General features: G+C 43.0%; 1 protein-coding gene and 3 long non-coding RNA genes across 4 annotated transcripts; 1 reads left to right on the top strand and 3 right to left on the bottom strand.

The window, feature by feature from the left end:
* Positions 1-2,775: 2,775 nt before the first annotated feature.
* LOC135973448 (uncharacterized) lies at positions 2,776-4,752 on the bottom strand. The gene is made up of 2 exons (XR_010590284.1): positions 4,233-4,752; positions 2,776-3,933 (listed from the first exon to the last, which is right to left on the bottom strand). It is a non-coding gene; the product is annotated as an uncharacterized LOC135973448 (long non-coding RNA).
* Positions 4,753-7,947: 3,195 nt separating this feature from the next.
* TRPC5 (transient receptor potential cation channel subfamily C member 5) lies at positions 7,948-144,852 on the bottom strand. The gene is made up of 11 exons (XM_005291806.5): positions 143,266-144,852; positions 98,877-99,275; positions 77,428-77,949; positions 50,016-50,352; positions 44,585-44,724; positions 38,795-39,117; positions 31,986-32,181; positions 12,604-12,810; positions 12,384-12,425; positions 10,264-10,353; positions 7,948-9,057 (listed from the first exon to the last, which is right to left on the bottom strand). Exons 2-11 carry the CDS (start codon positions 99,252-99,254, stop codon positions 8,323-8,325), a joined length of 2,970 nt encoding a protein of 989 aa, XP_005291863.2. The 5' UTR covers positions 99,255-99,275; positions 143,266-144,852; the 3' UTR covers positions 7,948-8,322.
* A 402-nt stretch (positions 144,853-145,254) lies between these two features.
* On the top strand, positions 145,255-166,089 carry LOC101947283 (uncharacterized). Its single transcript, XR_255632.4, has 4 exons — positions 145,255-146,005; positions 160,031-160,233; positions 161,500-161,658; positions 164,207-166,089. It is a non-coding gene; the product is annotated as an uncharacterized LOC101947283 (long non-coding RNA).
* On the bottom strand, positions 165,765-178,590 carry LOC122173793 (uncharacterized). The gene is made up of 4 exons (XR_006174633.2): positions 178,475-178,590; positions 168,357-168,485; positions 166,454-166,611; positions 165,765-165,892 (listed from the first exon to the last, which is right to left on the bottom strand). It is a non-coding gene; the product is annotated as an uncharacterized LOC122173793 (long non-coding RNA).
* Positions 178,591-240,698: the final 62,108 nt, after the last annotated feature.

Here is a 240,698-nt window from a genome sequence, read left to right as displayed (position 1 = left end):
TCAGGAGCTGATGTCACATTCATCTCAGAAGCACTTACAATCACCTTCAACCCCTCCCAGAGTTGAACTCACCTGACACAGCTCTGACTAGCCCTGGAGATATTCTGAACTGCAGGGCCCAGTTCATCACAGAAACAATTTACAGAGACAAAAGCCTTGCATTCAGAGGCCTTGGCTACACTGGCGCTGTACAGCGCTGCAACTTGCTGCGCTCAGGGGTGTGAAAACACCCCCCCCCCCCGAGGGCAGCGCTGTACAGCGCCAGTGTAATCAGCGCCGGCAGCGCCGCACGCTCGCTCACAGCGCTGCAAACTATTCCCCTCAGAGAGGTGGAGTACTTGCAGCGCTGCGAGAGAGCTCTCGCAGCATTGGCGGTGCGACTACATTCGCGCGGCAGCGCTGTGAATTCTCAAGTGTAGCCAAGGTCAGAGTGCATGTGATCAGAGGATCACAGACCAACCATCTTTTTAGCTGCAGTGCAGCCAGGATAGGCCAAGTGGGAAAGGGCTGGAGGATTGATGATAAGGGGCTTTTGAAAGGAGATCCAGAACAAATCAACTTAAGAGACAATTCTGAACCATACAGTGTAGAAACATCTCTACCAGAAATACCTTAGAAGAGACTAGCGGCAGATTTTGTGTGAATTCAAAGGACAGTTACCTGGTTGTCATGGATTGTTTCTATATTATATCGCTGGAAAAATAATGTACTTGAAAGACATGTCACAGTGTTATCGAGATACTGAAGTGCACTTTTGCTCACTTCAGTATTCCAGAAGAACTAGTGACAGACGACAGACCACAATTAACTGCAGCAGAATTTGTCATTCCAAATTAAATATGATTTTGATCATATTACTAGCAGCGCACAATACCCACAAGCGTGTAGAGAGGCTGAGAAAGCTATATAGGCAGCCAAGAAAATACTACATCAGGAAGATCCGTTCTTTGCTCTTCTGAGTTACAGATCTACACCAATAGCAGCTACTGGATGTAGTCCAGCACAACTCCTGATGGGAAAACAACTCAGAACTACTGTTCCACTTTTGGAAAAGAATCTGTCTCCAAAGTGGCCAGGCATGAAGAAAGTAGCCAAATCAGATAAAAAGGCTAAAAGAGCATATTAACATTTTTACCACAGACGTCTCTCGGAGAACGACTGGGTCTAAAACCTGGTGACACTTTGAGTAAAATTGGATGGAGAAAAGGGATGGACAACTCCAGCTGTCATAAAGAAAAAGAATTCAGCACTCCGATTATAAGTAATCAAGACTGACAGTGAAGAGTTCAACAGAAACCATCGACATCTACAATTTGTTTCTCAGAAAAAGCAATCAACAAAACAAACGCTACAGATGGCAGAACAAGAACGCGATGACTCAGGGATTCTCAAATGACCACAGCCAGTTGTTGCAGCTAATAGACAGCCAGATGACGAAGTTGTTTCGTGTTCGGGTCAGATAATTAGAAAACCAGTACAATTAAGAGACACTTAACACTGATACGTACTGAACTTCAAAGATAATGTGATATTGTAAATGGTAGGCATGTAGAACTTAAAGGGGGAGTGTAATGGAATACTAAGCTGTTTTATACTGGTTAGCCACTAGGTGGTACTGTGTGTAAACACCGTATTTAAAGCTAAACAGCTATACCTGGAAGAACATTAAACCATCTTATGATGAACATGTCTGGTGTGTATAACCAAGCTCTGTAGCTAGTCCATATCTGGTACAGGAACATAACAGTCTGCACTCAGATTAAAATCCTTTTGAAGTAGATTAGAACTTTTCCCTGAGTAAGGACTGCAGAATTTGGACCTAAGATGGAAGCAAATAAAAATAGCCTCATGTAAGCTGCCCATGCAAATCTATGGCCACATTTGGGAGTGGTGAAGGAAGAAAAAACATGAGTTCAGTGTAATGTATGTTATATAGACAACAATAGGAAACATTTCTAGAAGGGTAGGACCTGAATCTCTTCCCATTGAAATAAATTGGTTTGCAATTGATGTCACAAGGATCAGGATGGGGCTTCACTCACAACTTCTATGGGAGTTACACAACTTTTTCCTTGTACATGATGCTGTGCTACATCTCATAATACAATTGTAAAGTGTAATTGTACAGCGGTTACACAATTCCCATACTACATGAGCATTCCCTTTTTTGTGTGCTACGTATCCCTATTGATTATGTTAACTCCATGTCAGTAATAGTGATTTTCAGACATAGCTCCCATTGCCAGCAATGGGTGATGCATCAGACCACTCACTCTATGGGGTTAATTATATATGGTAAAAGTTATCCTATTCCTATTCAAATTGCTTGCCATATGTACATGCAGTAATGCTAGACTGTACATGAAGCCCTCTTGTTACATGTCTAGTGCATTAACCAATTTTAATCTCTAAAATGTAAGGTGTTTTATTTATACACTAATTATATATCATTTATTTAAATATTACAACTCTTGATATTTACATTTCTTTCTATTTCTGCTAAAAATATATTACATATCATACCATTAGAAAAAGAATGTGGAACACAAATAAGTACAATAAAGTAACGTTAAGGGTGAGACATAATCCCATGAAAGCAAGGAGGTTCAGAGTTTAGGCTGCTAGGTCACCCTGCTCTTGGTACCTGTCAACTGCAGAAATTTTCCTAAATCCTCCCATCTGACAAGCTTTGTGGAAAGCTGTCACAATTGACAGATAAAGCCTTACCTGAATTAGTTGTAAGAAAATAAATGAAAATATTTTACTAATATTGTCTGCTTACTGTATACAGCGCCTTTAATCTGAGGATCTCAAAAGTGCTTACAAACATTAAATAATTAAGACTCACAGCCCCTCTCCCCTGCGAGGTAGGTACGAATATTATCCCTATTTTACAGATGGGGAAACTGAGGCATAAAGAGTGGCTAAGTGACTTGCCCAAGGTCACCTAGTGAATCAGTAGCAGAGCTGGGAATAGAACCCAGGATCCTTGACTCTTGGTCCTGTGCTCTAATCACTAGATATGCTTCCTCTGTAGAGATCACTTATGTAAATATTCAAGTATTTGTATATCTACTGATGTCTGCAATAAGAGTCTGCAAAGATGTCTTTACTTAATTTCCTGTTTCTGAAATGGGTTCTTTAATCTCTGACCTCAGTATAAACACCTCAGTTTTACTTATACTATATCTTAAATGTAATTGTGTGGTGTCGTGATCAGTGGTTCCTTTTTTGAGAGTGTCACTTTGAAGAGTTGGGAGATCATGTGTAATTTAGGAGCAATCTCACATGAAAAGAAATCTAAAGATCTGCAGAAGGGGGTAAATATTCTTAACTTTGAGTTTCTTTGCACATGTTGAGGGTTAGTGTTGAAACACAAAGAATAAAGGCCAACCAGAGCTGTGAGTGCGGAACTGATGCGTGCAAAAAGATCTACCCCCTACTACTACTTTCCAAAGAAATTCTCAACATCACACTAAATTTTATTCTCAGCCACACCCATGGGCAATCTAGAGAACAAAAAATGTTTCAATGAATATTTCAACTACAAAATTTCTTTTCAACTAAAACAAAATGTTTAAATGGAAAAATCTTCATTTTGGTCAAAGTTTTGGGATTCTTTGACTCAATTTTTTTAACCAAAAACAATTTTTAAATAAGAAAATAACTTTTTTTTTTCCAATTTTCACTTTTGGTTTTTATTTAAGAAAAGATTTTTTTCCTCGGGAAACTTACCATAAAAAATAGTTGGTGTTTTTTAACTGGCTTTAGTACAACTAACTCCAGAGGGGTCCTACTGCCATAGTTGAAGAGAAATTTGCTCTTATTTTGGGAGTGAAAATTATCTGAGCCACAAAAATCCCCAGAAGACCCAGTCAAGGGGCCATGGTGGCACAACATACCGCTCTCCCTCAACTTAACTTTACCATGGATCTTAGGCCTAGTCTTCACTTACCGGCTGGTCCGGCGGCACGCCATCGATGTTCTGGGATTGATTTATCGCGTCTGGTTAAGACGCGATAAATCGATCCCGGATCGATCCCGGAAGTGCTCACAGTCGGCGCCGGTACTCCAGCTCGCCGAGAGGAGTACACGGTGTCGACGGGGGGAGACTTCTGGCCGCGTCTGGACCGCGGTAAGTCCGGACTAAGGTACTTCGAATTCAGCTACGTTATTAACGTAGCTGAATTTGCGTACCTTAGTCCGAAGTCCGGACTAAGTGGGGACCAGGCCTTTGTGTCCTTTGTGGGCACAGCAAGGCAAAACATCTAATGCTGTTTGCACGGATGGGGTTTATGAATCCAGAAGTCACTATTGCATTCTGTTTATGCATTGCTATGAAGTGGCAACTACGTTGCATTGTTTGATGTGTGAATTGGCCGATACAAAAATGCTGCAGTTGAAGCACAGGCTGTAATCGCAGTGTGCTCACTGTCCTGATGGAAGTAAAACCCCTTCCACACTCAAAGAGCCATGAACCCTGATTGTAGCCCAGTCTCCTTGAGTTCAGCTGATAGAATCTGCATTGCCATCCCAGTAGTGATTTTTATTCTTACTTGCTAGGCAGGGAACAGAACTACGGCTGGCCAGCCCCGTTCAGAGTAAGATTCATAAACTACAAAGTCGGTAGGTGAAGCATGAGGGGATTTCAGACACTATCTCTGCCTCCAGCCAACTGCTCTGTCAAATGCTTGCATTCCTAAACAAATGCTCGGTCAGGTTGGTTTGTAAGTCTTCAGAAAGTGCTTGCTCTGGGGTGGGGATGCTCCTTTCATTATTCCCTCCAATCCACCCTGAATACCATCCTTGTGCATAGCTGGCGTTGGGGTATGAGTATGAAGGGAGGCTGGATGTGTTTATGAATGAGCAGCAACCACCCTCTCGTCCTGGGAATTTGCACCTTTTTGGTGTGCTTCGTTCCCCCTCACAAGAAGAGAAAATGTAGCATCAAAGACAATTCAAACCACCTTGTAAGCATGAGAGCCTGGAAGCTGTTGAGCTGATGGTGAAAAGTGCTTTTCACTATGCCTTAACTGCAGGACAGGCTTAAATATTTAGGGCTGAATGTTGCATGGGGCTCCAGTAGCATAGCCAATGCAATTTGCAATCAGGAACTCTACATCAGTGGCTCATCTTGCTGAAAACCAGAGCTGGCTTAGAGCCACAAAGACCAGACTGAGCTGCACTGAAACGTTCCAGAAGGCTTGCGTGCTGAGACCCAAGGTTTTGTTTTGACCCATAATAGCGATAGAGGCTAGCTGCGAATTTCAGATTTATAGCTGCGATTTTCTGAAAGCTCTTGGGTCTAGGATCCCGGATTTTTGGTTTGGGCTCATCCGTACTGAGAGGCGACCTCATTTGTAACATATGGGTGTCCAAAGGAACCATCTGCCAAAACAGCTTTCCTACTGGCAGAGAAACTGATATTTAATAATCAGGCAAAATGTGTCATGCTTGGGCGTTTTAAAACAGGAAAAGTGCTACTGTATCTGGGAGTCCCTGGAGCTCCAGCCACTTTTCAGAAAAAATGGGTGTCACCAACTGTAGACTCAGATGTTCACCATGTTATTACAGTAAACTCTTCTCCAAACACAATCCACAGCCATGTGCAGTTAGGACCTGATCCTGGAAGTCTCAATTCCATTCCCTTCAGCAGGAACTGAGCTAGCTTAACACCTCCTAGGATCAGAACCCTGGAGATCACTGCCCTGAGCTAACTAGGGTAGCTTTCTTTTAAGGGAATCTATGTATCAAATCATGGGTGCCCCTTACATCTGTCTGTATTTCTCTTGGGGAGAATACATGCTGCCCCACATGCTCTACTGAGCACCCTTCTTGAGCCACTACCCTCTGCACATTCAGGCCCTGATTTAAACAAATCACTTAGGCCTTGGCTACACTGGCGCTGTACAGCGCTGCAACTTGCTGCGCTCAGGGGTGTGAAAACGTCCCCGTTTCCCCCCCCTCCCCGCGCAGCGAGTGCAGAGCTGTAAATTACCAGTGTAATCAGCGCCTGCAGAGCGGCACGCTCGCTCGCAGCGCTGCAAGCTATTCCCCTCGGAGAGGTGGAGTACTTACAGTGCTGTGAGAGAGCTCTCACAGCGCTGGCGGCGCGACTACACTCGCGCTTCACAGCGCTGCCGCGGCAGCGCTGTGAATCCCCAAGTGTAGCCAAGGCCTTAATATCCTCCTGCAGGTCTACTTCCACCGTGATTCCTGTAAGAAAGCAACTGACTAATGGCACGGGAGAGGGGTGATTGGTGCTAGTCTACATATCTCAGCAGCAACAACCAAGAAAGTTCTGTTATCAAGCACTGCGCTATCAGAATCACCATCTTCATCAACTGTATGTTGAATTACATCCCTTCCCCTTAGTCTGTGTGTCTCCTTAAGGCTGTGAAGCTGTTTGGGGCGGGGACAGTACCAACTTTTATGCTTACACAGCACCTAGCATACTGTTGCACTACTGGAAACAAATACTAAGGGATATCTACTGCTGTGTTCCATTTTGGTGCAGCTAGAATAGAACCTGCAATGGGCAAAGTTCAAAGGCTGGTTTTAAGGAATGCAATTAATGAAAACAAGGCAGATGTTCTTTCTTAGCGCTTGATAGCACAGCAGGAGATCAGTTTTCTGCCTAAAACATTGTACCATCCCGGACTGAAAAATCTGTAGATAACAAAAAGTTAAGGCAGCACTAGAGATGGGCTGAAACCACAAAATTCAGATCTGAATTTCAAACAGCAAGAGATTCTGGGCGGCTCAGATGTGGGGCTTTGGTGCAACCCATTACAAAGATAGAGGAGCCATTTTTAAATTTCAGATGGCGGGTTGTATTTCAAACACAGGCAGGGATGTTTGGATCTTGGATTGTAGTTCAGTCCCATCTTTATGCAGAGCCCTATAACTATGCCAGTCCCTCAATTTCTCTTTCAGTGTAAAAGGGGTAAGTAACTCTACTTCTAATGAGAGGGATAGCAGATTACTAAATGAATCTGATAAACGAAAAATAAGATCAATATAAGCAGAGCACGTAACTTAATAGAAGATGGTAACTGGCTGATAAACTTTTCTCATTTCAGTAATAGTTTACATTGAGACTATAATGTACAACCTTAAAAACACACACAAGTGAAATAATCAGAGGCTGTATTGCTTAAAAAAGAAAAAGGCCAGTTATAAGTGGAAACCCCTTCTGACAATTCTTCCAGTTTGGCTCTTAGTCTCCAGTTAAGCTACTTTTCACTAGCTGGTACCATGGAGCAGTGAAATGAGGAGAATGTGCAACATGCAGCAATGGTGGCTTGAGCAGAGGTCCATGAGTTCCACTGCACCCACAAAAATGAGGCCCAGATGAACTGGTGTGCACTGGGGGCACTTCTTCAGGGCCCTCAGTTCAGGTTTGGCCCGGCAGCCCCCCTTGGTAATAAGGGGGTGACTGGGACAAATTTGAGTCGGGGGTGGTGTGACCTGGTACACAGGTTCACAGACCCACTCGGATTTTGTGCTTGCCATTGATAGTGCAGGGAGTGACTCACCTACCCTGGCCAAATCCAGATCTCACTTTGGATGAGGCCCAAGGTGACTGGGTCAGGGATACAGCTCCCACCAGCAGCGGGGCTGGAGCTCAAGGAGAGGCTGGACCAGCCCCCAGGCTGCATACACAGCAGAGGCCCCCCAGTCCCTATGGAGAGGAAGCAACCCCCCTAGGCCTTTGACTTCCCCCATTCCCGTGGGGAGAGAAATGACCCCCCCCCCGGCCCTCTTTGACTCCCGATCTCCTCCCCACCTCCCGTTCCTGCAGAAAGAGCAGCGACCCTCAAAGGCCTAGGTCTACTATGATCCCCCTACTTTCTCCCCCCCAATCACTGCACCCATTGAATCAGGAAGCAACATCTGTCTCTGACAACCAGATAGTTTGGATTAGGAAAGAAACTATACAGGTCCTTTACTCTGCCACCAAAATGTCTGAGGTTTATGGGATCTGAAGACTTGATCTGCATCAGTAAAAGAACCTTGGGGGTTACAGTAAGCGCATACAGGCTAAGCATAACAATTGGTAGGGAACAGCAATCTGCACCTCTGCTGCTTAGTATTGAACATCCTTAAAATTGGCCCAAACTGGTAAATAGTTCAGCATCGGTGAGTGTAAAAAGGCAAATAAAAAAATGTGGTAAAGGTGGCTATAAAACAGGCTAAAATAACTAGAGTTCTACACCCGATGCTAGGGACCGAAAGGGAATCCTGACTCTGAATCATCGGTGATAGCAAACAATTACAAATATTTAGCTATGTTCTCTAGCAGGTGTTTAATAGCTTTACTTATAGCCGAGTTGTAATATGATCTTCCTGCCCATCTTTCCACTGGTTTATAAGCAAGTCACAGGTCTCTCCCCAGGAGTCAAACACATCCTCGGTGGAGTCTATAAGTTTGGAATTAGAGGAACAAATATTGGAAGCACAGTGAAGAGAGCTGGTACAAACCACAGGACATTCCTTGCTCTGTCCAGTAAGTCTCATGTTCCCACTGTAGTCCACCTCATTGAGGTTAATTTCACTTTTGGAACAGTTCTCTTCTCTCTCTTTATCGATCTGAGAATATTTAATGTCTTGCCACATGTAATGCGGCTGAATAACTCCATCTGAAATAGTGTACATAGGCTCTGAATTTGGCTCAGGCACATGTCCATTCATCTTCGAGAAGAGGAGACCCAGTCTTTTGAAAGACTCTTTCTTGGAGCTCGAAAGTCTCTGAACCCTATTCCCGTTTCGGACGAACGAGCGCTTATTTATTCCATTGCTTTTTGGTTTCTCTTCCACAATTTCGATCCCAGACATAGTTTTAATCAGAGCTGACACATTGAAATCTTTTTTCTTGTTGTCTATATTGAAAGAAACACTCTTGGCTTTAGCTTTTTCTCCAGCACCATCCTCGTTGGTTTCATCCTTTTGGGAGACCTCTGTGCTGCTAGTAGAGTAACTTCTCCTCTGGGGTTTCCTGTTTCCCAAGAGGTCAAGAACTTCATAGCGAAAGCTAGATATGTCCTGCTTTAATTCCTAAGGCAAGAGGGAAAATGAGTTACACTCAGAAGCTTCATCTGTGACATGAAAGAATGATTGTATTCCCCTGAGAGGAGTGTTCAAAGTTATGCAAATTTCTGATACCAAATCACTATGTACAAGAATACCAGATAAATCTTTCATTATTCAGCGGCTGAAGGAACATTTTAGTAATTCTGTGCCTAGAGAGAGAGCCTCTCTAGATCTCTATGTCTCTAACAGCCATTAGACCAGCCCTCTTGACACCAAGAAAAAAAAGGAATCATTGTTTTTTAAAAACCTAATGAAGATGTTCACGCAAGGGGTGAATGGGGGCGGGAAGGGGCTCTGCTGAAATTTACAAGCATTAATGTGACTCAGTCTTAGTTGATGGGCCCCACATTTAACTTGGGTGACAAACGTTTCCCTCTTTGGGGCTGACTCCCCCAGAAACTCAAGCATACTAAGGAAAAGATATAGCCCATCTGTCACACACAAACACTGTGATGTTTAATCTGTTGATTGTCATCTAAGGGCTGGTCTACACCGGGGTGGGGGGGGGGCGGATTGATCTAAGATACGCAACTTCAGCTACGCAAAGTATCTTAGTTCGACTTACATGGCCGTCCTCACGGCGGCAAGTCGATCGCCATGGCTCCCCCATCGACTCCACTTACTCCTCCCACCGAGGTCGTCGATTCGGTGATCGATTTATTGCGTCTAGACGAGACGCGATAAATCGATCCCCGATAGATTGATTACTATCCACCGATCCGGCGGATAGTGTAGACGTGGCCTAAGTCTGTCTCTTCATGGCTGCCTTTGATTGGTCTGCGACCTTGCATAATCATATTCCTTGCCACTGGTGTTATTGTTCATACACACAATCTTTGGTCTTATCTAGACTAGCATTTAAAAGAGTGATGTTAAATGAAATTAGCTCAATCTGATTAACACCTTCTAAAATCCTAGTCCAGACAAACCGATTGCATTTTAGAACATGCTAAACTGCTAAAGCCTAGAGGGAACCAGAGGGGGACGGGGACCTTGCCTGCTCACAAGAATGCACATAGACATACGTGTCACAGGTATGCTCAGAACAAATAATACTGGATAATCCTTTCATCAGTAGGTCTCAAAGTGCTTTACAAAGGAGGTGGCATCACTGAGTGTAGCAAAAGGAATTGTTATGAGAGGCAACTGTATTACAGAATAATGGATTACCTTAAAATTTTCTTCAGTTAATCCCTCGTTGGTTTTGGAATTTCGTATCATTGCTGCAACATATCTTTTCACTAGATTTCTGATCACTTCCTGAAACATAAAAGAACATGAATAATTCAGCTACCTACTTATTGAGGCCAAACGGGGCAGTCTCATTGTGTTTTCACTATCTGTGACGTCTCTGTCCCACTGTTTGTGGAGTCACAGACCTGCCTTTGGTGTTGAAAAATGGGACATGTTCTTTCAAACATAATGAAGCATTATAAAGAGTTATAGATCGTGCATCTTGAAAGCTCAGCAGTTAAGCATAATAAGTCAAAGTCCTGTACTTGCGTTGTGTGTATGTAACAATGCTTGTGTGAGAAGAGATTTCATGCCTCAGCCTTCCTAATTCGACACATGATTTCAAGCCACTTAACTTCTCTGCCTTGCTTTCCCCATTTGTAATATAAGGATAATTACCCACATCGCGGGGATAATATGAGTCTTAATTGGTTAAAGAATGTCAAGTGCTTTTAAAATTACAGTACAAGTCTCATATATATGCCAGGTATTATAGAACTGTTAAATATGTCACTTGGAGATTTGTTTTTCCCACACTCATGAGTCATGGACATCTCCATAGCTAAACAAATACATTTACTGAAGAACAGCCAAAACTTGCTAGATTCATTTAGAGCCACATTAGTCCACATAGATATAAACTGGGGTCCCATTGAAGTAAATGGAAATCACGGACATCTATCCAAGGGTATAGTCTATCCTGAGGGTGATCAGTCTAACATATGTTAACGGCTCCATCCTGCGAGGCTCCCAGACCTTGAGCACCTATTACTGGTACTGGGATCTGAGGATGCTCTCCACTTCATAGGATAAGCTCTTAGTGACTTGCCCCAGGTCTCTGACTCCTTCTGTGGTCCTGGGCTATTCAATTCAGACTGAATTTTTGGTGGGAAGAGATCCATTTGTGCAAACAAAAGTATGTGCCCATTTGCCCCTGCCTTTGTGCATGTCATTGCTATAATTACATAAGCAAATTGGTTTTTAGCCACTGTAGATGTGTTCACAAACACAGGTGTGCATTTGAACACACATTTTTCAGCATGTCAGTAGGCCTCTTCCCACTCCAAATGTTGCCCTCAACCTCTCTGTGCCTATAAGTGGGGAGAGTAAATCTAGGATGCGTGTCCCTCAGGCAGATTGTCAAGGTGAATTATTTAGGGCAGGATGTTCAAAGGAAGCCTTAACTCCAGGGGCATCTTTGAAAATCCTCTTTGTCAACAGCTCCGAGAACTACATTTTCAAGAATGACCGTGGATGCCTTGACTTTGTGGTGCCCAGCTTCAGACAGATAAGAGAGGCCTGAGTTTCAGAAAAGTACCAAGTGCCTGTTCTCTGAAAACGAAGCCCCTTTAAGGTGTCTCAATTTTAGACACCTAATAAGTGAAGCACCCAACAGCATGAGTCACTTGTGAAAATGTAGGCCCGATGTACTATGTAACACCATTCAGGGGATTTATTATTATTATTGTTTTTCCTTCCAGAATACTGGTATAATGCATTCAATTGGGTTCAAGCAGCTGGTATTGTAAATACACGTTCATCCCGTTATAAGTTGAATCTGATGAATTCTTGAACCCAGGCAGGCTAAGAATAAATAGAAGCTACAAAAGTCTTCGCAGTAGAAGAAAACATTCCTCTCATCTGAGCCTTCCTCAGTCGTAAAAAGACACCGATTGCTCCTTATTTGTGATGAGTCTCTGAATTCGTTGCAAAAATAAGGCTGAGCTTTTTGACTTTTTAAAGCAGCAATTTTGATGAGGATTTCACTTCACTGCGTGACCAGGCATGAAATCTTGGCTCCACTGAAGTCAATGGGAATTTCACCCAGCTTTTGCACTGTATTTGAAAAGGTGAAAGGCCACAAGTGAGTCGCTGACCTGAGCCGCACAGACCGTTTGGAAGAAGCCATGCATATTTTATTCCACAATGAGCCGAAACCTCTTAGCGCTTGTACACGTGTCAAAATACATTACAGCACTTTGCAGCCAGCAAGGTGTCACGAATCAAGCACGAGCAAGAAATAGGCAATAAATGACTTAATGTACTGGAGGCTTTACCTGGTAATGTTGATTCTGAATCAGGTTGTCAGCATGCCGTTCCTGCAATTAAATAGGAACATGTATATTACATGGGCATCAGTCACGTCTCCCACGGGCTCTTTGGAAACTGGCACAGCAGTAGCCCACTACTAAAAGCAAAGGGATACTGGAATCTGTGAGCCTGAATTAATAAATAATACTCTGGGCAAATGAAATACTAAAATATAAGGCTCCTTACTGTGAATGTTTTTAGGTTTTCATGCCTCTTCTGTTCATCCTCAGAGTCCATGTCTGGGCACAGTTGATTGTGGATCCACTTGCAAAGATACCAGATTGACTTGGGACTTGGAATAATATTAAATGGAGGTGGCAGAGTGCCACCTTCATCAAAGTAACTCATCCACAGCTTTGTCCGTGCAAACTTCCACTCAATATCCGCGTGGTCCTGGGAAAGATGGAAACAAAATGTTACTAGCTTCAGGCAAGCTGCATTAGAGGGCACATTGACAACCACTGGATATGTATCAGCTTAAAGGTTGAGTCCTGCGAGAAGATATCTGTATTAATTCACATGTACTGAAGGGGATCTCACATGATGAATGGGAGACGAATTCAGTTCCTCTATAGCCCTTGTCCGTGTAAATACAAAATTGGTATGAAATGTAGCACAATACTGAGAAATGCAGCAACACCAACATTTAGTGAAAAGTGTTCCCCTTTGACCCAGTGTCAAAACCTGGGTTCGTCATTTAAGATTTGTCCTGCCACTATTAATGGTTTCATTGACACCTAAAGCTGAGCAAGGAAAACCATTCCTTAGGCTGAGCTAGCACCAGTGAAGTCATCCACTATGAGAGGAGAAAAAAGAACTTTTCAACTCTTCTTTTCAAATATCATTGTTTTTCCTTTCCTAGTCTGCAGGTGTATAGAGACACTTCTCTGGGAAAGGATCTTAAACAGTTGTTGTGTTTTGTTTTTAAAGCTACTCTTATTTTAGCTCTTATAAATTTTAGATACAATAAAATCAATCTTGATAAAAAGGATACATTTTATTGTGCACTAGAGTCTGCATCATACTTATGCAAGGTTAAAAACACAATTAGATGCATTTTGCCTATTTTTCCATTTTCATCCTCATTGGAATAGTTCACATGTATCTAGTGCATTGCATCCAAAGACCTCAAAGTGCTCCACAAAGATGGGTAAGTTATTAGCCCCATTTTCCTGCTGCACAGAGAGGTGACCTGACTGGCCCAAGGTCACAATCAAGAATGAGGGCCCTACTTTGCTGGGTACTGTATTAACACGTAACACAAAGATGATTCCTGAGCCAAAGAGCTTAAAATCTAAATCTGTGAAATGTCTATCCATAAAAGGGGGTTGGAAGCATTGTTTCCTGTCTATGGTAACAAATCTCACATTATCTGCGGAGAGACACATCTGACTTGAGCCAGGATTTATAGACACCCTCCAGCTTTTCAAACCGGATCATGTGCTATGTCTTTTGTACTTTAATTTAAAAAGTGTCACTGTTTCATACGCTATGTAGAAATCATACTACTAGGCACAAAAGGAAGAAGATTGCTTGAGTCCTTCACTCAGAACAGTACTCCACACAGCTTACAACGTGACTCTGAATTGCAATGGTGAGGATGTACATTATGTATTGTTATCCACACAGGGTACAGCACTGGGCTGAGAGCTGTGACACTGAAGCTGTTTGGCTGTTTAGCATTTATGTTAACACTACCTCACATCAGATGACAATATGGCCTGATTCACACTGCGCTGGGAGGGGGCAGCCATGGAATTTTCTGCTTGTGCAGCCATTTCCATGAAGGGTGGCGTCTGCAAACCCATCGGACTGGGATGCTGGTCCCCAGAGCTGAACACTGGAGGAAAAGTGTAGGGTGAGGTGATGTGATTGGTTGCATGTGAGCATGTTTGTACTAAGCATTCACTAACTACAGCACAGCACTGATGCTGGCTAAGGTTCCACCTACACTATGAAAATGGGCACACTGGGTTCTTGGCTACATGGCATTGTCCTGACTTGGTTAAAATACAACCAGGTCTTGCCAGTTGAGATGGAACAGAACCATGTTTTGATCCCGTATCCACAACATGCTACAGCTCTGGATTTCAACAGGGCTGCAGCATAAGTCAGGAACATGTTCAGTTCAGCCCACACAGGAAGCATGTCAGGTCAGCACCACACTGTAGCAGGGGCGTTGAGACCATTGAACCAAACTGCAAACCCCGTATATGATGGAAACCACTTCAAGCCGCAGCACCCCAATTTCCAGCACCCATGAACTGTAGGCAGGTTTTCCGCACTGGTAGCTTTCTAAACATCGGTGGGATCATAGAGGCGGTTTGCCTTGCCCTTTGGCCTGTGTTACATTTTGACCAGATCCTCTGGATGGGCATAACAATAAGTAGCACCAAAAGGCATTAAAAGAAACAGCATCTTAACTTAACAGACAAGCTGGAGCCGAGATATATGCAGCCGCATGAAAGCTTTGTAGGCAGCCTTCTTCCAGGGAATCTACTGGAGCTGTGCAGGAGGGTTGCATAGAAAGTAACCAGACCCACATAACCCTGGCTACTACAATAGCCAACAAAGATTTCTCTTCCTCATTGTCCAGAAGGGCTGTACTATCCGGAGTACAGAGATGCTAGGAACTGCAGCCTGAGTGATGCTAATACTTTTAAATGGCCTCCGTTTACTGCGGAAATAAACTTTGCACTGAATGATGATGAATTTTAAATGCAAGACAAATTTTTGGAAAGGAAAGGTGGGAGAGAATCCTTTTCCCGGCGCACGTCTGTGTGTGCATAAGTGCACAGACATTCACAGTATCACAGATCCACTTCCTGCGCTTTGCAACATTTTGTTATATGTTTGCAAAACTTTCATGCTGATACCTAATCCCCCCAGCAAAACTCAGCGCAAGGCCGAACATACTAAACACTTACATGTCTAAAATCATCCCAAGTGCTCTTTTATTAGCCTTTTTATCCATGTGGCTGATCCCAGGTATTTTAGTAAATATAGCAATGTGGTAAAGAGCTAGCAAGTCTTTATTTATTATTGGACAACTGCTTTGCCTAGTGTTACATTTTAGGCCAGGCACTGAAGTGTTAGTTATTTCACAGAGCAGGCACATGGACGGAGTTGAAATCCATGAAAATTGCTGTTTTCCTGTGGACTAGAAGAGACCAAAGTTGATATGTTGTTGCAACTACTATTCTAATTTGCCTCTATGTGTTTCTAGCTCAGAGACAGGAATGGGAAAAGAGACTAGCTTCAGAGATACTAGAGAGAAGGCTGTCAGAAACTGCTGATCAGCTTGTGTCCTGTAACAGGAGACTTGATAGCCCTTGTATAGATTACCCTAGTTTATGTCATTGCAATTTCTATTCTTATTCATGTGTCTAATTTTCTTTAATGTCACTAAGTTATTTGTTTCAATAATGTTCTGCAGTTGCAAGTTGCACAGGTTAGTCATATGTTGTACAGAGAAGTATTTCTTGATTCACAAACCCAAGTCTCTTTTGCTACAGCTTCTGGTTCTTCCCTTGTGCTACTTTCTTGCTCTTTGTGGGTCACTCTAATCTTCTGGCCACTGGTGCATCAGCATTTAAAATAAACACAAGAATGGCTAGAAGATGGGATTGTTCTGCATTTTTCTTTCCATTTTAATGGTTTTCTGTATATTTTGAGTATGACCTTTGAATCTGTATGTAGCTTAGTGTTCAAACCCCCTCCAGGGATTGGCAGAGAGCTCTCTCTCTCTCTCTCTCTCTCTCTCTCTCTCTCACACACACACACACACACACAAGATCACAATTGCCCACTCTGGCTTGCAAGGTCTGATAGGGTAGCAGGGCTTGGCCAGCTGTGGTGAATTGGTGGTACCTAATTTCCTCCAGCATGTTATAAGAAGGCTGAATGCTGGCTGGAGGACCTAGTTGGTAGTGGGAGATAAGTGGTTGTTGCAGGGAAGAGTTATTAGGAAGGAGGCAAACAGCTAGTTTTTTTGTTGTTGTTTTGTTCGGGGTGCGGGGTTTTAACCAAACTGACATTTTGTCTGAATTAAGCCTTTTTGATTTCTCCATTTCAGACCAGAATAGGGCCTGGGGTGTGTGTGGGTGTATGTGTGCAGGGTGTGGTGTGGGTGTGGGTGTAAAGTTTTGGAGTAATTTTGTGTGGCCCCTGTAAAACTAAATGCGCCCATCTCTTGGGCTGGGAGAACCCTGGTCCCAAATCCATTTAAGCTTCACCTGATTTGTCACACACATGCAACTCTAGTATGATTTCTTTTAAAAAGACAAACAACTTGCTAAAATCTAACCCAGATTACCCAATCTTGTCCTCATTTGCTGCTGTGAATTCCCCGGAGATTCCAAATCAAGCTTGTTTCAGTTATTTGCACAGCTGTTTTGAGAACCAGAATGATACGGGTAAAGCTATTTTGGTGGTAGTTTTACACTGGGACTGTGCAATGGAAAGGCTATTTATTTTACTGAGAGCATTTGTGTGTGCCAGGCAACTACCCTTTCCATATTCGAATCCCTCCTTAGGACACAGGTCAGAGGCAAAGTTGTTCAGTGATCACCCACCACAAAACAAAGTACTTTTTAAAAAACCATCTGTCCTGCTTTGAGTTTTGTGCTTCACTGATCACTCAGTGCATTATAGGCCAAACTCATTCCTTCAGCGCACTGAAGTTAGTGCAGCTATCCCAGGGATGAATATGGCCCTATGTATTTGACTTTGTGATCAGCTCAGTCTTGAGTGTAAGTTCCTCAGGGAAGGGACCGTAGCTTTCTCTGTGTTGTACAGGGCTCAGACCACAACTGGCATTTAATAAGTAAGAAAACCCCCTAATAAAGCAAGTTGATAGCATTTCTTTGAGACGTGTGTTTATGTGAGGGAGAAGGGTGCTGCCGTTTCACAGAGGAATATTAAAAGAGAGCAACTTGGATAAAATGTCACTCTCGGTAGCATCAGTCATATTCCAGGTATCTCAACATACCATCCAGAGCAATTCACTTAATGCAACCTGTAGTGACAGCAGACAACAGGAGTATTCTGTACTTCGCACTGACAGCTCATCTAGGCTTTGGCATTGTCACCACTTCTACTGAGAGAGAGAGGGGAGGTTGGCCAGGATATGAAGCTTATCCCCTAACCTTTCACCACAGCCAGGCAGAGCAGAGTACTGACCTTGGGGGGGCCACGTTCAGCAGGCACAACTCCAGTGGAGGTGCAGGACCTCCCCCACCTTGTATTGCAATGTCAGCCTGGTCTAGGAGCTCAGGTCTTGCTGGGACCCATGCCACTCGCCCCCCCATGTGGACATCCTACTCACTGAGCTGGGCGGACTCTGATTCCCAGCTCATTTGTCATTTTTAGATGATTGTTTTTTCCATCCGCTAGTTCCACATGTGCTCTGCAACATGCCCTTGTTGCCATAGCAATTCTGTATTCATATCAAGATTAGATTTCACTGCCCTTTCTGCGGGCCACGTCCGTGCCACTTATCCCGTCCTCCCTCCAGGTCATCACTCGCTGTTGTAGCCTTAGCACATTTTAGCTCTTCTGGCTGAGTCAAAACCACTTAGCCCAGTCAGTCCCCAAAAACGCAGGGCACGGCACACAGATATTTTTTTTCTTCCAAAGAAATGTTATCAGGATCCACTGCAATGAGGCTACACGGTAGTGTCTGCACAATCCTTTGGCAAATCCCTGCCAGTTAAAGGGGTAATTAATCTTGTCTGGAGATCCCCATGTGGAATTGCCGCGGCCATCTTATTTTGATGGCCACGAGGATTTTCTAATTCAATAGCAGTGCTGTATTCGCAGATGTGCCAGATCTGAAATAATTACCTACTACACTAATTATCCAGCATAATTCAAGCACTAATCTCAAGCTTTATCGCTGGGTAGAAAACCTGTTATTTACATTTTTTTAAATGTTTTATAAAGATTCCCATTACCATCTTCCCTTCTCCCCTCCCCTCCCCCCAGCCACATGGTTTGAATCATGCTTTACCAAATAATGGGCCAGATCCTTAGCTGGTATAAATTTAGCATAGATCCATCAATGGAAGTCTGTCTTCTCTAGCTATCTTAAGTGGCCCCATTAACACGCTATCTGAGCACCTCACAATCTTTAAGGTATTTATCATCACAATTCTTCCGATAGGTAGGAAAGTGCTTTTAGTTCCATTTTACAGATGAGGCCCAGATCCACAAAGGCATCTAAACCCCAGACTTGGTTACCTAAGTCCCAGTTTTGGCTCCACTGCAATCCACAAAATTCCCACTAAACCAGGGGTCGGCAACCTTTCAGAAGTGGTGTGCCGAGTCTTGGTTTATTCACTCTCATTTAAAGTTTCGCGTGCCAGTAATACATTTAAACGTTTTTAGAAGGTCTCTTTCTATAAGTCTATAATATATAACTAAACTATTGTTGTATGTAAAGTAAATAAGGTTTTTAAAACGTTTAAGAAGCTTCATTTAAAATTAAATTAAAATGCAGAGCCCCCCAGACTGGTGGCCAGGACCCGGGCAGTGTGAGAGCCACTGAAAATCAGCTTGCGTGCCGCCTTCGGCACATGTGCCATAGGTTGCCTACCCCTGCACTAAACCCTATAGGCGCTTACTCACTTGGTGCCTATGTTTTCAAGGTAGAAGTTCCCTAGGTGCCTATGTTTCTGCCTCTGGGCTTGTGGACAGCTGCCTCACTCTAGGCATCTGGACACCTATCTCCCACCTAAGCCCGAGGCGGTGGGTTCTCCCATTCGTGGATCACTAAGCAGAGATAGGCACCTAAGTCCAGGCTATAGGGAGGCACCTATCTCAGACATACACCCCCTGTCATTGGCAGCTCCCATTGGCTAGTTTAGGTGGCTCCCCACCTAGCACACTGGCTAACAAAGCTATCTCTCCCCTTTCATTGTATAACGAGACTAGACGCCTAACTCGGGCTTTGTCGATCTCAGCAGTGTTCCTGTGAGTTTCTACGTGCTGCAGTGCTCAGCGTTGCAAGACCGAGGCCCCTTTGTGGATCTGGGCCAGAGAAACCAAGTGACTTGTGCAGGTTTGCCCCAGTTTCCTGAGTCCCAGGCTAGTGGCCTAATCACAGCACCACCTTCCCGCTCAAGTCAATAGAGTGATTCCAAATTTACACCCACTGAAGATCTTGTATCTTAGTACATGAATGGGCTGCTTGTAGGTCAAGTCAGGCTACGTCAGCACATTGTGTCAATACAACCCATCAGCTATAATATCACCCAAAGAGAATACACTCAGCACACAGGCCGTCAAGCACTCCGAAATCTTCACATTTCATTTTTCTGTACGTACAATAATGAATCCCCACTAATTCATCCTCTCCCTGCTAGGCTGAGGTGCACGAGTGTCTTTGCTCCTATTTTTATGACAAGGGGAAGAAAATGTGTTCCAAGAACATGCACCTTTCTGCAGAAAAGGGGAGAGATCGTTATCAATCTAGCCTCTTCCTGTTCGGCCCCAAAAAGGCTCTGTGTGCTGCTCCCATTATGTTGTTACGCAACAGCAGCTAGTGGGCTAAGTTGGAATCAGGCTGCCTGGCAGGGATAGTTTTCTGCTTGTCACAACACCCTTTGCTTGAGTATGTCACAGGGAAGGTGCAAGGTGGCTCCCCCTTCCCACAAGGGCCATTAGCAATTACAATCCCTGCACCCAGAGTGTAGGGGGACTGCTCTCTGCTAGTGCCCCAAGAAGCACCAGACTCCTCAACAGGTCACTGAGATGGTGTGGCATCACACAACCACCAACACAGGCCTAAGTCTAGTACACCCAATCCAGCCCTCAGTTTGGGGGACAGAAATAGCACTCCTCGTGTGTTAAGCTGCCTGGGCATAAAATAAAATGGAAGCCATCTTCAGTATAAGTCCTACGTTTGAAGGTACCTAAAATTCTGCCAAGGCTTTAGCATGAGTCTAATTGCAGCTTATTATTAACTACAGGTCTGCCTCGGTCACACGTCACTCCCTGGAAAGGCAATTGTTACTATGAACATGTCCATCAATTATAAATATTTATTGCAAGTGCCTTTGGGGATTACAGTGCCACGCACATACTCAGTGCCCAGTAAATAAGAAGAAGAACTAATTATCTTTGTTTCATTGATCAGTCTTTCATAGAAATGGATGTGTCCATTTGGCAAGTCGGCTGATTTTGCCAACTTAAGGGAAGCATTTGGTGTATGTTTGGAAAATGCACACTCCAGCATCTCTGCTATTTATATCTTCCGTGGATAGGATACATTTGGTAATTAAAATCTTTGTTCTAGCTTACACTGCAATACATTCCACAAGGTATTTGGGTTATACACACTAATTACCTCTCATCTCCCAGTAGCATATCTAATGGAAACAATGACAGCTAATGAGGAGGCCTGGGACTATAATATTTGGGGAAAATATAGAACCACGTTCCAGGCTGTCCTTTGTGCTGTTCGATTATTTTGGGCTGACAAGCGAGATGCATGTGGCACAGCTCTTTTCTTTTCCTCACTAACATGCCAACAAGTTCAGTTTTGATTTGAATACCCACATAAATCAGAGCAGTATGAAGGTGATCAAGCCAAATAGCCCCCTGAAAAACACCAGCAGGAAGAAATGCTGGGAACGATATCAACAAAGGCCTTGTTAATCCCGCTTCCCATTGTTTCTCCGATAGCGCAGTCTGAAAAGAGCCTTTTCTGCATACCGGCTAGGCTGATAGCATTACCAACACAAATACGTTACCTCACTACCTACTGCTGTGTCAGATTGAGTCATCCACACCAATCAACAGCAAACAACTGAAGAGCTGTGGCGATGCATCTAAACGACGCTAACGCTGCTGAATGTATCATGTGCATGGTAAAAATGAATCTGCGATGCTTCAGTTCTCCGCGTGCCCCCCCCCCCCACATAAAACCTTGCCTTTGCTTCGTGTACATAGTATGTTGGATTTGGATCTTAATGACCCAGTTGAGAAGAAAGCTGATGCATTTTGCTATTGAGCAGGTGGGACCCAGAAGCAAGGGGGAGATAGAAACCACATTTTTCCACTCTGGATTAAAATATGGATTTCAAACACACCAAAATGTGTGGCGTTTGCATCCTAGGATCCAATTATGGCCTATTATAAAGGCATAAGACATTTTCAAAATTGGGATTCCGGTTTCCAGCACTCTCAAGATTCGAGGGTATTTTGGGTCTCAGGCTTTGGTTCATCTTGTTCTAAAGGTAGTTTGCAATGTTTAGTTCTGGATTCTGATTATGGATAACCCCAAAGTACATTTGAGGTTTTTTGCCATCATCTTCTACAGTCGGTAAATGTTTACTAGTAGATTTCGCACTTAATCGACCAGAAAGGTAGCGATACAGTAACCTCCTTGTAAGCCTAACCCTGGGAGATGTTTTCTCAAATTGCTGGGATTTTCTTGACTCAAAGCAAAGAGATTCGGTATGAGATTTGTTACTCATCCATCTACCTCTTCCCGCTCCTCTCCCAATCCTCCATTGCATTCCATATTCCCTTTTTGATTTTTTATGACTTCATCTCCTCCCATATACTCCTACCCCATCCTAGCATTCCCATCCCAAATAATAAATAAACAAACAAAATACATAATTAGCAAGAAGCCTGAGTCATTAACCAAAACAAACATATAGTGTTATTGCGGTAACCCATGTGCTATGATTCCCCTCCCCTCCAATTGTCTATCTTCGCTTGCTACAATTTGCTCATATTTAGGTGGTAAGGTCACTGGGGCAGGACTATATCTCTGGTATATTTTGTAAAGTGCCTAGCACCAATGGGAGCTCAATGCCTGCTTACTGAGGTCCTTACGCACGGATTTAGGTGACTAACTGTAAACTCCTATGTTTGAAAAATGTTAGCCTAAATGCCAGGATCATTTAAAAATACCTCCTTACGTCAAAGGAAAGGAGATTATTATAAATTAATAACTGATCAAATATGTTCTTTTGCTGACCTTTGAGCTGCAGATGTGGCATCGAGCCGTGGGAGTGGGAAAGCCTTTATTTTTCTACAAACTCTGATACTAGGGGGCTATAATGAAAGGGCTGACAGGGCCTTAACTATAGAGTGGCAACAACTTCATGCTGTAATCACATTAATCCAGACCAATATTTACACCATAGAATTCTGTTTCATTAGACATTCTCCAGCTTGTTTTATCTGGTGGGGTCTATCCTGCTTTACCTTATTAACATTGATTTAGTTGGTAGACTGCAGCTTGTTGAAAAATGAGTCCCTAGAGTTTTGGAATCCTTTAAAAAAAGCCATGTTTCCGAGGGCTCTTAATGCATCTGTTCGTATTGCCTCCTCATCAGCTGGGAATTCCCCCTCTCCCCCCATTAAATCCCATTTGATTTCTTTTCCCCAGATAAAGCTCCTTTAATATATATTTTAGGAATATGTTGGAGGGAAAAGAAAGAAAAAAGACAGTAAGAGAAGCAGCGAGAATATTTTCCCTCTACCTTTTGATTATGTTGTTGTTACTCTTTTAACTAAAGGCTCTTTAACGCAGCAGCCTGAGATAATGTTAATTCAGCTTGTCAGGTCTGACTAAAGAACAGGAGATTGCGGCAGGTTGCAACCTCTGTGGTTCCATCTGGATATTTTGACTTCCATCATGTAGCTATAAGGAAACCTTGCTGTGCTGTAGTGGGCACAGAGCCACAGACTTGTCATATGGGGCTCTGCCAGGCTGAATGCAACAGGGAAAAGAGAACCCATCAATATTGTACTTGTGAATGTCTCTTTATCAACAAAGCAAACTGGGAGTCATGGGTGGGTTTTGAGCTCATCCTGATCCTAGACTTGCCATTTAACGCTTTCGTTCCTCTCAAGAAGCCATGAGCTGGGTGGCTAGAATGCTACAAGGGGGTTGGCTTTGAGATAAAAAGCAACTGGAAGGATTTAACTGCCTGGTCCTGCTGAGCCCTCTCAAGGGTATAAGGGTTTACAGGGTTGGGCCCTAGGACGGAAGCGTTCTATTTGCTTATTCTTGCAACAAAAGAAGAATGCAGCATCTGAAGTCAGAGCACATAAACTAGATCCATCTGGAGGCCCGGCAATAGCAGATGAATATTAACAGCGTGATTCAAGTCCACAGGTGATATGTAATTAGGCCAAAGCCAGTGAAAACACAAACAGTTCTACATCTTCAAACGAATATTTTAGCTTGCTAGCAAACCAACAGTTAAACTCCCCTGCACTGCACAGATAGGCTCACAGTCTGATTTTACACACGGCCTCCTGTCGCTGCATTGTGGAAGCACCACACACCTTTGCTGCGCCAACGCTCCCTTCAGTTCCACATGAAGCCTTACAAGGTGTCCCCCACCAAGCCTCAAGTACTAGGGATATACTAGTGGGCCCTGTGAATCAGGCAGCGTCTCACAAGCTTCTTTTCTTACTGCTAAGGAAAACAAAGGCTCACCATCCAACTTTCCCTACATCTCATGTACAGAGATGGGGCTACAATGCAAACTTGATTATCCCAGTATCGTAGGAGACATTTAATACACGTGGATAACTGGGAGAATTTTCAATGTAGTGAATAGGCATCAGAGGACGTGACCCACTTTTGGATAGCAGAGTAGCAGCTAACTGAGGTTTGGGTAATTGCGATTATGTTGTAGCTAAAAAGATTCCTGGGCTAAAAATGCACTTGTGCACAGAACACAGGAAGTTGGTTTGCAAATTGGAATTACATGCACAATGGTATGTGCATGCACGGATCCCCGAGCTGCATGTGCACACTGGATATTTTGGGTGCCCGGTTTGTGTGTGCACTTTAAACATGTCGGCCTCAGTATCTATAGCGTCTTACCATCATAGTCCTTCCTGAGGCCTAAGTCCACAAACTGTGTCAATTCCACTTTCTACATTATTGTGCATAATTATTAGCACAGCATCATAACGGAATACACCAATCAACACGGACAAAGTTACATGGTCTTTGCCCAGGGGATCTTACCATCTAAATAAAATTAATGCAAAATAAAATTGGGGGACACATAATGATAAAAAAGAGACTGACAATTCATTTGCAGAGCAAAGCTAAAGGAGAGGTGTACACATCCCCCTTTAAAACTCAGTTGCTTTGCTAATAGGCACATATGCAGCTTCGAGAAACACCTGTCCAAATCCGCATGTACAAGAAGAGCATAACTTCATTTCCTGCTCTACTTCAAGGTACATAAACAAATGCAAGCCTCGATTTGTCCTTGATAACAAAGAATAGGTGGACCCGAAACAAAATCCCAGATCCAAGCACTTCTCCACTCTTTGGGGAAGCTTGGATACTGATCTAAATGTTGCAGCTGACCTCACTTCTCTTACGGACCGATTCACAATGTCTAAACACATCCTCATTCGGGGGCAGTTTGGATCCAGATTTAGATCCAAGTTTTGTGGCTTGGACCATCTCCTGAAAAACCCAGGAGAAGAATCAACAAAATTGGCAAGTTTCTGGTCCTCTAGAATGCCAGAAAGAATATCTTGGCTTGAAGTAAAAACCTGGAAGTTCTTGTTATCTATTGCATGGTTATCAATACTAGCATTCAGTTATGCAAACTAGGACATGGAGAATGACATCTCATGTTTTGTGCCATTAACCATGTATTGCCGGAGTCAGAAAGGAGTCTTTCCCTTCTCCCCAAAAACAACGTTTCACAATTCCCTAGGTGCATTATGGAGGTTTTACACCTTCCTTAGAAGCATCAAGTGTTTGTCACTATTGGACTTGCTGAATGGGTGGTCTGATTCTATGGGTCTATGAGGTATAATTCATGTCACATAAATGACTCTCAAGAAATGGGAGGCTGGTTTTATTTTTGGACTTTTCTATGGATGTTGTTGACAGACTCATAGTGGACATTGAGAAGTATACAACTATCTAAGATGAAAACTGTGGTATCTTGAGAAGTGTCTCATAAAACCTGTTCCCGTACATACACCTGCATTCTTCAGAACCTATCACCCTGAACCCTCTTGGCATGACTCATACAAAACCTCTCTGTGTCATCTTTGGGAGAAGCTGCAATATGAGGCAGGCACACACAGAGAACCGATTTTGAACTAACTTTAAAACTAATAAGCAGGAAGATCAACATGCAAGAAAACTCTCTAACTTGATACATGCCATTATTCATTCTAATACATTCCGAACTCCTTTTCCCCACTCTAAGAAAATGTAAATTGACACAATGCAGCAATATCCACAATGTCTCACAGTCAGAATTATAAACCTAAGCAATGTGCAGTGATGTGAGCAGAAAAGGTTAAAGTTTTCATCAAGCCTGCAGGTAGCAAACCATTGTGACAAGTGAAATTCTGCCACACATTACAGTAGGCAGTAGTTACAATTGTGGCACTGAAGGAGTTAAATTAATGCACAGAACCAGAGGAACAGAAAGCCAGAGAGGTCAGAGGTAGGAGAACTTCTTGTGGGAAATCCACTGCTGTGCTGTGAGCAATGCAATAGGTGGCTGAAAAATCTCTTAAATTTATCTGTGTCTTAATTACTATGCTGTCTGCTGCTGGCAAAGCAAGAAAATTCCATCTAAAATGCTCCTAGATTTGTAGTCAGAATTTCCTGGTAGTGTTAATTTATTTTTAACCACCCATACCAGCTGTCCTTGTTTACTACACGTAGACCCTATATTTTTAAGGAGAATATTTGCCACTTTGTCACCCTGTCTCTCCAATAACAATGTCCTAATCCAATGTATTCCAATACAGGGTTTAAAAGTATGTTCCTATTTTTCTGCCCAGTGTCCTAATTTGTATTGCTCAAGCATTGGCAGGTACGTTTTTACTAGGTCAGCCAATCTGCCGTCAGTGATACACGTGCATTTGGCTGTGATTTTCAAGTGTAACAGACACTTGAGATGACACAGCCAGTCATTGCAATCCTCATTTTTGTGGGAAATGTTTCTTAAATCTCCTATGACTTGATTATCTCTATGGGGGAATAATCATCTTCCATTTTAGCCTGCAAGATCCCAGAGCACTGTCCCAAATGTATACTGTGTATAGATATTAGCCACCTCTCAAAAGAGTGGAACACAACAGCTGCCTCGCAGAGCACCACAGCACTACACAAAAGGAGGTGAAGGAAAACATCCTACCCCGTGAACAATGCAGGAGTGATTCACAAAGACTGGCTGCAAGAGGCCAGTTGAATTTGGCCTGGGTGCTGGGAAGAACTCTCCAATTCTTGCTAAAATTGCATAGTTTATTAAATAGCTATAAATGCTCAACATCCTATTTTATAAAACAGCCAGTAAACCCATGCTGGAGTGTTGGCTCAGTGCCACTGGCTGAATCACCAACACTTCTTCTTACAGATTCCTAGATTTTTCTTGGAGGCTTCCCATCCAAATACTAACCAGCCCAGAACCAGCTTAGCTCAGAAGATCACAGCCCCAGGATTTTCTGAGTGCAGACAAGTGACGGCTTCAGCTATTAAATGTATCTTTGGTCACGTTGCTTTTGCTGTCTGCACAAGGTTAAGATAACTGTTGATATTGCTGCTGTGAGGAACTCCCACAGGATATCACAAAACACCTAGAATCTGAATCCATCTGGGCCATGATTTCACAAACCATGCTGAATGTTTCCCCTTGCAAAATGCATGTGCATCTTTGGTCCCAGAAAAAACTGCATTCCTGTGTATTAATTGGACCTAGCATTACCTATAGAGTTATAGTACACCTTTCACAAGCATCAAGGTGCTTTGCAGAATTACCATCTATACATGCAGAAGAACTCCTTCACTTCAGACGCAACCAAGCGGTGACAATATGAGAAATAACTTATCACATAAACTGACCTCATTACCCACCCTGTTACTTTATGCAACTCATGAATGATGGAGCTACCTGGCCACCCCAGTCTCATGAAGATAAATTTCATTGTCCTTCTACTTGTCATCAAGGCATATTCCTTGTGCATTCATAACTTGATGCTATTTCTGTCACTTCTGGACAGGAATTTAGATGAGGGAACCAATCGTGCGAGACGTACAGTAGTGTTCTGTGCTGCTATATAGAACATTCTGATCCTCAGACGTTGATGAGGCCCAGAAATGTATTGAAACATAATGAGGTGTTTGGATTTTGTCTGCCTTCTTGTTTGTGAAGTGTAGTGACTCCCATGATCAGATATTGACAATGGTTTGGCAAACTGGAAAAGCATGCGGGCTGTACAGTGAAAAATCAATATCTAAATTGCCACAGGGTGCTCCCCAGGGAACAGACAGTTACTGAAGTCTGAAATAAATTGGTCCAAAAATCATATAATTCTTGCAGCTCAGTAGATTGTGAGTCCCCTTAAGCTGTGCAGAGGTTATGCCATGTGCTTGCCTTACTGTGTCTTCTGCAGTTATTCTATGGCTTCATGTTGTGCTTTTTCTAACAACCAAGAACTAAACCCTGTCTCTGGGAGAACTGACTGAAAGCAAGGAAGACCTAGATTCTCCCTCTTCTAGCCTCACCACAAATGCAGATGCAGAGATGAAACACGCAGGGAAAGATTTATCACAGTGATATTATTTGGTCTTTTGCTCCTCAGGTCTGCGAATGCTGCTGAGGCAGCGGCGCACTCACATGTGGGAGGCGGGGAGGGGAAGAACGAGCTGACGGCGTTGCTGAGGGGCTCATTAACAAGTGGTGCGGATGAGCTTTGATTGGAATACTGCCCATTCCATCTCTGGGACGCGGTCATGCTAAGACATACTCCCTCACCCGGTCGTTTTGTCAGGGTTCACTCTTCTGTGGGGACTTGACTGTGACAGAAGGCTTTTCACTGGGGGATGTATAAAATGGACTCCACAACTCTCCAGGTCTCCTGATCCTCATGCAGTGGGCTGCTGTTATCTAATATGCTTTATATCGCCAGCAAAGATAGCATTAAGATAAGAAAAGCTGCCCAATTCAGCAGCCAACCCCAAAAGGGGGTTTCTGTGAAGGCGGGTTAAGAAAATGAACCACGATCATAAAACTCAACCAATATTAATTAATAGCAGTTAGGGAACATATTGATTCATCTATAACCCTTAGAAGAGGCGGGGGAAATTTTCTAGCCAGGAGGAATGCTGTAAGCCACCAATGCAGAAATGCCAGCTTTAAGAATTGAGCTCTTTGCAGGTTCAGTTTGTGCTGCGTCGGGACAGCCAGTAGCTGATTATCTCTTGCCTTCCAGGCAAATGTCACTGCACTGTATGGGAATTTCTGTATTACATATTAGGTGACAAGGAAATCATCTACCATCCCCATCCGGTCACTGTCACAAGCTATGGTAGGAAGCGACCATTCCACTCAGCGACAGCTTGACAAATTTGTCAGTGTGAATAGCTTATCTGAGCCCTTTGTCTGCTGATCTTTCCCAGACAGACATAGATTTTGATGCAAGAGTTCACTATTCATGATTGTTCCATAAACCATTTATACCAACAGTTTTCAGTGTATGGGTTGTTCAAACTGTGCACCTCAGCTAATTGTTATTCCTTATTGATGGTGTCTGCCTGGCTATCTAAATCACGTGGTGGTGTTTCTGGTTTTTGATAGGATGGGCCTTTATGTAAGGGGACTGTTGCCCCTTACTAACATTCAGTGGGGGTGTTTTGGTTGGCTAGCTCCCAGCACTAAAAGGGGAGGGGTCGATGGGAAATCAGGACCCTGAGACTGACAGTCCCCATGAACAATGGCGAGAGGCCAATGCTCCAGGTCAGCCTGATTGACAGGGCGGGCAGGCTAATCAGCATGACAGGAGGCCAGGGTGGGTCCCGTCCTCCCTGTGAGTTGGAATTGCCTGGGTCAGACTGAGTGGGGCCGAGCTAAGGAGAGAGCAGGGGCCCAAGCTGAGCTGGAGAGCAGAACTGTGCCAGCCACAGAGCCAGAGACGCAGCCCAGGGAGAGCAGACCCTGTGCTGGGAGCAGAGACGCAGCCACAGAGCCAGAGACGCAGCCCAGGGAGAGCAGATCCTGTGCTGGGAGCAGAGCTGCAGCCACAGAGCCAGGTGTGGAGAGCAAGTGGGGCCAGCCAAGGGGGGACCTTGGGCAAAGGGCCCAGCACAGAAAGACACCCCTAGCCAAGGGCCCTTGCAGGCCAGACCGGGAGGGGGACCTTAACCTGACGGGGGGCTGACGCTGGGAAGAAGGGTCCCACCACTCAAAGCCTGAACCACCATTGCAAGTGTCCAACCTGCAGCATCCCTGCAGCACAGGGCCTGAGAAGGAAATCTGGGACCTACAAGGAACAGACTGTGAAGTGCTCTGATGTCCAGAAACACAGTTTGTGATGTTCCCTGCCATAGAGCGGGGTGATGTGTTTTCCTTTAACCTTTCCCATTTTTCCTTGTTCTTTTCTTTAGATTAATTGTTAATTAAACAACTTGTATTTGCTTTAAATTGTATGGAATAATCAGTGGGTCAGGGAGGTGCCCAGTGCAGAGAGGGTACCCCGGGGGAGTGGGGACACCCTAGCCCCTGTCCTAGGTGACCACAGCAGGGTTGGGGGTCGAGCCCCCCAGGAATCCTGGGCCCAGCCTTGTCGGGGTTTACGAGGACTCTGCCAGACAGGAGAGTGGAAGGGGAGCCCTCAAGGGCAGGGAGGCCTCTGGGTAAAGGAAGTGGGAGCGAGGACTCAGATCCTTTCACTAGCCCACTTCACCGGGGTAGTGCAGAAGCCAGGAAAGTTCCCCACAATAGCGGGACCATTCCCTCGCTTACATTTAAACAGGAGAATAATGAATAGGAAATAACAACAGTGAATAGTAAATACCACGGTTCTCTTGACAATCTTTGGTTTTGGCTTTGTGTCATCTACAAGCCTATCTGAAGCCAGGTAAGGAAGAGGACTGGAAAAGCATGTCAATGAGGCAGTCTGGGTTCCCCATATCGCCCCCCAGAATCTGAAGGGTCAGCGCTGTTGAGAGAGCACTGAAAGCACTGACACACGCTGAAAACATTTATGCCTTTGTAGTGATCTATTTTCCAAGTGGCTGGCAAGATTAAGGGCCTGAGTCTTTCCATAGGCTTTAATGTGAGTTACATCGCTAGAGCAATGTAGTTCTGCCCTGGTGGCTAGAGGCTGTTTTCAACTTAGCTAGCTAGTTGCGATTGGCATGAAGCTGCCGTTGAGTTTGGAACAGGAAGATGCAAGCAGACAAACAAGGTCCAGACGCTCCTTTGTATACAGGCAGGGATTAAAGTATAGTGAGAGCTCCCTCTCCTTGCCCTGTTTTGGGGAAGCACTGCTCCCATACACCTTCCCTCCTCTGGCTGGCAAGGTGAGCACTCACCAGCCAGGGGAGTCTGATGTGGGAGCAGCAGAAGCTGAGGTGAATTTCCTTTTTCTCTTCATCCTCGTCCAGAGTAAATAATGGCATTGATAGAAAGGAGGGTGGGAAGCCCAGCAAGAGATGTGTCAGACCTCTGTGTCACTGGCCAGCTTGGGGGCAAACATTTCTTTCATTTCAGATACTTTTTGACTTTTGTTCCCGTTCCCAGATGATCCAACTGCATCACCCCATAATGTCAAACTCCATGATGACAGCAGCCAAAATTGTCACACACACCCTCCCCCCCCCGAATCTAACCTACTTTAAACACTGTGTACACAAGGTTTAGGCTCCCTTCAGGCTTATTTACTTAAGGGCCTTAATAAAATATAGAATGATGCCTTCCCAGGATCACAGACTGAGGCGTTCTTTTTCCTCTCAACCTGCAGTGCCTAACTCCTCCTGCTCAAATATCAAATGTCATTCAGAGTCCAGTTTTCATAACATTGACAATGTGTCCCCAGTTCTGCCTTTGGGTGTTCAAATGGGCCCTTCAGTCCTTCAAATGAGGATATGGTTTTAAAGACCAATTTGAACACTCAAATGCAGAGTTGGTCGAGTTTGAAAGTGGACCCACAATGCCAGACATAACTGAGCTCAGATCCTGCGTTCTGCATGGGCGTTATCCTAGACTCAGTGACTTCAGCATTGCAGGATTAGGCAATTACAGGATTGGTTTGCAGTTCAGTTGAGAATTAACTGATTTCAGTTGGTCCATTTTGGAATCAAAAGTTACAGAGGTGGCTCGTTGCACGTATGAGGAAAGAGGGTTTGGATAATAAATGATAGGACTGAGTAGAAAAGACACCAGAAAACATTTAAAAATGAAACAAAAAGCGGGGAAAAAAACAAACCCTTTCAAATAAAACCACCCAGTTGCATTGGGTTTCCTGTGTGCTCTAAGGTAAGTAAGTAAGCTGTTAATGGCAAGGTGATTAATACTCCTGATGGCAGAGTTTAAGAAAAGATAGGACAGTTAATAGCTGATAACCTCTACATTCAAGAAGCATTACAGTCTAGCAAAGCATCATCCATGAGCACAGTCTAGTGACTGGAAACTCCACCACACCGGCTGTGGAGTTGTTGAGGAAATAGCCCCAACCATCCTGGAAGAAACCATGGGACACAAATGCTGCATGTAAAGCAGATAGAGCTTGCAGAAAAAATCGGAACGGAAGATGGAGGGACAACTTACAGCAATGAGCTGGTAGGAGTTGTTCATCATGGCTATGAGCATGTTCAGCAGCACGACCAGGGAGATGACATTGTACGTTCCGAACATGGTGGCCCCGACAAACTCCGTGAACTCATGCCTAGCCTTCACGTTGGTGACGTAGAGATTCAACAGACCAAACACGGACCAGAAGAGCGACTGGAGGGTCTCAAAAAGTCTGCAAAAGACAAACTGCACTTTACTACTTAGGTCTGGGGGGACAAGAAAAACAACTGGGTCTCTCTGAGCCGTGTCTGTGATGAGGGTGAGTACAATGGTGCACTGCAGCATAGGGCTTTCTGCACCATAGCCATGGTGAGGGTGGGGATTGCCATGAGGAAGATGGTGCACTGCACCATAGGGCTCTATGCACCCTACCCATGGGGAGGGCAGGCTGTGGTGCACTGCACCATAGGGCTCTATGCACACTGGCCATGGGGAGGGCAGGCTGTGGTGCACTGCACCATAGGGCTCTATGCACACTGGCCATGGGGAGGGCAGGCTGTGGTGCACTGCACCATAGGGCTCTATGCACCCTGGCCATGGGGAGGGCAGGCTGTGGTGCACTGCACTATAGGGCTCTATGCACACTGGCCATGGAGAGGATGTCAAGTTGCACTGCACCACTGGAGCCATTCAGCCTTCAGTGCACATGGGCAGGCTGCATCCCTGCATTCACACTGAGATGCGTATGCTGAAGAGCAGAGCCTATTCCTTCCTTTCTGGAGGGTCAGTATGTGCTTCCCCCTTGCAGGCTACAGTCCATCAGCCAGTGCAGGAGGGAGCTGCACCCTGGCCCACAGTGTTCTCGGCCCTGTTTGGAGTTTCAGTGGCACTATGACTCTCCTGTCCTTGTGCTTAGGGGGGGTGCAATGACTAGGGCCATCACTGCCCCTGACAGGTGCACAAAGAGATTCCCCTACACACACAGAGGGACAGACATGATCGGGCCCCTCTTGTTAAAAATTTCCATGCCACAATATAAATAATCTTTCCCATTCCCACAGTGTCTCCATCATGAAGAGCTCTACACGCTCAGGCAACGCTTCAGTCACCCCTGAAGTGCAGCATGGGAACATTATGGCAGCACACAGCCCTACTGCATCACTGGAGAGGAGGGAAATATCACATCCAGCTGAATCTCCAAGGGTGATATTGGCAGAGAGCAGGAAATTACCTCAATTGGATATTAACCAGGACAATGAGGCTCAGACCCCTACTCTGTATCCTCGCATCACAGGTGGTCAGGGACCCCTGTATTATGGCTCATCTGAATGGCAGAACCTACCACAGTACAGTGCCCCCAGCATTATGCAGGAGCACTTGATCAGTACTGACTCAGAAGAAAGTGTGTCACCTAATTAATGCAGCATGATAGAGTTCTCCTTTGAAGTCTCCTGACCCCACTTAACTTTAGAGCTGTTGAGATCATCCTGGGTTGCTATGGCTTCCGCCATCGACAAGTGACCTTTTGCAGTCATGTCAAATACATTATCAGGATTCTGAATAATCACTCCTTTGGGTATTATTGTTTCCAGTTTGGGGGAGCTGACATTTCTATCTACATTTAAGATGTTTTGGTTTTGTCCTAGGGTCAGTAGATGGTTTTTTTAAAAATAATCTTACTGTAAAAACCAATAAAATATTACTTTAAAGAATATAATCTATTTTGGATGTGCCTGAAATATTAGGAATCTGTTGTGTTGGTTGTTCGTGCAGTTAAATTTTTTTGGCATTCACACCTTTACTATCCATAGAGGAGTTGACATTCTTTACAATTTTAACTCTTGTATTAAACAGTCTGAGTTTTATAGATCATGGGCCAAATTATGAAGTCCTTATTAGTCAAATAAGGATGGAGTACAAATTGAATAAGGACCTAGGGATTTGGCCCCATTACTTAAATCTGTGAAACTGTGTTGTAAAGAAAAAAGCAGATATGACACCATAAATCACATGACACAATCAGTACACCCACTTTTAAAGGGACCACGCCTGTCTCCCAGCTAAACAGCTGAACTCATTTGATTATTATTAACAAGGATAACAATACCTAGCCCTTATATAGTGCTTTTCATCAGCAGTTCTCAAAGAACTTTACAAAGTAAGCCAGTATCATTATCCCCATTTTACTGAAACTAAACTGAATTTTTAGCAAATTGTTTGTAAAACAATAGACAAATATTTATTATTTTTTAAGATCTAATACAATGAATGAGGTATCGAATCATCCTAACGAGCCAGAATACCAAATAAATGAAAAGTCAGCCAGCCTACTGCTCAGCCCAAATAACATTTAATAGATTTAGCCAAAGGAAAAACACAAGAGCTATCCGGCAAACCACCCACCAACAACAGGGAATAACTCTCTCGTTGCATACAGAATGTATGGGGAAAGGGGACAAGCAGAAGGAAAATCTAAGTGAGGGGAGGGAGGGAGCAGCCAAGAATGAGCTATCCGAGGTAAAGATGCCTTATAGCCTGCACTAACGGGATTAACCAAGGCCTCTGGGAGACATTGTGGCAGGTAGTTTCATCACGGAGGGAAAAAGACTTCCTTGGTTGCCTGCTTGACTACCTTGCAGAATTACATCCTCCCCATTCAGCCATAAATCTCAGGTGGGAACATAAGATGGAAGGTATCTGTTCAAGGATTTAGGACCGAGGGGTGAAATTCTGTCCTCAGCCACACTAATATTAATCTGGAATAACTCCTTGAGGGTGAATAGCACATTACTTTGGATTTACACCTTTGTAACTAAGAAGAGAATTTGATCCTAGGTTAAGAAGGAACATTATATTTACACTCACACACGACCCTGAATGGTACCCTAACATTAGCAGCCAGAGCAGCTATCAGGAGCAGATATAACAGACATCTTTTTTCTTGAGGGCCAAATTGTATGACCTTTACATTCATACAATCGCATTTTACTCCCCACAGAGTGCCATTGATTTCAGTGGGGCTCCTACTGGATTAAGAAACGATTCTGTATGAGCAAGGGGTTCATACCCTAACCCAGAAACAGCAAAGCTGATGTATGTGCTGCGATTTTGTATAAAAATAATATTTTGTTATTCTTTCCTCTCTCTTTATGTAGTACAATCACACACTGCCCACAATGTCTAACGGGGGACCCGAACCAAAAGGGCATGTCCATTGTTAGGCATTTTTGATGAGGCTCACAATATTTTAGAGGAGTATTCTTTTAGAATAGAAATCATTTCTGAAATTTGAACTCTGAGCATTTACCGGGAGAAACAGCAAAGCTCAACGGTCCTCTAAAAGCATCTGAGGAAAAGACAGTTCCTGCTTCACCCTCTGGTGCACCGTTAACCTCCAGCAAGGCTGCAGTTTTTAGTGTGTCTTGGAGAAAATGGCAACCCAGTTAACAGCATCCCTCTCAAGACAAAATGACACTGCAGAAAACAAGGAGCCACCGTCTCCCTCCCACCCCCTCTTAGTTGACTGAGCCTTTGTGATAAATATATTCCTCAGACTGCCTGTCTAAGCAATAGACACACTCCACTTTCTCAAGCACAGTGAAGCCAAAGCATAAAAATGTGAATTATTAATGGCTTCACCTTGTCGCTGTCACAAAGGAATATTACTTTTCCTTGAGCTGTGTTTGTGGGGCAGAAAATTTCTTCACAACAGATATTAGACCAGGGGTCGGCAACCTTTCAGAAGTGGTGTGTCGAGTCTTCATTTATTCACTCTAAATTAAGTTTCATGTGCCAGTAATACATTTTAACGTTTTTAGAAGGTCTCTTTCTAGAAGTCTATAATATATAACTAAACTATTATTGTATGTAAAGTAAATAAGGTTTTTAAAATGTTTAAGAAGCTTCATTTAAAATTAAATTAAAATGCAGAGCCCCCCGGACCGGTGGCCAGGACCCGGGCAGTGTGAGCGCCACTGAAAATCAGCTCGCGTGCCGCCTTCGGCACATGTGCCATAGGTTGCCTACCCATGTATTAGACCCATCCTTGGGGAGTAATCAGAAATAATATGACAGTAAATAGGTATCATATTTTAAACAAGTTGTACAAACACGAACAACTCCTGTTTCTCCTTCTCTGAGATTATAAAATTAGGTCCTATTATGTGACTGCCTCGGAACACTTTTAGAAATGGAGGGGACTCATTGGAAGCATTTTGCATTTCTCCTACCACTAAGGTGGGATGAATTAAAGCCAACTTGAGGTAACATTAGGCTTGATTTGAATTCACGCCAATACTGCTCATTCTAAGAGTCCCATAGATATAATTTCCTATTTTGCAGGTTGCCCATTCTTAGCAAGTTGCACATGCTGTGTGTCTGTTTGAAGAGTGAAATGTCAGCTTGCCCTGGGGGTGTTAATAATGACTATTTAAACTTTTAAGAACACGGTGAATAAACTTCTTAAGCCCGGCTCAGACAAAAGGGCAATGGCAATGTATTCTGCCCCCTGCCAAAGGGAGCTGGGTCCTAATGTTCCCCACCCACTGTTACTTTGTTTTAAACAAACCTCTGTCCCCAGATGCCGAGCCCCCTCAAATTTCTCTTTGTGAGGCAGTCTCATTGGCAAGAGGTTTAAATGCACAGCAGTACCGGAGAATGAGTGGTCTGAATTTAAAGAGCGCTGTCAAGTTGATTTGTGCACTTTCTGTCAAGTGGTTGTATATCGTTTTTTAATTCCCCATTGTGTGTTACACCCTCTTAGAAACTTGAAAATCACCTCCCCCCCTCGCCCCTCGGTGACCAAATGTGCTTTTTTCTTTAGTCAAACAACTGTTATTTCCTTCATTGATCGGATGGCACTGAATGCAGCAAAGTAACTGGCTTGCAATAAAGATGGGCCCAAACAGAAATCCCAGGTAGAAATACTCCCTCCCTCCTGTACCCTTCAACTCTAGGGTTGTCTGGATCCGGTTCTGACCTCAGAGCTTCAGGCCTTTCACTTGTTAGAAACTTCAATTTATAAAGCACCGTGTCCTGCCAAAACATTTCCCTCTGTGGATCAGCTTTAACTCAGCTCCAGGAATAATGTTTGTTAGTTAATTTACTGCTGCAAAGGGAGCAGAAAATATTTTTGTAGGGGCATTAACATTTTTTACCAGAGGATAAAATGAAGAGCTTTAATTCTTTTTTCACTAACACCACGTGACTCTCTTCACTTCAGAGGTGTTACTCCAGATTTATATTGGGCTAAATGAGTTAACCAACCCCTCCATGTTTCTGATTTGCAATGATTGAAGAGCTCTTCTAAGCAAAGAGGGGGAGAGGGATAGCTCAGTGGTTTGAGCATTGGCCTGCTAAACCCAGGGTTGTAAGTTCAATCCTTGAGGGGGCCACTTAGGGATCTGGGGCAAAATCAGTACTTGGTCTTGCTAGTGAAGGCAGGGGGCTGGACTCAATGACCTCAAGACCCTTCCTGTTCTAGGAGATAGAATATCTCTGTTATTTTATTAAAAAAAATTATAAAGGAGAATGACAACATGTCTGTGCTTCTTTGAGATCTGCCACCTTTGGTACCTTTGATCATGAGGAGCTGTTGACATGTGGCCTCTGGCAGAAGTGGATGTAATTTCACATAAGCGATTCTGCTCTTTTTAAGAGGAAAGCATTAGCAGAATAGTCGGAGCAGTTGCTCTTCTGCCCCGAGGCCTGGCACACTTGGGGTCTGCCAGCACCTGGATCTGATAACCTCATGGACAATCCTAAGCATTTGGGCAAAAGATGAATGGAGAATTTGGGAGCATAATGGAGAGTTTTATTTGATCCAGTATCAAGTGGTGAAAAATAATCTTTTCTGCTCATTTGTGTTTTATTTATTTATTTTCTATTGTATTTTTCAAGCACTGTAAAAGCACCAAGAGCAATTGGACTGGTGCTGATTATTATCAATATTACGGCTATTATTCATTAAAATAAATGCACAAGAAAGACAATTCCAGTTATTCTTCAGTTTGCACTTGTTTTTTCAGCCGTGATCTGTGTCAGTTACCATCCCAGCAATTTATATAGCAGTTCCTCAGTAAAGAACTAGCATTTCCTCCAAGTCTCCCTGATCTCACCTACATCAGTGTCAATAAAATCACTGAAGTCAATAGTGTTACAACCAGAACAGGTGAGATGAGAATTTAGCTGTATCACCGGGGCTATAACCTATGCTATGTTCCCAGGCTTCAAGTCAGTTTCATTCTTTGGATTTGACTGCATAGAGCACTTGTTATGGCCCTAATGTATATTATTTTATATTGCTGTTATTTATCATCATTTTAGTTTATTTTATGCACAGATTTGTTCCTTCACTTTTATTTTATACTTTCTTTATTTTTTTCTCATAATCACACAAAAACTATTCCTTCTGAGGAGCAATCATGATTTTCTAAAGGATACTGAAATTATACAGGGGGCGTTACTAAAATATCTTCCAGTGTATACATAGGGTCCCATCCTGCACTGAATGGGAGATGGACCAGAGGACCTGGTGGTAGCAGTTCTTTTCATTGTTTAATTTCTCTGAGATTTATCACCATTTCCCTCAGGTCACAAACATTCCATCATATGGAGAGACCTTGTGCTCTGGACCGAGGACCTTGGTCTCCCATTTCCAGACTAAGTATCGATCATGACAGCTAAAAGGCAGACTTCAGCAAAGGATTTGCCCCAGTTAACTCAGACCTTCCTTACATAATCAACCAACTGGCCTGACAACTAAAGGCATTGGCAGCCAGTGAGTAGAGACTGTTAAGATAGGAAGCAACAAAACTCAGCATTACAGAAAGGGAATGGAGTCTTACGTGGAGAAGGCATTGTTCTGTTTCTCACATCGGATCCCCTTGCAGTTGTTGGGTTCCTCCGAGGCACTGGTCTCATAATAAAAATAAAGCTGGTTCAGTCCATTGGCAAAAGCCAGAAGCACCAGACAGTAGATAAAAAGGAATTTGAGGATGTCTAGCAGCATGCGTCCCAGAGAGATCTGCAAGGGGCCCAGGTGGGAGTTTGCTGTAAACAGGGATATGAGACGCAAGGAACTTAAAATGTTGGATATTGCAAAGAGAGCTTCTGCAATGAGTGTCGGGTGCCACATTTCCCATTCCTCCCTTGGACGAGAACCATTATACTGAAAGAAATAACAAGGGTACAAAAATTAATGGTGCAGTAAACACTTTAACATAGCCCCGAAAGCCACAATTGCTAACAACATTTCATTATGCAGTACACTAACCAACTTTTGATTACTTGAACAGATGGTGTTCAAATCTGGATCTCAGTTAGGGTTAGCTAATGCTCAGGGTTCAGGTTTGAAACGCTGAAGTGGTTAAGACTCAGGTTTGAATTCAATGGAGTCAACAGCTCACAAGTTGTTCCTGGGGCCGCGGGGGGATGCGTAGGGTGCCAGAATAGCTAGGGACGCCCCTCATTGGGCTGACCTACAATGGTGTAACAGATCAGAATCAGATCTTTTAACACCAGGGCTGAATTTGGCCTCTTAGTTCTGTTCTGTTCATTTACCATGTACCATATAAAAAGGCCAAAAATGTTCCTAGAATGGCGAATACAGTAACAAGTATTTTATAGCAACTGATAGATTTTGTAACCTTTAAAATAAACATACTGTACTCTGATGGAGGTGTCTTTGTAAGGCCCTTCAGTTTAAATCTTAAGGTCCAATGCATAAAAATCACAACTTTTCAAGGAGATAAGTAGAAGCAACCATGGGCTTCACAAAGGAGGACTTAGGCATTGCAACACTAAACATCACATCGCCTAACTTTTCAGCACCCTGCCACCTTGTGTAATTTGCACCCCCAGGTGAGGCAACCAGGCTCCCTCTGCATTGTGTAGGAAGAGTTAGGCACCTAAAATAGGGATTCACAGAAGCCAGCCTGTGGAGTGGGGAGCTGTCTAAGCTCGCCTGTAGGAAATGCTGAGGAGTGGGGTGGGACCTAAGCCCTGCCCCCAAAGAGAATTATGCACCTATCTCTGCTCAGGATTCACAGCCAAGCGATGAAGTCTCCCCTGGAGTTAGGCACCTAAGCCATTTCAAGAATAACAGGTCATGGTTCCCCTCCTCACCACAACATCTCCTTAGCCCAGTGGTTAGCACACAAAGTGGGAGACCTGGATTCAAATCCCTACTCTGTTGGATTCAGAGCAGGGAGCTGATTGGAGGTCTCCCATGTGTGTGTCCTAACTACTGGGATCAGAGTCATTCTCTTGAAGGTCCAGTGAATCTTGAAGTATTTCATACAAGGTGGGAGAGATTGAGAGAGACTCCCCTCCCATAGCCCAGAGCAATCATCTGGGAGACCTGTCTTCCTGTCCCTGCTCTGAATCAGGCAGAGTGGTGATTTAAACCCAGGTTGCCCACATCCTGGGTAAGGGCTTTAATCACTGGTCTAGCAGAGTTAAAGGGGGAGGCTCTACTGGCCCCTGGCTGTCCGCTGGGTGTATTAGGCATGCTCTGAGAACACCTACCAGATCAGGCCCTGCAGGAAAGGTAGGCAGGGAAATGCCTAGTTTGTGAATCCTGCCAAGACCTAGGCATGCATTAGGAAGTTAGCAACTTAGTGGTCAGGACTTAGTCCGCTTTGCACATGCCCACAGACAGCAGTTTAGGCACCTAGGGGACTTTAGATGCCTACAGGGTTAGGTGGCAGCTGAGCGATGGTTTGATCAGTGCTAGTGACAGGCGCCTAAATACTGCTTGAAAATCTAGCTGAGATACAGTGCAGCTGCGTTTCTACATGACCTCTGATTGCTTCTGACATTTCCAAACTGTTCTCCACTGCCACGAACACCAGGGACTCACTTTGTTAATTGGATTTGAAGCTGGCCCTTAAATGTTAACAAACAGTGCAGAGGTTGTTATCTCTTTGCTAGTACCTCAACCATATATATGTGTATATATCTATAGCTATAGCTCGGTGAGAGAGAATCAAATACTTGGGAAGCAGATTCGCATGGAAGGTTCAAAATTCTGCTTTGCGTGCTGGCGAGAAACTTCCCAACAGCAGGTGGCTCTCTGCCAGGATTTAGAGTCAGCTGCTATGAAAAAGAGCTTGACAAGGCCTTTTGCATCTCACAGATCTTTATTTTAAAAATGGCAATTTTTCAAGGCCGTGTTGTAATGGCACTAAATAAATCAATGGAACCCCCTCACTTGGAATGTTATGTTCAGTTCTGGTCAGCCCAGCCCAGCAAAGTGCATAGCAGAAATAGAAGGGGTTCAGAGATGTATAAAGAAAATGATTAGACACACGAAAAGTCTGAAATGGTCCAGGCTGTTTAGAGACCAGAGAAAGGACGGGTATAGAGACTGGGCTCTCCCATTTACCCTTTCTCATAATACAAGAACAAGGGGATACTCAATGACATCGAAAGGCAGGTCATTTAAAACTGATAAAAGGAAATACTTTTTACCCTACACTTAATTAATCTGTGGAGTTCATTGGCATTAGATAACATTGAGGCCAGAGTTTAGTAGAATTCAAAACAAATTAGGCATTTGCACAAATACTTAGAACATTCCCAGTCACACGAAGAATTTGTAGAATATCAGAAGAGTTATAAACCCCAGTGCATTGGGGCACAAGCCAACTTCTGGGTGACAAGGATTATGAAGACACTTCCGTTAGGTTATTCCACATCTGACCAATCCAAGGTTTCTTGCACCTTCCTCTGAAACATCTGACATTGACAGATGCAGGATATTGGATTAGATGGACTATGGGTTTGATCTGGCATAGCTACTGGAATTGATTAATGTATCCATGAGGCCCTGGGTGCAGAGATTTGGGGTTCAATTTTGAATAGGTGGGTGAGGGAGGAGAAGCTGAGAAGGGAGCTGTGCTGGCAGAGGAAACCTGAGGAATGGAGTGCCATCTGCTGGGCATTTAGTGGCTTCCGCTGTGCCCGGCAGCCTAGGGGGCAGTTCTAGGAGACAGCACAGGAGTGGAGAGGTGGGCCAGGAGGAGGAGCTGCAGAGCCAGGCTGTTAAAAGTCAGGGGTACTATCTAGTGAGACTGCTGCAGTCCTCTGATATCGGAAAGGGACGTCAGGGCTGAAGGGTTAGGACATAGTGAGGATGTGACATGGAAGGTGTCTGCACTGTAGCTGGGACTGAACCTCCCCATCCGGATAGACAGATTCATACTAGCAGGGCTTGAGCCACTGTGCTACAGATAGCAATGTGGACATTCCACCAAGGGCAGAAACTTGGGCGTGGCCCCGAGGCTGCTGCAGCCCAGACCAAGCTGCACCATCCCCACTATTATTTTTAGCAAGGTTCTAGCCCTGCTAGAACGAATCGGTCTACCCAGGCGGGGAGGCTTGCTCCTAGCTGCAGTGTAAACATACCTATGGATGTCCAGGGCCTGCAGAGGCTCAGTGGGATTAGCCACCCTTTCAGCTGTATGATTGCATGAGAGCGTGGGCGTTTGCATACCGGGCGCTGTGGTTTTGTAGGTATGAATTCCTCGTTCATAAAGACAACGTGTGTAGCTGTATGTTTGCAGATATGCATGGCTTGGGTTCTGTGTGCTGCATGTGAGTGTGTATTTGTTTGTGCCTGGTGTTTTAGGTGTTACTGGTGGGCATGGGGGTAAGTGGCTGTGTGTCTGAGAGAAAGAGAATTGCCAGGTTGCTGATTTGTCCCTGTGACTTACGATTTCCAGCTATTTTATTTTTATTGCTCACAGTTCAAAGACCAAATGTTCAAGTGTTTAATTTTCTGTCCTGCTGTAAATGTCTGGAGAAAAAAATGTAATCTGGCTTTGCTTTGATACTGACGCAGAACAACCTGATCAGGGAGTAGCTGCTATCTTGGCATTCTTTTTGAAAAGTGCTAATTCAGCGGTAAGCAGCCTTCTGCACTTTAAAATGGTCCCCGTGCTGGTCTGTTTATCTGAGAGCTCATATTATAGCCTTCCTGTTTTAGCTAGCTTGTGAAATATTTAGTGTCCCCGTCTCTCTCCTATCTCCTTACGCTATGACTGGGTACAAATGAACAGAGAACCTTGGAACAGTGAACTTCCCCAGCAAGGATCTGAGTTCAAGCTGCTGTAAAATCTTCCCTTGTGTACATAGTGAAACCAATGTTATGGATCAGCAAAAATGGAAAGCCCTAATTGCTGTGGGACCAGCCACATCCACAATGCAGGGGAGGAGGTCAGGTTATGGAGAGTCCCACCTAGGGACCACTGCATCCCCTATGTACCCAGGAGCTGTCCTCTGTGGAGGATCTCTTCTAACCCTAGAGGGTGGGGGGAGAGCTGGGAAAGGGGACTAGTGAGTGTGCAGTGATGTAGATCTACTGCCCTAACCCCCTCGCATAAAGAAATGTTCAGAGTCAGACCTGTGTCTAAAGCAGCAGGAAGCTAAGTCTGGAGTTGTAAGTTCAGTGGTGTACGGCCTCAGAAGCAGGAACTCTGGGGATAGGGTGACCAGACAGCAAGTGTGAAAAATCGGGATGGGGATGGGGAGTAATAGGAGCCTATATAAGAAAAAGACCCCAAAATCGGGACTGTCCCTATAAAATCAGGACATCTGGTCACCCTATCTGGGGAGCTGGTGGGGAAGGACTCTCCCAATCTGAGTACAGGGTTACTTTATGTTTGACTTACACCACTGTAACACCACTGACTTCAGTAGAGTTACTCCTGATTCACACCAGCATGAGAGGAGAACCAGGTCCACAGACTCTGTGAACACCAGAAAGATTAGAGAAAACTCTGTGAGCCGGATCCTGCAAACACACCATTCCCACTAAAGTCGATGGGAGACTCTGTGTTGAGGGAATGCAGGGACTGTGCTGTGTGTGTGTGTGTGTGTGTGTGTGTGTGTGAGAGAGAGAGAGAGAGAGAGACAGAGAGAGAGAGAGAGAGCTCTCATTCAAGTCAGCGGGAGTCATTGTTGAGGTATTTCAGGGATTGAACTATGTGTGTGTGTGTGTGTGTGTGTGTGTGAGAGAGAGAGAAACAAAGAGAGAGAGCGCTTCTGGCAGTCCTCTGGCTTCAAAGCTTGCGCATAAATTAATTTAGAGCATCAGATGTTTATAAATCTGAAAGGTGCATTTGAAGATGAATGGGGTGATATGCACTAGCTCAGTTAGTGGAGCTGACAGTAAGGAATCTGCAGCATCGTTGTAAAATCTCAACAGAATATTTTATCATTTTCCCCATTTACATTATAAAACTCGAATTGTTTTCTGATCTCCCTATTCTGGATTCATTGTTACAGTGTAAGTGGATTTAGCACAGTTGAAAGGTACTCAGTGACCATTCAGAAACTGAGGTTCACTCTTTACCCACAGTTACAAGGTGGGCAGTGGCTATGTGAACTCCCCCCACAACACCCAGCCAATGTGCCTCAACCTTAATCAGGCAGGACAGCCTGTATGTGGTGAGAAACATGCTCATTCTTCAAGCCAATTCAGTCACTGGCTTTCCTACTGAGTTTGCAAACAAGGATGCCAACTAGTACCACTTGTGATGTGGGCACCTGTTCATGCTGAACTGGAATTTCAGGGTTGACAGATAATTTCCCGTGTACTATAGTTTTCATACACATGCACCAACTTACTGTACCTTGACATAAGCAACAATTTTCAGGGAGATAGTTGCAAGGTAGAGTGAGTTCATTGCAAAGTCCATCAGATTCCACCAGTCATGTACATACTCATTGAATCCACCATCCCACATCTCCTTGATTTCTCCCCAAATAAAACCTGTGGAAAGAAAGAGAGTTTATCTGTATGGGGGAACATTACTGGCCATTAAAGCAGAACAAATCCAATGTAATAAAAGGCAATTATAAATTAACTGCTTGGGAAAAAATGCCTCATCCTTTTTCCTTTCCTACAAAATGTAATAAAGCTGCTTACCGAGCGTTTTATAGCAGAATAGGAAATGCAATCAGAAAAGAAATGGGGCAGGCTTAAGCAGTCCTGCCCAGTGCTTCACATACAAAGCACAAGGAGATGCTGCATGAAACACACATTCATTTTAACTGTTCTAGGCCAAAGTTCCCCTTTAGAAAGTGTGGGTAACCTGGCCCAGGGAAATTTTTATTGATTTAAATAAATACAAGATTTGAGTTAATTTATTTGTCTTAGTTATTAATAGAGCACCCACCGCTGTAGTATCTAAGGGTAATTCAGTGCTCCTTAATGATTTGACAGCCATGAAGGCTGATTTCCCTACACTTATCCATAAGATGGGTGACAGTAACACAAGCTTCCCTCCATCAATCTGCCTCAGCCCTGAGATGGAAGGATCACATCCATTCTCCAGGCACATTCATTAAATATCACCTTATTCCATGAATAGCGCCATTGACTTCCATAGGACTACTTGTGAACAAGCAACTACTCAGTATGAGTAAGGGTATCAGAATCTGGCCTTCAGTTTACAGACTCTTTGCTGAGGCTGTCAGTTAGAGTTCCACTTACCACCATTTGTGGTGGTGGGTTTTGTGACGTGGATGTTTGTTCACTAGGAACTGGACTGAGACAATCAACTCCTTTCACAAACGCCAGCCCCCAGCCTTCAGCAGGGAATTATTCTCACTTGTTACTAACCGAGGCTAAATTTGCCTACAGTCGTGACGAAAGGCTCCATACCCCGTTACCACTCCCCTAAGTCATCTAGAGTAACATTTTCGAAAGAGCCTATGTGATTTCAGAGCCTAGGGCCCATTTTCAATGTCACTTAGGTGTTTAGGAGCTTAAGGGTATGTCTACACTGCAACTGAGTCGTATGATTGTAGCATATGTAGTCACACCCGATTTAACTTAAATCTACCTAGCGCAGGTAACAATAATAGTGAAGCCGCAGCAGAACAGGTTTCAGTGCAGACTATACAAACCTGCCCTGGACCCTGGGTACACACTTGGGTAGCTAGCCTGAGTTGAAGTCCACGCTGCTGTAGCTCCATTGCTACTGGCCCCTGTGCTTGCTAGATTAAAGCTAACTTGGGTATTGAAAGTCAATGAGACTTAGGCTCCTAAGTGCCTAAGTGACTTTTGAAAATGGGACTTTTGCTCCTATGTCCCTTAAGCACTTATGAAAACGTTACCCCTATCCCCATATATTTTGCATTGTTGAGTTTACAACATCGGACGTGACTCAAGAACCAAGACTTAAATCAGAAAAGAAAAAAATGCGTCAAGAGAGTGGCTAACAAACATCTGACAACAGAATTATGACGTGATCCTTCAAATTGGGATATCAGTTGAGTCTGTTTTCTAGGGCTTTAAAGGTTCAATATGAAGAACAAAGAACAGGGAAATTAATTGTTGCAAACATAAAGACATCAATCACATTTTCTTGGCTGATGCCTGATAGGTCACTGGTCAGGTCAGCAGCATGTTATGACCAATAAGGTAATTTTATTACAGCTGTCTTAAAATCTTTGTTTGTACAAAGTAAAATAAAATAAAAAAATCAATGGAGCAGCTTCTGCTGAAGAACAACTATGTTGTATTTATTGTGAGTAATCATAGTTAGCATTGTTACTATAGTTACTGTAATACTGTCTGCACTGTACGTGCCTGTTCTCTCTCTCTCTCTTACAGATATTTCATAAATAAAAAAGGATACTAAAATAGTAAATTCTTCCCTACAGACACATCAGCATCTTATTTGAAGGTCTGTTTTTCTCCATAGAATTTCATATAATTTAAACATGAAGTTGGGGGTGTGGGAAGTGGTAGTAAAAAGGGATGGGTTCGCTGTTTATTCCAAGGTTTGTGCTCACATGTACATTTCAATTGCACATTTGCTAATTCCTATTGTTTGTAGAGTAGAGAGAATGAGGCTCGGGCTGTGTGAGAGCTGCGGGGACAGCCTGTGTGAAGTAGCACGAACTCTCCTGTGTTTTTGGTAGAGTTGGTCACAATGGGAAGAAAGTTTGTTAACATTTTTGCAACTCTGTCCTTTACCCATCCTTTCATCCGCAGTTAGAATTTTCTAAAAATTGTCCTAACTAGCAGTAAGCCTGGTAAAACATAGAAGCAACATTTTTGGTTTTATTTGGAAAAGGAATGTGGCAGTATTTTGTCCAGATTTTGAAATGTTTGAAATTATCCAACCAGTTCTAGTCTTAGAACAAAAGAGCTGTTTGAGCATGTAAGCCTAAAGATGGGTTTTTGAAGAGATACTTGTTATTAATTTATTATTCACGCTCCCCTTCCGGTGCTGCAACCTGACTGTCTTTTCCTGGCCCACTGCAGATTGAGGGACTTGGGAGACCTTCTTGCTCAAGACTGGATGGTGGTGCAGATGGAGATTTTTGATACATTAGATTCATCCCTCGAAAGAAGAATAGCGCTATAAACACTGTGCTCAGCACAGAACATGGGATGGGGCAAGATCACCTTAATTCACCTGTTGGCCCCAGTTCATCCAGGAACATTTTCCAGGGATTCCCACTGTGTCTGGGGAATTCCCAGATGCCATGTTAGGGCAACTCAGCATCTCCTCTATGCCACCAGAGCAGCACAAAGAGGATAGAGAAAGCAGACAGAATCTGACCCCAACTAATTTATCCTCACAACACAACAAGGTAGGGAAGTTTGATCACATCTCCACTTTACACCTGGCAAACTCAGGCATAGAGAAATTAAATGCAGAGCTCGGCAGAACATTTTTGATGAAATTTCATTTCAGTGAAATGTGCAGTTTTGTTGAAGCCAAAAAATGTTGTGGAGATGTATCGGTTTCCATAAAAGTTTCAGCAGGAAGGCTTTTGGGTCTGGGGAGAGAACAAGCAAGAGAAACCCGTATATCTGGGGGGAGGGGAGGTTATTCGGTTGACCTGGGATGGAGGCTAGACAGGTACAAGTCCCTGATTTGGAATGATCTAGGCTAAAAAGCTCTGCTGTGGAAACAGGAGGAGCCAGGCCTTGCATCTGGGTCTCCCACACACTAAAACAGCGGAAAGGTTTGGTTTTCATTCCAGTGCAGACTGAAAACAAATTTTGAAACCTCATTGTGGTGCTCCGGTCAGCTCCAGTTAACCGACCTGTCCCAGGTGAGACACGAAGCTTGTGGTACAGCCAGGAGTTGAACTCCTTTGAGTCCTAAGCCAGGGCTTGACCATTCTACGAATCACCCTTCTCATAGAATCATAGAATATCAGGGTTGGAAGGGACCTCAGGAGGTCATCTAGTCCAACCCCCTGCTCAAAGCAGGATCAATCCCCAACTAAATCATCCCAGCCAGGGCTTTGTCAAGCCTGACCTTAAAAACCTCTAAGGAAGGAGATTCCACCACCTCCCTAGGTAACCCATTCCAGTGCTTGACCACCCCCCTAGTGAAAAAGTTTTTCCTAATATCTAACCTAAACCTCCCCCACTGCAACTTGAGACCATTACTCCTTGTTCTGTCATCAGCTATCACTGAGAACAGTCTAGATCCAAAGACGGGCCCAAAGTGAACGTGCTGGGCCCAGAACCTTAGGGCTCAGTTTAAAGTAAGTCCAGGTTTGAAACGCTGGACCTGATTGTACGTGCCAGCTGTAGAGCAGGAAGATGGCATCTTCATGGCAACAATGCAGGATAAAGCAATGTATAAGGGTTGACTTAATGGGGGAAGCTGCATCATGAGTGGCTTTGCGATGTCACATTTGGTGGGGGGGGGAGTGAGGAAACAACTCTCTCTTATTTTATACCTTGTAAATGCAGTTGTATTCACATGGCCTCTAAATTGGGTGAAGCACCTGATCTTGCAGGAGTGACTTGCTGGAACTGAGAGGGGTAGCCGTCAAGAACACTAGTGTGGAATTTGTCCTCTGCCCATATAATCCTTGGCAGATATTCTTCTTGGCCCTATAGCCTGTTTTCATCAGGAGAAGCAGATTTCTCTTAAGGGAGCCTCAGAATGAGACTCCAGCCTAAGACAATGGTACATGGGAGCAGGTACATTTTAACACAAGAGCAAGGTAGAGTAAAAGGAGCCAAATGTGAGCCTAATGAAAGGAGAGCTTGTGTTTCCTAGGTGAGTCTACGAGGTTTTATTTGCCACAGTGTGCATTTGAGCTCAAGGCAGCTCAGCTTGAAAGCGGAAATGAATCTGACTCATCAAATGTACCAAAATGTGGTTTTTTTGCTCTTACATTTCTGATGGCTCTTTAAGCTGGGTCCCATGCTACCATATCGTCTTTATTCTTTGCTTTTGTGAAACATACAAAACGGGGAAGCTGTCACCCGTTTTTCTTCACAATTAGGGCTGCACTAATCAGATTGGAATAGGCAATTTCTACTTTGACATTTCAATAACCAGCTCTCCCCGGTTCATATTGGAGAGCTAGACTGTGACTTGGATTATGTGCCAGCACTGGGGGATGCCCCATGTGCAGGTTACATTGGGATTGTGTGCACAGGAGTAGGTGGGCACTGTGCCTGCTGACTCCCCCCAAGTGTAGATGGGTGGGTAGGGCGACCAGATGAGAGGGAGAAAATATCAGGACACATAGTGGGGGGGGAGGGGGTCCGCGGTGGAGCAAAAAAAAAAGCCGAGTGCTGCCGGTGGAGAAAAAAAAAAAAAAGATTGGTCGGGATGCAGGACAAACACCTAAATATCGGGATGGGTGGGGAATGGGCAACGAGGGAGCAGACTCTTAGCTCTGCCTCCCCCATGCACCAGCCAGTATAAGAGTGTCACAATTTGTTGCTGGTATAGGCCAACAACCAGTTATGATGCCCCTTTTCCATTCAGAGCAAAGGGGAAGCGAGGAAGGAAGTGTGCATCAAAGGGCCACAGTATCTCTCGCGGCTACCCCAGGTTGGTGCAGCTTCCTGAGGGCTATGCCAAAAGACACAGTAGATGGCAATAAAAACAACAAAACAGCCCCAGTCCTATAGTTCCAGAAAAAGGGCAGCAGTTAATGAAGTTTCTGAATTTGTTGCCAAACCTATTTACACGCTGATAACACCGAGACTAGCGATTAATCCACATGCAGTTATCCTGAGCGTATGCCAGTTGAGGCCCAGGCATATTTGTGTTTCTTCTGATTTACCTAGAACCCAGGGTAGGATCATCCATTCAACGACGGTGGGAGGTGGCCCCTGCACATGGAGATCAGTCCTGACAATGTGCTGCGATGCCAGAAGTAGCATGAAGAGGAAGGTTAGGTAAGAACCGGTGTGGCAGATAAACTTTATAAATGGCTTTTTAATGAACAGTCCCAGCCTGCTCTTAGGTGCGATTAAATATGCCACAGAAAGCACAGGAAATAGCAGTCCAATGGTGATGCAGGTCAAGAGCTTGACTGCCCAGTGTTTCCGCCTCCATCCTGGAAAGCCGTCGTACCAAAGTGTCGCTAACAGCTGCTGGCAGTTTGGCTGAGCAACAAACTGGAGAGGGAGAAAAAGGGAAAAGGTTAGAAGGACAAAGATGCAGAGGCTTTTCCTGGACAGTGATCATCATGCACTTGGGATAATTTCCCTCTTTGGTCATTCCCATGAGCTGCATGGCCAATATGTCCCTCCATTTTCCTCTGGGCTCCTAGTGAGCAAGCTGCAGTGCACCGTGGCAAGCTAGTGAATAGCCTTTTACAGGGATGGACCTGTTTTGTTTTGTTTTTTTTACTCAAGATGAAAACCTGTTGGGAAAGAAGAAGAAACGCCGTGTACCTCTACCCCAAACACCAACCGAGGCCTATGACAGAGCCAGGGATGGCAACCAGATTTCCGGAGTCCCAAGCTCGTATCTTAACCATGAGGCTAGTCTTTCCCATCAAGGTGTTCTGATAATCAGCCTTCCAAATAGGGGCGGGCACGAAGCCACACAGTTAATGTGCCAGGCCCAGAATCTTAATCTGCCATTTATGCAGCCTTGCAAATGGGGCTAAATTGGGCCTAAACCTGACATGGGTAGATAGGTGCAAAGTGAAAGCAGCTATCCCCAGTTACGCCACCTCTAAAGGGCCAGGCACAGTCATACTCCCTCTGTTCAGAGATGTGTCACCAGGGGCACGAGCTACTTCAAATACAGTGTGAGGGTGTAGGCAATGGGTGGGGACACAGCCTTGTCCTCTGTCTATTGGTCAGCTGAGCTGGCCTGGATGTTAGGTTTAAGCTTTATCAGAGAGTTTAAAAGACACTCCACGCTTTCTCTCCCAGAGCAAAATGCTACTCAGACGTGAGTAAGGGTGGCAGGACAGGGAGCTGGATATCGGTAAACTAAAGTCTGAAGGAAACATTTCTAGATTTGGGGACAGTTCTCCTGCTGATCCCGGCTGTGGAGATCTGTGGCATATTCCGGACCAGTTCCGTATGCAGGTCAGGAAGAGAGGGGGATTTTGCTTTTTTTTTTAAGACAGGCAAGATTTTAATGCTTAACTGTGCTCTAAGAGGCCATTTCTGTTTTTAGTATCCCTCGGTAAAACAGTCACTGGTCACACGTGAGCCCTAGTCCTAGCGTTACATAATTAACAGTTACTCTGAGCGTCTTCTATTCCCAAGCTGCTGCTTTTCCAAATGCTTTTTTCAGCTTTTGGCAGACTCAAAAGAGCACTTGGCAGCATTTAAAAAATGATTTGGAGACCAGATAGGCAGGAAGAAACAGAGGTGGTAAAACTCTGTGTGTGTGTGTGTGTTTGCATGTGTGCCTGAAAGTGAACATATGCATTTGTGCACGCAGGCAGGCACATGCAAATATGTGTGTGTGTGTGTGTGTGTGTGTGTGAAGGGCTCTCAGCATGCGAATGCATGTGGTTATGTGACGTTCCAACAGGGAACGACTGCTGGGAAGCTGGATGCACTTTTGGCGAGGTTGTTTGTTGTCAAGGAAAGGTGGGCAGTTGTAAAATATCTGAGACTAGTCAGGGAGAGAGACACTTTTGATCACAGAACAAAAATGACACTTTAATGTTCAGTGCTACTCTGAAAATGACTTTGAAGAAATGGGCTCATGGGATTCTACATTTATGGTGCCTGAGTGACTCCATAGCAAAAGTACTTAGTTTACAAGTAAAAAGATCTTTTTTTTTCTAACCACCAGTCCTATAAACAGCCTTAGGATTCAAAACTCAAGCCAAGTTCTTTCTGGCTTGTGCATCAGCATCAATAATAAATATTCTGCAACCAGATGCTGCCCTCAATTACAGCTGGGCAAGCCTATTGCTTTCAGAATATTTTTATTCAGAAACTTTTCGGAACAGAATGTATATTAAGGGCCCTATCCCCATATCCAATCCGAGCTCATTGCAGGATGGAGGCATAAGTGCTTGCTTTTTGCCTTGTGGTTTTTTTCATCCCCCTTGATGGAGTTATTCTTAAACTCATAGTTGATCGAAAATATTCCTGTGGGATTTCTTTGGGACTTTTCACTCACATTCTACCAGTTCTGCATTCAAGATAACATGGAAAACCCATGACCTTAGTTCTAGCCATGTCATTTCACTAAGGACTTGTCTACACCAGGAGGGTTTTATTGTTATAGTTATACTGGTATTGTTAAACCAGCAAAACCCTCCTAGTATCGACACAGTTAGATCGGTATAAAAGTGCTATATCATTATTACTGCATCTACACTTGGGCTTTTACGGCATAGTTTATTGGTTAAAAAAAAAATCACACCCCTAACCAACATAGCTATACCCGTAAAACATTTAAGAGTAGACCAGGCCTCTGAGATTGATTAGAAAATAGATTCACTGTGGTGAGTAATCTGAAGATGACAGTATTATTTGTTATTCGTAGAGTCTCCCTGGAGAAGTGAGATTTGGTGTTTTATAGTGTTATTAATCCCCAAGTCACATGTACATTTAGGAGACAGTTATGTGCTCTTTGAGTCATTTCCAAAAAAATGTACCTTATACCCAGACCTGTTCATGGGTCCTACTGTTGCCCATCAGATGAGTTCAGATTTGACATGGCAAAGTCACTTTCATAATAAAGGTTCCTGCACATACCCAGACCTTTTAACTATCCATTCACCACTAAAACTGCATAACAAGACTTGGCTCTTACAGGGTGCTTTTCATCCATGATCTCAAAGCTCTTTTTAAAGGTCAAGCAGTATCATTCCCATTTTAGAGAGGAATAAGCTGAGACCAGGAAAAAAGAAAAATGACTTGCCCAACATCACACATACCAAGTCAATAGCAGAGCCAGCACTAAAACCTAGGCCTCCTGCCTACAAAGAGAGTTGGCAGGCACTTGAGAAAAGCTTATATTCCCTCCTGAGTATTTGAACTATAACCTGAAGGATTGCTGGCATCCAAAAGCCAGTATTCTCATGAATGCACTGGTGAAGGGGGCTGGTGGAAAGTCCTTTCTCAGGAGCTCTCTCAGCACCTAAAGACAGATCTGGGAAGAGTCAAATGGTGATTTACTGTTCAAAGGGGGGGGAAAAAAAGAAATTGACCAATTTATAAATGCAAGATAATCCCTTCCTCTTCTACTATAGCTTTTTAACTGTAGTTCACTTTGAAAACCCACATTAAGGGAAGTAATCAGCCAGTGATTAATTACAGAAGGCAAACTAACCTGTAACAAAAGTCAGACTGAATCCTTTAGGAGGGACTTAATGCCATTATTTTTTTACATATTGACTTGGATTTTGTTCACCTATCTTAGGCTCTGTAACAGATTCCCCATATAAGAGATGGCTAAATTTGCAGGAGCAGGTAATTCAAATGGATGGATTGACCTGCCTGAGTGCTAAGAATAAAAGCCCCAGAAGGAGCAGCAGATGTCCGTGGTGTGGGACATTTATTTGAGAGAGACAGATTGACACAGGAGGATACTGGAAAGGAAAATCAGAGAAAACACGTTTGCTTTCATTTGACTTTTAACACCCCCCTAGTCACTGGACAACAGTTGGTATGGTGATGATCTAAGGAAGACTGCAGGGTGCTGTTTCCCAGGACCACTCAAAAATGCTATTGTAATATACCAAGATTATAGAGAAGAAAATAAAAAGTCTACAGAAAAACAACAGAAATCATTCATTTCCTTTTCCTCTTTTAATCTATGATTTCAGAGGAGTCTAAATCACCGGTTGTGCTTAAAAGCCAATGGAACAAAAGACATGGAAGAGTCCCTTGCCATATTTTTTACATTTAAGGCCTCAGACACGGGTTCCGACTGGATGTTTTCTACAGTAACTTCCATAGTAATGAGTAGTATGTTTCCTAAAAAGGATCAGCAGTGACTTTTTTTTATGTGGGAGGGGAAGTATCTTATAAAATATTTCTTCTCTTTATTCCATATAATAAAAAGCAGAAAGGGGAGAAGGAGTTTATTTCCCCACCCTCACACTGAAGCAAACCCAGAGCCACTAGAGCAGTGGTTCTCAACTTATTGCGCATTGTGGGCTGCATATGTGGCCCACAATGTGTTACCTGGGCCGCAGGGGCCGGGTGGCAGGGCAGTGGCAGCCTGGACCCCGACCTTGAACCCAGGACCCCTGCCACGCCCGGGTCGGCCTTTCACACACAGCTGAGCTGGGCTGTAGCTATGTGCTAATTGGGCTGCGTGTGGCCTGCAGGCAGTGGGTTGAGAACCGCTGCACTAGAGAAATCAAAATGTTTTTGCTTCTTCTATTGCTTGTGCAACTTCCAGGCATCTTAAACGCTTTCTCCCTCCCGCCAGCTTAAAGGCTCATTTTTAAAATGTGCTCTGCTTTCTTTTTATCTGATGTCAGTTCTACAAAGAGAAGAGAATTCATATATCATGCAAGGGACCCTTTCAAGATCAGCTCAGAAAAAAGGAGTGGCAATAAAAATGCCATTAAATCTTCCGACCAAGCCCAGCCCTGCCTTACTAAAAATGCTCCAAAGGAAATTTAACAGTAACAAAAACTTCTCCAAAATGGCAGAAATTATTGAAAGCCCTCCGATTCTCACACCAGGGCTGAGCACCTGCTGAGTTAGCCTTTTACTGTCCCCAAATTCAAAAATATAACGCAATATTTATCGCGAATTTTAAAATATTATTCCAATGGCTTTAAATCTCAAGCAAGGTAAGGACCACAGGGGAAGAGGCAGAAGCTTCAGCAGCCATCTTTTTTCTAGTGACCAGCAGATCAAGGGTTGGGGAGCAACAGAGACTGAACCTATGATGGAATAAAGTTGTGTTTCAGTGGAATGTCCATTGTTATCAGGGCTGGGGGGTGGAGGGGGGACACCATAGGCCATTCATTCCTGTAAAAGATGATTATGGTGCCAGGCACTAAAATAAATGAACAAATAATAAAAAGCTCAACTCTAGTGCTTTTATATATGGAGTAGTCCAAAGCTGCATACTTACACTTCGCACTCATGGAGTTTGTTTCATCCATAGATCTCAAAGCACTTTATAGAGACAGCGACATTTTATCATGCCCATTTTACAAATGTACAAAACTGAGAACCCCAGAGAGATGGTGACTTGCCCCAAATCACACACTCTAAGCCAGTGTCAGAGCCAGCCACTAAAAACTAGCTTCTCTGAGTCCAAGTTCATTGCAGCAACTGCTGTATACAAAAAATATCATTTCCCTATCTCCATCTTGCCTTCATGTAAAGCGAAGTTGCCAGTGCTTTCTGGCAAATCTTTCTTCAGTTCCCTTATGTCCTCAGTCACAAACATTACTTTCATTCTATTCTATAATCCTTCTTCATTTGCCATTGATAGAACTAATGCATGTGACTATCACATTTATTATTTCTCATGAACATACCAGAGGCGACAGGCTTTGTTATCAACTAACGCTGTTGCACTGTGAAAAATGAGAGATCTGGAGTATAAAAAAATTGCGTATGCTCCCAGTTTTATAATATTGTTTCTGACACAATAACTTCCTGAATCAATGGCTGGTTTATTATTCTAGGCACTTCTTAAAAAAATGATGAGAATATGATCCCCAAACAATATATCTTTTCAATCAATAACAGTCAGGATATCTCGTATTTTTCTGTAGAGATACGGTGCTCAGGGAGTCTCCAATCTTCTCTTCATTTTCTGGGAGAATTGTCAAGACAAGACATCTCTGTTACCACCCTGAAGCCATGACAGATAATCCTGTGACAGTTGCTTCAATGAAAAGGAATGTTCTTCAGAGGTGCTTTTAAGAGTGTACTCTGCTTATACATGAATATAAGCGTACAATGGTATTGAGTAGAGCTGGCTGAAACTCGGGATTTCTGGTTCATGGGAAATGTCAGTATTTGGAAATATAGTTTCGTTCCAGGCTCTCAGGGCTACCAACTTGGGAGTTAAGCAGCATAGGGACCCAGCTGTCCTCAGATACTGGAAGCTCTGCTTCCACCCTAACTGGCTGGTGCTGGCTTGGAGCAGTCCACCTGCGGTCTCCAGCAGCCCACAAGAAAATGAGGCAGGCTTCCATCAGAACCCTGCCTGTGATTCATCAAAAGTGCATCAGACCAGAGATGTTCCTGCAAAACATTCTAAGTGCCACAAATTGGGCATTTCCTCTCTATTCTTGAGGCTGTGTTAGTTGTTGGCTTGAATTGTCCCCTCTGTATCACAATCAGTGGAAATGGAGTCAGAGGGCTCATGTTCCCTGGAGGAGCTATTGTTGAGGAGACACCAGGAGAACAAGAAATGCAGGAGTTAGGCTGGAAGTAACTCAGCCATGTGACCAGAACAGTGCACAGGTTTTAATGAATTTCCACTTGTTCAACTCTTCTGCACTCAGCTTCACTCTTTGCTAATGAAACATGGTGGTGGTATCTGAGCGGTGAGTTCTCTGAAGTGCAGCAGCTGGCAGCATGAGCCATGGCACTCGGTCTGAAGCCACCCAGAGCCCTGGATTTGCAACACCAACCTAGTCCAGCGATGGGCCCAGTGGAAGGAAGAGTTTAAGCTGTTCCCAGACCCAGCCATGGGGGAGGATGACAACAGCAGGAGAGTAACCTGTCCTGAATCAGGGAGTCTCTCAAGTGCCCCTTGGGGAATACGGCCATACAAGCCATGGATCTGATCAGAGTGCAGCATCAGAATTTTATAGCTGCTGTTTCAGAAGCAAAAGGGAGTCCCCTGAACTATGGAGACAATTTTAAAAGCCTATGGGGATGTTTCGAAGTTGACAGGTGCCTTGAAGAAAAGCTGCCACTGGAAGTAGACCCCATAGCGGAACTTATCACGAAGGAATATTCCAGTGGCAATATGTAATCCAGTATGCAAGGAGCTAGAAAGTCTGAGATGATAGGTGTCTCATACCACTGGTAGAGGCCAGTACAGCCTGGGTAGGCAGCATGGTGTGGTATAGAAGCCATCAGGAAAATTACGCAGCTGCATAGACCCAAAGCGACTGAAAAGATGCCACTATCTATAATTGATGACATCTTGCCAGAACTCTCCAGAGCCAGAATCCTTACGATCTGTGATACAAAGAACTGGTTTTGTCACATATGCCGGAATAAAGAGTCTAGGACGCTGACAACCTTTGCAACACCATTTGGTCTCTACAGATGGCTGAGCATGCTGAGGGACATAAGAGGTGTTCCAGAGAAGACTCACTCAATTGCTGACAGGACTGACTGGTGTGAAAATATTTACAGATGGTATCCTCATTGTAGGCAAAAGAAGTAATGATACTGATGCCAAAGGAGACCATGACAGAGAAGTATAAGCTCTTCTTCAGCGATGCAGTGACAAGAACATAAAATTCAACCCAGAAAAAAACGTGACTTGTGAGGTGACATATATTGGACATCTGCTCACAGCAGAGGGACTGACAGCAGAGCCCAAGAAGATCAAAGCAGTTATAGACATGCCAGCTTCAGTAGATGTGAAAGGGGTACTGTGCTTCATAGAAGTAATATATTTTCTGTCCCAATTCTGTCCACACCTGGCTGCAGTACCACAACCCGTACATTAACTCAGAATGTTGACTGGGTATGTCCCCAACAGCAAGCATTTGACATGCTGATGCAAATGATATTGGATACCCCTGTGTTGAAGTACTATTAGCCAGAAGTGCAACTGGCACTCCAGTGTGATGCATTAGAGAAAGGATTGGGTGTAGCTCTTTTGCAGGAGCAGCCGGTCGCTTATGCCAGCAGACTCCTGTCAGAGACTGAACAGCGGTACGATGGCTGTGGTATCTGGAGTGAAGCAATTCCATCAGCTCACCTGTGGCCACCCAGTAATAGTACAATCAGGGGTGCCAAACAGCCCAGCGCAGACACTGATGGAACAAAAGACCAAAATCTGCTACCAATGAGGGGTGACCTGTTGCAGCCAGAGGGATGGAGACGTCACTGAGATGAGCTGGCTAATGATCTGAGAAAGCAGGCACTAGAGTATGACAAGTCAGCCAAGGATTTACCAGCCTTGGAGACAGGCACTCTGAAAGGATATAGCCATTACAGAGACATGGAATGGACTAAAGGAGTGGTGAGGGTTGTAGTGGCACCCAGGGTCATAAGAGGTGACTCCACAAGAGGGACAAGTGATCCGAAGGAACAGGAGACATGAGCCAGCAGACACAAACCCAGAGACACAGAGATTATCACAGAATGGAGAGGGAGAGAACTCTTCAGAGGCCAACTCCATGAAGAGGAAGGACTCCAGAGAGCTAGACTCGCAGATAGAGAGAGTTTCCCCAACAGGCAACCACAATGGGAGTGACCTATCTCAAAGCCTGGGTAACCAGTTGAGTCTGTGGTAAAGATAAGACTCCAACTTGGCTATGTACCAGCAACTCAGGCCAAAGTGGGGATCTGAGCATCAATTATTTCTTTTGAATGTTTATATTAAAATGTTTGTAAAATTGGGAAGATGTATCATGATCAGTGGAACTGGAGTCAGAGGGCCAATGTTCCCTGGAGGAATTTCTATTGAGGACACCAGAAAAACAGAACACAGGGAGTTAGACTGGAGGCAACTAAAGCACACCAACAGAGCAGGGCACAGGGTTTAATTGTTCAACTTAACCTGCATTCAGATTCACTCTTTGCTAATTAAACACCCTTGTGTGGAAAATCCTTTAGAAGGGGATCCTGAGTGAGAAAATTTAAGCAAGGAGATGCTCCCCTATCATTCTATTAGACAGGCTCTGTCCTCTTCTGCTACAGAAGAGGATGGAGCTCAGTTGGTGGTAGCAGTGGTGCGACATATATTTAGGAGGAATTTCCTAGTGTAGACAAAACCAGTGTGTAATATCACTTCTCTGGGCCAAAGTTTTCCCATGTGCAAAAGAGAGATGAATATATTCACCTCCTGCACAGGAGGGGTTGGAGGTTTAATTAATATCTGGAAGCCATTTTGTGGTTAAAAACTACATAAGTGCAAAATATTTTGGTTTGTTTCTTCCTGCTCTGAGTCCTGCCAGGATCCCTTTTATACTATTTGGCTTATAGTTGTATGGTGCTATTACAGAATTTCATTTTCTGCATTCATCAAATATAAATATATGGAGATATGCCTATCTCATAGAGCTGGAAGGGACCCTGAAAGGTTATTGAGTTTAACCCCCTACCTTCATTGGCAGGACCAAGTACTGATTTTGCCCCAAATCCCTAAGAGGCCCCCCTCAAGGATTGAACTCACAACCCTGGGTTTAGCAGGCCAATACTCAAACCACTGAGCTATTCCCCCCCATCACTTGTTTCTCTACTCAGGGGAAACATTTTAAAAGGAGCATCTGCTAGTTGGATTATATTTTTATGCCTAATCTTTACATTTTCGGTCATCCATACTATGCTCAAATATTTTCAGTGTTCTGTGTCACTAATATAGACATCAGATACACAAATTCTATTCCTTTCCCCCAATATTCAGGAGGCAATCCCTTATCTCTCACAATTACATGTAATTTAGGATTAGACCACTGATGGGTTAAGATGTGAGTGCCTCAAGAAGCAACTGAAATAGCTCTGAAGACTTCATTTTGTATGAGCATGATATTGCTTGGAGTTTTTTTAGATTATCATCAGCACTGCAACCAGCCTGTTCCATTCTGAGTTTATTGGAGGTCCTTTCTTGTTCTTGCTGTGCAATGCTCTACATAGATGAATGAGCAAGAATCTGTAATAGCCGAGCCCAGTATTATTAAGCAGGCTCAAGTTCTATTGTCAGTTATACTGGGGTTGCACCAATAGAACTGAGAGCAAAATCTGACGTAGAGTTCAGAAAATTAACCTCTGTTCCTTGTCTGCCACTCCTATTTTGTTAGATTAGCCCTTATTTGCAGTGTGGTATGCTACAGTAATAGTCCAAAACATCACAGTTTAACAGCAGGGATACTGTAGCGTTTGAGTCCACTCCTCTAAAATACAATACTATAACCTTTCTAAGAGAAGTTACTTTTGCTTTTAGAAGACTGATTCTGATAAATACAGTGGGCCAAATTTTGCCATCAGTTACGCTCATGCAAATTCATTGTCTTCAATGCAGTTGCAGAAATGTAAATTTAATTCAGTGCTTTATGGGCTGTAAATTTCCCATTAACTCAATTCTAGCATGCCAGTAAGTGTAGACAAATGCAACAGCTATTGTGTTCCCAGCAACAGTTCACATGGCATTCAACGTGTATTTCACAGGTCATTGGTTGCCCAGAGCAGCCACACAGAGGCACTCCCTTGCTCCTCTGCACTGTCTACACACCCCACAAGTCACAACGTGGGAGAGAAGTCTCTTCAAGGCCATGACTCCCCTGTCCTGTGCAGGGTGTGGGCAGGCAAAGATGGGAATGGACAGAGACTTGGCTCCCCACCTCCATCTCTCAATGTGCTACCAGCAGGGCTGAATCTCTGCAGGGGAGGAGGAGTACATCTCCCATTATTGTCAATGGCAGTTCTGCATGTGGAACAAAGGGTAAATATGGCCCTTAGTCTTTAAAACCTCACAGGTAGAATAGGTCTACTTTATTTCCTAACATTTGGGATATATATAAAAGTCCTGTGTTGTGATATCAAATATCAATCTTATCACAAGCCTTGGTCCAAACTCTAAACCTAGGTCAAGTCCACCAAATGGCACCAACCTTAATTCAAGCCCAGGGCCACATATCAAGCCCCACCATAACCCTAGCTTGGATCCACAAAATTGGCCCGAACACTATCCCTAACCCAGGGCCACCTATGAAACCTAAGCCCAGCCCAGGGTTGCCTACTGACCCCAACCCTAACCCTAGTTAGGGAAACCTACATAGCCCAACTCTAATCCTAGCTTGGGGCCACCTACTGGCTCTAACCTTAACCCTACCTCAGGTCCATCTAGGTAGCCCCAATCCTACCCCATCCTGAGGCCACCCAGTAACCCGAATCCTAATGCTAGCTCACGTCCACCTACTAGCCCTAACACTAACCCTATCCCAAGGCCGCACAATAATCCAACCCTAATAGTAGCTCTACTCCTAGCCCTACTCTGGGGCAACTGATCAACCTCAACCCTAATCCTAGCCTAGATCAACTAACTGGCACCAACCCTAATTCAAAAGTGGTTGTATCATTTTCAATAGTAAGTAAAATTGTTTCAGTGGGGACTTGGTATCTTTTTAGCAATAAAGTGTTTGTTTTTCATCTTTTAGCAAATAAAGCATTCACTAACTCCTACTGGTTTAGGAAGAACTTTGTGGTTCTACATGATATAAGTTAGGTGATCTCCGCCTAGTCTTCAGAGATAGGATTGTGTGTCAGGAACTACTACACATAAGACCTAACTGGAATCTATGGAAGTGGTGCAGAGACAGCCAAAGGCAGAATTTGGCACATATTGCACCACCATTTAATACAAGCAGCTTTGAGTGAGAGGATCACAGGGCTCTCACAGTGATACGCATCCATTTTTCACATCTCAACCCTCTAATAAGGAATTCAATGAAATTAAATGTAAATAAGTTATTTTTTTAACGGTCCCGTTCTGTGCTCTAAGATTCTCCTAATGTGCCTGCTCTGCTCAAAACACAATTAGACCAATAGCCGAAGTACTTTTAGCCCAGCATTTATTTTGAAATTGAGGGAAAGGACTTTTCAAGAGGAAAGGAAATTTTACGGGTGAACTAAAACCGCGATAAAGGAGATGGATTACAGTGAGGAGGTAGAGAGGAAGAGAATAGAGAATGTTGAATTCCATCTGCCTTCTGAGGGATACAGGCCTAAAGCAGTGTGGCTTAATGTGTAAAACTTTAATTTGCTTGATCTGAAATCAGGTTTAGGTTAACAAGATCTTAAAAGCCCCTCTATCCTTAGGCCCTGTAAAAGTAAAGGCAACCTTTCACCCCATTTAAGTCACTGTCAATCCCTAATTTTTTGCTGTGGTCCAGAGGCCCTAAGATTATATTAAGAAGCGCTGAGTGAGTGAGATGTGTGAGTGGCTACAAACAATGAGAGTTATCCCTAAGCCATAAATCACATCCATGGAAGTGGTGAGTTCTTAGTGGATTAGGAGCCAGATAAACCCCTTCATTGTTAACGTAGAGGAGAGGGTTGAAGCCCTTTCCGTGGAGGCACCACATGTTGGTCCCATGCTCTTGTATTTTTGAAAATAAAGCCCATGTTTGTGGTTTAGGATGGTTATTGAAAAACATCTGCCAGTTGGAGGGGAGCCTCCAGAAGGGACCAGAGATTAAGCTTGACTCCACACAATCAGGTTTGGAATGTGCTGTTGGGGCGTGAGAGCTGTGATTCCCCAAATTGCTTAGAAAATCTCTGAGGAGGTGCTCTGGGATGTAACAAGCTCAAATCACAACTTTAAAGCTCAAGGTCAAGGTGGAAGAGGTGTTCCTCTCAGGTCATCACAATGGCTGATGCCCCAACTTTCCCTGGACTAGTCCTAAGGAAAGAGGAGACCCAGACTTGCACAGACCAGCCAAGCCAGCTGCCCAGAGGAATCCCACTGGCCAGCATATGGTATTGACCACAGCCAACACCACCTAGTTCCCTACACTGTAACCCCTGACTCTGAAGCTCTAAAGACCAAGCAAGTCAAAGAGCAGAACCTTTTTCTTAGATAAGTAACATTATTCCTTTTTGTTTCTTATTTTAACACAGTCCTGGGGATGCCTGCAGTTAATTTACTGATTTTTCTAACTTTTTTTGAAGGGTGAATGTGCGTATATGTGTTTAGGTAGTAGCACATGAATATAAATGTATATTAGAAAGGCCCTATTAATCATATACCAACCCAAATTCTAAGCAGATCCTACCCCACATCAAAAGGTGTCACCCTGAGTTCTTAAAGGTGTCCAGAGTAAATCACTCTGCCCAAAAGGGAAATCACAAATGGCTGACCATTACTGTACTGAAAGTAGAGAAATTAGCAGGGAGGGGGGAAATGGAACACATCCTTCAATCAACACTTAGTGGCATTTCAGGACTGAGAAAGAGACTACATCTCCTTACATGTCTGGGATGAATATGTATAAGGACTCCTCACATATTACAGTGAAATCATGGTTTTATTATAGACATTATATGTCTTGACCAGGTGTCGATTTCATTCCATATTCTTGTCAATGTATTAATTCCATTTTATGTTACTGTTAATTCATCTATTTATCAGTTTGATGCTGACTGTGATCTGAACTGAATCATTGCACTGTCTGATTTTTAATTGGTTAGGGAAGTAGAGTAATTTAGGAAGTAATATGCTTATTTAGTTTTATATTTTGTCTGCTTATTATCTTAATAAAACCCATAAAAAGTACATTGAATTGGGTTCTCCACAAAATGCTGGCAAGGCTCAAACAAACTAAAGGGAAAGGTACTTTAATAAAAACATTGATGAACCACCTGGTGCTGCCCCTAATTTAATAATTATGTCCCCCAATGGCCTTATGTGGAATTCCAATGGGAAATGGTTTCTAAAACAACCAGAAGTAAGATGGAAACGACATGTGGCTATAACTGCGCCTTCCAGCACAAAGTCATTGGGCCCTGTCAGATCGGTGCTTGTCATACAAGTGAAATATCAGCCTCCTCAAATGTGCAATGGTGCCATCCGTCACATTAACAAGAAAATCCTCATATAGTGTAGCACATTTCTTTTTTAACTTTGACCTAGTTAACAACTGCAGAGTTATTTGCATTCTGCTGTTCAGGTGTCAGCTGTGGATTGAGGAATATCTAGGAACTGTTCTTCATGAAACACTTCCTGGAGGAGAAGTGGGGGGGAGGAGAGAGAGAGTGTGTGTGTGTGTATATATATGTACGTTTTCAACTCAACATTCCACATCAGGAATCCTTAAAGATCATTTCCTTTTTGTCAGGTAAATAGTTATGGAGCACTCCCATCAGAAACCACATTGCTTCTTATGTTTATGGTAGTATTAACAGCAACGTATTGATGCAAAGCCAAAGCAAATAACAGCCATTACTGCCACTTAGAAGACAACTGACAAGGCCTAAAGGGTTCAAGAAAGCAGAGTGCTTCCCAAATCACTCAAAATCCTTCTGCTGGCTAATCAAGTGAGCTTCACGTTTCATATAAGTAAACGGATGGTTCCATATTATATTGTTTCCTCTAATCCCGTCTCAAAACATATTAGCTGAAACTGACCCATGAATCTCAACTCAGGGTCTCTTCTGCATTCGGTAGTCACAGCATAGTTCCCACTGGAACTAAATGCAAACCCAATTTGAACCGCAAATACTGAAGTCTTTTCTCAGTCCTTATGCAAGCAGAGCTCCCATTGTTACAGGTCTCAGAAATAGGTATTGGGAGCTTTCTCAGAACGTAGTGGATAGGGGTGGGCATGCTGATTTTTAAATAAAGATCTTTTCTCCCAAGAGTATTTCCAACATTTAAATTAAAATGTATTAACAAAAATACAGGGTTTTAAAGGTGACTGACAAAGATTTTATTATAGATTAGGCCTGTGTCCTTTTTTGCTTCTTTGTTACTAATAAAAAAGCCTGAAAATGTTTTTCTTCTGCAGTTTTGTGTTTGTTTGTTTGTTTGTTTGTTTGTTTGTTTGTTTGGGGGTTCTTTTTTAAACCTTAGAAATATCAAATCTGGTCTTCCCTGGATTTGCTGGAGAACTTCTGGGAGGTCCCAGAGATGTCTATTGTGAGGTCCACACCTTAATACCCTGGGTGATGATGTTGAATCTTTGAGAAAGACTACCTTTTTACAAAATATTAATTAGTCACTGGAATTAAATAGTGTGGCAAACCCAGGACAAACAGCTACAAAAGGGGGGGGGTAGTAATTAGTCCCAGGGGGTTAAAAGGCCTCTCCCAATCCACTGAGGAGAGATAACCACGGGGAAATAAGGTGCAGCTGGAAAAGGGGTTACCAGGGAACTAATTAGGTTCAGCTGGCTCCAACTGCTTGAGACCTTTTTAAACCCTCCCCAGCGTGGAAGGAGGGGGGAGAGAGTGAGAGAAGCTGCCAGTAAGCTAGGTGCAGCAAGGCTCTGAACCCTTCCAGCAAGGAAGGCTGCGCTCTGTCCCCAGAAGGGAAGAAAAACAAGCAGAAGGGACTGACTGAGGGAAGGAATAGCCAGACCCTGTGCTACCTACAAGGATTTGCTTTGCCCAAGCCTGGGTCTCCAAGGCTAAAAAGGACTGAGCCTGCTGAGGAGAAGAAGGTACTTTGCCACAATAGGTGTTAAAAACCCCCCAGCAAAACCCAAAATGCTTGAAGCAGTTTGGATAAAAGTCTTTTCCCCTCTCATTTGCTCAACTTTCACTCTTTTGGCTTCTTTGGTGTCATCATTTCACTAGTTCTCCAGTCAGTATGCTCTTCCAGCCTATACAAGACCTGCATTTCAAAATGGAAAAGGAGCAGAAAAAAACCCTTAAAAAAAACTACCAACATCTTTACATCCTTTCTTATACATCATGAAGAAGAAAAATGGGGCAAAGTCCAGTTTTCTTTTCTTTGCAGATTGCCTTTAAGCAGTCTGAATCAAAATCTTTTACAGTTAATCAGGTTTCACTTTCTTGGTACTTACAGTGTTATCCTACTAGTTCTCCAGCCATCACAGAGTCCTCCAGACCTGAATTTATGATGTAAATAAACAAACAGAAAAAAATCTTTCTATTAAAAAGCCCCTTTCAAGACTTCTTTTTACTTAATAAAAAAAGTCTGACTTTTATGTGTGTGTAGCATGTCCCCTTTAAGAAGAAGTCATTTTTAGATTTGTAACCAAACATGTTTACAATCCAAGAGGCATTGATAAATCACTGGAAAGAAAACAGTTAGGTAGAATGATGTCAATCCAATCCTAATCTTCTCACTGAGGGCACTACTGGAAATAAATCATAAAATATAATGTTAATTCATATACTGCATCTGCAAGGTTGGAGTTTGGGGCTGTGGACGAGAGGTCTGGTTGAAAACAAACAATTTATACCCCAATAGGAACCCAGCATATTTAATTTTTTTCTTCTACCACGAAAGAGTATTTTCCAGGAATGGTGTTATTTTCTTCAGCTTTCTAATGGTGAAAATACATGGGGGAAGGAGAGAATGGATCTGTGCACCGTGAACACTTCTCACCTTGCTGGGAAGCCCTACCCTATCACTCAATTGCCGAATAAATCACTGTTATACAATGAGGGATACACATGCTCTGCAGAAGCAGGCTTGCTAAACCATCAGGGTCGGTGGCAGAACAATGAGAACACAGCAACTGCAGTCACATTATAAATGCCATTCTGAACAAGATCCCAATTTGGGAGGACTATAATGAGTCAGTTTATCCATCACATTCACTCTCACTTTCCCAGAATGAAGAACTATGAAATTATCATGTTTCTAATCATGACGTATCCAAATGGCTTATTTTGATGATGCATCTATTGCAGACATAATAGACACCGGGAGTGAAATCCTTAGTCTGTTGTCTGTGGGCTTCACAACACATTCCCCTGATGAGCTCGAGAAAAGTTGAAACCTACTCCAATCAGATCACTAATAGCACCATTTCCACCACCAACAGGAGGCTCTGTATAAAGACTTTTCCCCATGGATATTAATATCTTTGGGCATCTCACAAACTGGAGTGTGAATGATATATCCTTCAATGCTAACATCAGGGTAACTGGAAAGACTGTGAGTGGGTGGTGTAGACCTTCAAACAAGAGAAGACTGATGAATTTGTTTCTAAGATACACAATATATCACTTCTTTCCCCCATTCCATATTTCTCTGTTGTCTTTAGAAAGCAAAATCAATCATGTCCAGTGCCATATCTTGGGCTTTCAAAGCCCCTCCTATCATCAGCAGAAAGATTGATGCAATCTATGGAGCTAAGGGAAATGGTGTACCCCCTTAATCATTCAAGTATGCTCTTGAGTTCATGACAATTTCCTTTTACTTTCAACATTCCTTCCCTTCTCTCTGTCCAAGATGTCATTCAGACCAGAGACTAGGGACAAGAAAATATTAATGAAAAATTATTCTTACCTTTGTTGCCTGATACATGTTACCACTAGTCAAAAAGAATCCTGACAGTGTTATTCATCCATTACTAGATGGTAGCATTACCAAAAATAATGCTGCAAAAAACAGAAGTGTTCAATGCATATTTCTGTTCTGTTTCTGAGGATGGTGAAATACTTTCACTCCAACAGTAACTAAGGATGATGATCCTCTGAGCCATGCAGTCCCTTGAAAAGCCAGTTTTAAACGTCTTGCCTTTAAAAAGCACACTAGAAATAGTCAGCTTTGTGTTATTATACCTCTAGGCAATGTTGCATTAAAACAGACAAAACCACTGGAAAATATCTCTGCACCTGACTATCAGCAAAAAATGTCCTTGGCTCTCCATCAAGAAAACTGAATGGGATTAGAAATAGATATAAACAGTGTACAGTAGATTGGCTTTTACTTTCGCATACTCCACACCCCATCCTTCATGAGCCTGCGATATTTTTATAAGCAAACTGAAGTGCCCTTAGAAATTCTCCAGGTTTACTCAAACTCTCTTGGGGATGCTGCACATCTAATTTGACACACTCAAGACACAGCTGAGCAATACAGCATGGCTGGAATGATTGTCCATACACTCAACTAATATATCTCTAGATGCACTTGTCTATATAAATGTTTTGGGGAAACAGTAACTCAACTCCTTATCTTAGGAAACAACTTTTAAGGCTATGTCCTAAAGTGAAAGTGGTCAAAACTAAAATAAAAACCCCAACAAAACCCATCTGATTCCTTCAGATCTCCTGTCAATGATTTAAAGAGTAAAGTGAGTAATAGCAATTGAGGGTAAGCCTGCCATGAGGGAATTCCATACAGTCCTTTGAGCTCTCAGTGAAAGTGTTAAGCCATCCAGGGGTAGATAAAATGCCATTTTCTCTCAGCACGGTAAAAATGGTTTGTGTGGCATTTAAATGGGTCTGATTCTCCCTGGCCGTGCATCTTGTGGAATCGTTTACACACGCACATGAAGTGGGCCTGGTTCTCCGCTGTGTCGTCCTTGCACAGTCAACGTCACCTGTCAGTAAAACACGGACACAAAGCACTACTGGTCAGAATGCTGATGTTTTGCCCACATTGATTTAGTGCAGTGTAAAGGATTTCACAGGGTGGAAGGCAATTCATAATCAGGCAAAATGGTGCATAACGGCACCATTCTGGCTTAGCAGCGTTTTATGCTCACTTTGCACAGGCGCAAATGACTCCTCAAGGGGCAAGGCAGTGGAGAATCTAGTCCTTTAGAGCTGATTCCCAGCTGCCACTTTACCCTACTCTGTCAGCGCCTTAAAGTGGGCATAAATGATATTCTCAATCAACCTAAGGTCCCTTTTCACTGCTAGAGCAGTGGAAATGAGAATCAGACCTGTTGTCTTTATAGTTGATTGTGTTTTTAAGTAACTGTCGAGAAAGCCTTTCCCAGACCTGAGGAAGAGCTTTGTGTACACTGGAAAACTTGGCTCTTTCAGCTTGTCCAACACAAGTTAGTACCTCACCCACCTTGTCTCTCTAAGGAAGCCTAGAGTTTTAGAGAAGTGACTTTTTCCCCTTCTCCTCTCAGTATAAATTCCATTGATTTTATAGAGCTTAATTCTTTGGGAAATTGATCGGAGGAACATGGATACAAAACCACCAGATCTAATCAACACATTCATACTGTGCCAAAGCTGCCTTACTTTTTTTGCACACCATGAAGGAATGTAGCGCAACAATTAGATCCCTTCTGTCTTCTAAATAAATCAAGTTTGCTTGGTATTTTGAAACTCATGGCATGCAACCATTCCGCCCTTAGGATTGTTTCCATTGCCAGGCAGATTGAGAGGAACACTGAGCATTACATAGTGGATTTGAACATTTATGAACAAGAGATATGCTATGAAAACCACCCCAGGGCACATTCTAATCTCTCTTATCATAATTGATTCTTCTCCTCCGGTGTAAAAAAGTAATTACCTTCCAGGATGCACATTAGCTTCTCCAAAAATAAACATGAACAGCTATAGGTTTTATTTTTTCCCACTCTTTGCCCCCAAAAGGAAAGTGCTCTTACTCAGAAGCTACATATTTGTCAGTTTAGAAAATATTTGCAAATGTAACTTTCTGGCCAAAACAAATGTAGGGCTGTATACGCTGCAGGACTGAAATGACCCATTTTTCTGCCATTGTGAAGATAAAACAAATATCTGTGTTAGAGACACAACAGAGTCTTAAGGAAGAAGGGTGCTAGCAGATAACAATGTTTCTAGTTCCCTTCTTGTCTGCAGTGATTTCATGTTATACATCAACTCCAGCCACAGGATGGGGGGACTCAGATAGAGACATAGGGATGCAATTTTCAGGTAGAAAGACTGGTGACAAGGCCAATGAGATGCATATTAGAGCCTCCCCCAGAGAAGAATGCATTGCACTGATTCAGGTAGGTGCTAGCTAAGCCACTGGGACAGTTTCCTCCAACTCACTCGGTAGAGTTGCAACCCATGGTGGACAGCAAGGGTCTTGTGTCAAGTCTTGACGTAGGTGGTGTGACTATCACGTGCGTTCAGCCCCAAGGGGGGAGAGACTTGGTTAATTTTTTGCTAGAACTTGGCCCAGATAGCCAGAGTTTCAAATGTATTTAGGTGTCTTAACATGCATAGAGGTGCCTAATGGGATTTTCAAAAGCACTTACACAATTAAGGGCCTACCTCCCGTTGATTTCAGTGGCATCTTGGCAACTAGGCCCAGAATTTTAAAGAATTTAGGCATTGTGGAGCTCAGCATTGCAACACCTAAGAGAATTAAGCTCCCAAGTGCCTACATCCCTTTTGAAAATGAGATTTAGGCACCTACATTGACTAAGCAGTGCAGTGCTTGGCACAGCAGCACCTAAATACTTTTAAAAATCTGGGTCCTAAGATGATTAGGCACTTTTAAAAATCTCACCAGGCACCTCGCTGCATCTTTAAGTACCTTAATGCCTTTGAAAATCTCACTGACTGGGTCAGCACAGAAACGGTCAAGACTTCAATAAGCAAGAACTGCCTGTGGCCTTGGCCATCTTTTCTCATTATGATTCTTTTAACGGCACATTCAGAATTATGGAGCCATTAAACTATAGTGAGAACTTGAACTTCTGTTCCTTTCACACAGCCCCAGAACAAAGGCAGCACACCGGGAGCAAATCTGCAGTTCCAGCACTGGGGTGTGATGAAGGGGTGAAAAACGTCAGCTGGGGGAAGTCTGCAGCACTGTGAACAGATGAATACATTGAATAATATATCTGGGGTATAATTGGCCTGATTCTGATCTTGCACCAGTATGAATCACCAGTAACTCAAAGATCAATCCTTAAACATATGATGGGTCTAGGTAACCTCAGCACCCTGTTTTGGAGGGAAAGGCTCCTCTATGGACTCAGTTAGAAAGTCTTGAGAATGTATCTACATAATTAAGGTAAAGTGGACTCAAACCACATTCCTTGGAAACCTTTCATACTCACCACACTCAATTAAATAAAAAGCAGTGTGGCATTTTCAGCAGCTACTAGGCTGATTGGAGAAGCAGCCGCACCTGGGCCACGCCCCAATCAGGCCTCAGCTGGCTCTATATAAGCAGCTGGGAGGCAGGAGCTCAGCAGTCTCTTTCTAGCTGTAGAGGGAGATGGACCTGGCTGCAGGGACCTGAACAGGGTACCTGAATGGAGCAGGGCTGGGGAAAGGCAGAGGAGCTGGGGAGGCTCCAGCCTGGAAAGCCCCAGGCTGCGGCCTAGCAGAAGGCCAACGGGTACTGGGGGTTGCAGAGAGCAGCCCAGGGGTAGGAAAAGGCAGCAGGTCCAAACCCAACCTTGCCAGCGATGAGTAGGCTGATACTGCAGTCTGCCCCAGGGCGAGGGGCTAGACAATGACTGGCAGTAGATTTATACTGAAGTGAGGTGGGGATAGTGGGTGGGGGTTCCCTGGGGAGGGGAGACCCTGAGAGAAAGGGGTTACTGCCAAGGGGCAGCACCCCAGATAACAGGGCACCGGGTCTGGGAGGGACATGGGGGTCAAGTGGCAGCGGGACACCGGCCTGCAGAGGGTGCCCCAGAGGCTGGATGAGCTAATTCCCAGAGACAACCAGCAGGAGGCACTGTAGGGGTGAGCCATCGCACGTTTACACAAGGCAACAACTCAGGCCCAGATCTTTAAAGGCATTCAGGCGCCTCAGTCAATGGGATATGGGGAATTGCTGATTCCCAGGTTCAGAAGGCAGGAGATATAAGGTTTATTCCTGGCCCTACCACAGACGTCCTATGATCTTGGACAAGTCACTTAAACTATCTGTAATAGTAGGGCCAAAAATACTTCCCCTGACTTATCAGGATGTTGTGAGGCTTACTTCATTAGCAAAGTGCAATGGCTCCTTAAAATGACTGTCAGCTCTCTGGGGAAAGGACTGTCATTATCCAGCCCCTAGCACAATGGGGCCCTGGCCTGATTAGCCTCTAGGTACTGTTGCAATATAAACATTAAATAACAACAAAGGTGATAGAGGAATGCAAAGTATGGTTCTGATTGCCCATGTATATTGCCAAGCAGCGAATCCTAACAAATGAAATTAAGTTAAGTCAAGATACTATACATGTAAAGATATGGGGCCAAATTTTCAGTTGACTGCCTTACCTGAGCTCACAAACTTTGAAGCACTATTAAAGGTAAAGGAGGCCACTGAAATTGACAGCTGAGAAGCAAGGGGTGATTGCACTGTGGACTCCTACAGTGCCAGATTGCTACCGATTAGTCGGAAATCATTTTGGAGTTGGAATATCCATAATATGCGCCTCTGTGCAGGTGTGCAGGGTCATTAATCATCTCCTGCTACACAGGCCGGTGACTCTTGGCAATGCGCATGGCATAGTGGCTGGATTTGCAGCGATGGGGTTCCCAGACTGCCATTGGGTGATAGCACATATATCCCTGTTTTGGCTCCAGCCCACCTTACCACATTAAAAAAAGGCGCAAAAATTATGGGACACAGATGGCATTATGGGTGGAGAAAGTTGCAGGAGGGAAACTTGACCTCTTTCTCTCAGCCCCCTTGCCACGCAACTTGTGTGTCCCCTACAATGCATTACAAAATTCCCCAAAAGGGCATTACAAAATTCCACCACAGGGTAGCGCATGGCACAATGGGATACCCACCCATGATGCACTGCACTTTGTGTTGACACAAGCACTCCTGGTGAGGATGCACAGAGCTGATGCAAGCAGTCAAGTCTGCACATGCTGAAGTGATATATTAAATGTGGCAACTTTATGCAGAAATAACCTGCATTGACTAAAGTTGTAGACATGGCCTGCGACTGCCACATCATTTATCGTTAATATAATATTTGCTAACAATGGAGAGAAAGCTTCCCTGACTCAGGGCCAGGCAGTAAGTTCACACATGGAATAGCATAGTTCGGCTTCTGGGTAAGGCTCTGAATGGAAGCATTGCCATCTGCAATGAGCCTTCACTAGGGCTTCTCTAGCAATCATGAATAATGATCTGTCCCTGTGTCAATACATGTCTAGAGCCTGCTATGTTTTTGCTGGTCTAGGCAAGGCGGGATTGAGAGATATTTAAACACAGAAGCCTGTTATAGAGAGGGGTCCATGCTTGCGTACAAGACGCCCACTGACTTTGGAGCTAGTGGGGCAAGATAGCACCATTTTATGCTCCTACTCAGTAGGAAAAGTCTCCTAAAAACAAGTGCTCTCTCCTTCTTCCTCTCTGTCCCTCTGGAAAGTGCTTTTAGTCCAATCTTTTTCAATTAAGATAAAAGGCGTTTCCCCATGTCTGTCACCAAATGTCCCTATTTACAGTTTTCACATGTTGGCAAGGATGTTTATATCTTGCCTGATGATTTGTTGTTATTATCATTATTACGATAAGAAAATTGCGCAACAATTAGAAACATGCTGTGGGTGGGCTGTTTGTATTCATCACTTGTTTGCAAACAGCAGGGAGCTGTGGGGGTAGATCAGGGTTGTTGTTGTTTCCCTTTGGAGGCACATTCATTCTGGCCCTATGCAGCCAGACATTGCAAACGGAAACTGCACTGATTTAAAATGACAGTTCAGTGCTTGTGTTCCATTTGACGTCATTTACACACTGGAATTGACATACGCACGCCAGTGAAACATACGGAGTTACGCAGCCAGTCAAACCCGACCAAAAAAAGAGGCAGAAAAATGTCAAAAAACAATTAAACAAATTACAGCTTTACAAAGTGTCAATACAGTGCAGCCTCCCATTGCAAATAATGGCTCATACTTAATCCAGATCCATGCTGTTTCGCTACTAACAAAACACAAGGCCCAGTCTCTTTACAGACTCCTGCTTGAGCGCTTCTGAAGAGCAGCAACAGGATAAATGCATGTCCGGAGACACCTGGAATCTGTAGTGATCTAAGGCAGTGGTTCTCAACCAGGAGTCCACAGAAGTCTTCCAAGGGCACATCAACTCATCTAGATATTTGCCTAGTTTTACAACAGGCTACATAATAAGCACTAGCGAAATCAGTACAAACTAAAATTTCATACAAACTGAGAAAGTCAGCAATTTGTCAGTAACACAGACACTTTTGTATTTTTATGTCTGATTTTGTAAGCAAATAGTTTTTAAGTGAGGTAATACTTGGGGTACACAAGACAAATGAGAGTCCTGAAAGGGGTACAGTCATCTGGAAAGGTTGAGAGCCACTAATCTAAGGTATGGTTCTTAGCTCAGTAAAGTGTGGGTGCGGGCATGCTGCCAAGCACCATTCCGGTAAAAATAAGGCCCAATCCTACAAGGTGACAGGCAATCTACACTCGCATTGAGGTCCATTGCGGGAAGTGGAAGGCGCCCTATGCTTTGAAGGCTTACTCCCCAAAATCCTGGTGGGACTGCTGAAAATAAGGAACTGTTGTGGTCTAATCAGTGTGCTTATTTATACTGTAGTTACATAACAACCTACCCTTGCCACTTTACACCATTTACGATCCCCACTGTAATTACCTTTAAGGGTGCCACCAGCTGGAGTTTTTGTGGAACTGCCCTGATTTTGACAAGGCCATTCCAGTTTCTCCACTGTGTCACTCATAAAAATATGAAAATAAATAGAGTAAAATATTTTTTTCTCCTCCCAGTTCCAGTCACAGCTTCCAACAGAAAAGCTCTTCCAGTTGAAGGATCTGGCTGCCTATCTGATCTGTCTTAGGGCACGTCTTCACTACCCGCCGAATCGGCAGGTAGCAATTGATCTATTGGGGACCCACTTATCGCGTCTAGTGAAGACGCGATAAAATCGATCCCCGATGGCTCTTCCGTCGACTCCGGAAATTCACCGTGGCAAGAGGCAGAAGCAGAGTCGACGGCGGCGCAGCCGCGGTCGACTCGCCGCCGTCCTCACAGCCAGGTAAGTCGACCTAAAATACTCCACTTCAGCTACGCTATTCACGTAGCTGAAGTTGCGTATCTTAGGTCGACCCCCCCGTAGCGTAGACCTATCTTAAGTGTTTTGTATAGCGTCCATCACCATAATAGCTAAGGATGTAGGGGGAACATTTTCAAAAATCCCTAACTGATTTAGGAACCTAAGTCCCATTGGCATTGAGGCTTCTAAGTCACTTAAGTTCTTTTGAAAGTTTTATCTGTCGTATCTAAGGCCATCTGGGCAGGAGTGGCCAGCTGCTCCCGTGTCCCAGAACACATTTCAGTAGGGAACTCCGAAGCAGCAGCAGCTGCTAGAATTCATTTTAACAGTTGGGTAGCTACAGCCTATGAGATGTGCCCTTAATAAATAACACCTAAATGTAGTGTGAGTCACTCCTAAAAGCTGCCACTGTGCAACTCGAGTGCTTAGCTTCCAGTATGTCAAAGCTTCTCAGTCTACAGCAGTAATATCACGATGATGCTGACGTCTGTGATGTAACGGCAATGCGTCGTGATGAAGTGATGCCACATTAAATGTTAATGACACCCCATTACCACACTGAAAAACATCACAATGTGACATGACATAAATTTTAGTTGGACTGTGACCTTATTTAACTTATTCAGTGAAAGCCTGGCCCAACTGAAGTCACAGGAAATTTTGCCACTGAGTTGAACATAGCCAGGATTTCATCCAATGTGTCTCCCAGGTCCACTTAAGCGATTCCCAAATTCCATCAGTGTGAGCAATATCACAAATCCATATGAAGAATAACTGGCATGGCAGTATTTCACTCTTAGTCCAACCTATAGCTTATCAGTGTAGCAATCTGTTATCATGTGCTAGATATGGCCAAACTTGAGGCTTTAGCCTTGCTCTTTGCTTCTGGGGCTATGTGCTCTGCAGAGATAGCAGACCATGGGTAGAAGATGGGAAAGATGCATCTTCCACCACTCTGCAATTTTCCCTCTGGTAATGTGGAGCCGACTTTATGGCTATGGAATGTGTCATGTTGAGCTCTCCTCATCCAGGACAATGGCTTCAAGGAGGCTTTAGGAAACCCTCCACCCTCCCAGGTGGAAAACAAATGCGATGGACGGTAAAATAAATTAAACTCCTTAACCAGGTCTTTCCCTTTCCAACCCAGGGCTGTCACAAGCAAATGTCAATTGATATATAATCTACTGAGTTCTGTCCTTGGTTTGGGAACAGAAAGAAAATCCAGAGTCAACTAATGAAACCATGTCCATAGAACTAATGAAACCATGCATTTGACTAGAGTTAGATTCATAGCACTTGTCTATTGAATGGTACTGAAGTGTCTCTGGCTGTACAGGGCTTTTGGATGGCTCTCTCTCATGTTTTAGCAGAAGCATTATTTCCTTTTTCTGTCACTAAAGGCAGTAGTTTCCATTTCTGGTTTCTTCATCCCTAGAGCTTGGATGAAGCAGAGCCGAAGAATCAAGCTGGGGTTTTTCAGGTGTGAAGTAATATTTTTGTATGGCTCTGTAGACAAAGGTCCTGTACCCAAATGTGAGAAATATGAGTTTAAACTAGTATTTGCTTAGTAGCAACTGTGATCATTACGGTTGCAAATTGTCCACCATTACCCTTGTTAACAACATGCCCATAACTTTAATTGTGCAGTCACATGGGTTTGGGCATTTAGAATGTATGTGACAGGAATTTGGATATTGTAGGCCACACTTGAACTGGTGGAATAGGAGCCAATAAGATGCCTCCAAAAATATTGTTATGCGTCTCCTTTTGTCAAGGGCTTTTTCCTTCCTTTTCCAGATTTTTCCCCTTCTTCCTACCAGCAGTAGTGAAATGAGGGAGCCCATCTATAGCTCACAACTTTGAACACTGTTTACAAATGCATTCGCAACCAGAGTGCCCACCAAGGGCACAGAATCACGGTTTGTGCTTCACTTCAGTGTGTTCGAAATACAGCTGCAAACAAAACAGGGTGAGCATTAGGGATATGAAACACACCAGAATCATCGTCCTTAAGGCGCCTTCTTTGTGACGCCTACTCAAGGCTTATTAAAATCCTCTCTGATTTTCTTCACATCTCATCACTGCAGAACTACTTAGGGACACTGAGCCTATTGTAGTCATATCCTCTCAAATTTCAAATCCACGGGCTCTGAGAAGTGGTGGGATGATGAGAGCTGTTGATACTAGCAGGAGTTCCCTTGCACAGGCAGTCTTGCCACTGGAAAGGCCCAGGGCTTGGACTTTAGTGAGAAGAGGAAGATTACTGAGGGTGCCTGGAAGGGGATTTGGTGCTAGCATCTTTAGTAATCATTAAAGGCTTCTTAGATAGCTATGGGCACAGTTTTAATTGAAGTCTGACTCACATCTGTCCTAGACAGAAAATGAGGTACTCAATCAATGCTAAAGCAGGATGGCAAATACCTAATCTTGATCTTGTGGCGCGCTGCACCCCTCCCTGGGGATACTGTGGGCCCTGAGTGCTCATTGACTTCAGTTGTCATTGAGGGTGGGTGGGTTTAGAACCAGCTCTTGTAGCTCTACATGCACCTAGTCTTCCTTTCAATCCAAATACGGTCACAGTCCTGGTGTTCCCTCAGTGAACACAAGGTAGGCCAGGAAATAAGTCATTTTACCCAACACACGTGGCTTTGGCAAACCCCCACATTAAGATGACTCTTACCTCTTTCTGATGATACTTTATTGCTACCTTTAGCTTTGCCAAATCATGACATTTTTGGGGATCCAGCTCCTCGCTCTGATCATCCCTGTGGTTGAGAATGATCTCCAGTTCCCTGGAGCTCCGTGCCTGGTCCAAAAGGTCCTTAGCAAAACGTTTGCACTGCTGGGAAAGCTCTTCGTATTCAGCCTTGAACTCATTCTCCACTTTGCTGAGCTCCTTCAGCTCCCAGCCCAGCCGGAAGGCTGTCAAAATCGGGTCCTCACTCGATAAGGCAATCAACGAAGGGCTGGCTAAGGCTTTGTAGATGTTCAGCCTTGACCTGGAATGCCTCAGGCTGTCCACCTCGGAACTGGAGACACATTCCACGCAGTTGCATCTGATCTGGTGGGGGCGCGGTATTGTTACCCGTCTTTGGACAAGCAGTTTGATGATTTCGTAGTTGTTGGTGTGGGCCGCCAACATTATTGGGGTGATATCAGGGGTGAATTCTGAAAACTGGGTGTCCATCATCAAGGTAGGGACCTACACATAACAAATAAATACATAATAATAATAACAACAATTAATAATTAATCATCTCATTCAGGGGAGTAGGAAATAGACATTCATCTTGTATAGTTATACTAAACATGGTCATTCATAATATTCCACATTCAGCAAACCTTATTTACTCCCCATTCAGGCAAAAGTGCCCAGTGCCTCACTGCAGCAATCCATGGCTCTTTAATTCACATGCTGGTATAAAGGTTGCTCAATAGCCCATGTTCATTTTTATAAAGGAAGTTGATAGAAAGAAGATCCTAGTTCATAAATTGCTACTGAAAGGACAGCTGGGTTTGTGAGAGAAAGGCCCAGGGAACCTCACAAAAGGAGAGCCCCCCCCCCCAAACAATCAATATATTATTATTATTTATTTATAATACAATAGTGCCTAAGAGTCCCAGTCATGGACCAGGACTCCACTGTGCAAGGTGCTGTACAAACACAGAATAAAATGACGGTCCCTAGTTGAGCAAAGGGGTTGCTAACTTTTTCCCTACTCTTTTAGTAGGAACAACTCTCCAAAGGAGGAGAATGTTACATAAATGCCCTCAGGTCACATTTTTTTAAAGGTTTGAAAAATATTAAATGTAAAATTAATGAGCCGCAATCTACTACCAATCAGCCACTACAGGGTGTGCGTTATTCGGCTACTGGTACAATTTTCAAGTAGTTAAAAGCTGAGGTTAATGTTCACTCTATTCTGATTCATTACTATATTCAGAGTGCAGAATTATACTGAAATGCTCATACAGACCCACGCCTCAGTGTGTTTCCATTTGCAGCATAGGTAGCTCTTTTTGTTGTGTGTTAATAATCACTCAAGCGTACTGTATTTCATGTACCCTCCGCACTCACTCCTGTGGCTGACATTCTGCTGCTGAAAGTGTGATTGCAGGTTATGGTGAATAGCAGGCACATTTCCCTCTTGTGACTGTCAGAGGCATTTCACAGAAGGATTTTAATGACAAGAAACATTACTCAGTCCATTAAAAAAAACACTCGAGCTAGTTAATAATCCTTTTATCTGACACCTGTAACATGATGTAATGGTGGTTGTGAGCAGCAGTGATTGAACGTGGGCATCTAAAACCCACATCTGGGTATGGAAATAGTATGGCGGGCCATGAATGCTCATGAAATTGGGGGTTGGGGTACGGGAGGGGGTGAAGGCTCCGGTTGGAGGTGTGGTCTGGGGTGGGTCCAGAAATGAGGAGTTCAGGGTGCAGGAGGGGGCTCCGGGCTGGGATAGGGGAGTGGAGTGTGGAGGGGGAGGTGAGGGTTCCAGCTGTGGGTGCAGGCTCTGGGGTGGGGTGTGGATGAGGAGTTTGGGGTGTAGGAGGGTGCTCTGGGAGGAGACTGAGGGGTTTGGAGGGCAGGAAGGGGATTAGGGCTGGGGCAGGGGGTTGGGGCATGGGCGGGGGTCAGGGGTGTAGGCTTCAGGCGGCGCTTACCTCAAGCAGCTCCCAGAAGCAACGGCATGTCCCCCCTCTGGCTCCGACGCGGAGGCATAGCCAGGCAGCTCTGCATGCTGCCCTATCTGCAGGTGCTGCCCCTGTAGCTCCATTGGCCGTGGTTCCAATGGGAGCTGTGGGGGCAGCATGCGAAGCCCCCTGGCTGCCCCTATGCATAGGCGCCGGAGGGGGGACATGCTGCTGCTTCCAGGAGCCGTGCAGAGCCACAGCACGCACGGAGCAGGGCAAGCCCCAAGCTGGAGTGCCGGAGCGGGGAAAGCCCCGGACCCCTCTCCCTGGCAGGAGCTCGAGGACCAGATTAAAACATTTGGAGGGCCGGATGTGGCCCTCGAGCCATAGTTTGCCCACCCCTGCTTTAGTAGACTCATAAACCTCTAGGCAGTCCAGCCACTAGAGCAGGATTGAACGCCAGAGAGGTACACTTGGGGCTACCATCTGTAATAATTTCCCCCAAACATGCAAAAGGCTAGGTGGGTTGTGTGTGCTGCTGGTGAGAATGGCAAAGCAGATGACCGAGCTGGCTAGAAGTGCCTGTGCTTGCAAACATAACAAGGTGCTGGCCTGGTTACAGCAAAATAGGAGTTAATTCTCCAGCAAGCCACACCCAGACAGGTGAAAAGAATTGTGTTAACAAGGCAGAGCTCCTGACTGAAGGCAATCAGGAGCTAAGGGCATTCACCCGGGAATCCTATAAAAATGGCTCACTGGGTGCACTGGGGGCAGGAGTGGGAGGATGGTTAAGGGGGGGAAGAAGAGGTCATGTCTGCTTAAGAAAGCTGTATCTGTCTTCTCTTTGTAAAACAAGGTGATTATTGTCTTTTAAGAAACCTATTAAGCTCTTGGCAATAAATAGCATAGAGGGAAGCTCTCTTTGCAAGAACAACAAGGAGTCTGGTGGCACTTAAAGACTAACAGATTTATTTGGGCATAAGCTTTTGTGGGTAAAAACCTCACTTCTTCAGATGCATAGAGTGAAAGTTACAGCATCTGTAACTTTCACTCTATGCATCTGAAGAAGTGAGCCACGAAAGCTTATGCCCAAATAAATCTGTTAGTCTTTAAGGTGCCATCAGACTCCTTGTTGTTTTTGTAGATACAGACTAACACGGCTACCCCCTGACACTCTCTTTGCAAGGTTTTTGCTGGTCGCTCACTCTGCCAGTTTAGTAATATACCTTTCTAAATGGCAAATGAAAGGTACAGAGTTCATTTGGCCACATTTACTAGAGTTTCAATCCTAAAATAAAATGCATGTATGAGTACATAATGACTGAGTTATTTCTCTCTCTTGTATAGTCAGTAGCTATTGGCTACAATACCCAGATCCTAGGCTTCAATTTTGAAAAGAAACTATTTTCCCCTCTGTAAACCTCATTATGATCAGGAGACAGGTTTAATTTGCTTCTTTCCTGATTGAATGTGCTGTATCTAGAATTGTAAAGGGAGCATATTCAGCCTTCTATGAATGATTGATTCAGGTTTCTTTAAGTAAAAGACATTTGCAGACAAAATAGTGACACAAATGGGGAAGGAGCCAAGCCAAGCTACCCTGGACCTTAGCAGGCTTTCAGAATTGGACATCCTAGCCCTGATCCATTATTATTGTCTGCATAACAGTAGAGCCTAGACATCCAAACCAGGGTTGGAACTCTGTGCTAGGCATAATACAAACACATAGTGAGAGACAGTCCCTGCCTGGAAGAGCTTACAATTGAAAGCGACAGAGAGTGGGAAGGGAAACAGAAGCACTGTCAGCTCTGGGTATTGCGCAAGGTCACACAGCAGTTCACTGGCAATGTGAGGAATAGAACCCATGTCTCCTAATTTCCTTTGTAGTACCTTAAGCACGTACAACTTGGGTCTATCTCTAATAACAGCTGTATTACAAACCAAAGCAGCAATAGAGAGACACCTGGTGAAAATGAGGGCTGCGATGAACCTTTTTTTTTTCTTTTCTTTCTTTTTTCTTTTCATTCCTAATTGATCTACGCTAAAGGCAGTAGGCTGGCCAAAAATTTTACATGTTGTGACTTTTTGGTGCTTTTGCGTCAGGAATTGCTGGTTTTCAGACACAGATCTCGGTCGGTGACTCCTCTGTTTAAAAGTTGGCATTATGCTGAGAAATCCTCTGCTGATAATGCAATATTTGATGTATTGTCATTGGATAATGACAGCCTCAGTCTGTGGCTCAGCATATATTTGCATTGTTCTCACAGGTTGAGCTCATGTTTAGGTCGGCTTATTCCACATTTTAGGCTACATTACAGTGATGGAAGTAGAATAGGAATAAATTATTTTACCCCAAAGACTGTGCTAAACTCTCCCAAGGTTATTTTCATTAAGTGACCTGAATAACGAATTCTTTTCCATTAACCTCATCCCCTGACACAAGCTGTTATGCTGAATCCCTCAGAACCCCACTGTCAGTTCTCACATAACAGCATGTGCCTTTCCTGCATTTTATCTCGGTAGTGTCAGCTTCAGAAATTAAAACTACCATTTATAACCACTGATTGAACACTTATTAACATCTTCCTTGAGTTAATCCTCACGAGGCTGGGCTACTCACCCACCACCTCATTGCCTTTTTTGACGATCCTGCAACGAGTGATAATTGGGTTTTTTAACTAATTCCTGTCCTATTTTGGAAACATTGCAGTTTTCCCTCACATGGAATCATTGCTCAAATTACTTCTGAGTTTTCAAACCACCAGCAGAAACACTGTTTTATTCATCATTGGAAAGGCAACATGTTCTAGTAAACAATGCACAGGACAGGGAGAACAAGGGCTTGGATTCCGGTCCAGGCTGTAACGTTGAGCAAGTCACTTGACCTCTCTGACTCAGTTTCCTCCAGCTACAAGAAAAAGATAATATGCTCTTTATAACGTGCTTTAAGATCCTTAGATGACAGACACTCTATACATGCTGAGTAGTTATTCCTTTCCACAGTTAGAAGATGAAGACTACTAGACTACACTACACCTCATAAAGCAATAACTTCTGTCCCTCAAGATGAACCACAGTGAAGAACCTCAAAACCAAAGCTATTCATCTAGAAGAGTATGTGGGTCTGATCTAGCCACTGTCTGTTTTGTCATAGGTTGGATTCAGAACCACAAGGGGTTTATTTTGAAGTTCTTGTTTGGACAGAGCTGGGAACAATTGTTCTTATGAGATTTTTGGCCCAAGGTGATGATCCTGTTCTCTTTTCAGGCCCTTCTCAAGATTCACTTCTACTGTGGAGCCTACAGGAAATTGCTAGCTGATAATGACGAATCAGGTGGCCAGCAGGGATTACTGGGACTGTTTATTAATTATTTATGGCACTAAAAGAAAACCTGCCAAATTGTTCAAATACTGACCCTGGGCAGCTACCTTTTCTTAGGACAGTTACCCTCATCTTGTTACACCCACTTGTTATATCTTCTTTTCACCTAGAAGGACCCACCTATTACTATGTGATTGTGCAGCACCCTGCAAAATAGGGCCCTGATCTAAATGGATATAGAGGCACTCTTGGAATACAATTCAAAAAGTAAATAATAATCTCATGAGAATGCTAATCATATGACATTTCCCCCTATTAAAGATAGCAGAAAACACCTGAGATAAAGTGAGCAGGAAAGATTTCCACTATTTGGGCCTGAAATTCACAAGAAGAGTTCACAAGATTTCAGTGCCATCAAACCCAAGCTCAAGTACTAGCTCTGATTCAACTTCAAACCTGAATCTTCACCAGCAAGACTGCACAGTTTTGCCCCAGTCTATATTTCCGAACCTATTACACACCCCTTTGCTCTGCCAATGAAACCAGACTTGACATCTCATTTAATTCTTTCTCCCAGCTTCACGGCTTTCTCTGAGGAGTAGAGAATGAGATAAGGAAAGTCAAACAAAACCTAAGCTTGGACTCTTCTCTGGGCTTCCCGGTACATGTTGTTTTAGCTTTATCTACCTCTTAGTCTGTACGCTTCTTGGGCCAGGGACAGGCTGTATATCTGTGTCCTGTATAGCACAGAGGGTATTAGCATGTTGATAGTGCTTGCAAATAATCAGTAATAATGTTGACCTGAACCTTACCTGATCTGAATTCATCAGCTACTCAGCTCATCTCTAATTCATAAATCAGCTATACTGGACTAGTGTAAAAGTGTGATATGAACGTTTACTTAATGTGGCTGTTTCCCACCACTTAATTAATATCTGATAGAATGAAAATCTAAAGGGTTTCCTGATTCAGAGTGCAATGCATCACTAGACAAAAGATCTACTGGTAAAATCTCATGTATAGGTCCAACTACAACACTTGAAAACAAAACATGGGAAAATCAGAGTCTGGATAATCTACTGACCAATGAACCTTTATTTGTAGTATATCAATTTTCTATGCACAATTGTAAAGGAGCCACGTGCTATCAACTGCCACAAATGGCCTAGCCAGCATCTGTAGGTCTAAAACAAAGAGGATTTTGCAGCATAAACTCTCACCACCTGTGAAACTTGAGAGACCATAGTCACAGTGTGGCTGGGAAGATACCTTAACACTGGTTGTCAGTTCAGAATCACTATCCTGTTTGTGACACTTATAGATTCTGTTCTGAAAATAGAGAGACATGGGGGACAGACAGAGTCAGTGTTAGACTACAGAGCGGCTATTGGCAACAAGGGCTTGAAAACACATACGGGATCATGTGACTTTTCTGATCCCACCTCCCTGCCTGCATCCATGATACAGACTTTCTGGACCAAAAAGGTGTTTGTGTCTTTTTCTATTGTGGGCCTCTTGAAAAATGCAACATTAGCTGATACAATGAAGAGGATGCTAAACATCAGTTTTAAGCAGTGATTCCAGAGATACTGATTTCAAGGCCCTATCATCTAATCAGATACACCTAGGGCTTGTCTATACTTACGCACTGGTTCGGCGGCAGGCAATCGAACTTCTGGGTTCGATTTATCGCGTCTTGTCTGGACGCGATAAATCGAACCCAGAAGTGCTCGCCGTCAACTCCGGTAATCCTGCTCGGCGCGAGGAGTACGTGGAGTCGACGGGGGAGCCTGCCTGCCGCGTCTGGACCGCGGTAAGTTCGAACTGAGGTACGTCGACTTCAGCTACGTTATTCACGTAGCTGAAGTTGCGTACCTTAGTTCGAATTGGGGGGTTAGTGTAGACCAGGCCCTAGAGAGGTTCTTTACAGGGCTAAAACAGTGACGATGCACAATGCAGTAACAATGTATAAACACAGTGGTTGATTTTTCAATACAGAGCAATTCATTGAGTGAAATTACAGGGTTAATTAATAAAACATGGTGAATGCCACCATCTATTTGGTGACAGGAAAAAAGTTCTAGGCTTGTCTTTAGACTTGTCATGAACATCTTTTAACTCTGGCACTAAGAGTACTCAGTTGTAGGCAAGCTTTCAGCCATATTGGCCTGATCTTCAGTGGTCTGACTCCAGTAACTTCAATGGAGCTAAGCTAATATGCTCAACTGAGGATGTTGCCATTGGGACAAATTCTGCTTTCAAACTGCATCAGTGTAAACCCAAAAATGTCTATGTACCTCAGATTTACAATGGCATAACTGAGAGCAAAATTTGGATCTATACCATTTTCAGCACACTGTAGTAGCCAATCACTAACCAAAGGTAACTATATAATACAGTACTTATATTTTAAAATGTTGTCAAGGCCAAAAACACTGGCCTACAGTAAGCACTTTAGTGTTTACTTTGGAAAACAATGCAAGAGAGGGGAAACATATGACTTTAATACAACCAGCTCTTTTTTAGACAACGATGATAAGAAGCAAAATAGATATTCAGCCAGTCATATTTACTCTAGACTGTTTTAGTTTTAATTTGGCTGCTTATTCATGTGTTTAAAACCCAAGATGTACCCCTGGGATAGCCTACGCAGAGCTAGCAAGCATACTTAGGGCATTTGACAGTGGCATCAGAGTTGTACCTGGCTTGTCGTGCTCAGCCGTGTGTTTAAGAATTGCAGTGTAGCCAAATAGACTGTCAAAAGATGTCACTATTTATGGCTCACACTGCAATAATAACTCCTCTTTTGTGGGGGAATTATGAGAAGAGAGAGAGCGAAGTCTGTACAAGGGAAGGATTTTGCAAATATAATGTCTAAGTGGCCTAGCACTGTTCAGTCTGGAATGAGCACGTCCTCCTTTACCAGCATAAGCATATCTATCAGCAGTACACTGCATAAGTCACTCTCCCTTCCTGATGAGAATGAAAGAAGTAAGATGAGGCAGTTGATGTTTAGACAAAGAGGGAGGGTAACCAATGCATAGTCTCCTCTCCTGATCCCAGCAGGATGCTGTTAATAATTAGATAGCTTGTGTTTATACCTCTTGTGTTTTAAATTAAATTCAACCTCCTGGTTTGCTCTTAACGGAGGCAAGGGACACAACTTAAGAGGAACCTACTGGAACAAGAATCCAGTTTGGAAGGCTCATCTCATGTCGTAAGGAAGTTTTAATTCCATTATCAGAGGGGTAGCCATGTTAGTCTGTATCCACAAAAACAAGGAAGAATCCGGTGGCACCTTAAAGAGTAACAGATTTATTTGGGCATAAGCTTTTGTGGGTAAAAAACCCACTTCTTCAGATGCATGGAGACTGAAGAAGTGGATCTGAAGAAGTGGGGTTTTTACCCATAAAAGCTTATGCCCAAATAAGTTTGGTAGTCTTTAAGGTGCCACCCGGATTCCTCATTGTTTTAATTCCATTGATTATAAAGCAGCAAGGATTGGATTCTGTGCTGTAAGGATTTGTACGACTGCCCCCACTCCACCCCTTCCCATCCCCTCCCCTGAGCCTGCTGTGCCCTCGCTCCTCTCCCCTGCCCCCAGAGCCTCCTGCACACCATGAAACAGCTGATAGGGAGGTACAGGGAGGGAGGGGGAGGCGCTGATCGGTGGGGCTGCCGGTGGGTGGGAGATGCTGGGAGCGGGGGCGGGGGAGCAAATGGAGGGCTGCTGACATATTACTGTGGCTCTTTGGCAATGTACATTGGTAAATTCTGTCTCCTTCTCAGGCTCAGGTTGACCACCCCAACATAGACTAAAGCCTGACAATAGTGGGCTTTTTGTTTTGTTTTGTTAAAGATGGGAAATTCGTCTTGCTGAAGGGCTACCCACTTCCAGTCCTGTTTAGACTTTGTTCCAAGTAAAGGGTTTGGAGCTCCACTGCACCTTACACATTGTACGATTTACAGATAAGCATTCCCTGAAACCCAAACATGCTGAAGTAAAGTCATTGCATGGTTGGCAATTTGCAATAATTATCAGGCATAGCTTGTAAAGTCATCTGCTTTTTATTATTATTATTATTCAAGATTTTTTCTAAGGTTTACTCAGAAAAGATGATTGCATTTCCAGCCTTTTTAAATTACTTCATTCGACCTACACATTCCCAAGTCAGACAAAACGGTAACAGGGACAAGATGTGCTAACACAATTTAATATTTATGCTATCTATGGTCTTTTATGTCATCTTCTTTTCATGTAGAATGCCTGCCTTTTCCTGTAATTTATTAATACATGTAGGCAGGGTATGAATCCTTGTGTTTCAGTGATTAAATATGTGACGGCTTTTGTTTAGAAGAGGGTTTTGTTTTGTTTTTAATTCCTACTTAACCGTATTTCTTTAAATTTCAGATTTGATGGCAAAAGAGCAGCATTACAAAAAACTACGCAAATGGTTATATCTGGGATCACTTCTGTGCTGGACTTAATGCTGTCTGACCCTGCCCAATGGTCTTCCACAAAACAGAGCTCTAAATTTACAAAGCAAATTCCTTAGCTCTCCACCCATTTTGATTTTGTTAGGCCAGGCTGGTGGGTTTTGTTTTTGTAATAAAGAGCAGAACATGAAATTTGATGCTACAGCTTCTGAACTAGAAAGTGAAAAGACCACAGAGTCGTTGCTGACAAAAAATAGCAATTTGGAAAATAGATTGCTTCTCCCAATAGGAAAAAAAATCAGAATTCGTAAGATCTTCCTTTGCTACCAGGTTTCAGAGTGGTAGCCGTGTTAGTCTGTATCAGCAAAACGAACGAGGCGTCTCTAAGGTGCCACAAGTACTCCTCGTTCTCTTTGCGACCACTTATCCAAGACCTTTCTTCATTGGTTCTAATGCTATCACTTAAAAACCACATCGTTAATGACCCACTTTAAATGCTGCTGGAACAAGATCTGACTCATCAATGGCATCAGAACTTTGGCATTTTCTTTCTACGTGGTGAATATTCAAGTGCCGCACCTGAGTCCTGTTCACATTCCCATAACTAAATACCATGATGCACGCTGCCCTGAACCATCTCAGTTCGGCTGGTGTGCCAACATGCTCCTGCAAGGTAGACTGAAGTGGAGAGTGGCCTTTGGACAGTCTCTACAGGATTTCCACTTTACTAGTAAGCAGAGGTGGGAAGTATTACAGAAATAACATTCTCAGTCCCAGAGTTAGGGGGAATCAAGTATCTGGTCACTAGTAAACACTGCATTGTCAGGCACTGTAAAGGGTAAGTTATTGCCACAGTGTAGGGGTAAGTGAACTGCAAGGGTAGATATGGGTAATTCCGGCATTCTGAGCAGATCTAGATGAATACTGCAAAAAGTACCTGTGAGCTAGAGCCTTGCCATATGACCGAATCTGATGGGACCCAACTAAACTGCTTGGGTCATGTCAGGTCTGAAAACTCTTGCTCACGGGGTCAGGGCAGCGGCAGCTGCATGCCCTGCTCCTGTCAGCCACGCCACCTCATTGTGTTCTGTGTGCACTGCAGAGTGACTCTGCGAATGAGCTGCAGCACGTCTCCACAGCACATACAGCACAGCTAGGTGGTGGTGTCTGGCAGGTGCAGCGCATGCAGCTGCTGCTTCCCCAGCTCCACAGGCAGGAGGCAGTTGGAGACGGATCACACGTATGGGATGAGGGAAGCAAGAAGCCCCCACCAGGTCAAGCCCCAAGGACATGACATAGGCAGCATAGACACAGGTCAACATGAAGTGTTTGGTTCTAGGTTGGGTCAGTTCTGAAAATGACTCAATACTCTTGGGTCAGCTTCAGGTCAGTTGTGGTTGGGTTCGGGTCCAGGTCTGGATTGCACTTTAAGATTAGGCCCAAGCCTTAGTTTTTAATAAAATCCATGAATTTGTTCTGGTGGGGCCCACAATATGTTCTCTTCACTTTCCTCCAACACTCACCCAGGCAGACTTTCCTTTGAAAATATGAATGAGAAAGTGTTACCAATACTCAGGGCACAAATAGATATTCATGAATATTCATGCTTAAAGAGTTTGAGTGTCCAGCTTGAAATCTCTTTCTGGGCTTGGGAGGCACCCAGTCAGGAAGCAGAAACAAATATGTGATTTAGGAGACCAATCAAGCTGCACAAATAATGAAGATCGGAAGCCATAGTCATGGTGTTTGTGAACAATCCCGAGCCTGAAATATGTTGATTAACCATTACGTTACCAAATATGTTGATTAACCATTACCACAACAAACTAATCAAAACAAATGTTTGTGTAGAAACAGCAAAAGGATTAAATTTGTTGAACAAAGAGTTTGTTGCAAATAGTTCACCCAGCTTTAATTCGAGCAGCTAGCACCCAACTCTGGAAAGGCACAGTGTTGTGTGAGGAACTTTCTTCCCCTGTTCTTGGATTTCTGGTCACCAGATTGATCAGACAGCTGAGCTGGCATGATATTAAGCTACTGGGGATCAATGAAATTTATTTTTATGAGCTACTAGGAAGTGACATAGGGTCATGTTGAGCTCGTTACTTGAGGTATTAGGAACAACACTCTCTTAAATGAGTAAAGAAGGTTCCTAGTGCAGCGTCCATCATAGTTCCAATTCTCTGACCTTCTGTCTGTCTTTGAGGCAGGCAGTATTTCTTCTGTACAGTTGTTGGTGGAAGGGACTTGAATATATTATACAGAGTGGACACTAAAAGAAAAGAGTCTGGGCAGTTCCTGGAGTGACTGAGGATGTGGGTGAGACACGCACCCTGCCACAATCTGGTATATCACCCTGAGGATGTTGTTCCTGGTTCTTCCACACATCCAGTCTTTGCTACCTACTCTGAGGTTTAAAATATGGCTTTTTCCTGATTAATGTGATGATTAAATGAAGTGGTGATTTCTCTGCTGTTGGTTTAATTAGATGGACTCCATTTCTGACGCAGTTTTCACTGTCAAAGGCCTGTTGCTAACTATAGCTGTGAGTTCTTACTACAGCAATAAAAATAATGAAAAGCTTGGATGCTGGCAGAGCTGTTAGACATTTGAGCTGCAACAATCACTTTTAGGTTTTCAGAAACAATCTTTCTTCCTTGTGGTGTCTTCAAATATTCCCATACCCAAGTACCTACAGCAAACTTTCTTCTAGTACTACAGTTCCCTCTGAACCTTTTCTGGGATAACTCTAAACCCTTCCAACTATTGTTAAATCTTTCCTGTTCCACTGAAACTCTTGTCTCAGATGCTCTGATACAATGATGAAGGCCACGGAAGTTCCTAGACAGGTGGTTACATTTAGGCTTTGTGCTCCCTTTGCCTGTTGTCAGTTTCTGATGTCCTGCACTTCACATGCTCATCTCTGTGACATCTCAGGCAGGTTGGCTAAGGCATCTTCTCAGAGATGTCCTAGAACTAACACTGAAGTTGTGCTTCCACCATAATCACTATGTGGAGCAGTACGTGCACCGCACATCCATTTGCCTTGCCTCTGTATGGACACCATTCCCACATTCATTTCTTCCTTGGTTTACCGTCTCAGCATTGCAGCTCTGGAGTTTGATACCACTGTGCTGCGAATACACAGATCCCTGCTTTTCTTTAATACTTTAGTAAGGTCAGAGGCAATGGTCATTCCTTTTTCTACAGGAAAGAAATATAAGGGATGATCTCTCTTATGGCTCTGAAAAGAATGGGCAGTTCACACCTTCAATCCTCTCACTGTGTAGAGGTCCTACCTAATCCCACTGGTTTCCAAAATTTTTCATTCTTTCGTATCTAGTTTTTATACCACGATCATCTCTGTGGTATCTAAGCTGTTTCCTTCATTTTCATAACCATAGTTAGTTACTCTGTGACTCAGTTACGCTTAAATTGAGGTATGTGGAAAGGTTAGAGAAACTTTTCTCTTGTCTCTTTTAGTTGAGAAGAAGTTCCCTACATGATTATGACTACTCAACTGGAAACACCCTCACTCAAAGAAGTAACCTGGCTTTGGTATGAATGAAAAGGTTTAATGTATCATATTGTTTATGGTTCATGAAAGATTGCCTGTGGGCAACAAATCTCTGGTGTTTACTTACACAGAGATTAATACAGACTTTTATTCATCAACTCATTTGAAACAGGATTTTCGAGGTCAAGTTTAAGTTATCAAATGTTATCAAGTTTAACAGCCTGTTTCTATCAGGTGTCTGAGGATTATTAACACAGATCCTAAATATTGTCCTTCATTCCCTACAGTGTTTTCTGCAACAAAAAACAACAACAACAACAAAAACAATTTTCCCCTGGGCTTATTTCTGCAGTATTTTTTCTTTGGAAGATATGGGGATTGGTGTCTGTTGAGATCTCATTGACTCCTGGGGCCTTTGACCATCGAAACAAATCCAATCAGAAGTATCAATACTGAAAACACTTTTTTGTATTTTAGTTATTGAGACATTGCATTTCAGTCCCATCTGCGAACCAGATTAATTTGAAAGCAGCTGCCTGGGGCAAATTACTAATTATGGCGGATAGAATCTTGGCAGATGTTAATATCCTCTTTATGTAAACATTTGATGTTAGCCCTGATTGACATGAGCAAAACAGCTACCCAGGAAAGTGTTGATGGGTAGACCGAGGACAAAAAATTAATCCAGATAATTGATAGAAGTTCATTTCTTAAAGAACAGAAATAGGGTTCAGAATTCAGCATAGACTGTACATTTTATGTTAGAAATGAACATATTGCCATGAGTTACAATGTATGGCAGATTCATGCAAATTGCATGTATTTGCACTAAGACAAAGCACTCAGCAAGGCACCTGCATTATTCTGTAAAAATCGCATAGGAACCAATTTAAAAAAAACCTTAAATGCCCTCGGTTCTAATTCAAAATCCATTAAAGTCAATGGAAAGACTCCTATTGTCCTTCAGTGGGTTTCACTGAAAGATCAGGCCCTCAGTGAGGGAGTTATCTGGAAATACTATTGCTTCTAAACATAAGATTAAGATTATTATGGAGAAAACTTTATAAACATAATGTAAATTTTCAAAGGAGTGGATTCTCTTTTGTAAGTGTAATTAATATCCACACAGGTTGCACCTACAGGCTTGTCTACATGGGGACAGCCAGGAAAATCTGATTGAACTAAAAGTGTGAATTTGAAGTGGATTCATTAAGCTGCATGAAATCCCTATATGGACAATGTCATTCAGAATTAAAGTGGCCTGAATTTGTTTTCTCTTAATTCCCATTCGAAGTACCTGTGACCACATTGGGAGTTGGATCAGGTCCTTAGTGAGCATGGATGTTATTCTCTACTGGGAATGAAACATATCAACCTCTCCCTACAGTCACTCCATTGATTAAAACAAAGGTCAGAGTCCCAGGACATGACACCTCTGTGGCTGAACCCAAAATCTCCAAAAGGGGTCACTGTGGGTCACAACTGCTGTGACATTAAGTTAGCAATGGAATTATTCTGTGTATAAGTGGTGTAGTCTCTTTAACGGTTTCATCTAGAGACCTGTAGTATGGTGCACAGAAAACTGTTGCTGTCCATTGTAATGATCAGACAGAAGAGACCTTGTGAGAAATGCCAAGTTCCGTGGAGGTGAACCGAAAAGGAAATAGAGCTACTTTAACACCTCATTGTTCAGATATAATGTGCTATGTCAGTTCCCTCAAAGAGGCTTTTGCTTGCCCCTGTCTCTTCTAAACTTCCAGTGTAAACAAAATCGCATTTCTTTCTTTCTTTCCAGACACATCTGATACGAGCCAAGCTGCAGCGCTGGAGAAGTGTGTTGTTATAGTAACTGGCATATGACATATCACTGCAATTGTCATAGCGCGTTCAGAAAACAGCAGTTTAACATCAAAACTGCAGTTTAACAAAGGCGTGAGGAGCAAAGGTTGCCTGCTGGGTTTAGTAATGGCATACGAAGTCCTTTGCTGCTGTGTCGAGCTCACCAATTTGAATCGGGCTCTGAGAGGCAGGGATGGGACCCTGGCACTCTCACAGGGAAAAAACAAACAAGCAAAAAGCAAAAGCTCTTGCCCTACTTTTGAAACCACTGCAGACCCTACTACTTGGAGATATCGTTATATAGTCCCAGGCCTGAGCTGGGGCCAGGGCAGAGCCCCCATAGGGAGCTCCCTTGTGTGTCTGAGGGGTGCCCAGGCTAGACCATCCATTAGAGTTATATGGGCCCACGGCGCCCACGTTCCAGCAATATTCAGAGCATGGGGGCCCGGCTCCACCAATGTTCAGGGCCAGGTCTCTCTCCCCGGCCCCACCTGCCGTCCCCACAGTGTCCCCCGGCCCCGCCTGCCGCCCCCACGTACCTCCCCCGGAGCGTCCCTGCCTGCGCCCTGGGCAGCAGGTGGCTGCCCTGCTGCTCCGCGTTGTGTTCCCTCACTGGCTGCTGCTGGCTACAACAAAGGGAACGGCGTCGGCATCAGGCTAAGGTGGCTGCTGCGCCTCCAGGGGGCGTGGAGGCACACATGTGATGGCAGCCCCTCTCTCCCACCCTAGCATCCACCAGGAGACAACTCTGACTCTGAGGGGACTTCCTGGAGTCTGGACCTGAGCAGCTGGGGCTTGGGTAAGTGTCAGACTTGTGACACCCTGCCCCCCCTGCATGCAGTCACCACTCCTGCCCCTCACTTGGCAAGGGGCATCCCCATCCCTCCCCTCCCCCCAGTGAGGCTATGGTGAGGGACAGCAACAGGGGAGGAGGTGCACACGTGATGGCAGGCCCCCCCCTCTCCCGGCACTCACCACAGGGGAGGCAAGGGGGCTTCCTGGACTTGAGCAGCTGGGGGTTGGGGGGCAGTCATGACACCTGCCCCCCACCCGCAGTCACCGCTCCTGCCCCATGCTGGGCAAGGGGCTGCCCCATCCCCCTCCTGTAGAGCATTGCAAAAGAAGGGGCTCCGTTTTGTTTTAATTTTAGAAAGCATTTGCTTTTGAATGTTATTGATCCAAGAGTGCTTGGTTGTTTCCATATTCAAAAGAGTATTAATAAAGTTGATATACTTAGTTAAATAATTTTTTCTTACGATAGTGATATTGTGCAATATAGGGAAACTGTTAAATGCTTACTGTTTCCAGTCCATTTTTACATTAATTTTAATATATATATATCGGCTTACAAGGCAGTTGGGGCAGGGGGTGGGATTTGGAGCCATTCTGGGCACTACCAAAAATTATACAAACCTGCCACCCCCTGCACTCTGCAGCTGGTTGGTCCAAGCCATTCTGTGAATCGTTTGTGGGAGGAGTGGGCTTGTGGTGTCTTCTCCTCAGCCCTTCCACTGTGCTCCCCGGTGCACAGTGACTACAGTTGTGGCAGGCACTTCAGCTGGCTGTGCAAGGAAGGAGGGATAGGCTCTTTGTACGAGGAGCCGTGTACAGGCCAGCCACAGCCCTCAGTATTTTCAGACAGAAAGGGTAGACCATATCAGGCTGTCTGTATATGTCTATAAGATTAGTTATGTCGGAAGGTACTAGTGGCCTGCCATCGTACAAAGACAGTCACAGACCTCGTTCAGGTGAATGGGTGTGATAAAGTGCTCTCCTTTGTGCCCAACATCAGGAGCACCTGAAACGCTTTTATAGGGCAAAACAACTGATTCCCCCAGTGTGATGTCAAGAAAGCGTGGCGCTAACAGGGTTTCCAAAGCGCATAACTCAGGGCTGGGAGGCTGGAAGAAGGCTGTATGTTAAGCAGCTAGGAGTGAGCAATCAGAGCCCCAGAGCTCTCTCTCTGGCCCCTGGAGAGAAGCTGAGCAAACAGAACGCCTCTCTATGGAACAGAACTGACTGTGTCTGACTTCAGTTTTCTGCAAAAAAGAGCTGCCCGTGTGCAGTTTTGTGCTTACCACTGTCCAGGGAAACAAACCCTTGTGTATAAATAAACAGATTGCGCTCAGAAAATAACCTGACTCCATGTCCCTGATTTCTCCGCCATACAGAAACCACTCTGCAAGGCTTGGATTTCAGCTACTGCTCAGCCAAAAAGGGGCAACATTTTTATTATTACTTGGCATGAATGTGGACACTCCAGGACCGTAATGTCAGCCGAGGAGGACCTGAACACGTGCACACACAGGCATACAATTCAACTTCAGCTGCTATTCTGTGCTAAGAGGATTTCTGGGGTACTCTTGTAAAAGATGTTTGGTGGGGAGCCACCCTAGGACTTCCCCAGGAAAGGATCTAGTAGAATGTGCATTGGCACTGCTCTGAGGTTATCATAAGGAGTCTGAATTCTGACACAGGCTGCTCCGGGATTAGCTTTGTGGGTTGAGCCATGTGTCCTTATTGTGCTTAACTAGGCACTTCTTTTCATTTCATGTGATAAAACTGTGCATGAAATGAATACCAATTCATTAGTATTGATGAGGCTGAAGAGCTAAAAACCCAGTCCTGCAGCCGTCTGCAGGCAAACTCCCAATGAGGTCTAAAGAAGGGCCCGAACCAAAACCGCAGATCAGAACAACCTGAAATTCTGAGATGGTATAGCTAATAAATCCTGGTTTGTCCACCAGTTCTTATACTGACCCAGGGCCACTCAAAATGGGAATGAATCGGGGCTTGTGACAAACCTGTTTTTTGTCAGAATCTTTAAGGCCAGGAGGGACCATTAGATCATCTTGACTGACCTCCTGTCTATCACAGGCTGTTATATTTCACCCTGTGACCCCTGTATTTATAGATTCATAGATTCTAAAGCCAGCAGGGACCATTGTGTCACTTAGTCAGACCTCCTGTGTATCACAGGCTTTGGAACTTCCCCAATATAATTCCTAGAGCAGATATTTTAGAAAAACATCCAGTCATGATTTTAAAATGGCCAGTGATGGAGACTCTATTTTGACCCTTGGTAAATTGTTCCAATAATTAATTACTCTCGCCATTAAAATTTTACACCTTATTTCCAGTCTGAATTTGTCTAGTTCAACTTCTAGCCATTGGATTGAGTTAGACCTTTCTCTGCTAGATTGAAGAGCCTATTATTAAAGATTTGTTGCCCAAGTAGATGCTTATAGACTGAAATCAAGTCACCCTTTAGCCTTACGTTTGTTAAACTAAATAGACTGAGCTCCTTAAGTCTATCATTATAAATCGGGTTTTTCTAATCTTTTAATCGTTCTAGTGGCTTTTCTCTAAACCCTTTCCCATTTATCAACATCCTTCTTGAATTGTGGGCACCAGGACTGGACACAGGATTCCAGCAGCAGTCGTACCCGTGCCAAATACAGAGGTAAAATAACCTCTCTACTCCTACTCGAGATTCCCCTGTTTATGCATCCTAGGATTGCACTAGCTCTTTTGGCCACAGCATCACACTGAAAATTCATGTTCATCTGATAATCCACCATGACCCCCGAGTCTCTTTTCAGAGTCACTGCTTCCCAGGATAGAGTCCCCCATCCCGTAAGAACAGCTGACATTCCTTCTTCCTAGATGTATATTGAGTTAGACCAAAGCATGTCAGTCCTCAGGAGACTAAACTGTGGCACGCCCCCATGGGGAGAGACTGAGGTGTTCCTAATGTCTGAGGCACCTGCAATGGCAGGGAACTGATTAGGTGAGATACACTCTGATGATACTAATGGCAATTCATGCTCTATGCTGCAGAGCTAGGCAACCGTCCCCACCCCCCACACAGACACACAAGGTCCTGCCAATCTGACCTGGGGGGAAATTCCTTCCTGAACTCAAATCTGGGGATGAGTTTGACCCTGAGCATATAAACAAGAAACACCAGCCAGACATCAGAGGGCAGGTCTACGCTACCTCTTAAGTAGATCTAACTTACGTCACTCATGGGTGTGAAAAAGACACCCCCCCTCCCCTGAGTGATGCAAGTTACAGCGACCTAAGTGCTGTCCACATGAGTGCTATGTCCTGTCTCCAGCTATAGCCAATCTCTGATGCTTCAGAGGAAAGCAAAACAAAAACAAAAAACCAATCCAGAATGCATCTAGCCAACTGTGCACTGGAGATCAAATTCTTTCCTGACACCAGCAGGTGATTATACTAGTTTTGATTATACTCACTGTCTTAATGCAGAGCTGCAAGTGTAATGAGCATGTCAAAGGCAATCCTGTTCTCCCCCCACCCTTGAAGAAAGGGGGTGACTCTGACAATGAATCTGATTTTGTGCCATCTGGATCCGATTCACTGGAACCAGGTGTATTTTGTGTGTTTGGGGATTTTATTGGGAACATTTTGCACAACTGTATGTAAAATGTAACTGTTATATCAGGATGAAAATTGTTTTTCCTTAACAGACATGCACAGTTCCCACTGGCATTAATGGAACACACACACACACACACAAAGATATAAACGTTGCTGTAGAAAGAGAAGATAGATACGTATATAGTTAGTGCTTTGAAATGTAGCACTAAACTAAAGATGTTGGGTCCAAACCTCAGCTGATGTAAATCAGCCTAGCTCCATTGGCATCAATGGAACTATATCAACTTAAAACAGCAGAGTGGTGAATCACTAGGAATAAAAAATTCTGGATTACAAGAGAACTTTTTGAAGCCCACATAGAATCACAGCACTTGTGTTTAACCTCAGCATTTTCCCATTATACTGAAGACCCTTTCAATAAAGCTTGAGTTTATCTTTAGTTCTGTGCTACCTTCTGCCATTCTGGTATATCTCTGAACAAGATAACCAGTCTTTCTAGAACAGTGAGAAAAGACTACAGTTCATTTTCCCATGTATGGTCCATATTTTGCCACTAACATCAGGATAAAACAGAAGAGTAGTATTTCAATTTAACTCTGTCAGAAAATATCTATCTATCTATCTATCTATCTAATCTTCCAGCAACATATTTCTAATTAGTATTCAAAGGATTTGTAGAATGGTATTGTTTCTGAATTGTAAGTTATCTTTGATTTGGAGTATTTCTTCATTGTTTGCTTTGGATTATTTACAACTATTATCAAAAAGCTGCACACTGGGGCGTTTTGTGGTTAAATCACATTAATTCCTCAATTCTTTTATACAACAGGGAACATGTTCCAGTGGATTTCAGAACAGAAATTAAGCATTGGAATGAACAGATAGGTAGATAGATGTTCTAATCAAAGGACAGGAAAAAATCTACAGTGCATCTAGTATTACGTACACAAAGCAGTCCATTTATCAGTTAAATTAGTTGTAAATGAGGATGAGAGAAAAAATTGTACAGTGGGCCCTGATCTTGCAAACACTTTTGCATGTGCTTAATTTTAAGCACATGGCCGGTCTCATTGACTTCAGTAGGACTGCCCATGTGATTAATGTTAAGCACATGTGTAACCCATGGTCTGTTACAGGTCCCCCTCTGTGCCAAACCACAGAGGAAATGAGTTATTGCACCCCACAACTACAGTGCTTTATTTCAAGCTGTAGTAACTCATGCTCTTTGCTCTAGAGGTCTCCAGTTCAATCGCCAGTCTGTTGTATGGCCATGCCGTGTCAATGCATGGCAGTTGTCATACGTGTAAGTGATGAAGTCAATGGGACTGCTCACCTGCTTAAAGCTAAGCACATGCATTGGTGTTTGCAGTGTGGGGATTTATCTTTGAAAAGTGATTCCATGTATTAATAGCAAGAAAACAATAGCTTAGGTTTATATATTGGAATTTAATTTAAAAAACCACTAAATTGCTACACAAAGTATCTATCTGTAAATCACTTTACCCACATCCTTAGTTTGGGATGTGAAAATGAATAGTATCTGAAACTGAAACTGCAGGGGGAATTTAAGTAAGGCAGAATGTGATTACGCAGATTGGAAATTGAGCAGGAGACCAGGACTGACACAGCTACTCTTACAAAAAGGACCAAAGAATCTTTCATTAGGATCTTCATTTTGTGTTTCCTGTGTCGTACAGCACCTCCAACAGCACAGTACCCCCACACCACCTCCCCAAACTCTTCTGGGACACTGGCTCAGAACTGATTCAGAGGGAAATGTGCTCTCTACAGAATCAACAACATCCTGGGATTTTGCATAGTGATGTCATATTCAATTCATAGCCAAGCCTTATCTAGCTGAGTCTGTGACCTGTCCAGACCCTCTGGAGCTTCTGATCAACTGGGTAGCTCTTACCAAACCATTAGCTAATATAAACATTCCTTGCCTGAATATTTGACTAACCTGCTTTTCACCACTTGGCTTCCTGTAACTCAGAAGCAGCTCCACCGCTCCAACCACCTCCTTCCGTATTGCATACAACAGAGCATCTCCCACGTAAATACTGTGGCTCAGCAGTAACTCCATGATCTCCAGGTTTTCATTCTCTATGGCTATTAAAAGGGCACTGCGTCCGAGAGGATCCATACAGTTAATGTTGATGTTGTAGTAGATTTCAGCCTCTTGCAAGGCATGTTTCACACTGGCATAGTCCCCCTTCTCCACAGCAATGAGATAGGCCTTCTCTTCCAGCGAGAGCTCTGCCTCTGCTCGCACAATCTGCAATGGGATCCGGTCTCTGTATGGTGAATAGTTTACCTTTTTGTAGTATAGCTGGGCCATTGTTCATAGTGACTGTGCAACCTGTTTGGAAGAAAGAAGAAGGACACTTAGAGACTGAAATTACAGCAACTACTAGCTTCCGTTCAAGTGGGACAAATTGCTGAAGGTCAATTGTAGTGAAAGTTTCTGATCCCTGCGTCCAGGCTTATTTTCAGTACAATGAGTTTAATACTCCCCAACACTCATCAAATGAGGGGCTACATGGAAAAGTAGAAGTTGTAGTGTCATATTCCTTAGGACAATGCACAAAATGACACTGGTTGTACTTTAAATGCCATGCTAATGATATTCTTTATCTGCTTACCAGCACCAGCTGTTGTTAGTGGACTATCCATCAAATGTGTGAATAAGTGGATTTCTCACCTCTGCTATGTTTCCACTCAGTGTTTTTCCTCTCCCTTTATAATCATTGGGCCATGTCCTCAGCCAGTATAAATCACCATAGCTCCATTGAAGTCAATGGACCTGTGTTGATTTACATCATCTCAAACTGGCCTGTTAGACTTAATGAATTTTCCTTTTATTACGCGCGCTCTCGCTTGCTCTTTTTTTTTCTTTCTCCCTTTGAAGAAGGGCTTCATTTCCCCCGTGTTTATACTCTGACCTGGTCATGGTTTTATTTTAAAATCTTAGCACATTTTTTTAATTTAACTTTCTCCCATTTATAAATAGGTCCTGAAGATGGGCTCACGTTCACAACACACTCCAGCTCCCTAGAGTCAGCAGGGCTGCCTGCAGCCTAGGAAAAAACTTCCTTTGAACAAGTGTAGCAAATTGAACTTCAGCTCCATCCCATCACTACTTACTAGCCCACCAGGCTACCTAACAAATAGGCCAGGTAGCACATGGGTTGGAAAAGCACCACGCTGAGGGTACAGGGGCCTTCAGCCATTGTTTAATGTTGTTGTCTGCAGGCTGGGGCCAGTGAGGCCCACAAAGTCAGTATCGTAGCAGCACATAAGTTAAAAACACCGGTTAGAGCTGTTTGCCCAATGCAGAATTGTTCCACGCAGAAAATTTAACAGGGTTTGTGTCATTCTGTTTTATGCCAGGTGGCAAGGTGAGATTTTTAAGGGGAGAAAACAGATGGAGAAGGAGGGTTTTGTGATTCACACGCAGGCCTGGGAGTCAGGAGGTCTGGGTTTTATTTTTAGCTTTGCCACAGATTCCCCATACAAGAGCTGACATCTTTTTGTACTTGTGCTTTCAATGATGTGATCAACCTCCATTTTTTATGCTGAAGTGTGGGTATGTCTGACTCCTGTCCTTCAGGAAATATCTGTATCTTGAATTCAGAACACCATATGTTAAATGTTTTAAATAATGAAATGAAATTTTAAAAAGTATGCTGTCGAGATTTACAAGCCAAAAAATAGACCAGCTTTCCATCTATCAGATCTGACCTTCTGTAACCCAACCAATTATTCACTTGTTCTATCCAAAATAGAGAGTTTATTATTTTCTTACTGCTAGACTACCAATAAATCAACCAGTTTAACATGTTGTCCTGCACGTGCACCGGGTTTTTTTGTGTTATTGTGATGCCTTGTTTATATGTGCAGTAAAACTATCAGTGAAGGTGGGGAAAATATTTTCATTCCATCCACTTGTTGTGCAATGAGTGCAAATACTTTTTATTGTAATCTGCATAAATATCTAAATCTGAAGTGTGTGTTCACAGCATCTCGCTACTTAGTGTGAAATTTAAATTTCACTGAATAGGCTGAGGGGCTAACCAGTCAGACCTGATGTGGCGGTTTCCTATTGTACAGAATATTGCACTACAGGTCTATCTCTGCTCTCTACGATGTGGCTTCAGAAGTGCTTGCCATAGGGCAGCTGCATTTGTTAGATTAAGGATTGAATCAGATTCTCTTTTAGCTCGAGTATTTAGGGCAGGGGTGGCCAACCTGTGGTTCGGGAGCCGCGTACGGCTCTTCAGAGGTTAGTATGCGGCTCCTTGCATAGGCACCGACGCCGGGGCTGGAGCTACAGATGCTAACTTTCCAATGTGCTGGGTGGTGCTCACTGCTCAACCCCCTGTTCTGCCCCAGGCCCTGCCCCCACTCCACCCCTTCCCCCCAAGGCCCCTCTCCCTTCCCACAAGCCTGCCATGCCCTCACTCCTTTCCCCTCCCCTCCCAGAGCCTCCTGCACATGTGAAACAGCTGATTGGGGCAGGCAGGAGGTGCTGACTGGTGGGGCTGCCAGCGGGTGGGAGGCACTGGGGGCTGGAGGGCGGGAGCTGATGAGGGGCTGCTGACGTATTACTGTGGCTCTTTGGCAATGTACATTGGTAAATTCTGGCTCCTTCTCAGGCTCATGTTGGCCACCCCTAGTTTAGGGGCTTGTGTTTTCTGAAACAGGAAGATCCCAGTTCTATCCCAGCTGTCACCATGAAATTGTGGGTGAGTACTGGCATGCAGCAAAGTGACATCTGTGAATGTCTTAGGAGGCCATATATTTGTTAGAACGGGTTAGGCATGTCAGAAAATGCTCTGTGAGAACCCCTGCTACTGATGAATATGGGCGTATTTCTCAATTTACAAGAATTACAGCTCCACTCACATCTGTTTAAACCATTAGAAGCACATATGCTTTAGACACAATCTGAGATATGGTTCAAGCCTTACACAACCAGTCGTAAGTACTTTGGCTTCGTTTCTTGACGCTAAACATAGTGGCTTCTGTTATTTTGTTGTACATATTGTCTGTGGCATTTGCGTGCTTAAGTGACGTAACTTAAACAGACAGCGCAATGTGCTAGGATGGTAGCCAGTGAGTAAGGCAGCCAAGCCATTCCCAGACTGATCATTTTCTGTGTCCCCCCACTTCTGATGTAGTCTAAAAATCACAGCCCTTGCTGACATGGTTATGCCAGTTACATTTGTTAAGTGTAGATTTGGCCTAAGTGACTTAGGAGCCAGCACCTATTGACATTAAATAAGACTTAGGCTCTTAAGTAGTCAAGAAACTTTAAAATGGGGCTATACGGCTCCTATGTCACTTAGGCCTGGTCTACATTCCCCCAGGTCTAAAAGGCATCATTCTGGCCAGAAAGATGGGAGCTACAACACAAGAACGTCAGGAGGTTGCAGGGAGTTAAGGGGCTAGTTCCGTTGTCCTGGAAAGATTTCCATGGATGTCAACAGGTGATGGAAAGGGTCTGAAAGCAAGGAAGGATTGAAGTGACCCTCAGCAAAGTGAGAGTGATGCAGAGGACCACATGAGAAGGGAAACATCATTCTCTTGTGAAGATTGATGTTTCAACATGCCTGAGATCTTTTGGTGAGAAATTCGAGTCCAGCTGGACATCTTTTACTCCTATTTCTATTCGATTTCATGGAATTTTTTGCAAATAGTGGGCCAAATTCTGCAATGATTTTTGATCACTGCCACCCTGTGGAAATCAGTGGAGTGGCACTGGGTGTAAATCACTCCAGAATTTAATCCATTGTCTTTCCAATAACTTTTTGTAAAGGAAAAAACCCACAATTCATATTAACTTCTAAAATAGGTAGCTCCTGGCCCCCAGTATAGCTTAAGGCTCTGATCCATCAAAGCATTTGCTTCATTTCAAGCACGTGAGAAGCCCCATGAAATCAGAGTAGGAAAACTTCATCAACTGAATTATTTGCTCCAAATTATTCATTCAGCTCTGTTAAATGCACTGTCACTTGTACAGCTGCTCCCCCCTCAAACAAACCGCTGCCGGGGGTGGAAAGTTTCACATGATAGCGTGCAATGTCCAAGCTAATATATTTCTCATTGGGTTACACTGCAGATTGACCAAGCTGTTTGTTAACTCTTGTTTGTCTGCTCAGATTTAGATCTAGAATGGATGAGGAGGGGTTGTAGATGGAAGTTCTAATCTCGTTATATCTTTCCTGTAAAATCGGGACATAAAGCCAGCCATAGCAAAATGATCACATATACTCAGATAGCTAACAAATTACCGCAAGTGCTACTGTATAGTGTGTCACTCACTTTCATACTTCACTAGCCTGCTGTGAGCAACATCATACACATAAAGAAGTAACGATTGCTGATCAGCAGATTTGCATTGACCATTGCTGCTTATTTATTCTAGAGAGAGAAACTTGCCCTCTTATGAGCATTTAGGGAAATGAAAAAAAAAAAATATTGGTGAACTCAAACTCAGAAAAGATCTGTGTGTAATTCCCAGGGACATCAAAGGGAAGCAGCAGCGAAGTATTTGAAATGTAGCAAAAACAGAAACATGGTTGCTGTTACACAGTGACTTTAATATACTGAAATCTGCCCAGAAAGCTTGAAAAATACACATTTTTCATTTGACTTCCTTTCACAGAGCAAAGTCTCCTCCTAGCCAAGTTAATATTTGGGACTAGGGAAAGGTGTTCTGAATGGTACCTGTGCTAGATTTCAAAAGCATCAATGACTATATAAACCCCATGTATCCACACAATAAAATGCAGAGCATTGTGAAGAACAAGAGAACCGGGTAATAAATTGCATATCACATGGTCCATACTTTATCATTTACCTTTGACTATATTGCCTGCCTCAAGCTCATTTATTCCCTCTTCATCAGATCTACTTGTAATATTCCAAACCTTCAAACAGCTTCAAAAAGCCGCCATTTTTATTTAAGCTGCCTGTTAAAGAAATGGGAGTTTTATCCCTTTAAATGTATCCCATTTAAAACCTCTATAAATGATCTGAAATAGCTTTTCTGTATCCACCGCATTAAGGTCTGAACTCTCGGCATCTTCCAGGGTATTTCCCATTGGATAGATTGGCATTGCCACTTAGCAAAGGGATAAAGTTCCCTTTCTAGTGCTGCAGAGTCAGGAGACATCAGAGCTCAAATATGTCAGTTCTCCACGACTGAATACTGCCCATCCTTGACTTTGGGCCAGTGTAGTTTTGGAAGGAACAGTCCACAAACTGGGAGGAAGAAAGAAGCCTTTCTCTGAGTTGTAGCTGAAATAAAAAATGGCTCTTGTTTGAAGCTATTGAGAGATTTCATACATTTCATGGCATATGCAAAACCCAGAGAAGAACTCTATCCCCATACCATTCTAAAGCATACAAACATAACAACACTAGCTTAGGTTGCACCAGATGAGTAGTCTCCAAGAGGTGCAAAAATAATAAAAGAATTAAACTCCTTTCAATGTAACAACATTATTTTCCATAACACTTCTTCCTCTGGGGGGATGCACACTGATAAGCTTCATAGAAGAAGTGGATTTGAGGAGGCACAAGGGTGGCATGGAAGATGGCACAAAGATAAGACTGAGAGAAGGAAACAAAAGAAATGGTCAGGTGGGAAGCTTCAGTGACATGAAAGAAGCATTGGGGATGTAGGAAGAAATGAAATCAGGGAAATCTTATTACTAATAACTATATCTCTCCATAGATAGATACTAGCAATGATGGGGACACACAGCTGCCAATCATAAATGCTGCTTTCTGCCACTGGGAACATTTCATGATATTTCACCAGATTTTCACAAGATAATTTCTCAGGAATTTTTGGCATTTGTTTGCTTCTGCCCATCACATTTCACAGAATATAATCCAGGGTGTGACATTCTAAAATTCTCATCCCTTGAGACTTCTGGTGAAGACTTAAAATGCAATGAGTCGATGTTAGGTTTTTTCCTTCTAATAAAATAGGACAATCTAGATAACTGGTTTATTTTTTATCATTTGTTTTCCCTGATGATTGACAGATAGACAGGCGACATAAATCACCAGGGCCTAACTATGTAATGAAAGCAGAATGTATATGTACATATATATAGTTTAAATTCAGGAACTCATTGCTGACAACTGTTGTGAACATCTGCCTAAGTGATGAAAACAAGAATCAAATACTCAAGAGCCACCTTTCCTGCTTGATGGAGCTCAGTGTGAACAGCCGAACGAAATCGCAGATTGGAGTAGTCAATCAAATACTGTATCTGTCACTGTGCAAATAGCACATTAGTTCTTCCCTTTTAGTGTAAGTGCATTCTGGAAGAGGTTAACAAAATTGTGTGTGTGTAGCATTAAATGTTGTCAATGCATCTTATGTCACTTTGTCCTATGCTTGTATGGCAAATTTTCCTCCTTGGTATCTCAATAAAGACATCATCTGCACTTTTCATTCTCTACCTGGGGCTTGAGCTCTTTGAAAACTAGTAGGTTGAATTAGCTCTTTAGTCATCCTTAGAGACTGTGAATTTAATAATATTGATTAATTTTAAAAGGTTGTAAACCTGTATTCTGACATAGTCCAGAAGGGCTATTTAAGTAAATATTATTACATTTACTTAATGGACCTACTGAGTCTGTGATTGGATCCTTCTTTTAAGTGCCTTAGTTCTTAACTATGCCGGAACAAGCATATGGCCTCAGGACTTTTGGAAAATAATATTTATTTTTTATCTTCCACAAAATATTTTTTTCCTTTTGCAAAAGAGACAATACATACTCAGTACAACACTTTTTCCATGGAGTTCAGTGGGAATCCTAAACCCCCTGCAAACTCATGAAGTCCCTATATCACAGCCACCACCTTTCTGGTCAGAAGCAGAACATTCCCTGACAATTTTTTAAAAACAAAAAGAGCCCGAATAAGCATATTCCCTCAGGAGTTTTGGAAAATAATATTTTTTTTATAACCTTCTGCAAAATATTTTGTTTCCTATCTCAAAGGGACACTACCCTCTCAGGAAGTTTAAACCCAACACTTAGGTAAAAATATATTCCCCTGTAGTGATTGCATCCCAAAGATTGTAACATTTTATTGGTACTAGGCCATGAGAACTAGAAAGTGAAACTGACTGCTAACAAAATTAAAATTGACTAATCTAATTTCGTTGCCCAAACTGAGTGAAATGCTGAATGCAAAGAGACTACATGGTGAAAAGCAAGTCCCCAATTCTGCGAGTTTCGCCCTAGTTGATCCAGCTATAGGCTAAATTAACTTTTAAAAATTCTTTCAAATTTAATTCCTAAGGTGGTTGTCCGAATATATGAGGTCATTGTGGTGTTGTATATGATTTTCTAACCTTACAGAGGCTATTTAAAAAACATGTGATACAGGCAAGAAAAATTAATAAGCACCCAACTCAGCCATTGCTAGATAACTCCAAAGTTGTGATACAAATTCACAAAAAAACAGAATTTTTTCATTAACGGTGACTCAAAATGTCACAAATGAAGACTGAAATTTCAGCTTTAACTCTGAATTTCCTATCTTTGGTGACATAATTTTGAAGTTATTTATGTGTGATTTGGAAAGCTTAAATCATTGATATAATTCTTTCTCCTTGTATAATCAATTGGATGAGTCACAACAAACTGCAAAAAATTAACACCCCCTTCCTTTTTTTAACATAAAACATATAACACACTTGGTGCTTTTGGCGATCTTGCTAGACGTTTTCTTCTCCCTCTGACCATAAAACTCAGCTGATGACTTGGGACTCTTATGCCCCAACTTGCAGGCTGATCTGCATAGGCAGACCCCTGTACTGGTGCTGAACCCCCTGATCTTCAATGGGGCTCTTTGCAGATGCAAGGGCCTGACTGAGTGGATCTCACTGCAGGATCAGGGCTTAAGAGTCTCACATCCTAGATGCCAGCTGAGATTTATATTCCGAGTAGAAGAGGTCCTTTTTTTAAAGAGGTGGCATTTTAATATTGTAAAATGCACTGAATGTAGAACTCAGCATTGAGGCAAAGTGAATTTTATATGGGTGTGTGACAGTCGGGGTCCAGATACCCCAGGGGGAGAAGAGGGAGTCTGAACCCCAAAGAATAAGCAACTGAATCAACTTATTGTATACAATATTATTATCTTATAAAAGTGTACCGAGTACAATGCCTAAAAACTGGTGTCAGGTTGGTCATGAATATCATTCCCTGATGGATGGATGGATGGATGGATGGATGGATGGATGGATGGATGGATGGTGTGTTAAGATTTATGTATGTGTGCTGAAAATACGTTCCTAAAATGTGTATTGGGGGCTGACTTGATAAACAAGTTTGTCCCAGTCTAAGGAATGTTGTTTTGCCTATTTGCCCGTCTCGCCAATGTAAATTGAGCAAGGTGATGCCAGAGACAATGGAAGTTACATTTCAATATGAGTCAACAGGGGAGGTGGGAAGTCAACAGGAAGAGACAAAACAGCAGGGGAGAAGAACTTTATCTAGGGATAGACACTTCAGAAGAATACATTTCCAAGGTTTGCTGTACTATACAAAGGAGGGGAGAGAACCAATTTGTTATCCATTGCTTATGTGACAAAAAGAGGCCAGTGCTATGGGAATCTGTGAAAGGTGGATCCATCAGCAGGGTGGGTTGAAGACTCTGAGAACTGACTGTAGGTGCGGAATTGCCCGAGACCACATTTATAATCTGTTAAATTTAGACACTAGAAAGCATATTTTTACTTTTGTTTTGTTTGTGACCATATCTTCCTTATTTTCTCTTGCTCTGTATCATTTACACCTATGTTCTTTATTAATAAACGTATCCTTAGTTTTACTATAAACCATGCTGTGTATTAAGTTAGAGTGTGTCCTCAGAAAGCCAACAGGCTAGCGTGTACGCTGTCTCTTTGGAGGCATCAGACTCAATCATTTCTGTGAGTGTCCAATGAGAAGGACCGGACCCTGCAGAAAGATGCCTCTGGGGAACTGGGGTTCACTGGATGTTACCTGCAAACTTGCAAAGCAAGATTCAGATGGGCAGAGTCTCAGGAAGTTTGCTGGTGAGGCAGACATCTGGTGGTATGACAGGAAGCTGACACACAGTTTACGCTCCAGCAGAGCTCACTCGTGCTGAGGCAGAGAGGTAACACGGTGACTTATGGTTCTGGTCTCCTGACACACGCACACACTCCCTTCCCCTGGGGCCCCCTCCCCTGGAATATTCTATTCTGTTCTGCTTAGACTCTAATACCATGCCCATCACTACGGTATCTGAGCACCTTTACAAACCATACATTTGCAATCAGAAGGAGAAAGTTATTCCACAGCAGGACAAAAATTTCTTCTAAAGCTTTTCTCGGAGGACCCTGCAGCAGTCAGGCTGTGGCTGGCTGATTGACATGCACAGTGTTTGTATCTCAAGGTCTGTTGCCAGTCAAGAAATTTATCTGCAACAAAAAAGGCCGATATTCTCCCTTTCATGTCTGATGTTTCCCATTGCTGCTTTTTTTTCTCCCTTATGGCTCCTTCTGCTCCAAACTCTGGGGTCTGTCAACCTTGATATTGTCTTTTAACAGAATTTTCCCTTTAAAATGCTGGATTCAGAGAGTATGGTTCTAAACCGGCGTGGCTTAAATAAAATATTTTCTATTTGCACCTGGTGGGATTTTTGCAAGTTGTGTTAAAAATACAAATTATTTACATTCCGGCTTCATCTTGTAGGAAAACCTCTTAATAAAGTCACTAATTGTTCCAGGGCTGGGGGAGTTGGAGGACACCTGAAGTGGGACTAATAAGAAGCCCAGTATTCTGCGAGGGAGTCTCCGGGGAGACAAGAAGAATCATGCTGGCTAGAGAGTGTCCTCCCATGTTTGTTATCCACTAGCTGAGACTAGAGCAGTTCTCATCTAACACCCTGCACTATCCAGGCCATAATACATGTACAGATGCTAGGATAGAGTATCTCCTCTAGCAGCTAGAAGTGTGGGAAGTTAGGCACCTAAATACCTTTGAAGATCTGGGCCATAGTACCTGAAAACTATGGCTTTTTGTAGCTAAGGGGGCAGTACTGTCTGCTGGTCAGAACAGGGGATTGGGAGTGAGAAGTTCCTGAGTCTGAGTCCAAGTTTTTCTACTGAGTGGATATGTGATCCTGAATAAGTTGCTTAACTTCTCTATAGCTCCTTTTTTATTCACAAACCCTCTACACAGGGCTGCTCTGAGGCTTAATGAATTAATGTCTGTTAGACATTTTGAGATCATCAAATGAAAGATGCTAAACAGGCTCAAAATATTATCACTAATTTATCTACAGATTTTAATCTCTTAAGAAGTTTGTCACAGGTGAGGATAGTCAAGTTCTGGAATTGGCTTCCATGGGAGGTTGTGGAATCCCCATCATTGGAGGTTTTTAAGAACAGGTTAGACAAACAGCTGTCATGGTCTAAGTTTACTTGCTCCTGCCTGAGCATGGGAGGATGGATTAGATGACCTCTCATTTCTATGATTCTATAAATTGCAGCAGTCCAAGCTCTTTGATACTGCCCCGCAGCACATCTGCATTAGGTGGCTGCAGTGCAAATTTCCCTAAGGTAGATAAGTCTGGTCCTCCTGGAAATCTCAAGCTGAAATGCCAGCCCATGTCCTGAAATCCTTTGCTGATGCTGATGCATACAGAAAAAGCTACCAGACCGACTCCTCTTATGATCTGAGAATGTGCCTTTAAAATAGACGTGGGGTAGGCTGGAGGCAAGGGAGAAAAGAACGTCTTATTGCGGGTATTCATCTTCAGCTCAGAACATTAGAATGGTCCATCAATTTAAGATAAGCCTCTTATACCAAGATTTATCAGCAGGACAAAGAGCAAGTGTCTGGCCTGTGAAGAATGACAATGTCAAATCGACTACTTACCTTCTGTACTTTTTCTTTTTAAACATTCTGATTAGAATAGTTGTACTGAGATAGGATATTGGAGGATATTTTGATTCATTACTAATTTTTCTTTTAAATTAAACATTTGTTTTTTAAAAAATCCCAATCGTTGCAAAAATAAAAGCCAATCTATATGTTCCATTCCATAGCCAAAACCAAAAAAAGGCAAGTGCCTGAATGATTATGCTGATGCTCTCCCTAGTGGGAGCTGCATTTCCCAGGGAGCAGACAAACTGATGTTCTGTAAGCCATAGCAACTCCATTGACTTTCACTTGCACAGCTGTGGATTTGGCCCACAAAAGTCTAAATGGTATCCACTGGACACGGATGGAAGTTAATTTTTCCAACATTTATTAAGCCATTTTGGAGGTCACATTTAACCAATGAGTGGTAAATTACAGAGAGCAATCTAGTCTGTGGCGTCTCCACATTGTGTAATTCAAACAGGTCCCCAGAATTATTTACCTGGATTGACAGAGGAAATTATCACTAGTTAGGTGCCCAAATGGGCATGGGATGCCTTCTGATTGTTAACAAGAACAATAGCGCTTACTAGGGCATTGATCCTGCACTGAGCAGGTCATGGGCAGATGCCTCCCTCTGGAGCAGTAGTGGGCAACCTGCGACCCGCAGGCCGCACACGGCCCTTAAGGGTAATCCCTTGGCGGGCCATGAGACCGTTTGTTTACATCGACCATGCACAGGCACGGCCGCCCGCAGCTCCCAGTGGCCGCGGTTCACTGATTCCGGCCAATGGGAACTGCAGGAAGCAGCGTGGGCCGGCCACCACTTCCCGCAGCTCCCATTGGCCGGGAACGGTGAACCGTGGCCGCTGGGAGCTGCAGGCGGCCATGCCTGTGGAGGGTCGACGTAAATAAACTGTCTTGTGGCCCGCCAGCAGATTACCCTGACCGACTACATGTGGCCCACGGGCCGCAGGTTGCCCACCACTGCTCTGGAGATTCCACATCAGCACAGGAGTCTGGTATTATAGAGAAGAGAGGCTTCTCCCAGTATGGCCCCATCTGGAAACTCAGTACAGTTTTCTTTCCCTACCCTTCTAATCTGCATACACTACACTAAGGCTCAGTGAATACTGGGGAAGTTGCACTAATGTAACTACCCTGATGTCAATTACTGGGGTAAATTGTACTAATAAAAACCCCATTTTGTATTGGTACAGTGTTCCAAACATTTGTGGCTTACTTTGGTGTAATTACATTGATACAGATACACCACTTCTAATTTCCCTAGTCTAGGCAAACTATTATGTATTCTGGGTGAGTGGGTTTAACCCAGTGTCTTCTCTAATCTGTGGGCATAACTGAGGGTGAGAATGGCCAGCTCTAGATTTTGCAGGTGAACTCAAGATAACAAGCAAAATCTCATCTCCCACCAAGGGAAACAAAAGTAGGAACCAATATTAGGGATGCCTGCATTTTATACATTCTCTCCAGGTCCATATAATTAGCTGGGGTGCTTGAACACCTGGAAATATGGCCCTTGCAGATTCTGGGTGTCCCTGATTTGGCTGGATCTGTCCTGAAAGCAATGTATTTTTTTTAATGAAATATATTTCCCAGATGAAACTGCTACTGGAAACAAATGGTCTCCATCGGTTTGGAACCCAAATGCAGTGTTCCACTGACCTGAAACCCACCTCCTTTCCTGGCACATTTCAAAGCAGCTTGATCAGAAGGCGTGAGAGTGAAAACACCAAAAATGGAAATGGAAAGCAGGGGCATGCAGGGACCAGTGTGCCATAGTCTGCAAAGAAAAAAAAGGGGGGGGGGAACAGAGTGCTGGATGTATGTTTAAGCCATAGATAGGATTCCAATATGGGATTATTTCTGGTGTCATTAAAAGCGTTTAGAAAGTTGTGTTTAGAAAGTTTCTGCTGGTTCTGGAAGATTATTGGTTCCAGCTGAAAGAGAAAGGAATGTCGCTGCTACAAGGCACATTCAGATACTTGGGAGGAGAACAACAAGACAGCAGCAAAGGGAACCTTTCCATTGCTTCAACATGTGTTCTGAGGAATAAAACAATTACAAAGGGGAGGGTTGTGCCATTGCAATCACATTGTTCTGTGCAGCCAGAATATCCTATATATCAGCTCGTAATACAAGGAGAGGGACGTTGTCCCAGGATTGAGGCCCAGACACCCTGGATGTAGGAGTAATTTGCTCCCATAGTGAGGCACAAACCTGACTCCTTCGCCTCTAACAAACTGATCTGTGCTAGCAGTGAGGTAGTTAAAGGCACACCTGCAATTCAAGGGGAGTGGAAATAACATAAGATGAGGAACCTGTGACCTGAAGAAATCCTGCAGCATGCAAAACATGAATGCTGGCCATCATCCAGCCAGAATACAGCACAGGGAGAGCCCCAGAACTCCGACGTCCCCAACAGAACAGGATCAAAGGCGTCTGGGCACTGTTTGAGGAAGGGAACCAGGGGACAAACTAAGGGTTGGCACACAGTGCAGAGGTATGAGGCAGGGGTAGGGAGGACAATCTGTAAAGGCAGGCAGAAAGATGGGTGAGACATGAGTGTGCAGAGGAAAGGAGATCTCAGAAAGTGCAGATAAGCTTTGTAAACTCCTCTGAACTTCCCAGGGCTTACCTGATGCAAAGGTCTATTAAAATGCCATTCTGTCAACCGCATCACCCCAATTGGCAATAATTGGCACCATTTTGATTAGTCTTAAAGGATGCATGGGCCCTAGAGAATGAATTGCTTTCTCACTTCTAGAAGTGATTCCTTCATGTTAGGGCGAGCATATTGCTAGGGTTTGGGGTGTGCAAGGGAATTGCTCTGCTCCTGCTTGAGCTCTACCTGTTACGTGGGGATGAACTGGCTGGCCTGTTTTCCCCATAAGCCCCTCGTAAACAGGCTTCATGTCCACCCACAACATAGCAGCTCGTGGGCCCTACCTTGGCCACTGGTCAAGCCCTTGGGATGGGACAATGGCTACAAACCCCTACCAGGAATCTTGTGTATGCTTCTTCCATGTGGAGATTCAGTGGCCATGGCCCCACTCTAAGCCCCCATTCATGGTCTATCTTGTGGTGGTGGCGTGAAGCTCAACTCCCTCGAGCACAGCAAGTGAGGCCTCAGCCATGGGTATTTTGCGTGTGCTGCCTCCTGTAATAGGGTGTACAAACCCCATACTGGGCTAAGGCAGCCCTGCCCCTCCAGTCCAGCAGAGCATGAGGAAGCTTAAAAGGGAGCCTCTCAGATCACAAAGAGGAAGGCTGGGGAGGAAGATGGGTCTACCTGAGGACACCTGACCAAGGGTGCTGAAGAAGCCTCGCTGTGAGGAAGAAGACTGCCTGCTGAGCCCAGCTGGGGCTGAAGGTTTAGTTGTTATTTCTTTTCTTTTGCTCTCTTCTACTGGGCTTGGAGGCTTTGGGGAAGAGGGATGGTAGGAAGGAAGTGACCCTGGGAGGCAACTCTGGAGGTACTCCCGAGTGCCTGACGTGATGCTGCATTCTCTGACAGGGCTCTGGGTCAGAGCCTGGTGGAGTGGGAGGTGGGGGCTAGGCCCCCCCTACCAAATGCCCTTGTTGCAGGAGGGACATAAATCTCATTTCCACCCCTCTCTAATAAAGAGAGGGTAAGGACATTGAAAACCCTGAGGCAAAGATAAGCCACATACAAGGGTTAGGATCTGCACCAAAGGCCCTTCCTGCTGGAAGCAAGAGACTGGAAACTAGGTGCGCTAACCATTAGACCCCCTGTCGCTCTGAGGTCTCTCCTACACATCCGCATACTGTCCCAGAACCATTTTCATAGAGGGTAAATAGGAAACTTCAATTGCCAAGACGTCTGCCTGTCTATATTAATGTTCCCATCTCTTGGAGCCTTCCATGACAGAGGCTCCTTCTGTAAAAAAAAAATTACTTAAAACAAAAATCCAACAAAGCTACTAAAATGACCCCCAGGTTAGGTGGCTCCATTATATGTGTAACCCCTACCACAGCGAAGCATTTACAGTTTATTAATTTCCTACTTCTCTTCACACGGCCATCAAAAAGGCGTGAATATAAAAATGCACCATTGTGCAATCACAAGACAATCACAGCCTTCTGTCTTCTCAGATACAGAAAGAACATGAAGCTTATTATGTCTGCCCCACGTCACCACTGCGTTCCTCCTCTTTTGAGGTGTGATATCTATTCACTTTCAGAAAAGAAATGTCAGTTGAACCAAGAAAGTGTCAAGCAAGCAACCCCATTGTCTTATCTGCTAATACAGCACTAATGTAGCATGGCACCATTATAATCTCTCATATTCTGCATCCACATTCTCTGAACCCATTGGCTGTGATCTCTAGCTGCTGCAGCTACCTACAAGGAGCCTTTTTCTGTTACCACTATTGCTTGAAAAGAATTGTAATCACTTCTTCAATCAACAAGATAATCATTGAACAGAGTCCGTAGCAGAACTGATGCCTCGGTACACCGTCACAGCGGCTTCTTCATTGCTATCAGTATAAGGAAGCTGCCTATTCATTTAAAAAAATTAAGGATTATAGAATAGATAGCAACATGTCAAATAATTACTTGGGGCGGGAAAGGGCTTTTTGGGGAGAGTGTCAAATAACTCGCATTATTATAATCATTTATACTTTGCTTGGGCCAGATCCTTAGCTGATATAAATCTGCCCAGTTCCATTGGCTTTGCTGGAGCTACACCAGTTTGCAGCAGCCGAAGAGCTGGCTCGAACTAAAAATGTAGCCATTCTCTAATATAGCTAGCTAGCGCTTCAGATGTTTATACAGCGTTCATCATCTGAACACCTACGAAGACCCACAACTCAGCATAAAGTCTTCCATGTTTACTAAACAGCAGGAATATAGCACTTTCTCTGCTTTTTCTTTTTAATTTTATCCTTCAATCAGAGGTGTTAGAAAGAGAAACAAACAAAATCCCAAGCCCAGGTATCACACTACAGTCATAGATTCTGCTTTCAAAGAAAACTGTTTTAGAAGGCAAGATTCACACACACACACACACACACACACACACACACACTCTCAACTACTTTTTAATGTCACCAGGATTAAAACCCAAGACTCCCTGAGATCATTTTTTACACTGCAACAAACATAGGGTGAAAAGCCAACCCGCACAGTTTCTGACCACGCAGGCATGATACTCCACTCTCTTGCCCCTTGAGTGGTCACGCGCCTCTGCAAAGCAACTACAAAACGTGGTGTAAGATGCTACTGTTTGGACCTGGAAGCATTTTGCACCCTGTATAAATGTAATGGTGATGCAAGGGGCAAAGCAGTGTCAGGATTTTGTTTCTTTTTGCCATTTTACTATCCTCATAGTCAAAGTGGATTGTTCCTTGCTGGTTTGGTGGAAATGAAAGGAACCTTTGGGTTTTTGCTCATTTTGAAATACTAACAGGAGAAAAGGGATCCTTTAACAGGGATCCCGCCACAAAACCCAAATTAGGGTGTGAATTTTGAACATTCTGAATTCCTGGGTTATTCAGATCAGGGAGGGGTTGGTTCAAGTTCATTTCTGAAACAAACCCTCCAATGTGAGCTATTTGGTTTGGTTACAGTGCTGAGAAGGAGAACCACTGTTTTAAAAGCAATGGGATTTGCGGAACATACTGTTTTATATTAATGGAGATTAGAGATTATCGATTTCAATGGCAACACAACCAGTTTTTACCCTGCTCTGTCATCTTGTTTTGTTTGTTTAAGTCAGCCCTGCTCTGGACAATCTTCACTGCAGCTTATGTTGAGAAAGACTCTTGACAAAATGACTGTCTCGATTACTCAGGCTAGGGGCCATTTTTAAGGAAATAAGAAAAATTGCACACACACAAATATCAAGGAACAGCAAGAAGAAATCTTTGAAGAAAGAAGATGGGTTTTTCTCCTTGACAAGGCTAAACAAATAGGATAATCTGCAGATAAAAATAAAAACTGTGCATGAAGATCTCATAGGAAAGCAGCTGCCGGTCTCAGATTGGTGAGCTATGATAAAGCTGTAATCAGAAAGTGTTGTAAATTGTTGCATATTTGAAGATTCACAGAAAGGCTGGGGGAGATAACAACACATTCCTTTATAATAGGAAAATTCTGGTCTCGGGAGAATTAGGCATGTGAATTTAAAAGACATAAATAAATGCTACACAGACATAAACCAGCCTGGAAAAGGAGTTATGCTGTAATATCGCTTGTAAATAAGGGAATTGATGGGATAGGGGGATTTGCTTTTATTAATGCCCTAATAAGGTTATTGAATGATTTCTCCAGCACAAGACTTGCTCTATTCAGTTATTAGATAATTCTTAGAATGTGAAGTGGGAGATTTGGGTCAGAAATTTGGAGGAGTAAGCACATTATTTCATAACCTTTACATCTATATGGCACTCTTTGGCTAACAATAATACTTAGCTCTTATAGTTTCTCAGCCATAGATCTCAAAGTACTTGGCAACGGAATGAAAGTAGCGGTCTCCTATTTTATAGATGGGTAAATTGCAGCAGAGAGAAGAAATGACTTTCCCAAGGTCACACACTGGTCATTGGCACAGAAGGAATAGAATGTAAGTCTCCTGATTCTGAGTCTATTGCTCCATCCACTGGACTAAGCAATTTCCCGGACAGAGAAACACATTGCTACAGGCACACGTCCCTCTCCTTTGGCTGATGGAGTCTGAGAGATTCCAGGTGATGATGCCCTCATTCTCTGGTGTTAGGGTGACCAGACAGCAAGTGTGAAAAATCGGGATGGGGTTGGGGGGGTAATAGGAGCCTATATAAGAAAAAGACCTAAAAATCAGGACTGTCCCTATAAAATCAGGACATCTGGTCACCCTATCTGGTGTGTGGTGAGTGTCTGGATAGTTCATGCTGCAGCTGCAGTTAGACTCTGGAGACCTGCTAACAGGAGCACAGATAAGAAAAGAGAGGAGGAAATAATTTCTGTTCAGAATCGAGAGTGGAACTCTTTGTCTGCATTGTTATGGAAGCAACAGAGGGAAGAGACAGGATTTAAGCAAGTTGAGTGTATGTGTGAAATCCAGGCCCCATTGAAATCAATGGCAAAACTCCCATTGACACCGGGATTTCACCCAACATATTCAAAATATTGTTATACTATGAGGGCCTGATTTAAAACCCACTGAAGTCAACTGAAAGACTCACTCCCAAGGGTCTCAATGGGCTTCTTCAGATCAGGCCCTTGCTTTATCATTAGCCTAGGCAGTGAGCACTGGCTAGATACCTGGGCCCACTTACCTATTGAAAGAACATATTTAAAAAAAAAAAAGAGAAAAACAATCTCCAAGGGTCTTTCATGCAAATCAAAGGCAGATGACCCCATCTCATAGATAGATAGAGACAGATGGTTCTACTGCGTTGGCTAAGAATCAGCATCTCTCTAGGGGAATAGGGTCAGTGGCTCCCTTTAACAGTGATACAGCGTATATTCTCTAACCCCCTATACTGGCTCGCTTCTGTGTGAAGGGTTCCAGGGCCTTTTCACAACCTCTCCACTGCAGAGATCTTCCTTATCCCTTATGATCAAGGACTGGGATTGTAGATGGCTCCTTCCCAGGGGACCTATGGGCAAAAGACATCTTGTGCTCTCTCTCCCCAGCTTTGTGCACCCATGCAGGGCCATCCACAATGTAGGTAGTGGATGACAGGTGTGTCTTCCCAGGCATGTAATCTGTTCCTGGTAGGGTGGCGTGCTTTGCTCTTGTAAAATGTGATTCTAAAGGTATGTGATGAGAAGTGAAACAAATACAGTTAGCACAACCTCATTTTAAACTTCCCTTACAGCTCTGTCACGCATCTGAGCAAGGCTGTTATGTCACATTTTGCAAAGCCTGAAAGATGCCCCATATTGGATGTTGTCCACTAGTCCCTTAAAGGGACCCTGTCACACTATTGTGTTTTGTTGTTTTGCTTTTCCTTTTCCCAACATTCTCTCACCTGGTGTATGATTTCAGTTGCTGTTCCTCTTTACTGTCTTTGTTTCTGGAGATGATTTGAGGCTGCATTTTAAAATTCCCTTTATTTTTCTCTTGGATTACAGTTTGGAGTTTGCTTTCTTTTGAGTTAATTTGTTGTTGCTTCTAATGGACAAGATATTTCTGTTTTCAAGAGACATCTTAAATTAGGCTCTTCGTAGTTTTTCTTCAAGGGGGCCTCATTCTTTCTGTTCTCTGTTTTTAGATTCAGGTACAGTATAAAACTGCCTAGGCTTTATTATTAAATTGAGGTATATATTTTCAGGCTAAACATGTGCATATATACAAAGCAAATGCACAAATATACAAAGAAGGCTTTGCATAATTTTGCTGCTCTATTAAATGCAGATACTTGCAAGACCTTCATTTCCCCACGCTTCTTGCTTCCAAACCTCTGCACCTGCTAATTTCGTAAATTTGTTTTCAGTTTGTTGAGGCTTGTGTATTCTTAATTATGCTAATGAGGACTATACTCTTTAAAATATTAACATTTTGTAAACTTTAAAAAACTCTTAACTAGTCCTCATCCTTGGGTCTGTCTTCACTCCAGAACTCAGAGCCCACTTCAGAGTTTTAGTTCTCCCTATCTAGACCCCCTTGAATCTCTTCCTGCTGTTCTCTAGTCTACTTCAAGGGACCCCCCCAGCTCAGCTCTTACACACCCTTGCTTGGCCTTCTTTATCTGCTCTCTAAAAAGAGGAGGCTCTTGGAAGTTAATGAGCCTCTTCTCTGAGGCAGTGAACACCCTCAACGCCCCTTGAGTTATGTGGGCATTGATGGCACTCAGCACCTCCCAGGAGGCTCAGAAAATCTTGTGTGACCTGGACTCTCACTAGGGTCCATCAACTCTCCAGTCAGCTGGATTTTTTCAGTGCTGCCATCTACCTTTGCCCCTCTCTCATTCCCTCTCTGCTGCTCCTTTTTGCTCCTCTCTCAGCATCCATCTCTTCACTCCCTCCGGGATCTGAGGATCATCAAAAGACCTCCCAAAACTCCAGGAGCCTGATTCTCCACAGCCTGGCACATAGTATAGTCATTTATACCTGTGCAAGATGAGTGTCAACCACTACCAAATCTGAATCCTTCACTCAGCCACCCCAATGATAACATTCTTCATGAACTTTGCAAATGTGCAAATGATTACGCAAGGTGCAGTACAGAGGAGAATCAAGCCCTTGGGCCCTGATCTTGAGTCCAGCTGAGCTGTGGACAGAGGAAGTGAAGGCAGTAGGAGTTATGTGACCATATACTACCTTTGCACTCTCCCAATTCCTAGGGCTGCCAGGGGCCAATTCAGCTGCTGTTATAAATTAGAGCAGCCTCAGTGCTGCTCTAACTGATGTTCACAGATAATATCGATAAGGGGCTGTTCCTCTAGCTAGGAATCACTGGAGTGCAGTAATACTCCATCCGTCCTCCTTCCCCATCTCTTGGGATACACCCTGGCCAGGCAGTCAGTTATACCTGGGGATAAAGGAGATAGGGCCTAGATCAAGATCTGGTCTGTGCTTTTTAGTAGCTATAGCTGGTCTACCTCCATACATCCATGACTTCAATGCATCGCTCGTCTTTTTCCCTGAACACTGCTTTGCTGAGCTGGCTTGCGTTTCCTTGGCTTTTACAGAAAATGTAGGTCAGAGACATGTCGAGCATTCATCAAAACTGTGATTTACTGCACATGAAAGGAATAGTGAGCACTGAACCTGAGAAAGAGAAATGTGACTAATTGCCTAATTTACCCAAACAAACATCTACCTGATGAAAATCTTTGTTCTTGGCTTGTTTGTCTCTGTCGACGTGCATTCCTAATGTGCTTTTTGCTGTGGTATCGAGATGCTGGTCTTTTTTGAACATCTACACAGAACTATTTAAGCCAGAGGCAGAAAAAGCCTAGCTGATCATTCAGTCCATCTCCCTGCCAAGACAGGGTTCCTGTTTCTTACAGTACAGGTGGTTTATAAGATACCCATTTCTGCCAGTGGAGAAGAATGTGTATCTGTGCCCAGTGGCCCTGAAGCGAAATACACCGGCATTAAGGGTGGGAGCAAATTAACCTAGAGCTAGATTAGCCCTGTAGGGGGCAGTGTGAGCCATTCCGGCCTCGGGGGAGCATCAGGAACCTTTTCACCTCAGGAGACACAATCTCTTGTAGGGCTGCCCAGTGCACGGCGGGGGATATGTACCTTGCACAGTCCAAGGAGATGCCAGGAGCCTCCAAATTATTATCTTTTGGCAAAATATCATGAGATTTTTTTTTAATCTCATGATTTTTGAATGGTTAACTTTTTTGCTTCCTCTGGGCATGCCAGGCCGTGCACTTAGAGCCAATCAGTCTCACCACTGAAAAATAACACTGTTACCATTGGGCCAATTTAATGCACCATGGTCATTGTGTATTTTGCACAAAGGAATATTTTAATATATTAAAGAGCCAGCATCAGATTTTACACCCTGGCTCATATGTAGCATGAGAGAATCCCTTTGATTTATTACGATACACATGACATCAGTTTTACACTGCCTTTGGCAATGACAAAAGACATTTATGTACATGCCTGACAAAGCCAAGGGGACTGATTCATGTCTTTCATCTGGTTACATGCTGCAGAAAGCCCCTATAGCTGCCAGGCAGAGCCCCAAATCAACTGGAGAAAATATGGGCAACACAAACAATAAAAGACGGATGTTCTTCATTACCTAAGCACGGCTGCAGCAGTGTGTTTAGAAACACAGAAGTGCAAACTGCTTGTGTACTACTGGATGGGCATTATTTCCATAATTTCTCTCCTAATTATAACAAAACATGATATACCGGATTTTTCTGAGTATTAAGGGCTTCATCTTGCAAACACTTACTACAAGGCATGATTATGGTCCAGAAATGATCCTTATATGGCCCCCATCATGTAGTATCTGAGCATCTCAGTCTTTAATATATTCAGCCTCACAACACCCCTTGAGATACTGAAGTGCTGTATCCCCATTTTACAGATGGGGAATTGAGGCACAGAGAGATTAAAGGACTTACCCCAAGTCACCCAGGAAGTCTGTGATAGAACAGGGAATTGAATCCACATCTTCCAAATTCCAGGCTAGCATCCTAACAACTGGATCATCCTTCTCTCTTGTTGTGTTGTGTAAGGACTGCAGGGTGAGTCCAGGTGTAGAAGAGCAGAGACTAGCTGCTCGTAGACTAGCACAGAAGTCTTCACTAGCTAAGTTTTCATTGGTTCGGGGTTCATAAACAGCCAGTATGTGTTGACACACCTAGTGGCGACTCTCTGACGATATTATCTTGTTCTCCGGAATCTCAGCTTTCGTATGAAACATAAGTAAGTCTTTAATCATTAGGGTTGCAAAGAAAACTGCAGAAATGTGACCTGAGTATAAGTGATGCAGAAATGTCCACAAATGTGTCCAGAGAGCCTGAAACAATAGCTCCAAAGGGTGTGAACTACCCCCTTCATCTCAGTAAGGGGTTAACTCAGATGTCCACAGATGATGATGATTTAGATGCCAGCATTGTTAACTTTCATTTTTCATAGAAAGAAGGAGACGGAAGCTATGTCTACACTTCAAATGCTACAGTGGCACAGCTGCAGCACCTCTTCAGTGTAGACACTTACTACAGTCACAGAAGGGGTTCTTTCATTGCTGTAATAAATCTGCTTCCCCGAGAGGTGGTAGCTAGGTTGACAGAAAATTTCTTCCATTAACCTAGAGCTATCTACATGTGGACTTAAATTGGCTTAACTAGCTTGCTCAAGGGTTTGGATTTTTCACACCCCTGAGCAACCTAGCTGGGTAGATCTAATTTTCTAGTGTAGACCAGCCCAGAGACTCACAGATTAACAATACTTGCTGTGAGTTTGTAAACTTACTGTAGATTGGTACAGCACCTAGCACAATGAGGCCCAAATATTCTTTGGGGCCTATAGGTGCTATAAGGATTTCAAAAATGCATTTTCACCCTTCCTTCCTCCCTCCTTCAATGATGTTTTTTCACTGCGCAGCTCTGATTTTGGAGATATCTTCAGAACCTTTCTTTTCCAGACATTTGAAGCAGATAAAGTTACCAAATAAAAAACAGACCAAATCGGCTAAGCCCAGCTCATATGTACAAAACTACTGGAAAGAACACAAAATGAAGATTTTTTTTATAAGCTTATTCATAACAATGTACATGATTATTATGACAAATGCCCATTAAAAATGGAATTTTAGCAGCAATACTAGTCTAAACATTGTTGCATGCATCTCATTAGCCATTAGCATTCTTGAATAATGTCCATTAAATTTTACAACCTGCAGTCAAATTTTTGCAACAGTTTGGCAAACATGACTGCTAAAAAGAGGAGAAGCTGTGTGCAACATTCCATGGGAAAATTGGGACGCTTCTAAGTTTCTGCATTATATATGGACAGATTGGACTGTGGTCTTGAGATCACGAGCCATTGGATACAGCAGTGTAAATCTAGAGTTACTCCGTTGACTTCCTTAGAATTACCCTGGATTCACGCTGGTGTCATTGAGGTAGAGTTTAAAAAAATCTTCATGAAAGGCAGATTACCTAAACATTCCAGACCAGATTTTGGCACACTTCTTCAAGATCATGGTTACCATACTCCACAAGTGGTCCCGTTAAAATCAATGGGGCCACTTGTGGAGGAACGCCATGACTACGCTACAGATTTCTGCTAACACACCTATGCCAGTCAGGGGTCTGAAGAGTTGTGGTCCCTAATCGACATAGCTGTGCCAGTAGAAGCCCATAGCGGAGAGGCAATTATAACAGCAAAACTGGAGCAAGGGACCAGAATAAGCTGTACTAGCAAAAGCACAGTTTTGCTGGTACAAACTGAGTCCACACTAGCAGGACATTGCCAGCATAGTATGTTAGTATACTTGTACTGGCAATGTGTTTCTAGTGTAGATGTGGCCTGAGGGGTTACCCAATATAAGAGCATCAGAATCTGGCCGCTAACTTATACCTGCAACTGTCCCCTCTCTTTTATAGTTACATTCCATCACCGTTATTGGCATAGTTTGTAAGCAAGGCAGTGGGAGGGATACTCCTTTTATGATTCTGCAGCAGTGTGGCAGAGCTGTTAGAACCCCACATCCAGCCACATGAGAATCCCCCATGGTCCAAGCTTTCCACAAGGTGTCTTATGCTACCACTGCAAATTCTGATGCAAAGGACTTGTCTGGGATTGGGGGGGGAGGGGGAGAATGCTACACACTGCGGGGATTCCAGGTGGAACTATCGCCAATAGGTTGCTGGGGAGACACTGCTGCAAGGAGCTAAGTTACTTCAGAGGCTGCACTGGCTTCTCACAGCAGCTCTGAAGTGGGACAATACAACGTTGTCTTAAAAAAAAAAAACCTTAGTCCATCTCTACCTGGCCTATGAGTTTTCTGCTGTGACTTTAAGAGTTCCAGCATAAAATCTTGGTTGATATGTACATATTAATTTTGCATTGGTGTAAACTGGACTAGCTCCATTGGCGTCAATGGAGCAAAAGAGTTACATCAGCTGAGGATCTGGACCAAGGGAATCTAGTCAAATAATTCCCTCACCTTTAATGAGAGCTGGATCACTGCATCCACTGGCACATTTTGAGAAGAATGTTCTAAGTTGTTCCGTAAAGATGACTGTCTGGAGGCTGGCTACATTAGCTCCATGATGACACTAATCCATTCAGGTAACTTAGTTGGCATTTCATGATGAGAAAAGTCAAATGTCAGCCATAAACATTTCCCCCTTTTCATTTTGTTGTTGTCGTTGTTTTCTTTGGAGGAAAAGATGGGCGAATGCTGGCTCTGGAGGAAAGTTAATGGGCTGCTCGCTCTGAAAACTATATTTCTGCCCAGATGCCTTACACTCTAAGCTGCCTCAAAGCAAGCTTAAGCGCACTTCCCTGGCAATGCCATCAATTCTGAGCTGTGTGGAACGGCTCTGTCGAAGGCTGACAGGCACTGTTTATGATAGCTCACATATGCTGTCCTTAATGCCTGATCAAGATAAAGGTGCGATCATTTAAAAATACAGCTCTCCCTAGGAAAAGAGTTCAGATTGCCATTTCAGTTCAGATAATATTTGACGACAGCTATGCCGCTAGACCCCACTCTCTCACTCACTGAGCCATTCAGCCCCCCCATTATTGACAATGAAGTTGTTTGTTTGTCATCTTCAGACTGAACAGGAATGACATTTCTGTTGCAGTGCAGTAAAAGGTTAGCGCTTGCATAAGCTGATAAATATGAAGTCAAGGTGACTCTGCTTTATGTATTACATTAGCATAGAAGTGCAAATCCTTAGGGCACACATAAAAATCTCAGTAAGCAACATAAGTAACCACTGCACAGCAACAGAAAAAGTCCAAAGGAAAATGCGTACATTTTGGAGAAACTATATGTAAAATGATGAGAGGCAAACAATCATGCAGTGTGGTAGGCTGTATCTATGCAGATCACAGAACTAAACAACCTTGAGGTATGTAGGATGAATATTCCCTGCTAACTCAAAAGATGCTGTTTTCTGTTTGACTCTTTTTGGGTAATTACATATGCACAAGACGGCCAAACTCTTGGAACAGCATCAAGTTGATAACTCTTATGTAATCAGAAAAAAAAAGGCTCTCTCCATAGCTTTTTTCAACGTTTGTCCAAAATAACATATTGCAAGAAAGTGAGAGTCAGTTTTATCTGACTGCTGGCTTTGAGATTTCAAATAAGCCCCTTACAGCAGTTCCCCGCTAATTAAGAATCCCCACACATTTAGATGTGAACTCAGTTCAATAAAACATTTAGAGCTCTTCTGACTTTTAATTTTTCTTTTCAATGTCAGCTGTTAAAAAAATTATACAAGATAAATTCTGTTTCTTCTCATCACTCCAGCGACAAAGGAGCTAAATTGTTTTAAATATATTTTAGAGCATCCGGGTCTGATTCTGCTCTCACTTACACTGATGTAACCCTATTGACTTCAGTGGAGTTACTCCCGATTTACATTGATGTTAGTGAAAGCAGAATCGACTATTCTGGCCCAAATGTTGCTCTGTTACAGTGGGGTTTCTCCATCAATGTCAGTGGAGTTACCCTGTATTTACTCCAGTGTAATGAGTGCAGAATATGGCTCTCGCTCACTCAATGGGGAATGCATTGATTAAACCTTGGTAGCACATAAAAAGAAGGGGTATCTCACTATCCCCTTCACTTCTTGTTTCATTGGCACTCATGTATAGGGTTACCATATTTCAGCAAGAAAAAAAGAGGACGGGAGGAGCCCCGCCCTAGCCCCGCCCCTGCCCCTCCCACTTCCCGCCCCCCCAGAACCCCCAACCCTCCCCCCGTTCCTTGTCCCCTGACTGCCCCCTCCTGGGACCCCTGCCCCTAACTGCCCCCCAGGACTCCACTCCCTATCTAAGCCTCCCTGCCTCTTGTCCCCTGACTGCCCCAACCCTTATCCACACCCCCACCCCCAGACAGACCCCTGGGACTCCCACGCCCCATCCAACCACTCCCCACCCCCTGACAGCCCCCCCCAGAACTCCCAACCCATCTAAACCCCTCTGCTCCCTGTCCCCTGACTGCTCCGATCCCTCTCCCCACTCCTGCCCCCTGACAGCCCCCCCCAGAACTCCCAACCCATCTAAACCCCTCTGCTCCCTGTCCCCTGACTGCTCCGATCCCTCTCCCCACTCCTGCCCCCTGACAGCCCCCCCCAGAACTCCCAACCCATCTAAACCCCTCTGCTCCCTGTCCCCTGACTGCTCCGATCCCTCTCCCCACTCCTGCCCCCTGACAGCCCCCCCCAGAACTCCCAACCCATCTAAACCCCTCTGCTCCCTGTCCCCTGACTGCTCCGATCCCTCTCCCCACTCCTGCCCCCTGACAGCCCCCCCCAGAACTCCCAACCCATCTAAACCCCTCTGCTCCCTGTCCCCTGACTGCTCCGATCCATCTCCCCACCCCTGCCACCTGACAGCTCCCCCCCAGAACTCTCAGCCCCCCACCCCGCTCCTTGTCCCCTGACTGCCCCCTCCTGGGACCCCTGCTCCTAACTGCCCTCCAGAACCCCACCCCCTACCTAAGACTCCCTGTTCCTTGTCCCCTAACTGCCCCCTCCTAAGACCCCCCCCCAACTGCCCCCCAGGACCCTACCCCCTACCTGTACCCTGACTGCCCAAAACTTTCTCCACTCCCCCCAAAAAGCCCCCCCCGTTTCTTGACCTCCACCTCCAGAACCTTCCTGCCCCCTGACCTCCTTACCCTGCTGCTCAGAACAGAGTGTTGGGCTCTGTGCAGCCGAGCCGGACACGTGACTGAGCTCCCGAGCACAACAAAACCTGGTCCCTGGCCCTGCACAACAAAACCCGGTCTGGCCCTGCACAGTGCTGCCGGACTGGGCTGCAAGGGAGCTGCTGGCTCAGAATGCAGGGCGGATCCGGCTCCTCTACAGCTGCTCCTGAGTCCAGCCCGGGACTTCCCTGCAGCCCTCCCAGCCACTCGCTCTGCTAATCCCGGACATTGTGAGTGCTTTACAAATTCCCCCCGGACGCTATTTTTAGCACACAAAAGGAGGACATGTCCGGGGAAATCCGGACGAATGGTAACCCTACTCATGTAGCTTCTCCCACATAGCTTCTTCTGCTATGGTTGCCAGTTTTGGTTGGACATGTTCCTGGAGGTTTCATCACATGATATAATCTTTAATTAAGGATCAATCTTTAATTCCTGGAGCCTCCAGGACAATAACGGAGGGTTGGCAACCCATTCTTATGCTTTCAGACCTAGGTCTTACAACATTCTGGCCTATTCTATCCTCACTTCTACTTCTAGGGCCCTCTTTCCCACATAGAGCACAAAAGGAAAAGATGCAGACACAAAAAGCACCAGTTTAGGGGAGCCCAGATTATACCTCAGAGTCCCCCAAACGATTCCGTGTACAAAGACGTCTTTGGGTATGTGCTTCAGCAGAGCTCCAAGACCAAATAAGGAAGTAGGGCTGCATCTGAATTGCTAGAAAGGTTCTTTCATGACAGTACAAATGATAAAAGGCAGAGATGACATCACACAGAGAACAGTGTTGGTGAGGGAACTTCCTAAATCACTCAAGCAAGGCATCTGTTAATTGTGTTAAAGGCTGATGAAAAAAGCTGCACAGAGGAAGCCGTTTCCTGTGCACAAGAAGTCTTAGTGGCCCTATAAAACCCAGGAACTATGCTATGTGTTCTTGAGTACCATCTACTGGCACTTTATCTATTAACTCTTTATACACATACAGACACAGAGCACTCTCATAGCATATCTCTGCCTATTAAGGAAATGGAGTAATTTCAATTAACTATGTAGTCTTTCAAATGAAGAGGCAACTTTAAGAACATAAGAATGGCCATACTGGATCAGACCAAAGGTCTACCTAGCCCAGTATCCTGTCTTCTGACAGTGGCCAATGCCAGGTGCCCCAGAGGGAATGAACAGACCAAGTAATCGTCAAGTGGTTCATCCCCTGTCACCCATTCCTAACTTCTGGCAAACAGGGGCTAGGGACACCATCCCTGCCTATGCTGGCTAACAGTAACAGCCATTGATGGACCTATCCTCCATTAACTTATCTAATTCTTTTTTGAACCCTATTATAGTCTTCACAACATCCGCTGGCAAGGAGTTCCACAGGTTGACTGTGCATTGTGTGAAAAATACGTCCTTTTGTTTGTTTTAAACCTGCTGCCTATTAATTTCATTTGGTGACCCCTAGTTTTTATTGCTCTTCTATTTGTGTAGTTTTATTTTGAGTCCCTTCCTTCTCTTGCGAAGATTTCTGGGCTGCTAGATTCTCTGGCATCATGTTCAGCAACTCCTAAGGGTCACCCATAGATAAACTCCCTTCACAGTCATCAGTCTCCCCAACATCCACATTCCTGTGCGGTACTCATTTGGGTCATCCCTTGAAGACAATTGTTCCTTAGCTGTTAGGAAATAACAGGTGTGGCAGTAGAATTGTTCTTGTACTTCTATCACGTATGACATTAGTGCTGCTCATTGCATACGTGTTCCTGAGTTCCATCTCTTGTTTCTGAAATTAGAGGCTGGTTGTACTCTTATTGGCTGTCCTATCTGGACTTCAGGGAGCACTTTGGTACCTCTGGAGGAGCACCATTTAGTTTGCTAGCACGGTTTAATCTGTTCCGTCACTTTTCTACTACTGGCTTCAAAAGTTGGGGTTTTTTTTTTCTGTATTCAGTGTATTATTTGTTATTTTTTATTTGTCCTGGGGTGTTTCCTAGGAGCCCCAGTCATGGACCAGAACCCCAGTGTGCTAGTCGCTGTACAAACACTGAACAAAAAGATAACCCTCTGCCCCCAAAGATCTTATAATCCAAGTAAATGTGGCCATTTTGATTGCCAGGCTTCCGTTGTTCAGCCATACATGGTTTGTCCAGGGAGGCCCTGAAGAAGCTCCAGTTTTCACATATGTCCCCAGGCATTTGTATCACAACTGGCAATGCAATATTTCTTAGTCATTGCCAAAGTGACTCAGTGCCTCTGATAAGCGACAACAAAGAATTAAAGGAGTAAAAAACTCACTTGCTTCTGACACCATTTTAAGAGCTGATGTAAACAGCTGCAGGAAGGAAGCCATTTGCAGTGCATCACAAGAAGAAATTATATTGGTTCCATGAAAATCAGGAGCTATTTGTAAATATCCTTGCATGCCATCTACTGCCCCTTAGCAGTTAAATATTTCCATAACTACAGGCACAGAACACTCCGGTAACAGGTTGCAGAAGAAGAGAAACTATGAGCACAGCATTGAGACTAGCCCAGGTGAATAAGGCATGATGCCTCTATGCAGCAGGGTACTGACAGCTCGTGAAGGTGACTGCATTCATTCCACCACTCTAAGATGGGTAGTAGTAAGAACCATTGCCATTAGCAATACTGTTGTGTCCCTTGCTGTAGGGAAAGTATAGTGTTCAGTTGTAATGAATATAAAAGGGATTCTTTACTGAAACCACTGGACAAAGCCAGGACCTGATAGTTCTCCCTGGCTTGCTGACTGAACACGGTTTGTGCTGCATAATGGTACTGTACAAGGTCTCCCTAAATCCTAATCTGGACTAACTAGTCATAGAAAGGACGGCTAACTAGAGCTGTGTGGATACCTGAGTTTGTGGTACCCTGACAATTCCAAAAAATCAGAGAGAAAAATGGTTGGCCCATCGAAGTTGTTTAAAAAAATCATTTTGGTCAAACAAAACGTTTTCTGTGACCCGAGACAAAGTTTTTGTTTCAATTTTGAGCTTTTTAAATTTTTTTTTTAAATGGACGTCATTTTTGTTTCAAAAATGTCAATGAACCATTTTGTTTTGATTTAAAAAAAAATCCGAAAAAAAATCAATCTGTCAAATTCCACACATTCGCGAATCGTTTCATTTCAGTTGGCTCGAATCTGAATTTTTCTCTGACAAACGGTTTGGCTGAAAAATTTTACCCAGTTGTCCTGTTAACTGCACTAAAAATACATGATAGGCTGGTTTAATGTGAGTAGATGTCAGGTTTTCTGCTAGTAACCAGTGTTGGAGACAGATTTGATCAAATAGTACAATTAATGATGGCAGGTGTTCATGCAAAGACCAGCCATTCCCCAAACATTCATGTGAATAGACATGGTCAGGCTGCAGAGCCATTTGGAATTTGAACAAAGATTTGCAGACATCTTTTTCTGCACTATCCCCCCAGCTCTGGTTGCAGTCTCCAGCTAGTCTAAAATTTTTCAGCCTGAAGAGGATATTTTCTATATTAATTGTTCATGTATTGTAGGTTCTATTTAGGACCAACATTGTGACAGTCTTGACAATGACAACCAATCCATACAGATTTCAGAAGGAAAGCAACTGCAGGACAGCCACAACCAAAGATAAAAAAAAAAATTGAACTTAAATAAGACAACAATAGGTCCAGTTACACACTGGTTAATTAAGAGGCAAATTGGTGCTTATTCATAGCATCAGTTAGTCACAATATTTAAAAATCTTCTTTTTTATTGCAGACATTAAATTTTTTTCTGGGCTGTAGAGCTGCCTATGCCTTTAACATTTTAAATAAAAGGAAACACTAAAGCTTGATTCTGATCTCACTTACACGAGCTTTCTACTGATGTCACTCCACTGGAGTTACTCTAGATTTACACCAGTGTATCTGAGGAAAAAAGTCTGGCCCATGGCCTGCAGGAATGCCTTTCCACATCAACTGCCAAAGATAAGAGCAGTATTAGCCTTCACATTACAGGAGCTTCTATCAGTTATCGCGCTAGGGTCCTCCACTTTAGAGAGCTTCCTAGCTGTTTAATTAGCAGTCGGGATGAAGGCACACTACTTTGCTTTGCCTCATGCTCCCAGCTGTCAACTACATGCTAGCATTGGGTGTATGTTAAATGCTCAAGTCTGAACAGTGCCTGACTACATTTGGCACGTGGGTCAGTCTGTTGTGACATTTTTTGTTGTTAATCACAGTATGCCATTAATGGGTTGGGGGTGGAAAGGTTCCCCGCTGCCTTCTGAATTCTCCACTAATGCGGATCCAGATTCCCTATTTATTATCACAAATGCACACTGTATTTTGGGGCGATGAAAGATGATTAAAATGGGAAACCATCCATCACAAATTCTGTGTAAGCTTCCTTCAGGCTTTGCTTTGAATTAATAAATGGAACGAAGCAATAGTCTTGAGTGGCAGAGGACTGGGAAGCAGAAGATGTGGGGTCTAGTCCTAGCTCTGCCACAGACTTCCTGCATGAACATTGGCAAGTTGCTTAAGCTTTTTATGCCTCAGTTTCCTGATCTGTAAAATGGGGTTGAAAATCCAGTTCTACCGTACAGGCATGGTAAAGGTTTAATTAAATTATACAAATTGTCAAGCCCTTGTGATCCTCAGTCAGAAGGTGGTTAACATACAAAATTTATATCTTCTAGAAATGAGCAGGGACGGAGGGCCTGATTCTGACTGAATCTAGCTCCATATTATCTGTATCACTGGTCTTTTAAACTTTAGCATGAGAGTGCTTAATGGACTGCATTCTAATCTTCAAGCCTCACTGCTTACTTGTATCTAGTCAAGGTTAACTTAATCAGACCACTGTACAACTAGTTACATGTATGGTCTTGTATAAACATCTACAGTGCCATAATGCTAAAAGTGAGGCAGATCTAACTGTCAGAATGAAGGTTTTATAGACTCCCACCAGGACGGCATGCAGCTTAATTTCAAAGCTCTATTACTTTTTTTTAAAATACAATAATAATATCTTACACTTAAAAAGCATCTTTCATCCTGAAGGATCTCAAAGTGCTATAGGATTATAAGGAAGCATTTTATTTACCAACAAAAGGAAGCCAACTCTGAGATAGAAAGCATCAGCAGTTTAAAAATAATGCAGCAACCCTCCACAAGAGATTAGGAAAGGAAATGAAGAATTTTGCCTAGAATACAATCTTCAAAGCAACTTTTGATAAGCAGAATATAGGAGGTTGTCCAACCTAATGCCCACTTATTTCTACAGAAACCGTAGTAAAATGTTTGACACAAGTGGTCAAGTTTTATTTCTCATCTGGAAATCAGTGCCTGCAGCAACCCGCTGTCCTCTAACACCATACTGGGGCATTGCTTCAGTACTCACTCAGCTGGAAGAGTGCCACCTACTACATCAACACTACCACTTGCTGTAGCAGCCTGGATTTTCCTTCACGTGCCACAAAAAAATAAATACCAAATCGCCCACCACAAACAGTTCATTAGCAATCCACAGGTGAAATTTGTTTGAACAAATACTTCGGAATAAAGAAGACAGTTGTAGGAATCAGGTTAGTTTGCGAATGATTCACAAAGAGGAAAAAGGGATATTATTATTATTCAGCAAATAATGTATTGGCAGTGATTATTTTAACCCACTCTTTTCATGCCCATCGGCCAGTTGCATGGATGTGACATGAGCTGGTGGTCTCTTTCCATTTCATACGGGACTAGTGTCCATAATACAAACACCAGCTGGCTTGTGCAGGGGGAGGCCAAGGACTGAATGTGGCATGGAGACTGAATTACCTTCCCAAGCGTATGGATGGAGTCCTTCAGAGCTGAAGGACATTGGCACTGTGGAGAGAAAGGGGAATCTTGCCCTGGCTGTACCCATTCTATGGATAAATAGTGGAATTCAGTCTCAAAGGCTGCCAAACCAACACCTTTCCTCAGCACTAAATGAAATAACCATTTAAAAAAGACTATAAAAGAGCATTGGCATGAAAAGGTCTGTGCAGCAGGATTGCTGGACCTGCAGGTGCTGTGGGTCTGTGAAAGTGTCTGAACTGACTGCTTTATTCTTTTTCCCCTTGGTCAGCCAGAGCAAATCCACACACACAGTCTCCACTCACTTTCATCCGGCAGCCTATAAATATGCACTAACTGTGCTGGGGTGAACTTGAACACACTCTCAGGATGTCATCCTGGAAGAGAAAGAAGGCCGCTTACAGAGATGCTGTTGCTTACACATCATCTGCTCCTGCTCTGCACTTGCACATGCGGTTCTGGGGTCACTGAGAGATGCTTCTCATCTGCTCTGAAGATAGAAAGACAGGAAAAAATATATTTCTGGCCACACAGCTGCTGGTGCAGAAAGTTTCCAAGCCCTGCCCTGTCCTGCATGGGTCTGTATCATGGTTGGGGATCCTGTTAGAAAGACATGGGGGTCGAAGATGATCTTTGTCTCCACTATTTCACTTGGCTACTGTAAGAGGGACAAAGAAGAGTTCAAACTGGAGCTAGGGTGCTGAAATTGGAGCAATTACAGCAGCACTACCCCACAAAGACACTCTGAATACTTGGCACCACTAGGTTTGTGGCACCGCTAGCTACTCAAGCCTTATGAAAGTGAAAATGAGTCATTGAGACATTAGTAAGAAGGACATTTAAGATGAAGGAATGTTCTATGCCTGGGGCCAGATCCTCACCCCTTGTTCAAGACATGATTCAATACTTACTGAAATGAATGGGAGTTTTTCCATTGACTTCAATGGGCTTTGGACTGGGCCCAAGGTTCATTTGTGCCATCAATACACTACAAAAGGATCTTAAATCTGCCTAAATGGCTGCTGAGGATTCCTTTGGCAGTTTGACCCTTTGCCAGACACAGGATCAATAGCGGAGGATAGAAAGCTTAGAGCCACATTGCTTCCCACTCCGTGCATCTGAGGATTGAGCCCCATATTTCTAGCTCTTTGATTTGAAGACACAGGGACCAAATAGGATACAAAGCTCTAAGGAGTCTGACTCAGATGCAGGAGATGCAGCTTTTGTGTCAAACAGATTTCAGTGTAAATCTGCCTAGCTCTGTGTCATTTGTATGTAAATCAGTTTTCTAATGCTGCCTTTGAGAAAGATCAAGAAGATACAAATGACAATTAGAACACACCCTTAACACCCATGCAGATGCTGTGACTCCCACAGAGCTGTCTTGCCATGAAAACTCCAAGAAATGGGTCATCCAGCTAGATGAGGACAAATGAGAGCAAGGGGATGGGGTTGGAGGTAGGAATCTTTGCTTCCAGTCCCACCTTCAGATGTAGCAAAGGGATATTTAACATCTGGAAAAGCACATTCATACCCAGCAAAGGCCTTTGATTATTGTGGTGAATTATTTCAGCACATTTTGGAACAGGCCTGTCCATCTCTGGCTTTCTGCTGCCAGAGCACCTCTTCTCAGCCAGACAGCCGCAGTCTCAGGAAAGACAGGTCCAATAGCAAACAGCGGAAATCATGCTGTCCCGCCCAAAGTCACCATTAATTGCCAGACAGACTAACTGAATTGTTGCTGATTTTTCAAATCCATGAATAGACCATAAAATAATTTATAGCAGATATTTCCAGTCTGATGCTATCATCCCTCCCTGTGGTGAACAAGATCTGCTCAGCTCCTCTTCCCTCATCTGTCTGGAGTAGCTGCAGCAAGACAAGAAGCCATGATTCCCTCCTTATCCTTCCCCACATTGGTTAGTGTCAACTTTTCCTCCTCTCCCCAGCTCATTTAGAGCTGAGCAAGGTGGCCCTGTATCTTCCTGGTCCCTGATAATTGCTGCATTATATTCAGGAAGTCAACCTCATTGCAATTTGAGTGTGTAGATCCAAGAAGTGCTCAGGAAGTTTTGCAAGCCTGGAGTCTACCCTTGCAAACCTGGACTGCTCATGTGACATTTTGTTCATCACAACCATAGGAAATGGCTGGGTCCCAGTGGGTGAAGACTGTGAACATGTCCCTAGCAGGAATTTTAGCCCCACAGCTTGAGTCCGAGTCAGTTGACTAGGCTCTGCGACTCACTGCTGGGTGGACATACCCATAAGGGCTAAAGATTAAAAATAAGAACAATGGGATACTTTTTGCAAAGTACCTGTGTGCATCCCAAGCCAATCAAATTGATGATTCCCATGTGCAAGCTAAAGATTTTTGCACTTTCATTGCCACTGATGCTTTGTACCACTAACTGCACTCTTTTTCTACTCTGATTTGTGTGCACTGCAACTTTGTCAAGTTCCCATCAGCAGCTGAAAAAGCTAATGGCTTTCATTATTTATTTATTTGTTCTTTTATTTATTTCCTAAGACAACGGTTTTGCCATGTTGTTACAACATGGGTTTGCCTTGGCGGAGCCATTATGTAGCTCTTTAATTAACACCTATTGATATTGCTGAAAGGTCACGCTAATTGCTGTTGTGTTGGCTTAGCATTACACATCATGTTTGAACTCTCCAGCTCAAAGTTCCAGGACATATTTTTCAGGGACATGATAAAATGTCATTTTTTGCTGCTGTATCACTGAATCTCTCACTGTTGAGGACCACAGGGTCCCAGATGTGGCGTGAGGGGAAAACAGGGTGCTGACTGATCCACACTGCAACCCCGTTGACATCAATGTAGTTGCCTGTGTGAAAGTCAACCCTGTATTTGGTCCAGAATGCACAGAATTTGGCCCATGCTATGAACAACTCTATAAAAATAATAACACTTATTTAGACATTTGAAGATTTCAAAACATTTTATAAACCTGAATGAATTCAGACTCTCAGCCTCAGTGCGTGGCTGTTGGGCAACTGGCTTAAAATAAGTTGGTGGTCTCAGTGGACAAGGGTCCACAGCACAAAAAGGATTAATTGGCAGGAATTAACACTTCTTTATAGCCTATGCGCAACGTGCCTCAGGTGGCTTGTGACCAGGATTCATCACCAAATTTGGTCCACTGGTCGAATCATTAACTTCCTCGGGTACTGAAGGGGAGTGTGACATGAACACTAATTGGCTATGATAAACAGCTAACATCTCAACTGTAGAAGGGATCCCTCCAGCTCAGGCGCATTGATGAAGCTGTATATAAAATCAGAAATATGCTACCTGCAATAAACTAGCTCTTTGGATACGTACAATACTTCAGTCTCCGGGGTTCTCCGTCTGGCACTTTCATGAATATTAAATTCCCTTGCAAAACAACCAAAATAATCTCCCAGAATGTGGTGTTAATACTGTACAGCTCTATTCATCGGAGAAATTACTTGATTCCTGCATAAGGACAGGCCTATGGAAGGGCACAAATGGCTCCACATATTTTTTTTCCATGTCCTACTGACCTATACAGCCGACATATGCCACTGCAGGGAAACTATTTTTGCCTGGCAATTTGACAGGGGGCCGTGCATAGAGAGCCAAAAGACCTGTAAATAATGCCTTCTCTCATCTCAGCTAAATTACTCACAGCCAAATCACTCTTGCGTGGCAGCATGGAGGCTATTTTCCAAAATCATTTCAGTCAGCCATGGGTTCATAGTGATTTCATAGATGGTGATTTGTTTATTTCTGCCAGAGGGTGCCTTCGCTAATCAGACTTTTTGCGTCTAGATAATGTGGTGGCTTGCCAACTGCCTACATTTATACCAATGTCTTTGACAGGAGGTGCACCTACTCACCAGCTAATCAGACTGTTTGATTAGGTTACAGAGAGAGCCACTAGAAAACTACAGGAGATAAATGTGAAAGTGAAGCTTTTGAGAGTTGTAACATACCGAACCTCCTATTCCTCGTCATAGATTCTGAATCAAACCATCACACTGTGCATGTCTATACACAAACACATGCAGATCCCTGCACATTATTCATACAGATAAGAATAAATATAGCTACAGAGATATTGCTTGTAACTTAGTGTGACCAATAAGAACACGTGCCCTACCAATATGAAAATACAGATTTCAACAGATTTTAAAATATCCTTTAAAGCTTTTAAACAATGGTTTCACACTGTATTATGTAGTTATTTTAGACCCCAACTTTGAGCAACCTTAAATCCTTTCTAATCTAAGGAACATCCTCATGACAATGGCTCAGATTGCTCCCCATACATCCACACACAGAGGAGAATCCCTGTGTGCCGATCTTCCCATGCATGGCACAAATGCGGGATCCAAGGTTGATGCAAGGGGAGGAGTGGATACTGGGTGGACCAGGAGAAGGTGTGAGTGGACCATATTGGTGTTGGGGGAATGTACATCATTTCCCTCCCTCCTCCAACCACAGAGAGATTCCCCAGAAAGGACAATAAAGTCTGGGGTTGGACTATGTTTTCCCTGGATCCTGAAGCCAGGGGTGTCCCTGACTGTGACCTCCAATGTCACACTGTCAGGAATCAGGGTGCTTGGAGCCAGAGCAGGTATGGAAACACATAGCCTCTAGCTGGATGGTCCAGGCCTCCCACAGATACCCTTGGATCTGCCTGGATCCACAAGGTTTGAGTATGGACCCTGTGGTTTTTTCCTCTAGGGAGGAAATCCTTGTGTTCCCAGAGGTCAGGTGCCATGTGGGGAGAGGGATAGCTCAGTGGTTTGAGTATTGGCCTGCTAAACCCAGGGTTGTGAGTTCAATCCTTAAGGGGGGCCATTTAGGGATCTGAGGTAAAATAATCTGTGGGGGATAGTACTTGGTCCTGCTGTGAAGGAAGGGGACTGAACTCCATGACTTTTTAAGGTCCACATTTCTATGATAGTTCTCACTGAGAAGATTTTCATGAAAACTTAGCCTGCTTTTTCCAACCCACACTTCACGAACCTTTGCCTGCAGGTTTTACATGGAAGGACCTGATCTGGGCCTAGAATTGCATCCTTGGTTTTAAAACATTTCAAACCCACATATCTTTTCCCTCTCTGCTACCCTAGCACGGTCCTCTTTTTTTCCCCCTCAATGTAATCTCTCCTCTTCCTGGGGTGATATACTTCTCCTCAGCTGCTCCTCCTGTTCAGAGTAGCCTTCCTGTCTCTAGCTACATATATTTTCAAATCTCATCTTCTGCCAGGGCCTGATGCTGCGACTCCTTATTCATGTGAACAATCCTTACAGGGAAAGTCCCACTGGGACTGCTCTGCTGAGTAAAGATTAGTCATGTGAATAAAGGTTTGCAGGATTGGGCCCACAGTAGATGAATTGGGCACCTGCATGGTACTTGTTACCCAATGGAGCAAAGAATTCTTGTTGCAGATAGGACAGTTTCATTAAAGTGACAGTTTTCTTGCACCTACCTTGATCTTTCAAGGCAATGAGCTGGCTGAAGACAGTATGATGAGGAACTGTCATCCTAACAATCCATCTATCTAAGGCACCTGTCACTGTGGTATCTAAGCACTATTCTCTTGTTTCCATCAGGAAATGTGTGGCATTGCTGAGAACGTCATTGACTGAAAACTTTCTAATATTCCATCGTACATTCTAATCACCAGAATTAATTGCAGCTAGAGACCAAGTGAGAGAATGGCACCTCCCCTTCATAATGCAGAGCAAAGGCAAATTGGAAAGCTCAGAACAACTGAAAGAGGAATTAGAATTATTTCACCCACTGCACCAAAAGTACAACAACCACACTTTAGCATGATAGGGACTGCTCCCTAATTGGGGCCTCCGGCACTACTGCAATATAAATTCTTATTAATAATAACAAAAATGAACAATGTCACCAGACCTAAGTGAGGTTGGAAGTGATGAAAGCTCTTTGAAATACTAAACTCTACCCATAATAATGAGCACTTATATCTTATGCCCACATAAGGGTTTTTCACCCTGAAGGATCACAAAGAACTTTGCAGAAGATAAATGTGGACACAGGAAATTAACAACAGGATGACTAACCCATCCATGAAATGCAGACATGTTCATAATTCTACCTCAGTTTTCTAGTAACATCACAAATCATTCCATACTTAATGATTACGGAATTTTACTAAGAAGACTTAATGGAATTACCTTGTTGCATCTTCCATGGTTAACCCATGATTTACTATTGCAGCTGGTTAAATACTCCCCTCATTTAATAAATAATTCAACAAATAAAGTACTCAACAAATATTTCACTAGCTCTGGATTCTTTCCTTTATTTTACTGCAGCAAAAGCAAATGTGTGTGTGTGAGTGTGAGAGAGAGAGAGATGGGAGACCCAGTGACAATCATATCTGACTGTTTGGGGAACTGTTTTCAAACACTTAGGCCAAAAGATTGCATGGAGAACAAATAATACTAAATCTCTAACAGCCTTACTGTCCTAGTGAGTCAGCTACAGAGACACCCATAATTGTTAGTAGTGAAGATTTGCCACTAGAATCTTTTCTGTCCAAACTTATTGCGTGAGTGGACCTCTCTCTCCATGCATGATGTTGTCAATACAAAGCAAAAGTTGATTTGCACAGAGGAAAGGCATACAAGGAAAACCATGGGTTGAGGCCTATACATTACTAGAACACATACAGAACTACTCTGATGTCTCCCAACTCCAGCTCATCTCATTCTCACACAACCTCTCATCCTGACATACAAAATGCCAACAGAAACACTATACCTATCACTAGTGACAACCTCTGTCAAAAGACTCTTCATTGCTTTCCCTGCAACACTCTGCATCCCTAAATCACTACATTTTAATATGGAGCAACACTACAACACCTCCCAACACCATTTCTTCAGCACATTGGCACTAGTGTTCTAAGTAGATTGAAACAGGAGCAGGAGTTCTCCATGCACCAAGCAGGGAAGCTCATGCAAGCCAAAGGAGGGGCCCTGTGCACTCCCCACGCCCACAATTTAATCCCCGATTGCCACTACATTATTCCCTTAACCAACAGTGGTAGCTCATCCTGGATCCTGAAGCATGAGACTGAAGGTTCAGAGAGCTGAACTTATCACTGCTGAAAAGGGATAATGCTTCTCCCATAGCCTTACAATGAACTCAGTTAGACACAGGGGGCTTGAGTGTCCCATGTCTTAAACCTTGACCCTAATCAGTCAAGTGCATTCGGGTGTGTCCACTTGAAAGTGGATATGGTCAGGGTGCCCCTATATCACAGTGATCTGTGGCTGCTGGAAGACCCCATGAGAACCCTTGGTAGCCAGCATTAATTAAAATAGCCTACAGGTAGCTCTAATTTGTGCCAGGGACCAACTTAGCATCAAGTTAAGGAAGCATACAGGTGGCTTAAAGTCACCTTCTTGTCCCCTTATCCCCCAGACTATAATGGTAGAAGGTGTCTGGGTCCTTATGAACTTGTTTACACCTAGGCAATATGAGAGTATTTGCCCACCACCATAAATGAATGGACAATTCTGATTTAGTAGCATTTTACCTTTATTTAGCAGTCACTTTGCACAGCTGCTCATCACTAAAGAAGGTGAAAGGTAATGAGAAATCTTTGGATGTCTTGAATCTGCTAAATTTGATGAGACTTGCTGACAAATGTCTTGTCCTTGAACATAGCTTTGTCTGTTCTTTCATGTTCTCCCTTTCTCTCTCTAGCCAGAAATGCTTTGCATGTTTGTTTACTCTGAGCTACATTCATCTGAGTCATTCAACAGCCTTTCCCCACTAGCACATTACAGTGAATTCTGAAGTGAGGCATCCGTAAGAGAGTATTATGTTGCTGTGAATATGCCAACAATGGGCTAAATTCTAGCCCATAGCTTGCCATTAGAATGCCTGATTGATATTAATGGGGAGTGTTATTTAAAGATCAACAGCATAATATGGCCCTTTGTTTCAGTTACCCTGGTTTTCATCTGGAGTAACCCTATAAATCAAAGGAGTCCCTCCAGTTTTACATCAGGATAACTGTGAACAGAGTTTGTCTCACATTGTGCCAATGATGCTACTGTACTTAAAAGAATAATCCCAACAGTATCAGCCTCATTTTAGCTACACTTGGGTGGTGGTTATCAAACTATTCAGTCTATTGTGAGGAATAATTATTTGCACATGGTTTTTAGTAAACTTCTTTTTCCGAGATAAGTTATCAAGACTTGTAACCTTGAGAATCCAGGGCAAACATCTTGTGGATGAGACCCATAATTCAGTGAGATGACAATACCATAATTTTGCCTCCTTAAAAAAAAATCCACATAATCAGGAGACCTCAGTATTGTTCATCTGAGGATTTTTTTATGATTGCCTGAAAAATAAATCTTTGCAAGAAATGAAATAATCAAAGAGTTTTGCGTTATCCATTATCTCTGAGATGCAATCCTGAACAGAAACTAGTTTGAACATCTAATTTAAAACAAGAGAAGAAGGTTAAGAAACTGATACATTTTAAATATCCAATAAATAATCCAACAGATGCATAGTTTTAGATTGTAAATGAAATATACTAAAGAGAAAGGGAGACAAGAGATAGATGATTAAAAAAAAACACATTCTCCCGAGAAAGTAACAAAATTTTATGAATGTTCTGTGTGTTTACAAGTCAAATCAAAGTCAATTGTAGGGTACTTCACATTCAAGCCATTTCCCATCTAGTTCCTTTTCACAGTTTGAAGAAAGCGAACACCTGGGCTCTTTTTAGTTTTTTTCACTAAAAATGTACCTGGCAACAATATCTGAAATTACACAGTTATTGTCTATCAAGGCTTACATTTAGCTGATAGCTTATTGATCTCTGCTAGCTACATTTCAACATTAAAAAAATCAAATGAAATGACAAACCATAGCATGGTAGAGAGGGGAGTCTCACAAGGAGCCTAGTTAATGCCAAGAGACTTGTGCATGCTCCTGTATATAGATACATTCAAAAACATTTATAAGCTAGATGGTCTGAAATGGAAATGAACTGAACTTGCTTCAGCTGATATTTATCCAGCAGTTCTACTTAGGGAAGATGGGTGTAAATATTCATGAAGTGAACAAACTACGTGTATCATGTAGTGTCGTTGTGTCGTTTTCTTCTTCAGAAAGTATACTCAATAGTTCCTACTAGGGTTTAATATTCAGGAAAGTAGGCCGTTCTATTTGTCAACTGTATTAAAAGACATTTGGCTACACATTCTTAATAAGCTAACAATCTGAGTTCCCCTTTAGCTCCTAAAAAGCATTTTTGGAATAATAATCATTTGCACTGATATAGCATCTTCCTTCCCAGGACTGAAAAGTGTTTTGCAAACATAAATGTAGCTTCACAACAGTCCTGTGTGAAGTAGCTAAGCATGATTATCCCTATTTTACAGAGATTGAAAGCAAGGCACAGAGAGTCTGAATGACTTGATAAAGGACACGCAGGAAGTCTGTGGCACATCTGGAAATAGAAACTCCTGACTTCTTCCCCTCTCTTCCCCTACCTTAGCCATGTGACCAACCCTTCTTCCACAAATCTTCCACTCCCATTTTACACACTGTACAGGACCTTGCATTATGTAAGGGCATTTGTTACAAAGTGTTCCACCTAATGCAAAACCTGTTTCTTTTTATGATTTGTCCAACAGGAAGATTCTCAGACAAAATATTTGAAAAACACAATGGAAAAATTGAGAGAAGGTGATCAAGTGGATTAAAAGTCCAAACACCCTTTGAGGCAGCTGTGAAAATGTAGGACTTCATATAAAAACATTGGAATGGATAACTCAGAAGTGTGTGGAAATGTAAGGAATAATTATACCGTATCCTATGCATAGTCATGAGCTAAAATGATATTATCAACACACTAATAATAACAAATAGTCACAATTTCCGTACACAAAAGACACAGCTAAATAACAAATAGAATGAAATCAAACAAATCAACTTCCTGTGAGTTCTTGAGAAACAAAGATTGGAGGGGTTGTTTTTTGTTTTTGTTGCACTGGGACTCTGATAGCTTGTTAGGCATTTGACAGTTTGTAATTTATGTAGTTTGGGGTTCATAGTGGAATTTTATTTTTGAAGTTATGGCAGAGAACATCCTCCTATGACATCACACTATTAGTGGTTCTGGTTTCAAAAGCTGTGGATCAGTGATATGACTCACAAATGTGTCACAGAAATGGCCCATCTAATAAGGTGAAATAAATGTATAAGTGTACATAATCTCTAAAGTAAAATCACATGAACACACAGGTGGCTGTTATAAAATTCACGATATCTATATTATAATTTAGCAGATGGGCATATATATGTAATAATCTACTGCATGGACAGCTAAAATTAAACACGGTCCATTAGATTTAGAGTCTCTGCATCACCATAAACTCTTGCAATGAAGCCAGCTAGTCTGGACTTTATTATAAGTTTTGATGTCCTCCTGATTTGTACTCTAATCCGACCAGCTGGCAATTTGGCCACTTCTGCAGTAATGAACTTCCCTGTGCAAAAAATAAATAAATAACCAACCAAATAAATAAATGCAGCCCATTGTGACCGTGATTCACTGTATTTTCTATCTGCATGGAGGGAGGGGGAGAAATCCCTGAAGCAACTAGCAGTCTCCTTTCAGCTTCCTTCTAATGTGACACGGTGCTTAATGTACAGTATCCTAGGAAATATGAAGAGGAGATGCTATAAACATGTAAAAGCCGGGGATATAATTTCAGGGAATGAAACAAGGCGATCAAAGGGGTCGTAAAATCTGGGTTTGAGCCACCCAGCTCTAGGAGGCAGGGGAAAGCAGGCAACCCCCTAAAAGGCTTTCGCCAGAATATCACGGGCAAGCGGAAGTTATATATATATTTTCTCTTTTTCCCACTGACCTCCTAGAGTTGAGGCCAAAAAATCTCCTGGTGGAAATCCGACGGGGGCCAGAGGAGGGCTGAGGCGGGTTTGAACAGAGCGCTAGCGCCTGATGGAGGCAGCTGTCAAAGGATCTGTGGGGCTGGAGCCGGCAAATCCGTCTTTTCAAACTGGGGCTCTGCCTCCCTGGTTTCCCTGTCTCTCCTGCCAGGCGCCCAAATCACAGACAGTCTTGCCCACCCGGCAGAGAGAATCGCCGGTCCCTACAATCTGTTGCTTCCCTTCTGGCTGCCTTTTTAATAAAGCGCCCCCCCCCCGGCCCCGCACAGCGGGAGACTCACCTAAGAGAAGCTGCTTCGAGCTCTACCCGCTCAGGTCCCCGCGGTCCATGTCGTGCGGTCCATGCCTCTCATTTGTAATCCGCTCCGGCATGAGCCTGGCAAGGACAAGCCGCGGCAGGTCCGGGGCCACCCATTTCCCTCTAATTCTTCCCAAACTTCCCCAGCATCGCTCGCCGCGGCTCTCCCCACCTCCCGGCCGGGGGTCAAACCCACTCAGGGCGCTGGTGGGAGAGAAGGGAGCGCAGCCCCCAGCATCGCCTGGTGGATCGCCTCTCCCCGCGCCTTCCCCCGCCACTCCTGGGTCCCGAATTCAGCGGCGAGCGGGTAGGGCTGCGACCCCCCTCCTCCTGCTGCTCCAAAAATAAATAAATCTACGCACAGATGCACTCCGGAGTCAGAGCTGGAGGGAGTGAAACTGACACACGCTGCACGCGCCCCATCACACACACTCACACACCCAGGCAGGGTGCAGCGACTGATTATCTCAGCCACCACCACCCCCCAGTCCCCTCTCCGACTGGCCTGGGCTGCAGCCCCCTGCTTCTGCAGTTTCTGGAAAATGCCATTGGCAGGGATAAGCAGGAATGGCTTTAAAAAAAATACACACACGCAAATCCGCTCCTTCTTCCTTCTCGCTCTGTCTGGCCCTCCTGGTGCTCGGAGGTTGGATTGCCCCTCTGGGGGGAGGGAGGGGGGCTGTGAGCCGCAGGAAGCGCTCCCCTGGGGGGCGAGTAAAGAGAGATGGAGAGGCAGCAGCCGGTCCCTAGTCAGTCAGCGAGGAAGCCAAGTTCTCCCTCGTCCCCTCCAGCAGCTAGAACAGCCTCTTGTCTCACACCTTGGAGACGACAAGAAGGGGGAAAGGTAAACGCTGGATCGCACTAGATCTTACCGCTGTGTGTGGCCCCTCGGCCCCCGGCACTGTGCCATCAAACAAACCGGAAAACGAGTCTAGCTGAGGCTATTGCACCAAAAAAAAAAAAAAAAAAAAATTCCACCCCTCCGTGGAACCCGGAGCACGAGCTCTGCGAAAACCTGGATCTGGCACCTGCTGGAGCCACTCGCATTCTGACCCCGACGCCACCAATTCTAGTGCCTGAATAGAGAGTAACTGCTCCTACAGCGCCAAAACATGTCCGCACCCCGGGGCATTAGAACAAGACGAGCGCCACCAAAACACACATCTGGCGCTTGGATTGTGACTGGATCCGTTCAGTGTTTAGCCCTCATCCCTCAGATTTCATGGCGGGATCAGCGAGCCAAGCGGAGCTGCTCCTACTGCATCAGAATGTTCTGCACCCTAGTACAGCCTGGCACGTGAGTTCCACAGCAATCACAGATCCGGTACCTGGGTCCACCTGGATCTTCGCAGTTTCTGACTCCGAATCATAAATCTATCCTTCCCTGGAAAAATCTGGACCCTGGAGTACCCGTGCCTAGAAAAACCCTGGAGTACCCGTGCCTAGCACTAGAAAAACATGTATTCAGTACCTGGATGCTTCCAAATTTTAACCCCAACCCCAAATTGTAATAGGTAAATAGAGAGGAAAATATAGCAGCTCCTAGTAGACCAAAATCTCCAGACCCTGCAGGAGCAGCACAAAAATATATACCTGACACTTGACTGCATCCAATTAGGTTATTTTTTCAATCCCCTCCTTTCCCCCAATCCTACCAACAAAACAGAGAAGTGCAGCTGCTCCATGTAACGGTAATAGCAGAACAAAGAAACCTGGAGCCTGCTGGTTCCATTGCCCCCAACACACCAAACTGTACAGACAAAATAGTTAGCACGTGCTGTTGCTGCTCCTATGTGACCAGAAAAATCCAGGCTCGTACACATCTCAGTGCAAACGCAATACAAAAACCATAACCAGCAACTGGTCAGTTTCGGACATAAACCTCTGAATTCAGCTGCAGAAACAGACATCAAATGTAGCTGCTCCTAGTCCACTACGAAAATCTGTCTCCCGGTGCATCCTGACACAGGAGCACTTGAAAACTCCAGATATGAATCTACATCTTTCAGGGTCTTGCCTATTTTTTTTTCCAGCTAGATTCCCAAATGTTTACTGTCTAGGACAGGAAGCAATTGTAACCATTCTTTGACACCAGATTGACCTGCTTCTAATACATGATGTTTCGGGGAATCCACAACAAGCCATATCTGACATCTTGATCTTTCTAGATCCAGCCAAATTTCATGCCAGAACATTGACATTTGGCAGTGGAACTGCGCCGGTGCATGATCCCATTGTACGTGGTTTTAGCTGATCAACTCTTGGTTGAGATTTTCCAAGCAGTCTAAGGAATGTGGAGACATATTCTCCATTACCATTACACACATTTTGACGGATCTGTGTCTAATCCCCTTAGACTACTTGCAAGATTCTCATTACACTGGATACAGACTGAAGCCAGCGAGATCCAGCTTTTACCGTTCTCCTGGCCAAGAAAGCTTCCCTCTTCACCTGCTGCAGAACAGAGCTCAGAGAGGCAGCGTTTCCCTTCCGTTCCCCTGCGCCTATCCCCGTTTCTTTCCCTTCTTCCCCTTTCCCACTGATTTTCTCCCAGCCACCTACTAGTTCATTTTCCCTCCATTTTCTTTTTAAATTCAGAATTGCATTTTATTTCCCCCCAAACTGGTGGGCTCCCCTCTCCCTTGGAAAATGCTACGATGTCTGTGGTTTGCTAGTGAGCAAAAGGTGGATGCCTCCAGGAGCAGAACAGCTGGTGGCATAAGGTACGTCCGGGGAGGGGACAGGGGGGCACGTGACGGAAGAGCAGCGTCACAACAAGAGGAGCTCGTGGCAAATTTACCCATGGCACTGGAAGGTCTCCCAAAATCAAGCCTGTCTGAGGATGTGGAGGGATGCTCGGCTTGTGCTGTTGCTGTGGGTGTTTGTTGATTGTGCAAGGGACCAGAGTGGGGAATATTTAGCCCTAAAAAAAAAGGAGTGGGGGAGGGAGGGCGGAGGTTGGTTATACAGCCTATAGTCACATTAGTAAATTGCATCTCTGGTCTTGCACCACAAGAATCAATTGTATGTCCTGCCTTTGACCCCAGTGTAATTGACATTATAGGGATTGTCTCAGCTCTTAAAAGCCTCAAGCCGCTTTTGAAGGAAACAGTAGATAGATAGGTAGAACCCCTGGAGGGATCCACATTTTGAGTCCCGTCCTATGTTCCCCCGGACTGATTCTCCTGGAGTTCTGAGCTGGGCATAGAACCAGACCTATTATAACTGTATCTAAAGCATTAACATGTGTCTCTATTGAAGGTACCATCATCTTTATGATCAGAGTGTTTATTGCCTGTTTGTGCTTGGGATCAAAACTTGGTTTTTAAAGAGGTGTTTGTAATTGGCCTTCTAAACATGTCAAAATGTATCCAGTCATATTTAATTATTGTTACCATGTTACTCCAAATATTATTGAAACGTGTATTAAAAGATGAATAATAGATGCGAGTAGTCTGCATTTATATAGCACTTTTCATAGGAAAGCACTTTACCAACAAACTCAGTTACAAACCGTGCACAGGGACCACTTTATCCATCACTGAAATGCAACCACCTATGAGATGAATTGCGACAGATGCTTTAAGAGTGTACAACAACATTGCACAGTTTTAGGGAAGAGAGTGATGAACTCCTTATCCAACTGAAACTGCATAGATCTGTAGCTAAATATACTAGAGCTACTCAAGTTAGAATATGAACAGGTCACTAGGATTAACAAATACTTCTCTCCTTGCAAAAAAAAAATAATAATAATCAATTCAGTCTTTCATTACTAGTGGTTAGGAGCCTGTCCTGCTGTACTAGGGCATTGGCTAATGCTGATTAGAGCTAAGTAAATCATTAATAGCAAATAATTTATTGAGAGTTTTTACCCTCTCTTCTGCACATAGACTGTCCAGAGGCAGATCATGATTTCCTTGAATTTACTTATTACTCAAATTTAATCAACCAATTTTTGAGGTTTATTTTGTAATGCTGTGGATTAATTGTAACCTGTTTGCTGCACATATTGGATACTCCATATTTGAGGTTTGAGCTGTGTTGGTTAGTTGCAACTGGCCACATAAATGACATGATATTGTCCCTGTTCCCTGTTAAGAGGAATGTAATTTATAATTAGGGGAATGGCTTGTAGAAGCCAACAGGATACTTGTAGAGAAACCCTCTGTACATATGATTAGGCTGATATGGTAGGCAGAGGCAGACGGCTTTAACTTGGGAGAGAAAAAAGAACTTTTTTACCTTTCTGCTGAAAATATTTTAGTATCCTATAATAAATCTTAGGGTCACTCTAGTGATGCTTTCAGGTGTATTTGTTTAGGTGACTTTGTCTTATGATTTTTCTCTCTATTTCTCACCTGCTTCCAATAAAATATCTTTGCATTTAACACTACCTGGCTGGGGTCTCGGAACTATTAGTGGAATAGTTACTGATGGGTTGGTTGGAGAGAGAAACCAAACTCTAACCTTGTGGAGAGAAGGGTAGAGATAATAGTTTGGGTACAAGGTCTTGTGCATCTAGGAGGCTGTGATCTCCATCCCAAGAGATGCCAGAGATAGGCTGATGAGGGTCATTGTGGGCAAAGAGAGAAGTGAATAACCAAAACAGGTGCTATGTGTTATTACACAGGTGTTCCCTTATGTGGGTAGCTTTTGGTTAATCCAGCCTATACATTCTGCAGTGTGAAGATATAGAGAACATCACCCAGGGAACCCAAACTGCAATGGCAGTGGAAAAAACAAACACAAATTCTCATATCTTCATTTTTTATTTACTTTCAGCGCTCTTTTTTCTTACCTTATAGGTGACAGGCTGATCTACTCATCTGGATTTTGATGGTTAAATCTCAGTCTAAACATCTTTGGGTGATTAAAAAAAATCAGTTTAGGAAGAGCAATTTTAAACCAAATTCCTGATCAAAATAACATATTCTGTTTGTGAACGTTCCCCCATAGCAATAGGCCTGATCTAAATTGAGACATAAAGGATAAGATTTACAGCACTCTGGCAGTGTAAACAACATGCTAGCATAAATGAGAATCAGGACCCAAACTCTTTTTTTACATGCCTGTTTCTGTTTCACAAAAGCTGTACAGCACCTGTAATTCCAGGAATGCCAGAGATGTATAAAATGGTCTGGATTTTTCTTTTTCCTTCTGTAGCTTTAACATACAGTAAAATAGGACAGTATTCAAGCCATAAAAACAGAGGGGAAAGTAATTACGCCTATAAATAATAAAGACTTTAGACAATGTCTTTTATCTCACTAAAAAATGCATATTCCTTTATTGTGCAGAAGGGGAGATTTTGCATATTTTAATTAAATCAGTTGAATGGTTGGAGGGGAAATATCTGCTTAGCTATCAAGCTCTTTATTGAAGAAAAGTTCTCAAAGTTCAGGAACCTGGAGAGAGCTTTAAATCTCAAAGGCTAAAAATAATTCGCCACTTAGGAAAATGCCATGGCATTTTTTACCACTGCTTTAGATGACTTCAGCTAATCAGAATATGGAAATTAAAGTAGGAAATTAGAAATCAGGATTTTTTAAAAATCCTTAAAATTTCTTTTGCTATTAAATGGACACTGCATAATCCCTTGAGACTGCCCTGTTAATAATAATTTCAGCAGGGAATGATGCAATCTGATGAACTGTATCTTGATAGGAAGATGAGGGCAGCAGCAGGTGATTCAGAGAACAGCAGGAGAATTTGACACCTCTTTTTAGGTAGTTTCTGTATTATTTTATCTGGACTTTTTTTATTATTGGTTCGTTGTCTTTAGCTTCAGTGTAAATATCCCAAGCAAAAATTCTGGCCCAGGTCGTCAGCTAGTGTAAATTGCTGCCCCTCCATTGAAGTCAATGTTTGCAATGGAGCCACACTGATTTACAGCAGCTGAAGACCTGTCCCACCATATTGACCTTAAGATGGGTATGCAAATCATCTGTTGTTCCCTCTAGGCCAAATTCAGAGGTGAAGTTAAGGGTAGCTGGTATACCGTACCTCTCCTCCGCCCCACAATGTGTACGTTACACTAGTTAGACTCCTGCTTGGTTCCCTTTCTTTGCTTAGGCTACGTCCACACTTAAAATGCTCCAGCAGCACAGCTGCCGCACTGCAGCTGCACCGCTCCAGCGCTTCAGTGTAGACCCTCACAACAGCAACGGGAAGCGTTCTCCCATCTCTGTAGTTAATCCACCTCCCCGAAAAGAGATAGCGAGGTTGGCAGAAGAATTTTTCCATCAACCTAGTGCTGCCTATGCCAGGGATTAGGTCAGTTTAATTATGTCTCTCAGGGGTGCGAATTTTTCACACCCCTGAGAGACATGGTGGGTCAACCTAACTTTTCAGTGTAGACCAGCCCTCAGACTCACCTAGGTTCACATCCTCTTACCAGCATGTAACTTATACCCCTTTCTTCCCACTCATACACAAACACATACACAATATCTCCGTGTTTGGACACTGAGCTGGTATAACTCACATGCCAAGGGGACCAATGCAGAGGTGTGTAGAAGGAAGCTTTAAGAATGTGCAAGTTAAGGTAGGTCATCCCCAACTTTAGTTGACTCCTTCATACACATTCCTCCTGGTCCTCAGGGGGGAAAGCTATACCAGCACAGACTCCTTTACAAAAACATATGGGTGCAAGTAGGTGTAACAGAGTCTAATTGAGTATAAGGGAATCTAGGTCTCTGACACTGCAAAGCCCCCAGTGAAGTCAGTGGGGCTCTATGCAGCCAGAGCGGTCAGCCCATGCGCTATCATTTGCAAGAGTCTAAGTGGGTATAAAAGCCTCTAACTTACACCATCCCACAAATCATGTTTGAATTTAGGCCAGCGTCTCAGGGTGAAGATCCCTGACTCACTGGTTGTAGCTCTTCTCTTCCTGTCTAGGTACATGACATCAAGCTAACACCATGACTGCTTCCTTTCTCATCGTCAGGCTTGATTTTTTTAAAGACAGTATGTAAACTAAATAATCATTCTTGAGCCAGTCACAGTTTGTGTCTGATTCAGTGATTAAAACTATTTTAAATCCCAACACAATCTCCCTTTAATTTTTCTACTTTCTGTCCTCAGCTGACAATCTTCCTTTCTTCCATTCACCTCAAGTGACTTTGCACTTCAAGAAAATCACTGGATCTCTAGCTAGATATAGAGAATTATTGGCAGCTTCATTAGCTTTTCATCCCAAGCCAGATGGGCAAAAGTTAATGCTGTCATATGCTTGAGAGAGGGGGCTTGCTGTCAGTGCTGCCGGTAATGGGTGCACTGTGCGTCCCCTTTTAGTGGGGCCCTGTGTGTCTCCTGCTCATTCCCATCAGTACAATCTGTGTAAACAAAGAGAAACCCTGCCGATTAGAGATGGGTGTAAAGTGCCAACATTTGGATCCCAAGTCCAAAAACTCCATAGTTGAGGGGTCATTGTGTCTATAATTTATGGTTTAAGTTCAGATCTTTATAAAGAAAGATGCTCTTTGCAAAACTCAGATCTGGGTCAAATCCTGAACACCCCGAAAGCATTGAAGGGCGTTGAGGCAGGCCCAGCTCTCTGAGAGGGAGCCGCCAGTTTCAGCAGACTGCTATGTGTGCTGCATCTGTGCAAAGCCCCAGTTTTTCCTAACAGCTTCAGAAAATGTTGTTGGGCCCAGTAGCCATGTATTATGCCTGAACATAAGATGACCATTATAAGGCTCCAAGGAGCCTATTAGATAGCAAATCTACCCACCATCTACTTGTCTGTGTTGGTCTAAGGAATATAGGAATTGCCATACTGGATTTGGCCAGTGGAAAATCTAGTCCAGGATCCTATTTTTGACAGTGTCCAGTAGCAGGTGTTTCAGAGGAATGCACAAATCCTCCCACAGAGGACAGTGATGGAATAAGCTGCCCAGCAAGGCCGTTTTTTCCCAACCCCTAACAGTTAGTGATTGCCTTCTGTCCTGAAGCATGAGGGTTTTTACCCCTTTCAAAAATACAAACCTCTCCTATCTGATGTAGCAATGGATATGCTCATTATCCGGATAAATGTCTCATTCTTTTTGGAATCCTACTAATCTCCAGTCTCAATGATATCTAGTGCCAATGAGTCCCACAGACTAATTATGTGTTGTGGATTTCTTTTTCGTCTGTTTTAAATGTGTTGACTCGCAATGTCATTGGATGTCCCTGATATTGTGAGAAAGGCTAAGGAAGAGCACACAATTTAGCTAATCTATACTATTCTGTAGTCTGTATGGCTCTATATGCCCTGTGTCACATGGCTCCTCTCTAAACAATCCCCACCTTTTCAGTTTCTCCTCACATGGAAGCCTCTCCATGCCTCTAATCATTTTCATTTTATTCAGGACACTCTCCTATCGCCTCTACAAAATGACTGGATCTGACCTCCCCTGCCCTTAGTCCATAGCCACCTGAAAACACCTAAGACACTGCTGCTATGCTATTGGGCCACCTATGGCCAAATTCTGATTTAATTTACACGTGGGTTAATGCAGAATGACTTCTTTAGTTTCAGTGGTGTCACACCAGCTTTACGTCCATATAACTAACAGCAGCATTGGCCCTGCTGTATAAATCCAAAATGTCCTTCTCTGAAGGTTGGAAGCTATTTGCTGGAGATAGAAATCCTCATGAGGGACTAATTTTGTTTCCTTTATAAAACTGGGTGCACTTAGGGGAATACAAGTGAAACAGAAGCCATTACATACAATGGGCCTGAATTTACTAAATAAGAAACATGGGGATTACCTTTTCTATGGAAAAAGCTGGGTAAAACTTTTATGAAAAGGGCCTTTAGCGCTCATCTCACTGCACCTTACCAGATAGATATGAGATCAGTGAAGGAGCTGCGTGGAAGTGTAATAAACTGATTATCACTTACGACAGCTTTATCACAAACCTGCCATTATCATGGGATTTGGTGCAGTATTTTAGGGTGAAAGGAGCAAGTAGTTTTATGTATCAGCTCCTGTTTGCAATTCCAAGCAAGATCATAAAAATAGACTCTTTAGTATGTAGCCAAGGAAAAAAGGTATCAGGTATATTTAGGATATAGAGGTGAAAGGTAAGTATCAATTAATGTTGTAACACAGGGCCTACAAGGCCTCAGGCCTGTAAAATATTTAGTATAGACAGATCAGGCATTAGGATTTAGTAGAGCTACCATACGTCCGGGTTTCCCTGGACAAGTCCGGCTTTTCGCTCTTTAAATAGCCATCCAGGGGGGATTTCTAAAAATCTAAAAATGTCCGGGATTTCCCACCGGTCGGCTATTTATCGACCGAAAAGCGGCTGACAGGGCAGCTGAGCGCCGCTCGCATTGGGGCCTCGGCAGCCAAAGCCCCTTCCCAGCCCCCCCCCCCCCCCCCCAGCCCCTGCAGCCTTAGCACGCCGCCCGGCAGCGCTGGGGGGCGGGGCTGTGCGCCTGTGAGGGAACGCAGCGGCGGGGCTGGCAGCGGCGGCCATAGCCCCTCCCCCACTTCGCCCCTCCTCCACAGCCTCAGCACGCCACTCGGTATCGCTCGGGCAGGGCGGGGCGCTCCTTGGGGCACAGAGCCAGACACCTGCTCTAAGCCAAGCGGCACGGTAAGGGGGCCAGGGAGTTGGAGAAGGGGGGCAGTCGGGACAGGGAGCGGGGGGGGGGGTTGGATGGGTCGGGAGTTCGGGGAGGGACTGTCAGGGGGCAGGGGTGTGGAGAGGGGTTGGGACAGTCAGGGACAGGGAGCAGGGGGGGTTAGATGGGTCGGGGGTTATGGGGGGGCTGTCAGGGGCAGGAAGTGGGAGGGAGTGGCTAGGGAGCGGGGCTACTGCCCCAATGGAGTGTCCTCTTTTTTGAAAGTTCAGATATGGTAACCCTAGATTTTGGATATGTTAGCATAATAAGTAAATTAATAATAAATCTGCTGAGTTTGTGTCTGTGTTTGTGATATGCTGATGTTTTGAAAATAACTGCTGAGTTTGGCTAATAATGTCTACACATAGACAATAGGCACCACAAGGTGACTCTTGGTAGCCAGGGAGAAATGTTAGATTTCCTTAAGGTAGCCACCTGTTATTATGGTGATAAGGTGATGTAAAATGTTAATGAATATAAGGGGGAACTAATGAGGAAGGGGACCCCAAGAGTAGCGGGTTGTGAAAGTTCAAATAAAGAAAGGGAGTTAAAACCTTCATAAATATGTATGACCTCGGTGGGCATCAGCATAACACAGTAAAACAGCTGGATCCCAGCCACGTTCCATGGTGGGGTGTCGCCAGGATGATGACCACTGGTGGCAATGATGATGATGATGGGGGTGAGGATGAGGATGAGGACTAACACTTTGGGTTTTTCCACAAAGCATGATGTGAGTGAGACATATATTATGCATTCTGTACTGGTATCTCTCCCCTTTGCCAGATTGCAATGGGTGTATTGTTTGGTCAGTTAATAAAAGTAATAAGTATAGAAAGAGCACCATGTCGTCTCTGTGGTGCTCCATGGGGTCCCCCTTCTATTGACAACCTCTCTACTGTAGTCTGTCTTGTGGGCTGAACTCTCACAGATTAAAGTGGGTGTAAACCCTCAGCGTGGGTAACTGGTTAAAGTAATCCATAACTATAAATTAGGCTACAAGTAGAAGGCTTTAAATCTGAGCTTCTTGCTCTTGCAGTGCATATTCCCCCACCCCAATAATATTTCCAACAAATATCCTCAATTCTTTCCTTTTTATCACCCCATCTTTATTTACAGCACCGCCCTTCATTTAATAAACCAATACAATTACATTAGCTATAATGGCTTAATTACGGTATATGCATGATTAGGATGTTTAGGGATAGTGGTTATGAACACGACAGGTTCATTTGCATTATTGTCATTAGTGTGCTCGATAAATCAGTGTGCTTGTTAAATAACTGTTTAAGAGGGCTGGGTTACTTTCCCTAAGACCGCAACCTGGAAGAGAAGAGCTAGTTTACTAGTCTGAAACTTCTGCAAATTGCACTAGTTTCAGGCTGACAGATGGCATGCAATGCCTTTTTTCCAACTCAGCAGAAAATGGAAAAATATAATAAAGAGACTACAAAGATCGGCGTCTTTATCAATGACTTGAAATCTAGTGCACCATATGCTGAGTACAGAAATATTCATCTGAACAAATTAAAGCGCGGCGTAGACTGGATTTATGAGTTACATGTGTTCTTTTTCATAGACTTTGCTGATAAGTTTTATTCATTTATTTTGGGCATAATGTGTAATTGCCTGCAATGACAAGTTGGTGCTATGATATCTTGTTCCCCAATCCCTGGTAGGACTCCTTTGTATCAGTGCCCAGTGCAGTACTTACTGTACAGTCAAGTGGAATTTCATAATAGAAAATCTGTAGGCACCAGCTGTTATTCCACTTCCACTTCAGTTTGCTCATTATGGTCCTGAATCAATTCCTGTTAAGGTCAATGGGAAGCTTTTCTATTGACTTCAGTGGGCGTTAGATTAATCCTTGTCTTCTGGGCCAAAAGTCCCTCAACCAAGAGACATCTCCTTTGCACTTCACACTCAACCCTGACGTTTTTGTAAGGACTATTATTGTTGCTTTGTGATGATGATATAAAGAGCCTTGGAACCCTCATACACCCAAATACAACTGGAAGTGTTATTTTTTATTGGTATCCAAGGATGGGTGGGCTTTGGGGAGTTTGTGGTTTGAGGAATCCCTCAAACTGTTTGCATGGGGAGGGTTGAGTTCACAAGAGTTTTTCTTTTCCTGTAAATTATATCCATGTCGTCCCCTCCCCACAAAAAGTGGCTGAGTTTAAAAGCAAAATTCTCTAGTTACAGAGAAACTGTGCTATGTATTAGGAGCAGAAAGTCATGGGCTAAAGTCAACCATCAGGTCACTCCACTGAAAGCAGTGGAGATACACCATAGATTAATTTGTCTAGCTGTGTCAAATAGAGGATAATAGATTTAAATCAAGATTAGATGTTTTTCTAAAAGATGTGCACTAGCAATTATTTTGGGGAAGTTCTATGTCCTGTGTTATATAGGAAGTCAGACAAGATGACCACAATGCTCCCTTCTGGGCTTGGAATCTATGAATTGTGAATCTATGAAAGCACACTCTTAGCAAATTAACAAGTAAACCCCACAAAAGCTAGGCTAACAAAAGTAGATCGTTTATACATGCTATATAAATAGGATTCATACTATATGCATTTTTTCATTGGATTATTACTTTCTGTCTGTTTTTTTCCACACAACTTCTCTGTGTTTGCTTTTTAATCTCCCTTTTCTTGATTCCCTTTTTCAACTTTTATCCCACTGGATTCCTTCCCTCTCTTCTACTTTCACCATCTTACCACCTAAGCATAATGTGCTACTTACACTACGTCTACACTGCAGTCGGGGGTGTGATTGCAGCTCATGGAGGCATACACAAGCTAGCTTTTAATCTAGCTATCTTGCTAAAAATAGCAGTGAAAACACAGTGGCATGGGCTTCAGAGCAAGCTGTACAAGGTCCCCCTGAGTACATACTTGGGTTTTTAGTATGTGCTGAAGCCTGAACTTAAAGCTAGCCTGGGTACATCTACGTGAGCTGTAAATCACAGCTTTGATTGTAGAGCAGGCAAGCATCAGAGTCCAATTTTCAAAAATGCTAGTTGAGATTTTCATAGCCATCTAGGGAATTTAAATTTAGACACATATCTCCCATTAGTTTTAATGAAAGATCAATGTTTAGATCTTCAAGACTGCTTTGGAAATTTCAACCAGTATTTGCCTAGGTTTGAAATTAAACGAACCAAATGCTCCCGGCCACTTTGTCACTGCCAGATATTGTGGTCTTTTAGGATTTTATCAAAGCACTGTATTTTCTCAAGGGCTGTCTCTCTGAACTCAGTGCAATGGCCAGGAGAGGCTGCCCATATTATCTCGTTTACAACCTCCAGAGTCATGACAACAGATGGCCATTCCATTTTCATCCCATTTCCTCATGAGGATTTCAATCCAATTATGACGTTGGCTATTGTGCGCCAGATTTTCAATGTCTGATTCTAACTATAATCTGCACATGTAATTAAACAGAGATGAACTATGTATGTTACTGAATAATATGGGCTTGTACATTATGTAGCAAACAAATTGCTTTACCGTCGTTCAGTGCAGGTATTTCACACCTCCAGTTCAAAGAGAGAAACACGCAGACATCCTGATTCTGCAAGGTACTTAGGAACATACCTAACATTAAACACATGAATAGTCCCACTAAAGTTAACTGATGGGCAGAAAGTTAGGCATGTGTTTAAGTACCTTGCCAAGCCAAGGCTAGAAATTAAGATTTTATATATAAATGAAGCCAACTGTGGCCATGATTGTTCCCAGGAGGAAATCTCTGTGACACCAGGGCATGAATTTTGGCTGTGGCATAAGGACAATCAGAGTCAGGGCTAACAACAGAGAAAAAGACATACACAAGGACCTGATCCTGCTCTCACTGAAGTCACATTTTACCATTAATTTCAATGGGATTAGCATCGGCCCCTCCGTGTAAATATTGCAATAGCTAAAACTATTAGTCAGTGGTAATTCTGAAATGACAGCACTTAATCATTTTCTCTCTCTCTCTCCCCCGCCCACTCCCTTGCCCCATGTATTCTGCAGGGGTAAACTAATAGACAGAATCTGAGAGTATTTCAAGGACACTTACATAAGGACATGGAAATGTTTTCTACCGAGAGAAGCCATTCAGCCCATCAATTTTCATTCTTTTCTAGCACTCCAGACAAGATAAGAGCAAACCAGAAATGTGCTCAGTTCACTTATTCATCCAGATAAAATTATTGAGGCAGCGTGTTCAATTAAAAAAAATCACACCCATTTCAGTGTCAGTGTAATGTTAGAGTCTGGAATGTTAGAACAGCTAAGGTGACTTACAATAGCAAGATTTAGGTATTAACATGTCTTCATTTAGGTGTGATCGTAAACAACACAAAGACACTAAGAACTAAATTACCCAGAAATCATTAATAGAAAACAAATAACTATAGCCGAAAATATGCTTAAGTGGTTAAATATTTAGAGAAAAAATCCTCGTTCTTACCTTTTGTTGAGTTGATAGACTGGCTTCATTCAGGTTCTTTGTCTCTCTCTGAGCTTATTACTGTATTATTTCTTCTTTTCCTTATTATTTATTTCTGTAGCACTATAGATTAGCATTTTAAAGATGAATACAGTGAGGAAGTCCCTACTCAAAGGAGTTAATGTTCGAAAAATCTATCATCTTCCCCACTGTTCGGGTCCAGCCAGATCACTGGAGTTAAGCTGAGTAGGCCCAGGACTTGTATGGAAGACCTCCAAACATGCTGCAGAAAGTTGTCCTGGTGATTCAGTAGGTGACACTCCTCTTCTCTACCACAGCGTTATGGACCCAACTCAAGAAAACATTGAAGTCCATTCCTATCAGGCAAGCTTTAAGCACATGCCTAACTTTGACATCAATGAGACTTTAGCACATGCTTAATCACCCATCTGAATATAGATGCTTTCCTAGATTAGGACCTGTGTTAGGTCAACTGTGCTAGTGGAGGTGCCATCACTTGAAAGAGATGTGAAACTTAGATACTGACCACTTTTGGTCATTACGCTTCTTGAAACAATGTTAACTGGTTAAATTCCAGCTGGGTTACTTTAATTCTTCTTACTTAAATTCCCTGTACTGTTTCAGATGGAAAGGCATATTTCTAACTTCTCATCCTAAACTTTCTGTCCTACATGGTATAAAACTGGTCTACCCTGTTGGAGAGTAACTGTATTTCAGTCCAGAGATGATCACATTTCAGTAATAGATTAAGTGAACCCAGTGTGTAATTTAAGATCGTGAAACAATGTAAGGTAGTCCAGATTGAAGGTTCTATACAAACGAAGAGTCATTCTTTGGGTCACTGCTTCTCCCCTCTTTACGCCCATATAATCCTATTGAAGTCAATGGGCTTGAATGTGCTTTGAGCTGGAACAGAATTTGGCCCTTTGTCTCTGTTTGTATTAAATAATTACAGTGATGTTGATCTTCAAGAAAAAGTGGACAAGGTGGAAAATACATTTTATTAGAAGCCCAAATACTTTTAAATACACAACATTTCAAGTATTTGTGATAAATCATGAAAGATCCTGAAGTTTGGCTCTATCTTAATGTATGTATTAGCTCAGGGGTAGGCAACCTATGGCACGCGTGCCGAAGGCGGCATGTGAGCTGATTTTCAGTGGCACTCACACCGCCCAGGTCCTGGCCACCAGTCCGGGGGGCTCTGCATTTTAATTTAATTTTAAATGAAGCTTCTTAAACATTTTAAAAACCTTATTTTCTTTACATACAATAGTTTAGTTATATATTATAAACTTATAGAAAGAGACCTTCTAAAAACATTAAAGTGTATTACTGGCATGCGAAACTTTAAATTAGAGTGAATAAATGAAGACACGGCACACCACTTCTGAAAGGTTGCCGACCCCTGTATTAGCTCAATAAAAGGCATGGAATGATCGACCTTGCCCATCCAAGTTGTTGTTATTTATTATTTGTATTACTATAGTTCCTGGCAGCCCCAGTCCTGGGGCAGGATCCCATTGTGCACACAACAAAATAATGGTCCTTGTCCCAAAGAGTTTACAATTATTTTAATTGTGTCCATTCCCACTCCTGCCAAAGGTAATTGCCAAACTCCTATTGACTTCAGAGGGAGCAAGATCTGGCTCATCATTCTTGTCATTATCATTTTGAACCCTCTTCTGCTTTAATCAGAGCTTTTATGAACACCAGATGGTCTATTGCACTCTCTACAGGTGGAGACTTCCAGTGAACCAGGGAGCAGAGTATGGCATTTCCTTCTGACGTCACTCCCCCTTTGTTCTGTAACTGTGCTGCAAAAATGAAATGAGGAAATATCAGGAGAAGAGGAAAAGGAGAACATTCAAATCAAATTTTAGTGAAGCTCTGGCAGGATTCAGGGGAAAAATACTCAAGATCCATTGAGCCTTCAGTAGTGCTTGAATGGAGATATGTTCTAGTGAGAGATTGACTGGTCCACTAAGGCCCAAGTCCTGCTCCAGAAAACTACACCAATGCAGGACTCCTTCCATGCAGTTCACTTTTCAGGATCGAGGCCGAAGTTTGGATCCTTAAAGTCTGGGGGTTTTGCTTCAGTCCATTCTATATAGACTGGCTGGCTGCAACATTTAGATCTGGTTTCACAGTCACATTTCCCAGACATTCAGGATGGATGAAGGAATTTTAACTCAGCTCTGACATATTCTTTCCTCAATTATAGCTATTCTTCATTTGTCCATTAGCTTCTTTCATGAACACAATGTATTCGTTTTTAAATGCCCAGAAACTATTCAGTGAAAAGCTGCTGGCAATTACTAACTCTCACAACAGCTTAGCACAATGAGGGGTAATTATTGTCAAAATCCCTTTTTTTTTTTCACAACATGTTGAAGGAACTTTCAATTTAGTTTTGTTCATTACCAAAGGATCCCTTTATAATTTTAGTATTATCTTGATAAATGTGAGTAACAAAATGGTATGTGCTTTATTGCTGGTGTTACCGTGAGATTTCTTGCTGTTGATTTAATATCAGTGTATATCAGATTTCTTGCCATTATTTAAAGAAAAATTAAAAGGCTTTTGCATCTCAACTGTTCTTTTATAAAAGAAATGCACTTCTGCTCTGTTTCTCAACTCTGCTTTTTGTCCCACACAGGTAAGGGGGTGGCTCAAATTGCATAACCCATTCGCTAAGAGGATGAGTGACTGAGTCATTTCACAAAGAGAGCTGACCCCTTAGTACTCTGATCACAAAGCCTAGAGGTTGACAATAACATATGTTTTGTAAATGTAATGCCAAACAAACAAAGAAGAGGAACTCCCTCTTGCTGAACGGGACTGCTGTTTTCTTCCTCCTTAGTAAGTTATAGAATGCAATTTTTGACCAAAAAATTAATAAAAAAAATAAAACTGGACAAAGTCGTAGGAAATTTCATTAGGGCCGGGGCGTCTGCAGAAATTTAAATTTGATTGCTTTTGTACGAGCACATTAAACACACAAAATGAAAGGTTTGCATGAGCCCCGCCCCCCAGATTTCTAAGGAGGCCTCTGGTGGGCAGGCCCAGCAGCTCCCCCTGGCAGCGACTCTGTGCCTGCAGCCGGAGCAGGGAGGAAACAGCAGGACAGTTGGCTGCCGACTGAGCTCCTCCTCCTCCCATCCCTACAGCTGCTGTTTCTCCTTCCCTGCTGCTGGAGTCCCAGCACTGCCACCTGCTTTGCAGACCGCCCACTGAGGGGGTGGGGGCAGCAGCAATGCCTGGGACTCCAGCAGCAGGGAAAGAGAAGCAGCAGCTTTAGGGGTGGGGGGAGGAGGAGTTCAGCCAGCCCCCCTGCTGGTTCCTCCCTTCCCAAGCTGCAGGGACATACAGAGATTGTGGGGGGGAGTGCCCCTGCTTGCCACCCCCTTGTGTACACCTCTGGTAAGGGCAAAAGTGTTAACAAAATGCATGCTGGGAAAATGTTCCCCCCTGCAAAGGTCCTGCACAAGGCCTATGCCTTACTGAAATTCCATTGTGCTGGGGGGAATTTCACGCATTATGATTTATTGATTTAGAAGTACTTGACATGAAACTCACCATGAATAGTGTTAAGCACAGACTGTCTGTATACTGGCCTGTCTTCTCTGAAGTTCCCTGCCACTGCTGACTGGTGCTGCTCCATCTGTGGTAGCAACCATAGAGTACTAGTTCAGGGAGGGCACCAAGCAGATGCCAGTATTTTAAGCACCGTGTCATCTAATCCGGCTCACAACAGGTGCACACAACATGATAATAAAACACCAGAGCCTTGTCTGTACTAGGTCTCTTATCTGTTTAACTCAAGCTAGTTATTGCCCTGTTTGTCCCAGTTGTAGGATTCTTCCTGGTTTGTCTGTACAGCAGAGTGTGTGTGTGTGTGTGTGTGTGTGTGTGTGTGTGTGTGTGTGTGTGTGTGTGTGTGTGTGTGTGAGAGAGAGAGAGAGAGAGATATTTTCATCCATTTTAGATACTTATCAACTATCTTCAGTGCAACCTGTCAGTAGAACCATTAGTTTTCCCTTCTACACTGTTCACCTGTCTGCTGATCTTGTAAAGAATAACACTGCCTGTTTCTCTACAATGCATAACTGGATTTCTATTTCTCAGTTACAGTTCCTTTAGGTGAAAGGCCCATGGCATGCTGTATGACAACTCCTGTTCACATGGGAATTGGAGAACAAGGCCAGGTCTTGGATATGCCCATATGGCACTGACTAAACCAACAGTTGTTACATATTTGCATCCAAAAGCAATATTTGGCTTCATGTAAGTAAAGTAACAGTGTAACTGAATTGTATAAAAGGCTGGGTAATGTAATGACTGTCATTTAGAGTTGAACTGTACATGCTAAAGTAGAATAGGTTGCCATGGGTAGGGTGACCAGACAGCAAGTGTGAAAAATCAGGACGGGGGTGGGGGGGTAATAGGAGCCTATAGAAGAAAAAGACCCAAAAATCGGGACTGTCCCTATAAAATCGGAACATCTGGTCACCCTAGCCATGGGTCAAGAAGGGGATTCTCTTTCCTCCCACACTTGATATCCATCATTACTTCAGTGGCGTGGTGGTATATGACAGCAGATGTGATCAGCTTCTGGCCATTGCTGAGGGCAGGATCTCAGACAAGATGGACTTTTGGTTTGATCTACTATAGGAAAACCAATGGGCCAGATTCTTTAACGGTTTCAAAATCATTTACCCAACGTATATTGGGAGAAGCGTGCTAAAAATCGATATTATACAAGAGTAAAACCAGTTTAAATGAGAAGACAATTAGGTTCTCTGTTCCAATGCCGCGGAAAAAAATGCATCACACAGTAGCATATCCTTGTCATAAAAGTGCTTTTCCCTTTGTCTTTATTTACACATAAGATACAGAACTCAGATCTCAGATGCACGCAGCAAAAAAAAGGAAAAATTTCCTCCAGATTATAAAGATTTGTCATTTTGCCATTACATTTATTTCCTCTGCTCCCTCTTGCACATTGCTTTCTGCTCGGGGGGGGGTGGGGGGGGGAGGGGGCCCTCAGAGGAGTCAAAGGAGAGCATTGTTTTGAAAAATACATTCTTCCCATTAAGGGGTAGAAAATTAATTTCCTTCATAGAGTCTGTAAGCATATTAATTTAAAACTGAACTCCACTGAACAAACACTGTGCACATGGCACACATTTCTCATACTGCTCACCAGAACCTGTTCCTTTGCTTTTCAGATTTTGAAACCTTATTGCAAACGGAGAACGTGAATTTTCTGTTTGTTTTTTTTATCCCCATGCTCTGTTCCCAGAACAATGCAAAGCTAAAAGAATTTCAAGACGAGAGGCCTCAGTCTCTTCCCATTCACCCAGCTGTTAATCAGGAGTAAATGGGGTTACACTGCTTTAAAAGTGTGATGCTTCCCTGAAAAGTGATAAGGTAAAAATGGCAGCTTCTTATTCACTAGCTGTGCACCCTAAATGCAGTTAGAGTCATAGCTGCTTATGTTAGTGACAAAATACTTTTTTCCCACCTTTTACTCCAGTTAGCTCTGCAGAGGCAACGCAGCTATGGGAGAAGCAGCTGGATTGTATTCTGTCTTTTGCATCATCAATCTTAGTTGTTAACTAAGGGCCTGATTCTCCACAGCCTTGAACCTTGTGTTGAGATTCATGCCGGTGCAAAGTGTGTGTAGAATGTTACCGTTTCCTTTTGGTAGCACTTTATATCCAATTTGAACTCATTTGGCATGTAAGTAAAGATCTACATAGGCTACAAGTCAGTGGGGAACCAGGCCCTGCTTTGCAAGGCCTAATTTGCCCTTGGTCACATCTGTGAAACTCCAGTGACAACAATGAGGTTGCAGAGGGTTAAGTGAGGGCATAAATTCACCCACAGAATATTAATAATGATGCACAAAACGGAAAGAACCCAACTTAATTTTCAAATGTTAGGTTGAGCTTCATTGCAAACTAAGCAATATGAAACACAATAAACATAGGTTTCAGGGTAGCAGCCGTGTTAGTCTGTATCCTCAAAAAGAACAGGAGTACTTGTGGCACCTTAGAGACTAACAAATTTATTGGAGCATAAGTTTTCGTGGGCTACAACCCACTTCTTCGGATGCATACAATAAACATAGAACCCCATGATATTTTTACAGAATCGCCGCTTATTGTTTTAAATGCAAAATAATTCAATCCTGCAGGATCATTAGGTAGGATATTGAGATGAGATTATTATGCCATGTGTTGGTTAAACCTTATTTGCGCTCTACATTCTCGAATGTAACTAGAAAGAGCCCAAAATTATTCATATAGGCAGAAATGTCACTATGGAAACAAAGAGCTAGTTTAATTTAGTTAGGCCAGTATCAACAAAGCCTGCTCTAATAAGCCCAATAAACAGGCACAATCTGCATTAGTGCTCACTGAGGAACAAGTAAGTACACTGAGTAAAGGTAAAAATGTTTGGGAGGGGAACAAAATGAAGAAGATATTGTACTTTCAAAAGCTTAGGGCATCAGCTGCAATCAGAAACAAATCCTTCAATATGAAACATGTAAAACAATTACAGATATATTGACAGTCCATATTACAATATTATACTCTCCAGCAATTCATCACAGTGCCTCACCATATCTAAATGAGTTTTGAGTGCCAGGGACAGCAACTTGTGCAAGCCTATGACCTTTGCAGAACAAAGTCTTGCTAGTAGCCTCTAGTCTAAACCAGCTAACATGTTCCACCCGTGCAAGCCCTTCTAAGTGATCAGATTTTTGTTGTTCTAAAGGCAGTAGGAGATTGTATTAATCAATTAAACTATTTTTATCTAAACACAGTAACCAGAGCCCGCTGTCTGCAGTCCTGAGCTCCACCTTTCAAGATGGAGAATGACTTTTGATCTCTGAAGCCGCACCCCACATCTTCCTGTAACAATAGCAGCTGCTTCACACAAGATTGGCCAGCTGAACACGTAGTCTTGAAAAGCAAATGTTGAATGTACAATGCAAACAGCTTTGTTAACGGAAACAAAGTTGTAATTGTTCGACTCCACATATGTCGGAGCAACATCTCAGGCAAGTATTGAGGCCCAATCCTGCTGTTACTGGACCTTGAATATGCGGCTGTTTGGGGAGAGTTTACTGTGCTGATTTTCCTCCTCCCATCATTCATTTCTTATGAATTTGCCTGACTTCACACAGAGTGCTCCACAAGAGATGCTGCTCTAACCATTTTCCCGGCAGATTTATTCTCTGTGGGGTCTTATTCTGTAGTCACTTGGCTGCCAGAGGAGTGAGAAGAACACATAGGAAATGTGATTGTCCCTGAAGAATAGCACAGGAAAAAATATCACTTTATTTTAGGCTATCATTCCTCCCTTAACAGCAAGCATGCTCATATATCACCAGTGTCTAAAGCCAATTCACACTGAAAATACAACTAGAGCTATTTAATGCCAACATTTTAAATGCCTATTAGACACTTAAATGGCTGTCTGGACACCAAATTGAGCACCTAAATGCAAGACAGGCATGTAGGTAATTTTCAAAGGGGTGCCCTTGGGTGCGAGCAAGGAGCCCCATTTGTGTGTTATGGGCATGGCCAAAGATATAGCTGTCAAAGTGGGATTTCAAAATGGACAGGGGCCACCTTACCCTAGCAAGGTTTAGATGCCCCAAGTTAGGCATCTTCGGAGCACATATTAATTGATCAGCTCTGGTTCAGGGTTCTTTTCAGGGTTAGATTAGCACTGGAGATGCAAAGTATGCTTTTAAAACCCTAGTAACTTGACCATATCAAAAATGCCTTTCACCAGACCATTAAAAGGTGCATCTATGAGCAATGGGCTATAACCCTGCCAAATGTATGCAGGATCTTTAACTCTTCTGTTCAAGAAATGTTGCAAACCTTTTTAGTATCAGCAAGAGTTGGGAGGCAGAACTTTAAAAGGGTGCGGGTTCACTCTCTTAATTCATGAGCAGCAACCAACCTTTTTAGCTCAAACTTTTAAAATAAAAATTGCTCCTGGGCTGGCAAGTCACTTGGCCTCTAACAGAAAGTGAACACAAAAATGCTCTGCCCTTTCAAAGCCTTAGCAGCAAGAGGGAAGACTTCCCTCAGCCATAATCCAAGATGAACGTATAGGGCCAATTTCTCCCCTCAGATATGCATGCATAATTGGCAGTGACTTCAGTGGAATTTTTGACCAAAAGAAGAGCGATTCCCCCGGCCCATCTGCCCATCCGTCACCATCATTGTCACCGTTATCATCGTCCTTCTCCTCCAGGGTTCTCATCCAGACTCAGCTCGGTTTCTCCATCAGCTTCTCCTCTGCTGATTTATAGTCCTTGCCTCTCAGGTAGGGGTTACCAATGAGGCGCAAAATGTAAACTTGTGGTGAGCACCTGCTTATCTACCCATCCTTCTTAGCAGATTAGCTGTTTGGGGAGGGGTTAGCTCCAGTCCTTTGTAAAGCCAGTGTAAAGTCCTTTCCTCCCATTTGCAGGAACTAGGCAGATGTAACTCTGAGGTAGAACAAAGAATGGGTTAGAGATCTGGAAACATCAATCATCATGTTTTCTTTCCTTGTTTGTGTGAGAATTGCTGTACTCAATTCTCTAAAGTGTTCTCTGTCTATACTGCCTCATCCTGGAAAGCATTCTCTGATACTTTGTACAGAGGACACTACACAGTACATACAAAATAAACTGTATTGTAGACACTTTTTCTGTGTCTGGGATCACAGGGGCATAGATGGAATTAGATTAACATTAATCACCACATGTTGTACGCATCAGAGGCAAGATGTCAGGTGCCAATTGAACATGATTCTAGACAATGAAATCCCAGGCCTGCTCCACGTTGGTATTCTGCAACATCAAGGAAACATCATGTCTTTAAGCACTCCGGAGAAGCATCTCCTTAAGTGGCACTGTGGTTGCAAAAGGGGTTAGTCTGAACAATTGGAAATCCTATAATAAGTTGAATATAGTAGAGTGGTTCCTCTGGTAAGAGCAAACATGCAAACTAAGGAATAATTTTGTCCTGCGTGGGAGGGAAATCTGAGAAATCTGAAGAGATTTTACCTGTGTTCTTTCAGCTAGCTGAGTAATTAAACATAGGGCATGACTTATATCTCTCCATATATCTGCAATTGTCTTGGCTAACTTGCTTTGATGCATGGAGTACTGGTTGTGAATTTCCTAGCTCTGTGGGTTCCTCCTTCAATTCTTCTCTTTCTTCCCTGAAACAAACATAGTAAAATGATAGAGCGGTGGAGAAGGGTTTGTTTTCATGACTCAGCCAGTGTGTGTACACTATATGTTAGTTAGTCTTAAATTGTACATAATGTATTTGAAAATAGAATGTTATCCACATAATGCATGTAAGAAGGAAGGAGGCTTTAGGCTCCTGGTACTCAATTCTAAATGAAAAATGCCAAATGGTGATCAATTGTCTAGTGGGCAGAGCAAAGGACTGGCTATCAGATTTCCCAAGTTTTATTCAAATCTCTGCCACTGGGTTGTTGTGTAATCCTGGGCATGCCATTTATTCTCTTTGTCCCTTAGCTTGCTGGTCTGTAAAATGAGTATGATATTATTTACTCATCTCACAAGGTTGATTAATATTTGTCAAATTAGCTCAGGTTGGTAGTGAAAAGTATTGTTTTAGTTTTCCTGTGCAGTGCTGATAAGTGTTAAGTACAGTCTTTCTGTTTTATTCTTGTAGGTACCAATTTGCTTCAACAAATATATATATATATAAAGGACCCAACAGATTAAGAATTAAAGCAACTGGCCAAATTCTGCCCACAAATGACCAGCATAAAACTTTTAACCAGGAGCATGAGCTGTTTACTTCTATTCTAGCTCCTACCGACACAAGTGCTGCCAGGAGGGTCTGTATGTTTAAGTGTGTACCACATACCCCAAACCTAGCAGTTACCCCTATCCACATATTACTACACTGGTAACTTATGTTCCTGACTGTAACCATCTGTATGGGGATGAGGTGCATGGAGCAGCTTCCAGCCAACATATGGTTGTATATTAGCACTAATTCTGCAGTGTAAACAGGTGCTCATTTTGTGGCTATTCTGTGTTATACAGGAGTTCAGCTTGGTATCAACAACAGGATAAAGGAGTGACTTGTTCTCTGTACCTTTAGAATCACTCAGCAACGCTTCTATCTCTACCCCTCTCATTCTGCCTTTTTACCACAACCTCACTTCCCTACAACATCTTAGAAGACACTGTCCAACACAATCATGACAAAAATCATGTGGCATTGCTAACAGACATGGTTTTCTCTCCCCCCCCAACCCCTGAAATTAATTTTTAAAGCCAAGCAATTGATTCATTCTATTTTTCATTTTTGTCTTTTCTTCTGCAGCCCATCATTCCTCAAATTGTCAGTTAAACCATTCTTTCTCTTAAAACAATCATGTTTATTAAATTGGAATGATTGATTTTCTAATCCTGAAAAATATTAATGTCTTGATGCCTTGTGGGATTGCATCTCTGATCTAATCATTTCTCCTACATGGAAGACTTCTGGTTCTAGGCTGCTCAAAAGTAGTTAAAATAAAACCAAAACAACCAACAAAAATCATTGACTTTGAAGGTAAGAAGGAAGGCAATTTTCCAATATTTCCATTATCTGATTCAGATGGTGCAGCATATGGGATAGAATTTGTAAGGATCATCATTCCCTTTTCATTATATGTGTGAAAGTTTATAGTATGACCTTCATCTTGGGTCCTTAAACTTCTCACTTCCTTAAATACTCTATTGTCATTGAGATGAAATTGGAGCCATATATTAAGAAAGAACAGTACAAAAGTGCAACAAATATAACTGAACAGGAGGAGTGGATCTTACAGCACTTCCAAATTCCTCCATGTTTGGAAATGCAAGCATTTTATTTCAGTTGGTTAAAATAAGCAGAATTTCTAATATCTTCCCCCAGAGCAGAAAATGGAACTAATACCTCTGTAAACTGTAACATCCGTGAGAGGAAGTGGTCTTCATCATAAGTTATATTGAAGATGTTTTCATTTTCTTACACGGTTCTTTGTTTTCAATTCATCTGTGCGAGAAGGATTTCCCTTGGAGAACACTGAAATTAAAGACTGAAGCTAGAATGAATTAATTAATTTTACTGCACATGTTATTTCAACTGTCTCTTCTTTCAGTAAAAAGATGAATGTAGTTTGCTGTAGTCACCATAACAATGGTTCTGATCAACTACACTAGGGAAGATTTTAAAATCTGATTTTAGCAGTTCTCAAGGACTTGTGTTGTAGTCTTTCATTTCTCAATGCTAAGAGTAAAACATTCATTAAGGAGTAAGGGCTCAGTGTCCTAAGTTACAGGCTTCAACTAGGCAGTGAGCTTTGCCAAGCCTATTGATTCTGTCTAATATTTCTCCCTATTTTTTCCTCGTGATTGGATATGTACTCCATATTGACACTAAAAGAGTTAACTGGAGACAGCAATTAATGCCTCTGGTTGCACTGTAGACTGGTCTGGCCCAAATGAAGAAGAAGCCCGGCTGGGTGGTGAGCATAAAAGGAGGAAACCCAGATGAGAAAGAGACTGCAGAGAGAAGCAGGAAGAACTCTGTAGGCCCTCTCTGGTCACCAGAGGGTGGAGCAAAGACCTAGAGGCAGATGTACAGTAAGCTCAGTGAGGGGCTGTAGGAAAGGGCCTGAGGGAAAGCCAAGGTAGGAAGAAGATGAGTCTGAGGACGGAGACCTTAGTGGCTCACCACAGGGTCCTGAATGGGAACCCAGAGGAGAGGAAGAGTCTGGGTTCCCCTACTGGCCCACTGGAAAATGGAGTGCAGAAACACACTGGTGCAAGTGGGGAGAAGGACTATTGAGTTTGGAGCCAATCCTCCAGGGAGAAAGTCTTGGGATGTATCATTCCACACAACAGCAGGAGGATGACCCTGCAGTATCTGGGAAGGGGTGAAGAGTCTTCGGAGAAGAGAGCCCCGATGGGGTGAATAGTTACGTGTATTTGAGTTTAGTTTTTTGGATTTTGTTTATGCCAGAAGGGGTGGCACTAAATGTTACCTGTCCAGAAGGCTGAGTCATGAGAAGAGAGACCACTCTAGGGCTGGAGCAGCTGTCAGCAGGGCAAGGCCAAAGGACATCCTGCCATGCCACACCCAGCCATGAGTGGGGCATGCCAGAGGTGAGTCAATTTGACATTCCTCACTGTAGAATCTCTTAAAATCTAGTCAAGATATAGTAATATATAGAAAATATAGAGAGACTATACTATATAGAGAAATATAGTAGTCAAGAGCCATCTCATCTAATCTACTGAATTTCTAAGCACCACTATATCTGTTTCAAATTTTAGGACTACTCCTGATCTGGCATCTTTCTAAATTCTTTCTTGTCCTTTCCCAATCTGGCATTGTCTTTGACATAGGACTGTGGGGAGGGTTTCTTTTCCATTCAATACTCACTAGCCTGAAGGATGAGATTTTTTGAGTCTGCTACTGACCATGATCCCCACCATAGCAAAACAATTAATTTTAACAATTTTCTGTTAAACTTCTAATAATATGATTAAGAGCCTCCTAATAGCCATCTGCCTTTAATGTGTTCAGTGAAAGTCTAAGTGTGGAAAATATTTTAAATAACAAATTGATCTTCCTCTGACTGACACGGTCAGATTCACCTTTTTGTTTTGACCAATGCAAATAAATGGTCTATCTATCAGTCATTTTGAATGTCCTCCAAGCATTAATCTGAAGAATCAAGCAGGTTGAATCCACCAGTCAAGAATGGCATCCTATGGGCTTTTAAAATCTAAATGAATATCATCCCCTAAGGAGAACACTAAATTTTACACTGCTCATTAGCAAAGTAACTATTTGAAGAGTGCAAAGTACAATGTGGCCTAATGCTGAAGCTGCTATTGCAAAAACAAAGTGCTATCCTTTGAATTCTGTGTGGAATACGTATAAAATAGGGATAATTTGAAAATGCATATACCTATATTATAGATCAAAAGAACTTGCCATTGACTTGTTTTCAGTTTTAAAGCCCATGAGGGTTTTTATTACATCCATGTGCTTAAATTCTCAAACCCCTTGACAATGGGGCTATAATTAGACAGGGAATCAGTTTGCTTAATTCTTCTGGTGGTTCACAACACACTTTCTCAGGGCCCAATCCAAAGCTTCCCCCAAACTTTAAAGGGTGTTAGGCAGAGTCTTTGTGGAACAGCGAAGAATTGAAACGAAAACATAACTAGCAAAAAGTCAGTGCATACCATGATAAATACTAGCAATGAAGACTGTTGTTGCTTTCCTAGGAAGAAAATTCCTTTCCTATTTCCAAGTTGTATACCTTCTTTCAAAAGTGGCACTTAAAAGTATCAGCAAAAGATTGTGCCTTTAGACCTTAGAGTTCACCAGAAAAATCCATTATGGATATACATCATCATATTTTTTTCAAAGATCAGCTAAGCAAGCATTCAAGCTCTGGATCCAGCAATGCTAGGTCTTTGTTCAAAACACAGCATGCACCTAGACCCCATCTCTTTAATGAGAGCTCACTGAAGATTAATGTTCTCCATATGTCTTTTAAATAGATTCTAAAAGGCTGACCTTCTCTCTGAAATTGTCCCTCTGAGATATAGGGCAGTACGATTGTTCCTTTCATTTTTAATTCTGATTTGATTTGTCATTCAAGTCACTCCCTCTGTGTTTCTACTGAATGTATTTTAAATAATAAATTTTAATTTAAAAAGGCCTTTAAATGCATTTCCCATTATAGAATCCCATTATCCATGGCTGAGTTTCAGAACTACTGTATGGTATGGAACTCCTCAGTGGTTTCATATAATTCCACAATATATTTCTGTCATTTTCGGAAGGAATGTCTTGGTTCCAAGTCTGATAGTAGCAAGTAGTGGGGCCTTTTATCTGGCACATTCAGTGCTTTGGAAGGTGAAGCAGTTAGAGTGGAACTCCCATGGCACCAATCAATTATATATATTTCTAAATTTAGAAAATATTTTATTTCTCCTTTCAACCAAGCGACAGGAAGAAGCTGATTTGCTGTTTAGCAGAAATCTCCTCTGAATTTCTGGGATGATGAAAAAAATGAACACCAGGTAACTCCCAGTCCCAGAACAGTCCTCACTCATTCCTAAAACATAAACAAGCATGGCCACTAATGAGTCATTATTGTGCTGGTTCAGATCATAGACCCCAGTTTTCTGATGCTGGCAAAGACGTAATAAAGTGGATCATAGAATCATAGAACTGGAAGGGACATCGAGAGATCATCTAGTCCAGTCCCCTGCACTCAGTGCAGGATTAAGTATTATCTAGACCATCCCTGACAGGTGTTTGTCTAACCTGCTTTTAAAAATATCCTCTGACAGTGTTTATCCCCAGGGGTCTGAGTGGTGCATTTTTATGGATGAGCTGAGGGGCCCAACCCCTAAACTCCACAGATTCCCCCAGGATTTACATGAAGCCAGGTACTTTGCATCAGCTCTGTGACCAGGCAGCCCTCTTGTTCCTTATTAGCACTGCTTCCAAAGAATCACGCTACCAGAGACTATTCCTGGCCATCATTATCCCTGCAACCCCATGAAATGGACGGTTCTCCACCATGGAGGGGTTCTATCTTTCTGTGAGAATCTCTGCAGGGCTTGCGCAGGAGATGTGTCTCTCTAGACCTATCCCCACACAGCATGGGGCTACCCACTCTTCACCTATAGCTAGCTCTGCTCCCTCACCACATATGATTCCAACCCCATGAAAATTCTGTGTGAAATCTTAGAAAGTTGAGGACTCTGCCACAACGGCAATGCCCTCCTCTCCGTTTCTGAACAGGAGCAGCTGGTGACCCACACGCGGATGCACCTCTCTGTGCACAGAACTTGGGGCAGATGGAGAGGAAATACTAGCAAGAGAACCATGAACCTGTCTGATTGCAGCATAGCAAAAACAAAATGTCACCCATTTTTGTCTGCTGGGAGCTTTGCATGAAAGAGCCCAGGCTAATTTCTATGAATTAAAGGCATGGTAGTGACAATACAAGTGGTTTTGCAGTGGATAAGCAATAGCTATGCTTGAGTTACATTTGATGGCGCGCTTCTAGGTTGCATCTTCAGCACCATGTGGATGTGTTTCTGTAGCTGGTATTATCCAGTAATTGTCAATCTCTCTCACTACATGAGCGGAGTACAATATGTCTTTAGCCCAAATAGAGATAAAGGACAGTACACACCAGGTGGCACCCTGGCAATTTTTTGTCATCCTTCTCCTAACCACTGAATAAGAGCATTTGCTCCTTTGTGGGAAACTTCTAATACAATTGAACTTTCTTTTATACCGTACTTTTGATAGAAGTTACAAGTTCAAAAAGCTCTGTGGAATTAAAAATTATAAAGGAGTAGGCTGTATACAGTGAAAGAGAAGGAAAGTTGTTTAATACTAGTGGGGGGGAATTAAGGACTTGAATCTGATTTCACTTACATTGGAATAAATTGAGTACCCCACTGAAGATAAACTCTAAGGGATGAAGGTGACATGCGAGATCAGAAATTTTCCCTAAGTCAGTGTCTCTCAACCTTTTGGTTGGTGACCCCTTATTAAAATTCAGAAATTTTCATGATCCTGTTACATGTACTGTAAGAGTAAAAATATATCAATTATAACAATAAGCTTATATCATGTATTTGTGTGTGTATGTATTTTGAGAGGTTGACAGAGAATACTTGACCTTGAAGGGTCAGGGTGTGTAAAGAGTGGGGGTGGAAGGGAATGGGGATTTGCTTTGCTTTAGATCAGGGATAGGCAACCTATGGCACGCATGTAGAACGCAGCACGCGAGCTGATTTTCAGTGGCACTCACACTGCTGGGGTCCTGGCCACCGGTCCGGGGGGCTCTGCATTTTAATTTAAATTTAAATGAAGCTTCTTAAACATTTTAAAAACCTTATTTATTTTACATACAAGAATAGTTTAGTTATATATTATAGACGTATAGAAAGAGACCTTCTAAAAACGTTAACATGTATTACTGGCACGCGAAACCTTAAATCAGAGTGAATAAATGAAGACTCGGCACACCACTTCTGAAAGGTTGCCGACCCCTGCTTTAGATTAAAATAAAATTTGCAACGCCTCCATAAATCCATAAGGACCTGTACTGGCTATAAGAGGAACTCACAGGGTGCAAACGCCGATGTTGGCCCTTTGCACAGGGGTGAATTTCACTCCAGCAACTTTTTACTAAATACAGCACAGGTCACTCTGTAGCCAATGACAGGCACCCACCAAGACTAGCCGAAAGGTACATAGTATTGGCTGCTCTACTCTGGTTGTAAGTGGCCAAAGCAAAAGCTTATGCAGCACAGATGGGACTGTGAATGCTGGCCCAGCAGCACAGGAAAAAATGTTCCACACAGTAAGCCAGCACCTACAGCAGCGACCCCCACTCTGCACGGGTCCCAAAGGAGGGCACTTTGGTGGCTGCTGCAGAAGAGGTGTGGCTGGGGAAATAAAGCTGAGCCATCTTCCATGCCATAGAAATAAGAAGCACAGCAGCTATTTTCTGAGGAAACCAGTAGCTCCACTTGCTAAGAGCATCTTGAGATTGTGAGGATGTCCACACCAAGATGAGTACCTTCCACTCCCACACAGAATCAAGCCTATCAGTTGCCTGATGAAGTTAGGCCTGCAGGTAAGTAGCTACCACATGCATGCAGGAGATATGAAATGGACCACTACAGGGTGCTCTGTCTTCTGCAAAGGTGCTGTTTGACGTGTACAGAAACCATGTTCAGAGTTTGGTCGTCTTTAGCCATCATTTCAGAGATCAGATTATATTAATCACATCATGCATGGGGGTGAGATCCCAAGAAAAGTAGGCCCTGGAGGAGACAAAGGGGGTTACCAGCTCCTCTCGACCTTTCTCACTTCACCCTGCTTTGATGGATATAGAGTAAGTGTAGCGTATAGGAAATGGATAGTATCCCTTAAAGTTAGGGAGCCCTCTAGTGTCTTCTGTTGCAAAAGCCATCAGAACCTAAAAGACTAGCAGTGCATATGCAGTGCTGTTGTCGCTTTGTTGGTCCCAGGATATTAGAGACAGGTGGGAAAGGTAACATCTTTTATTGGTCCAGAAGTTGGTCCAATAAAAGATATTACCTCACCCACCATGTCTTTCTTGTAGTGCTTATCTGTAGGTAGGCCTTGTACGTTTGTGTATGATTAGATGGTTATTTGGAACGCAGGTGTGTCTCTGTGGTTTCCTTATATTCTTAATATAGTGCAGAGAGGAAGGACCCAACGGTAAGGATGAGAAGGTCCCTTCCTCATGAAAAACTGTTTGGAGCCTGGTGAAAAGCAAAGAGATGCAGCTCTTGAAATATACTTAATGTGGGAATGGAGGAATCATTTTAATGGAGTAATAAAATAAAAAATTATCTGTCCGGTTTTCAAATTAATTAAATAAATATGAAAGCTGACTTCTTATTATTTTATAACTCATTCAAGATGCACAAAGTTTATCACCTTCATTTAATACTGAACATAAAGCATTCCCCGTTTATTGCTCTCCCCCAGCTGTACTGTTCAGATTAGCATTCCACCTCACTGTAGTCCAAAGAATTGTCAGACATAAAATAGTATCGGGTGTGGGAGATGGGAGAGAGGAAGACAACAGAAGGAGAAAATCCTCGGGATGGCCTCTCTGATATTGGTGTGAGGATCCTGCCTGGAATACACAGAGTGTCCTTCACTAAACCTGACCCTTGCACATTCCTTGCAGGTAATGAATAATTGATCCTTGCATGCAGGATCCTTACACTTGTGTTGTTATGAGTGGGCTCTCCAAAGACAATCACAATGTTAGCTTGTGGCAGGCTGTCATTATTACTGTCACTTGCAAAAGTGATTTATTTATCAACGTCTGTTTCATCTGATGATTTCCAGATGCTGCTGCTGTGCATTAATCATCAGTGGTAAATACGGTCTTAAAAAAGAGAGCGAATAGCTGGTTCCTTTTGAAGCTCTAGGCTCGCAAGCCTTTGCCTGTCCATCCGATTGGTAGGTTTCATGACACAGCTTCAACTAGCAATAACGTTCATGTTAATATTATTCTGTGTTTGCATTTGATGTTTAAGACTTTCCAATTTGTTTGAGAAACCAACAAGGAGATCTGCTAGACCAGGCATGTTATTGGGTATTCAAAGCTCTTGCTCACAACATACCTGTTTGATGCAGTAGATTGTGTGTGTGTGTGTCTGGTAGATAGGTAAGACAGCATACGTGTACTACAGATACTGGGTCATATCTAAAAGCCTTCCCCACCATCACTAAGGGTACATCTACACTACAGGGGGGAGTCGATTTAAGATACGCAAATTCAGCTACGTGAATAGCGTAGCTGAATTCGACGTATCGCAGCCGACTTACCCCGCTGTGAGGACGGCGGCAAAATCGACTTCTGCGGCTTTCTGTCGACGGCGCTTACTCCCACCTCCGCTGGTGGAGTAAGAGCGTCGATTCGGGGATCGATTGTCGCGTCCCGACGGGACGCGATAAATCGATCCCCGAGAGGTCGATTTCTACCTGCCGATTCAGGCGGGTAGTGTAGACCTAGCCTAAATGACCTACCGGTACTTTGGGGGCAGCTGCCAGAAAAATGGCGCATGATGATTAGGTATAAGTACTGTATTTATCAACCGAATATTTATAATGTCCCCATCACCAGAGTATGTAAGTGCCCATTTGAATGTGTGCAGGTCAGATAAGTATCTAAATGACTATTGTTAAAAAAGACAATGAGGTGCCACAATTAGGGGGACAAGATCCATTCCTCATCAAGAAAAAGGCTGAACAGATTCTTGGTAAATATTGAGATTTAAGTCTCTTTCTCACACTCAAACATGCATCCTGTTCATCTTCGATGCTCCCATTTTTTGGAATTGCCCAGAATATCAGGTGAGCTCATCCCTTCTCTGACTGAGGAGCTCAGACTCAGAAAGAAGGAAAATGCAAAACACACTGTTTGCAGATGTATTGAGTGGGGTTAGAAAGAGTCACGTAGATATGTACACGCATATATAGAGTACAGAGTATCCCTTAAAGCATGAGCTGAAAGACGTTAAGATGACATCAACTGACAGCCAGAGATAAGAGAAGGAAAATGAAAAGATACAATTTTGGAGATTGAGGGGCAAGGAAGAAAAAAAATCAAATTCAATGAGTGTTATGGTTTAATAAAATCTGACATTTTTCTCTCTATTTTAAATGTAGGTCATAATTCTGAATCCTGAATTTCTGAATCCTGTGTTTAGTGAAAAGTTTGCAGTGCTTACTTCAAGGGCCATACTTCAGTAAATGAAGAGAATATCTTAACTGAATAAATCCTTCCAACAATACATTTTCTGTGTGCAGAACTAAAAATCTATAAAAAGGGAAGGCTCAAGAGAAAAATGAGTGACTTTATGAAGCTATGCTGAGATTTAGAATGTGGGGTACGCCTTAGCAGAGATTGATTAGTGAGCAGACAGCAAGTCAGGTGGCCAAAGGTGCATGATAAATGCAATTTATCGTATCGTTGGTTCTGCAATTTATAAGGCCAAATTCTCGGCTGGCCTTACTCCATTGAAGTCAATCAGTCAGGCCTGCGGAGTTTTTAGCTCATCATATCACATTGTACAGTATTTGGCGTGTTTGTGGTGTGATGTGGGAATTTATAAATGGTTAAAGTACACATAATACTTGATTATATGCCCTAAACATTTTATTGTCACAGATTTTAAATGGGCACATTACTTATAAGCACCCTTAATGTCTTTATACTACTGCATCATATATCCTGAATATGCCATACACAGATTTGGTCATTTTCAGTAAAATATTATGCAATATTTTTATCCAAAATGTTAAATGAAATTTTATTGAAATTGTTATGGCAATTTCTAATTTACCAAATTCACTTCTAAAAATAGCTTTTCTGTACATCAAAATGTCATACATTTAAAGTCTGATATCGCATCACCATTCAAGGCTAGATGCAAGTGCTGTGTGTCTGACTGAAAAGCTGAAAATCTCTTTTCTTTCAAATTGTAGAAAGGTCCTGCTTGTAGAAATAATGAAACACAAGATGAGATCTTATATCTGCCAATAGTCCAAGAATGAATATTGGCCACTCTGGATTTCAACCCAGTGTAATTCTGATGTGAAATTCCACATTTGGGCAGAAAGAAGGAAATATTTCTATGGTAGGTTATATTTTAAAAATCTGTAGCTATTTAAGGTGCTCTGGGTTTTGGAAAGTTGGACGTAGTCCTGGGAGGAGATGGATTAGTGGCAGAATGCAGGTGCAGTTGTCAACAGTTCATCATTAATACAATTCATCACATGGATCTTTAAACTACTACATAAATTACAATACTACTTGTGATAAAAAAAATGTGTTCGCTGTAATTTATATTTCCCTGTGAGCCTGTAAACATTGAATTAATGGTTCTCATCGACTCTGGCTTTCCAGGTGGCTGCAAACAAAAATATAGTCCCCCAAAAGTTTGTAAAACTCTCTAAAACATTTCTAAAATGGTTTCTCTGTAACAGATGTTTCATATACTATATGTGCTGGTGTGATATGAACATTTTACTGGAACTTATTTGGAGTAACTTACAAACAACTCCAGTAACTCATTAGTGGCTTTGGCATACATGAGAGATGTAGCCACCCTAAACCCAAGCTGATAAAACTATATCATCTTGTATTGTAGCCATAGATCAAGCAGAGAGACTGACTGACAAGGAGATAGGTAGATAAGGTGGGTGAGGTAATATCTTTACTGGACCAACTTCTGTTGGTGAAGGAGACAACCTCACAAGCTTACACAGAGCTCTTCTTAAGGTCCAGAAAAGGTAGGTAGGTAGGAAAGCAGGCACACCATTATAGTAATAGAATATTGCTATTCCAAAACAACTTGACAGGGTTACATCAGATTTCTTTTCTTGAAATGATATAGTTACATCCTGAAGACCATCAGAGAGCATTGGCCCCATTAAATTCCCTCAACCGGCTTTGCTCCTAATGAACCTACCTCTTCATTAGGTTTTGTCTGTCAGGTGCTGTGGTCAGTCCTGAGGTATTTGTTTTGTTCCTCCTAAAGCCAGCACAGAATCTGAGTATCCACTTCAGAAGAAGTAGCTGCACTGAATACTGAGTATTTTTCCCTCTGCGTGAGATAACATTAGTGGCCCAGAAATAGAACTCTGTAAAATGAAGCTTGCAGCCATAAATAGGTGGCTGCAGTCTGAAGGAGAAGAGGGGGAATTTAATCAGGAAAATGTGCTTTTAATTTTGACTGTTTTCCATAACAGACCTAACTGAAGAGGAATAATTAAAACAGAAGGACTGAGTGCAGAATAGGTAATAACTGTGGAAATCTCATTGAAAGGAGGATTTAATTGTGCCTGCTAGCTGTGTTCCAATAAATTGTTGTTACATTAAGTACTTAAGGGAAAAAAGAGGCCAGTTTGCTAAACAACATACCCTGATATTTCAGTCTCTTTAATCCTTTGCTTCCATGTGCAATGAGCCTTCGTGTCCTGGGTTCTGTTAGAATGTCAATTCTCTCTGAGGGGACTGACTGGCTCATGGGCAGTATGGGGTGCTGGTGAAGCACTGCACCTACCTCTAAAGCACATGGGGAGAGGCTATCAAGGCAAAACTGTTACCGTCTCTATGTGCCATTCGTAGCTGTTAATGTAAGAGCACAGAGCGAGGCTGTACCTGGCCTCTGCACAGGTGTGCAAAGTAGTTACAACCCTTTTTATTCCCACACAAGGTTGTGCCATACTTTGCAGTCAAGGAGCTTTTGTGCCACTGGGTGCTAGCCTCTCCCTTTGAACCATCCATCAGAGTTGGCTGAACACGGAGAGAACAGTTGCTCCACCGCCTGAAAGGGCGGTGCAGTGTCCATATACCCCTGGGGCCTCATTCTGCCTGCCCAAGCATGACGCCTGCATTGTCACTGCTGCCTGTTGCAGCACTGCACCCCCACCCCATCCACCAGCACAGGGCTATGTCATGAAGGCCCCACAGAGCACAATCGTTCCTATTTTCTATAGGATGGAAATACACAGGGCTGCTCATCTCATGCTCAGATTGTGTAGGGTACATTCCAACAGGGGTGCCACATTAGAGGCAAGGTCTCAGAGATGGCCCCTGCAATTAAGGCTGGATGGGTCACTTTTGAAAATGACCATTAATGAATGAACAGCTGAGCAACTCTGGAGGTGTACAGTGACCCGCTTACCATGTTGGCCTAGAGCTGACATTGTTGAGGACAGTGTCGATGGGTTACCGAGCAGGTCCCTGGTTCAAATTTGGTCCAGACCAATAATGATCGAAAGTCAACACTTTATGACTAACGAAATTGTCTTAATCCAATTCCCAGTAAATAGTTAGTGTTGCCCACGATCCCAAATTTACTGGGTAAAGTTAATTTTAACCCCTGCTTCAGGAGCTCTCATCCCCACATCTGCCTGTCCCCCTACCCAGCAATGAATTCTGCCCCCCCCACACACACACTCTGCAGTCCCCAAATCATCCTGTCCCCAAGATCCTGCATCAATTCAGCCCTTCCCCCACACTTCATCAATTCAGCCCCCACCCCACATCTATTCAGCCCCCACAGCTCCCAGCCTCCATCAGTTCAGTGCCCAACTGCTCACAGGAGGGAAGGAGAGAGCGGAGCTGCCCTAAGCTATTGGGCTCTTTAACTCCTGTAAGAATAGCTTTGGGTTGCTGAGGGGCAGGGGAGGCAGCCAGATATGTTGAGCTGATAGACATTCGGAGAGTGCTTTCCCTCAAGCAGGACTCAAATTCACACGAGACTTCAAGTTTCTCATGTCACTGGGAGACTGGTCTGCAGCCCCAGCCAAAATCCCATCACTGTGAAAAAGTCATGAGCGTTCATAACACTGTAATAATAATAGTCTTTTTCTATGGGTTTTTAAACCATCCTACTGAATTCTTTAGCATGGATAGAATTCTCCCTTAAATATATGGGATGGTTCATACCAGCTATATTAAGGTTGTCATTTTCCATTAAATGGTATAGGATTTTTTCATAATGGTGAAAATTCACTAAATGTGTAGGTTTCATTGTCAGGTGTCTGTGTGGAGCTGAGGAGAGTCATTGAGAACTAATGCCCCACTCCTGCAAATGGGGAATCAATGGGGCTTAGCTCAGTACAGGGAAAAGAGAAAGTTAAGAAGTGACTTGATTATGCCTTTGAGTGCCCACCCAGATTCTGATAGCAGAGGGCTCAGTTATCTAGCAGACAAAGACACAACAAGATCCAGTGGGTGGAGGATAAAGCTTGACAAATTCAAAGTGGAAATAAAGTGCAAATTTTTAACCGTGAAGGTAATTAACCTGGGAACAACATACAAAGACAAATGGTGGATTTGCCATTACTTAAAGTCTGTGAATCACGCTGAGCTGTCTTTCTTGAAGATAAACTCTAGTTCAACCAGATGTTGATAAAGAAATTACTGGGTGAAATTCTATGGCCTGTGTTGCACAGGAGGACAGACTAAATGATCATAATAGACCTTTCTCTTCTTAAAATCTATCAACCAGCCTGTTTATCTGATTGCAAGATCAGAGCTTTAAATCAGTCTCACCTTTTTGCCCGATCTAATAATATAAGTACCATAGACTGTCTTGAATAAATTAGAGGGAAGTAAATTTAGAACCACTACCTACATCTCCAAGTCATTCTGTGACGCCGCGGCTTCAGGAGGACAGGGAATCCCATAGTGTAGCTGTAGTTTTTAAAGGACTAGGTAATTGTCTGAACATTACTAATATGCGTAGTTACAAAATCTAAAGAAATGATATGAGAAACAAAATCTGATTCTTCAGAGTGAGATGCTGGCAGACCAGCTGCCAGTTCATGCCAAGGCCCCTAGGCCTCACTGAACACTGACAAATGCATAGCTGGAAACCTTAGTGTTTGGACTTTATGAAATCTTTGTGAGTTGCTGTATGCATTAATCTGACATAATATCTGTATCCCAAGTTACGAGATAATATTTGACTCTTTTCTTTGTAACTATAGAAGTGTTTGCTATGAAACTAGAAACCCCCACAATCAGGGGAGAAGCATTACCAAGTGAAATACTAGTTTACTACAAGACGTGTCATCTCCTGCCCAACCAGGGAAGGCCTATAGACACCATACAAACTGTGATAAATGCGGGGGGGGGAGCTCCCTTTTGTGGACACCCAGCCAGCCAGTTAGCTATAAAATTCCACTTAGTAGCTGTTCTCTACTTGCTTTACCTGTAAAGGTTTTAAAAAGTCCAGGTAAAAGGAAGGGAGTGGGCACCTGACCAAAAGAGCCAATGGGAAGGCTAGAACTTTTAAAATGGGGGGGGGGGACTTCCCTTTGTCTGTTCTGTTGTTGTTCTCCGGGAAAGAGGGGAACAGGGAGCAGTTATGCTGTGAAAAGCTGAAGGCCAGATATGAAAATCATCAGATCATAGAACTACTTATTTAACAACCCGGATATGTAAGTAGATCAGGAATGTTTAGAAAGACACAATTAAGTTTATTTCTGTTTATTTCTTATTGGCTTGTGGACTCCTCTGTGCTAACCCCAAATGCTTTTTGTTTTGCTTGTAACCTTTAAGGTGGACCTCAAGAAGGTTATTCTTGATGTTTAATTTTTGTAAGTGGGTTTTTTAAATCTAGCAAAAGCCTAAGTTCCAGATGTATTGTCTTTATTTTTGTTTGTTTTTAATAAAATTTACCTTTTTTAAGAACAGGATTGGATTTTTGGTGTCCTAAGAGGTTTGTGCATATGTTGTTTAATTAGCTCGGGGCAATAGCTAATTCCCTTTCTTTTCTTTCTCAGCTCTTCCCCGGAGGGGGGGGGTGAAAGGGCTTGAGGGTACCCCACAGGAAGGAATTCCCAAGTGTGCCTTCCTGGGTTCCAAGGGGTTTTGTATTTGGGTGGTGGCAGCATCTACCCATCCAAGGTGAGAGAGAAGCTGTAACTTTGGGAGTTTAATACAAGCCTGGAATGACCAGTATTAATTTTTAGAATCCTTGCAGGCCCCCACCTTCTGCACTCGAAGTGCCAGAGTGGGGAATCAGCCTTGACACAAACCATTGTGAAACATCAGAGGATAAAGACTTTGTTGATTGCTCCCCTGCATCCACGAAGAGGGGACATGCACAAACCTATTCTATCACAGTTTGAACTCTAGGGGAAGGGAATAAAAATCCCTGACCAGAAATAACTGTAGCACTATGCTTCTTGGAATTTGGAGAAGGCAATATTTCTAACCTTAAACAAGGGATCCCCAAGCTGCTCGGCTTGGGTTTGCCCTAAAGAACATATATAGTTTGCATATTCCTGCAGCTTCTAGTACATTTTGAAACCTAAAACTGTAACTCATGAGTGTATGCATGTTTACCTGCTTTAACCTTATGAATAACTCTTTTCCTAGTTAATACATCTTTAGTTAGTTTAATTACAAAATTGGCTAGAAGCATTGTCTTTGGTGAGAGATCCAAGGTACATTTGACCTAGGTAAACTAATGGTCCTTTGGGACTGGGAGTAACCTGAATATTGTTGCGATTTTTGGTGTAAGGAACAGGGTAACTGGGGTAGCAAGATAGACCACAATGCTCAAGGGGAATTCTGTGACTCCATGTTAAGGCTCTTATAGTGCTTGAGGAGCTCACACTTGATACTTGGTTGGTGAAATCTAATTACAGAGCACACAATCAGTTTGGGATTTGTGTCCTGGTTTGTAACAGTGTGCCCTGAAATCGGCACCCACGTTCGTGAGCAACTCCAGACAGCTTGATGCTGAGCACAAATTTTGTCCTGAGTACAAGGGCCAAGAAAGAATTCTCTACCCTCCTTTCTCTCCCAGGCCCCACAATTTACAGCCTTACAGCAGTAACAATAATACTCCAGAGTTATGCAGCATTTTGCATTGGAGAATCAAAAAGCGGTTTTTATAAAATGGATGCATGTAATTATCACCATTTATGGGGAAACTGAGGTCAATTGACTTGCCCTAGGCGCCCCCCCATGAGTCATTGGCAGAGATGGCAATAGAATTAAGGTCTTTTACTGTCAGTTCCATATTCTAACCATGTATCAACCTCAATTGGCTTTGGTGCCTCTAAATCATCGAGTTTTGCTCACTGATGGAGTGACATTAACCTGACTATCTGAACCAATACTCTGATTCAGTACGCTTTGTTCCTGGGTGGATTACAAAGTCATTGTCATATTTAGATTCATTAGTATCCTGTCAAAGAAATCATCTATGATCTTGTTGATGACACTTTGTTTGCATCCAGTTCCAAACATGCTAAAATCCTGCTGACAACAATCTGTGTTGTTCCCAGCCAGTTGTCAGTGGGAGAAAAAAAATATTGCAAATTTTGTCACCATCAGTTGGTCCAACATGGGGAAATTATGATAGAAATTTCAATGTTTCATGAAAACAGAACTATTGACTATGAGGTGCATTTGTTGGCACTTGCTCTATGCACTTCATATAATCCTCACTGGCATTTTGCTAACAGTAAGGAACAGAGTCACAGGGGCTATCTGATAAGAGATAATCACAAAGATATCGTCTTCATGTTCAAGTTGCCTAGTGCGATTGTATTCAACAACTGCAGCCTTTGGAAAAGAAGGAGATTGTCTGAAATTATGAACAAAAAAGAAAATACCTTGCAGCTTTTTAATTTATTTGCAACCAATGACTGATTGGCTGTTATAACCAACTCACATTTTAAATAGCTTTCTGGCATGCTTCCACCACCTAAAACTATACAGATAATTCTCTGACAATATGCCAAAGATAATACAATTATCATGGAGTTTCCATAGACATGTTTTATATTATCTATTTAAAATAATCCTATTTTCTTGATATAATCTAATCTAACTGTGACTCGGTATATATAGTTAAAAGGCGACTCAGAAATAATAAACAAGAAGAGGATAAATGCTACTACCCTCATGTTTAGATTCAGACACTGGATTCAGAGGAGTCTAGCAAAGTACATTAGGGATGTGTAAAAAGTCTATATTTATGTAATATGCTTGTTACTGATCTGGAAGCAGGAATAAACAGTGCATTATTTAAAATCATATATTAATCATACAAGGAGCGACTTATTCTATTTAAAAGTTATGGGCCAGATCTTCAGCTGCTGTAAATTGTCATAACTGTATTAAGTAGGCCTATTTACACTCACTGGATTTCTGGTATAATACATTTAATGGAACCATCGACATGTGCATATATCCATACTAGAGTGACAGTGTGCTCTTATCACTGTAGCCTTTCTTCTGCCTTACCCTTCCCATCCCCAGGGTGTGTTACACTGGCTGGCTGCATTATGTCTAAAATCAGATTGTAAGCTCTTTGGGGCATGTGTTTTCATTTGCTCTGTAAAGCACCTGGCATGTTATTTTCAGAGCTCTAAGAATGAACAATAACAAAAACAGTAATAATAGACTGGAAGGTGTGTCAGCTCCTGACAATGGCAAAGGAAGAACACAAAGGGTGCTAAAGCAATTTGAAACAAATATTTGAATGCAGCTTGGAAAAATACAAGTAAATGTGGGCGGATATAATCTAAACCAAAGATATTTACTGGGATGGAGAAACCCAGGTGGTAATTCTGAAACCAACCTATGGTGATAGTGGAGTTCACAGCTATGTGAAGAAGTTGAAGTGAACTCTTTGTTCAATGAACCCTGTTTCTTCTGCTCATGTAATGTTCACAAGCAGATCACAACTTCCTGGGAAGCATTTGTTGTTTGAACTTTGGTGGGGCAGAGATTATTGTGCGCTTTACTGTTAGCTGCATTCCTCTGTGCCTTATTTAGTATTCATATAACAGTAATGTGAAGAGGTCTTAATGAGATTGGACACCCCTCCCCCCCTTAGTGCTAGGCCCTGTACATAGTATCATACAGTGCCCTCCCCAAAAGGTCTTGCAATCTAAACAAACCTACAAAGCGGGGGGAAGTCAGGAATTACCCCCCATTTTGGAGAGGAGGAACTGAGGTAAAGTGACTTGCCCAAAGTCTCTAGCAGAGCCAGGAACTGAACTAAGGTCTCCAGAGTGTCCAGCCACTACCTTAACTGCAAGACCATCCTCACTCTCTGACATATGGCTATTGGTTTCCACAGTATTATTATTATCTTTAAACTTTCCACATGGCACAGTGATACAAGAGCATTTGGTCCATAAACTGATCACCTATTGGGTCCAAGAGGCAATCCCTCCTCATACTCCATAGCACTGCACAACTGGCCAGGTGCATTATGTGTGGTTGTGGCATTCTGCTGAAGTATCCAGTACAGGTCTCTGTAGGAGACAGCCTACAGAACTAGATAGAGCATTGTTTTTTTCTAGTGTGGCAACTCCTCTGTTCGAGTGAAACACAAACCAGCTTGTCCTTTAATACAAGAGGCGCTACTGGCCGCGCTATGATAAATGCCTTTCCAGCAATGCCAAAAATGCAGTAAGGGAATAACGTGAAGTAAAACATTAATGTTTAAATACGAATTGACAATCTAAATGGGGGATCTAATAATGACTGATGTTGTTTAATCCTCACTGCTGCACTTGTTTTCTCTGGGAGAGCCATCTTCCCCACATTACATAATTCTGAAACGTCTGTGACCATCTGGAACAACCTGTATGAAACAGAGAATTTCCAGGTGAAGTAACATTTCCCCATGTCTACCAGGCATTTGCTCCAGAGAAGGTTTTTATCATTCTCTAATCATCTGCTTGGCACAGCATGAGTTCAGAAAAAAAATGAAACTCTTGCGGGACTTTATATATAAATGTTCCCAGTCTAACATTGGTCCTGTGCAACCACGGGCATTCATCACTCCTGCTGTTACTCTCACCGCACTGGTCCATGGCTGGGTGGGACGCGTTGGCTTGGAAAGAGAGGAGTAAACGTTCTTACTGGTGGTACAGTAATGAAGGGAAACGTGTGCTGGAGAAAATAACTTTCCAACTGAACGTGTTTTGATAGTATGCGCTGTCTCTCTCTGGAACCTGCATGGCAACCATTACCACAGTAGCTGAGCACCTCGTGATACCCTGTGAGATAAGGAACTATTGTTTTACAGATGAGGACCTGAGACACAAAAGGCTTATTACTTGCCTGAGGCAACACAAGAAGTCTGTGACAGAACAGGAACTTGACCCCAAGCCATAGACCAGCACCTTAACTACTGGCCCATACTTCCACACTAGGCATTGTGCTTCTCAACTAGGTGTGGGTTGCCCTACACTCATGTCCAAAGCTTATTTGACAATGCCCATAAGGGGAACACGGATGTGTTCCTCCTATCACTGAGCCACACAACCTGTTATTGTGATTTTCATAAACTCATAGACTTTAAGGCCAGAAGGAACCATCACGATCATCTAGTCTGACCTCCTAATTATAAAACAACGATCATGAAACTGAGGTCAGAGGAAATGCTACATGTTAGAGCTATTATTTACCACCAGACCTTCATTTGTTTGAATGGATGATTTGTTTAAATAGAATAGATTGGTTTGAATACCAACTCAACAGATTAGTCCCTGTAAGCCTACTTCTCTGCACATTCTGTACTATGCTTAACCATTTCCTTTAAGTCCCCTTTCTGATGTTCAATACAATATAAAATAAAATAAAAATACTCACAGATTGTTTTAAGATCGGACAATTATTATTTTCCTTGCATAGGTGCTGGCACTAGAGGGAAAGGGCCTGGAGAGGAAGAGGCCTGAGGGGCTCCTCCAGGGGCCTGACTGATGACTTGTTGACAGTGTGAGCAACCAGGACCTAAAAAGGGGGACTGCCCAGACATGGAGTGCGGGTTTGCCGAGTTCTGCGGCTAGACGAACGCTGAAGCCAGAGCGTGGAAGGAGAGGGGTAGCGCTCCCCTCCTGGCTGCAAGAAAGGGAAGCCCCTAAGGCTGGAACCCCCAGCGACACGTGGCGAGAGGTGGTGGGTTTGCACTGTGTAAATAAACGGCACCGGTGACTGCTGAGCCAGAAGGTGAATTGAAAAATACTCTTTATTTTGTTTATCATTTTTACAGTGCAAATATTTATAATAAAAAATAATATAGACTTTGAGTTCAATTACAACACAGACTACAATATATAGGAAAATGTAGACAAACATCCCCAATATTGAATAAATTTCAATAGGTATTCTATTGTTTAGCAGTGTGATTAAAACTGCGATTCGTTTTTTTAATCACGATTAATTTTTTTGAGTTAATCGCGTGAGTTAACTGGAGATTAATCGACAGCCCAACATAAAATACAATAAAAGTATGGACCCTGTCACAGAGAGTCCATAATCTAAGTATGAGATAAGGTACAGTGAGGTAGATAACACCTACCAGACTGGGGACTATAAGGTAACATTGAAACATTTGTTTAATTAATTAGCTATTTAGTGCATTGCTTGTGCTGTGAAATTGCAATGTATTTGCCCAGAACCAGCATTTTGGGTGTGTCTTGTTGGCCACTGTGATAGGAAGAGAGCCTCTTTCATTCATCGTAATCATTTATCCCGCAAGAGGAACTAGTAAGAGTGTTAAGGAATTCAGGTTGACTAAGCTGTAATAACAGCAATTCTGAATCGCCTCTTCACCCTAGTGGCCCAAGTCATACTCCCTTCCCCCACTTCCCCCAAAAATGCAGATGCTAGCGGCTTGATTTATCACTGTCACTGCTACTTCATTATAGTAGTTTAGTGCCTAATGTACCAAAAAGTGAACACATTGGAATTTATCAGTGCTGTTTGAGTGACTGCAGGTATTCGTCACAGATCTAAGTTTTGCCGAACATTAATGAGAGGTGAGAAGGCTGAGCTTGTCTTTAATTATATGCTTGAGGAATTGATCAATACAGCTGAAAGCAAGTACTAACTTTCTTTTAAAGGTTATCTTAACACCTAGCCACCCCGTCAATCATTGTACTTTAGAACCATTATGTCTCATGTTTTGTCTTCATTCATCTGCAGGACTTTTTGTTCTGGAACCATTAAATAGCCACAAAGGGAGAGAAATCCACTCCCCAGGAAGCCTAGTGAAACATGCAGTGAAGGGCAGATAAGTCATGATAATACTTTCCCCAAAAGCAAGCAGCACAAAGGAAAAATAGGGCAAAAAAGGAAACCTGAGCCAGACATTTCAGAGCTGGAATCCATTTATAGCACTGTGAGGGAATGGGGAAGTGAAATGGAATGTATATTGATACCCAAAATGCCCTTCTCCAGCTCACAGCTGTCTCGCAGCAATGTTAGACTATCTGAGCTCCAAGAATAAACTCTCTGTGCTGACGACTTTGCAACTCAGAACTGTGGACATTTTTTCCTCCTTTCACTCTCTGGGCTTTTACTGAGTATGGGTGGAAAATCTCTAAGAACCTCATAATCATGCCAGAAGGGGCCAAGTGTTCCCCTGGTGTAATTCCACCAAAGAAAAAGAAATGATAGTGGAGATGATTTTTGGCTCATTTTCCCTCTCATCTTGCTCAGTACATGAGGATGATTCTTTTGTAACTGCTAAAGCATGTTTTAAATGTCCAGAGAGTCCCCAGTTGGGGCAGTGCTTGGTGGCAAAACCCTGGCATGTAACAACTGCACAAGTGATAATTAGTGATCCCAGCTGAAGAAACATGCGTGAATTTTGGTGTTCAAATAAGCACTTAAAAACCTGTCATTACAAGCAGACAATTACGGACCTAATTCTGCCTCAGATACATGGCTCCGCTCCCAGTGATGTCAAAGAGAACTATGCCAATGTATGTGGTGGCAGAAGTGGGCCTTCTGTACTTAGGGAAAGTTTGGAATCTTACAGTCTAACTAAGGACACCTAGATTATCCTTTCTCTCTGGCTGTTTCCTCCTCTCCCAATCTGTGCACTGATTGTAGATGCCCATAGTTATTTTTGAGCGAGTTTTTCTAGCTGTTTCTGCATATGCTAGTAAATCCTAAATTCAGTCTGCAGATTCTTACCAGGATAGGGGTGTGTGTGTGTCCTGATTGTAGAGTGATGAAAAGATCACGACAAACACTCCATTAAAAGCATGAAGAATGTACAAATTGTTGAACAAATAATAAGTGGTTTGGGAATGTAGTTTAGGTAGCCAACAATCACATTGTGTGATAAGAACAGATTTAAATTTTTTTTAAAGCTAATGCTAAAATTATATAATACACAGGTTGAGAAAAGAGTGTCTGTACATCTGGGTATAGTGCTTAGATTATCCACAAATACAAAGTTTGTTTTTAAAGTCATAAGATACATATAGTGCATAAGCAACAGTAACCCAAATTTAGGTGAGTAAATTTAAGAATACAGTTTAGATATTGAAAAGTTTCAGAGTAGCAGCCGTGTTAGTCTGTATCCGCAAAAAGAAGAACAGGAGGACTTGTGGCACCTTAGAGACTAACAAATTTATTAGAGCATAGGCTTTCGTGGACTACAGCCCACTTCTTCGGATGCATATAGAGTGGAACATATATTGAGGAGATATATATACACACACAGACAGAGAGCATAAACAGGTGGGAGTTGTCTTACCACCTCTGAGAGGCCAATTAATTAAGAGAAAACAGCTTGATTATCACTTCAAAAGTTTGTTTTCTCTTAATTAATTGGCCTCTCAGAGGTGGTAAGACAACTCCCACCTGTTTATGCTCTCTGTCTGTGTGTGTATATATATCTCCTCAATATATGTTCCACTCTATATGCATCCGAAGAAGTGGGCTGTAGTCCACGAAAGCTTATGCTCTAATAAATTTGTTAGTCTCTAAGGTGCCACAAGTCCTCCTGTTCTTCTTTTTAGTTTAGATATTAGCATCCAAGTATTCGGGTACATCATTCATGAAAAGTTATACAGAGAGTTGGTTGTGGAAAGCAAATATATCAATGAATGAAGATTGTCCCTCAGTAATTGAGGGACAATCCATTTAGAAAATACAATCCATGAGGAAAGTATTTCAGATACTTTCCCGGCTGTGCTTCTTATCAGCACTCCAGCTCATCCCTCCTGGTACTGCCAATGTCTGGTGATGTGCTCTATGTAGATGTCCCTTGGCCATCTGATGGCATCTGACACCATGAGTTGCTGCATCAGCCGAGTGTAGCTTTGACCGATTCCGCATTCTCTCAACACTCGCTCATTACTGGGGTCCCATGCGCCCAGGGCTCCGATGACCAGTGTGTGTATCTGAACCTGGTAACCCCTAGCTCTCAAGGTTTTAGCCAGAGGGGCGTATTTCTTCACCTTTCGAGCTCGGGCATTGTGGAAGGCCAGGGTCCTGTTCTCGAAGGGCACTGTGACATCCACCATAATGATCTTCTTCCGGTCCTCGTTGGTGATGACAATGTCTGGTCGCAATTGGCTGTTGGTTCCGGGGATGGCATCGTTCATGGCCACCTTCCCTATGGGTGGCGGGATGGCTCTGGCCAGGTGATCTTGGATGGCATTGTGTCACAGCTGCCAGGTTCTGTAGTGGGGCTTGCAGCTACACAGGACATTGGGTAGTGTCTTGTTGGCATAGCCGCACTTCCTGCATCACTTGTCCCGATTCCCATGGCAGACGGCACCGTTCACCGGGACACAGTTGAGCCAGGCCCTGTGGATGAACCTCCAGTCGGCAAATTGGGTCAAGCTGCCCCTGGGGAGAAAGAGGTTGCTGGCGTCCCACTTGCACATCACCTCAAACCCCTTGCCCTGATCCAGCTTCCGTTTCAGCGTTTCCTCGTATTAGCAGCAGATGGCATCCGTCAGGGTCCTCTCCAGCATGGTTCTAGCACTTGGAGTGATGATAGTGTGATCTGTGTTCTTCACCTGTGGCACCAAGACTCCCAGCTCCTGGCGTTCCTCGCACCACGTCCAGCGGCCACCGATACGCTTCTCCAGTCATCACGTAGCGTTGCAGGCACAAGTCCAGAGTGAAGCAAAGTCTCCCCCCTCTCTAACAAATTCTTCTTCCAGGGAGCCACTCAGATAGGTGGCAACATCTTGGTTGGAAGGGATCCTTGTGATTCATTTCTTGACGGCATCCTCCATAGCACTCTCCGTGATGTACCTCGCCGTGGCATCTGGGCATGTCAGAAGGCAGAAAGCGTGAGTGATTATGGCAACGTCGCAGAGATCACCCATTCGAGAGACATTGGTGCCACCCTGCCTGTGCGAGATGTACACAAGTTCATTGCTAGCCCTCTGGGGAAGAAGCATCCAGATTTGAACTCCAGTATCCAAACCTGCCTCCACAGTTCTGCATTGGATCCAAAACTGGAAGGGGCCTTAATTCCAGATCAGCTACAGACACAACCTCACTTGTTGAAAATTATTTACATCAGAAATGAAGAATAACACTGGTCTACAATTTTTGAGAAGTCGTCTGCTTCAGAGATAAAATGTGCTATTTATTATGTATTTTGATGTGCTGAATTCAAATATGACAATTAAAACAACTGATTGGCTACTGTTTCTAAGATATTTAAGTTTTTACATTTTATGTCTATGTATATTGTGTAGATAGTAGAGTTTTAATCATAAATTGTAAACCTAGGTTTTTCATGTGTTTATGGTTGCTTTACATGATAATATTTCACCTGTCCTGTTTATGTAACACTTTAAAAATCAGCAAAAGGGCTATATAAATAAAATTTATTATGAAACAAAAGGCAAAAAACTATTATGTACATAGTTTAGTCCTATTCAGTGTCTACTCGGCGCTTCTTGGCTTGTCTCTTGTATTCATTAAATGGAGCACCTCTTGTCACTGTCCAGCAATAGTCTGCAAGCATTGATGGGCTCCATTTGCCCTGATAGCGTTTCTCCATTGTTGCAATGTCCTGGTGAAATTGCTCGCCGTGCTCGTCGCTCACTGCTCCACAGTTCGGTGGAAAAAAATTTAGATGAGAGTGTAAAAAATGTATCTTTAGTGACATGTTGCAACCAAGGCTTTTGTATGCCTTGAGGAGGTTTTCCACCAACAACCTGTAGTTGTCTGCCTTGTTGTTTCCGAGAAAATTTATTGCCACTAACTGGAAGGCTTTCCATGCCGTCTTTTCCTTGCCACGCAGTGCATGGTCAAATGCATCATCTCGAAGAAGTTCACGAATCTGAGGACCAACAAAGACACCTTCCTTTATCTTAGCTTCACTTAACCTTGGAAATTTTCCATGGAGGTACTTGAAAGCTGCTTGTGTTTTGTCAATGGCCTTGACAAAGTTCTTCATCAGACCCAGCTTGATGTGTAAGGGTGGTAACAAAATTTTCCTTGATTCAACAAGTGGTGGATGCTGAACACTTTTCCTCCCAGGCTCCAATGATTGTCGGAGTGGCCAGTCTTTCTTGATGTAGTGGGAATCTCTTGCACGACTATCCCATTCGCAGAGAAAACAGCAGTACTTTGTGTATCCAGTCTGCAGACCAAGCAAGAGAGCAACAACCTTCAAATCGCCACAAAGCTGCCACTGATGTTGGTCATAGTTTATGCACCTCAAAAGTTGTTTCATGTTGTCATAGGTTTCCTTCATATGGACTGCATGACCAACTGGAATTGATGGCAAAACATTGCCATTATGCAGTAAAACAGCTTTAAGACTCATCTTCGATGAATCAATGAACAGTCTCCACTCATCTGGATCGTGAACGATGTTAAGGGCTGTCATCACACCATTGATGTTGTTGCAGGCTACAAGATCACCTTCCATGAAGAAGAATGGGACAAGATCCTTTTGACGGTCACGGAACATGGAAACCCTAACATCACCTGCCAGGAGATTCCACTGCTGTAGTCTGGAGCCCAACAGCTCTGCCTTACTCTTGGGTAGTTCCAAATCCCTGACAAGGTCATTCAGTTCACCTTGTGTTATGAGGTATGGTTCAGAGGAGGAGGATGGGAGAAAATGTGGGTCCTGTGAAATTGATGATTCAGGACCAGAAGTTTCATCCTCTTCCTCTTCCTCGTCTGACTCAAGTGAGAATGATTCTGGTGCATCAGGAACCGGCAGTCCTTCTCCGTGGGGTACTGGGCGTATAGCTGATGGAATGTTTGGATAATGCACAGTCCACTTTTTCTTCTTTGACACACCTTTCCCAACTGGAGGCACCATGCAGAAGTAACAATTGCTGGTATGATCTGTTGGCTCTCTCCAAATCATTGGCACTGCAAAAGGCATAGATTTCCTTTTCCTGTTCAACCACTGGCGAAGATTTGTTGCACAAGTGTTGCAGCATATGTGTGGGGCCCACCTCTTGTCCTGATCTCCAATTTTGCAGCCAAAATAAAGGTGATAGGCTTTCTTAATCATAGTGGTTATACTGCACTTTTGTGATGCAAAAGTCACTTCACCACAAACATAGCAGAAGTTATCTGCACTGTTCACACAAGTACAAGGCATCTCTGCTCACTTTGGCTAAAGAGAAATGTGTCCCTTTGCAAAATCAAACACTGACAAATAAGGGAGCACGACACTGTATGATTTCTAGAGCTGATATAGGGCAATTTGTTCAGCAGAGTGATGTAAGCTTCGTTATGATTGCATCATCCATGACTTCTAGGAATAACATGATGCAATTCATATCATGTATGATGCAATACCAGCTTCAGATTGCATCATTCATTGTTTTGCCTAAAAAGCAAGTACTGTCCAAACCCAGTCATAGATTTATTCATAGATGTATTTTAGTCATTTCTGGTTTAAATTGAGATCCCTTCTCTTTATAACTCACTTATCCTCCGCCATTCCCAAGTCAAGGGTCGTATATACTGACCCAATAGCATATCTTGAAAACTAGAGCCAATCAACAATTTTAAGCATCATTTTCGTTCTCAGTGACCCAGAATTAGTAAAGTTTGACTACATTTATTTCAGAAGCATTTTGGCTGTAGAGCAGTGTAATTAAACTGACGTTACAGCAAGAGTTATTTACACTGAATGAATAAATCCCATTGTAATTTCCTTGCACACATTACATTTGTGTTCCTCGTTTTGGATCTTTGTCACACATTGCACTCCACACCTGACGTTGGCAGATGGGGGGATATGCAGATTAGGGCTTTGCGTTTTTTGTACCCTGTGACGCTTCTTGGGCTTAGCACAGCCAGGTAAACATTCTGTAATGACTAGACCCTGCTCCTTAGTAATGCTGTGGAACACTGTATGTTTTACTTGGATTTAGTCAGCAGAATCCACAGAAGAGATCTGAATACAGCTTTATTTATTTCTCTCTTCTCAAGCTATTTTTTAGTGTTTTGGCTCTCAAGCTAATCCCTTTCACATGCATCCTTTCCTCCTGAATAGATTCACAAGAGGGGGGCAACATGGTAAGGAAGGGAGGGGCAACAGGTAACTGTATATCTTTAGCATTGTTGTTGGAAGCAAAGGAAGCGAACAAGACAACGAGGAGACTTTCACTCTGATCACTGGCACCTAAGTATACACTCCTGCCTTTTCTGTAACATAGCCTGTACTATCAGCAGTAAGAGGGTTTTCTTCAAAATCAGTACTTACAGATGCTTCTCCTAAAATCTCTGTGGATTCTATATTCACTGCAGCTCTCAGTCTTTGCAAGTCATTTGGTTCCCAGCAAAATGATGTTTCTCTTATAATGACCATTTTAGAGCAAGTTCAGTCTGTCAGCAAATCTCTAAAAGATTTTAGTGACAGGTTGCCTGAATTGCAAACACAAGCTGAGACCGTGATGTCTCTTACAGTTCTGATTAAAAACCATAATATTACGTTGAAAACGGGAGACTTTGGTAAATATTGCAAAATCAAGTAGCATTCCTGTTTGAGCAATTCCTGATAGTTCCCCATCCATTTCTGTTATCTAGCAAGATCTCTGCTTTACTGAGTTTGCATTCCAATTTTGACCCTCCTGTTTGCAATTTTGTATGTATTCCCATCAAATCCTCTTCAATCCTGGTATCACTGTAACATGTTCTCCACTGGAACCATCATTGTTTCTTTACATTAAATGACTGTGAGTGAATTACGAATCAAGTATAATTAAAAGGATTTATACTGGGCCCAATCTTGCATCCATTGGCACCAATGTAAATTTCCTATTTACTTCAGTAGGTGCAGAACTGGGTCCTAAAATAGTACTATGCCCATTGATGAATCCTCATCACCCTGGTAGCCATCTTTTTTCTCCATTCCCTTGCAGTCTAGGACCAAACTTTTCAGACTTCTTATTCATGGAAGCCACCCTTTCTGTCAACAGTCTGAGAGATTTTTCTTTGTCTAACACTATCTGACCCTTCCCTTTGGGGAGAAAAAGCAAACATGTCTGCCTCCAATGTACTGGAAAATTAAAAGTGACAGGCCACATGTTAATCAGAATCGTATTTGCTTTTAAGACTTATATTCTCTCTGGTAACATATACATACATATATTCAGCACCACCTTAACCAGGACTGCAGTTTAGAACTTGAGATGCTACAGAATAGCATAATTGCAGGTGTAATTTTAATAATTTCAAACAAAGTGGGTGTAGTCTCCTACTTCGACTTGAGAAATAACTTTAATTTTGTTCACTGTTATTTGGTGGAGCACAAGTGGAGGCCAATTTTGGAAAATCAGGCCCAGTGGTGCTGATTCAGCAAAGCATTTAAGCAGATGGTTGGATGAGTCCAGGGCCTACATGACTATAGCTATCTCAGCCTCTACAGAATCCATAAGACTCCTTTCCCCAAAACTCAGTCTTAATCTCATCCCACTTTTCTTTTGTGTCCCTCTGTTCTAATAGGAAGAGAGCAATCCAGCTTTTTGGACAGGCTAAAATGCCTCTGGAGGCGTTTTTACAGCAAGAGCCTTCCAGAGGCAACAGTAAAGTGTGATAATTTGTCACCCTAAGGTGACACCCAAGTCCCTGTTGTTGTAGTTGTTGTTATTGGTAGCAGTAGTCAGCCAGGATCCCATTGTGCTAGGCGCTGTACAAACATAGAACAAGAAGAAGATGGTGCATGTTGTTCCCTGAAGGCTGACCTTTATCACTGGGCATGTTGAAACCATGGCATTTCTTTGCAAATGCTCTTTGGGCCTGATTTGCAGAGGTGCTGCTGAGCAGCCTTCTCTCCCAGTGACGTCATCTGGAATTGTGGGTGCTCCTTTCTTCTGAAAAGTCAGGCCCTAGTTCTCCTGACATCCAGAGTGTATATTCAGGCAAAAGCAAATGAACATGTAGGGGCTGATTGACCACTTTATTAACTCCATTTTTTCACCCAACTGATTCCAGTGGCATTTCATCAGCATAAAACTGGAGTAATGTTATGGTGAATGAGGCCCATAATCTCTTGTGTATAGCAGGCAATGAATGCATACTTGACCTTCCCCATTTATTCAATAGCCTTCACCCTCACCCAGGCCTTAATTCTTAACTGTTGAAAATTAATGTAGATGCTTGATGCATTCGGAGTATGAGACAAATTACATCTGAATAATTTAAATGACATTTTCTCAAGGCATTGAGCGCACTTGAGTGCTTCTTATTTTTCATTGCTTCACACTACGCATGGAAGGGGCTCTAAATAACAAATATTGGTGCCCTAATTTCTTTTAAAATAACTGTCTATGGGGTCTGGTGGATAAAATTTAATTTTTCGTCACTGTTAAATATTCTTTTTATTAGCACAGCTCTCTCGCAGAGGGCCTGACATTGATAAACCAAAAGGTATTTTTCACCCCTTCCCAAGTTTGACTCAAATATGTATTGACGGCAGAAATGATTTGCCACCTGCAAATAATAAGAGTTGGAAAGATACCGCATTTACTGTGACAGATGTCCTGTGCTTTAATATTAATGCCATTCCCAAGGTCTGTTCCCAGGAGGCAGCAATAACAGTTGCTGACCTAATCATTTTTTTAACAGATAAGTCATGAAGTGTTGTGTCATTTATTCTGAAGGATCATTTATTCTGAGATGAAATTGATAACCTTGAGACTCAGCTTCATTTGGTTTTCCCTTCATTTTAATAATTTGGCCCTGCAAAGAATGTTTATCAAATTATTTGTTTTGCTAAAACAGGACTTGTCATAATGAATAGATTTGTATTAATAAAAAGCAATTTAAAAATATATTTATTTCCCTATGTAATACTTTAGAGTTCATATTCACACTCATCAGGTCATGGAATGGAGAGGTAACGGCTTTTTTCTATGGCTCTAGGGCAGTGGTTCCCAAACTTGGTTTGCGGCTTGTTCAGGGTAAGCCCCTGGCGGGCCGCGAGATGCTTTGTTTACATGGAGCGTCCGCAGGTACGGCCGCTCAAAACTCCCAGTGGCCACGGTTCACCGTTCCCATCCAATGGGAGCTGCGGGAAGCAGTGGTCCAGCCTGCCAAGTTAACCTAGAATATCCCTGACAGGTGTTTGTCCAACCTGTTTTTAAAAGCTTCCAATGATCCCTTGGAAGCCTATTCCAGAAGTTAATTACCCTTATAGTTAGAAAGTTTTTCCAACTATCTAACCTAAATCTCCCTTGCCGCAGATTAAGCCCATTACTTCTTGTCCTACCTTCAGTGGAGACGGAGAACATTTGATCACCATCTTTATAACAGCCCTTAACACAGGGGTAGGCAACCTATGGCACGCGTGCCGAAGGCGGCACGCGAGCTGATTTTCAGTGGCACTCTCACTGCCGGGGTCCTGCCCACCAGTCCGGGGGACTTTGCATTTTAATTTAATTTTAAATGAAGCGTCTTAAACATTTTTAAAACCTTATTTACTTTACATACAACAATAGTTTAGTTATATATTATAGACTTACTGAAAGAGACCTTCTAAAAACATTAAAATGTATTACTGGCACACAAAACCTTAAATCAGAGTGAATTAATGAAGACGCGGCACACCACTTCTGATAGGTTGCCGATCCCTGCCTTAACATATTGGAAGACTATCAGGTTCCCCCCTCAGTCTTCTTTTCTCAAGGCTAAACATGCCCATTTTTTTTTTAGCCTTTCCTTATAGATCAATTTTGCTAAATCTTTTATCATTTTTGTTGATCTCCTCTGGACTTTTTCCAATTTGTTCACATCTTTCCTAAAGTGATGCATCCAGAACTGGACACTGCATCCAGCTGGGGCCTCACCAGTGCCGAGAGGAGCAGGACAATTACCTCCCATGTCTTACATACAACATTCCTATTAATACACCCCAGAATCATATTAGCCTTTTTGCAGCTTTATCACTTTGACAACTCATATTCAATTTGTGATCCACTATATCCCCAGATCTTTTTCAGCAGTACTATCACCTAGACAGTTATTCCCCATTTTGTAGTTGTGCGTTTGATTTTTCCTACCTACGTAAAGTATTTTGCACTTGCCTTTATTGAATTTCATCTTGTTGAAATCAGACCAATTCTCCAATTTGCCAAGGTCATTTTGAATTTTAACCCTGTCCTCCAAAGTGCTTGCAACCCCTTCCACCTTGAAGTCACCTGCAAATTTTATAAGCATACTCTACTACCTTATCCAAGGCATTAATGAAAATATTAAATAGTACTGGACCCAGGATTGACCCCTGTGCAACCCCACTAGATATGCCCTCCCGATTTGACAGCAAACCATTAATGATTACTCTTTGAGTACGGTGTTTCAACCAGTGGTACACCCACCTTATAGTAATTTCATCTACACCACATTTCCCTAGTTTGCTTATGAGAATGTCATGTGGAACAGTGTCAAAAACCTTCCTGAAATCAAGGTATATCATGTCTACTGCTTTCCCCCATCCACTTGGTCAGTAATGCTATCGAAGAAGGAAATTAAGTTGGTGTAGCATGATCTGTTCTTGACTATTCCACGATGATTATTACTTATAACCCTATTATTCTCTAGGTACTTACAAATTGATTGTTTAATAATTTGCTCCAGTATGTTTCCAGGTATTGAAATTAGGCTGTCTGGTCTATAATTCCCTTGTTCCCTTTTTAAAGATAGGAACTGTATTTGCCTTTCTCCAGTCTTCTGGGACCTCTACCATCCTCCATGAGTTCTCAAAGATAATTGATAATGGCTCTGAGATTGCTTTAGTTAGTTCCTTAAGTACCCCAGGATGAATTTCATCAGGCCCTGTTGACCTGAATACAACTAACCTATCTAAGTTGTCTTTAACCTGTTTTTTCTCTATTTTGGCTTGTGTTCCTTCCCCCTCATTGTCAGTATTAATTGTGTTGAGCATCTGGTCATCGTTAACCTTTGTAGTGAAGATTGAAGAAAATAGGCATTAAGCACCTCAGCTTTCCTGATGTCATCAGTTATTAGCTTTCCTTCCCCGCTAAGTAGAGGACCTACACTTTAATAATAATAATGAGGAACAAGGAATGAAATTGAGGGGAAAGTCTGGACAGAGTATCAGGAAAAAATTCCTAGCTGCAAAAACTCCCATGGGAAGTAATGGAAGCCTCATCGTTTGGAAATGTAAAACTAGATCGGACAAAATGCTAGAAAGTGTATGTGACGGGTTCCCCGGGGCACAACCGGGAACTGTCTTGAGCCCTCTGGCTTACCAGCCTGGGCTCCCTCTCACACTGTGCTGTTGTGACAAGCTGCAAACCTCTCCAGGTACTGCATTTACACAGACTTCCACAGGCAGGGACACACCCAGCTGAGTTACATGAATGCTTTCCCAGCCATTGATGAACCAACAATAGAGAGACTCCAGCCAATTCCCCACCCTAGGACCCAAAGCTGTGCCATCTTGCCCTGGTCAGATGCCCCTCCCTCAATGTGGAGAGGATATGAATCATAGAATCATAGAATCATAGAATATCAGAGTTGGAAGGGACCTCAAGAGGTCATCTAGTCCAACCCCCTGCTCAAAGCAGGACCAATTCCCAGCTAAATCATCCCAGCCAGGGCTTTGTCAAGCCGGGCCTTAAAAACCTCCAAGGAAGGAGACTCCACCACCTCCCTAGGTAACGCATTCCAGTGTTTCACCACCCTCCTAGTGAAATAGTTTTTCCTGATATCCAACCTGGACTTCCCCCACCGCAACTTGAGACCATTGCTCCTTGTTCTGTCATCTGCCACCACTGAGAACAGCCGAGCTCCATCCTCTTTGGAACCCCCCTTCAGGTAGTTGAAGGCTGCTATCAAATCCCCCCTCATTCTTCTCTTCTGGAGATTAAACAATCCCAGTTCTCTCAGCCTCTCCTCATAAGTCATGTGCTCCAGACCCCTAATCATTTTTGTTGCCCTCCGCTGGACTCTTTCCAATTTTTCCACATCCTTCTTGTAGTGTGGGGCCCAAAACTGGACACAGTATTCCAGATGAGGCCTCACCAATGTCGAATAAAGGGGAACGATCACGTTCCTCGATCTGCTGGCAATGCCCCTACTTATACAGCCCAAAATGCCGTTAGCCTTCTTGGCAACAAGAGCACACTGTTGACTCATATCCAGCTTCTCGTCCACTGTGACCCCTAGGTCCTTTTCAGCAGAACTGCTACCTAGCCATTCGGTCCCTAATCTGTAGCAGTGCATGGGATTCTTCCGTCCTAAGTGCAGGACTCTGCACTTGTCCTTGTTGAACCTCATCAGGTTTTTTTCTGCCCAATCCTCTAATTTGTCTAGGTCCCTCTGTATCCGATCCCTACCCTCTAGTGTATCTACCACGCCTCCTAGTTTAGTGTCATCTGCAAACTTGCTGAGAGTGCAGTCCACACCATCCTCCAGATCATTAATAAAGATATTAAACAAAACCGGCCCCAGGACCGACCCTTGGGGCACTCCACTTGAAACAGGCTGCCAACTAGACATGGAGCCATTGATCACTACCCGTTGAGCCCGACGATCTAGCCAGCTTTCTATCCACCTTACAGTCCATTCATCCAGCCCATACTTCTTTAACTTGGTGGCAAGAATACTGTGGGAGACAGTATCAAAAGCTTTGCTAAAGTCAAGAAATAACACATCCACTGCTTTCCCCTCATCCACAGAGCCAGTTATCTCATCATAGAAGGCAATTAGGTTAGTCAGGCACGACTTCCCCTTCGTGAATCCATGCTGACTGTTCCTGATCACTTTCCTTTCCTCTAAATGTTTCATATTTGATTCCTTGAGGACCTGCTCCATAATTTTTCCAGGGACTGAGGTGAGGCTGACTGGCCTGTAGTTCCCCGGATCCTCCTTCTTCCCTTTTTTAAAGATGGGCACTACATTAGCCTTTTTCCAGTCATCTGGGACCTCCCCCGATCGCCATGAGTTTTCAAAAATAATGGCTAATGGCTCTGCAATCTCACCCGCCAACTCCTTTAGCACCCTCGGATGCAGCGCATCCGGCCCCATGGACTTGTGCACGTCCAGTTTTTCTAAATAGTCCCGAACCACTTCTTTCTCCACAGAGGGCTGGTCACCTTCTCCCCATGCTGTACTGCCCAGTGCAGCAATCTGGGAGCTGACCTTGTGCGTGAAGACAGAGGCAAAAAAATCATTGAGTACATTAGCTTTTTCCACATCCTCGGTCACTAGGTTGCCTCCCTCATTCAGTAAGGGGCCCACACTTTCCTTGATTTTCTTCTTGTTGCTAACATACCTGAAGAAACCCTTCTTGTTACTCTTAACATCTCTTGCTAACTGCAACTCCAAGTGTGATTTGGCCTTCCTGATTTCACTCCTGCACGCCTGAGCAATATTTTTATACTCCTCCCTGGTCATTTGTCCAATCTTCCACTTCTTATAAGCCTCTTTTTTGCGTTTAAGTTCAGCAAGGATTTCACTGTTTAGCCAAGCTGGTCGCCTGCCATATTTACTATTCTTTCTACACATCGGGATGGTTTGTTCCTGCAACCTCAATAAGGATTCTTTAAAATTCAGCCAGCTCTCCTGGACCTCTTTGCCCTTCATGTTATTCTCCCAGGGGATCCTGCCCATCTGTTCCCTGAGGGAGTCAAAGTCTGCTTTTCTGAAGTCCAGGGTCCATATTCTGCTGCTCTCCTTTCTTCCTTGTGTCAGGATCCTGAACTCGACCATCTCATGGTCACTGCCTCCCAGGTTCCCATCCACTTTTGCTTCCCCTACTAGTTCTTCCCTGTTTGTGAGCAGCAGGTCAAGAAAAGCTTTGCCCCTAGTTGGTTCCTCCAGCACTTGCACCAGGAAATTGTCCCCTACGCTTTCCAAAAATTTCCTGGATTGCCTGTGCACCGCTGTATTGCTCTCCCAGCAGATATCAGGGTGATTAAAGTCTCCCATGAGAACCAGGGCCTGCGATCTAGCAACTTCTGCTAGTTGCCAGAAGAAAGCCTCGTCCACCTCATCCCCCTGGTCTGGTGGTCTATAGCAGACTCCAACCACGACATCACCCTTGTTGCTCCCACTTCTCAACTTTATCCAGAGACTCTCAGGTTTTTCTGCAGTATCATACCGGAGCTCTGAGCAGTCATACTCCTCTCTTACATACAACGCAACTCCCCCACCTTTTCTGCCCTGCCTGTCCTTCCTGAACAGTTTATATCCATCCATGACAGTACTCCAGTCATGTGAGTTATCCCACCAAGTCTCTGTTATTCCAATCACATCATAGTTCCCTGACTGTGCCAGGACTTCCAGTTCTCCCTGCTTGTTTCCCAGGCTTCTTGCATTTGTGTATAGGCACTTAAGATAACTCAATGATCGTCCCTCTTTCTCAGCATGAGACAGGAGTCCTCCCCTCTTGCGCTCTCCTGCTTGTGCTTCCTCCCAGGATCCCATTTCCCCACTTACCTCAGGGCTTTGGTCTCCTTCCCCCGGTGAACCTAGTTTAAAGCCCTCCTCACTAGGTTAGCCAGCCTGCTGGCGAAGATGCTCTTCCCTCTCTTCGTTAGGTGGAGCCCGTCTCTGCCTAGCACTCCTTCTTCTTGGAACACCATCCCATGGTCGAAGAATCCAAAGCCTTCTCTCCGACACCACCTGCGTAGCCATTCGTTGACTTCCACGATTCGACGGTCTCTACCCCGGCCTTTTCCTTGCACAGGGAGGATGGACGAGAACACCACTTGCGCCTCAAACTCCTTTATCCTTCTTCCCAGAGCCACGTAGTCTGCAGTGATCCGCTCAAGGTCATTCTTGGCAGTATCATTGGTGCCCACGTGGAGAAGCAGGAAGGGGTAGCGATCCGAGGGCTTGATGAGTCTCGGCAGTCTCTCCGTCACATCGTGTATCCTAGCTCCTGGCAAGCAGCAGACCTCTCGGTTTTCCCGGTCAGGGCGGCAGATAGATGACTCAGTCCCCCTGAGGAGGGAGTCCCCGACCACCACCACCCTCCTCCTCCTCTTGGGAGTGGTGGTCGTGGAACCCCCATCCCTAGGACAGTGCATCTTTTGCCTTCCAATCGGTGGAGTCTCCTTCTGCTCCCTTCCCTCAGATGGGCCATCTAGTCCACTCTCCGCATTAGCACCTGTAGAGAGAACATGGAAACGATTGCTCACCTGTATCTCCATTGCTGGTGCATGGACGCTCCTCTTTCTTCTTCTGGAGGTCACATGCTGCCAAACCTCCTCACAATCCTTCTGTCCCTGCTGCGCCTGCTCTGAATCTTCAGAACATTGTGGCCGTAGAAGCATCTCCTGATGTCTGTCCAGGAAATCTTCATTTTCCCTTATGCAACGCAGAGTCGATACTTGTTTCTCCAGCCCTCGAACCTTCTCCTCCAATATGGAGACCAGCTTGCACTTTGTACAGACAAAGTCACTTCTGTCCTGCGGAAGAAAGACAAACATGGCACAACCTGTGCAGGTTACAACAGCTGATCGCTCACCTTCCATATCACCGTCCTCTTAGGAGCTTCCTCAACTGTTGCAGGAACTACTCGGAGAAACCTGCAGATGAAAGCCTCAGTGCGCTCTCCCCACGCGAACTCCCAGGCAAACTCCTGCTGTTAGCCTCTGCTGTTCGCCGCTCAGCTGGTTCGCTGCTGACTGCCCTTATATACCAGTCAGGCCCACTCAAGGCCCACCTGGAACAAAGCACTCCCAATTCACACTTTTCAAACAAACAAGCAAGCAATCAAGCACACGGTCAAACTGACCAACTGTCCCAGCAGCAGGCACTCAGATACTCACCAACACAGCCCCCCTAATGCAGCACTTAGCGTACCTCCTCTTGGACAGCTCCCAGGCAAACTCCTGCTGTTAGCCTCTGCTGTTCGCCGCACCAGTTTTAATTCCTGAGCAGATTTCCCAAGCACTTCAAGCAAAACACACTGTTTTAGGTAAAACATAAAACAGGTTTATTAGCTACAAAAAGATGGGTTTTAAGTGATTATAAGTGGTAGGCATAAAGGATAGAGATGGTTACCAAAGAAAATAAAAATAAGCACACAATCTAAGTTCTATAAACAGGATTTGAATCAAGCAGTCTCACACTCTGATAGATAATACAAGCAGGTTACAGATCTTCCATACACAGGCTGGAACTCTCCTTCAGCCTGGGACCACCACCCCAGTTTAGTCTTTTTCCTCCAGAGGTGTTTCCGGGTGTTGAGTTGTGTGGGGAGTGAGGCCAGGTAATGATGTCACTTCCCCTCTTTTCTAGCTTCTCCCAGCTTATTGGAAAGAGTCTTTGCTATGACATGGGTCAAGCAGTCTCCATTGTCTACGTTCTATCCCTTAAAGAGTCTCCATTGTATACATCTGCTAGGATAGTTGTGAGTGTGGTCTCCCTTTAATGGGCCATCAGCAGCATCTGGCTGCTCCATTGTTGTACCTGAAAGGCTGGTTGTGGGTGTTTCCAACCTCACAACATATTTCAGTAACACACACACAATTTCCCATACAATGATAGCACATACAATTCAACAGGATGCTAATGTTCAACAGATCAAGGCTTTTAAAATGATACCTCCCAAGCCATACTTTGTACAAACATATCATAATTATATGACAGTGGTGAATATGAGGGTTTCTGGGTATTGATTGCTTTGAGGCCCAGCATGCCACAATGAACTACTAGATTTTTCTGTTCCTAAAATCTGAGATTCTATGACAAGTGATTAGTGTGTGTCTGAATCCCAGTCATATTACAGCAAAGTTTGTTACGACTGGTAATTCCTGCTCAATAGAAACCAATGAGTGGAACATTAGGTGTTATTGCATGTCAACACTGCAGTGTATTGGCAGAGCTGGAGTTAGAAAAGCCTGTATGGTACCTGAATCAAGCTAGTACCACCAGCATCTCATTCTCCTGAACACCAAATGTTTTCAAAGGTCATTTTAAAATGTTTGAGCTGCTACATTCCACCAGCCCAACAAATACAGATTATAAACCCCGAGGGTGAAATTCTGGCCCCATTGAAGCCATTGGGAGTTTCTCTTTGATTTCAATGGAGCCAGAATTTCATCCCAAATCTTTTTAGGTATTGTTATCCCATCAGCTTTACTCTTTTGAGAGAAGCATGGGTATCACTGCTCAAGCTGAGGTTTAACATGTTACAGATCTAGCACAAAGAGATTTGTTGCTTAAGGGGTTTAGTTTAAGAGAATAGCAGTGTTATACCCAAGACAGCATTAGCATTGAGTCAAATGTCCCAGTTATAATGGTTTAATTTAGAAACATACAAAAAAATCTGATGTGCCTTCTTGGTCTTTAAACAAGGAGAGGGATGATCTCCCACCTTTGCAGCAAAGCTTTTTTTCTTTAACTGTATCAAACTATATGCTGATTATAGTAAAACAGATATCAAATAACTTCAGGAATTTTTTAACATAATAAACCAAAGAGCAGAAGAACATAGGATTTGTCACTGTGGATTAAAGCAATGATCCATCTACTCCACTATCTGACAACAGGCAATGCTGGCTGTTTCAGAATGAGTCTTAAAACCATCAAAATGCACCTAATTATGTATTATTATACCATACCTGACCTTCACCTAATGATCAACTTATTCCCTGAAGTATGAGGCTTGAGAGCCCTGGAGAGTTAAGCAGATTGATTAGAAATCCTACTAGTATAGGGGTGTGACTATCATGTCACATCAGTACTACTACTACTACTACTAATTAATAATGATTTTTGTTAAAGTGAATATCAAGAATCGCATATTTGGAATGTCTGCAGCAGAAATATCTGAATATACCTTTTTTCCAAATGGGGGGGGGGGAAAAATCAAACCTGTAACAGTATTTTTTCCTTGAAACTAACTTTCTAACAGGGAGATAAAGTTAGCAGTGCAGAAGGAACTATTATTTGTGTCTGATAACCTAAACAGAAAGAAAAAGTTTGCATATGCAACAGAGATATATAGCAATAGTCACTAAATTAATCAGGGTCCATCTTGGTGATGGACACATTACAGTTAGAGAGCAAGAGTCTATTTGCATATGTGATTCCCTTGGTTAACATTGTCCCATACCTCAGTATTAATGACATCTAAGGAAGCAAAAAAAAAGCACTTTATTCATCCCACAACTGTTTGCCACTAAACATGAGACAGACCTTTTCTTGCTTACTTAAAAGTAGTAATTACATGGGGGATGAAATAAAGAACAAAGCTTTTCACATAGAAATAGTGTAACAAATATGCAACAGTGAGGAAACTACATTCTTGTGTTCTGCTGACAGACTCGCTGCAGTCACATGGTTTTATGAGCTTGCCAAAGACCCCTGATGGAATTATTGCCTTTTATGCAAAGTTGTGTACCTAGCATTGTTATTTTACAACAAAGTCCATATCATGGTTTAAAGGGATCAAAGCAGATGAATTGTCAAGCCAGAGGAAGCTTTGACTCAGGTTTTCAAACCCCATCAGCCAAGTGCAACCCCTCAGCCTTTCCTGTGATTAGTAATTCTGCAATGGCACTTTGGAAATTTGCTGTTGTGAAATAGCAAGGGGTATTTTTTTTCTGAAATGTACAGTAATTTGTTATTAATAGCAGGCATTCGATTCTCTTCAAAGCAGAAATACATAAACAAGATGAATCTTTAAGGAGGTGCTATCAAAAATGAAAGGTCAGAAGGGAAGCATAGGCATAGAGGTACCCAGAAAGCAGCCTTTTTAAAACAGTATTTTTTAATAGGTTTGCCAGGAGAAATTAGGTTGATGAGACATCTCTCACTGATTTTAGTTTATAGGAAACTTTCATAAAATGGTAGATATTTCTAGAGAGCCTTTCATCCCACAGGATACCTGCTATACAAACCATAGACAGCAATACGGGGAGCCTAGTGGCACGCTCATTACAGGTAAGATTTCGTACATCTGTAAAATGGGAATAAAAATCCCTACCCTGCTTTGCAGGAATGGAATGCTGAGGGTTACCTTGGTAATGTTTGTAAAGCACTTTGAGAGCCCCAGGTGAACAGCAGAAGAGAAGAGCAAAGTATGAATAATTATTAAGGGCCAGATCCTGTTGCAGTTGCTGTCAATGGCAAAGATGTAGGGGCGACCTTAACGTTGGCTTTCTAGGCTTTACACTGCTTCATTTGGCAACTTAAACAAGATTTTATCATGACATGTAAATATAGGTAAATAAGGTGAACTGGATTTAATTATTACTTTCCATATAATTATACAGCTGCACTATCTCAAGAATCATTGTATGTCAGCATTTAGAAACTAATTAATCTTGTCAAGAACCACTGAGTGACAGAGCATTTGTTAAGTGCCATCTCATCTTAGCTGTTTCTTTTTCTTTACAACCATACTACAGACTGTTTCTGTTCACTAACCCTTCTCCATGGCACTGGGGAAAAGGGATGTGACCCTTAAACACCTCTCTCAAAGGACTCAGGCAACAGACTCTTTTCCTTATTTGTATCATTTTGATGGGTGGAAGAGATCACACAGTGCTGCGCTGAGGCTCAGCTGTCCTGTCTCAGGAGCACTGGGGAGAGCCGCAGGGGCTAAGGAAAGTGAGGAATTGTCTGCTGCTATCCCCACTTCAGCTCCTGACGGGTTCAGCATAGCATGTAGCCCTTTGTCTTTTTCTAGATGAGCCTCTTTCCAAACCGGGGCCTTCACAGTCTAAAGCCTCAGCCCCATCAGTGACTCTAAATGATTCTCTAATCTCAGGTGGTTAAAGGGGCGTCTGGATCACTGTACTGCTGTGCTCAGATCACAACCAGGGGCCAGATTCTGATCTGGGCTGAGAGCTGGGCTAGATGTGCTGAGATCAAAGCAACACACCAGCTGAGTGCCATGCACAAGCACACTGAAGCAGAATTGTCTTGTTTAAAACTTTAGGGGAGCAAGGGAAGGGAGTTCTGAACCTTAACTTCCACTTTCTGTTGTGACTATACTGATCGTGGTACCTCCGTGTGTATTATCCAGAGCTCCTGCTGTTGTGGCCTTGAGGGGTTCCCCCTCCACACCTGCAGAATGCCAGAGCCAGATAAGGAGGAGAAAGAAAAGGACTCAGGATGACATGTTCATGGAGATCCTGCAAGCCAGTGCTGCATCAGACCATAAGCAGAGGGCCTGGAGAGTGAATATTGCAGGCTGTTTGCAGAAGGAAGGCATTACTGCGGCTTGCTGTGAAAGTGCTCTTCTTCAAGACCTCCCTGAGCTATATAGCTCCACATCGAGTCTTCTAGTAGCCCTTGTGACTGACTGTTCAAACTCACTAGACAGCCACTCCACCTCCACCCTCTATCCCAGCAGCAACTTTCCCCCCTTTGCCTCACAGATATTATGCAGGACATACTACGCAGCTATAACCATTGGGATATTTTTCTCAGAAATCCAACCTTGTGAGTAAACACCAATCTACCAGAAGCACATTCAACTGTAATTCTGCACCTGCTGAGTTGGTAGTTGAATCTTTCTTTGGTGCTGTCAAGGTGGGCATGTATGGCTTCTTGAGCCAGGAGAACAAGCGGTAGGCAGGGTCTCCCAGGATCAATATTGGCTTTTCAATACCCCCAATGGTAATATGCTGGTTGGGAATGAAAGTCCCCGCTTGCAGCTTTCTAAACAGTCCTGTGTTCTTAAAGCTGCAAGCATCATGCACCTTCTCTGGCAAGCCAACATTGATGTCGGTGAAGAACTCCCAGTGATCCACCAATGCTTGTGGAAATAGAAAAGTAGCCCTTTTTGTTGACATACTCTGGGGCAAGGTGGGCTGGTGCCAACATAGAGATGTGTGTGCCATCTATTGCTCCATCGCAATTCGGGAACCCCACTGCTGCAAATCCATCCACTATGTCCTGCACGTTGCTATACCTGAGGGAATTCTGCCCAAAAAATTAAAAATTCTGTGACAAAAAATTATGCGCACAATATTTTAAAATTCTGCAAATTTTATTTGTCAATAAATAAATGTGGGTCCAGCATGGCAGTGGGGAGCACAGGCCACTGGCTGCATAGATGTGGGAGATCACCCTGAAGCCCTCACCTTCCCCAGTACAGGGACTCGGCAGTGAGGCTGCACCTGACCCTGACACAGTGCAAGGGCTGTGCCTGCCCCAGAAACACCCTGGGGCCCTGCCCCTCTGTGCCAGGGGCACCAGGTGTGGTTGGGCAGGCTCAGCCCAGCAGGATCCAAGTGTGGAGGGGCTTAGTGTGTGGGGATCCAGGCGTGGGGTGAGAGGTTTCTTTGTGGGGCAATCTGAGTGCAGGCAGCTCTCAGCTCCAGTGGGAGATCTGGATGCACAGGGGCTCATTGGGGGATTCCAGGTGCAGGGAAAATGGGACTCTGCAGGGGATCCAGGTGATGGTGGTTGGGCTCAGCAGGGCAGTCTGGGTGTGGGGAGATAGGGCTTGGCAGGGGGGGTCTGGGTGTGGTGGTTCAGTGGGGGGGTCCAGGTGCTGGGGGAGTGCGGCTTGATGGGGTGGAGATCCAGGTGTAGCTGGTTGGGGATCAGTGGAGTGGGGGTCTGGGTGTGGGGGGCTCGTTGAGGGGGTCCAGGTGCAGGGGAGGTAGGGCTTGTCGGGGTGAGGATTCGATGGGCCTGCTTAATGGGGGAGCCCCAGCTGCTGCTGAGGGGACTCTGCATGCCGGGCTCCCACTTCCTCCCACAATTCCCCTATCCCCCTTTTCTTCTCTATGCCCCTCCCCTCATTCCCACATTCCCCTCCTCCTGCCCTATTCCCCCCCCCCTTCCTTCCTCACTGCCTCTTCCCCACACCCCGGTTACCCAGACCCACCACCGGCACTCATTGTTCCACAGAAAATAGGAAGGCTCCCAGCACACAGAAGGGGAGCACAACTGGCACTAGGACCCAGGAGGCCGCATTCAGCTGCAGAGGTGGTTCTTCTTACAACTCTGCAAATACCGGAGGATCATGCATCCTGTGCTTGCAAACTCTCATGACAATAATTCAGAGCTGTGCAGGTTCCATGCATCTGTCAGAGATGGTGGACAGTGAGGAGGGCCACACGGAGTTGTGGGATTTTTAAAAAAGGTGTGAAAATTATGGGATATAGATGACATTATGGGGTGGAAAAAATTGCATGCTGGGAAGATGATGCCTTGTTTCTGCCACACCGGGAATTGCCAAAACTTCCCAAAAGACAGGGCATGCAGGAATACGCAGTCATGGTGTACCACACGGCTCGTTGACACATGCACTCCTGGTGAGTACACACAAGGAGCCACAGATGCACATACGAGTTATATACTAACTGGGGAGACTTTATGCTGACATAACTTGCGTCAGTCAGACTTTGTAGTGTAGGTATGTCCTACAATAAAGTATAGAGTGAAAGCATACAGGTAGCTCTTTGGGTCTGGAACCAGCACAAGACACATTTACATTCCACATTACTTACTGTTCTTCTTTGTGTGCTGAAGGTGCTAATCAAGGAGTATCCTTTTCCTCCGTTTTTTTCAATACTGCTTTTAAAAGAAAACTAAGTAGAGTTAGAATAAAATTCCATTTACTTTTTGGCTGTAGGGTATTTGTGGGAGACTGGTACAGAAAAATTCAAGGGATGTGAAACAGACCCCAGTTTGTACTTAACCTGTAAGGCTACAAGATGGATGCAGGAAATTTTGTATTTGGAAAGTAAAGAAGCTGATTTAGAAATGTCCCTGTGGAGAATGCCACCAGATCACCTGGCAGTCAGGTACTAGAATGCATTTTAACCTGGATGTAGTTCAGGACAAGTTCCAGTAAGGCTTAGTAATCACTTACAGGTGGGGCTATGCAGCTAGGCAGCTAGTGTTTTCGCAGCTACTTTTTCAACACTTAGATGCATGACAATATCTCACAAATCTTAGGGGGGAAATCTACATGCAGTTTTTAATTTTGGGCTAGGACATTATCATTTCACAATAGAAACACTAATACATTTTGTGTTTTCCCTCTAGCCTTCACAGATTCTCAGGTTTTAAGGCCAAAAAAGACTATTCTGATCATCTAGTCCAGGGGTCGGCAACGTTTGGCACGCGGCTCACCAGGGTAAGCACCCGGGCGGGCCGGGCCAGTTTATTTACCTGCTGACGCGGCAGGTTTGGCCGATCACGGCCCCCACTGGCCGCGGTTCACTGTCCTGGGCCAATGAGGGTGGAGAGAAGTGGCGCAGGCGAGGGATGTGCTGGCCGCGGCTTCCCACAGCCCCCATTGGCTCGGGACGGCGAACCGCAGCCAGTGGGGGCCGCGATCGGCCGAACCTGCCACGTCAGCAGGTAAATAAACTGGCCGGGCCCGCCAGGATGCTTACCCTGGCGAGCCGCATGCCAAACGTTGCTGACCCCTGGTCTAGTCTGATCTCCTGCATGACACAGGCCAGATAACCTCATCCACTTCTCCAACTAGCCTCCCACATGTCCATCCCATAGATACTCCACTGCTAAATGGTGATCTCCCTTTGATCTCTCCTTCAGTTCATCAGAATCACTTCCAAAGGGAAAAAACATATTAGCACTGACCCTCCTATAGCCTGCTACTAGCCCATATCTTGTAGGTCATCTTCCCTTTCCAGCAGGCTGTAATCACTTGGATTAGTGGCTTTGCCTTTTTTTTTTTCTTTTTGGTAGGTGGAAAAAAATCCAATCATCTGTCCTTAAGCACAGAATAAAGGCATCCTGTGTCTGACTCTCTCCTTATTTATGCTGCACTTTATTTCTGAGCATGCCAAATGTTTATGAGGCTTCAAACTCAGGGGATTTAGATTTGTTTGGGTTTTCCTCTGCCCGTATTGATGCGTCCTTGCCAAATCGAGGGCTACAGTCTGGACTGTGGTTATAAATCATGGCTGGCACCGGAACATTTGCTGCCAGCTGAGTACCTCCACCAGAGAAATTCTTGATGACTCATCCAGAACGCCTGCTATGGGATCCTGGGTATTATATACTGGAGCGGCACTCCATTGCCCTGTCAAAAGTGCAGGATGTGCTCTTCTCTATACCGGGACAGTGCAAAAGTAGGAAGGGTGGATTGGGGTAATGGTCCCATCCTTACCCCTCCTCCTTTCAGGTAGTGTGTGTCTGCTGGAAGTGATGCCCTGAACTCCCCAATGCAATTATGCTCATCCCCTATACAGAGGCAAAAGGCAGGGGAGGATCATTGTGCTCCCTCCATATGTGCATGGAGTAGACCCACACAAGCCCTTGGTATATATAATATATGTAATTTACATCGCTAAAGTCCTGATTTGTTTGTGCTCATGACAGAGCAATTTGTCATTGTTTTCAGCCTGCATTCAAGAGTTAGACAACAGATAATAAAAGTTACTAGCTAACAGCTGAATAATGAATATTTGCAGAGGGAGAGAAGGCAAGAGGGAGATTTAGATGATAGTCTAAATGAAACTGAAAGCCAGTGTGGATACAGAGAGTCTGTTCCAGATGTCAGGAGCTGCAGAGGAGAAGGCTCTCTCACCAAGAGTGGTAAGCTTGCAAAAAGGGATTGAGAAGAGACCAGTTAGGTGATCGGAGGACTCAGCGAAGGGAATAGAAGGAGACAAGTTCCATGAGGCTGAATGGAGTGAGTTCATGGAGAGTTTAAGAACAAGGAGGGCAATGTTGAACTGGATCCCTTGTATAATTGTGCACTTAATGCGCAGGGAGATTAGAGAGGCTGCAAAAGCAATAAAAAGCAATAACCATTGTGAATATAGCTTAGCTGCTCAGCCATAACAACCATAATGTAATTAACTTTAACACCCCTCTATGGGAAACAATGTCAAAGAAACCCACCACAGTAGCATTTAACTTCAAAATAGGAACAACACAAAAATGAGGACTCTAGTTAAACAGAAATTAAAGGAACAGTGAAAAGGGTGAAATGCTTGCAAACTGCATGGAGACTATTTTAAAACACCATAATGGAGGCTCAAACTAAATGTCTACCCAAAACCAAAGAGTAAGAGGACCCAAAAAATGCCACCATGGCTAAACAGCAGAATAAAAGAGGCAGTTCAAGACAAAAAGGCATCCTTTTAAAATTTGAAGTCAAATCCTAGTGAGAAAAATGGAACGGAACAAACTCTGACATGTCAAGTGTAAAAGTATGATAAGGCAAATAAGAAAAAAATTGAAAAACAACTAATTAAGGACACAAAAACTAACAGCAAAAAAATGTTAAGCATGAGAAGCAGGAAGCCTGCCGAACAGTTAGTGGGGCCACTGGACAATTGAGGTGCTAAAGTAGCACTCAAGGAAGGCAAGGCCATTGCAGACAAGGTAAATGAACTCTTTACGTTGATTGTCACTGCAGAGGATGTGGGGGGAGATCCCAACACCCGAGCCATTCTTTTTAGTTGAAAAATCTGAGGAACTGTCCCAGACTGAGGCATCAGTAGAGGAGGTATTGGAAAGAATAAGTCACCAGGACCAGAAGGTATTCACCCAAGAGTTCTGAAGGAAGGCAAATATGAAATTCCAGAACTACTAACTGTGATATGTAACCTATCGCTTAAATCAGCCTCTGTATCAGATGACTGGTAATGTGATGTTTTTTGTTTTGTTTTGTTTTGTTTTGTTTTAAAGGCACCAGAGGAGTTTCTGGCAATTATAGACCATTAAGCCTAACATCAGTACCAGGCAAATTGGTTGAAACTATAGTAAAGAACAGAATTGTCAGACACATAGATAAACATGATATGTTGGGGAAGAGTTAACACAGCTTTTGTAAAGGGAAATCATGCCTCACCAATCTACTAGAATTCTTTGAGAATGTCAACCATCATGTGGACAAGGGTGATCCAGTGGATATAGTGCACTTGGATTTTCAGAAGCCTTTTACAGGGTCCCTCACCAAAGGCTCTTAAGCAAACTAAGCAGTCATGGGATAAGAGGGGAGGTCCTGTCATGGATTAGTAACTGGTTAAAAGTCAGGAAACAAAGGGTAGGAATGAATAGCCAGTTTTCACAATGCAGAGAGGTAAATAGCAGGGTCCCCAAAGGATCTGTACTGAGACCTGCTCTGTTCATTATACTCATGATCTGGAAAAGGAGCTGAACAGTGAGGTGGAAAAATTTGCAGATGATACAAAATTATTCAAGTTAGATGAGTCCAAAGCTGACTGTGAAGAGCTACAAAGGAATCTCACCAAACTGGGTACAGGGCGACAAAATGGCAGATGGAATTAAAGGTTGATAAGTGTAAAGTAATTCACATTGGAAAAAATAATCCCAACAGTTTATACATACAAACTGATGGGGTCTAAATTTCCTGTTACCACTCAAGAAAGAGATCTTGGTGTCATTGTGGATAGTTCTCTGAAAACATCTGCTCTGTGCAGTGGCAGTCAAAAAAGCTAACAGGATTTTAGGAACCATTAGGAATGGGATAGATAGTAACACAGAAAATATCAGCATGCTGCAATATAAATCCATGGTATGCCCATACCTTGAATACCGCATTCAGTTCTGGATATATATATATATATATTGCACCTTTTCCAATTCTCATATCTAGATATAGACATGAGAATTGGAAAAGGTGCAACCAAAATATTTAGGGCAGTGGTTTTGAAACTTTTTGAGCTGAATCCCCCTCTTTGAGTTACAATTTTTGGTTGAACCCCCCGCTCAGCACTTCTGTAAAGTAGGTCCACAGAATGTGTTCTCATCTGACTGTATCTTAGGCCTGGTCTACACTGGGCGGGGGATCGATCTAAGATACACAACTTCAGCTACGAGAATAGCGTAGCTAAAGTCGACGTATCTTAGATCGACCTAGAATCACTTACTTCATGTCCTCACGGCACGGGATCGACAGCCGCCACTCCCCCGTCGACTCTACTTCTGCCTCTCGCCATGGTGGAGTTCCGGAGTCGATGGCAGAACGATCAGGGATCGATTTATCGCATCTACACTAGACGCGATAAATCGATCACCGATAGATCGATCACTACCCATCGATCCGGCGGGTAGTGTAGACTCACCCTTATTTATAGACAGATATATGAATCTTACATGGACAATAAAGAAAACCTGACAATACTCAATGGGTAACTTGTTTCACTGGGTTCTATTATTCTGAGGAACCACCCCAGATACCTGAGTAATTAAACAGCAAAATATTAAGACACAGAAGGAAGATCAAAATGAAAGAGAAAACCAGAAGCCGGAGTGAGACACATGCATGAGCGATTCTAGTCTGAGGAAAGGGATACAATAAATTGATAACTACACTGAGGTTTATCATTTTAATTTATGAACTGACTGAAGCATTTTGAGTCATGGAAAAACCACTTCAAAAGAAAGAACATCTTTTCTTCTTGCAGCATTCTTATCAAATTAAAGATCCAGCATTGTTCACCAATTTAATCAGGATTACAGCATAAAAAGCTAATTACTGGGGGAAAGGGTGAGAGGGCCTAGAGAAATTCATCATTCACAGTCACAGTGCCAAAATATAATTTACCATGTGCTGTTTAACTCATTTGTATTCATTGACTGGCAGAAAAAAATCTAACTCTGAAATAATTTATTAACACAAATATGCAGTTACTACTGGACCTACTATAACTTGCCTATTGGATTTCCTCTTGCCTTGTTCTTTCTCCCACCACTATGAATTTGTCTACACAGGGGTTTCTTACCTTGAGTTAATTGATTAGCATATTAATCAAGATAAAAACATCTTTGTACAGGCTAGCCTGGACACTCCCCAAACATTTGTTCCAGGCTACAAATTTGAGTGTCCAAATTAACCTTGACAAAGGTAAAAATGTGTTAACTACCCCAAGTTAATTGTGAATGAATTAATTTGAGGTAAAACATTCTAATGAAGACTAGCCCTATGTTATTGTATCTAAGACCATGTGGTCACTGTAAAAACACACTAACTACTCTCAATAGAAAATCCTAGTGGACAAGACACAGTAATTTTTACCTCCATGGAGTTAGTTGAGGTCAGCACTATACCCCTCACTGGGCGTTGGCCTTGACTAGCTACATCAAGGTCAAAACTACAGTGTCTTGTCTTGTCTCCATTAAGATTTTACATCGTGATAGCTAGTTCACATTCACTATCTCCATGTAAAAACACTTCTTCTTTTTTTTACACAGTGCAGACAATATTTAAGGCCTGGTCTATACACAGTTTTTTGCACTCCCTTTAACTATTTCAGATAGGGTGTGCTTTTCTACTGAAATAGAGTACTGTGGCTGCAGTTATACCGGTATCAAGGGAATAAGCTACGATAGTATAAGCCCAATAGCCATACTGGTATAGTTAAAGCAGTATTGTTTTTGTGTGAAGGCGAGACCTTATTGTAGCTTCTTGATTTTGTGCAGCTATGTCTGGGAACTGACTTGCTTATTCAAGAACATCAACAGTCTGTTTGCAAACATTCCTCAAAGAGGGACAAGGGAGGCAACTGTTAAATAATATTTGTTACAAACTATCGGATCCATTCTTTTAGCTACTCCCATTACATTACCAATGCTTATTTCTTTAGGCCTTGACCCAGATAGCTGCTGAGAGCTCTCATGAAGTGCCGAGCATCCTTGACTTGAAAAGGAGTTGAGGGTACTCAGCAATTGGCAGAGTCGAGCCGCTAGAGAGAACCCAGTCTGGAGGCCATCGGTAGATGCTGGTGGAGCATCTCTTTTGTTGTCAAGGATCGTTAGAGGAATGCTCTTTGTTTTGTTGTTAAGGTTGTTTTAAGAGAAATGCTGCAAGAATGCTCATTCCCATGAGTTTTTTGTAGTTGATCTATCACATGGAAGGCATTTGTTGTTTAACATGCATTCAACTAAATTGGCTAGAACTCACTCTGTCTGAAAAGGTTCCAGTTCTCTTTGGGTTGTAAGTATATTTCAAGGCAAAATCCCTACTGGTTAGAGAGAGGCATGGTCTAATGGCCTAAACACAGGACTGGGAGCCACGAACCTCCAAGTTATAATCTCAGCTCTCACACTGATTCCCTATATGACCTTGGACAATTAATTTATTCACTGCCTTAGTTCCCCTTCCTGGGGAATGGGGCTACCTATCTCACAAGGCAAATGAGAAATTAGCTAATCAGAGAGGAATAATGGGAAATACTCTCAATGATTACAGACCACCTCTCAGAAGACTGGAACCCCAGCATTCCCCCGTTGCCCCCCACCACTGACTGAGATGGTAGATGGAGGCACAGCCATAGAAATGGAAAATTCCACATGGGTAAAATAGTCTTTCAGGAAAGCTGATGTGAATTCTTCACGGGCGATATTCACCCTTGTGCAGAGGCACCAGCACAAAGGTTATGGGGCTTTAAGTTCTATTTTGACTTCCGTGGGATTTCAAGTGGTGCAGAGACCTTCTGCAGTAAAGTGAACTTCACCCCAAATTAATTTTTGGTTTGGGGATTCGAAAGACAAAAAGGGAGCGAAATGTGGGGATTCTGGACAGTTTTCCACTAGAATAAACTCCTCAGGGGATTCAAAGTGAGATAGGTCCCTCCATCAGGACTGGAGGGAGCCACCAAACAGGGAAATACTGGCATGTTGTTACCAGAAGTAAAGTTATTTCATCTTGCAATAATTTTTATCCAGCTTTTTTTTAACAAGTAGCTGACACTCACTTTATGTGCTTGATCTTTTCAAAGCAACCCCCGCATCCCTCCTCCCTTGAGGAAAGAAGTAAACTGCTGCTTTATGCTTTCTCCACAGCCTAGTGAAAAAAGGACACCAATTTTATCCTGCTGTTCTTTAGTCTCTTGCTCAGCATTATCCCAAACCACAGTCCTGTAAAAAAAATTCACTATCCCCAGCAGGAGCAGGGGGAAAGAAGTAGGAGAATTTGAGTCCGACCCCATGCAACTGTGAATATGAAATGAGAAAAGGGCTAATAAGATGACATTAAAGTCTGATGCTCGCATTGTGCTAGTCAGTCCTTGAACTGTTTACACTATTTATACTTACACTATTTATAATGCTCTGGGGGAAAGAAAAAATCTCTGTGCTTTATGAATTGCTTTCCATTGAAAACAGGTTTTAAAGAACCCCAAAGTCCAAATAATCACAATGGGTTTATTATAAGGTTGCATTTGTGCATATTGAACAGAGGAACCCAGAGAGCTATAATAATAGGGGGAACTAACTTCCTTGTCCTGGCCAAGTCCAAATCCAGTTAATTAACTTCCATCCTGGTAGACACTCTTCCCCTGTCGTTTCACTAAAGATATGTCTACACTACAGAGACTATAGCAGCATAGCTATGTTGACATAGCCCCTTACTGTAGATGCAGCCTACTGATAGAAAGGGATTTTCTGTCAGTGTAGGAGCACCACCACCCCTGAATGAAATGAGCTAACATAACTGCATCTACATTGAATGTTACGTCAGTCTAGCTGTACTGGCCAGGGTTTTTTTCACACCCCGGACTGATATAGCTGTGCCAATCTAACTTTTCCATTCAAACCAGGCCTTAGAGGTGTTTTCTTTACTTCCCTTCCTGAAAATTGTTGTGGTGCTGGTGCAGAATGGCAGAATGGTGCAGAATGGCACCTGCGCCCTGAATGCAGAGGGGGCTGGATTCAGTCGTGAGCAGCTATATACAGGAAGTGATTCAGTGAAGCTTATGCCGTGAGGCGTGAACTGCATCTCTCCAGGCCAGCCAGGCATTGAAAGGGCTACAGTAGGGATCTACTCTGTGGGAGAGCAATCAATACCACGGAGAGGAAGGGCAGCTTTAATTCCCTGCAGAGACTCAATAGGAGCCCTGGGAGCAGAGACTACTGAGTGAATATGTACTGCTTGGGTGCAATTCACCCATATGCAGATCCAGCCAAGAGACTGCACCACTTAAGTCCCAGACTGGCAGAGTCCACACCAGTGGAGGTCTGCATAAACACTAGAGAAAATGTCAGTAAAGAACTTGGGAATCCTTCAGGATGAAAGGTCCTATACTAATGCTGTTTATATATTATAGTATAAATAGTATTATTAATTCAATAGGAATCCTCTAGGTACTTAATATCATGTGCTACATAACATAAATAAAGAACTAGGGCCCCGATTCAGCAAGCACTTAAGCTTACATCAGTAGGGTTTAACCACATGCTTAAAGTTAAGCACATGTTTAAGTGCATTGCGAAATCTGGTCCCAATTTCAACTGAAATGCATAAGGCATTGGCAGGGAATACAGAGAGAAAAGCCATCTGCAGGCTGCAATACATACAGTGTTGGGTGCAGACTGAATTCAGTCATTACACATTATAGTGCCACAACAGCTACACTCTGCTTCCATGATAGAAACATCCTTGCTCACAAAGGGGCAGGGTCTTCTGGAGAATCATAGAAATGTAGGGCTGAAAGTGACCTCAGATGGTCATCAAGCCCACCCCCCTGTGCTGGGGCAGGATCAAGTAAACCTAAACCATCCCTGGCAGGTGTTTGTCCAATCTGCTCTTAAAACCCCCCCAATGATGGGGATTTCACAACCTCTCTTGGAAGCCCATTCCAGAACTTAACTATGCTTACAGTGAGAAAGTTTTTCCTACTATCTAACCTAAAGCTCCCTTGCTGCAAATTAAGCCCCTTACTTCTTGTCCTACTTTCAGTGGACATGAAGAACTATTGATCACTGCCCACTTTACAACAGATTGGAACATACTGGAAGACTATTGGAACATATTGGAAGACTATCAGGTTCCCACCCCCCCCTTTTTTTCCCTCAAAACTAAACATGCCTAGTTCTTTAGCCTTTCCTCATAGGTCAGGTTTTTTACATCTTTTATCATTTTTCTTGCTCTCTTCTAGACTCTTTCCAATTTATCCACATCTTTCCTGAAGCATGACACCCAGAACTGGGCACAGTACTCCAGCTGAGGCCTCACCAATGCCAAGTAGAGTTGGACAATTACAACATTCCTGTTAACACATCCCAGAACGATGATAGCCTTTTTCACAACTGCATCACATCATTGACTCATATTCAATTTGTGATCCACTAGAACCCCCAAGATCCTTTGCAGCAGTACAACTGTCTAGACAGTCAGTCCCCATGTTGTAGTTCTGCATTTAATTTTTCCTCCCTAAGTGAAGTACTTTGACTTGTCTTTATTGAATTTCATCTTGTTAATTTCAAACAAATTCTCTAATTTGTCAAGGTCATTTTGAATTCTAGTCCTGCCTCAAAAGTGATTGCAATCCCTCCTAGTTTGGTGCCATCTGCAAATTGTATAAGCATACTCTCCACTCCAATATCCAAGTCATTAATGAAACTATTGAATAGTGCCAGACCCATGACTGGCCTCTGCAGGACCCCACTAGATACACCCTCCCAGTTTGACAGTGAATTATCGATAACTACTCTGAGAACAGTGTTTCAACCAGTTGGGAACCCACTTATAGTAATTTCATCTACACTACTTTCCCAGTGTTGGCATATGAGAATGTCATGTGAGACTGTGTCAAAAGCCTTACTAGAATCAAGATATATTACATCTACTGCTTCACACACACACACACACACACACACACCACTAGGCCTGTCAAAGAAGGACATTAGGTTGGTTTGGCATAATTATTCTTGACAAATCTATGCTGGCTATTCCTTATAACCCTATTAATCTAGGTGTTTATAAATTGATTGTTTAATAATTTGTTCCAGTATCTTTCCAGGTATCAAAGTTAGGCCAACTGGTCTATAATTCCCTGGGACTTCTTTGTTCCCCCTTTTTAAAGATAGATACTATGTTTGCCCTTTTCCAGTCCTCTGGGGCTTCACCTGTACTTCAGGAATTCTCAAAGATAATTGAGAATGGTTCAGAGATTGCTTCAGCAAGTTCCTTAAGTAACCTAAGATAAATTTCACCAGGCCCTGCCAGCTTGAATAAATCTAACTTACCTAAATATTATTGAACCTGTTCTTTCCCTATTTTGGGTTTCATTCTTTCCCCCTTGTTGTTAATATTAATTGTGTTGAGCATATTGTCACCATTAACCTTTTAAATAAAGATTGAAGCAAAATAGGCATTAAACACCTCAATTTTCCTGATGTTATCAACCCACTAGGTACAGGATTTACACTTTCCTTCATCTTTCTCTTACTCATAATATATTTAAAAAATCTTTTCTTATTGCCTTTTATGTCCCTTGCTAGATGTAACTCATGTTGTGCCTTATCCTTTCTGATTTTGTCCCTACATGCTTGTACTATTCTTTTTACTCCTGCTGAGCAATTCATCCTTGTTTCCACTTTTTGTGGGATTCCTTTTTTTATTTTCAGGACATTAAAGAGCTCCTGGTGGAGCCATATTGTCCTCTTACTGTTCTTTCTGTATTTCCTTTGTATCGGGATAGTTTACAGTGCCTTTAATATTGTCTTCCTGAGAAACCGCAAGCTCTCCTGAACTCCTTTGTCCCTTAGATGGGACCTTACCTACCAGTTCTTCGAGTTTGATAATGTCTGCTTTTTAGAAGTCTATCATCCTTATTCTGCTACACTCACTCCTTCCTTCCTTACCATTTTATGATCATTTTCACATAAATTGCCTTCCATCTTCAGATCTGCAACCAATTTCTCCCTCTTGGTTAGAATCAAGTCTAAAATGGCTTTCCCCCTGGTTACTTCCTCCACATATTGAAACACAAAGTTGCTCCCAGTACATTCCAAGAGCTTATTTAAAATTGTGTTTTACCAAATTACTTTTCCAACAGATGTCTGGGTAGTTAAAGTTCCCCATTACTACTAAGTCTTGTGTTTTGCAAATCTCCATTATCTGTTCTAGAAATGCCTCATCCACCACCTCTTCTTGATCTGGCGATCAATAGTGGACCCCCTACCAGATGTCACACCTATTTTCCCCTTTTATCTTTACTCAGAGACTTTCAACTGGTCTTCCTCTCCTCTCCTTCTAGACCTCAGAACAAGTGTGTATATTCGTGATGCATAATGGAACACCTCCTCCCTTTTTTCCTTGACTGTCCTTCCTGAACAAACTGTACCCCACTATATCAATATGCCAGTCATGCCTGTGATGTCAATTAAGTCATAATTTAGTTTATGTACTAATACTGAGCAGATTCCCCCACTGATTTCCTTCTTGTTGCTTCTATGACTCTGTTATAATTTCCCATGACCCCCACAGCATCTATCCCTCTGTTAAGGTTGCTTGTTTCTGCTTACCTGTGGGGTTGTGTCATCTTCCCCCTTTGAATCTAGCTTGAAGCCCTCTTTCTAGGCTGGCAAGTCGGTGCACAAAGATGCTTTCCCCCTTCTTGGTCAGGTGGACTCCATCACTTCCCAGCAGTCCCTGGAATGGACCAGGTTGGCTCAGAAATGCATTATCAGGCAAACAGATATCCACAAGGACTACTAGCCATCCCCAGCATCACTGTCTTTGTTCTGTAAGAGAACAGAAGTAACCAGTAACCTCATTTCGCCTGAAGACTAGAAAGTAGGATTTCTCATGCATAAGCTGACATGTCACGTGGCCTTTTTTCTGTTTAATATATGACCATGATATATTTCTGTTTAATATATGGCTCCTGAGTTAGTCTGCCTGCTACACCTCTCCTTTTTATTGAGAACTGAAGGAGAAAAACACTAAACTATCCATTTATATAATATCTCTCTTCATCTTTATCCTAATCCAGCAGATACCAAAAATGAAGCACAGATTTCCTCTAAAAGACCTTTTCTTAATTCACAGTATATATCACTTCATGCAATAAGCTGAATCATTAACCCAGGATAGCTTTAACTGGCTCTCATTGTAGAGCAAAGTATAACCATTTCAGTTTTATTTTTTTCATTTATTTCAATATTTAAAATAATTAAAGACACCTATCCAGTGCTCTAGGAACCCTAACACACATGAACAATATAATTTTTTCATTAAAATGATCAATTCAGCAGATGCTCAGGCAGACAGCCACCTACAAAAACTCATCTATGGCCCTTGAACATCTAGAAAGCATACTCTCGGCCCTCTCCCAAAACCCAATTAAACAGTTGTTTTTTACAGTGTACCCAGAAAGTCACTGAATTTGGATCCTTTTGGACCAAGGAGGGTGTAAGTCTATTAGTGGATACTACATCAGAATTGCTTATAAGGAGTAACCAGGGATATGTTGGGCATATGCCAGTCAACAACTGCTTAGTGAATAGTGAAGATCGTTCCAAAATTATCAAGTTAAGTGACACTGGCAAACCATATACAAGAATGTGCAACCCAGCATTTTTTATAGGTGTACATTTTGCTGTATCATCCAACTGCTGTACTTTATATGACAGTAGTGCCAATACAATATGGGAATACAAATGTCATTGTGTAATTAATAATTCCCCAAAGCATGCTCAGGTTTGAGGTTTGGCTTTGTGAATTTATAGGGACCAGCATTTTTTGGATGAGTTTGTCTAGCTAGATAATTTTATGTCCAGTAATGACATGTGTAGACAGACATATTGGGCCAGATCCTCAACTGGCATAAATTGGCATAGCTCCAGGTAAGTTTCCAGAGCATTTTAAGGTGTTGGTTTTTATCTTTAAAGATCTAAATGACTTGAGATCAGGCTTCTTAGAAGGTTCTATATGATCCATAGTGGTGACCTTTTGCTCAGCTGATATGCTGGTTTAAGTGAGGGTGACCAGTGACAAGTCATTTCCATGAGTCTTCAACTATGGAATTCACGTCACCTCCTGATCCACCAGAACCAGGAGCTGTTGACAAGCTGGGCAAGCTCCAAGGTCTCTTTTCCTTGGATTCCTCTGAGGCAGTCAGAGTGGACAGAATGGGGAGATTTTAGATCCTTCTTTTTGATACTGACCTAGCTGAACGTGTAAGTTTTTTGATGATGGTAAGATACCTAGAGTTTCATATACTGAAAGAAATAAAATAAATATCTGGGTTATTGAGCCTTATGCTTCTGGACATAAATTGATTGCAAAAGGGATCCAGAAAGACGATATTTCTCTCTATATATAACACTGAAAAATTAGCCATGCACCAGATTAAATTGCCATTGAGGTCCATAGAAAGAGTTCAATTGACTTCAGGGGGGTTTGGATCAGGTTCTAGAAGCATTAGGGTTTGGTGTAATATTTTTTCCTCTAAAGCATCATGAATTGGCCAATGAGAGACGAAATACCCGACATGATAGCCCAATGGTATTTCTATCAAGGCTATGTTCCTTTGTCACTCAAGAGCATTTTCGTATTTTTTAGCTTCTCTCTTTAGGATTAAATAATTAATGCAGCTGGACAAGGAGATTGTAGGTATTTGTTTTTCTACCTGGTGAATATTTTTAGTTGTTTTTTTCATAAGCTCACCCCTTCCTGTCTATAGGGAAGGCTTTTTAATCCAGACGTTTTAAGACTCTGCCTATTGATTAATGACAGCTAGCTTTCACAACAATCTATAAATAGGGAAATGATTACAGTGCCATGAATGGACTGAATATACATATAATCAATCATTACAGGGGAAAGCACTGTAGCTTATAGAAATACTTCGCAGGAAGTGCCTTCTATAGTCTGGTTCCACTGGACAGCCAGAGAAAGTTATACCTCATACAATGCACTCCTAAAGGATGGGTGATGCCGTCTGTTGGTTAGACATGGTTACTTTTCTCCTTTTTACCTATGGCACAAATCACTATATCCCCATGTCAGCATATTTAATCTCTCCTACACAAAACAACATCTAGCCTCTTTACAGAAGTGGTCAGTTCCAAGATGGAGGGTTACTGTAAGTGGGTTATGGACAAAGCCAAAAGGGGCTACATAATGAATGTATAGGCAATTCATTATTCAAATAGCCATCACTCTATTGCCCACAATCTGATAACTTGGAGTCCCTTACATCATCATCATCACTCCCATAACTGCATTGGTCATTGGGGCACCATCACTGATGAGCCATCAACCAATTGTCTCCAACCCTGATGATGGTGTGTCAGTGTTTGAGTCTCTGCGAAGTCCATTCCTGTCCACTCTTGTATGTTGTCAATCCATCTCTTCTTCTGTCTACCTCTTGTTCTCTTCCCCTGTACTGTCCCTTAGAGGATGATTTTGGATAGGTCCGATGATCTTGTTACATGGCCGTACCACTTCAGCTTGCGCTTCTTCACGGTCGTCAGGAGGTCTTCATATGACCCAGTGCATTGGGTGATGAGTCCCTTTACTCTACAACAAAAGTTCATATGCTCTAACAGAAACTACTACATGCTACTGATATTCATTACGTTACTGATATTCATTTGTTGATCATAAATGCTGATATTCAGTTCAGTAAATGTCCATTTATGTACATCCTTATACATATTGGGAAACTGAGCTGCAGGGACCATTAGCCAGCTTGCCCACAGTTACATGGCAAGTCACTGACTGTGGCAGTCTTGTCCCCTGCTCTCACGCCTAGACCAAGCACTATATCACATGGATATTAGTGATGTTGCAATAATGTAAAGACTCAAAGCAAAACTTGGTATGAGTCACCCTGAATTTATCCTTTCCAAAAATAATAATTTTCCAATAATTTCAACAGAAGATTCTTTTTTTTAATTTGGTGGGGCTACGCTGTAGCTAGGTATATACCACACAGGTCTGTGTGATTTTATTGTTGTTTCTGTAGCTGATTATGTTATTTACCTGGGTCTATTCTTAGTTGGTTAGGAAAGGCCTTCTTATGCTAGCTCCGATATGCAGTTAATTAAACTGTGCTGGTTTTTTTTGGAAATCTTGGTTTTAGCTATCCGCATATATTTATTATTCAGTCAGAAGCCTGTGCGTACAAGCACGTTAAATTACAATATATTACCAAGCTAACCTAGGGTAGGTGTTTCTAGAGCACCAAACCCTGCAGTATCTAGGCACTTATTCACCAGGACATTTTTCATGAGTCTGTTAATTGTTTTAAAAAAATGCATTTAAAATGTTAATTGTAACACAAATACATTTCCGCCTAACTAGCCAGATATGGGTGCCTGCCCTGCTTTGGAATTGTGTGAGAAAAAGGTTAAGCAGCGGAACTTTAAACAAACGACCTTTTAGGAAAGCCATTAAGTCATGCAGCTCACAGAAGTCAGATGCTCCCCAGGAGATTTCATGGGATAGGTGTGATAAACTAGAAACTCACAGAAACAAAACAATGAGACAATCAGAGTGTTATAAAGTATTAAAAGCTGCCAGCCAGGGTCCACATCTGGAGTCTGGGATCAATACGTCACTCACTGAGTGAAAGTCTCTTCTGTATAACTGTATTCACCATGGGGAAAATGCCTCAGTTTAAACTATCAAAACCAGGTTACCAGAATTCCATCCAATTCTAGTTTGCTTTTATTTCCTAGAATCGATGCAAAGCTAATTCTTTTCCTATTGATTGCTTCAATAATAGCCTTTAAACACCACTGAGCAATTAAACAAATGGGAAATTTGTTTTTTTTAAATGTATAGTTCATATTTTCAGGTAAGAAATTAACTGATAGGAAAAGCATGATGACCCTAGATGGGGGAGCATAATTTTTCTAATCGACTAAAGAATATCTGAATCTGGATGTGTGCCTTTTTCTTCAGGAGAAAGAAATAATCCAGTCAACAGGGCTGTGTTTCTGATAAATATTGGCATTCCCACAGTCACTGGCTATGGGGAAAGGTGCCATGTCTTTAATAGCAATATGGAATATTACAAGGCACTCTGGAACCATTGGTTTCAATGAATATATATTTTCAGAAGCATTTTCAAAGTAGAGGTACAGTCACATGGGCCAATCCTATCTCCACTGAATTCAGTGACAAAGCTCCCAAGTGGACAAAACTGTGATCGTTTTCTGTGAACTGCTCTTTCACATTTCTACTAGTCTGCATCTGTTTTAAGAAGTAGCCATTCTGTGCTCAGTTCAGATGCAGTCTGTTACAGAGGTGACACACACACTGTGCTCCCTCTTTGGTTTTGTCTTGATGAGGAAATGCAGCTGAGTTTAAGTCAGGCTTAGCTGGCTCACGCTAGCATGATCTAAATTCCACCACTTTTCCTACTCAAGACAAACCCATTGAGATTTACTTTTGTTCTTTCTTGGTTTGTTGGTTCTCTTAAGCTAAAAGTCATTCAGACTGAAAGTATATGGTTGCCTTTGGTGCTTGGAGAACATAGGATTGACAGTCAAGTGGAATAAAACATTTCCCCAGTATCAGATCTTATGTTGAAACTCCTACTCCAACTGATTATGTGGAATGGAGATTTATTCAAAATAACTTATGATGGAAGATCTTGTGGATAGTGGGATTTCCTGGTACATATTGGGTGAAATTTTTCAAGAAGCAACAGCAGCATTCATGTAGAATTTTTTGTTCTAGCTCTCAAAATGTTTGAGCCAACTCAGCTTTCTTGTACTTTAGATTTGTTAGGAGTTGATTATAGCTAGATGAAAACTGAGCAAAACAAATCACTATTTTTTATTGTTAGCTGCATGGATCAGAATTGCTACTTTATGGAGAAAAAAAATCAACCTTCCCACTTTGGACAGTTGGCTTACAAAAATATGAGAAACAATGTCCGTGGAAAAATTACTAGTCTGAAAAATGACTCACACAACAAATATCTGGACAATCAGCTTCCTTTCATTCCATAGATCAGAAAAAACAGTTGGACTAAGAAGCTATTCTCACTAATGAACTTTTCTTCTTGCCTTCTGTATAACTATAATATACATGTCTGCATACTGCTTAATTTCTACTATTATCTTCATCTTTTATGTTTACTTATTACAAGCACTAAAAATTTCAGACAAAAATGCCCTTTTTCCACAATGATTTTTTTGTGAAAAATTGATTAGAAACCTATTGTAAACATTTCAATGACAATTTTGTCTGTCTTATATCTTTTTTCATTAAAAAATTGGTAATTTTTTTAATTTTTCCCTTTTCCCCTTTTAAAAAATCCTACCACATGACTAATGTGACAAAAATTCATTTTTCTAATACATGAGAATGTGATAATACGTGATAAATGTTAAATAACTTTGATAAATTAGGGTTGTTTTTCAAAAAACAGAAGAAACAATTTTGAATTTTTCAACATTTCCCACATTTTTTTTTCAATTTTCAGCCATCTCCTCTCCTTAGTCTATGATAAGCTTTGTAACCTTTTGTTGATTTCCAACTGATTGCATATGCCTTAAAATGATTTAACTGTTCTGGTGTCTGTACTTTAGTATTATAAACAATACAGAAGTTGGTGTTGAGAGTTTCACATGAAGAGTCTAATTCCTTCAATCCTTCTTTACGCAAAGAATCCTTACTCATATGCGTAGCATCACTGATTTCACTAGGAGTACTCCTTGTGAGTAAGGATTGCATAATCAGAAAGCCAGTGGATTTTTAAAATGCAGAACTGGAGAGACAGTGAAATGAGTGTTAGACACTTGATCAGAACAAACTATTACATGAAAAATCTCTTGCAGACAAGTGGAGGTGTTTGTAGGGCAGATAGAGGTGACGTAAGAAAGTTCATCCTAGTAAAACTGAAGGGAGAAACTGCAACAGAAGCCAGTGTAATTTCACAGTAAGATGTGGAACAATATTTAAGATAAACAAAAAACATTATCAAGCTATAAAAGGATATGGGAAGTGAGTGGACTGATGAATTCCTGAAGGAGCTCAATCAAATACAAAAGAGCTGATTAGGAAATGGAAATTGAATGCTAAGATATTTTGGGTAAGAGTTAAACAGGTGGTTTTTGTTTGTTTTGATTTTTTCCTTTTAAACTATTAGTATATATAGTTCAGTCCACAAGTGTAAGGGGAAGCCTAGTTGTCTTGAAGATGATAGTGGAGGAAACAACAGATAAGGAGGTGGTAGAGACAGGACAGGTTTTTTTTTTTTTTTTTTTTTGTATCTGTCATTTGAAGATAGGGCTCAGTCAGAAATCCTGTATTTTCAGAGATTGTAGAATTGAAAATGTATCAAAAATGGTTGCTAAAAATATTACAAGAACCTCCTAAAAGTGAAAACATACTGGGAGTAGTCAACAATTAACCATGATGTGAGTAAAGGGACACCATAAACTGAAGACTATTTAGTACTGGTACCCCAATAACACAGAATAGGTACTTTTCCTCTGAGCTATGCAAGTGTGGTCACGCGCTCACTGTCTCTGAGAGAGAGAGAGAAATGAGAGATGAGACAATTTTTCAGGAGACAAATTAACAAAAAGGATGTTGATAAATTAGAGAGGGTTCAGAGAGGAGCCATGAGTATGATTAAAGGATTAGAAAATATGCCTGATAGTGACAGACTCAAAGAACTCAATCTATTTAGTTTAACAGAGAGGGTTAAAAGGTGACTTGATCACAGTCTACAAGTAGCTACACGGGGCACCAATGTTTAATAATGGCCTCTTCGGCCCAGCAGAGAAAGGTATAACACGAGCCAATGGCTGGAAGTTGAAGCTAGACAAATTCAGACAGGATTTTTAAGGCATGCATTTTTAACAATGAAGGTAATTACCCATTAGCACAATTTACCAAGGGATTCTCCATGGCAATTTTAAAATCAAGATTGCGTGTTTTTCTGAAAATTATGCTGTGGGAATTGTTTTGGGGAGTTTCTCTGGCCTGCGTTGTACAGGAGGTCAGGCTAGATGATCACAAAGGTCACTTCTGGCCTTGTAATCTAGGAATCGCTCCTATCAAAACAGGTGTCAAACAGCTATACTTTAGTAGAACTTTTCCTCAGCTTCTGATGGCTGTTGGGTGTCCTACGAAAGTGATGAAGACAGACAGGTCTCAGAGAAGTTTACATTTCCAAAGCAAGTCCCCCCACAGTTGACATGGTTTGATTCCCTCTTTGGCAGTCTCAGAACATAGGCCAAAGTTTTGAATGAGCACGGAGGTGGAACTGTCCATTCATCCCTACTAGAGCATGGCCGAGGACAGCATGAGGAAGTATCATAAAACACTGGCAACAGCTGTATATCCTGCATTGTCTGTGCCCACCAAAGGGCAGCAACCCAACCCTGGACTACATCATTAGGGCAAAGGCATTGACCTGTCTGAGGCTGCCACCAAAGGTTCCAATTTTCTTGGTTTCTACAGGACCATCAATCCAGCATTGTTCACATGCATTGAACTGTGTTCTCTTACACATGCTTGTTTGGTGTGCTCAGCTCCATGCAAGCTTGGCAGCTTAAAGCAAGCCCAGGGACATATCCCTGCTTAAAGCAAGCCCAGGGACATATCCAATGCACAATCCAAGAAGTTTTAAGGCAGTTGTGGGGAATGCCTTAAGCTTCAGTTCCACTCTGACAGTGACTGTAAAAATGGCACCCTTCATACTCCGTAGTTTTGCTCCTTGTGTGTGTTGAGCCAGATCTGCTGAGAGTGCAAAAAAGTAAGGTTTTATTGTTTCTTTTATTTGGGCTAACCTACAAAGTCCATTCTGATAAGGGTGAGTGAAATAAAGCCATGTTCGTCTTATACATCAAGGGAGTTTTCTAAGTTCTAATCAGTTACACCTGTACAACTGTACAACAGTGTTTAAGAGGGGTCTTTGGGGGTTTAACTTTAAGACAATGGGGTTTTGCTGGCGTCTGAAGATATAATAGTGCCAGCAAAACTAATTACTGGTGATGTGTGAGATGGAAGGAACCAGCTTGACCCACAGAGGGTAGGCTGAAATTTCCATGGCTGGCAGTGAGAACAATCATCTTTTGCAAACGGAATACATTCAGTCTGGGACTCACTGCATATGGAGCTCCCCAATGCCACTCTTACAGAATGGAATTGTATTTTAAGAAGTGGTTAGAAAACTGCAGCTGACGTTTTTCTGGAGTGGAAGATATGGATGGAATTTTCTTTACTGTCTTAATGCCAAGACAAACTAAGCAGATGGAGCAAGCATCATATGCTTGATTTTTTTTCTCCCTTAAAAAAGCAATTGGCAGAGCTGCGCAATGAATGTTAATGTCTAAGGGCCGTAGTTACGAATCAGGAAGAAACAGTGCTCATTAGTTTCTGAGTTTGCCTGCAGAGCAGGAGAGGAAGAATGATCATCCATTGAACTTTTAAAGCAGGAAAGGAATTTTGAGTGGGGTACCACAGAAAGAGTGCTAGGTCCTCTTAAGTTTTTTATTATTTATCCAGAGCAAGACTAAAGATCTTTAATTGGAGGGGGATGGTAAATAATGATGAACAAAGCAGTCAGACTTAAATAAATGATCTCAGGCCTGAGCTAAATTAGGTGAGTGAACAAATAACGGCAGATAACAAGTACTGGAGAAAAGGATAAAAAATGAGGAAAGAGGTCTGTGAGCCACTGTAGCAAAAGATCTGAAGTCCAATATGTAATTATTGGACTGGGGCTGGTAGGGTTGTGCCTGCCCCTCTCCAGCCCTGTGCAGCCTCCCAGAAGCAGGCAGAATGTGGTACTAAAAATTTCCAAAGGGAAGTTTGGTGGGGAAAGACAGTCACCAGGAGACGACCTGCCAGTGACTGGGTGCTGCCGCTCTGATTCTTATCAGTGTTTGCCCTCTCTGTTGCCTACTTTTTATTTAGTCATCAGTCTGTGCTCTGAAATATCATTTATGCAGATGAGGGATGTACATGCACACTACAATGATTTGGAATTAATAACATTACCTAGCAATGTGCCAAAGCTGAAATCCAGATCCAAACTTCCAAGACAGTCAGATCTGGGAGATAAGTGTGGACCACTATAGCTATATATCTAGGGCACTTTTATGGCTCCCGTCACTATAGTATGAGAACACTGTCCACTCGTTCACATATGCATCCTCAACACCCCTCTAAGGTAGATGTGATGCTGTTCTCAGAGCACCCAGAACTGTAAGCTGCTGTATTGCCCCTCTGCCTCAGCAAAGAGTTTAGACTGTGTCAGCTCTCTGCCATACCAGTCTGTCTGCTCCACGTAACTTTTCCTTGCAGGTAACATTCAGTGAACCCAGTTCCCAATTTCCCAAGTGATGTCTCTCCGCAGTATCCAGTCCCTCACTGGACACTCACAGAAATGGTTAAGTTTGCTGCTTCCAAAGAGCTAGTGTACAAACCAGCCTGCTGGCTCGCTGAGGATGCCCTCTACCTTAAAACGCAGCATTGAGATAGTTTGTAGTAAAACTAAGAGTACGTTTTTTAATAAAGAACAGATTTAAGTGATATTAAGATGAGATTAAAAAAAAGAAAATGGTTATATGCAAAACAAAATATAACATGCTTTCTAGTGCCTAGCATGCTATGTCTTTGCCTAATACAGTTTCTCACTTACACCAAACTACCCTCTTCTCCAGCCCTCCAAGGATGAGGATCCAAGATTCACAGAATCAGAAGGTGCTGTCCCCTAAGTGATGGGTAACAAGAATGGGAAATATAAGGGGAGAAAAAAGACAAAGTCTTTGCCTCAAAAGCCAGGAAGACCTCCTGGGGGTTCAGACTCCCATGTGTCCCCTGGTGTGCTCACCAAGGTGTTGCCTCCACTGCTTATTAGCTTGATTGTTTTGTTTACCTTATCAGTGTTATGTACTTTCATTGTCAATGGCTTACGAAGATAGACCCAGACACATACATTCACATTACTTTGTCTAAGGAAGGGTCATTTATTCACTGCTTCCAAAACATATTTAAGAACATATTTCCAGCGCACACACACACACAACTATACACAACGTATACATACATCACACAATGATATTCATGACCAGCCTAATTGATTTCAATAGGAGTTGGGCACTTAAATACCTTTGAGGATCTAGGCCTAAGTGACTCGCCCAAGGTTACACAAGAAGTCTGTGTCTGCTGCTAATGGAAACAGCCCACAAGACACTGAATTTGGCTAACTGCTCAGGTCAAAAAGAGTAGCAAGACAAACTAAATAGAAAAACAAAAGCTATTTAAGCATAGGTTTTAATTTGGAAGAAGAGTAATCAGCATGCACGGCAGGGTAATTTGATTTACAGATCAAGCATTCAAAGAACTGAGCTGCACATACTTACTAATGAAGAGGCTGTTTAGACCCCTAAGCATCCAGCTTCAAATACCTAGATTCCATGGAACCCCAGTGGAACAGATTTAGCCCTTCCTCCTTTCAAGGTACTGTGGATAATAAAACATCATGAAATTGAATTTATGCTGGGGTTTTTTGGATTCTCAGGCCAGATTCTCCAGGTCTAGCCAAGCTACACTCCCTGCAGGACTCAGGAGGTCAGAGGAAAAGATGTTTATAAATCACCTTTCCCACAGTCCTACGCCACCCAGGAATTATGTTGGCACTTAGAGCAGTCTTTAGGTTGCTGCAAATTGTGCCAAGTTAAACTGGCAGGAATGGTCCATTAGGGAATGTACTGCTGGCCAGGGATCACTGGAGTATACAATTAGCCAACTGTTATGCACCGTCACAGCAATCATATGAGAAAATTAAATGCTCCTTTTGACAAATCTATTGAAAAAATCCAGCCCTGCAGATCCCAAGGCACTTTCCATAAGAATCGAATTTTGCACTGGTGCCTTTGGCCAAAATTTCCCCTCCCTATCAGTGCTGAGCTGTGTCCTGGGCATGCCACACTCCACCCCAGATGTGGTGAAATAAGTAGCATGGACAGAAAGGACAATGGAATTAAAAGCCTTCTATAAAGGTAAAGCATTATTATTAGCACCACCTCTAGCTCCTCAAAAATACCAAAAGGAACGCTGCAGTAAAACAAGTGATATGATCTGAATTGCCGCTATGCACACAGTGAAAGTCCTGTAACGTCACAGGGAGCTTTGCAGCGTTATTGAAAGTAATTGATTGGAAGATAGTACAGCCCTAGAGTCTGACTGGTCTAATTCAATCAGAACAAGAATAAGTCTGTATTTAAACCACATACACAGTCTGATCTCAAAAAGGCATTGTACATCTTAATAACTTCTCAATTTTTATATGCCTTTCCTTTACTGTGTTCTCTTCCAAAAGCCATCTAAAATCCAATCGGATTTTTACAGCAGCTGAAGAACATTATTTTAGTTTCTGGAACTTCCACACAGTAGGTCTATGTCTGAGTCAAGGAGAGAGGCAATGCATCCTTTTCTGAGTGCCTCCTCTGCAATATTTCGGCATTATAGACAGGCTAACCTCCCATCCCATTGGGTATTTATAGCAGTGCAAAGAAAGGATTTTTTTTCTGCATTAAAGCCATAAAAACTGTGAGTCTATTAAGATAAGAGTTTGTTATTAGCCCCTCCCTAAGCTTTAGTCACCAAGAAGAGGCTCAAACAACTAGGTTGCAGTAAATCCAGGATTTTTCTTCATGACATGACAATCACGGACGTACTTTATCCCAAGTTTTAAAGGGAAATAAATCCTTGCCACATAAGTATGTATAATTAGCATAATATACAGAGCAGAAGAAACTTAGGTGTTGTTTTTTTTTTCAAGGAATGGCATGTAGTACTGTTAGTGGAACTGGATAAAGAGGGTCAGTCTTCAGGCGAGACCTAGTTTGGAGTGACACAAGGGATTCAGAAATGCACTCTGGGACCAGGCTCTGACCAGACAAACAAAGGCCTCTCAGCATGCTCTTAGAAAGAGCTTTCACCTACAACTTTTCCTGCACCACTTATTGTTAATGAAACCCAGAGGACACATGTTGTGCCATTGTTTATGGACCAGTCAACTTCTCAGATACATATTGGTCCTTGTTGAAAGGGATACTACAAAAGCACCTGCCACTTTGTTGCTTCTGCTCTACGACGTAGCAGCGAGATACTACTGGATCCAGATTCTGATTACATTCAAGGGATTAGATTTGAGGGTGAATCAGGGTGTGTGTGCGGGCGTGAAATCTCATGAGATTTTTGGCCCCAACTGAAGATCATTTAATGAGATCAGTTGTTTGAACAAGATAGTTTTCTCAACGTCTGAACCAGAAATGGAAAATATGTTATTTAAAGTTTGTATCTCATTCTAAACCAAAATGTAGGGGAGAATTTGAAGCTGGGAGTCAGACTTGAACCCACCCCACTCCTGAGATGTGAAGGGTTTTAGATTTGAGCTCGTTGGGGCAGGAACCATCTTTTTGTTCTGCATAAGTACAGTGTCTAGTACAATGTGGTGCCCAGGGCTCTCAGGCACTATGAAGTTCCAGTTTGGCTCATCCTTTCTTTCTGTCTGTTCAGCAATCAGCATAGGGAATAATTGGCACTTGCCTACATACACACACGTCTGCTCTGCTCTCTTTTTTCATGCGTCATCCTCTTGATCATTTCGCCAGTTGTCTGACTGAAAAGGAGGAAAACTAGCTATCCCATACTTGAAAATTAAATTAAAAAAGCCTCCTCAAATATTGGGGTCAAAAAGAAAATGTATCTGATTGCACTTTCCATGGCTACAAAGAAGCAGAAGACCCTGAAGTTGTCCAGGATGAGTCAGCCAGAATGCCACTGGAGGAGCAGACACTGATGAAGGTGTTCATTTAGCCAGTAGGTAAGCCTAGCTAAATCCTTAGATCGCTCCATCAGCGGTTGTATCTGAGTGCCTCATCCTGTGAAGCAAGAAAGTATTTTTTCCTTCCTACTTTTATATGGAGAAATTGAAGCACAACGAGAGTAACGCCTTCATTCTCCACTCTGTCCAAACTCTGCTCAGCCAGATTAGAGAGAGGGCACCATTGGCTTGCAGCTCCCTTATTCAGGGCCACCCGGCATGCAGCAGATAACCTCACACTAAGTGACTCGCCCCAGGTCACAAATTTTGGGCAGAGCCAGGAAGTGAGCTTAGTTTTCTGGTGGCTCAATGGCCTGCCATGCCTCATCCAGCCCACAGAGTGGAGCCTGTCACCCCACCAGTGGATTTACTTGTACTCCCGGTAGAATCATAGAACTGGAAGGAACCTGAAGAGGTCATCTAGTCCAGTCAGGGCCGGCTCCAGGCACCAGCCTGGCAAGCAGGTGCTTGGGGCAGCCGCTCCAGAGAGGAGCGGCACGTCCAGCTATTCGTCAGCAATTCGGCGGACAGTCCCTCACTCCCGCTCGGAGCGAAGGACCTCCCGCCAAATTGCCGCTGCAGATTGCGAGTTTTTTTGGGGAGGGGGGCTGCTTGGGGCGGTCAAAACCCTGGAGCCGGCCCTGAGTCCAGTGCCCTGCACTCATGGCAGGACTAGGTATTATCTAGACCATTCCTGACAGGTGTTTGTCTAACCTGCTCTTAAAAATCTCCAATGAGGGAGATTCCATAACCTCCCTAGGCAATTTATTCCAGTGCTTAACCACCCTGACAGGAAGTTTTTCCTAATGTCCAACCCAAACCACCCTTGCTGCAATTTAAGCCCATTGCTTCTTGTCCTATCCTCAGAGGTTAAGAAGAACAATTTTTCTCCCTCCTCCTTGTAACAACCTTTTATTACTTGAAAACTGTTATCACGTCCCCTCTCAGACTTCTCTTCTACAGACTAAACAAACTCAAATTTTTCAGGCTTCCTTCATAGGTCATGTTTTCTAGACCTTTAATCATTTTTGTCGCTCTTCTCTGGACTCTCTCCAATTTGTCCACATCTTTCCTGAAATGTGGCACCCAGAACTGGACACAAAACTCCAGTTGAGGACTAATCAGCACAGAGTAGAGCGGAAGAATTACTTCTCGTGTCTTGCTTACAATACTCCTGCTAATACATCCCAGAATGATGTTTGCTTTTTTTGTAATAGTGTTACACTGTTGACTCATATTTAGCTTGTGATCCACTATGACCCCCAGATCTCTTTCCACAGTAGTCCTTCCTGTACTCCCTGTTTACATTGTAGCTGGCTCACCTGTAGGGTTCAAGGGGAAGGAGAGTGTATGACCTTTCCCCTCTCTTTGCATACCCAGGCTGAACAAGCCACACGCTGGTGTGACCCAAACTTCCATGTGACGTACTACTGGAAAATTACCCCACGATTTAAGGATATTGGGGGGAAAAAACAGTAAAGCGAGGTGGTGATGGCATAACTTTATCCATCAAAAGCACATTTTTAGAGCAATCCCCTGGGATTAAATTGTGGTGTAACCTTCAAGATAACAAGCTTTTTGACTGCAAAAATGATTAATTGCCTCTCTCTGAGCAGATACCGTCCGTTTGCATCAGTGATCAGCAGTTGTAGAGGTTCAGTATATTGCAAAGGTGAATGAGGATGAATCAGTCGCATGGAATCTGTTTTTCATCTTAGGAAAAAAAAACTCATTCAGAAATATAAATAAGCCATTGAAGTTGAAACCCATTTTATGCCTGCAATTGGGCAACTGTTTTCCATTTAATTACACTTTGTGAAATGCCCTCGGATTTCACATGCTTGTATTTGTGCCTTTTAAATAAAACATCATTATCTGGCGCATCATTAACTGTCAGTAATGTTGACACAAACATGACTGGTTATTCATATTAACTCCAAACGACGTGTTCTGATGTGGCAGCTGGGTGGCTGAGACTCTACCTAACCCAAAGGCAGGCAGTTCAGGGCCTGATTCTCCACTGCCTTACACACTGTGCCATTTACACCTAGTGCTGTAGTGATAACAGTTACCAGACGGGGCTGTGGCATAGTAGGCACTATGGGTGAGAAGTGGGTAAATTCAGTTTACCCTGGACTACACTATTATGTCGGTTTAAAGTTGGAGTACAAGGCGAAAGATTTATACAAGCTGAAGAGAAACCAGAGTAGCTATACATTAGGATTGTCCTCTCACAGAAGCATCAAGCCTGCAAGTTGCTTGGTGTGGGTGGCTCCCTGTGCCCAAACGCAGTCCAAGTCAGGCCTAGGGTCTCTCCCTTCAGTAGCCCCTTGCTCTCCTTCCCCTCTCCTCTCCCTTCAGTCGCCCCTTGCTCTCCTTCCCCTCTCCCCCACTTGGGAACAGCCCCAGAGCCTGACAGATCCGTTTCAGACATGTCAGCCAGTAATGATGCCTTCAGGCCAAGTTCCTCACTGATGATTGTCTCTCAGCTAGTAGGAAGCCAGCACCCATCCATGCTCCCAGTGCTACTGCTAATATGCACCATTTCCATAGCATTAGAGGTTTTTAAGGTCAGGCTTGACAAAGCCCTAGATGGGATGATTTAGTTGATGTTGGTCCTGCTTTGAGCAGGGGGTTGGACTAAATGACCTCCTGAGGTCCCTTCCAACCCTGATATTCTATGATTCTATGAAATGGGAGTGCAGAGGGGAGGAGTGAGTGACCATGCAAGGCTTCTGCAGCCACTTCTGGAGAGGGTAACAACCTGAGCACATGCATAAGCCTCTATTGCCCCAGAGCACTGAATTCATGCATGGATAACCTACAGTTAGCATCACGTAACCCATCCCAAAAAGGTAGCACCTCTTGGGTGGAACACATCAGGCACACAGCAGTACTACTGTTTTAATTCGTATCAGTTAGTATTTAAACCAGATAAGAAATTTCTGTCTACTAGGTAAGTATGTAGGCTGGGATTTCTAAAAACACAGGACCTAATGCTGCCCCCACAGACAGCACAAATAATTCCTCTTGATTTTAATAGAAGTCATGCCTGAATAGCTGACGAAAGAATTTGGTCCTTAGCTTATCAGCCTAGAAGCCTGGGCTGATTCCAGTTCTGTTCGCTCCAGTTATTCGTAGTCGCTTTTTATTTTTTAGCCAAATTTCAGTTTTTGAAATCAACACGTTCTTGAGTTCTGCATCAACAACAAAATAAGCATCCAATAACCATCAAACTTCACTCCCTCCACCCCCACACATTTAGCTAATTTTTAAATGGGTAAGACTTTAATTTTTTTTAACACAAACTCTTTAAAAAGAAAGAAACCAAAACAGCAACATGCCTGAGGTGAGAGTTAATGTGGCAAATTACCAGCCAGAACCAACGTTGCAAATGTTGATGACTGGGTTGTTAGCCCCCAAATACAATCGATGATACAAGGAGCAGTGGTGGGTCCTTACCTCCAGCAGAGCTCACTTCTATGATAAAATTAAAAGCCAAATGGACCTGATTCTCTGTTACACTGAAGCCTGTTTACATCGCTCAGCCAATGGGGGCTGCTGGAAGCGGCGTGGGCCAAGGGACGTGCTGGCCGTCCCCATTGGCCTGGAGTGGCAAATCACGGCCAGTGGGAGCCGCGATCGGCCAGACCTGCGGACACGGCAGGTAAACAAACCAGCCTGGCCCGCCAGGGGCTTTCCCTACACAAGCGGTGGCCCCAATTTGAAAAACACTGGACTAACTTCATCCTCAGTGTAACTCCTTTGGCTTCAGTGGTGGGATTAATTTGGCCCCGTGTGCCTGTTCCACCTAAATACAATCTGGGAAGAGAATGTGGCGCAACATAGCAAGTGCTAGTGCCGAGAGCAGTTTAGGTTGGCATTTGCCAACTGCTAAAAGAATGGCACTTATGCAGTTGATACTGTGTTTTCATGCTATGACAGTTTGAAATACATAAATGCTTGCAGGGATATGTAAAATCCACACCACTTACAGTACAGGAGATGGTGAAAGGTTAATAACAAAAGCAAGCCGTGCACGATTAGGACATATTGTGACAAGTTCATCATAACCATCTCTTCCATTAAATAGAAGATAAAATTGAAGAAAAATAAAGTTTGCAAAGTCCAGTGTCACTCATTGTCAGCCTATAATTCCTTGAGCCTGCAAATCCTTGTGGGACGCACAGTAGGGTCTGCAAGGTGGTTGCACTGCAGTGCACATTTGACTAGAGGCTACACAAGTGGTACATGTAGCCTTCAGCACTCAAACCTTCTTCCCTACTCACAAAGGGCAGAGGACTGGTGGCGAATGAGCGCTTTTTTACATGGGAAAATAGCCTGGACTTTGGAAATGGATTAAGCTAAACCCCCAAAAGGAAGTTTTAATGCAGACTAAGAGTGTCTGGACAGGGAGCTAGAATGGAATAGCTATTGCACTGTAAATTCACCTGAGTGATTGGTGGGTTTAGGCTAAAACCAGAG

Source organism: Chrysemys picta, chromosome 9, assembly GCF_011386835.1.
Source record: "Chrysemys picta bellii isolate R12L10 chromosome 9, ASM1138683v2, whole genome shotgun sequence".
Lineage (NCBI taxonomy): Eukaryota > Metazoa > Chordata > Testudines > Emydidae > Chrysemys > Chrysemys picta.
Note: the sequence above shows the minus strand (reverse complement) of the source record. Positions and strands in the feature narration are given on the sequence as shown.

Excerpts from the sequence above, each read along its gene's own strand:
- TRPC5 (XM_005291806.5), bottom strand. The coding sequence starts at position 99,254 with ATGGCCCAGCTATACTACAAAAAGGTAAACTATTCACCATACAGAGAC. Across the intron at positions 44,725-50,015 it reads GATCCTACCCTGGGTTCTAG|GTTTTATTTGGGGAGAAATC; the intron begins GTAAATCAGAAG and ends TTCTTTCCACAG. Across the intron at positions 32,182-38,794 it reads CAGAACAATGCCTTCTCCAC|ACTTTTTGAGACCCTCCAGT; the intron begins GTAAGACTCCAT and ends TGTCTTTTGCAG.